The sequence below is a fragment of the Ovis aries genome, chromosome 9 (assembly GCF_016772045.2).
Source record: "Ovis aries strain OAR_USU_Benz2616 breed Rambouillet chromosome 9, ARS-UI_Ramb_v3.0, whole genome shotgun sequence".
Lineage (NCBI taxonomy): Eukaryota > Metazoa > Chordata > Mammalia > Artiodactyla > Bovidae > Ovis > Ovis aries.
This window is the reverse complement of record NC_056062.1, coordinates 18,732,239-19,020,596: the sequence shown is the minus strand read 5'-3', so window position 1 is coordinate 19,020,596 and position 288,358 is coordinate 18,732,239.

Here is a 288,358-nt window from a genome sequence, read left to right as displayed (position 1 = left end):
CTTGGGGCTGGTGCATGGGGATGACCCAGAAAGATGTTATGGGGAGGGAGGTGGGAGGGGGGTTCATGTTTGGGAATGCATGTAAGAATTAAAGATTTTAAAATTAAAAAAAAAAAAAAATAAAAGCAGCATTTCCAGGAAAAAAATAAATAAATAAAAGCAGAGACATTACTTTGCCAACAGAGGTCCATCTAGTCAAGGCTATGGTTTTCCCAGTGGTCATGTATGGATGTGAGAGTTGGACTGTGAAGAAAGCTGAGTGCCAAAGAATTGCTGCTTTTGAACTGTGGTGTTGGAGAAGACTCTTGAGAGTCCCTTGGACTGCAAGGAGATCCAACCAGTCCATTCTGAAGGAGATCAGCCCTGGGATTTCTTTGGAAGGACTGATGCTAAAGCTGAAACTCCAATACTTTGGCCACCTGATGTGAAGAGTTGATGCATTGGAAAATACTGTGATGCTGGGAGGGATTGGGGACAGGAGGAGAAGGGGACGACAGAGGATGAGATGGCTGGATGGCATCACCGACTCGATGGACAGGAGTTTGAGTGAACTCCGGGAGTTGGTGATGGAGTGCTGTGGTTCATGGGGTCACAAAGAGTTGGACACGACTGAGCGACTGAATTGAACTGAACTGAATCAAATCCAAAGCAGGCGTGTTTTCTTCTAAGAGTTTTATGATTTCTAGTCTTTCATTCAAGTTTTAAATCCATCTTGAGCTGATTTTGTATATGGTGTGAGATAGTGATCTAATTTCATTTTTCTTTTTGTATACGGCTGTCTAGTTTCCCCAACACCATTTATTGAAGAAACTATCCTGTATCTATTGTGTGTTCTTTGCTCCTTTGTTGAAAATTAATTGCCCATATATCTGTGAGTTCATTTCTGGGCTCTCAGTTCTGTTCCATTGATCTATGTGTCTGTTTTTCTGCCAGAATCATGCTGTTTTCGTTACCAGATCTTTGTAGCATAATTTGAAATCAGGGAGTGTGATACTTCCAGCTTTGTTCACTTGACAAGATTCAACCCCATTTATGTAAAATATTTTTCATAGACTTGTATAATTCTTCATAAAATATGTAAAATTGTTATAGAAGGACTGTACCTCAGCATAACGAAAGCCATATATGACACACCCACAGCTGACATCACACTCAATTATTAAGGTGAGAAACTGGAAGAGGTTCCTCTGAGATCAGAAGTGAGATGAGAACGCCCACTCTTGCCACTGATCCAACAATTAAGCAAGAAAAACAAATAAGAGGCAAACAATTTGGAAAGGAAAAAGTAAAACTCTCACTATATGCAGATGACATGATTTCATATACAGAAAACTCTAAAAGGTCCACCAAATAGCTATTAGAAATAATATATGAGTGTAGTACAAACAGAGTATAAAATCATTACACAAAAATCTACCTTGTTTCTCTCTACTAACAATGAGGTAGCAGAAAGGAAAACTAAAGAAATAATCTCACTTTTAATCACAACAGAAAGAATATCTAGGCATAAATTTAATCAAAGAGGTGAAAGACCTGGTAACTATAAGACGTGATTGAAAGAAGCTGAAGGTGAGGGCTTCCTTGGTTGCTCAGTTGTAAAGAATCCAGCTGCCAGCACAGGAGACGTGAGTTCAGTCCCTCATCCTGGAAGATGCCGCATGCAGCCAAGCATGTCAGCCCTTGCACCACAGCTACGAAGCCTGTGCTCTAGAGCCAAGGAGCCCACAGGCTGCAGCCACTGCCGCCAGCACGGCCGGGAGCCCGCGCTCCACACAAGGAGCCACTGCAGTGAGAAGCCCCAGCACCACAACCAGAGGGCAGACCCTGCTCGCTGCAGGTAGAGGAAAGCCTGGACAGCAACCGAGACCCAACACAGCCAGGAGTAACATACAATTCAGAAAACAGTACAAGCATAAAGAAAGAAATTGAAGAAGACAGAAAGAAACAGAAAGATATTCTGCACTCAGGGATTAGAAGAATTAACATTGTTAAAATGTCCGTATTGCCTAAAGCAATCTACAGATTCAGTGCAATCCTTATCAAAATCCTGTGAATTTTTTTGCACAGAAATAGAAAAAAAAAAATCCTAAAATGTGTGTAGAATGACAAAAAGATCCTAAATAGCTAAAGCGATCTTGGAAAACAACAACAACAACACACACACACGCACAAAGGGATTTACATTATATTTTTCCTCTTCCTGAAAAATTCTTCCTCTACATCTTCTTATGCCTCGCTACTTCTTAGCACTCAGAGTTCAGGTTATGTGTTACCTTTTGGGGTCCGACTTCTTTGCCTACCTCATCTAAAGATGTTCCCCTGGAAACCTCTGCATAATACAACATTCCTCTCTCTTTTTGATTTCAGTCTTTATAACAGACGCTTCTGTCTTGTATACTCATTTATCATCTGCTTCTCTCTGTTAGAATTTCATTCCAAGAAAGCAGGCACATTGCCCAGTTTATTCACTATTCTATTCTTGATATCTAAAACAGTACCTGATACATAATAGATGACAAATATTTATTGAGTGAATGAAAGGGTATGTTGATTTTTAGCAGTGAAAACGCAAGATAGTTATCTTTGTAAAATATAGGAGAATTAATAAGCTTATATTTAGCCCTAGGGGTCAGAAACAGGCTTGACAAATGAGATTCTAGAGAGGTAATAGACTTTAATCCTTTAAAAGGAAAGAACTTTATAAAGTATTATATATCCGTATCAAAGAAATAGGCTGTCCAGTATAATGGATGGCTCAGCAGTAAAAAAAATCTGCCTGCAATGCCCAAGAGGCAGGAGACATGGGTTTGATCCTTGGATTGGGAAGATCTCCTGGAGGAGGGCATGGCAACCCACTCCAGTATTCTTGCCTGGAGAATTCCATGGACAGAGGAGCCTGGCAGAGGAACCTGGCAAGGTCCACAGGGTTGCAGAGTCAGACACAACTGAGCGACTAAACACATACAGTGGTTAGTTCATGTTCAGGGAGACAAGAGACAAGCACACCCAAATGCAGGGATGCTCATATCAGGCGGTGGTTACAGCAAGGTGGCCTCTATTCTACTTTCTCACTTCTGGAAGCTATAACTCTAAGGGGGCATTTTGTATGGAGAATGTTGTTTTATGGGGTAAAAGCAAATTAGTAGGCAAGCTTGCCTATTGTACTTTATTATTTTCCACTAAAAGTCATACAAATCATAAGATGATGCTGGGAAATGCATATGATCTTCTTTGCAAATGCCTTATGCTGAAAGAGAGATTTTTAAATGGCATATTAGATTTTAATTTACAGTAAATATGCAATTACTCTCAATCGGTGGTTTCGGTTGCAAATAACCAAAAAACATGACTAAAAATGGTTTAAACAAATAGGGGTTTATAGCATCCATTTGGAAGTCTGGAGCTAGTCAGTTCCTGGCATTGATTTAACTATGGTATCACTGATCTTTCACACTTTTGTTTCTGTCCATTCTTCTGTTTTCTAGATGGCTAGCTCTGCCTCTCAAGTAGTTTAACAGAGTAAGTTGCTAACTCTTTCTGAGTGTTAGTCTCCTATGTAAAATGTTAAAAATACAAATAGTGCCTCTTTTATTGCACTGTTATTGGAAGTCAAAGGATAATGTATGACCAGGGCTTTGCTCTTATCTTTGCCTTCAAGGGCTCTACCATTTAAACCACTTTTATGGGGAGGTGATCCTACAAGGAGGGAAAATGATACAGAGGGGAGAGAAAAGCCAAGGCACACTCGTGGGTGGGATTCCATGGTGGGACTCGGGTTCGAGCCCCCCAAGCTCTGCTAAAGAAACTTAAATTGTCCAACAACAGGCCGGAAAGTCTGGAATTTTAACCCAGGGACTGCCATCCTGAGTTGATCAGTCGTTGGTCCCAGGTTGTCTATTCCTTCTGCCCACGATCTGTGGCTGCCTCCGGTGGAACATGCTCCAGCACTCATGGTGCTGGGAAAGCCCTTAGGCAGAGGAGAGAAGGGAAAGGACCACATGCTTGAGGTTGGGAGCTGCCCACCTGCCAGGTCTAGGAAGACTCAGATGCGCTGAGGGGTGTGAGTGAGGCAGCCCTAACCCTCAACCCTAACCTTAACCCTAACCCTTAACCCTTAACCTTAACCCTAACCCTTAATCCTTAACCCTTAACCCTAACCTTAACCCTTAACCCTAACCCTGGCATCTGCTAAATTCACCAGGTAAGGGGAGCAGCTCTTGTTACTATAGTTGCTGCTGCTACTGATTTTGTCATTGTGATGACTATTATTGACCCTACTTTTAATATTATTTTACTTTTTGAAAGTATTAAATGGCTAAAGAAAATGACCTGCACCTGCAGAATAACAAAGAACGTGCCTTTTCTCTAGCTTTCCCACCAGAAAATTGGGAAATGCCAATAATGGAGATTTACTTCAAACAAAAATAGGTAATTTTTTTTTCAACATTTCAAGTTTCCAGAGGTAAGTAGAAGGTGGCCTCCAGAACAGACAAACTGGTCCTAGGGTTAATTACCATGGTTTCCCTGCTATTTCACCGGTTTTTTTACAGTTTAGTCTTTTCTTTCTTTCTCCCTCTGCGTCTGTTTGCCGGAAGCCAGTGGTCTGGGCATGGTGCCCAGTTTTATTTAATTTTGGTTTTCTACTTATGCAGCATCCTAGCTGTGGTCTGGAGATGACATATTACAAATTGTGTTTAGGCGTTTTTGTTTATTTATGGTGGAACAAGTACGAAAAGCTTGTGCCCAGCTTGTTTGGATAATATCGTTTAAAACGAGAAATAAAACTAATAGCAAATGATAATACATACAAATGTGTGATTATACAGAACGCTCGTGCATGTTTACATGCCTTCAAATGGAGCTTTGGATATAATAACAGGCCACTGCCGCCTTTTTTCCAATCCTTTGCCATCTCTTCCCGTAATAACCTGGAAAATATGAGAAAACCCAGAATAGAGGCGTGTGGCCGAGATGTGCCATCTCAAAGCACTGGGTAAGTGCATGCAAGGACTGGCATGAAGTTGGAGGTTTGCAGAGGGTTTTGAAAGATGCAGAGCCAGGGACTGAGCTGGGATCCGATGAAATCCTCAAGATGACAAAGGGGGAGCTGGACTTGCAGGGGGCAGGCAGACCAGCTGTGTCACATTGTGTCTGCAAAGCTCTGATGGAGCTTTTTGCAGTGTGTGGGTGGGGGGGTCTGGACTGTATCTTATAATGTTCCTGGGAACTTTCAGGTGTTAAAATGCCCAGTTCCACCCGTGTGATCACTCAGCCAGTTAAAACCTTTCTCCTCCCCTTGGCTGGTTCTGTTTCAGACTAGAAAACATTCGGGAAGAGGCTGAGAAAGGTATCTTCAGCTGTTCATTCTATTTTTCTTCGTCTCCTCCTCACTCTCCCTGTACTCCTTTGATCTTCCAGGGACAGAGCAGGGAGAGAGGAGTGGTAGTGGGAAGGTGGAAATGCTGTTTCGTGGCCAGCAGCGTTGTGATTTCCAGATGTTCAGTGGAAGTTAGTCCTTCTTGGTGCCTCCCCAGGTGGTTCAAAGTGGAACCTCCCCAAACAAGAAGGTCTGGGTCAGCCCCTTGGCAAGGGTGGTCTGCCCCAGCTTCTGTCTCTGCTTCTATCTTATTCTTCACTTCCGGTGGTCACCCTCCTCACTCCAGCAAATACCTTTTATGTTTAGACTTCTGTTTAAATCAGGCATCAATCCTTAAGCCCCCTGGATTTCAAGGAACACACAACCAGTTCTCTGACTGATTCCCTTGAAGCCGTTAGTTTTAAGGTGAAAGAGCAGAAAGCCTTCTTTTCCCCATGGTGAACAAGAATTTACAGACCTACAACCCTGGTCAGAGTAGGTCTCCCAGCCTTTTCCAGCTGTGCTTAGCCCGTCAAAAGCCAATGTCACAGTTGGATGAGTCCTTATGGTTCTTATTATGATCACTTTCAAGAAATAACCATCAGAAACTTTGAAAAAAAATGGAAGCTTATTACTTGCAAGACCTGGAATTACACAGAGCATCAAAAACCACATAGAGAAGTCCAGTGGCAGGGGAGGTGGAGGGAGGGAAGAGCATGCCCGGATTTTCCTCTCATTGGAGTCAAGGGTTGAGACCTAGGGTCTTTTGGGCTCATTCTCTGTTGGTGAATGAAAACGTAAGAGTGAGAATTTAAATCACAGGAAGAGAAAAAAAATTAATGCAAATGGTCAGTAAGTGAAATGGAAGGAAGCCTCAGAGAGGCTGCATCTGGCACTCTGACTAGGCTGCGGTTGTGTCTGTTCAAGACACCTCATTGAAATGGTGCCTCCTTGGTATGGATGCCTTTGGTAAGTCAGGCATTTCAATTACCAAAGAAATGAAAAGAAAAAAAAATAACAACAAGAAAATAATGGTCGGCATTTACACTACAAGTCTTCAACTTCTGACCTTCTCTACTTATAAGATGGACTAGTTCTGATATAGCCACCAGCTATGGGTAAAAAAATTGAAGCTTTTGAACTGCGGTGCTAGGGACTTACTCTTGAAAGTCCCTTGAACAGCAAAGAGATCAAACCTAGCCAATCCTAAAGGAATTCAGTCCTGAATATCCATGGGAAGGATTGATGCTGAAGCTGAAGCTCCAGTACTTTGGCTACCTGATGCAAAGAACTGACTCATTGGAAAAGACCCTGATGCTGATAAAGATTGAACGCAGGAGGAGAAGGGAGTGACAGAGGATAAGACGATTGGATGGCATCACCGACTCAATGGACATGAGTTTAAGCAAACTCTAGGAGATGGTGAAGGATAAAAAAGCCTGGTATGCTGCAATTCATGGGGTCTCAGAGAGTTGGACATGACTGAACAACAACAGGGCCATCACGTTTGCAAGACCTGCACTGCAATGGTGAGCTTAGACTCAGTTAATTCCATTGTCAGCATCTGTGACTTCTGCAGAATCTGAGACCACAGGAAGAGTCATCTTGAATATCCTATCATGAACTGATCCACAACAGGAAATCAGAGGAGAGCAAACATGGAGCTTCCTGTATATGTTGGCTTTACTCCTACAACACCATCTGTCACTGGACACCATAAGTTTATTGGGATCCTTGGAGGAGTCTTTCCTAAAGTTCTGCACCACTACAAGGTCATGGTACTATGTGACTGGAAAGCAAGGGAAGCAATAGTCCACCAACGGAGAGATAGCAAGTGGCATGGAGCTTCAAAGCACAGATCACTGAATCCTTGATTCTCTGTTTTAGCTCTGCAGGTTCAGAGTTGTGGACCCAGAAAATATATTTAATCTTTCTGTGCTTTGATGTTATATCAATAAGATGAAAATTATAATAGTACTCATTTTATAGGTGGTTCTAAAGGTTGATCTGAGATAGTGTATATGAGATACTTAGAACAACATGCAAGATAAAAGGTCAGTAAAGGACAGCTATGACTGACTTGGGCTTCCCTGGTGGCTCAGCTGGTAAAGAATCTGCCTGCAATGAGGGAGACCTGGGTTCAATCCCTGGGTTGGGAAGATCCCCTCGAGGAGGGCATGACAACCCACTCCAGTTTTCTGGCCTGGAGAATGCCATGGACAGAGGAGCCTGGCAGGCTACAGTTCATGGGGTCACAGACAGTCAGACATGACTGAGTGGCTTTCACTTTCACACTTTTTTCTTTCATGATTGGCTTAGGGTTTGAATGCCACCTGCTCCCCCCACCTCCAACCCTCAGTTCCACACACACACACACAATTGCTACTGTTAAGTCCAGGAAGGAAGACACAACTGTTCAGTGGCCTCTCCTTGGCCTCTGTCTCTGGCTCACTCTGAACCCACTCACTCAGGCGACCAGCATCTCCCTCACTCATCTCTGGTGATGACTCACCGTGAGGATGCCTTGGAGTATGTTCCTCCTCCTCCCCAGAACACTTCCCTCCTGTGGCATCACGTGAGGGACCTCTAGGGAAATTGGAAATGTCGGCGTCTCGCCCCTGTGTTCCGGGGCAGATGCTTCCCTCTGAGACTCTCCCTGACCGTGGTAGGGTGCTGCCAGGCTAGAGAAGCCCTGAATCTCTCGCGTGTTTCATGATTCTTGCTTCTCCCCAAACGACCACTGCTTGGTGGTCGCATTCTCCACATTGTATGTGCCTCACTGCTCATGTATGAGAGAGAGACCGGGTGCCCTCAGTTCCTCCGAAATGCCTTACTCTTGGGCCAACCTCTCCCCGCTCCCATGGTCTGTTCCATTTCTTCCTGCTCTGACCTCTCAGCTTTTCTCTTGCCCCAGATGCTTCTCCAGCTCAGAAATTTTGCCTCAGCTTCTCATTTTGCCTCTGAGGCATGAAATCAGAAACAGTGCTTTTTTTTTTTTTTTAAATTTCACTCCATATTTTGACCTCTCTGGTCAGGATTATAGACCTTTTTAAGTGAACTGACCCTAAAGAATAGTCCCAGATAACAAAACCTTCTATTCCAGAATTCCATTTACTGGCTCTGCCCCTGTAAAATTACCTGTCAGTTACCTGTCAGTGGGTTTACTCTGCAACTGTCTTTACCCGCTGTTTGAAAATTCTATTTTTGTTTTGTCATTTTTTTTTTTTTTGCACTGAGTTATGCTGTTGTTTCAGCATCTTCCTTACCTGGACGGGGCCCATGAAAGTCGTATGTCTCAAAATTTAGTATAATATGTGTGAATCACCTAGGGATCTTGTTAAAATGCATATTTAGATTCAGTATGTCTAGGGCGGGGCTCGAGATTCTTGCCTTTTTAACAAGCTCCCAGGTGATCTGGTTTCACGATGCCCCCATGTTCCACACTTTGAGTAGAAAGTGTTAGGGCTGCTGGCTCTAGCTTCTCCTTCCCACCCTGTTAACCTCCTTCAGACTCACATTGGTCCAGACCCTGCTCTGACCAGCGCTGACAAGTGGATCACAGCTCTTAGTAAACAGCATGGTCAGGATGTAACCCCAGGTGGCCTAGACTTTGGTGTCTACTGTAAGTAGAAACACGTTTCTCAGGCTTTGAATCGTAAACATAGCTCACATTCTCCAAGCATTTGCAGGCCAAGCATTGAACAAAGTGCTTTACATCTATGACTTTGAAAAAAAAAAATCAAATCTCACAGCAATTCTGTGAAGTAGGCATTACCATTATCCCAATTTCATACTTGAGGACTCTGAGGTTAATGAACTTGCATGACGTTTCACAGGAAGTGATGGGGTTGAAATTCAAATCTGGGAAGTAACATCTTTTTTTTTAGATAAACACTACTAACTAGTTGTGTGTGTGCGTTCATAATATTGTTCCTAATACATGTAGATGGGCAGAATAGAAGCCAGTTAGGAGACCCTGAATTGAAGTTTATTATCATTGCTGCATTCCTACATTGTCTGTTACAAAAATACATATTTTAAAATTAGTTTTTTATTAATTATTTACTTATTTGTCTGTGCCTGGTCTTAGTTGCCACATGCAAACTCTTAGTCGCAGCATGAAAGATCTAGTTCCCTGACCACCTATTGAACCCAGGGCCCCTGCATGGGGAGCATGGAATCTTAGCAACTGGAAAATGCAGGAAGTCGAAATTAGCTTTTGATGAAAAAAGGGGGAAAAAAAACTCCAAAACCAAAACACTGCACAATAGTTTCAAACCTCAAATCTTCATCTTGTATTTTTTGTTTGTTTTTTTAATTTTCAAAAAGTCAGAGTTCAACTCTCATGTTAACCCCTTATGAGGCTAGATCTCAGTATCCATATTGGTTATAGAGCTGGGGATTCTGTTGTTAATTGTAACCACATCAGAGTAAACAAAGGGTTTTCCTAAGTCTATACATTTGACCACCCCCAGGGGATTTTTTTTTTTTTTTTGGTTGTTCTGGGTCTTCAGCGAGTGGGGACTACTCTCTAGTTATGTGGGCTTCTCTTGTGAGGCACAGGGTCCAGGGTGTGTGGGCTTCAGTAGTTGCAGCTGTCAGGCTCTGGAGTGCAGGCTCATAGTTGTGGTGCATGGGCTTAGTTGCCCGTGGCATGTGGAATCTTCCCAGACCAGGGATCTAATCCATGTCCCTTGCATTGGCAGGTGGGTTTTTAACCACTGGATCACCAGGGAAGTCCCACCCCCATGAGATTCTGATATAGACAGGCTGGGGTCCAGGGATCTGTCACCCCTAATCCCCAAGTAATTCAAACATGTACTTTGGTGGAGGACTCCTTGGCTAAATGATCTCTCCTGCTGCTGCTAAGTCGCTTCAGTCGTGTCCAACTCTTGCAACCCCATAGATGGCAGTCCACCAGGCTCCCCCATCCCTGGGGTTCTCCAGGCAAGAACACTGGAGTGGGTTGTTGTTTCCTTCTCCAATGCATGAAAGTGAAAAGTGAAAGTGAAGTCCTTCAGTTGTGTCCAACTCTTGGTGACCCCATGGACTGCAGCCTACCAGGCTCCTCTGTCCATGGAATTTTCCAGGCAAGAGTACTGGAGTGGTTTGCCATTGCCTTCTCCGAATGACCTCTGAGCTATTTATTTTTGCACTCAACACTAGCTATGACACTAATCCATAGCAAACTGTGTCCTTGCTTTCAGTTGGAGCTTTTGCTTTCCCTGTAGAAGCAGACGGTGCTGGAAGAGGCTTGTTTTGTGTCTGAAACCTTCTCCACTCAAGGTGAATGATTAGTGTGACTGTTGCCCCAGCTAAAGCAATCCTAACGTGGAATGCACTGTTGGTCAGGTGATAGGTGGCTTAATTAGCAGAAGTCAAGGCACAGCTGCTGGCAGTCTGGGACTCCATAAGGCTTTCGAGCATCTGCTACGAAAGCTGGAGGGCAGGAAACCACAGGGAGTAGTCTATTTCTATGGTGTGTTTCTGTTGATGAAATTGTCTGCATGCAGAATAAGCCCATTGATCTTTATTTGGAAAGTCTTGAGGATCCTCTTTGCTTGAAAGCATGTGGCAGGGTTTCACTGTTTATCAGCAGAGACTGCACTGGGAGTATCGAGTGGCGCATGGCACAGCTAGCTTGGGTCAGCCATGAAACTCTGTTCTTATTCCTCATCCTGTCTCTTTCTCTCTCTGCGCTTCTCTCCCCTCATTTCTCTCTATCTCAAATAATCATAAAATATTTAGATAGGAAATGTCCAGAGAGGTCACTTAGGGAAGTGGTCCTTGATTCCTGACCAAGAGATAATTATTTTTCTAAGTTTCATCATTAGCTGTGTATAATTTTCTCATGTTTAGGCTTTTCAGTAATACAGTATTTGTTTTAAAGTCTCCAAAATTATTCTCCTACGCAGCCAGTTTGGAGATTCCTCATGTTACAGATGGCTAAGTTGAAGCCCAGAGAAGTGAAAAAAATGATTGTTCACATCTAGGAAGTGATAGACTAGAATCCAGATTACTTGATTTCCCAGACCAGTTTTCTTTTCCATCCTATAGCATTTCCATTTCTTGTCACCCATCAATTTCTGCACTAGAATTTTTCTGTAGCACACAGAAGGTGTTTTTCTCCATCTAGCACTGCATTTTCTTGGGTACCGTCTTGTCTCCTATGCCGTAACAGGATTCATGTGGTGGCCAATCGTAGGACTTTATCCTCTGACCCTAGGTTCAGCGTGGAACCCAGATGCTGCCAGTCATTCATTCTTCTCGTCTCAGGGCTGTGCTTTTCATTAAGCTCAGCCAACAGAGCTCTTCCCTTGGGTTCTTCAATCTGTGACGGAAAGCGCCTGTCTGTTAGGTTACAAAGATGAAAGCTGGTGGTGCCACAGTAAATCTCTGGACTAAAGCAAAAATCTGGTTAATTATAACTGGTCTGTTTGCATTGTTGTAACTTTTATATTGTTCTATTTAATAAAGAAGTCACAGGAGTCAGGACTTGATTTTGTTATAAGTAAGTTCCACAGCTCTTCATGTGAATAACTTTGGCTGTCACTTCTACCTCCCAGAGTTCATTCTTAATCTTGTTGTTGTTCAGTTGCTAAGTTGTGTTGGATTTTTTGCGACCCCACGGACTGCAGCATACAGGGCTTCCCTGTCCCTCACTATCTCCTGGAGTTTGCTCAAACTCATGTCCATTGACTTGGTAAAGACAGTATAATAAAACCTGATCTTCCAGTTGTACAGTGTTTGAGACAAGAACAGTAGATATTATCTATGGAGATATTTTGCAGAGTTAGACTCTTCCCCTGTTTTCTGACCAGGTATCTGACCAAGTGTTCTGTCTCCATCTGCCCTCAAGATCTCACCAAAGCCTAGCAGCGCTCTCTATAAAAGTCCCTGCCTCACATCAGGAAATAGACCTGAAGACACAGAATTCAAAACCTGTTAATAAGCAATGCAACCCACAGGAAAGCAAAAAACAGCAAAAAAACACATCCTCCGGCATATTGTGATATAAAAGAAAAAGCAATTACTAGAAATGAATGTGTGTTCAGGATGACTTCCTTCATTCCTAAAGAAAATGGTCCACAGCCAGCTCACGAGGAAAACACGCAACTGCTGACCAGCAGTGTGATCTTAGCCTTCCATTTTACAGCCATGATTAATGAGTGACAACATTAGAATGGAAAAAAAAAAAATGGCTATAGGTGCACATCAAGTGTTCAATGAGCCAGGCAGTTTGCCTGGGTGTTTGATTACATGCATTGATTTGGAGTGAGAATGGCAGTGTGCAAGAGGGGAACAGTGGTGCCAGAAACTTCAGACCAGAGACAAGATGATATTGAGGTTTCCAGATTGGAGAGAAAATAGAAAATGCCTGCTATTGGGCCATACAGCTGCAGCTACCTCACCAGCCTAGGGGCCAGCTATTTGTTCTTTCTCTTCTCTTATTTCATAGCAGCGTTTCGTAATCAACCTGTTATCATCTTCTTGGTGGTTGCCATTAGCTACTATCTTCTTTGAGAGTTGGCTTATCCTGAAAACGGCAGGCACAAAAATCAATTGCACAGGAGTATTGAGTTGTATTGTATTGTACTGTATCCCAAGATACAGTAGTCAGAAATTTGACCCACTGTCTTTCAAGACGATTGGATATCCATTTGTATTTAGAGGACTGGAGATATTACTCATTCAGAGAATTGCAAAGATACAGAAGTTGCCTATAGGAGTAGCAATAGGAAGAGCTCGTTTAACTAAAGAAAGGAGAGAGGGAAGCAAGAAGGAAGGGTGAAGGCAAGAAGGAAGGAAGGAAGGGAGATGCAGAGCTGGACAGGATCATTTGCTAAATGTCCCAAGGATATATAAGCTGATTCCTTAAATCAGACCTCTTTAGAGAATCCTTGCTTGCTCCTTGGAAGAAAAGCTATGACCAACCTAGACAACATATTAAAAAACAGAGACATTATTTTGCCAACAAACGTTGTCTGGTCAAAGCTATGATTTTAGCAGTAGTCGTGTATGAATGTGAGGTTTGGACTCACAAGCCTTTGCCCCCAAGTGGCTCACCTTTTAGCAAGGGGACAGATATAAGCACATATATTAAAAAACAAATGATAAGGACATCTGTGAAGGGAGATTCCGAAGGAAGTCAGAAAGTCTTTTGAGAGAACTGACTTCTGACATGAGTTTTGAAACAGCAATAGTTTCCCAAGATAACAGAAAGTGAAGTGAAAGTGAGAGTCACTCAATTGTGTCCTATTCTTTGAGACCCCATGAACTATATACAGTGCATGGGATTCTCCAGGCTAGAATACTGGAGTGGGTAGCCTTTCCCTTCTCCAGGGGATCTTCCCAACCCAGGGATCGAACCCAGGTCTCCCGCATTGAGGCGGATTCTTTACCAGCTGAGCCACAAGGAAAGCCCAAGGGAAATCTATTTCTAGACATCTATCATCTTTTGAATCCTGAGCCCTAATAATTCAGGGGCTATCTTCAGTCATCTTTGTAAATTCAAGACTTAGTGCATATGGTAGCCATTAAGTCAACATTTTAAAAATTGTTCCTGGAAGTTTGCTAGGTACCCTGTCCTAGTAGCTGCACATGTACGTGCATGCGTGTGCATGTACACGTGGGTGCACACACTCACGCACACACGGACAGTTTGTAACATTTATCCGTTAAGGCTAAGGACAGGCATGACCTCACTTGCCCTCTTTCCGGGCTGTGTTTTCGAGGACTCTGCTTGCCCTCGGAGTGTGTAGGCTCGTGTTAGCTGCACCTTCCTCTCCTAAAGCTAGAGGGTTGACCACATGCTTCCCATTGGTAAGGATCCTGAAAAGCCACTTCCTATTAACCATTAAATGTCCCTCTTTCTCTGCACATATTTCACTTCAAAGATTCTGCTGACCTTTCTGTGATAAATGTGATTCACTCTAAAACTTAAGGGTCAAATGGAAAAGAGGAAAATCTGACATTTGGAGTCACCATTCATTAGGCTCAATAAGGCCAGAGATCACCTTAAAAGGCAACATATATCACCCCAAATTGAGAGTATTTTGACTCACTGTGACTTTTTGGGCAACTTAAAAAAAAAAGTTCTACCAACTAATTTGCAACTGGTATTTGGGGGACTATTCCTTCCTTTATATCCAAACCAGACAGAACTTGAACTGGTAGCTAAAATTGTGCTGCATTTGTTATTATACTTCTATCAGGACTTAAGAAAAAGAATTGGATTCTAGACAAACCTCTGTCATTCATTCTCTAAATGACTTTGATCTACTTTCTTAATTTTCTTCTGAGTTATCATTAAAATGGAAATCCGTACAGCAATTAAGTTTTGATCAGCTGCTATATCTAAGGCTCTAGGCTAGGTACTGGGGTCCCAGGTGTGAGAGAGACAGATAAGAGCTTAGACTCTTATCAGGGAGTAAGACATGATTTAAGAGAGTACTGAACATTAACCATGATTATATATAGGTACAACCTCTGGTGCATACATTGAAAACCTGTGTTAAAGCAATGGTTGTTTTGTTTACAAGCTGCATGAGCTGATAAAAAACTGCTTTATCTTGTCTAGAAAAAGGGAAATAGCACATTAATTCAACAAATATTTATTGAAAATTTGTCTAGATAATGGTGATATAATATTGAATAAAGGAGATATGAGTGCTGCATCCCTGGGCTTACATGCCATGATTTGTCTTAGTGTTTATTTTGAGAACTATTTATGAAAATGTATATGAATGTCTATTTAAAATTATAAATACTTATAATTATTAATGACTGTTCAAGATATAAGATCATGTTCCCTAGGGTTTCATGACCTCTGTTTCATTTTTGTATTTCATTGTATGTAGATACGATATGCTGTATCTATATTCCTGTTCAATCTGTCCTTTGAACCCATGTGAGATAACAGCTCATTTACTTGTCAGGAAATAGAAATCAGTATTAACCCAGTCTTTTTCACAACCTCACAGCCGTGGTGTTTTCGGTCCACATTAGTGACCCTGAGTATTATCAGTTCAGACGGGTCTTCTGAACCCTGAAATGAATAGAGTCTGATACAAGTAGTTACAGTGAGTGCTCATAAGTGCATTCTGTTTTTTACATTTGAGAATTAAAAAAAAAAAAAATCCTAGTCTATGTCTCTTATAAGTGGAAATTTTCTATTAAGTTGATGATTACAGAACAAAGACAGGGCCGGATGGGTGAAAGAAGTTGACAGCGACGATAGCAACCATTTCGAACCAGGGGTGGAGACATGACCTTCTCAGCTCCTTGTTGACATTAGCGGACAGTGAAGAGGCTTGCCCACCACAGACCTACACATGGTCTCATATTTCTCAACAGAGCACTCTAGGCAGACACCCCTAATTGAGTGGAGGCACCACATGCCTTAAAATACAGTTTTTAATCCCTGTTCTGTGCAAGACTCTAGTTTTGCAATTGAGGAGAAGTGAATTGTTTGTGATTGCCTATCAGTTGATGACTAGGAAAGCACTCAAACCCAATCCAGTGCCCTTTTTAAGTTTTTTCTATTTTTTTTTTTCACCAAAACACTTTGCTTTTTAGTCACAACAGACAACAGCTTTTACTAAACACACACACATACACACACAAACACAGGATGGTCCAATATCATAGCCATCTAGACACTGCTTCTTCAGCTTGTGTTCTCCCTACATCCGACATGAATAACATCAAATCATAGATCACACATTTTAGAATTACAGAGCAATGGACGACTCCACCTGGGTCGCAGAAATTAAGATGATTTGCATAAATTTCTTGATACACAGTTGAAGCTGATGCCATTGGTGGCTGCCTATGGTCCCTTGGTATTTTTGTGATGCCGGCCCAACTTCAACTGCCAGCACCCACAATTCTTCCCCTGAGGTCATTCCCTGGCTTGCAGAGCCTCTCTCTGTCCTTGTGAAGGGTGGGCAAGAAGTGTCAGGGCCCTAGTGCCTCTTGGCTGAGGCCTTAACCCATTGGCTGACAGGAGGGGTTGGTTCAGTACACCAGCTCCATTGTGCCTTGGATAGGATGACTTGGGTATGTCCTACACTGGCTCTCCTGTTCTCTGGCAGGATTAAGCTCTAGTTTCCAGCTGTGGTCATTCCTTGCTTGCTAATACCCTTTTGATGGCTGCTTCCCTTGACTCCTTCCAGACTCACTTCCTCATCCCCCCGCAGCTGTTTCCTGGGACCACTTCCCATGTGAACTACTGACACTCAGATCCTCGTCTACAGTCTGCTCCTACAGACCCCAAACCAGGACGGAAATACATCCACACAGCAAATTTACCACATGCCTACACAAGTTGGGCTTCCCAGGTGACTCAGATGATAAAGAATCTACCTGCCAGTGCAAGAGACCTGGTTTTGATCCCTGAGTCGGGAAGATCCCCTGGAGGGGGAAATGGCAACCCACCCCTGTATTCTTGCCTAGGAAATCCCATGGACAGAGGAGCCTGGTGTGCTACAGTCCATGGGGTCGCAAAGAGTTGGGCATGACTGAGAGACTAACACACACACACACACACACACACACGTTAACTCCTGTTCTGAGGCTGGTCATATGGGAAAAAACAAAACTGAAGAGTACTTACACTTTTCCCTACTTAGTAGTTTTCTCAACTTAAGAGAGGAAGCCAGAGAAGACTTAGCTTTAGACTCCTACTAAAAATTAAAGCATAATTAAAGAGTGGTGCACAACAAAAACTTAATGTTTGTATAGTAACAGACGTGTACAAAATTTTTGGCTGTGAGTGTATTCAGTCATGCCCGACTCTTTGCGACCCCAGGAACTGTAACTCACCAGGCTTCTCTGTCCATGAGGTTATCCTGGCAGAACTCTGGAGTGGGTTGCCATTTCCTCCTCCAGGAGATCTTCCTAACCCAGGGATCAAACCTGCATCTCCTATGGCTCCTGAATTACAGGCGGATTCTTTACCACTAAACCACCTGGGAAGCCCTAAAATTTTTATCTACCACACCTTAAAAGCAATCAAAGCCTGAAGAGGTCGGTTGGGTAGCTATTTCACCCTTACCATTTCACAGATGAGGAAATTGAGGCTTAGGGACATGATTTAGGGGATTAATTCTACAGGTAAGACTCTGGGCCAGCATCCAAGCTCACTGCAATATCCCTTCCACCTCTCTTGTCATTGTAGCCTCTATAACGAGAACATGAGGACGCTGCTGCATATAAAATGACTGCTTCCAGTAATCCCATCCTGCAACTGAATTACTGTTTCCTCACCTTCTTTTGAAGCAGGCAGGTTAGGTCACTTCTGGGAAGAGTTGTTTCCATGGCCCATTGATTTGCTTTCACTGGGCATCTCTTTTCCTGGCAGAATAGTCGGTTGATGGTATTAGGCAGAAGCAGCTTATCATGCATTGTGCAATGCTGTGCTGTGTGCTTAGTCACTCAGTTGTGTCTGACTCTCTGCGACCCCATGGACTGTAGCTCACCAGGCTCCTCTGTCCCTAGGCAAGAATACTGGAGTGGGTTGCTATGCCTTCCTCCAAGGGATCGTATCAACCCAGGGATACAACCTGCATCTCGTGTGTGTCCTGAATTTGCAGGTGGATTCTTTACTGCTGAATCCCCTGGGAAGCCACATCATGCATTATAGAAGTTTATAACTCTGGAGAAGTGACTGGAAAAAGGGGAGGGAAAATAGCTATCGCTTAAAATAAGAATCCTAGATGTTTGGTATTTGTGTATGTAGAGGGGAGGTTACTATGGAGATCAAGGGCTAGCAGCATGGTTGGCATGATAGAGTGGAACAAGCCCAGGGCTGGAACAGGCCCCAACATCTCTCTCTCTGACCATCACGGTGACCACCGTCTGTCAGCTGTATCTAATCATGGGCCAATCCATGCACACTTGTGCCCTCCAGGTTCATTCCAGCCCATGGGTAAAGTTTAACCTGGATGGGAAATTGCCAGCCACTAAACCTTGCCATCTGGTACCAATCAGAAGTAAATGCTATTGGCCATATTCCTTGAATGCATTTCTCAAAGGATGACTACAATTAAAAAATGAATACTGTAAGACATTGGGCTATCCAGCTACATTTATTATCAGTTCAGTTCAGTTGCTCAGTCATGTCTGACTCTTTGAGACCCCATGAATTGCAGCATGCCAGGCTGCCTCCCTGTCCATAACCAACTCCCGGAGTTCACTCAAGCTCATGTCCATCGAGTCAGTGATGCCATCCAGCCATCTCATCCTCTGTCGTCCCCTTTTCCTCCTGCTCCCAATCCCTCCCAGCATCAGAGTCTTTTCCAATGAGTCAACTCTTTGCATCAGGTGGCCAAAGTACTAGAGTTTCAGCTTTAGCATCATTCCTTCCAAAGAAATCCCAGGGCTGATCTCCTTCAGAATGGACTGGTTGGATCTCCCTGCAGTCCAAGGGACTCTCAAGAGTCTTCTCCAACACCACAGTTCAAAAGCATCAATTCTTCAGTGCTCAGCCTTCTTCATAGTTCAACTCTCACATCCATACATGACCACAGGAAAAACCATAGCCTTGACTAGACGGACTTTTGTTGGCTAAGTAATGTCTCTGCTTTTGGATATACTATCTAGGTTGGTCATAACTTTTCTTCCAAGGAGCAAGCATCTTTTAATTTCATGGCTGCAATCACCATCTTCAGTGATTTTGGAGCCCCCCAAAATAAAGTCTGACACTGTTTCCACTGTTTCCCCATCTATTTGCCATGAAGTGATGGGACCAAATGCCAATATCTTTGTTTTCTGAATGTTGAGCTTTAAGCCAACTTTTTCACTCTCCACTTTCACTTTCATCAAGAGGTTTTTTAGTTCCTTTTCACTTTCTGCCATAAGGGTGGTGTCATTTGCATATCTGAGGTTATTGACATTTCTCCCGGCAGTCTTGATTCCAGCTTGTGCTTCCTCCAGCCCAGCATTTCTCATGATGTACTCTGCATGTAAGTTAATACGCAGGGTGACAATATACAGCCTTAACGTATTCCTTTTCCTATTTGGAACCAGTCTGTTGTTCCATGTCCAGTTCTAACTGTAGCTTCCTGATCTGCATATAGGTTTCTCAAGAGGCAAGTTAGGTGGTCTGGTATTCCCATCTCTTTCAGAATTTTCCACAGATTATTGTGATCCACACAGTCAAAGGCTTTGGAATAGTCAATAAGCAGAAATAGATATTTTCTGGAACTCTCTTGCTTTTCCCATAATCCAGCAGATGTTGGCAATTTGATCTCTGGTTCCTCTGCCTTTTCTAAAACCAGCTTGAACATCTGGAAGTTCATGGTTCACATATTGCTGAAGCCTGGCTTGGAGAATTTTGAGCATTACTTTATGTGAGATGTGTGTGTGAGATGAGTGCAATTGTGTGGTATTTTGAGCATTCTTTGGCATTGCTTTTCTTTGGGATTGGAATGAAAACCAACATTTTCCAGTCCTGTGCCCATTGCTGAGTTTTCCAAATTTGCTGGCACATTGAGTGCAGCACTTTCACAGCATCATCTTTCAGGATTTGAAATAGCTCAGCTGGAATTCCATCACCTCAACTAGCTTTGTTCGTAGTGATGCTTTCTAAGGCCCACTTGACTTCACATTCCAGGATGTCTGGCTCTAGTTGAGTGATCACACCATCGTGATTATCTGGGTCATGAAGATCTTTTTGGTACAGTTCATCTGTGTATTCTTGCCACTTCTTCTGCTTCTGTTAAGTCCATACCATTTCTGTCCTTTATCGAGCCAATCTTTGCATGAAATATTCCCTTGGTATCTCTAATTATCTTGAAGAGATCTCTAGTCTTTCCCATTCTGTTGTTTTCCTCTATTTCTTTGCATTGATTGCTGAAGAAAGCTTTCTTATCTCTTCTTGCTATTCTTTGGAAGTCTGCATTCAGATGCTTATATCTCCTTTTCTCCTTTGCTTTTCACCTCTCTTCTTTTCACAGCTATTTGTAAGACCTCCCCAGACAGCCATTTTGCTTTTTTGCATTTGTTTTCCATGGGGATGGTCTTGATCCCTGTCTCCTGTACAATGTCACGAACCTCCTCCGTCCATAGTTCATCAGGCACTCTATCTATCAGATCTAGGCCCTTAAATCTATTTCTCACTTCCACTGTATAATCATAGGGGATTTGCTTTAGGTCATACCTGAATGGTCTAGCGGTTTTCCCTACTTTCTTCAATTTAAGTCTGAATTTGGCAATAAGGAGTTCATGATCTGAGCCACAGTCAGCTCTCAATCTTGTTTTTGCTGACTGTATAGAGCTTCTCCATCTTTGGCTGCAAGGAATATAATCAATCTGATTTTGGCGTTGACCATCTGGTGATGTCCATGTGTAGAGTCTTCTCTTATGTTGTTGGAAGAGGGTGTTTGCTATGACCAGCGCGTTCTCTTGGCAAAACTCTATTAGCTTTTGCCCTGCTTCATTCCCCTTTCCAAGGCCAAATTTGCCTCTTACTCCAGGTGTTTCTTGACTTCCTACTTTAGCATTCCAGTCCCCTATAATGAAAAGGACATCTTTTTTGGGTGTTAGGTCTGAAAGGTCTTGTAGGTCTTCATAGAACCGTTCAACTTCAGTTTCTTCAGTGTTACTGGTTGGGGCATAGACTTGGATTACTGTGATATTGAATGGTTTGCCTTGGAAACGAACAGAGATCATTCTATCATTTTTGAGATTGCATCCAAGTACTGGGTTTTGGACTCTTTTTTTGACCATGATGGCTACTCCATTTCTTCTGAGGGATTCCTGCCTGCAGTAGTAGATATAATGGTCATCTGAGTTCAATTCACCCATTCCAGTCCATTTTAGTTCGCTGGTTCCTAGAATGTCGACATTCACTCTTGCCATTTCCAATTTTCCTTGATTCATGGACCTGACATTCCAGGTTCCTATGCAGTATTGCTCTTTACAGCATTGGACCTTGCTTCCATCACCAGTCACATCCACAACTGGGTGTTGTTTTTGCCTTGGCTTCATCCTTTCATTCTTTCTGGAGTTATTTCTCCACTGATCTCCAGTAGCATATTGGGCACCTAATGACCTGGGGAGTTCCTCTTTCGGTATCCTATCATTTTGGCTTTTCATACTATTCATGGGATTCTCAAGGCAAGAATACTGAAGTGGTTTGCCCTTCCCTTCTCCAGTGGACTACATTCTGTCAGACCTCTCCACTATGACCCACCTGTCTTGGGTGGCCCCACAGGGCATGGCTTAGTTTCATTGAGTTAGACAAGGCTAACTCATGGTTAGCTAACTTGTGGTTCATGTGATTAGATTGATTAGTTTTTTGTGATTATGGTTTCAGTGTGTCTGCCCTCTGATGCCCTCTTGCAACACCTACCATCTTACTTGGGTTTCTCTTACCTTGCACATGGGGTATCTCTTCACGGCTGCTCCAGCAAAGCGCAGCTGCTGCTCCTTACTTTGGAGGAGGGGTATCTCCTCACCGCTGCCCCTCCTGACCTTGAATGTGGAGTAGCTCCTCTCAGCCCTCCTATGCCCGCACAGCCGCTCAACATTTATTGTATTAATTCACAAAACAAAATTCTGAGTGTAAGTCTATCTCTGTTTTATAGACAAGACAACCGCTCCAAAACATGAAGCAATGTGATCTTGATCACATGACCCAGAAAGGAAACAGCTTGGACCCAAACCATGGCCTCTGGTTTTCTCTGGGAGTGCTTTAAGTATCTGCATTCTCTTCTTTCTCACACTGCCAACCCAGTTCATAGAGGTCAGTTTCTTCTCCCCTGAATGATACCTCCATTGCCTTGCTATTTTTTCTCTTCTATGCATCTCACTTCCCCATTTGTACTGAGACCTTATCCCCAGGTGGCCCACTTAAAGGAGACATAGATACATAGGTTTGTATTAACACATGTTAATTTCCCAAATTCCAAACTCCTCTTAGTCCAATTCTGCACTGTCTTCTCTCTGCTTAGTTACTAGTTCACAGTATATTTCTCTCTACTGATGCGATACACTAAAACCAGCAGGCATGGCTTCTAACAAATGTGTATCATTGGGTGCTATAGGTCTCTGCATCTTGGGACAGAGGGGTGTCTCGGTTGAATTCCTTTTGTACATTAAGGTATATCCATCCATCAGTATATACTTAGCATTTCCTGTGTAATGGACTGTCCCAAACAGAGGTGACATTTACATGTGAAGAGGATTGGCAAGAGAATAAAGTGGGAATAGAAAAACCTGGGAAACATTTGACGTAAGATTTTAGGAGTCAGTTTTCAGTAGGTGAAAAAGATAGTCATGTGATCCAGCAAGAGAAAGCACGATGGACCAACTTGAGGAGAAGACAGACTCAGCGCAGACGGCAGAAGGTGTGGAAAGTTGGTAGAAGACTATCCATTGCTCGAGAATGGATAAAGACAGGAATCTCGTCCGAACATCCTATTTCACAGAAGAGTATGCTTGAGAGTCACTGGAATTTAGCACCTCATCCAAGGAACTCAAGACTGGTTCATTTATTTTAGGGACATAAGTAAATAGTCCAACTTGTTTTTGCTGAATTGACTAGTTCATCCTTACAAGAAGATTAACTTAGAATGCTCTTAGTGTAATAGTTAAGAGGACACATTGAAAATATTACAACTAATATAAGAAATTATGAGTGCCAATGAATACAAAAAAATATGGGCAGAAACAAATGAAAGAAAAAGGTGAAATTTAGGTGTTTCTGTGGCTGCCTTAGTTGGTAACATGGCTCATATAGTACAGTGAGTTGTCAAAATTAGACCATACCTTTCTAATTAACCATTCCCCCAATCAATTTTCTGTGCATGAATTTTGACTACAAAGCAAGTAGAGAATACGTGTCAAAAAATCCAAAGAATTCTAAAGACTAATTTGTATGAACTGGCTTTTCCTTTTTGAGCAACCGAAGTATTTATAAATGACCCTGCTACAGTTGTCCCACAGTCCCCATATCCTATACCATTTTACAGAGGGAAGGCTTCATTTTTTTGCATCAGGATAGCTTTGAGAATCTAGCAAAAGCTTTAGAGCCCACATGGAGACAGAATCCGGAAAAAATGCACTTAATTAATTACAAGCAGTATACTTCATCTGAGTGCACATTTTTATATACCCACAAAGCACAAACATTCCATATGGAATATTCCATTGACTTGGAATTTATAAACTTCGGTTAGAAACTATTTTACACATTACAAAATGAGTTCAAAAAATTCATGTGAAACTTACATTTCTGTGTAGCAATGAGAAAACAGAGGTATGAAGTGTCTTTTCCTCATTCACACAGCTGGTACTTGCTGGAGTCAAACATGGCTCAGGACTTTTGGTCAGGTTCCATGACTTGACGGTATTATTGCCATCATCCATGCAAAAACGCTGAGGGACTATGGCAGATAAGAATAAGGGGGATGCAGCGCAGAACACAGTTTATGTCTCACTGTAAATGAAGCTAGACTCAAAGAGGTGACAGGGCTTCTCTGAACTGCCTTTTCTAAAACTGGCAGGATGAGCTTTTGAGAGTGTAAACTGGGTACATGCAGAGAGCCAACAAGAGCATTGCATCCTGTACGAGCTCACATCCTGGTGTTCTTCAAATATTCATTTGCTTCCCTGTGCAGATGCATCAATTAACCATAAGTCAGCTTCACAATCCCACGCCACTGTTGTTCCTTTGGCTACAGCTAGGTCTCCCTCAATCAGGAGACAATGAAAAATAAATTTGTCGGGCTTAATTGAATCTTTCATATTCAAGTCTGCCTTCTCCATTTGATAAGAAAAGAGATATTTAAAGAAGCTCATGTCTCCTGAATGTCAAAAGCTCTTAGCAGGGCTTGCAAAGTTGTTCAGACAGTTAGTCCCTTTCCTTGGCCATGTATCTGCCTCTAGCTCATATTCTGTTCCAGGTCTCCAGAATTGTAATGACTCAGGGCATATCTTATTCATCTCTGTACCCCTGAGTTGTAGGAAGAGAGATAGGCAATAAACAAGTAAATAAACAGATAATTTAATTGGCAGTGGTAAGTGCTCTGAGGTCAGGCGATAGCACTGGGATAGAGAATGGGGATTTATTTTCTGTGGGACTTATGGGACTCTCTCCCTGGTGTTCTCACTGGAGTGAAGACCTGAGTGAAGAGAAAGATGTAGCCCTTGACCATCTGGAGGGGGACTATTCAAAACAGGAAGTAGCAAGTACACTTGCTAAAGACAGGCAGATGCTGGGCAGGCTTGATAAAAAGAGAAGACAGGGGGCTGGCGTGTGACACACGGTGGGCTCTCAACAGACGTGAAAAGAACCAGCACCTTAAACAACACCTGGGCATAGTAAACCTGCAGCAAATATTTGTTGTATGGATACATTTGTACCTCCCCCCAATCTAAATATGCCTCAGTTCAGTTCAGTCACTCAGTCGTGTCCGACTCTTTGAGACCCCATGAATCACAGCACGCCAGGCCTTCCTGCCCATCACCAAATCCCGGAGTTCACCCAAACTCACATTCATTCAAGTTGGTGATGCCATCCAGCCATCTCATCCTCTGTCGTCCCCTCTCCTCCTGCACCTAATCCCTCCCAGCATCAGGGTCTTTTCCAACTAAATATGCCTACATATCCGTAAGTGTTAACTGTCTTCCCAATCCAGGAATCTTGTTAAATGTGCTTTGTAACGGGAGCTAAAGCATGGACCTACATATTTTATGTTCATTCTGCTTTTTAAATCCCCTGCTAAGTACATCAGGTGAGTGTGATGATTCTCATTTTATAGACAAAGAACCTGTAGTGATGGAAAAGCTTATTCTCACCCACCATAAAAACTGTGAGCTCAGATTTTGCTCATAAGCCCCTACTTCACTACCTACTACAAAGCAAAAGGACAAGAGGGTGGCAGAGGATGAGATGGTTAGATAGCAACACTGATTCAATGGACATGAACTTGGGCAAACTCTGGAAGATAAGATAGTGAAGGACTGGGAGGCCTGGTGTGCTGGAGTCCATGGGGTCGCAATGAGTTGGACACAACTTAGTGACTGAATAAAAACAACACTGCCTTTCCAGGAGTCAGATGGAAGGATCCCTGTTGATGGTAGAGATTTTTAAAGAAGGTGGATTCAGTTAAGCATAATATGGATTGTGAGAAATTCTAAGCATATCAGTCAAAGTCTAGCAGGGAGTAGACATAACATTCAAAGGAGGAATCGAGTTCATTGAAAGGAGAGAGATAGAGGGACTGCTCCTGAAGTGGACAAAGTGATGGGAACTGATGAGGGTCAGGGAAGTGTCTGGACACTAGCACTGAGGAAAGCCACTGAAATGGTCAGAGCCCAAGGAGACTCTTCAGGGTGCAGTGATAGGTGCATCTGCAGGAGAGAGGCCGCCAGACAGGAGTTGGCCAGGGCAGCTGACTTGCCCTGCTTAACTGGGGCCTTTCCCAGTTTTCTATGGCAAGTCTGGAGAAACCTCTCAGTCTCGAGTAAGCCAGAGCTGAGTGAGTTTAGCTGTGATCTTATGCAGAGTAAGCCAGTGCTGAGTGAGCTTAGTGTGATCTTACGCAGAGGACTGTAATCAGTGCGGACTACAGCCCAGCAGGGGTGAGAGCTGGCAGGGGTTACATTCTGCTATCCCCTCTTCTGCCCTTGATCCTCAGTCCATGACTTACACTGGCCACACCCAACGGGAAGCTCAAACGCAAGGAAGTCTGGATGACTCAGTCTCTGAAGATCAGCTTGAGGGAGCATAGCGCAGGGCAGAGAAGGACTGAACACGGTTATGTGAGGTGGAGTGGAGAACACTTGTGCAGTTGGATACAGGCTACCTGTTGGGAATGAGAGACCCAGGAATCAGGAATTGCCTGTGTAAGACTGTAAGATGTTTATACAAGACTCACTCCTTAGCATGATATTCACGGCTCTGTAACATCCTCGGCTTGGTTTCCCAACTGGCCCAGTGTGTCACCTGTATATACTCATGCTACAGCCGCCTGGGGCTCCTACCCTTCACCACATCTACATGCACTGACTCCATGGCATTGCATAAAGAAAGCTGAGCACTGAAGAACTGATACTTTCAAGCTGTAGTGCTGGAAAAGACTCTCGGGAGTCCCTTGGACAGCTAGGAGATCAAACCAGTCAATCCTGTTGTTGTTCCGTGGCTCAACTGTGTCTCTCTCTTTGTGACCCCATGGACTGCAGCATGCCAGGCTTCTCTGTTCTTCACTCCCTCTCAGAGCTTGCTCAAACTCATGTCCGTTGAGTCAGTGATGCCATCCAACTATCTTCTCCTGTCTTCCCCTTCCCCTCCTGCCTTCAGTCTTAAAGGAAATCAACTCTGAATATTCATCGGAAGGACTGATGCTTAAGCTGAAGCTTTATATTTTGGCCACCTGAAGTGAAGAGCTGATTCATTGGAAAAGACCCTGATGCTGGGAAAAACTGAGGTCAGGAGGAGAAGGAAATGACAGAGGATGAGATGGTTAGACAGCATCATCAACTCAATGGATATGAGTCTGAACAAACTCTTGGAGACAGCAAAGGACAGGGAAGCCTGGTGTGCTGCAGTCCGTGGGGTTGCCAAGAGTCAGACACGACTGAGCAACTGAAAGACAACAAATGGCCTTGCTAATTCAACTATGCCGCTGTGATGTCTTCCTTACCTCTTCTCTGGGCAGCTTATTCATTTCAAAGAATGCAACCTAACCTCGCCACATAATGATCTTTTCCCTCTAGCCTCCTACTACAGTTTATACCTTGCAGACTCTCACTGCTTACTTGTCTTGTCATGCGTCTCCTGAGTATCTCTTGGAACTTTCCCTGCGATCGCTCAGATGGGAAGACTCTACTCAACAGTGCCCGTATCTTATTTTTGCCCCCCAACCCAAACCTAGCATAATATGGTACATCATGTGTGCTCTCAATCAACTTTATTTCTGCATAGACCTGAACTGAAAAACAAAGCTTGGTAGAGGTCTGAAGTCATCACAAGCACCACCAATGGCTTGAGCAATTTAATGAGAAGGGTAGCACAGGTTGCCCTCAGGACCTCCTTACAGGTCTGCTCTTGTGAAACAAAATGCTCAACTGTCTGCAGGATGATTTTGGAGCCTGTTGTCTTCAAATTAAAACCCAGTGTGGGGTTGAAGCACAAACATCTCACCAGCAGTGGGTACATTTGCTATCTTTGTGGAATGGTTGCATGGTTCTTCCAGATAGAAAAGAGATTTATAGCATAATCAGCCTAAATGTATGTTGATAGATTAAGGAGAGGAAAATTTATGCTTCCATGATTTGTAATAAATAAGTAAGGATATGTTTTAGATACATTAAGCCAAATGTCTTTGCCCTGTTCTAAACAGTGTAAGAGAACATGAGTTATTTATTATGCATTTAGTTAGCAGCTGCCCACTGAACTTCTAATACTCCAGGTGCTGCCCTCAGGGGAGAGAGGGAAAAATGAGATGGAGTGAGGAGAGAAGAATTTCAATCCTGGCATCTCTACACCTGTGTGTCTGAACCTTGGCATTTTACTTGACCTCTCAGAGCCCTGTTTCTACGTCTATGAAGTTGAGATAATAATGAACCTCCTGCTTCTCAGGGCTTTGAGAATTAAATGTTGGAGACTCTAAAGTTGCATAAATATGACCTTGTAATTAACAACTCAATGATTCTCCATCTCAAGTTCCCTCCAGTAAAATGAAGGCAGTGGTGCCAGCTCTGTTTAGATCATGGTGTGGATCACAGATTTAAAGAAATTATTGCATATGATGGGAACATATCTCAATGCAGAGGCACCAGGTTCCATCCTGGTCTTTGTGAACCAGTAGGCTGGCATGGGGAGACGGCAATGGCAACCCACTCCAGTGTTCTTGCCTGGAGAATCCCAGGGACGGGGGAGCCTGGTGGGCTGCCATCTCTGGGGTCGCACAGAGTCAACACGACTGAAATGACTTAGCAGCAGCCGCAGCAGCAGCAGCAGCAGTCCAGCATGGACTTTAGAAGGAGCCCTATAGTTATATTGCTCACACTCTGGTCCTAAGTCCTGTTCTATTTGTATGAGTTTGTGTGGCTTGAGTACTCAGTCACTTAGCTGTAACTGATCATTTTGCGACCCCATGGACTGTAGCTGGCCAGGCTCCTCTGTCCATGAGATTTCCCAGGTAAATTTATAGAGTGGATTTTCTTCTCCCAGGGATCTTCCCGACCCAGGGATTGAACACATTTCCTGTGTCTCCTACATTGCAGGTAGATTCTTTATCTGCTAAGCCATCAGGGAAGCCCCTGTATGAGTTTAAATAAGCTATTTAATCCACTTTAGTCTATGATTCCTTATCTATTAAAAAATGATAATGTTACCCCCTTCAAGAGGTTGCTGGTGGGTTTTAGCAGCACCATCTCTGCAGAGTGACTATCCCCATGCATGGTGCACAGCGCACCTTAATAAAGGTACACTTCAATTGCAAACTGTTTTGTAGTGAATTCCCTAACTTCTGTGTGCCTTGGCATGCTGAGTATGATAATACTGCAAAACATTGTTGAAACAATCTATCTCATAGACCAGGCATTGCAAGATGTTCACCATTCTGGTAAAAGATGGTTTGGGAAACATTAGCACAGGGGTGAACCAGGCTTATCCAGCCATGGTGATTTCAAAGTGTTCTTTACAAAATGTAATGTGACTAAAATATTTTCCTTTTACCGTTCAACATCTAATCACTCTGAAGAGGAAAGAAAAAAAAAATGCATGGAAAAGAAATGTTCCCTGATGTTGGCATCTGATTTGGATCAGCCCAGTGCTAAGGTTTTCTGAGATGTGTGGTAATCAGGAGCCCCTTGCTGCAGCCAGTATGCTTTTGTGCAAGGCACTTAGGCTTGTCCTAGGCCTGCCTCTCATTACATCATTTTCTCCTCCAGTACTTCTCTCCATAGGCTGCTGGGCAGGAAATAGACCCCAGGTAATTGGTCACATTAAAACAGAACATCCAGATGCCTACTGAAAAGGAGATTTTAAAATTAGATTCTGCTGCAATTAGGAGGCTGTGTTCTCATTCTCTTCCTCAAGTCCCACTCCCGTTCTAAGCAAAGTTTGTGTTCTGAAACAAACACTAGAGACTCTGACCCTAATGGTCGCCATGTCTGTGGTGGAAAGGACTCTGGGCTAGGCTGGCATCTGCTGAGTCGAGCCTGCCTGTTGACGTCAGGGACGGCTTCCCTTCTTCTGCCCCTGTCCTTGCTCAGCTCTCTGACATCTCTCTGACATCTCGGACATCTACTGCTGTGGGACCAGGGACAAGAAGAGAAGGGCGGCAGGGAGGCTGCCCCGAAGCTCATTTGCATCTTCACAGAAATGATCCTGTTCACTGGTGTACAGGCAGCGATTTTCCCACCTTGATTCACTCATTACACTCTTTTCTCTGCTTCAGTACATTTCTCCCCGAGGCCCCTGTCAGGGACGCTGCTTCTCCCGAGATTAGAGCACCAGCGATTAGCTTTCGGGACTTAGGGCTCACCTTTCCTAATGATCGTATAATGGCCGCTGGCCTGAGTCAAGCCACCTGACAGATAACGATGTCAATTATGCAAAGCCAAAATCATGCCTTCTTATTTGGAACCATGTCTCTTTAGTTCTCTTTTGTAAGAAGTAGAGCCAGGCAATAGCAAGATAAATGCTGATTTTATACGTGCTTCTTAAATGTTTTTAGACTGGTTTGGATCCAAGGTCCAACACAGCCATGCCATGCAATGAGGTAATAATACTAGTTTCCTCATTGATTACGTGTTGATGGAATTGAATTAAACGTGCTATATACACAGCTTTTAGAATACCTTAAGAACATGAATGTTGTTAGTTATCCCCCTTGTTACTCATAACACGTAGAGGTTTTCTCACCTCCTTTGCTGCACAGTGACTTTGACCAAGTGTGGGGAGGCTTCTGAGGGAGAAGGACAGGGGATGATTGAAGGTGAGTTATTTGCTATTGATTTATTTGTTTTTTTTTTGTTTGTTTTCAGTAGTTCAGTTCAGTGGTTCAGTCGTGTCCAACTCTTTCTGACCCCACGGACTGCAGCACGCCAGGCCTCTCTGTCCATCACCAACTCCCGGAGTTTGCTCAAACTCACGTCCATTGAGTCGGTGATGCCATCCAACCATCTTATCCTCTGTCATCGCCTTCTCCTCCTGCCATCAATCTTTCCCAGCATTGGGGTCTTTTCAAATGAGTCAGCTCTTCGTATCAGGTGGCCAAAGTACTGGAGTTTCAGCTTCAGCATCAGTCCTTGCAATGAACATTCAGGACTGATTTCCTTTAGGATGGACTGGTTGGATCTCCTTGCAGTACAAGGGACTCCCAAGAGTCTTCTCCAACACCACAGTTCAAAAGCATCAATTCTTTGGTGCTCAGCTTTGTTTATAGTCCAACTCTAACATCCATACACGCCTACTGCAAAATGCATAGCTTTGACTAGACAGACTTTGTTGGCAAAGTAATGTCTCTGCTTTTTAATATACTGTCTAGGTTGGTCATAACTTTTCTTCCAAGGAGGAAGAGTCTTTAATTTCGTGGCTACAGTCACCATCTTCAGTGATTTTTGTAGCCCAAAACAATAAAGTCAATCACTATTTCCACTGCTTCCCTATCTATCTGCCATGAAGTGATGGGACCAGATGCCATGATCTTAGTTTTCTGAATGTTGAGTTTTAAGCCAAATTTTTCATTCTCCTCTTACACTTTCATCAAGAGGCTCCTTAGTTCTCCTTTGCTTTCTGCCACAAGGATAGTGTCATCTGCATATCTGAGGTTATTGGTATTTCTCCCAGCAATCTTGATTCCAGCTTGTGCTTCTTCCAGCCCAGCATTTCTCATGATGTACTCTAAATATAAGTTAAATAAGCAGAGTGACAATATACAGCCTTGACATACTCCTTTCCCTGCTTGGAACCAGTCTGTTGTTCCATGTCCAGTTCTAACTGTTGCTTCCTGACCTGCATACAGATTTCTCAAGATACAGGTCATGTGGTCTGGTATTCCCATCTCTTTCAGAATTTCCCACGGTTTGTTGTGATCCACACAGTCAAAGCCTTTGGCATAGTCAATAAAGTGGAAATAGATATTTTTTCTAGAACTCTGGCTTTTTTGATGATCCAACGGGTGTTGGCAATTTGATCTCTGATTCCTCTGCCTTTTCAGAGACCCTACAGAGACTGAGACAGAGCCATGTTTGATCACAGTTCCTGTGGGGGTACTGGTCAGCAGTGGATTGTTGCAGGGGTAGGGGCTCTGGGTGCAGCAGACTTGGGTATGGCATGAGCCCTCTTGGAGGAGGTCGCCATTAACCCCACTGCAGAGCTGCCAGAACTTACACAGGAGTAGGAAATAGACTCTTTTCGGGCACAGACAGAGCTTGTGTGCACCACGACTCAGTAGAAAGGAGCAGTGACCCCACAAAAGACTGACCTAGACTTGCCTGGGAGTGTCCAGGAATCTCCAGTGAAGGTGTGGTGGCCTGCTGCAGTGTTCGGTGCAGTGAGTCTAGCAGTGCATGCATGGGACCTTTTGAAGGAAGAGGCCATTTTATCTTCATTATCTCCACCATAGTTTCACTTCAGTTCAGTTCAGTCGCTCAGTCGTGTCCAACTCTTTGTGACCCCATGAAACGCAGCATACCAGGCCTCCCTGTCCATCACCGACTCCTGGAGTTCACTCAGATTCATGTCCATCGAGTCAGTGATGCCATCCAGCCATCTCATCCTCTGTCGCCCCCTTCTTCTCCTGCCCCCAATCCCTCCCAGCATCAGAGTCTTTTCCAATGAGTCAACTCTTCACATGAGGTGGCCAAAGTACTGGAGTTTCAGCTTTAGCATCATTCCTTCCAAAAGAAATCCCAGGGCTGATCTCCTTCAGAATGGACTGGTTGGATCTCCTTGCAGTCCAAGGGACTCTCAAGAGTCTTCTCCAACACCATACTTCAAAAGCATCAGTTCTTTGGTGCTCAGCCTTCTTCACAGTCCAACTCTCACATTCATACATGACCACTGGAAAAACCATAGCCTTGACTAGATGGACCTTAGTCGGCAAAGTAATGTCTCTGCTTTTGAATATGCTATCTAGGTTGGTCATAACTTTTCTTCCAAGGAGTAAGCATCTTTTAATTTCATGGCTGCAATCACCATCTGCAGGGACTTTGGAGCCGTTTGGCCCCAGGTAAATAACAGGGAGGGAACACAGCTCCACCCATTAAAAGAAAATTGGATTAAAGAGATACTGAGCATGGCCCCACCCATCAGAAGAAGAACCAGTTTTCCCCTCAGTCAGTCTCTCCTGTCAGGAAGCTTCCATAAGCTTCTTATCCTTCTCCATCAGAGGGTAGCCAGACTGAAAACCACAATCACAGACAACTAACCAATCTGATCACATGGACCACAACCTTGTGTAACTCAATGAAACTATGAGCCAGGCCATACAGGGCCACCCAAGATGGATGGGTCATGGTGGAGACTTCTGAGAAAAAGGGGTCCGCTGGATAAGGGAATGGCAAACCAGTTCCGTGTTCTTGCCTTGAGAATCCCATGAACTTGTTTTTCAGAGACAGAGCTTAGTCAGAATGGAGGCAGGTGACTTAGCATTTTCCGTCATGCCTCTGGAGGACTGTTAGGGGCTTTCCCATAAACCTGGAGCACCTGCACAGTGATGGGGTTTGCAGACACAGTGAGCTGAGCCGGTCCCTCTCACACCTCCACCTCCTGCTTTAATTCACTCACACCTTCACTTTTGCTTCTGAGCTGCAGACTCCCAGGGCTCAGGAATGTTTTAGGAACTGGTCACAATTTTGAGCAACCAGACAGCCTATGAGCCCCAAGATCTGAGTTTTGTCATAGATTTCCGTGGCTCCCCACTTTCCATCACCTGCTTACACTTAGCAGCTTTTGTGGGTAGAATAGTGAGTTAAAAATGGATGAATAGGATATTCTATACATTGTCCTTGGAGTGATGAGGTTTTCTCTGTCCTTTGGTGCACATTGCCTGGGTAAAGGCAAGGATACTGTGCTTCTAACTTGCCTCAATAGTTGGGTGGAATTTGCTTTTGTGGGCTCTAATTTCATGACGGATTCTGACTTCTGCGCGTTGAACTCACTTTAATTATGATTTTTAGTTTTGCTCAGCTGGGAAGGGGTTTCTCTGCTGCAGAAGTCTGACCAGGACTCTAGCTGGCTTTTTGTTTGTTTTTTAAATTAATTTGTATTGGAGTATGGATGATGTGCAGTGTTGTGTTATATTCTGCTTACAGTGAAGTGAATCAGTTATACATATACATCCACTCTTTTTAAGATTCTCTTCCCGTATATGCCACTGCAGAGTATTGAGGAGCACTCCCTGCGCTATACAGTAGGTCCTTACCAATCATCTATTTTGTATAGCTTATACCGTGTGTGCATGTCAGACTCACTGTTTTTACCCATGGTTCTTGGTAATTAGTTCCTAATAGTCCTTTGCTCTGGTCTATCAGTTTTCACACATTTAGTGCCACATGTAGGAGTGGTAAACAGAATGCCTTTTTTTTTTTTTTTTTTCTGGTCACTGCTTCAGCCTTCCTCACTTTTTCACCTTAGTTACTAAATATCCCAGAGAGGAACAAAATTTGCCACCCCCAAATATCTCCTGGGCATGCAGATTATTTCAAGCTGAAAATGATCCAGACCCAAAAGACAGAAAGAATTTTTGACCCTCTCCCCTACTGGGATCTTCCCTAGTAACTCAGATGGTAAAAAAAAAAAAAAACAACTGCCTATAATGCAAGTTGATCCCTGTGTTGGGAAGATCCCCTGGAAGAGGGAATGGCAACTCACTACAGTATTGTTGCCTCCTTGGGGTTGCAAAGACTGAACGACTGTTCCAGGAAGGGCGCTGTCACCAGAGGCAACACCCGTGTGACCTACGTTTAGATAGGGAAAGTCAAAGTCAAAGTCAAAGTCACTCAGTTGTGTCTGACTCTTTGAGAGTCCATGGACTATACAGTCCATGAAATTTTCCAGGCCAGAATACTGGAGTGGGTAGCCTTTCCCTTCTCCAGGGGATCTTCCCAACCCAAGGATTGAACCCAGGTCTCCCACATTGCAGGCGGATTCTTTACCAGCTGAGCCACCAGGGAAGCCCAAGAAAGAGTGTGGGTAGCCTATCTCTTCTACAGCAGATCTTTCCAACCCAGGAACCGAACTGGGATCTCCTGCATTGCAGGCAGATTCTTTACCAACTGAGCTTTCAGGGAAGCCCTGTAAACAGGGAGGAACCTAGCAAATTGTCTTTTGTTAAAATTCCTCTCGGTGTCCATTGTCTCAGCCCAGCCCAGCAAGCATTTATTTACCATTTTCTTTTTCATCTCCATGTCAATTGCCTTCCTGCTCTGTGAGGTCCCCAACCATCACCCCCGATATTCTCTTTTGTCTTTAGCTGAAGATGGTATTTAAGGTGAAGGTTTTGGCCATTTGGTGAGCTACTGTTTTCCTGGGTCTCTCCCATGTATGTGTGTTATTGAGCCTCTGTTTGATTTTCTCCTAGTAATCTGTTTCATGCCAATTTCATGGACCAGCCAGAAGAACCTAAAAAGGTGGAGGAAAATTTCTTCCTCCTTGACAACCTCTTCGGGCACCGTTGCATCCCTGCGGTTCCTGGAGGCTTTTGGTTCTGAAACAGTGGCTTACATGCCAGTTCCCCCACCCCCACCAGGCTTCTCAAAGAGCCCATGACCCAGCTAGACAGAGAATTAGGACAACTTCTGTCTCTGATGACTATTATGAAGAAAACCCCATGCTCACTGCTGATGCCTGGTCTTGGTTTCACTGTAATATTCTGCATGAAGTCTGGAGACCCATTGCGGGATAGAAGGGAACTGTTGAAAAGAAAGCAGGGGTAAGAGACAGAGGAGATGAGAGGATGCTACGGAGCTCTTTTGAAAATGGAGGGAAGGGGCCATGAGCCAAAGAATAAATGAACCAGGGAGCCTCTACAAGCTGGAAAAGGCAGGAAACAATCCTCCCCAAGGGCTTCCAGAATGACACAGCCCTGCTGACATGAGTTCAGCCCCGTGAAACCAAGTTTGGATTCCTGACCTCCAGGACTGTGTAATTACAGATCTGTGCTGCTTTGATAATTGGTTCATGGTAATTTGTTTCAGGAGTAATAGAAAACCAATGAATTTGTCCCAAGCCTTTTTTTTTCCCTGTAAAGGTTTTCATTATGTATACATTTTTTTATTTCCTGCCATAAGACGCAGAAGGCAAAGCACACTTCAGTGGTGACCTCATTACCATCCTACAATCCTGGGATGATAAAGTTTTAAGCTCTTTTCCCCCTCACTTTTCCTTTTTTCTTCCTTGGGTCAGTTTCAAGTCTGACCTATCCACTCACCAATCCTTAGCTCTTCTCTATAAGGAAAGCTTATTCTGCATTAGTTGAGATAAATTCAGTGTCTACAACCCAGGCTACATGGGATAACCTGGAAAAATGTTAATACTCTTCCATATTCCCTCTTAAGAACTAAGCCGTCATTGACTTTCTTGTTCTCTTTAGAAATATAGTTCAATATTATTTTGCCTTTTCTGGCTTCTCCCATTCAGGGTCTTTATTGGTTTGTCTTCTTTTTCCTTCCTTAAAAATCAATGTGTTTTACAGCTGGGAAAATTCTAGTTTTTCACACAGTCCTGCTCTTCACACAATGAAAGGCAACTCTATTCTTTCAGCATTGGGGGTCAGAAACTTCTGAGATACCCTTGACATTTTTTTTTTCTTTTTAATAATCCACATCCAATCCTTGAGTAAATCCTGTTGACTTGGCTTGGCTTTCATATTTACCCACATCTGACCTATTCCTGCCTCCACTGCTATGACTAGGGTCCAAGCCAGCCTTTGTCTCTTACAAGAATCACTGTGGCTACTTTCTACCGGCTCTTCCTGCATCTACACTTGTGCACAGCGCTATCGTGAACCAGTGGGCTAGAGGATCCTTTCAAATGTGGGTCCACTTCAGGCCTCAACTCAGCCCTCTCACCCCTCACCTCACTCAGAACTAAGCCACATCCTCAGAGGGGCATCCACTGCCCTGGCCATGGGGGCTTTCTCCGCTTTGCTGACTCATCTTTTACTGCCCTCCTGCTTGCTCTGCGGTGTCCACAGAGGCTTCTTCTTCATCCTAGAGCAAATGAGACATGCTTCTGTGTCAGGGGGCTCACACTTGTCATTTCATCTTCTTTCAGATGTCCATGTGGTCCACTGCCTCACTTCTGCTGCTGCTGCCGCTAAGTCGCTTCAGTCGTGTCCGACTCAGTGTGACCCTGTAGACGGTAGCCCACCAGACTCCCCCATCCCTGGGATTCTCCAGGCAAGAACACTGGAGTGGGTTGCCATTTCCTTCTCCAATGCATGAAAGTGAAAAGTGAAACTGAAGTCTAAGTCTGTGCAAATGTCTTCATTTACGCCTACACTGATCAACACGTTCAAAGTTTCAACCTCTATATGATATCATCATATGATGAATCTAAAAATTAATACAAATGAACATATATACAAAACAGAAAACAGACTGGCAGATACAGAGGACAAACAAGTGGTAACCAGTGGGGAGCAGGAAGTGGGGAGGGGTACCTTAGGGATACGGGATTAAGAAATACAAACCAGTGTGCATGAAATAGATGAGTAACAAGGATTATTGTACAGCACAAGGGATTACAGCCATGATCTTATAATAATTTTTAGTGGGATATAATCTAAAAAAGTACTAAATCACTATGCTGTACACCTGAAACTAATATTGTAAATATACCATACTTTAATTAAAAAATAAATAAAATTTCAACCTCTACCATGGCACTTGATTCTAAGCAGTCCATGTAACTCACTGTCTTATCACGTTCATCATCGGAATGCCCCACATAGCTCGGTGACAGCAAGAAGTTTAACCTACTTCTATTTCACAATTTTTTAGTGTTTAAAACAGTGCCTAGCACACAGTAAAGGCATCTATACACATATACGCATAGTTCCACATATGCACACACACTCTTTCCTGTTTCATATGTTTTCTTTGGGCAACACTGTCCAGTTCTATATATATTGAACTTTTCCTGATCTATATACTGTTCCATCTATACACTGAATTTTTCCTGATCTCTGTCAATATGGCCTTAAATAAAGGAATGACACCACCATTTACCCAGGTGCCCAAATCAGAAATCAGGAGTTTCCATCTATTTCATTCAGCCTGTAAATGCTCACTGCATCCCTCTCTTATACCAGGGACAGTGTTATCAATCATAGAAAACTTGGCAACAAAAAAGAAATAATTCCGCTTTCATGAGCTTATGAGCAAGTGGTGGACAGCTGATCACCCCCACTCAGTGGAGACAATATTGACTTTACCTTCTTCCAGTTTCCATGCGTGAAAGGGGCTTTTGCCAAAAGACTAAAAGAAGAGTGATAATGCCAGTAAAATAATATTCCTAACAATATTAGCAAAGAACTCGTATTGCACTGACCACGCGTCAGACTTTATATGTACTACATCTACTGCATATTTTGTTTCACTGAGTTCTTATGAGATGGGTGGTATTTTTGTCCCCATTTCACCAATGCGCATGTTAAAGAATCAAGAGGTTACATGGTTTGTTCAAGACACAGAGCAAGTTAAGTGCTGGAGCTGGATCTCAACCCAGACAGCCTGGTCCAAGGGTCCAACTCTTCACCACTGTAAGAATGTTCCATGCTCCTCCTCCCATCAGTCCTTTGGGAAATGAAATCAGGCATTTGAAGCTCAGAATGTTCTACTCCCTGTATAGGCTCAGGTTCCTGGTACTATCCCACATCAGTTCTCTTCCCTCAGCTCCATGGGAAGACACTGACTTGCAGTTACTAGTTTTAATTTGCTCTATCAACTTTCCAGTGCCTGGGCAGCCAGTCATGTGTCCTTGGTCCCCTCTGTTTGAGACACTTAACTGTGGTTTTATTCTCCTGATTGAACTCTGATCGAGGTTCATTCATGTCTCTGTTCTCACAATAACTCTACCCTCTGTGCACAATTACTCCCACTTTATACTTGGAAAACTAAGGCTCAGATAAACTATTCCACACAGTTTTTCAAGGTCATAGCCTCAATCCCCAGGACTGTCTACTTTCAATACCTGTAGTAATTTTGTGGGTATGATGATTGGCATCTTCAAATTAAACATTCAAGGACTTACCAACTCAAAGTTGGGCATCTCACTTAAATTGTCTTCTTCAGAGCTCTATGGTTATCCCCCAAATGTTTCAACATTCCTCAGCATTTTCTTTTTAATTTCACCAGTGATATCTTCAATCTTCCAAGCTTTGAAAGAGTATGTGTAGTTAAGAAAAAGTTGATAGAGCTCGATCTTGAGAATAAAATGATCTTATTATACTTGGAAACATCGTGGGAATTAAACACATAACTACAAAATGACGAAACTATACTTCCTATGAGATGCAGGAGTTGGCTCTGAATTCATTAACTGAAATCCAGTGAAGTAGCTAATGCTGCAAGAAGCAATGGGGTAGAAACCCTGGATCTTTTAGGATACAGTTCCTAAAAAGACAACAGTCCATTGTGGTTTGAGTGAAATAAGTCTTTGTCAGAAAATAATTTGAAGGAACAAAATGAATGTTACTGTACATTTGTTAAATACTGGTGTCACTCTGTTTATATAACAGATGTTTCTCAGGGGTTGTAGGTAAGAATGGGAAGGTGGGTGAACTTGTGTTGGGTTCAGGCACAAGTTCCCAGGTTGCTAGAGACGGGAAATGCTGGAAAATCAGGAAACATGCAATTAAATTGTACATCAGAGAATCATTTTCCTTCCATTTCGCCTGTCAGTCCTTAGCAGCCGTGATTCACTCCCACAATCTTATTTTATTAAAATATCACTCTTCACCCACTTTTCAGGAATTGTGTACTACAATTTATCTTTCTGAAGGATGTAAATTAAAAGGCAAACAGAAAGTGTGTTTGGCTTGGCTGAGTAGGAAAAAAGATGCAGCTTTCCTAGTCACAAAGCCTGGGGAATGTTTGGGTGCCAACCCACCTTGTCTTTTCAAAAGCTTCAGAAACACAGTGTCTATTTCAGTGCTGCTGAAAATGTAGCATCTTTATTCAACCGAGACACAGCTTGTGGAGAGAAGAGAGGCGAACCAGCAGATGAATAGGACGTGAAGAGACAGCAGAAGGAAGAACGATTCTGGTTTCTTGGGAAGTGTCTTATTACAGCCAAGTGGGAGGGATGATGAGAATAGAAACCGCATTGAGAAGCAAAGAAAGATACAAAGAGAAATTGTTGGTGACTTTGAGATGTTTCTCCACCATGAAAAACAGGCAAAGAAAAGTTCCCAATATCCAGAATAATCATGCTCAGAAAAGTGGATATTAAAGTAAGTGGGAGAAGGGTCAGATGCAGAGGCAATATATTGGATAAGACGGTTCATTTTTCTGATTTTACTTTATATTCTTTTGGACACATCCTGTGGCCTGTGGGATCTTAGTTCCCTGACCAGAGATTGAACCTGGGCCCAGGAAGTGAAAGCTCAGATGGTAAAGAATCTGCCTACAATGTAGGAGACCTGGATTGTATCCCCCGGTCAGGAAGATCCCCTGGAGAAATGAATGGCAACACACTCTAGTATATTTGTCTGGAGAATCCCATGGACAGAGGAGCCTGGTGGGCTACTGTCCACGGGGTCACAAAGAGTCACACATGACTGAGTGACTGACCCACTGGACCCCTAGAGAGTTCCCTTATTTTTCTGGTCTTAGGGTGGGAAGTCAGGCTGTTTTGTGGGAAGGTGCTGATGGAAGCAGAGGACATTTGAAGCTTATTCTAGAAGGTGTACTAGGGAAACACAGCCTAGGTTGCCACATTTGAAAGACTCAGTATGGACACAAGTCTGAGAAACAGGAAGCAGACTGGGCTAAGGATCACACTCTTTATCTTACCCCTGACCATGTGATACCAGGTCAGGCTGTCACATACACAGGTCTTCCAGGCCTTCTCCCCAGTCTGACTGCAGGGCAACATCACCGGTTGTTCATGGACCACACCAACCATGACTGGCCAATACCACAGACATCCTGACTTCAGTCTGTATATTTCTCCTGTTTGGTACATTTTCTGGAACAACGGAACAGCTCACCCAAGAAGTGTTAAAAAGAAATTGAATTATTCCTATTCTGTGCCCCTGATCCCATGTCATATTGTGAAATAATTAAAAATGTACATTTGGTCTTCCTGCCTGGCTTCTGAGATGCTCTGGAGTGATAAAGGTGAAAGAAGTGTCTTTTGTTATCTGTAACAATCCCTTTCATCCACGTCTGAGTTTACGTTAGTGAGGTGACTTTTAGAAAGCACCCAAAGATGAGGGGTTGGTTACCAGGTAAGGAATCAATCACTTGATTATAGATGATTAGAAGCTTGGGACTTTCAGGGCCATCCCCCCATCCCCCGCCACCCAAGGAAGGGAGGTGGGCCAGGGGTTGAATTATTCATCAACGATTAACACCTAAATCAACTGGGCTGGGTAAAGAAGCCTCCGTAAGAACCCTTACCAAAGGCACCTGGAGAGCTTCTGAGTTGGTGAACACATCAAGGTTTCAGGAGAGGACGTATCTGGGGAGGACAGGGGATCTCTGTGCCCCTGCCCACAACCTTGCCCTGTGCATTTCTCCCATGTGGCTGTTCCTGAGTTGTTGCGGCTATTGTTCAGTCACCAAGTCCTGTGTGACACTTCACATCTCCGTGGGCTGCAGCATACCAGGCTTCCCTGTCACACCTCACCATCTCCCAGAGTTTGCCCAGGTTCATGTTCATTGAATCGGAGATGCTACCCAACCATCTCATCTTCTGTTGCCCTCTTTTCCTTCTGCCTTCAATATTTCCCAGCATCAGGGTCTTTTCCTGAGTTGTATCCTTTGTAACAAATCACTATGTGCTCAGTTGCTTAGTTGTGTCTGACTGTATGTGGCCACATGGACTGCAACCCATCAAGCTCCTCGGTCCAAGGGGTTTTTCAGGCAAGAATTCTGGAGTGGGTTGCCACTTCCTACTCTGGAGGAATCTTCCCTGACTGGGGATTGAACCTGCGTCTTTTGTATCTCCTGCACTGGCAGGAGGGTTCTTTACCACTGTGCTACCTGGAAATTTGTCAGTAATACCAAGTAAAGTATTTCCTTGGCTTTTGTGAGCCATTCTAGCAAACCATCAACCTTGGGGTGGGGGAGAAGACTATAGGAACCCCCGAATTATAGCCTATCAGCCAGGAGCACGGGTGACCTCCCAGACGTGCGATCATCCATCTGAAGTGAGGAGCAGTCCCGTGGGGCCAAGCCCTTAACTTCTGGGGTCTGTGCTAACTCTGCACAGTTAATGTCAGAACTGTTCCAAGGGAGGGGAAAAACCCCCACACATTTGATGTGAGAGGAAGAAAACCAGTGTTTTATTTTACTGGGTAAGCCCTCCTTCACTGAGAAGTCAGAGTGAGTGGAGAACAACTTCCCTTTGATCATCTCAAAGGCATACCCAGATCCCCTGAGAGCCAGGCTCCTCGGAGGAAGAGCATGCAAGTTCGGCCAGGCACCCAGTGATCTGACAGCTACAATGGCTCTGTTGTGCTAATGGGCTTCTCTTAATGCAGAGAGATCAACTTTGCAATTTGCTCAACAGCCCTAGGCCAGCTTTGCAGAGGCCTTATTGCTCCCACTCAGGCCATGCTGACTGCAAGTCACAGCCAGGGAGCAGGCCAGTGTGCCTGTGTGAATAACCTTCTGGGGCCCCCTGCACTCCAATTATTTACTGAGGCGGCTCCCTGAGCCTGGATAATTGCTGATAGAAAGCATCGATGCTGATAATTAGAACTGGCCAAGAGGCAAATGTGGCCTCTGAGAGTGACCATATTGGCCCTGGTGCTCATTTAAGGAAAATTCCTCTGTGTCTCCATTGCTGGGCACAGTTTTCCTGTCTGAGTGTATGTGTAACTGCCCTTATGACTCCTGTTCTTCCGTTTTCTCATCCACGGCCCATGAATAGACAACTCCTAGAGCTGCACTCTCTCCCTCTCTCATGCGCTTTATTCTCTGAAGAAGGTTCTGTACTATTTCCCCCACATTCCTCAGAAGAATCAGCTGTCATGTCAGTAGAGAGGGCTTTGAAGTCAGACAGAAATGGGCTTGGAGCCCAGCTTTCCACTTCCAAGCTGTGTGGTGTAGAGAGCCACTTCACCTCCTGTGTGCATGCTCAGGCATTCAGTCATGGCCGATTATTTTGCGACCCCCCTGGACTCCCACGAGGCTCCTCCATTCATGAGGATATCACAGCAAGAATACTGAAGTGGGTTGCCATTTCCTCCTCCAGGGGATCTTTCAGACCCAGGGATCGAACCCACGTCTCCTGCATCGGGAGGCAGATTCATTACCACTGAGCCACCTGGGAAGTCCTTTGCCATCTGTAAAATGGGGTAAGGATAGACTCCTTAAGTAGTAATAATATGGTTTTGTGAGGATTAGCTGAGTTAATGCAGGCCAAGTGTGTAGAACAATGCCTAACACTTAGTTCAGTTCAGTTCAGTTCAGTTGCTCAGTCGTGTCTGACTCTTTGCGACCCCATGAATCGCAGCACACCAGGCCTCCCTGTCCATCACCAACTCCCAGAGTTCATTCAGACTCACGTCCATCAAGTCAGAGATGCCATCCAGCCATCTCATCCTCTGTCATCCCCTTCTCCTCCTGCCCCCAATCCCTCCCAGCATCACAGTCTTTTCCAATGAGTCAACTCTTCGCATGAGGTGGCCAAAGTACTGGAGGTTCAGCTTTAGCATCAGTCCTTCCAATGAACCTCAGGACTGATCTCCTTTAGAATAGACCAGTTAGATCTCCTTGCAGTCCAAGGACCTCTCGAGAGTCTTCTCCAACACCACAGTTCAAAGCATCAATTCTTCGGCGCTCAGCCTTCTTCACAGTCCAACTCTCACATCCATACATGACCACAGGAAAACCATAGCCTTGACTAGATGGACCTTTGCTGGCATATACTGTCTCTGGTTTTGAATATGCTATCTAGGTTGGTCATAATTTTTCTTCCAAGGAGTAAGCGTCTTTTAATTTCATGGCTGCAGTCACAATCTGCAGTGATTTTGGAGCCCAAAAAAATAGTCTGACACCGTTTCCACTGTTTCCCCATCTATATCCCATGAAGTGATGGGACCAGAGGCCATGATCTTCGTTTTCTGAATGTTGAGCTTTAAGCCAACTTTTTCACTCTCCACTTTCTCTTTCATCAAGAGGCTTTAGTTCCTCTTCACTTTCTGCCATAAGGGTGGTGTCATCTGCATATCTGAGATTATTGATATTTCTCCCGGCAATCTTGATTCCAGCTTGTGTTTCTTCCAGTCCAGCGTTTCTCATGATGTACTCTACGTATAAGTTAAATAAGCAGGGTGACAATATACAGCCTTGACGTACTCCTTTTCCTATTTGAAACCAGCCTGTTGTTCCATGTCCAGTTCTAACTGTTGCTTCCTGACCTGCATACAGATTTCTCAAGGGGTAAGTCAGGTGGCCTGGTATTCCCATCTCTTTCAGAATTGTCCACAGTTTCTTGTGAACCACACAGTAAAAGGCTTTGGCATAGTCAATAAAGCAGAAAGAGATGTTTTTTTTAGAACTCTCTTGCTTTTTCCATGATCCAGAGGATGTTGGCAATTTGATTTCTGGTTCCTCTGCCTGTCTAAAACCAGCTTGAACATCGGGAAGTCATGGTTCACGTATTGCTGAAGCCTGGCTTGGAAAATTCTGAGCATTACTTTACTAGCATGCAAGATGAGTGCAATTGTGTGGTAGTTTCAGCATTCTTTGGCATTGCTTTTCTTTGGGATTGGAATGAAAACTGACCTTTTCCAGTCCTGTGGCCACTGCTGAGTTTTCCAAATTTGCTGGCATATTGAGTGCAGCACTTTCGCAGCATCATCTTTCAAGATTGGAAACAGCTCAACTGGAATTCCATCACCTCCAGTAGCTTGTTCATAGTGATGCTTTCAAAGGCCCACTTGACTTCACATTCCAAGATGTCTGGCTCTAGATGAGTGATCACACCATCATGACTATCTTGGTCATGAATCTTTTTTGTATAGTTCTTCTGTGTATTCTTGCCACCTCTTCTTACTATCTTCTGCTTCTGTTAGGTCCATACCATTTCTGTCCTTTATCGAGCCCATCTTTGCATGAAATTTTCCCTTGGTATCTCTAATTTTCATGAAGAGATCTCTCGTCTTTCCCATTCTGTTGTTTTCCTCTATTTCTTTGCATTGATCGCTGAGGAAGGCTTTCTTATCTCTCCTTGCTATTCTTTGGAACTCTGCATTCAGATGCTTATATCTTTCCTTTTCTCCTTTGCTTTTCACCTTTCTTCTTTTCACAGCTATTTGTAAGGCCTCCCCAGACAGTCATTTTGCTTTTTCGCATTTCTTTTCCATGGGGATGGTCTTGATCCCTGTCTCCTGTACAATGTCACGAACCTCATTCCACAGTTCATCAGGCACTCTATCTATCAGATCTAGACCCTTAAATCTATTTCTCACTTCCACTGTATAATCATAAGGGATTTGATTTAGGTCATACCTGAATGGTCTAGCGTTTTTCCCTACTTTCTTCAATTTGAGTCTGAATTTGGTAATAAGGAGTTCATGATCTGAGCCACAGTCAGGTCCTGGTCTTGTTTTTGTTGACTCTATAGAGCTTCTCCATCTTGGCTGCAAATAATGTAATCAATCTGATTTCGGTGATGTCCATGTGTAGAGTCTTCTCTTGTGTTGTTGGAAGAGGGTGTTTGCTATGACCAGTCCATTTTCTTGGCAGAACTCTATTAGTCTTTGCCCTGCTTCATTCCACATTCCAAGGCCAAATTTGCCTGTTACTTCAGGTGTTTCTTGACTTCCTACTTTTGCATTCCAGTCCCCTATAATGAAAAGGACATCTTTTTTGGGTGTTAGTTCTAAAAGGTCTTGTAGGTCTTCATAGAACCATTCAACTTCAGCTTCTTCAGTGTTACTGGTTGGGGCATAGACTTGGATAACTATGATATTGAATGATTTGCCTTGGAGACGAACAGAGATCATTCCGTCATTTTTGAGATTGCATCCAGGTACTGCATTTCAGACTCTTTCGTTGACCATGATGGCTACTCCATTTCTTCTGAGGGATTCCTGCCTGCAGTAGTAGATATAATGGTCATCTGAGTTAAATTCACCCATTCCAGTCCAATTTAGTTCGCTGGTTCCTAGAATGTCGACATTCACTCTTGCCATCTCTTGTTTGACCACTTCCAATTTGCCTTGATTCATGGACCTAACATTCCAGGTTCCTATGCAATATTGCTCTTTACAGCATCAGACCTGGCTTCTATCACCAGTCACATCCACAGCTGGGTATTGTTTTTGCTTTGGTTCCATCCCTTCATTCTCTCTGGAGTTATTTCTCCACTGATCTCCAGTAGCATATTGGGCACCTAATGACCTGGGGAGTTCCTCTTTTGGTATCCTATCATTTTGCCTTTTCATACTGTTCATGTGGTTCTCAAGGCAAGAATACTGAAGTGGTTTGCCATTCCCTTCTCCAGTGGACCACATTCTGTCAGACCTCTCCACCATGACCCGCCTGTCTTGGGTTGCCCCGCGGGCATGGCTTAGTTTCATTGAGTTAGACAAGGCTGTGGTCCTAGTGTGATTAGATTGATTAGTTTTTTTTTGATTATGGTTTCAGTGTGTCTGCCCTCTGATGCTCTCTTGCAACACCTACCATCTTACTTGGGTTTCTCTTACCTTGGGCGTGGGGTATCTCTTCACTGCTGCTCCAGCAAAGTGCAGGGTATCTCCTTACCTTGGACGAAGGGTATCTCCTCACAGCCACCCTTCTTGACCTTCAGTGTGGGATGGCTCCTCTAGGCCCTCCTGCACCCGCGCAGCCACCGCTCCTCGCCCTCTATAAATGCTGGACTCTATTTGCCAGAAAGTGGAGCTTCACTTGAAAGATTTATGTTAAGTTTGCAAAAGTGCAGGTTTTATCATAGTCAGGGTGGAACCAACAGAGAAGACAACTGCCTTTAAAAAGACAGTTCACTACTCAGAGTTTCAAGGGAGGGGGTTCACACAGCACAGAGGACCACACAGGGTGGGACTGGGAGCGCCAGGGTCCGTCCAGAGGCTGAGGGAAGAGAGAGAGAAGAGGGGCAGGAGCCTTTACTGTGGATGCGGTGTAAGTCGGTTTATGATGGGCTAATCTGAATCGTTTCAGCAGACTCTGGGGAGTAGAGGCTGAATCTAGTTATTACCATGTGGGGCCTGGCCCTGGGTGATTAAGACTGATGAATAGTGGCCCAAAGTGTAAGAGCCCCATAAACAAGGCACTTGGGGTTGGTTGGTTTTCATATGAAAGGTGCACTCGCAGGCCTGTCCTCTAATGTCTCTAGAAATTGACGGACCTTGAGAAGAGCAACCCCTCCGAGGTCAGCAAGGCATCAGATGTTAAAGCATCAGAAATGTATAATCAAAAAGCATGCTTAATACACACCTTTCCTCAGCTGTGTCCAGAAATAAAGGGGAAAGCAAGGAAAACAGCCATCCTTGTGGACATAAGCTAGGGTATCTAAGAATCTTAGGAGAGTTGCTTCCTCTTTTGTCTCAAGTTCTTCATCCCTCCTTGTGAGATGACTCCTGTCAGAATCCTTACTTGGCTTCTTACAACAGAGTTAGTACTCACTGTTTCAGGTGAGGCTGGCCGCTAGGTTTAAATATGTTTTCCTCATGGTAAGGACCTGTTCCCCTGTGCCTGGTCTTCAGACCTGTCTTCATGAGTTTATTTTTGCTCTTCTTGGTTTCTATAAGACAGGTAAGAGTGAGTTCTTTAAAAATGCAAAGTCAGTCATGGCATTCCCTTGCTCAAAATGATCTCCCATCAGTTCAGTTCAGTTCAGTCGCTCAGTCGTGTCCGACTCTTTGCAGCCCCATGGATCACAGCACGCCAGGCCTCCCTGTCCATCACCATCTCCTGGAGTTCACTCAGACTCACGTCCATCGAGTCCGTGATGCCATCCAGCCATCTCATCCTCGGTCATCCCCTTCTCCTCCTGCCCCCAATCTCCCATCACTCTAAGGAAAAAGCTGATACCCTAACTTGGTCTGTAAAGGAGGCTCCATCAGGGTCCCGCTTTCCTCCCCAACGTCGACCAATCCCACGCTCCCTATCACTGTCTGCCCAGGGCTGTAGTGTGTTCATTTCCCTTTTTCCACGCACCATGCTCCTCTCTGAGAAACTTTTCATGTGTCATTTCCATCAACTGAAGATATATTCTCAGTGTGCTGCTCTGCATAGTCATCTGGCAAATTTTCATGTATCTTTCAAACCTCAGTAATTACGTTAAAGAAATCTGTTGTTCACCCCAGATCAGGTCAGTCCCTTAAAATCCACTGCCATGGTACCCTGTATTTCTGCTTTATCATAGTTTAAAAATAGTTAAATTTAGAGAATTTTAATCTGTTTTTTTCTAATCTCTCCCTGTTGACTTGCAAAATATATGAACACATATATGACACACATGGTCTATATGTGTCTTATTTAAGGTATAATCCCCAGTACACAATGCCTGGCACATATTTGGAAAATACCATAGACATTTATCTCTAATCCCATTTAAAAAATTGTAGGCATTACTGTTAAAATTAATTTCTTTTCTTGGGACTCTATAGTAATTTTCTCAAACATGTCTTAGAGACCTGAAGGTTTTTCATTTGTAAAGTAATAAGATTTAAAATTTGTACTTCATAGGATTATTAGAAGAATTTAATGAAAGCATGCATGTGAAGACATTGTGTAGATGGCAATGCATTATACAATTGTAATGAGTATTATTACAAAAAGTTAATCAATGAGACTTTAAAAATTTGTCTTATTTCAGGCATTCAACTCCATGATTTACACAAATTGTTAATTTCATTGTGATTTATTTGAAGATAATTGACAGTTGATGTAAAGGCAGTGAACTATGTATGCCCTTTGGGATTATGATATAAAAGAACACCTATTTATACAGAAAGGGTATGATATCTGAGTTTTCTCATCCCCTTTAAGAGAGATGACCAGACTTGAAGGGTGACTTTTTTTTTTTTTCCTGTTCTGTGCCACATTATACGGGAACTTAGAATCCCACATTCCCATTGAAAGAACCGGACTCCTGATGACTACTATTGAATTTAGGAGTTGGTAATAAACTTTGATACACATAAAGTCAATTTTTGTTGGCATAATTTGAAAGGGCGGCTCGTCTTTTGTAGCTAGAAACCATCATGAGGTTTGAAGTGCCAAGTATTCTCACCTGGAGCAGAGTATTAAATTTTAATGAAGGTCTTTTTCCAGAATAGATGAAAATTTCCTGATGATAATATCACTACAGGGAAAACGACCTTTGTGGAAGGTATGGGTTTAGTGCAATGAATACATCACTGGGGAAGAACGTTCGAAACCTGGACTTCATTCTTGTACAGACGCTGTGACCGCCCCACCCACCCACCGTGGGTCCAGGCATGTCCTTCACTCCTGTAATTTGAATCTTGAATTGTGAGGGGTTTAAAAGGTGATACTGCTTATTTAGCAAATATTGAGCCCTATCTCTGAGCCAGACATGGTGTGGGAATCTGGAGGCAAAAACTTCTTGCCAAATACAAAGTCAATAATAGAAGTCCCAGAACACAGGGAATGTAAACACTTTGTCCATTTTCCCCTACATCATACATTATACAATAATCCTTCAAACCGTCCCCATATTTTACCTTTTACTAACCAAAATATGTATATGCAAATGAACAATTTCCAATTTTACTTTCACATTTTACTTATAAAACTAATATAAAGGCATCACAAGCATTTGAAAACAGTAAGAGAAATACATATACTGATAAGTAATATCCACACTGAAAAAGAACCACACTGATCTTCACACTGATTCAAAAGAGACAATACTATTACTAATGTGTGTGTGTGTTAGTCACTCAATAGTGTCCAACTCTTTGTGACCCCATGGATCCATGCCATAAAAAATTAGTTCCAGATCTGAATTTTCCACTCCAGCTGTTCTGTATGAATATGCACACTCTATGTGCCTATTTTTGAATCTACAGTTCTTTTAAAAAATTATTTTATGTTTTTTTCCTTCCAGTCTACTCTCTATGTGTATTTTGCATAGTTATAAGCAATGCATATGTAATTTTATCTACTTTTTAATTTTAAACATTATATAAAAATATTTTCTAGTTTTCTATATGCTACTTCTAATTAACATTTCCAATTCCTGCACAACAAGGAATGCTTACACAGGGTTGCCTTAACCAGTTCCCACTTGATCATTTATGTTCTTCATATATAATGTTCCAGAGAAAGTGGGCATTCCCATGTATGTAGCTTTCCCTTTCATATTATTTTCTATAGCTAGGCCCTCAGGGATAGAATACTGGGGCAAATATAGGTATGATTTTTAAAATATAAAATAATTTTCCAGAATAAATGTACAGTAACAGTAGCAGGCTCACTCTACTTATACCAGAACTGAGTTCTCCATTTATTAAAAGCAAATACACCCAGTACAAAAACTAAACCCTTTTAAATAGTTTATGGTGTTTTAATTCTATATTTTTACTGTTAATCAGACATACATGCTATTTACTAGATTTCTTGGTCAGAGGGGAGAAGCGAGGTTACCACACCAAACTGTGATAATTGTAGCCAAGATGAAATAACTTGGCATTTCACTTAGAGAGGTGTTTTTTTTTTTTTTTAAGATTAAATATGCTGTTGCATTTGGTTGTTTAAATTATTGAAAATAATTCCAGGATCCCTTTTCGTAATTTCACGACCACCACACATGATCTTTCTTGGAAACCACTGAAATACATTTTCACACATGCAAGAAATGTTACCCTCCTAGTATGTCTGTTTGGGCTCGAAGGAACATCATACAGCCACATGTTTCATGGCACCTATTTTATTTTATTCATTCATGTATTTATTTTTATCTGTCACTTTCACCGGGGAAGCTCTTCATTTTGTAAATCAATTTGTATTGGAGAATAGCTGCTTTACAATGTTGTGTTAGTTTCGATCGTACAGCAAAATGAAGCAGTCATAGATACACATATATATCCCCTCTCTTTTAAACTTCCTTTCCATTTATGGCATATATTTTAAATATTAAGAAACTGAGGCTTCAGGTGAATCAGAATGTCAGGCAATGTCTGTGCCCACTCAGGTCCCTGCAGCTCACTAATTTGCTATCTGTTTGTATTTCTCTGATTTCAACAGTTTACCAGCAATAACTCAGTTACTAATGCTGTGGAGTGCCCCATGCAGAAAGGAGTCACAATGCTTTTCTTATGCACCCACTGGGTTTTTGTTGTCATCCACAGGTGAATCCAACTTTGCATCCTCCATTCTGTTTGACCAAGCAATCATTCGAAAGTTCCAAACCATATTTTGTCATCATAAATATTTTAAAGACACATTTAGGTTTTTGGAATTTTTCTAATTTAGTGAATTTGTTCTAGTTTAGATTAATTCTTCTAATTATATATAATTTTCTATAGTACTCTGATAACTCTCAGTATATGTCATTATTTCATTTCCAAAATTGGAAAGAATCAGTAACAGTTTCTCCAAAACCTGTCTGTATGTTTTCAAAATGAAATGATTTTGCTAAATAAAATCCAGTAATATTCATTAAAATAGATAGCTTCTCTTTTCTCATATTTCTGAGGGCCAGCAAAGACAGCTTCTGAAAACTCCTGTTGGTTCAAGTTTTGCCATTAAGAAACAGCTTAGTGATGAAGACTCTGTAACTTGGAAGAATGTATTTGAGTCCAAACCTAAACTTGCCCAGTGCGTGGACTTGTTGGAGTTACTTAACCTCTGTATCCTTTGCATCCTCTTATTTGGGTCGGGGTGGTTTATTGCTCACTGATTATAGGAAAAAAATGATATATTGCAATTGAAGTGCTTAGCATTAGTGCTCCTGAAATTGTAGCTAGTGGCAATAGTCTTTCAGGGACTTGTTATTAAGCATGCACACCCCGTCTTCCAACCCGAACTCTCTCCTTCTTCCCAAATTAAACATCTCTTTTCTTTTGTTGAACTTTAGCCTCCATGACAGTAAATTAGCCAATTCAGAAATGAATGAAATTGTCCTCCATAAAATTCAGATGATATTTTCTGAACTACATGACAGCTTTATTTAAAATATTCATAAATTTAAAAAATAGATAACTGAATCCACTAGATGAGTGGGCGCAGCATGTCATTTTTAAAGAAGAACAAAGGGAAAATGAAAATTAGAAAACTGTAGTCCCAGAAATTAATAATAAACATAAAAAATGAAAAAGTCTTAAAAAAAAATTCATTCCTTGCCTTTGTTCCCAGTGGAGCTTCCCTGGTAGCTCAGACCATAAAGAATATGCCTACAATGTGGGAGACCCAGGTTCAATCCCTGGGTTGGGAGGATCCTGGAGAAGGGAATGGCTATCCACTCCATACCATGAACTGAGGAGCCTGGTGGGCTACAGTCCATGGGGTTGCAAAGAGTCAGACATGACTGAGCAGCTTTCACTTTGTTCCCAATAATTATTTGGAATAATTGCATGCCACTACACCGCTACCTAAAATCTCAGGATTTAAGGTGATTATGGAGACATATAGACCAACACATTATCTTTTGCAATATGTCTAATGGGTAGCTGGATTTATTGTTTAGACATCTCTACACAGGATGTCCATTACTTCATGAGATGGCCTTTTTTTTTTTTTAACCACTATGCAGACCTAATTGATACAAGTTAAGAATATCTTTTCTCATACTGCCTTCTGCCTGAAATGATCACCCTCAAGTCTCTGCCTTCTCAAGTTTGAGGTCCTATTGCCTTCAAGTAGACCTAGGCATCCCTCCTTCTGGATCTCTGTGAATTTGTGAAAGGCTTAATTAGAACTCAGATCACATTATGCTAGACAGTGAAATCATTTATAGAAAAACTCAAGTATTTTCATCTTGTTTGTCTGAATAACACCTACAACAGTGCTGGAAATACAGTCTATAGACCTTTGTTGAATGAATCAAGAATAAACGATTGAGTAGACTGAATGTATACACGAATGAAAGAAAACGTTTGTCTCTGAATAATTCTCTACGGAAGTTAGACTCTGCATTTTGAAAATGTGATCTTCTCTCCTGAATAAATTGAAAAAAAAAATTGCCAGTGTACCATACTGAGAGTACACATTAAGATCATAATGGGTAAAATGACCTCTAATTTTAAAATGATGCTTTTAAAAGTGTAAAAGATGCAGGATACAGGGTGCTTGGGGCTAGTGCACTGGGATGACCCAGAGGGATGGTGCAGGGAGGGAGGCTGGAGGGGGGTTCAGGATGGGGAACATGTGTACACCCGTGGCGGATTCATGTTGATGCATGGCAAAACCAATACAATATTGTAAAGTAATTAGCCTCCAATTAAAATAAATAAATTTAAATGAAAAAAAGTGTAAAATAATGTGCCTAAATTTTGTAACATAGAAAATGCCACCATTATCACCATCTGCACTATAAAACTACTGAGCTAGATCAGGTCTGACATTAACAAGAATTCTATCGAGGCATTAACTAGTGAAATCATGGATAAGACCCAGGAACTTCAGCTCTTAAAAGACCAACAGGATAACACAAACCCTCATAAGAGAAAGCCAGAAATATATTTTAATTCTGTTGAGTTAAATTGTTTTATAAGAAATTCAAAGAATGAAAGAAAAAATGAAAGCAAAAGGAAAGTTTGACTCTCTGAGATGATGATTAGTAGGATCCAGAGCTTCATAGGCTACTGTTTGCAATTCGCTCATAAAAGCTGCGATGATACTGTTGTTAGATGCACTATGCTGTATCTGGCGTCCATGTAATGGTGAGACTGGCACTCAGCACAGTGAGCAGTCGCTCTGTGCAGTGCTCTGTGTTGTTATGCTCACTTTCAGGTTGGGCTTGGCTATGATTTCCTGCTGGCCTTGATGGAAAGGAGTCACAGGACATGTGTTATGGACTTGGCTACAGGCACCATCGCAGGAAAGTCCCAGTCTGCTCCACTCCCCACTCCTTATTCCATGCAGTGCAGACATACATGTGTCAACCAAACCATTCACCCATGCACTAAGAATCGTCAAGTGTTCTACCAATAAGACGATACAGCTACATTATCTCATATTTTCTCACGCAAGATCTCTTATTCGATAGGGATTTTATTCATTCTTATGAGGAGTTTAAGAGATTCGGTCAGAAACAAATCTACTAAGTCATGGCTCTTGACCACATCTTCTCCTTGTAAACTCACTAATCACTCCATCTCCCTCTCTTTAAGGGCTCACGAAGTGTAAAGCATAATGCTAGGTATGCTGCAAGAAAGAGAAAATAATACAGGATGTTTGCCCGTAAGGAAGACTGTACTGTCTTCTGGTGGCATTTTAACTAAGCATTTAAGTCAGCTTGAAACGTATTAGCTCACATGTGGGAGGGTTCCAGGTAAGACAAGATAGCCCCAGGGCCATGGCCACGGGCTTGCTGCCTGGGTCATCGCAGGGGGCCCTGGGCTTTGAGGAGCTTCTCATTGGCTTCATGCTCTTCTGTTCTGTCTTGAAATGGGTAGTAATTATGGAACAAGGGATCCTGCATCCTCATTTTGCACTAGACCTCTCAGATTATATAACTTCTCCTAGATAGCCATTAATTAGAGCCTTGGATCCACAGTGATGATCAAAGTCGCAGAAAATATAACGTGTCAGGCGGCTGGTTGAGAGCTGTTCCCTAACTCTAGATAGAGCAGATCAGTTCTGTAGACCCTAAAGTTACTTAATGAAACTTTATGTTACACATTTTAGTGTCCCATGAAAATGTAGCTTCATTATACAAAATCAGTTTTCATGACTTTTTCTAGCTATTGCAAAATTTCTCAAACATACAAAAAAAAATAAAAGAAGTTGAAAACACATGTTAACAATGAATTGAACTGCTACTCACGTGGAAACACACACACTTGCACACAGTTTGCTGAACCATTTGAAAATTAGTTTCAAGTATCATGGTATTTTAGCCTTCAGTGTTTAATCATACCTTTTCTAGAGATAAAAGTGATTTATTCTAGGTAACCCATTACTCTTGTAACCCTTGAAAAAAATAATAAAATCCATGTATATCACTTAATATCTAATCCATATTCAAATCTCCCAGTTTTCCCAAAAGAAGGCCTACCTTGATTACCATTTTAATCGTTTCCAAAAACTTTTTGACAGTAAGTTTTTTAATATTGTATTTTATGTTATGGCTTTTCCTCACTTAATAGGTATGTGTATATTTTTTACTCATTTAATTGTTCTCTTGAGCTTTAATATGCATCTTTAAGTCTTCAAGTCTACCTTCAAATAATAAAATTATATTTTATATATGAAATGTGACAAAATTCCATTTCCCCTTTCTATATTTTTTACTATTACAAGTATTCACTTCTACATAGGTAAGACCTCCCTAAACATATCATTATTTTTGCTTTAAACAGCTGATTAAAAACTTGTGAGTAAAAGTGGTTTATATTGATCTACATGCTTGCTATTTATGATTTTTTTTAAGTTTTCTTGCAATATATTTCTATTTTTTTAAAGTTTTTGAAGTATAATTGATCCACACACTATGTTATTTCCAGGTGCACAAAATACTGATTTGATATTTCTTTATATTACAAAATGATCACCATGATCTAGTTACCATCTGTTACCCTATTTATAGCATTCTTCATTCGTTTATGTAGACCTGAGTTCCATTTGGTATCACTTCTGCCTGAAGAACTTTTTAAAAATATCTTCTGTAGTACATGTCACATGATGATAAATTCTCAGAGCCTTTCTTTGTTTGAAATTATATTCATCATGTACAAAACTAACTAGGCTCACTATAATTTCTAATATTATTATATTATTATTTCTTCATTCATTTACTATTTTATTCAGCATCTTGGTCTTCTGAATTGCATTGTTTCTGGTGAGAAGTCAGTGAGGCTTTTGCTGTGTTCCTTTGTACATGATTTATCGTATTCATCTAAAAATTTCAATTACTACACTATATATTCCCAAAGATCAGTGATTCTTTCCATTTCTTTTTAATTTATCTTTCCTCCTTGTGCTTCAGCTTGTATACTTTCTTCTTCTAGGTCTTCAGGTTTCCTGGTTCTTGCTATTACCTACTCTATTATTAATATAATCTGCTAAGATTTTTTTATTTCTAATGGTACAGTGTTTTATCTTCAGCTTGAGAAGTTCAATTTATTATTTTTCACATCTTCCTTTTATCTATACGCTGTGTTCATATTTTGCTTTAAATACACCCAAAGCATTTGTAGGGGCTTCCTGGCTAGCTCAAATGGTAAACAATCTGCCTGCGATGCAGGAGAACTGGGTTCAATCCCCGGGTTGTAAAGATCCCCTGGAGAAGGGCATGGCAACCCACTCCAGCATTATTGCCTGAAGAATTCCATGGACAGAAGAGCCTGGCAGGCTACAGTCCATGGGGTCACAAAGAGTCGGACACTAATGAGTGACTAACACACTTTAAAGCATTTGTATTGTCTTTATATAGACTTTATTTGCTAATTCCATCATTTCTGTCACTTCTGAATCCATATTTATTGAATTATTTTAGTGTCTGGCTTAGCTGATAAAGAATCTACCTGGAAAGAGGTAGACCTGGGTTTGATCCCTGGGTTGGGAAGATCCCCTGGAGAATGGAAAGGCTACCCACTCCAGTATTCTGGCCTGGGGAATTCCACAGACTCTATAGTCCATGGGGTTGCAAAGAGTCAGACATGACTGAGTGAATTTCACTTTCCTTTTTTTTTCCTTTTCAACTCTATATTTTACATTTGAATATTTCAATTTTGAATGTCAAGATTAGTTGTTTTTTTTATAGAGTGTTGAGTCTAGTTTTGGAATTTAGTTAAGCCACTCACAGAATTTCTTAATTTTTAAGGCTTCTTTTTAAGTTCTTTCTTTCCCTCTTAGAGCAGCCTTAATCTAAGTCCACTTTATCCTTAATGTGTGGCTCTCTGGAGTTCAGCTTACAGCTCCTTAGCATATGACTTTTGCCCAGATTTGAAGGAGTTTCATTCTATGACCAGCTTAGTATTCAAGCAACATCACAAGGAAAATGTGTGTGTATTTCTGTGTGTATATTTCTCAACACCACTTCTTCTAATCTACGCTTCTGACCCGCAAATACCGGCCTCTTTGGCCTCCATGAGTTCCCATCTCTGGTTCATCTCAGTGAGAACTTGTACTCTGTTTGCTCTGCATTCCAGATATTCCCTCCCTCTGGGCAGGAAGATGACTTCATCTCATGGCTTATATTTTCCCCTAGGGATCATGGGCTTGCCATGATCTATGATCTAATCCACAAAAATTTAGTTTTCCCGTGTAAGACTTCCCAGGTGGCTCAGTGGGCAAAAAATCCATCTGCAATGCAGGAGATGCAGGAGACATGGGTTAAATTCCTGGTTTGGGAAAATAGCCTGGAGGATGCTATGGCAACCCACTCCAGTATTCTCGCCTGGAGAATCCAACGGACAGAGGAGCCTGACGGGCTACAGTCGATGGGGTCTCAAAAAGTCAGACATGACTGAAGTGACTGAGCATGCATGTCAGACAACAGTGTTATTTTTTCCTTCTTACTTATTTGGTCTAGTTATTTTCATTATTTATGGCATAAAGGAAGGCTTTCTACTTGTTACTTGGCTGAATGTGCAATCCTTGAGACATTTAACCATGGAATTGACCATAGCATATGAATTTTGACAAATTATTTACATTTTTTGAACTCTAGAATTTTTATCTATAAAGCATGTTTAATAAAATTCATCTCAGAGGCTCATTGTGGGGAGTGTTGGACAATATAGCCATTGACTTTCTGCTATTACACCCTAGCTGTCTCCCAAATTCTTGTGTTTATTTCATCTAATGCTCTTAAATGAAGCATTTGAAGTCACTGAAGTGAATGTTATTATTTATATTATTTTCATTTTACAAGTTAGCCACAAGGCCTCAGAGAAGTTGATTTTCAAAGGCCCATGCTAGTTAGAGGCGCTCTTTAATTTCAAACCTAGGCCTGGTGCTAACTCTGTCACACTGCTTCTAATCTATGTAAAAATAGTCTTGCCTGTACCCTGGTAAATACTTTAACTTGATAAATATAAAATTCTTAGTTTCTTTTTCTAATATGGTAATGAAGACTAAACACGAGAGGTTTTTTAATTCTCTTTCATGAGACAATTGGCAATACAATTGCCGCTGGGGAAGGTAAAAAGCAAGACAGTTATGTCAAAGTTTTTTGTTTTATTTTAAGCAGGAGGTTGCCTTTCTGTAAGCTGAAAAATAAGAAGTCGCAGTGAAGCTTTGGGCAGGTGCAGTGTCTTAGGATGTGTGTCCTCTGAGAGAATGTAGATCACTAACCTCAGTCCTTCATCTCCACTTTCCTGAAGAGAAAAGAAGCGGCAATAGGGAGAAATGGTTTGTACATGGTCACGTAGGTTACTTGTGCTCACAGATAAAGCATAGATATGTATACCTACATACACAAATTTTTGTACACAGTTTATTCTGCAGTGTGTCCTGTCTACCTTCAGCTTTAAAAGGCAGCCTTCCATTTGCACATCTAATAAGATAATAGAAAGCAAGTAGACAAATGTTAGCTGGCTTTCTTCTTTAATATTTACTGTTATGCATGGTATTAGTATGCTTTGTTTTATTCTCCTTCTCTAGAAAAATAAATACCAGAAATTAGGCTATGTATTAGTCAACTATGACCACAATAATGCTGTATAACAAGCCAGCCCAAAGCTCAGGGGCCTAAAACATCTGTCTTATTATCACCCCTGCATGTGAAGGTTGGTGGGTTCAGCTGGTTTCATCTGGCTTCTGCTCTGCTTCTCTTTGAATGTCTGAAGGCTGACTGGAGCAGCAACGACCCATGTTCCTCTCATTCCTCGTCTGCAACCAGTGGGCTGTCCCAGAAATGTTCTTCTCATCGTAATGGCAGAAGGCAAGGAACATATGAGATGTCTTAAGGTCTGAATTCAGACTTGGTGCAGTTTTCTGCACCAAAGCAAGCATGGCTCAATTAGCACCAAGTAGCAAGTACTGATACAACTACCCTGCCCATTAGTGAGAGTAACGGAAAAGTCTCAGGGCATGTACATAGGGAGGAGGAAGAATCAGAGTTAGTAGCAAAAATCTATCGTGAGCTAAAGTCCTCTTCGAAGACTTTCTTCTACTTGGGGTTGGTGTAGACCCTTTCAGACCTTTAATTAATGATTAATTAGTGTGCTTTGTAAAAATACAGAATGTTTACTATATGAACGTGTGCGTATGTTGTATCACATTGCATGTATTGCTCCATTTGTGTTTATCAACAATACATCTTGGATGACTTTCTATAACAGCATGTACAGCTATATCATTTCTTTTAACTGTTTCTTCATATTATACATGATGAATGCACATGTCTACTTAGCCATTTCTCTATTGTTAGACATTCAGATGTGTTTTTAATGCTCAGTATTATAAACAGTGCCTTAAAGAGCACTCATTCTTGTACCTTTCTTCCCATTTTTCTCGAGAGCAGCCAGCAGAAATGACCATTTTAGGACATGTTGATTATGAATTTCATATTGTCATACACTTTTTGAAACAATTTCAATGTGGCTATATAAATCTACATTTCCTCCAGCAATGAACGCATACCTACTTGCTTACACCATCACTAACACTTATCAAACAGTTCATTTTTTTTTTCTCTCAAATGAGGGAAACACCTCAATTTCTCTGCCAGGGATTTGACATAATTTTTATGTCAAACGATGGAATCATCATTCTCCACAAAGCACACTCTATAAAACAAAGCAGTACGGTTATGTGATGTAAACACAGTGCTTTTGAGAAGTCTGCCTGGAGAATCCAATGGACGGAGGAGCCTGGTAGGTTATAGTCTATGGGGTCACAAAGAGTCGGACACGACTGAGTGACTTCACTCACTCACTCACTCACTCACACACTTAACCCCACTCTTGTCCTGTGGAGTTGTACAGAGAACACTGGAGATATCTTGTTCATGTCAAAATTTACCTTGTTTGATATAATCTTTCAAGATCTATGCCCTGACTTTAACCCCTACTTCTGTCTTATCCAGAATGCTTGAGATAATTGTTTCATTTCTCCCATCAATACAGCCTCAAATGAGTACTTCTCCACTCAATACTAAAATCTCATCACACCCACTTCCAAAGCCCAAAGAGTAATGATCTCATTTATCTCTGTCTTTTATGGCAAATGGAGAAAAAAGAAATAGTTTTAGGAAAATTATCTGAGTTCTCATCTTTAACATCACAGGTATAGAAATTAATGGCATCCTGGGTTCTATGTTTATTATAGAACTATGTTTATTGCAGAGTTTCCCTGGGTGCCTCAGACATTAAAGAATCTACCTGCAATGTGAAAGACCCAGGTTTGATCCCTGAGTTGGGAATATCCCCTGGAGAAGGAAATGGCAACCCACTCCAGTATTCTTGACAGGAGAATCCCATGGACAGAGAGAAGCCTGATTGGCTACAGTCCATGAGGTCACAAGGAGTCAGACACAGCAGAATGACTAACAAACTAGGTTCTATGGTCTACAATGTGGAGATAAGAGATATAATATCTGAATGAAGAGTAAAAATAACTCTCTGGTCTGGTGGAGAGAGCACTTGAGTAGCTCCCAGGAAATATTGAACACCCAGGCCCCTCTCCCCCACATGCATCCTGTGCACTAATTACAGTAAAATTGGGGAAAACATAAGCTTTCTTACCTTACGTCTTTACCTAAAGAATGAAAGATACTCTGAAAAACTGTGAAAAGGTAATCAATTATGTTTGTGCAGGTAAATAGCTTCCTTATTACTACATATGTGAAATATAAAAGCACAGTGTGAAAACCATCAAAATTAGTTATTTTTACAAACAGGGGATAACCAAAGGGCTTCCCTGATGACTCAGTAGGTAAAGAATCTGCCTGAAATGAAAGAAACGTAGGAGAAGCAGGTTCTATCACTGTGTCGGAAAGATCCTCTGGAGGAGGGCATGGTGACCCATTCTAGTATTCTTGCCTGGAGAATCCCATGGACAGAGAAGCCTGGAGGGCTACAGTCCATGAGGTTTCAAAGATTTGGACATGACTGCTCAAACAAACTTTGTGTGCACCAGGACCCAAAGACCCCACAGAGACTGAGCCAGAGCTGCGTTTGAGTGTCTCCTGAGGAGGTACGGGTCAGCAGCGGCCTGCCGCAGGGGCAGGGGCTCTGGGTGCAGCAGACCTGGGTATGGCATAAGCCCTCTTGGAGGAGGTCCCCATTAACCCCACCATAGAGCTGCCAGAACTTACACATAACTGGGGAAATAAACACTTGGAGGGCACAAACAGAACCTTGTGCACACCAGGACCCAGGAGAAAGGAGCAGTGACCCCACAAGAGACTGACCCAGATTTGCCCAGGAGTGTCCAGGAGTCTTGGTGGAGGCTTGGGTCAGAGGTGGCCTGCTGCAGGGTCAGGGGCACTGAGTGGGGCAGTGTGTGCATGTGACCTTTTGAGGGAGGTCACCATTATCTTCATTACCTCCTCCATAGTTTGACCCTAGGTAAATAGCATGGAGAGAAGATAGCCCCACTCATCAACAGAAAATTGGAGTAAAGATTTACTGAGCATCAGAACAAGACCCAGTTTCCCCCTCAGTCAGTCTCTCTTATCAGGAAGCTTCCATAAGCCTCTTATTCTTCCCAATCAGAGGGCAGACAGACTGAAAACCACAGTCACAGAAAATGAACCAATCTGATCACATGGACCACAGCCTTGTCTAACTCAATGAAACTATGAGCCATGCCGTATAGGGCCACCCAAGATGGATGGGTCATGGTGGAGAGTTCTGAAAAAATGTGGTCCACTGGAGAAGGGAATGGCAAACTACTTCAGTCTTCTTGCCTTGAGAACCCTAGGAACAGTGTGAAAAGGCAAAAAGATAGGACACTGAGAGATGACCTCCCCAGGTCATTAGGTGTCCAATATGCTCCTGGAGAACAGTGGGGAAATAACTCCAGAAACAATGAAGAGACGGAGCCAAATCAAAAACAACACCCAGTTGTGGATGTGACTGGTGTTGGAAGTAAAGTCTGATGCCATAAAGAGCAATATTGCATAGGAACCTGGAATGTTAGGTCCATGAATCAAGGCAAATTGGAAGTGGTCAAACAGGAGATGTCAAGAGTGAACATTGACATTTTAAGAACCAACGAACTAAAATGGGCTAGAATGGGTGAATTTAACTCAGATGACCATTATATCTTCTACTGTGGGCAAGAATCCCTAGAAGAAATGGAGTAGCCACCACAGTCAACAAGAGTCCAAAATGCAGTATTTGGATGCAATCTAAAAAAAGGACGGAATCAACTCCGTTCATTTCCAAGGCAAACCATTCAATATTACAGTAATCCAAGTCTATGCCCCGACCAGTAATGTTGAAGAGGCTGAAGTTGAATTGTTCTCTGAAGACCTACAAGACCTTCTAGAACAAACACCCCCAAAAGATGTCCTTTTTATTATAGGGGACTGGAATGCAGAAGTAGGAATTCAAGAAATGCCTAGAATAACAGGCAAATTTGGCCTTGGAGTATAGAATGAAGCAGGGCACAGGATAATAGAGTTTTGCCAAGAGAACGCACTGGTCATAGCAAACACCATCTTCCAACAACACAAAAGAAGACTCTACACATGGACATCTCGAGATGTGGACATCACCACATGAAATCAGATTGATTATATTCCTTGCAGCCAAAGATAGAGAAACTCTTTACAGTCAGCAAAAACAAGATCGAGAGCTGACTGTGGCTCAGATCATGAACTCCTTATTGCCAAATTCAAACTTATATTGAAGAAAGTAGGGAAAACCACTAGACCATTCAGGTATGACCTAAATCAAATCCCTTATGATTATACAGTGGAAGTGAGAAATAGATTCAAGGGATTAGCTCTGATAGACAGAGCGCCTGAAGAACTATGGACAGAGGTTTGTGACATTGTACAGGAGGCAGGGTTCAAGACCATCCCCAAGGAAAAGAAATGTAGAAAAGCAAAATGGTTGTCTGAGGAGGCCTTACAAATAGCTGTGAAAAGAAGGGAAGTGAAAGGCAAAAGAGAAAAGGAAAGATAGACACTTTGAATGCAGAGTTCCAAAGAATAGCAAGAAGAGATAAGAAAGCCTTCCTCAGCGATCAATGCAAAGAAATAGAGGAAAACAACAGAGTGGGAAAGACTAGAGATCTCCTCAAGAAAATTAGAGATACCAAGGGAACATTTCATGCAAAGATGGGCTCGATAAAGGACAAGAAATGGTATGGACCTAACAGAAGCAGAAGATAGAAAGAACAAGTGGCAAGAATACACAGAAGAACTGTACAAAAAGATCTTCATGACCCAGATAATCATGATGATGTGATCACTCAATTAGAGCCAGACATCCAGGAATGTGAAGTCAAGTGGGCCTTAGAAAGCATCACTATGAACAAAGCTAGTGGAGGTGATGGAATTCCAGTTGAGCCATTTCAAATCCTGAAAGATGATGCTGTGAAACTGCTGCACTCAATATGTCAGCAAATTTGGAAAACTCAGCAGTGGCTACAGGACGGGAAAATGTCGGTTTCCATTCCAATCCCAAAGAAAGGCAATGCCAAAGAATGCTCAAACTACCACACAATTGCACTCATCTCACATGCTAATAAAGTAATGCTCAGAATTCTCCAAGCCAGGCTTCAGCAATACATGAACCGTGAACTTCCCGATGTTCAAGCTGGTTTTAGAAAGGCAGAGGAACCAGAAATCAAATTGCCAATATCTGCTGGATCATGAAAAAAGCATGAGAGTTCCAGAAAAACATCTACTTCTGTTTCATTGACTATGCCAAAGTCTTTAACTGTATGGATCACAATAAACTGTGGAAAATTCTGAAAGAGATGGGAATACCAGACCACCTGAACTTCCTCTTAAGAAATCTGTATGCAGATCAGGAAGCAACAGTTAGAACTGGACATGGAACAACAGACTGGTTCCAAATAGGGAACAGAGTACGTCAAGGCTGAATACTGTCACCCTGCTTATTTAACTTATATAGAGAGTACATCATGAGAAATTCTGGGTTGAATGAAGCACAAGCTGGAATCAAGATTGCTAGGAGAAATGTCAATAACCTCAGATATGCAGTTGATACCACCCTTACAGCAGAAAGTGAAGAAGAACTAAAGAGCCTCTTGATGAAAGTGAAAGAGGAGAGTGAAAAAGTTGGCTTAAAGTTCAACATTCAGAAAACTAAGATCATGACATCTGGTCCCATCCCTTCATGGCAAATAGATGAGGAAATGGTGGAAACTTTATCTCTTTGGGCTCCAAAATTATTGCAGATGGTGATTGCAGCCATGAAATTAAAAGGCACTTGTTTCTTGGAAGAAAAGTTTTGACCAACCTAGACAGCATATTAAAAAGCAGAGACATTACTTTGCCAACAAATGTCCATCTAGTCAAAGCTATGGTTTGTCCAGTAGTCACATATGGATGTGAGAGTTAGACTGTGAAGAAAGCTGAGTGTCGAAGAATCGATGCTTTTGAACTGTGGTGTTGGAGAAAACTCTTGAGAGCCCCTTGGACTGCAAGGAGATCCAACCAGTCCATCCTAAAGGATATCAATCTTGAATATTCATGGGAAGGACTGATACTGAAGCTGAAATCCAATACTTTGGCCACCTGATATGAAGAACTGACTCATTAGAAAAGACCCTGATGCTGGGAAAGATTGAAGGTGGAAGAAGGGGATGACAGAAGATGAGATGGTTGGATAGCATCACTGACTCAATGGACATAAGTTTGAATAAACTCCTGGAGTTGATGATGGACAGGGAGGCCTGTCGTGTTGTAGTCCATGGGGTCACAAAGAGTCACTCAGAGAGTTATGATCAACCTAGATAGCATATTCAAAAGCAGAGACATTACTTTGCCAACAAAGGTCCATCTATTCAAGGCTATGGTTTTTCCAGTAGTCATGTATGGATGTGAGAGTTGGACTGTGAAGAAAGCTGAGTGCCAAAGAATTGATGCTTTTGAACTGTGGTGTTGGAGAAGACTCTTGAGAGTCCCTTGGAGTGCAAGGAGTTCCAAGCAGTCCATTCTGAAGGAGATCAGTCCTGGGTGTTCTTTGGAAGGAATGATGCTAAAGCTGAAACTCCAGTACTTTGGCCACCTCATGCGAAGAATTGACTCATTGGAAAAGACTGATGCTGGGAGGGATTGGGGGCAGGAGGAGAAGGGGATGACAGAGGATGAGATGGCTGGATGGCATCACTGACTCGATGGACATGAGTCTGAGTGAACTCCAGGAGTTGGTGATCGACAGGGAGGCCTGGAGTGCTGCGATTCATGGGGTCGCAAAGAGTCGGACACCACTGAGCGACTGAACTGAACTGAGCGACTGAACTGAGCTGAAGTGAGTGACTAAACAACAACATTCTTCATAAGGCAGATAATTCTGTGCTTTTTTTCCCTTAGTATTCTCTTTCCCTTCATCATGGAATGCCTCATCATCATTTTCTTGCTTGTAAAACTCCTATTCACTATCCAAGTGCTGAACCTCCCCTGTCAAGCTGTCCATGCCTCTTCCAGGCAAAGCTGATTCCAGTTGCTTTTGTGTTCCTGCTGCAAGTCAGGCAGCTGTGTGTTGTGGTTTCAGAAAACTTACCTTTTCTTAAAAGATTCTCACCTAGGAAACTAGAAACAGACTTTAGACTTGCCTACAGTCTCTTTCCACCACCAGCACCTGCCCTTCCCTGAGAGAGACTGCTAGAAAAATCTTTCTAAATTGCGTCTTTCAGCACATTGCATTTCAATATGCATGATCTCAACATCTTTTTCTGTGAAAAATAGCACCCGGGGAGTTTCGGTGCACATCTGAGGCTTTTTACAAATGTGGAGGTCAGAGAGGTCAAGTGATTTGACCTAGGTCACAGAGCTAATAAATGGCAGATGGAATATTCAAACTCAGATCTGTCTGCTTCTGCCTCTGCCTTGCCCCTTTCTACCACACTGCGAAGGGCAAGACCAGCTTCCTGTGCTGTGTCATGGACTGGCAACGCATGGGGTAATTTGAGACAGAGAAGTTATATAAGTGACGTAACATATTTCTTATGCACGATATGTCTCTGCAGCCTGAGCTTATTTTAAATCAGCCACAGGAATGGCTTCACATATTGGAGCCAACAGATGGGAGTGGGCACCTCTGTCACTCACAAATATAGTACTCTGACCAGCTGTGAAGGAACTCAAGTGCTGAAAAGTACAGCTAATATTTCTTTCCCTTTCCTCTATCTCCAGCTTTTTCTCTATATCTTTAACATGCTCTCTATTTATTCCTTTAAATCTCTGTCTCTTTCTCTCTCATGCTCCCATATACACATACATACACAGACAAACAAGCTCACTTGTCCATGGAAGAGGGATAAATATAGAAGCATTTCTATAATCCAGGCACAAGTGTACTTCCTGGAGCTAACATGGTTCCAGCTTGGTTCTTGTTTCCATTCTTTCCCACGGAACCTAAGTCTGAAGGTTCCAGTTTCAAGGTAGGGCCTCCTCAGGCCATTTCTATGTGGACCAAAGAATCCAGTGCCTGGAAATGAGATGCTCACTGTTATTTGCTCCTATGGCCCACCTCTGCAGCAGCACAAACTGCCATATAAAATAATTGACCGATTTAGATGTCTCATGCCCCACCCAGAGTGTGAACTTCTCCAAGTACGACTTTATTTGCATTGTAGGCTGTCTTCCTATCTCTGGTGACTCAGTGGTAAAGAATCTGCCTGAAAATGCAAGAGATGCAAAATATGTGGATTCAATCCTTGGGTCAAGAAGATCTGCCAGAGTAGGAAATGGCAACCCACTCAAGTACTCTTGCCTGAAAAATCCCATGGACAGAGGAGCCTGGCGGGCTATAGTCCATGGGGTCATGAAAGAGTCGGACACAACTTAGCCAAACAACAACAATAACAACTTCCTATCCCACATCGCAGTGTCTAGTACAGAAAGCACACTTAAAACACATGAAAAAAGAAAATTCTTGGTAGAGTAGTTGGTTGTTCTTAGCCTGAAGGCGGATTTGAAGGCTCCCTCCGAAGGCCTGATGGTGGTCATGTGCAAGATGAGTTTGACTTCCTGGGTAGAAGTAGAACAAAGACCAAAGCCAAGAGATCCCAGGCAACCTAAACCCATGCTAACATAAGGAAGAAGCTTCCGGTAGAAAAACCCTCCAAAGGCAGTTAGTTAAATGTTGTCTAAGGAAATGAACGTGTCATTGGAGATATCAAGCGCCAAAGGAATGACATCTTGTCTGGGGTGCTTTCAGTTGAATCAAGCAACTAACACAGTAAATTTAGATAATCTTTGAATGTCCAGTCATCTTTGTGCATCTGGAAACACATACACACACACACACACACACACACACACACACACACACACTCAGGAAACAGCCTACAGAGTACTAAGTTCATCACTGCTACATTTACGATTCTATTACTCTAACTGCCTGGTTTATCATGTCTTAGGACTTTGTGTGTGATCTTCATGCACCATCTATCCTTTGTTCTTAACCCCAAATCATATTTTAAATTCAAGATGTTTTTTTGAAATCAAAGCACCGTGGTTTTATTTCCTATAGTTTTAATTACAGGTTTAATTAAGCAATTATTTCTTGATACTTAAAAATATCTGTTCCCACTCAACATTCTTACTATAAGAGTCAGAACCAGCATGTTTCTCTGTCTCAATAAAGAGACAGAGAATAACTGTGTTTTATAGAATAACTCCGAAGTAAGTATTTATCCAATAAATGACTGGGTGAAAAAAATCGATGTTCAAAGACACTACTCTTTCTGTGACTAGATTGATTTTTTTCTTTCTTTTTCCATTTGTATGTTTTGCTGTTAGTCTTCAAAGGAATTTCAAATGCCTTACAGCAAAGAACATCCTCCAAGGTGTCTTGAAATTGGCAAACAAGTTTTCTTTGATACGGTCCTGGGAACTTGCCAGTCATTTTGGGCAGACAAGGATCTCAGGACGCAGTGCGTCCTATGGCTCACTCTCTGGGGAGGGAACAGAAGGTCTTCAGAGAAGCACAACCATCACAAAGGGGTAGGAACTGAATGGCCAGCAGCAGAAAGTCCCTTATAAGCAGGGGCTCCTCCTCCAGCGGATCTTCCTGTCCCAGGGATGGAATCTGGGTCTCCCTCATTGTAGATGCTTTACTGTCTGAGCCACTCGAGAAGTTGAGACTGTGGTGCTGAAGACTTAGCAATCCAAACGTGGCCCCCAGCCAAAGACAGCCCTGTGAGGTCTGGAGGGAAGAAAAGCAAAACCTTTCTTAAGTCTCCTTTCACGTTTTGCTCTTTCTCTCTCTTTCTCTCTCTCTCTTTTTTTTTTTTGTGTGTGTGAATATATTGGTTTTCATTTTTGGCACAAGATAAAAGCAACTTTCTTACTGCCCCACCTCTCTGAGTCATAACTTAACTGGAGTCAGAAAAATAAGATGTTTCACACAGAATTCTACAGCCAAGTTGATTTCCTGCTTGAGTTCTAAAATGGAGCAACTGAAAATATTAGGTGTCTCTGAGGTCCCCGAGGCCTGAGGAGGGCACAGCCTAGAAACCCCAAGCAAGCTGAACAGCGTCCTGTCCGTTTTCACTGTTACAGGACTCTCTGCTCACCTCCCTGTCTACACGGGTTGATGCCAAGCAGGGAAGCATCAGCATGCAGGGAACCAGGGTGCAGGAAACTTGTTCCTAAAGTGTCTCTGACACTTTAGGTAAATGGCTAAATGTCTCAGGCTCTGTGGGCCTTGTGGTCTCCGCACCCTGATTACTCAGCTTACGCTGGAGAGCAACACCAGCCTTCAACTTCACACCAACAAATAAGGGAGCCGGAGGTCCAACAGAATGTTGTTTCCGAAGGTGGGATCTGACCCATGGGCAAAGTTTGCTGACATCTGCTTTGGAGAAAAGAAGGCTAATACAGCCTATGAACTTGCAGAGCCCTGGTCTTCTGTGATTCTGATATCTTGTTTATAAAATGGGAATAATTTTTGATCCCCCCTCCACCCCCCCAAAAAAAAGCCAAGGCTTCCTAGGTGGCACAATGGTAAAGAATCCACCTGCAATGCGGGAGCCACAAAAAAAGTTCGATCCCTGGGCCAGAAAGATCCCCAGAGGAGGAAATGGCAACCCACTCCAGTATTCTTGCTGGGAAAACACCAGTGACAAAGGAGCCTGGTGGGCTACAGTCCATGGGGTCCGCAGAGCTGAACACGACTAACCATAAAAAAAAAAAAAAGTACAAAATGTACAAGTAGACTATTCGTATTTAAATGATTTAATTGTAACTGTATTCTGGAAATATTGATATGATTCTTGTATGGATATGGAAACTTACAGAAGATAAGAGACTTTCAGCCTGTGATGTAGTAAGTGAAGGAAAGGACTGGAAAATAAATTTGGTTTTAAACTAAATGGGATGCCAAAATACATGAGTACCTCAGCTATAATGATCAAATGAGAAACCTCATTTACAATGCTGGTAAGTTTCTTTGGGATTCTGTATGTCTTTTTAAATTTATACTTCCACATATTTAATTTTATATTATTCTTGTGAAGTAGCTTCAATATACACATATACATATATATATATATTATATATATATATACATGAATGGAGAAGGAAATGGAAACCCACTGTAGTATTCTTGCATGGGAGATCCCAAGGACAGAGGAGCCTGGCAGGCTACAGTTCATGGGGTCACAAAAGAGTCAGACACAACTGAGTGACCGAACAGTATATATGAAAGCACTTTGCATAGGGTTAAGCCTAAATGCATGCACTCACATGTCACTCCCGACGTGTAGTTTCACGGAAGCAGGGTGAGCATGAGCTTAGCATAAGAGACAAGAGGCATGGAATTGAACTGTGAAATACCAAGAGCTCCAGGGAGGTGCGGGAACAGTGCAGAAAACCAAACAGGGAGAATACCAAAATGTGCAAACCCACTCTGAGGCCTGCTGGGAAGGAGGAGGAGAGATCTGTGGAGCTGGGAGGCTGTGCTGCTGAGGCTGCTAAATCAACCATGCCTCAGGAACTGCAGTTGATATGGTGTCAGTGTAGAGTGGAGATGAGATGTGAAGAAAGGAATCCCCAGGGAAGAGAAGGAATTCAAAGAAAAGAAATCGCTGTGAGTCAAACTCAGGTGAGATCTAGGGCTATGTTTAAGGATTAAAAGGAGAATAGTTCACCCCCAGAGGTATCTGGGCAAGGGTTTGGCTTTAGAAGCAGAGAGTGTGGAATCTTCCAGAGATTGTTTAAATTGCAAAACACATGCATGCTTATCATGTCCAGCTCTTTGCAACCCCATGGACTGTAGTTCCCCGGGTTCCTCTGCCCATGGGGTTTCCCAGGCAAGAATACCAGAATGGGTTGCCATTTCCTTCTCCAGGGAAATATATGGCATGGATCAAAAACTCTAGCAGAGTCCATAGTATAATATGATCAACTGGGTTCATTCAGTTCAGTCAGTTCAGTCGCTCAGCCATGTCCAACTCTTGGTGACCCCATGGACTGCAGCATGCCAGGCCTCCCTGTCCATCACCAATTTCTGGAGTTTACTCAAACTCCTGTCCATTGAGTCGGTGATGCCATCCAACCATCTCATCCTCTGTGATCCCCTTCTCCTCCTGCCTTCAATCTTTCCCAGCATCAGGGTCTTTTCCAATGAGTCAGTTCTTCGCATCAGGCAGCCAAAGTATTGGAGCTTCAGTTTCACCATCAGTCCTTCCAATGAATATTCAGGACTGATTTCCTTTAGGATGGACTGGTTGGATCTCCTTGCTGTACAAGGGACTCTCAAGAGTCTTCTTCAACACCACAGTTCAGAACCATCAATTTTTTGGCACTCAGTTTTCTTTATAGTCCAACTCTCACACCCATATTACTACTGGAAAAACCATAGCTTTGACTAGATGGACCTTTGTTGGCAAAGTAATGTCTCTGGGTTCATTTCCAACTATATATGACACACTATGTAACTTAAGCTCTCTAAGCCTCGGATTTCCCTTTTATTGCAAAGAGATCATAGTAGTTTTCCTATAGTGCCTTGTTTGTGGTTCAGTAAAGACTGATTGGTACTAGTTGTTATTATCCTAGAGACCTGAGCATGAATGTGGGCAGTTACTAAGTCTCATAGAATATTGATAATAGAGCAGGCAGATGTCTGGCCACACTTGGAAAGGATGGAGCCAGAGAATCTCTATCCAAAGCTCCACTTATTCATGGGGCAGGGGCCATCTTCAAGTCACAGCTGTCCTTTCTGGGTCCAGAGAAAGTAGTAAACTGACTGTCATGACCAACTGGTCAACTGCAAAGGGCTAAACCTGACTTGGGTAATTAAGACCCCTGGATGCCTGCCAACATGTTGTACTGCTCTTCTGTGGGCAAAAGGCATGAGGAAAGGCGACTGCACCTTTCACCTCTACTGAGAGCCAGAAGTGGTGCTCCATGTTTTCATTGACACCATCTCGTTCAACCTGGAAGCCAGCCCTGAGGACAGAGAAGCAAACTGATTCGCCCAGACCACACAAAAATCAGTGTTGAGGTTTGAAAATATGCCTGATTCTAAACTCATGCCTTTTCTCCAGATTCTATTATCTACTGTATTTTATATTTTGATGATACATACACAGTTTCCTTCTGTTGATTTCCTACCCAGGATATTGCATGCGCTCAATCACTGAGTCATAGCTGACTCTTTGTGACCCCATGGACTGTAGCCTGCCAGGCTCCTCTGTCATGGAATTTTTCAGGCAAGAATACTGGAGTGGATATCCATTTCCTCCTCCAGGGGATCTTCCCACCCCAGGGATAGAACTAGCATCTCCTGCACTGACAGCAAGGATGACATTGTTGTTGTTCAGTTGCTCAGTTGTGTCTAACTCTTTGTAATACCGTGGACTGCAGCACGCTCAGTCACATCTGACTGTGATGCCATGGACTGCAGCACGCCAGCCTTCCCTGTCCTTCACCATCACCTAGGTTGTATTTTCACAGAAATTGCATTTCCACAAATATTTACTAAGCATGTAAGTGAACAGGTAGATCACCTCATTAAAACTACTTTGAAGAAAGTAAGACTGAACCATCTCATTTTATTCATCTCGTTTCATTTTCATGAAACCTCATATTTGGTATAAGATTCTCGTTTAACAAGGGAAGCAACTGAGGCTCCAAAAGGCTATCCAACTTACTTAAGAGGAAACTGCCAATAGATTGAGCTGCTGGAATTCAGTATCTGCTTACACCCTTCCCAGCCCACTATACCTAGCACAGCCTTTGCCTTACGAGGTCTCAGTAGCTTAGACTGTTGTGTTTCTGTACCTGCTGGGAGCATCCAGAACCCCAAGATCCACTTCAGGAGGTTGAAGAGAGAGGCATTCTCTGCTGTTTGTAATAATACCTTATGGTCATAGATGTCATCTACTGCTAGATGCTCTAGTTCATTTCCTCTTGGATGTATTTCCTTAAAGTGGAAACATGGATTGCCAGAGACATTTCTTTTGATGGGAAGACTCTGTCACGAGCATCAGGTGCTAATGGCTCCAGGTCAGCTGAATCAAGAGGGCAGTGCCTATTGACATCCTTGAGCAAATAGGTCATTTACACCATAGACTGTGAATATCTCCTCACTCAGAAGGCAATAGTCCCAGACACTAGCTCCAGGGAACAGATATTCAGAGAGCCATTCACACCCTAAACAATGTATTCAGAAGCATTACTCTATCTTGCGCATGTCAGGTATAATACGGTATGTAACTCTGGGCATGGAGAATGCCAAGACAGACCTCAGCAGTGAGCATCTGGTGGAGGAGCTGGATTCTATTTAGAGAATTCAGGGGACTGCTAACAGCTTCTCTTCAGGAGAAACATTCCATATTCATTTGGACATAGGGGACTCTGGGTTTCTTTACCCATATATTCAGTATTAAAGGCATGTGGTACCAAGGGGCAGGAAGATGCAGCAATTGAAAAGACCATCTCTGGAGCACACTGCCTAGATTAATTTCCCTTCCCAGTCAATTTTTGGGCAATTTCTTCAGCCTCTCTAAATCTTTCTCCTCCCCTGTAAAATGTGCATTAAAAAAAAGAATATTTATGATAATTCAATAAGTGAATGCCTAAGAAGTATTTATAAGCATTCAATAAAGTTTAGCTATTACTATTCACCCATTATAGAGCCAGACATTGAGAGGTGGAGGACAAAAAAATTAATTCAGGTATGTGAAGACTGATGGTAAAATGTAAGGAAGCAGAAAGCAACAGCCCCATTCATCCAAAAACCTTTTCATTTATCACCAGATCACAGATAAAGTCTGGGGGCAAATGAAGAAATGATCCAGAGCCTTGCGTCTCCTCTCCTATCCCCACCACTGTTTGCCACTGTATGACTTTGGCGTCCTTTTGAATATGTAATCTGATGCATGTTCCCACTCAAAATGAGAAGTCTACTTGGTTTCAGGTTCTTAACTATTTCTTTATTTCTCATGGGTTCAAGGTCAACAAGTGCACAAAAATGAATTAAATTTTAATCCTTGATATATAACACTCCCTTCATTGGTCCATTCAAGGTTTCCTTTTCTCTTCTCTCTGTTAATAATAAAAGCACAACTAAAAGTTTTACACCCATTTGATACCCAACAAAGGCCATAAATCCCTCAGCCCGATTCCCCTCTCTTCTTCCAGCCCCATGTCCCCACCCACGTAAACGCTTCTAAATTCTGTGTTCATCATTCCCTTGCTTTGCATTTTAAATATTTTTTTCACATCTATATGATAGTATATTTGCATATTTGTTTTTTTCTCTAATATCATTAACACAAGATCTCATGTGTAATCCTTTGGAATTTAATTTTTGATTGAAAATTATGCTGCTCACTTTCATTCACACTATTGAATGGGGGGATAGTTTATCCATTTCAACTTTAACACTATGCTTAATGTACATTTTTCCATTCTCTCATCAATGTGAATTTGAGAAATTTCCATTATTTTTTGTATTTTTAGGTACCCTATTGATGCACAATCTTTCTAACCCCTGGAATTTTTACTTTCCACTTTTACTACTTGAATAGCAGAGGAATGATGTCTCACAATCTTTATTGTCTTTCCCTGAATACTAATTCAGAGGAAGATATCCTCATATGTTTACATGTATCTTCTGGCCAATAACCATATATTGAGTAATTTTCTGAGAATCACAGAGCCACGGGGCTGGTATTCAAACCTAAATCATTCAGATTTTAAAGCCAGGCCGTTTCCTGCAGTATGCGGTAATGATGACAGCACTGGAAACAGACAGCATTAGTATTGATGTAGCTGTCGGCTCTGAGAGTTCTTTGAACTTCTTGTAAATTTTTTAATGTAGACATTTGGAGCTCATTTCATTGACAGCAGATCTGTGCTTTCACAATGAGATATTTATAAACCATCCTCTAAGCTAGATTCTTTGGAAAGAGGAAACGAATCTTTGAATAACTTAGAGGAGAAAAAACAAGGAAAAAAAAATCAAACTTCCTTCTGCATCATCACAGAATTTTAGAGTCGGAAGAAAACTAGAAATCAGTGCAGCCTCTCCTAGCTCTCTACTCTGCTACTTTATTTTACAGTCAAGAAACCTGGCACCACACCTCTGGGTGACTTCCTCAGGGTTACAAATTGCTGGTGGAGAGGTATCAGCTGCCTTTTGCTGGGTGACGAACCACCCCATATTCAGTGGCGTTAAACCACACTCGTGTCGTTTACTCATAATCCTATAGATTATCAGTTTAGTGCAGCAGAGTGCTTTTCCTGCTGGGCTTGCTTAGAGTAACTTCTGCTGTGTTGGTCTACTAATGGGTTGGCTGACCTAGGGTTCTTGAGCTGGGATGGCTTGTCTTTATTCTATGAGGCCACCTCCTTTATTAGACCGGCCTGGGCTTCCTCTCTTGGTCACAGTAGAGTTCCTGGTAGTAGAGAAGGTAATCCTCAGTCTAACCTCTGCTTTTTCACATTCATTGATTTCACATACTGTTGGGCAGATCACATCACGTGGTCAAGGCTAGATTTCATGGATGAAGAGAAAGATTTTTAACTTGATGTTAAAAAATCACATTTTTTTTTTCACATTGCAAGCTATTTTTTTTTTAATGAATTGATTCGAACTATCCTCCATAATGACTCTGCCATTCTGCATTCCCCTCAACAATGAATGAGAATTCCTGTTGCTTGACGTACTCACCAGCACTGGGTGTTGGCAGTGGTTTAGATTTTAGCCATTTTAGTGGATAAGGGATGATAGATATCTCACTGTTTCAGTGTGTCATTCCCTAGAAACTGTGGGGTTGAGCATCTTTTCATATGTTTATTTGGGCCAGGTTTTAATCTCTAGATCAAGCTGGAAAGAAAAAGTATTTTAAAAGTGTATACATAAAGTGTATGTATGCAAATATACAATGTACAATATAATAATACATATATAAAGGAATGGGAGGAATTTGTAGTCATTTTTTTGCAATCTACATCACAGATACATGTATAATGTGCTTTCATTAACAGTTGATCTCTTCTGACAATAAATAAAACCACCCTAAGCAGTTTGTAAGAGAAACTTTTTCCTAGCATTGATCATTTGTTAGATTAGAGCCAGGAAGTGGTGCATAGTATTTTATATAATACTCTCTCAGATGCATGATGGTAGGTATAAAGACCCCTCTTCAAAGCAAAGTAAGTCAAGTTTTAAAGAGAGGTAGGTGCTGGCAGCACTGTTTGCTTTCACGTCCTCTCCTGGCCCTTCCCCTGTTCCGGTCCCTGTCTTTAGGCCACATTTCCCAAGCAGCTGCATCAGATATCTTCCAGGGTTGGCCAACAGGAGGCACTAGAAATACACTGAACAGAAGGAGAAAAGACACGCAAAGGACATTTCTCTTTTCGCTTTTCTGCCTCAGGCTGTATGTCTAACAGCTGCTGCCTCTGAAGTGAAGCTTCCTCTCTCTCCAGGCAGGGCCCCCCTACTTTCTTCTTTCAGGTCTATTGCACAGACCTTGGTAACAACACCCCCTGCTTTGTTCCACTAAGAGGTAATGTAAGCTTCCTCTCCTTCTAATGCCTCAGTTGCCTCATCCTCCACTGCTTGGGCGCTTCCACCTCTCCCATCACCTGTGAATCCAATTCCCTGTATAAAACCCACCTGTATTATTTATGGCTAGTATTTTAATCTTCTTTGGTTGGACTCTGATTCACACAGCAGCTTTTCCCAAATTCCCATAGATTTTTAGAGGTGAAAATAAATATAGATCCAGATTGAATTCCCAAGCTTCCCATTCCCTGCTTCATCCCTTGTGAAATATTTGTGCGTAATACAGAATAAACCTTCTGAAAAATAATTGATGTCCCCAGAAAGATTAGTGCAGATGCTGCTTCTATAAAAATGAGAACAATATCATTTGAAGTAAGAATAAATATCAATTCAACAGTTTAAAGACAAATTCGAAGAAAGCCTCTGGGAAATAAAACAAAAAGTCAAAGAGATGGATACTTGGAGAGGAAACATTTACAGATTACTATCCGCAAAGAAGATTTTATAAATAATGCAATGTACACCCAGCTTCTAGTAATGATAAAGTGGTTTGGTGAAACTACTGTGCCCACAAGTCACATTTATAAAATCTGGACAAAAGATTAAAACAACCACCGCCACCATCCTTTTTGAAAGTAACCAAAGTAGGAAGACATTGGAGAAAGGCATCCACTGTACCAAGAGAGATGTAACTTTCTGTAGCTTATTTTTTAAACACAAGGTTATTCTTCAAGCTGGCTTCCCTGGTGGCTCAGTGAGGAAAGAGTCTGCCTGCAATGCAGGAGACCTGGGTTTGATCCCTGGGTGGGGAAGATCCCCTGGAGAAGGAAATGGCAACCCACTCCAGTATTCTTTCCTGGAGAACTCCACGGACCAAGGAACCTGGTGGGCTACAGTCCATGGGGTCACAGAGAATCGGACACGACTGAGTAACTAGCTTTCGTCTTTTCTTTTGTCCTTCAATCTACATACACTGTTGGGACAGTAGAAAGTTACAATCTTATTGGTTTGTGGTATCAAAGGAGAGAGAGACCGGAAGAACAGAGGGATGTTTAGTGGGGAAATAAAAGGGAAGCAGCTGTAGGAGGCAGAAGTGCTAAAATACCGTATGTAATCCTTGTCTCTAAACTATGCATCATACTGGGAGATGTCAAGGGACCCAGTGAAGAAACAGAAGCTGGAAACTGGAAGTATTGAGAAGAGATTACAGCTGATGTTTAGAGAGACCAGTGAACTAGCATTTATGTGAATGAGATTTATAGGAATTACCCTGTGTGAAATAAGTCTAACACAAAAGAATGCATTCTTTACGATTCCATTAATGTGAAGCTTTAGAAGAGGCATAACTAACCTATGATGAATAAAAATCAGAAAAGTGGTTGCCTCTCGGCCGGGGTGGGAATTGACTGGGAATAGACCTCATGAAAATGTTTTTTATCTTGAGAGAGGGATAGGTTATATGGGTGCATGTATTTGTTAAGAACACACACTTAAGATGTGTATCAGTTCAGTTCAGTTCAGTCGCTCAGTCGTGTCCGACTCTGCGACTCCATGAATCGCAGCACGCCAGGCCTCCCTGTCCATCACCAACTCCCGGAGTTCACTCAGACTCACGTCTATCGAGTCAGTGATGCCATCCAGCCATCTCATCCTCTGTTGTCCCCTTCTCCTCCTGCCCCCAATCCCTCCCAGCATCAGAGTCTTTTCCAATGCTTCAATGTATATAAAGTTTACTTCAAATTTTTATATTATAATAATGTGCTCAGTTCTGTCCAACTCTTTGTGACCCCATAGACTGTAGCCTGCAAGGCTTCTCTGCCCATGGAATTTTCCAGGCCAGAATACTGTAGTGGGTTGTCATTTCCTTCTCTAGGGGATCTTCCCAACTCAGTGATCAAACCTGTGTCTCTCCTTTCTCCTGCATTGGCAGGTGGATTCTTAACCACTGAGCCAACTTTTTTTACTTTTATCACTCAATAAAGTATAATCTCAGTGAGGTGGTGGGATCTGACTCATTTGGTTTCACTATTATATCCTGGCAGGTAAAATAATTTCTGATATATAGTAGTTGATTCATCAACATTCATTGAAGGAACTAATGATTTGGGCTTTCTGCAAATCCTAAATGTCTACATCTGTGACACCTACAATTACATTTTGCAGCCTGTTTATATTCATACTGTATTCATCACATAACCAGGATATCTGACAATCACTAGACAAAAAGTTTTATTATGTGAACAGCGATAGAAACCCAATGTTAAATGGAGAGGGATGTTTGAGTGGGGACTGATATAATTCATCAAGTCAGTAGAGTATTTTCTTTTCCTTTCTTACTAGGCAATCTCAAATGCCACCTCACAATATGAGTACTTAGCTAATGAGTGTCCTCGCATTAGTTACACAACTCAGTAATATGTTAAAAAGCAATAAAAGACCAAGCCTAAAGGAAACTCTAGTTCCAAAAATGCAAGGACTATTTTACATTAGAAAATATTAAAGAAAACCAAAATAGTCTCATCTAAGTAGACAGTGAAAACGCATACTTGAGTAAATGAAGAAATCTAGTTAGTTCAAGGATGATAAGAATCGATATTGTAAAGACCTTCTTCCTCCTTAAATTGATTGCTACATCCAAAGCAATCCTAATCAAATCCCCAAAGGGTTTTTTTCATGGCATTTGACGAAGTGTCCTAACGTTCATATGGAAGTGAAAATGCGTAAGAATAGCAGAGCCTATCAAGAGGTACAAAGTTCCAGTTATAAAGTAAATAAGTCATGAGGATGTAATGAAGAGCATGGTGACTATAGTCAATAATATTACACTTCAAATTTGAAAGTGGCTAAGAAAGTAAATCTGAAAAAATTCTCATCACAAGATAAAAACATTTGCAACTCTGTATGATGACAGATGTTAACTAGATACATTGTGGAGATCATTTTGTAAATTATGCAAACATTGAGTCATTATATTGTGCACCTGAAACTAACATGATGTTGTATGCCAATTTTACTTCAATAAAACAGAATAATCCAGCTAATATTTCAATTGAAATGTTGCTGTTTGATCAGAAATAAGTTATTTTAAAGTTTCAGTGATTAAAAAATAGTGACGTATGTGTAAACTGCATACAGACTGGTCATTAGAGCAGATAAGTGAGTCCATTAATTGTCTTGCCTTTGGAAATTCAGTTAATGGTTGACATTGAAGAGGGAGACATCTGTTACTCAGCCCTAATGGGTGAGTCCCTATTGAAGGTTGTGAGAATGGCTTCCCCTGGTGAGGGAGACCATGCATTATCTGCAGGGTCCTGCAATAAACATCTTTGGAAAAGAGTAAACTATTTCTTGGGGACTTCCCTGGTGGCTCAGACGGTAAAGTGTCTGCCTACAATGCGGGAGACCCGGGTTCAATCCTGAGTCGGGAAGATCCCCTGGAGAAGGAAATAGCAACCCACTCCAGTAGTCTTGCCTGGAAAATCCGATGGATAGAGGAGAAACGTGGTAGGCTACAGTCCATGGGGTTGCAAAGAGTTGGACATGACTGAGCCATCACTTTCCTTTCCTTTAAACTAATTTTTGGGCTTCTTTAAACTAGTTCTTGGGCTTCCCTCATAGCTCAGTCAGCCTGCAATGCGTCAGGAAGATCCCCTGGAGAAGGAAATGGCAACCCATTCCAATATTCTTGTCTGAAGAATCCCATGGACAGAGGAACCTGGCGGGCTACAGTCCATGGGGTCGCAAGAGTCTGAGACGACTTAGCAACTAAACCACCACCAGCACCACCGAACTAGTTCTTTACATGGCCTAGGATCATTAAGTCAGACATTTGAAGAACAAATAAAATGGATCAACACTTCATACATTTAGACAAATAAGTGATTTAAGAAAACAGTCTTAAAAAAGAATTCCAAAAAGTTTAAAAGAAATTATGTGAGAATATGCTTATATTATTTGTATAAAGGAATTGTTTCTAGAAAGCCATGGGAAGCAGAATCAATACAGGAAAAAAAAAAATCAACTGAGTCAAACTTCACTTCTGTGAAAAACTATCTCATAAAACCACACAGAAAGATAAGTAAAGCGCCGAGAAAAACGTATGCTGCAGTATATCAAATTGCCCTAGTTATGTACAGAACCTCTTCAAATAAATCTGAAAATAATATGACTTTTAAAAGTTTCACAATGTAAACATTCTTACAAAGAAAAGAAATACAAATTATACACAAAAATTAAAAAGTTACTTAACCTAACTACTAATTAGTAAAATTATGAGGTACTTTCTTTTTTTACAAAATAGGTTTGTCTATTTCTTTTTAATTGAATTATATATGTTGTTAGCAAGTTGATGGGATTGATACATACATATATTCTTGATGCTGCTGGGATTGAAATTTGATAAAGTATCATTTTACATTCTATTACGTGTGGAAGATTTTTACAATATAAATGATCATTAATCCATATCATAAAAAATTAGAGAAAATGGACTATAGCTCTGTACACTAACCAGCAATATTTTCAAATTTTATGCTACTTGAAAGCAATTTTTAAAAAAAATCATATTATATTTATGATTTTAAAATCATATTTAAAAATCATATTATCAATTAAAGTGCAGTATATAAATCCATGAAGCAAATGCATAACTGCTTACATATTTATATAATTTATATATATATAAAGTGAGGATTGGAGAAGGCAATGGCAACCCACTCCAGTACTCTTGCCTGGAAAATCCCACGGACGGAAGAACCTGGTGGGCTCCAGTCCATGGGGTCTCGAAGAGTCAGACACGACTGAGCGACTTCACTTTCACATTTCAGTTTCATGCATTGGAGAAGGAAATGGCAACCCACTCCAGTGTTCTTGCTTGGAGAGTCCCAGGGACAGGGGAGCCTGGTGGGCTACCGTCTATGGGGTCGCACAGAGTCGGACACGACTGAAGTGACTTAGCAGCAGCAGCAGCAAAGTGAGGATAGAGAGGGTAAAACATAAATTATATAAAATAAAATCTCCATCCTTACCTTAGTAGATGAAGGTGTGCAAGAGAAGAGGGACATTCATTTTATCTAAATCATATAAAGTATTTTTATGAAAAATTATTCCCAAGAAACTCATATACTTTGCAATATATAAAAATGTAAAATAATATGAATTGAATTATGCAAATACTCTGTGAAATACCTTTTAAATTAATTTAATTTACTTTGTTATTTCAGATATTGATATTTCTCTTGCTTTCTTCAGTGAATCATATTTTAAATCAATTTAGTTCTTCACTAATATTTTCTCTACATTTCACTAGGCTGGGGCTTCCCTGGTGGCTCAGATGGTAAAGAATCTGCCTGCAATTCAGGAGACCTGGGTTCGATCTCACTTGGATTTGATCCCTGGGTTGGGAATATCCCCTGGAGAAGGAAATGGTAACCCACTCCAGTATTCTTGCCTGGAAAATTCCATGAACAGAGGAGCCTGGTGGGCTACAGTCCCTGGAGTAGCAAAGAATCGGACATGACAGTGACTAACACTTCACTAGGTTGAGTTTAAAAGCAGACATTACTTTGCCAACAAAGGTTTGTCCAGTCAAGGCTATAGTTTTTCCAATAGTCACGTATGGATGTGTGAGTTGGACTATAAAGAAAGCTGAGCACCGAAGAATTGATGGCTTTTTAACTGTAGTGTTGGAGAAAACTCTTGAGAGTCCCTTGGACTGCAAGGAGATCCAACCAGTCCATCCTAAAGGAAACCAGTCCTGAGTGTTCATTGGAAGGACTGATGTTGAAGCTGAAACTCCATTACTTTGGCCACCCGATGTGAAGAGCTGACTCATTTGAAAAGACACTGATGCTGGGAAAGATTGAAGGTGGGAAGAGAAGGGGACGACAGAGGATGAGATGGTTGGATGGCATCACCAACAATGGACATGAGTTTGGGTAAGCTGTGGGAGTTGGTGATGAACAGGGAGGCCTGGTGTGCTGCAGTCCATGGGGTGGCAAAGAGTCAGACATGACTGAGTGACTGAACTGAACTGTGGCTGAGTTTGCTCAAGTGCAGATAGGTAACCACTATGGCCTCTGAGCTGGTGTTTCTATTTCATCTGGAAGTGAGGCATGTCTCTGTCTCTCCTCCCAGGAGTGTCCTAATGGTGGTCCCTCCACTGCCATGGCTTTGTATAGTGCCTCATCCCATCTCATGCTAAGAAGAAGACTTAAGAATTAACTTGCTGTGAGAGTTGGACTATAAAGAAAGCTGAGTGCAGAAGAATTGATGCTTTTGAACTGTGGTGTTGGAGAAGACTCTTGAGAGTTCCTTGGACTGCAAGGAGATCCAACCAGTCCATCCTAAAGGAAATCAGTTCTGGGTATTCATTGGAGGGACTGATGTTGAAGCTGAAACTCCAATACTTTGGCCACCTGCTGCGGAGAGCTGACTCATTGGAAAAGACCCTGATGCTGGGAAAGATTGAGGGGAGGAGGAGAAGGGGATGACAGAGGATGAGATGGCTGGATGGCATTGCCAACACAATGGACATGGGTTTAGATGGACTCTGGGAGTTGGTGATGGATAGGGAGGCCTGGCGTGCTGCAGTTCATGGGGTTGCAAAGAGTTGGAAACGACTGAGTGACTGAACTGAACTGAAAATAATTTTGTTCTTTATATTTATCTTATAAATTTGACTCAAGCTCTTCTGCATTATGTATATTTTTGTATTTAAAGGAAAATATATGCTTACCATTTACATTGAGTATCTCACACAGCACCTTCAAATACCTCTGAAACTCCTCACATCTACATACCATGTGGCTTTTGACATGAAATAAAATATTAACACATTATATTTTATGCTGTAAATAGCTGATGTTGTTGTCCCATGCACTCTAAGTGATATAACCTTCAACTTATGGCTGTTCTTCAGATCAAGCTGTATCTTTTGTTCCTACTCAAATTTGTGAAGATTTCAAAGGGGAGGAAAACCAAATAGAATCTGTGATAAAAGGTTTGTGTTTACTGAAATATTAATGTTCTGTGGCAGACATGTGTGGAGCTGGCTGCTGAGTTCTTGAAACTTGAAGGTACTTTGTGAATCTTGTCCAAATCACTCCACAATTTAATATCACATTTTCTTTCTGGAGCCTCCTGCCTCAGTCACAAAACTTCTGACAACACACATATTTTCTAGGACAAGGAGGCTGTCTGAAATACATATTTTCTCTCAGATCAAATATACAATCTGTCAACAGTGCCTTATCCTGCCTGATGTTATGCATTTAACATTTGGCTTATAGTATGGGGCAATAAAAGAGGAAAGAGGCTGAAGCCATAAAGCCCAGGCAGGAGAGAGGGAGTATGAATGGTATTTTCACAAAATTCTAATTAGACTTCAGGAGCCAGGGAAAATCACTTGTGAACTTTTTTAAAGCAAGCTTTCAATAATTTCTAAAGATTGAATGGAAAGATATACTGTCACATGGCTTGGTACACAGTCATCTACGCAGCCCCAACACCTGCATATCTCCACCCAGCATCACACACTCACATACACATGGACACACACATACATCAACCCCCACTGCCACCTGAAATACCACAAATAATCCCAACCACAGACAGACACACAGACACACATTCTCTCCTTACTCACCATGGTGGCACTGTGATTTATATTATGATAAACATAAATATATAAATTATATAATAAAATATATAAATTTATAAAGCTATAGAAATAAATATAATAAATATAAATCTTAACCCTGGCTCTGGCACAGAGCTCTTAAACCCTTTGGGATGTTCTCTGTGATGAGAGCAACAGAGGTGTCTCTTTGATGTCACCTTTTGGACCCACCTAAGCTTAGATGTGGAGAAGGCAATGGCAACCCACTCCAGTATTCCTGCCTGGAAAATCCCATGGGTGGAGGAGCCTGGTAGGCTGCAGTCCATGGGCTTGTGAAGAGTTGGACACGACTGAACGACTTCACTTTTACTTTTCACTTTCATGCATTGGAGTAGGAAATGGCAACCCGCTCTAGGGTTCTTGCCTGGAGAATCCCAGGGATGGGGGAGCCTGGTGGGCTGCCATCTGTGGGGTCGCACAGAGTCGGACACGACTGAAACTACTTAGCAGCAGCAGCAGCAAGCACAGATAAGGGCTCACTGCCTGGAGAACCAACCTTGTGATTCAGTTCAGTTCAGTTCAGTCGCTCAGTCATGTCTGACTCTTTGCTACCCCATGAATTGCAGCACGCCAGGCCTCCCTTTCCAACACCAACCCCCGGCATTTACTCAAACTCATGTCCATTGAGTCGGTGATGCCATCCAGCCATCTCATCCTCTGTCGTCCCCTTCTCCTCCTGCCCCCAATCTCTCTCAGCATCAGAGTCTTTTCCAGTGAGTCAACTCTTCCCATGAGGTGGCCAAAGTATTGGAGTTTCAGCTTCAGCATCAGTTCTTCCAATGAACACACAGGACTAATCTCTTTTAGAAGGGACTGGTTGGATCTCCTTGCAGTCCAAGGGACTCTCAAAAGTCTTCTCCAACACCACAGTTCAAAAGCATCAATTCTTCAGTGCTCAGCTTTTTTCACGGTCCAACTCTCACATCCATACATAACCATGGGAAAAACCAGAGCCTTGACTAGATGGACCTTTGTTGGCAAAGTAATGTCTCTGCTTTTTAATATGCTATCTAGATTGGTCATAACTTTCCTTCCAAGGAGTAAGCGTCTTTTAATTTCATGGCTGCAGTCACCATCTTCAGTGATTTTGGAGCCCCCCAAAATAAGGTCTGACACTATTTCCGCTGTTTTCCCATCTATTTCCTATGAAGTGATGGGACCATGATCTTAGTTTTTTGAATGTTGAGCTTTAAGCCAACCTTTTCACACTCCTCTTCCACTTTCATCGAGAGGCTCTTTAGCTCCTCTTCACTTTCTGCCATAAGGGTGGTGTTATCTGCATATCTGAGGTTATTGATATTTCTCCCGGCAATCTTGATTGCAGCTTGTGCTTCTTCCAGTCCAGCATTTGTCATGATGTACTCTGCATATAGGATTGGAATTTTCAGTCTTACACCCTGACATCTGGGCAGGGAAGAGGACCTGGAGGTGAAATCAGTCCTGGATGGCTAATGATGTAATGAATTATGCCTATGTAATGAAGCCTCCACAAAAAACCGGAAGGACTGTTCAGAGAGCTTTCGGGTTGGTGAACAAGTTGGGGCCCTGGAAGAGCATCGCGGCTGGAGAGGGCCCGGGAGCCTCCTGCCCTCCTTCCATGTCCTGTGCCTCTTTTCCATCTGCCTGTTCCTGAGTGCTATCATTTTACGATAAACTAGTGATCTAGGGAGTAAAATATTTCTTGGAGTCCTGTGAGCCACTCTAGCCAATTAATTGAACACAAGTCGGGTTGAGAACCTCTGATTCTGTCAAGGGTACGGGCGGCAACCTAGGCTTGTGGCTGAAGTCTGAAGGAGGAGAGTAGGGAGGGATCTGTCTTGAGCTCTTTGCTGTGGAATCTGATGATCTCTCTGGGGAGAGCCAGTCACAGTGGAAGAGGTGATACTAAGCTAGCGGAGGCCATCCAGCTGGTGTCAGAGAGGACCGCTCCTTGTTGATGGGGGAATCACCACCCCCATTCTGGAATTGGGTCTAGGGACCCTCAAATAAAATAGACACCAATAGTTATGTGTGTATTCACAGTGTACATACACGCAGCAAACACATACACAACCCGTTGTTTTCAATCCAATGTGACCTTCCAGCAAAAGCATTTCTCAAATAAAACCACTATCTGCCCAAAGTTACTCACATCAAAGAGAAGGCAGTAATGTTATCTTGGCAAGGATAATGATAAAAATTTTTTTAAAATAAAAAAATTAAGTAAAAGAGATACTTCTCTAGCTTTTTCGAGGTCGTATTCAGCCCCCTACCCAATCCATGCCCTCTGGCTTTAGAGGCAATGCAGGGCACCCCCATCAAGATATCCTCATGCCACCCTCTCTGTTTTCTCCACCCTTGTAAGAAATGAGGGCATTCCGAGTCTTAAGCTGTGACTATTCAGCCTCCTCAACTCTCACCTTGACTCAAAATTTAAGTTCCTGGGACTTCATTGTTTCTGTGGCACTCTTAAAATTTTACCCCTTCCCCCCACCCTTGGAATTTGCTGTTCTGGATAGAATTGCCAAATAAAACATAAGGCACACATCTAAATATGAATTTTAGATAATTAATTAATTACAAGTATGAACCCAGAAATGGAAGGGGCATAGATTTTCTTTAAAAATTGCTTTTTATATAAAATGCAAATTTAGCTGGGCAGCCTATATTTTTCAAATGTTCTTATACCCTTTTTTTTAAAATCAAAGTATAATTAATTTACAATTTGTGTTAGTTTCATATGTACAATATTGAGACTTAGTATTTTTGCAGATTGTATTTCTTTACAGATAATGGATATAAGTCAGCTGTGCTATACAGTGTATCTTCTCCTTGTTTACTTATATGTTTCAATTTAGTAACATTGAATATAGTAGTTTGTATCTATTAACCCCATATCCCTAACTTGTCCCTCCCCTCTTCCCACTCCCCTTTGGTAATCACAAGCTTGTTTTCTAGATCTGTGAGTCTGCTTCTGTTTTGCACACTTGTTCATTTGTATCATTTTTAGATTCTATGTATCAGTGATACTATATAGTATTTGCCTTTCTCTGCGTGACTTATTTCACTAAGTCTAACAAGAAACTGTGGAAAATTCTGAGAGAGAGGGGAATACCAAACCACCTGACCTGCCTCTTGAGAAATCTATATGCAGGTCAGGAAGCAGCAGTTAGAACTGGACATGGAACAACAGACTAGTTCCAAACAGGAAAAGGAGCACATCAAGGCCGTATATTGTCACCCTGCTTATTTAACTTATATGCAGAGTACATCATGAGAAACGCTGGACTGGAAGAAGCACAAGCTGGAATCAAGATTGCCGGGAGAAATATCAATAACCTCAGATATGCAGATGACACCACCCTTATGGCAGAAAGTGAAGAGGAACTAAAAGCCTCTCGATGAAAGTGAAAGTGGAGAGTGAAAAAGTTGGCTTAAAGCACAACATTCAGAAAACTAAAATCATGGCATCTGGTCCCATCACTTCATGGGAAATAGATGGGGAAACAGTGGAAACGGTGTCAGACTTCATTTTTTTGGGCTCCAAAATCACTGCAGATGGTGGCTGCAGCCATGAAATTAAAAGATGCTTACTCCTTGGAAGGAAAGTTATGACCAACCTAGATAGTATATTCAAAAGCAGAGACATTACTTTGCCGACTAAGGTCCATCTAGTCAAGGCTACGGTTTTTCCTGTGGTCATGTATGGATGAGAGAGTTGGACTGTGAAGAAGGCTGAGTGCCAAAGAATTGATGCTTTTGAAGTATGGTGTTGGAGAAGACTCTTGAGAGTCCCTTGGACTGCAAGGAGATCCAACCAGTCCATTCTGAAGGAGATCAGCCCTGGGATTTCCTTGGAAGAAATGATGCTGAAGCTGAAACTCCAGTACTTTGGCCACCTCATGCAAAGAGTTGATTCATTGGAAAAGACTCTGATGCTGGGAGGGATTGGGGGCAGGAGGAGAAGGGGACAACAGAGGATGAGATGGCTGGATGGCATCACTAACTCGATGGACGTGAGTCTGAGTGAACTCCGGGGGTTGGTGATGGAAAGGGAGGCCTGGCGCGTTGTGATTCATGGGGTCACGAAGAGTCGGACACGACTGAGCGACTGAACTGAACTGAACTGAATATTCTCTAGGAGTTTGTCTTATTGGCTCAGTGGTTAAGAACCCACCTGCCAATGCAGGAGATGCAAGTTCAATCCATGTCAGGAAGATCTCCTAGAGAAAGAAATGGCAATCTACTCCATTTTATTCTTGCCTGGGAAATCTCATGGACAGAGGAGCCTGGTGGGGTATGGTCCACGGGGTTGCAGAAGAGTTGGACACAACTTATCAACTGAGCAATATTATTTTCCAGGCCCATTCACATTTTGCAAATGGCAATATTCCCCTTACATTTTAAGGCTAAGTAGTATTCCATTGTGGAGAAGGCAATGGCAACCCACTCCAGTACTCTTGCCTGGCAAATCCCATGGACGGAAGAGCCTGGTAGGCTGCAGTCCATGGGGTCGCTAGGAGTCGGACACGACTGAATGTCTTCACTTTCACTTTTTGCTTTCATGCTTTGGAGAAGGAAATGAGAACCCACTCCAGTGTTCTTTCCTGGAGAATCCCAGGAATGGGGGAGCCTGGTGGGCTGCTATCTCAGGGGTCGCACAGAGTTGAACATGACTGAAGCGGCTTAGCAGCAGCAGCAGCAGCAGCAGCAGCAGCAGCAGCAGCAGCAGCAGCAGTATTCCATTGCAGAGAAGGCAATGGCACCCCACTCCAGTACTCTTGCCTGAAAAATCCCATGGACAGAGGAGCCTGGTAGGCTGCAGTCCATGGGGTCGCAAAGAGTTGGACACGACTGAACATCTTCACTTTCACTTTTCACTTTCATGCATTGGAGAAGGAAATGGCAACCACTCCAGTGTTCTTGCCTGGAGAATCCCGGGGACAGGGGAGCCTCGTAGGCTGCCGTCTATGGGGTTGCACAGAGTCGGACATGACTGAAGCGGCTTAACAGCAGTATTCCATTGCATTTATAGACTACATGTTCTTAATGCAACCTTCTATTGGGTAGTATGTGGGTTGCTTTCATTTCTTGGCTATTGTAAATAGTGCTGCTATAAACACTAGGGTTCACTATCTTTTTGAATTGGTGTTTTCTTTTTTTTTTTTTTTTCTGGATATCTACCCAGTGCTTGAATTGCTATATCATATGGTAGTTCTATTTTTCGTTTTTTAAGGTATCTCTTTACTGTTTTTCATAGTGGCTGCACTAATTTACATTCCCATCAATAGTGTGCAAGGGTTCTCTTCTCCACACACGGTCGAGTATGTGTTATTTGTAGACTGTTTGATGCTAGCCATTCCGACACATGTGAGGTGATGCTATGCAATTGTGAGACATGCAATTGTTGTGAGATAGCTGTGAGACAGTTGTGAGACTGTCTAATAATTAATAATAATCTCTAATAATTGGTGATACTGAGCATCTTTTCATATGCCTATTAACCATCTGTATGTCTTCCTTGGAAAAAAATGTGTTCATCTTGGCAGACTGTACTTTTAATTACCACACTCACAACTCTAATTCTGAATGAGAAGCAGGATAAAAGAGAAAATGGCAAAATTTTTCTTTAATTATAATTTAACTTTTTAAAATTAAAATTAAGCACAAGCACACAAAAACAGACAGAGGGAAAACATTTCTTCTTCCCTGAGGGTGACCTACAAGGAAATGGGCAGAGACAGACCTACATAGGAAGAAGCCTAGAAAGTCTTCTTTTCCTATCGTAAATTGGGGGGAGAACAAATTATGCTCCCTGGTGGCTCAGCTGGTAAAGAATCCGACTGTAATGGAGGAGGCCTTAGTTCAGTCCTTGGGTTGGGAAGATGCCCTGGAAAAAGGAAAGGCTACCCACTTCCAGTAATCTGGCCTGGAGAATTCTTGGGGTAGCAAAGAGTCAGATACGACTGAGCAATTTTCACGGCATAGGTAGAACCAGGTTCAGTAAAAATAGATGTCTTGGCAAAGAATCAATCTAAAAGGAGTCACAGATTAAACATCAATAGCACCACATTAGGACATTTCTCATCATCATGTTATTGGTCCCACACTCAGGCATGCAACCATTTTATTCTTTTGGTTTTCTTCTGTATAATGAGAGGATTACATTTGTTGATATTTCTCACCTCTAAGTAGAGTCCTGTAACTCAAGTCCATAATAGAGTATACTGCCCTGCGGATATCCATGTAGCCAGCCAGGATGGATGTTGGTGTCCCAGCGTACCAGGGCACCATACATTATAACCGGTCTGCCTCTGACCGGTTACATACTCAGCATGCTTCTGGATGCACATAAGATAATAACTGAATCAATGTGGCTTAAAATAACATGGGTTATTTTAAGAGATAACAGTGAGCTCAGAAATTTGGTTCACTACTCAAATGGGTCATAAAATTTCCAGTCGTTTCTGATTAAAAAAAATAAATCTATCTCCTTTAATCTATTGGCAATGTCTCAACAGATTGTAAGACATGATGGTAAAATGCCTATGACAACTCCAGGGATTAGGGCCTCATAAAGCAATGCTTGTCGTGGCAAAATAGGAGCACAGTCACCATGGCACCACTCTTAATTAGGAAGGGATGCCTTGCCTAGAAGCCCACTCTGCTCCTGTTCCCAGGAGAACTGTCCTGTGTCTCTCTGACTAGTAATGAATACCCCCCAAATGAAGAATGAATAAAAAAAATAGAATAAAATTATTTCACAAGTCCTAATGAAAGAATGGATATAGCCAATAATTATCAATAACTGCAGACGTCACCATAAAAGAGGCAATCAGACCTGGTGTGCCTTCTGCTAGATGAAAGTCTTGCTCAAAGGGTTAAAATTGACCATGTCTCTAGATCTAATTACTGATTTGCAGAAAATGCAGAGAGGCATCCCAGATGGGTCAGTGGTAGAGTCTGCCTGTCGATGCAGGGGGCGTGGGTTTAATCCCTGGGTCAGGAAGATCCCCTGGAGGAGGAAACGGCAACCCACTCCAGTGTTCTTGCCTGGAGAATCCCCATGGACAGAGGAGCCTGGCAGGCTACAGTCTGTGGGGTCACAAAGATTCAGACATGACTGAAGTGACTTCACACATGCTATATAACAAGCGAAAACAATGTATGTACATTATTTGAATCCTAATTAAAGCAACAAGCCTTTAAGATAAAGAAAATTATTATCCATTTTAGACTCTATTTTAGGGGGTCATTTCTGTCAGCAAAAAACAAGGTACCCCTCGGTGTTTGCCCAGGGTTAATGAGTCGTCTGACTGAAATGGCCAGAGAATGCTCATGTTGCCACACACTAGGAAAAGTTATTTCCAAACAGATATATTTTAAGGTTTATGATATTTTCACATTGATTTTGTTTATTTGCTTCCTGCCTTCCCCTTCCCACTGGGAGTACGTTCAGAAGAGCCAACTGTTAATGGAAGTATTTTTGGTCCAGAGCTATTCAAGAAAGTGTTCAGAATCTCCTGGGAGAGTCTGTTCTCGGGAGGCAGGCTGCATGAACCATTCAGAAACACACTGTAACTTTAGGAATTTAATGACAACCCATGTTGTCTGAGCTATTTTTCTAAGTAACAAAGAGGTGATCCAGGTAGCATTTTACATGATATCAAGGCTTTTTATAAGTTTTGTGGGTTTTTTTTTTTATGTGAACTTCCCAACCACTACATAACAGAGGTGGTTGGTGGAAGGAGGAAGTTGTACCTTGTTGAATGCTTTCTAGGTGCCAGTCACCTTGTTAATAGTTAGTTCCTTAATTTATAAACAACCCTGACCAGTAGATTTTTCTTTGTCACTATACAGATTGGAGACATTGCAATGATCAGAGATGATGCAAAAAGACCAACGTCTCATGATAATTAAGTGGTTGACTTTAAATGATGCCATGTGATGTAGAGAGGATGGGTTGGGGGAGCGCCTACTTTATTTCATGATGATTTGAGTGGTATCAACTACGTTTCTTGAAATAAAAATAAAAATAAAAAAGTTACAAAGACTCTGTGCAGTCCCCAAGGGAATAATGGTCTGGAGTCCAACTCTTCATTCACCTATTTTGTATATGTTGTATATCTTGCCTGTTCTACATATGCCACAGCTGCTTCTCAAGAATCTATCTCCTCATGATCTATCTGTTATCCCCTCAGATTTTGCTGGGGGCCATGGGGGAAGGCAATGGCACCCCACTCCAGTACTCTTGCCTGGAGAATCCCATGGGCGGAGGAGCCTGGTAGGCTGCAGTTCATGGGGTCGCTAAGAATCAGACATGACTGAGTGACTTCACTTTCACTGTTCACTTTCATGCATTGGAGAAGGAAATGGCAACCCACTCCAGTATTCTTGCCTGGAGAATTCCAGGGACAGGAGAAGCCTGGTGGGCTGCTGTCTATGGGGTCACACAGAGTTGGACACGACTGATGCGACTTAGCAGCAGCAGCAGCATGGGGGAACCAGAAGAAGCATAAGTCATGTCTGCAACATCGAAACACACACATAACAAAGGTGCTTAACCCCAAGAACAGTGTAATCTAGCTGAAACACAAAGATGCAGATAGAGCTCACTAGTGTATCAAGAGCCCACAACATAAGAAATTTAGGAGGAATGAACTTAGTGGATAGTGAGAGGAAGGGCCAAAAGAAAGTGTTCTTTCCAACAATCAGGGGTGAATTCTATTGGGTCTCCCATTGCCAGGTAGCTCTGCACTGTGAGCAAGTCCATTAACCTTGCTAAGCCTTGATTTCTTTGCTGCAAAATGTGGATAATTACATCTACTGAGCAAGGCTTTATGTATGCTGTACCCTTTTGTCTCTACCCTTTGTACTCCATAAATCTATCTGCACTATCTTATTTCTCTTAGCAAACTGGGAGCTACGGGGGGACAAGTGCTGCATCACGGCCATCACTGTTGGAATCTTGCTCCTAATTAGCTCAGACACAGACATGCCAATGATTCAAAATATTTATGCAATGGTGGACATAATTACCACCTACTTTTACACATCACTAGAACTTTCTAGGTTTTTATTTTTCTTTTTCCTGTATAAAATAGGAATAACAGTAATACAATAGATATGGAAATATGTTAACTGCAAATGGCATAACAGTGTAAGGGGATGATAATTACTAAGTAAGTTATTTTTATATATAAACTGCTTTCTTGAAAGTGCAATACGGAAACTACACTAGTAGAGTGTCTCTTTTAAAACGTGCCCTTCACATATCAATTACATCTACTGGTTTCAAAATATATCCATAGAGCTACTCATGCAGACTCCAAATGCATCAGTTACCTGAAGCAGAATTATTCCTTTCTCCTTACCACGTGTTCTAAGAAATCCCAGCCATGAAATCAGAGTCTGGGGATTGGCCATGCTTGGATGTTAAGGAACTGAGGATGCTGGAAGAGATACAGCATGTTTCACGTACACATCGGCGTACATAAGCATGCTCTGGTCATGCTGTCTTAAAAATATATTTACTCAGTGCAAGGTGTACGGTTGAGTTTTGTGTAGGTTGATTTCTAAAATAGCACATTTTGAGAGAGTAGCAGTAGCTGTAGTCCGTGGCACATTGATCCCTTTTGAGTTGAAAAATGCTACAAATAAAAATATTGCTAAAAAGTATAACAAAATTGTTTGCAATGTGATACACAAATGGCTAGTATATCTGCTATAAATAATTCAAAGTCATTACTCCTCAAGTAAATGAAAATTAAAGCCATGAGTTGATACTATTAGATGCATATCTTTTTAAAAATGACTATACGGAATGCTAGCAAAGGACATGGAACAACTGGACCAGAATTCTCAAATACTGTAAAGGCCTGTTTAAAGCAGTACTTGGAAATAAATTGGCAGTTGATTATCAGTTAAATATACACTGCAACGCTTAATTTTATATGTCAAACTGGCTAGGTCATGCTTCCCAGATAGTTTTCAAACATTATTCTAAATATCCTGTGAAGGTGTTCTTAAGATGAGATTAATCAATCGTAAATAGATTCATTTTCTAATTTCTCTTTTGATTTTTCCTTTGATCCATGGGTTATTTATAAGAGTATGTAAGTTCTAAATACTTGGAATGTTTCTGAAGATTTTTTTCTTATTGATTTCTAATTTATTTCAGTTGTGGTCAGATAAATGCTTCATTAGTTTCAATCAGTTTACATTTATTAAGACTCGTTTTGTAACTGAGAATGTGGGGTTTCTTGTTAAATGTTTTGATTACTCTTATTTACCTTGAGCAGTTTCTCTATGCCCCAGTTCATCTTTGGGGTGATGTGGTGAAGGCAGTTGTCATCCTTAATGTACAGAGTGGTTGATACTACAGGAAAAAGCCTCAAGCTTACAAAACTTGGAGCTTTTATAGGAGCCATGATAGCTCAGTTGGTAAATCATCTGCCTGCAATGCAGGAGACCCGGGATTGATTCTTGGGTGGGGAAGACCCCCTGGAGAAGGAAATGGGACCCCTCCCCAGTATTCTCACCTGGAGAATCCCATGGACAGAGGAGCCTGGAGGGCTACAGTCCATGGGATCACAAGAGTCGGACATGACTTAGCGACTAAACCACCACCACATATGTACCCCTCCTCACATGTAGAGAAAAGGAAAACCTTTGCCCTTAATGTAAATAATTCCTCTCTGGAGAAACTAGAGGAAGATCCCTACTTCAGAATGCAAGTGTTTAGCTCTGAGGCATATAAGAAAAATTTCATTACCTTTGGATTGAGAGTAAATGTTTATACTAAACAGGAGACATATGGGTCTAGATTTATCACCCTTGCGATGAAGATAACATAGTTTTGGCGAGAGAAGGAATCATTCTCTATTCTCACAGCATCCAAGAAAAACATAGTCACCCCCAAATAAAAATATCTGCATTGTTTTATTTATTTATTTTTTGTCATATTGGTGAGGAAAGCACAATTTTGTGAAGAGTATTGTAGTTGTGTTCTCAGCAAGCTAGTAAGAAGTGTCACCTTCTGAACAAATATAAGATTTTATATTTGATAAGATTCCCCAGGGGTCAAATGGTGGCCCCCTAACAACAAAAGAGGGCTTCCCTGGTGGCTCAGATGGTAAAGAATCTGCCTGCGATGCAGAAGACCCAGTTTTGATCCCTGGGTCGGGAAGACCCCCTGGAGAAGGGAATAGCTATCCACTCCAGTGCTCTTGCCTGGAGAATTGCATGGGCAGAGGAGCCTGGCGGGCTACAGGCTGAAAGAGTCGGACACAACTGAGTGACCAAGCACACAACAGCAAGAGAAGGGTGGAAATCATCACTATGACGGGCAGAAGAAGTGACACGACATGGCGACTACCAACGGCTTGACCAGCAGAGGTCTTTGGTATTGGCTAACTGATCTTTGTGTCCCTAGACAAAAATTAGTGAGCAGCCAACTAAAGTTGTAATATTTAGGATAAGCTAAAATACATGAGAAACACTGGGCTGGAAGAAGCACAAGCTGCAATCAAGATTGCTGGGAGAAATGTCAATCACCTCAGACATGCAGATGACACCACCCTTATGGCAGAAAGTGAAGAGGAACTAAAAAGCCTTTTGATGAAAGTGAAAGAGGAGAGTGAAAAAGTTGGCTTAAAGCTCAACATTCAGAAAACCAAGATCATGACATCTGGTCCCATCACTTCATGGGAAATAGATGGGGAAACAGTGGAAACAGGGTCAGATTTTATTTTGGGGGGCTCCAAAATCACTGCAGATGGTGACTGCAGCCATGAAATTAAAAGAAGCTTGCTCCTTGGAAGAAAAGTTATGACCAACCTAGATAGCATATTCAAAAGCAGAGACATTACTTTGCCGACTAAGGTCCATCTAGTCAAGGCTGTGGCTTTTCCAGTGGTCATGTATGGATGTGAGAGTTGGACTGTGAAGAAAGCTGAGCACCGAAGAATTGATGCTTTTGAACTGTGGTGTTGGAGAAGACTCTTGAGAGTCCCTTGGACTGCAAAGAGATCCAACCAGTCCATTCTAAAGGAGATCAGTCCTGGGTGTTCTTTGGAAGGAATGATGCTAAAGCTGAAACTCCAGTACTCTGGCCACCTCATGCGAAGAATTGACTCATTGGAAAAGACTCTGATGCTGGGAGGGATTGGGGGCAGGAGAAAAAGGAGACGACAGAGGAGGAGATGGCTGGATGGCAGCACTGACTCGATGGACATGAGTTTGAGTGAACTCCGGGAGTTGGTGATAGACAGGGAGGCCTGGGGTGCTGCGATTCATGGGGTCCCAAAGAATCGGACACTACTGAGTGACTGAACTGAACTGGAACTGAAAATCTTTAGGTCTGGCAAGCAAGTTTCTCGTTTTTTCTCTTCGGAGAGATGACCAGAAGTGTGGATATACACTGATTCATAGTTAGTGATAATAGTTTGGCTTAACGTCAATGACTTGGAAAGAATAAAATATGCCTATGAATGCTTACCAAAGAAAAACCTCAGAAGAGAAAAATTTTCATCATCATTGGGCAAATGACAAAATTCTCCTCATCATTGGGTAAATCAATCCGTCTTGTGGATGTCAATTGGCCTCTTTCCCAGTCACGTGTGTTCTTCCGCAACGGGTTTATGGACCAAATGGAATTGACAAGGGCGGTGGAAGACATCCGTGGGCTCAGCTCATCTGGCTACAGCGCTGCTGAGGGGCTGCACTGCTAACAGCACAGATGAACAGCACTCTCCAGAGGGGTCCGTCAGTCGCCTCAGGGTAGATTGATTATATTTGACCACGTCTATTATGGACGGGCAATGGTTTACTCTACTCATCACTCAGGGCACTGACTGTGCCCCAGATTCTGTGTCAACTCACCATCCCTGGACTTATGTAATTCTCTATTTATTATCATTGTAGTCCACATAGGATTCTTTATGGCCAAGGAGCTCGTTTTACAGAATATAAAGTGCAACAATGGCCTTTTGCCCATGTAATTCACTTGTCTTTTGATGTTCCCCATCACCTGAAAGCAGAGAGCCTGAGAGAAAATTGAATGGCCTTTCTGGAGGCTCAATTACAGTGCCAGCTGAGAGGCAATAACTTACAGGCTGATGCAATGTCCTTAGGATGTACATGTGCCCTAAAGCCACAAGCAATATATGGGGCTACATCTCCCCTAGCCAGGACCCATGGGTCTAAAATCGAAAAGAGAAAATGGGAGTGAATCCTCTCACTACTAACTCTGAAGATTCAATAGTGATCATTTTCTTCTTATCTCCACAGCACTGGAATCTGCTGGTTTGAAGATCTTTGTTCCCAAGAAAAAGAAATGTTCTCATCAGAGAACACAGCAGTAGCAGTCTATTGAACTGGAACATGAGGGGGTCATTTAGCCACTTAGTGCTTCTCAGGCCAGTAAGCCCAGGGAAAAAGGGAACTGTTGTCCTGGCTGGTCTTAACTACTGGGCTGGCCAAAAAGTTCATTTGGGCTTTTCTGTACCATGTTATGGAAAAATCTAGGCAGACTTTTTGGCCAAGTCAATACACAGAATAAGGAAGAATTTGGTTCCTACATATGATCATGGTAGAGAAGGTTATATCTGGAATGCAGGAAATCTCCTTGGATGTCTCAATATTTTCATATTTTCTGATAAAAGTTAATAGAACTCTACACAATCCAATACACAAGACTGCTAATAGCCCAGAGTCTTTAGAAACAAAGATCTGGAAACACTGTTAAGGAAACATTAAACACCAGTTAATGTATGTTTGCTGAAGGCAAGTGAAATATAAATAGTAGAGATAGAAGGAAACTGTAACTGTAAATTACAAGCATGTGACCAGTTAGAGGAATAATTAGTAGTTATTAGTATCTCTATTTAATTTTAACATGGATACATTTGTGATTATATTAACAAATTGTTTTCCTTTTCCATGCCCTAATTGTAGATATGTTAATCACCATTAACATTATATCTCAATGTTTGCATTAAATGACATTTAACAGGTAACATAACACCATTTGAAAAGGAATTAATATTACACAAAGATGGATAAAAAGATGTGTGAGACTTGGTATTTTCTTTAATGGAGAGGTTTTGCAAGTTTTTATTTATGGGAGGGATAGTAGCATATGATAGTACCAGGCTTCCCTGGTACCTCAGCTGGTAAGGAATCAGCCTGCAATTCAAGAGACCCTGATTCAATTCCTGGATTGGGAAGATACCCTGGAGAAGAGATAGGGTTACCCACTCCAGTATTCTTGGGTTTCCCTGGTGGCTTTGATGATAAAAAATTCCACCTGCAATGCAGGAGACCTGGATTTGATCCCTGGGTTGGGAAGATGCCCTGGAGGAGGGCATGGCAACCCACTCCAGTACTCTTGCCTGGAGAAGCCCCATGGACAGAGGAGCCTGGCGGGCTACAGTCCATAAGGTCGCAAAGAATCGGACACGACTGAGTGAGCGACTGAGCACATTTGCGTATGTTAGATGAAAGCACAGAGGGTTTTTAGAGTGGTGCAACAATACTGTACACTATAATAGTGGATACATTACATTGTATTATACATTTGTCAAGATTCATAGAACTAGGTGGCACAAGGAGTGAGCTCTGAAATAAATATGGGCTTTGGTTAATAATAATAAATATCTCTTCATCAATTTAGTAAATGTACCACACTAAGAAAGATAATGAAAATAAGTGAAACTTGGGGTGGATAAAGAGAATATACAGAAATTCTCTATTTTCTGCTCAATTCTCTTTCTATAAACCTAAAACTGCTTTAAAAATAAGTTCTATTAATTCGAAAAAACACTTTAAAGTTGTGCTTTTGTAGAAAAAGTAACTGACAAGCATCCTTTTCTTTCCCTGCCTACCTCCAGCTAGCCATCCTTCCCCAAATCCACCCTGCTGGTCAGCAGCAACCCCAGAACATCCCCAGGTGCTCAGCTGTGAATTTCCAGAGGGAGGAGCCAAGAAGACCCTCGACTGACCCTCACACTATACCTGCCCTTCATGGCTACACCCCAGTGACTGCAGGCACCCATCGTCCCAGAAATGATGGCTCATTCTCCCAAGCAGAACAAAAATGTTCTCAGACATTTTTTTTATTCTTCTGAGAACTTTCCTTCCTCAGCTTCTCCTATAGTCGTGTAAGATCTAATCCCTGATATGAAGTTCTTATTCCGTAACACATACACGGCTTCTGCTTCCCTGATTAAACCTTAACTGGACAGGTTTAAAAATAGCTTTTCTATTATATTCTAAAGACTACCCGTGGAAGCAGGGCAATCATGTTTACGGTCACCACGTAAAATTAAAAGACCATTGTGAAAAAAAGAGAGGAAATTTCTATTGCTTCATTCCCTGGTGATAGGCCTTCAATATTTGTTTCTCATTTGTGGGCCTGCGGATGAAGACTTTATCTGGAATTGCAATGCATATTTAAAGCGACTTGCTATTAAGCATCTTGCAGCACTGGTAACATGCTACAGACCACTTAATTTGTATACCTTATCCAGGCACACATTCTGCAGAATAAATAAACAGTAACTCACTCCTCTGTTTGATAAGTGACTAGGAGTTGTATATTTTAAGCAAGTTAGACCACATCTAATTTAAACTGCTTTTAATAGCTTATATTTTTCTCCCAACAGCTGCTCCATAGAGAGGAGATAACCCTGAACTAGACCACAAGTGTTTATGTAAAAATCTCGGCACCAGGTATATTATCTGACATAATTACACCTTTGACAGATGCAAATGTGAAGCCTAAAACCCTGAACATGTTGTGAAATGTTTTCTAATTAACGAATTCCCTGTGTTTCTTGACCATTGTTAGGGATAACATTTTATGATTGATCGGCCTGATGGGAATGTGTGTGTGTGCTTGTGTGTGTGCATGGGCATGCATTTGTGTGTTCACATGGCAGTGTTTAGGCAATGGTTTGTTGCTGTTTAGTCACTAAGCTGTATCTAACTCTTTTGCAACCCCATGGACTGTAGCCCACCAGACTCCTCTGTCCATGGGATTTCCCAAGCAAGAATACTGGAGTGGGTTGCCCTTTCCTTCTCCAGGAGATCTTCCTTCTCCAAGGTCTTCCTGAGCCAGGTCTTTTGCATTGCAGGCAGATTCTTTACCACTGAGCAACTGGGGAAGGCTTGGGCAATGACACAATATCTGTTAGCTGCCCCTGTAGTTGTCTCCTGGGAGACAGGCAAACCTACAGTTCTACTATCTTCAACCCACCCTGTCCATTTGAATGAGAGCCTGGAGTCGCTTTGAAAGAAAACTGACAATAGAATTCCTAACATGGTGTGAGAGTTGGACTCTAAAGAAAGCTGAGCACCAAAGAATTGATGCTTTTGAACTATGGTGTTGGAGAAGACTCTTGAGAGTCCCTTGGACTGAAAGGAGATCCAACCAGTCCATCCTAAAGGAAATCAGTCCTGAATATTCATTGAAAGCTGATGTTGAAGCTGAAACTCCATTACTTTGGCAACCTGATATGAAGGACTGGCTGATTGGAAAAGATCCTGATGCTGAGAAAGATTAAAGGCAGGAGGTGAAGGGGGCAACAGGTTGGATGGCATCACTGACTCGATAGACATGAGTTTGTGCAAGCTCCAAGACTTGGCAATGGACAGGGAAGCCTGGCGTGCTACAGTCCATGGGGTCACAAAGAGTTGGACATGGCTGAATGACTGGACTGAAGTGAAAATTTTTCACTGTCCATGAATAAAGCTTGTTCATGTGTGTGTGTGAGGTTGTTTTTGTTTATTATGCAGCCACATTAATTAATTTACAAATTGGCTGCTTCTACACTATAGTGATAGGGTGACTGTGACAGAGACCTTGGTGTATTCACTATCTGTCTCTTTAGAGAAAATATTTGCCACCACCTTGATTAGAGTATCATCTGTTATGTTTTGGTATTCAAATAACATTTTCTGATGATTATATCTGGAAAAGGTGCAGTCACTACAAAACTGGATCTCTCTATATGCCCATGAATAATCACTTACTATTCAGTAAATCTCAGCTCTTCAACTAAATCTTACAGGAACAATTTTGTCCATCTCATCAGCCTCATGAAGCCCCAAGGAACAGATAAAATGTAAAAGCAATTGAAATCTAACTTCTAAATTTACATGGTAACTGGGAGTGGTGGGGAGATATTAGGGGACATGTGACAACCTACATGTTTCCAAATATCTTCATAGCTCAATGAAAATGTCCAAAGAATTATGTTTCACAACTGAACTTTTCTCTGGCCTTTTCTTTAAAATTATTATTCATTTAATAATTATTGGGTTGGCCAACAAGTTTGTTTGGGTTTTCTAAAAAAAAAACCACAAAGAACAGAATGAACTTTTTGACCAACCCAATATTACATAAGCATCAATAAACAGAAACAGAGAGAAAAAGCACAGGTTTTCAAGAACCATGGACTCCTGTGATCTCATGAACTGTCTTAAGAATCAAGAGAGTAAAGTAGAAAGATGATGGAAATTTGTTCAATGACTTGAACTGATGTATAAACCTACCTGAGGCTCAATTTTCCTATCTTTTAAATTGATGAATTAAAAATTCTCAGGTTTTAAATTGTTGAATTACAATTTTCCTTCCCCTCACACTATTGTTTTGAGGTTTACATGAGAGATTACACTGTCAAGGTCTACACATATCTCCCTGGTATCTAGTACAAAGTAGGTACACAGTGATTAAATAAAGTTTCATGCTTCTGAAAGGAGGTTTGATTGAGGCTCTAATATGCCAAAAAAAAGCATATGCTGAAGACAGAGATTGCTTGGATCCAGCCCCAAAAGTCTTGGACTTATTTCTAGAAGGTAAAGTTCAAGAAGAGTATGATTAAATTCCACAAAAAAAACAACTCAAAACCTCCAAAACAGATGCAAGCGTCATCATGATTAACCCACAGAGCACATTTCATTGCTTTAATAATAAACCAGAATGAGTACATTGCATTCCCATCCGCAGAGTGAGCGGTCCAGATATTGCACATTAATGTGAGTTACAGTGTCTAAGGGCTGTTATTTCCAAAGGTATATTAATAATCCCAACTCTGTCTCCAGGGAGATTGCCATGGAACTCCTCCAAGGTGCTCATTTTAGAAATCTGGAGTCCAGAGCAGGTCTACACAAAAATAAAGTAAAGTAAAATAACACAGACAAGCAAGGCAACCTTTCAGGTAATTAAGTCATCACCTTGTAAACACTTGCAGAGAGTATCTGGATTGGTCAGGACTTCTCAGACTTTGCTTTATATCAGAATTATTTGGAAGAACTTAGTGACAACAAAGATACCATTTACAGATCACTGAAGGGAGATGCAATTTGGTACCACCTTCTTAAAAATTTTCCCCTCTCTGATTGTTCCTTCTCTGTTTTTACTGGTTTTCCTTTCACTTCATTCATTCATTAATTCATTGTCTTATTCATATATTGATTCAACAAGTCATTTTCCATGACAGATACTAGATTCTGAGTATATTTATTTTTTTAATAAAGTAAACATGTCTTTTGGCCTTGAGTTGTGTGCAGCATATACGGCCTATCTGTTCAATTTTTAGTTTCTACTATTCTAGGTAATTGCCAACATCAGCTGGATCATTGAAAAAGCAAGAGAGTTCCAGAAAACATCTCTTTCTGCTTTATTGACTATGCCTTTGACTGTGTGATCACAATAAACTGTGGAAAATTCTGAAAGAGATAGGAATACCAGAGCACCTGACCTGCCTCTTGAGATATCTATATGCAAGTCAGGAAGCAACAGTCAGAACTGGACATGGACCAACAGACTGGTTCCAAATAGGAAAAGGAGCACGTCAAGGCCGTATATTGTCACCCTGCTTATTTAACTTATATGCAGAGTACATCATGAGATACGCTGGGCTGAAGGAAGCACAAGCTGGAATCCAGATTGCCGGGAGAAATTTCAATAACCTCAGGTATGCAGATGACACCACCCTTATGGCGGATAATGAAGAGGAACTAAAAGCCTCTTGATGAAAGTGAAAGAGGAGAGTGAAAAAGTTGGCTTAAAGCTCAACATTCAGAAAAAGAAGATCATGGCATCTGGTCCCATCACTTCATTGGAAATAGATGGGGAAACAGTGGAAACAGTGTCAGACTTTATTTTGGGGGGGCTCCAAAATCACTGCAGATGGTGATTGCAGCCATGAAATTAAAAGACGCTTACTCCTTGGAAGGAAAGTTATGACCAACCTAGATAGTATATTGAAAAGCAGAGATATTACTTTGCCAACAAAGGTCCATCTAGTCAAGGCTATGGTTTTTCCAGTGGTCATGTATGGATGTGAGTTTTGGACTGTGAAGAAAGCTGAGTGTCAAAGAATTGATGCTTTTGAACTGTGGTGTTGGAGAAGACTCTTGAGAGTCCCTGGGACTGCAAGGAGGTCCAACCAGTCCATCCTAAGGGAGGTCAGTCCTGGGTGTTCATCGGAAGGACTGATGCTGAAGCTGAAACTCCAATACTTTGGCCACCTGATGTGAAGAGTTGGCTCATTGGAAAAGACTCTGATGCTGGGAGGGATTGGGGGCAGGAGGAGAAGGGGACGACAGAGGATGAGATGGCTGGATGGCATCACCGACTCGATGGACATGAGTTTGAGTGATCTCCGGGAGTTGGTGATGGACAGGGAGGCCTTGTGTGCTGCGATTCATGGAGTTGGAACGAGTCAGACACAACTGAGCCAGTGAACTAAACTGAACTGAATTCTCGGTAATAAAGATAACACACTGGATATATCTTTAAGGAATTGAAATTCTGATGAGAAAGACAGAGAAGAAATAATGCTTATACAGAGTGAACTGATCTGTACAAAAGACAGCACGTAATTAAATGTTTATGCTGATGAGGGATTGACTATTGTGTACTGGAGTTGAGTCTTAGAAAATTCCTTTAGAAAGAAGAAATATTAGAGATAGTGTGCCCTGTATCACATAGAAGGAGAATGTTATTGGCTGAACTGTGTTCCCCTCAAATTCATATGTTGAATCCTTAATACCTAGTACCTCAGAATGTGATTGTGTTTGGAGATAAGTCCCTTAAAGGGATAATTAAGTTAAAATGCAGGGCTTCCCAGGTGGCGCTAGTGGTAAGAACCCACCTGCCAATGCAGGACACATAAAAGATGAGGGTTCAATCCCTGAGACAGAAAGACCTCCTGGAGGAGGTCAGTGGCAACCCACTCCTCTATTCTTGGCTGGAGAATCCCATGGACAGAGGAGCCTTGGCAGACTATAGTCCATGGGGTTGCAAGGGGTCGGACACAACTGAACTATTCAGCATGCACATACAAATTAAAAGGTGGTCATTCAAGTGGACCCTAATAAAATATGACTGGTGTCTTATAAGAGAAAATTTGGAAACAGACATGCATAGAAGGAAGACCATGTGAAGGCGCCGTGAGAAGATAGACGTTTATAAGCCAAGGAGAGAAGCCTGAGAAGAGACCAGCCCTACTGACACCCTGATCTCGACCTCCAGCCTCCAGAATTGTGTGCAAGTCTGCTGTTAGGGCCGCCCGGCTTGTAATTCTCTTTTGGCAGCCCCGGCAGGCTAACCCATGTGGGGGACTGAACAGACACTCACCTCTCTTCTGTGAAGCCCTCCAGTCACTCCCACGCTCACTGCTTTTGCTGTAAAACTCTTTCCCCCTTTGTTTTTATTCTTTGGGATTACATTCTTCTTTTCTGCCTTAAATAATCTTCACTTTTACTGTCCTGATACCTAACTGCATTTTGGAATTACTCGTGAAGTAAGAGAAAGAAGCAGAGTCTCAGGACCTCATAAAATTCTAGTTATGCCACTTACTCGTGGCCCTAAATGAATCTCTTCCTGATTTCGAGCACCACTATCTGGGCTAGGAGATGGAGACAGTGCATAATTCACCAGCTGGCTGTAAAGCATAAATATAAGGCTATAAACCTAAATGCTCAGGAGACTAGCCACCTAAGATATTTATACTCTAGTATGTATTGAATTTGAATGTCTTAAGGCAATTTATTTCAGTTTAATGAAACTAATTTATGGAGGAAAATGTTCATATTGAATCCAAACCTTACTCAGTTACCTTTTACTCTTTAATACAAATTCTACTCTCAGAACCAGAGCACAATATCTCTCTGTAGAGTCAGAAAAGTAAATTAAATATTTTTTTCCTTCCTTGGAATTCAGTTTGTATATTTACCAGCTAGTTGTTTAATTTGATGCTTCTCTGATTGGTAAAGAGACCAAGTCAGTTTTACTGGATCACAGGGAAGAAGGAAGGGAGAGTAGGAATGACTAGGATTTTTTACAGGGAAGTTGCTATACTGCAATTATACTTTTAAAAATCTGGAAGCATCTATGGGGGTGGGGGGAATCAAAGGGCTTATACAGGAACGAATGGAAACTGGAGAGTCCAGGAAGAAGAAAGTGAGAGCTTCAGGTGAGACACTGTGATGGGAGGACAACAGATAAAATCCCTGAGATGTTTGTCAATATTCCCACTGACATTTCCTCTTTAAATACCCTAATAAAACAGATAACTTTTCTTAGCCCCAAAGAAACACCCATCTTAAATATTGTAGTAAATTGAAACAAATAAATAGAATAAGTTAAATGTGACAAAATCCTATCATATAGAAAGAATCACTGTTAGCTTTTTGCAGCCTTTTTAGGCTATATATACATATATATATTTTTTAAATTCACAAAGTGCAATTTGTTTTCTATAGTCTCATTTGTAGCCCAATTTTTGTACTTCAAAACTGATAAAAATTAAATATCTTTACATGCAGAAACATATTTAACTTTGTAACAGTGTTTGGTGTATATTATCAGCGCCTTTGTAAATGGTACAATCTTTCTAGAAGGTAATTTGTTAGAAGCTTAAAGTGAATTAGCACTTTGATGTCAGTGTGGTATAATTTATGCTTCAACTTGCATTTCTTTGATGAGGATTTCAAAAATATTTTCCATGTTTACATCGGCTATTTCCACTTGCCTTTTTTGCCTTTTATTTTATTATTGTAATTAATTTGTTTATTTTAATTGGAGGCTAATTACTTTAAAATAATTTTTGCCATACATTAGCATGAATTGGCCATGGGTGTGCACGTGTCCCCCATCCTGAACCCCCCACCTACCTCCCTCCCGACCCATCCCTCAGGGTCATCCCAGTGCACCAGCTTTGAGTGCCCTGTTTCATGCTTCAAACTTGGACTGGTGATCTATTTCACTTATGTTAATATACATGTTTCAATGCTATTCGCTCAAATCATCCCCCCCTTGCCTTCTCCCACAGAGTCCAAACGTCTGTTCTTTATATCTGTGTCTCTTTTGCTGTCTCAAATATAGAGTCATTGTTACCATCTTTCTAAATTCCATATATATGCATTAATGTACTGTATTGGTTTTTTTTCTGACTTACTTCACTCTGTATAGTAGGCTCCTTTCATCCACCTCATAAGAACTGATTCAAATGTATTCTTTCTAACAGCTGAGTAACATTCCATTGTGTATTTGTACCACAGCTTTCTTATCCATTCATCTGCCGATGGACATCTAGGTTGCTTCCATGTCCTGGCTATTGTAAACAGTGCTGCGATGAACATTGGGGTACACGTGTCTCTTTCAATTATGGTTTTCTTGGTTTGTATGCCCAGCAGTGGGATTACTGGGTCATATGGCAATTCTATTTCCAGTTTTTTAAGGAATCTCCACACTGTTCTCCATAGTGGCTGTACTAGTTTGGATCCCCACCAACAGTGTAAGAGGGTTCCCTTTTCTCCACACCCTCGCCAGCATTTACTGTTTGTAGATTTTTTGATAGCAGGCATTACTATTTCTTGAATGGCATATTTATACTCTTTACTCATTTTCCTAACTACATATCTACGATTCCTCATTTATTGGTAAGACAGATTTCACCTATTTACTAATCTAGTATCGGTCATGTATTTTGGTTATTTGCAATTTACCTTTTTATTTTGTAAGGTTGGATGACTATAGATTCCAATCACTTCTACTCTGATGAATTAATCTATGTTTTTCCTGCTACCAAAGAACTTAGGTTTGCAGGATTTTGAAAATTAAAGAAGACAGGAAAAAAGGAAGGAAGCGAGGAAAAGAGGAAGGAGAGGAGGAAGGAAGGAAGGAAAATAGTAAAGAATAGATTTCAAAGCAGTAGTGACCAACAATTTGGCAGACTTTAGTCCATGTGATCACAGAGACGGGCACAGCTTAGCAACTAAAATCATTACCACCAATGACCAACCATATTTTATGTTATAATTTCTTAAAACTGGCCCCTAAGATGTTGTAATCCAAACAATTTTCATCATAAGACAAGAAAAAGATAAATTCCTATTCAATCGCTTCCTGAAACCCAATACACACTTGAATGATTTAACTAAACCTTGAGTTCACTAAGTAGGTTAATTGAATTATGTGGTTTCATCCAATGAGAATTTCTATTCACTTGTCTCCAGAGGAGTTTGAATGTATCAGGCCCTTTCACCAGAGGTCAAATGGTGATAGCTTCTGGGATCAATTAGTGAGTTGTCTGATTAGATTTGATTAACCAGCTCTGAACCATGACTGATTCTTGTATGAGCAATGCCTCTTCAGTGTATTAGCTTTGGTGACTAACTTGGTAACTTCTGATGGGCTGTATACCAAGGAAGGCTTTACCCATTTGCAGAGATTACGTCCCATGAAGAAGATAGAGAAAGCAGCAGCAAATAAAATCTGGAATTTTCCCTTTTTTTAACATGCCTACAATTCATGGAAGTACATTAGGGAACTCTTGTGTTGAGCATGATTATAATATTAGTACTAAACTCTTGTGAAAGTGAAAGCATTAGTTGCTCATTCATTTGTGTGTGTGTGTGTGTGTGTGTGTGTGTGTGTGTGTGTGTGTATTAGTCATTCAGCTGTGTCCAACTCTTTGTGACCCCATGAACTGCAGCCCTCCAGGCTCCTCTGTTCAAGGGATTCTCTAGGTAAGAATACTGGAGTGAATTGCAATTTCCTTCTCCAGGGGATCTTCCCTACCCAGGAATCCTAGGTCTCCTGTACTGCAGGCAGATTCTTTACCACCTGAACCACTAGGGAAGTGATGCCCTGTAAGTCTTTTCTACTCATGAGTTAGTAGAGGTGAAAGACCATAAGTACTGAAATTGTATCCGTCCTGATTCAACTGTTGACTCTATCATTTACCGTCCACTTTGCCAATCACAGCTCACTGCTTTCCTGAGTCTCACCACCTATAAACAAGCTCTAGAAAGTCCACGTCTCCTAATTCTGTTTCCCTGAATAAGACTAATGTTCAGGTAGTTAATAACAACCAACTTGAAAATGGTGACTGTTGCTCAGGGGTAACTTTGTCCCCTCGAGCATACTACTACCCTCAGTGAGCTCACAATGAGCTTGAATGGAGTCGCTTGGCTTCAGGGAAACCAACAGAGAATCATTGACACTTGGCCTCTAGAGCACCAGTTAAAGTTACCTCTGATATAGAACCGCCTCTGATTAATTCCATTGCCTTACATCTTGTATGTGTGTGTGTGTTCTCAGTAGCTCAGCTGTGCCTGACTCTTTGTGACACCATGGGCTGCAGGCCACCCGGCTCCTCTGCCCATTGGATTTTCCAGACAAGAATACTGGAGTGTGTTGTAATTTCAGGGGATCTTCCCTACTCAGAGATCAGACCAGAGTCTCCTGTGTCTCCTACATTGGAAGGCAGATTCTTTTACCACTGAGTCATCTGGGAAGCCCTTATATCTTCCACGCAATAAATTCAGATGCCTGTCTTTACCTGGTATTCACTCTTTACTCTGGCTCTCCTTCCTCACCCGTGGTGTGCACAGTTTCTAAGTTCTATTGATTCAGTCTCCTAAAATCTCTGGAATCCACTTGTCTCCTTCATATTTCTCAGGACTCCCTCAGTTACAGGTATCATTAAGCTCACTCATATTACTGAAACAGTCTCTTTCTTTTTCTGCATTAATTTTTATCCCATCACATCCATTTTTATGTATAGACTAGTCAGTGAGATTTCTTCTGAAATAAATACCCAATGATGTAATTTTCTCTAAAATCCTTTAAGAGTTACCAGTCACACAGAGAGCAGAAATCTCGATAGCCTCACATAGGTGCAGACCTACCGTGTGGTTCAGTGGACTTTAATTTTCCCATAAACCCACCTTCATCTCTCACCATGTATGAACTCCCATGTCTTTGAGTCCTCTAATGATCTATTGTTCCTATGCCCTTACACAGAATATCTACTAATCTGTGCAGGATTTTAAGATGATCTTCCAGGAAACGTTCACCCGTTTCCACCACCTACATTAGGCATCTCTCCCCTGAGCTCCAATAACATGCAGTGCACACCTCTATTTTGTCTTATACTGAATGCAGTTATCAAAAATGTAATAAAATATCTTTCATCCCTTTGTCTCCAGCTGTATAAGTGTCTGCTTGTATTGTGTTCAGAACAGTTCTGCTTGTGATGCAATTAATGAATGACATTTTATTCCTTTTTTCCCCTTCCATTTCTCAAAGATCCTTAACTTACTCTCGTCTCATGCAGGTGATGCTTATCTGTACACATGCTTTATCTCCCCCATAGAGTTGTGAAAGCCCAAGGAAAGGAGTCATGTTTGAACTTTTTATATAAATTTTTGTTTGTAGGAATAATACAAGGAGAATTATTCTTGCATACTTCCCCAGGTTTCTCTAGTTTTGCATAACTAGTATTTGTATTCCTTATATTTTTTTGGCACAATACATGACTTGTATAGGGACTATGCAAATAATTGTTGACTGATTCACAGTTTTATTGGACAGCTTCTGCATAGGTACCGCACTCAGGAGTGTCCGTGAAAGCTAGTGCCCAAGGAAAACACCATAGTGGATAGAATTTCAAGGAGCACGTTAGATGAGCTGCTTTGTCTGGACTGAGAGATGGCCAGAAATATGAATCTGCATTCATCTAAAGCAGCTGATCAGTATAACCTGCCTTACTACATGAGGCCCCATTCATCATGGTGTGGGTATTGGGGGGCGGTTCTTTTCTAGAATAGACATGTATTCTGGTTATAGAATTATCATTCCTGGTCATAATGCCTCTTCCAGCAGGGCCATCTGTGGACTCAAAGAATGCCTCATTCACAGTCAAAATTGTAAACATAGCTTTTTTTTTTTCAACTTTATTTTACTTTACAATACTGTATTGGTTTTGGCATACATTGACATGAATCCACCACGGGTGTATATGAGCTCCCAAACATGAACCCCCTCCCACCTCCCACCCCACATCATCCCTCCGGATCATCCCCATAGCTTTAAGTGAAGAAGTGAAGTCGCTCAGTCGTGTCTGACTCTTTGCGACCCCATGGACAGTAGCCAACTGGGCTCCTCTGTCCATGGGATTTTCCAGGCAAGAATACTGAAATGGGGTTGCCATTGCCTTCTCCAGGGGATCTTCCCGACCCAGGGATCGAACCTGGGTGTCCCGTGTTGTAGGCAGATGCTTTATCGTTTGAACTACCCGGGAAGTTGCTTTACTTCTATTTACATAGCATTACTTCTAACCAAGAAATTCATTTCACAGCAAAGAAAGTACAGCAAAACTTTTGTCCATAGAATTAAGCATTTTGTGGTGGTTGTTGTTGTTTGTTTTTTACTTCATACCTGGTCATTCAGAAGTATGGGTGTAGCAGGGAGATGGGGTTAAGTTACTGAGGACTCAGTTATGATGTCAGTTTTGAGACAGAACTCTAAAAGAATTAAGTTCTGTATTCCACAGTGCTTAATATGCTTTGAAGCAATTTGAACCACATTATAAGGTGCTTAGTTCCTCCTTGCTAAAATAGGTGGGATTGGAAAAGGGATGTACTGGGGTGGCTCCTATCGCTATTAGCCCAAAGAGCCCACTCACTTTCCTTGTGGCTCAGCTGGTAAAGAATCCGCCTGCCATGTGAGAGACCTGGGTTCAATCCCTGGGTTGGGAAGATCCCCTGGAGAAGGGAAAGGTTACCCACTCCAGTATTCTGGCCTGGAGAATTCCATAGATAGTCCATGGGGTCACAAAAAGTCAGACACAACTGAGTGACTTTCACTTTCAGCCCACTCACAGAATTTTCAGGTCCCATCCTGGCAACTCCGAACTCTGCTGGTTTGAAGACCTCAGCTCAAAAACAAGAAATGCTTCCACTAGGACACATAACAATGATTCCAGTGAATGGAAAGTTGAGACAGACCTCTGGTCATTTGATGATCTTATGTCATTGAACCAAAAGGCAAAGAAAAAATTAATTATAAGACAAGGAGGGGAGTTATTATTACGGGCTAGAGTGACTGATCCATATTATTAAGAGGAAACTGGACAGATGCTCCACATAGAGACAAGGAGAGCTGTGTCAGGGAGCCAGAGGATATTCTGAAATGATTAATATTTCCATTTCCAATAGTAGAAGTTAATGGAAAACTGCTAGGAACAAAATAAGTTGACCATAAAATATTCAGACCCTTCAGAAATAAAGGTTTGGATCATTCTCTCAGTGCAGACCTTTAATCAGATGGGTTCCTGCTGATGGTAGTGGAAATATGGGATGGATAGTGGAAGAAGGAAGCCATAGATATCAACTGTGACCTCAGAGGAAGCTGTAGAAACAGCAAGTGTAGGCAGCTTGCATGTTTTCTTTTTGTGTTGTGTGTTTACAATTATTCCTACATATTAATTTTTTATTTCCCTTTTTGCCCTTACAATTTTGTCTAAGTTTGTTGCAGATTAAGTTTCATAGCATGACTTAGTACCAGAATATTTAATGGGGCTGTGATTAATCTGAGGAGGAAATAATGTAGTCAGCAATTAATAGTTAACACAATGACTGTCAAGAGTGTGTGTCTCCTCCCTCGGGGGAAAATATGAGAGCCTGGACACTTGTTCAGAGGCTAGCAGCCTCTTGTGAGGTAAAAGCAGACTTGCTTTGCTTTAGTACAGAAGTCCAAATCTGTGCAGAGGGGTATTTATGAATGCAGTGTGTCCCAAATGGTGGACTCTGCAGATAATCAGCTTGCTTCCTCTCAGCTCCTAAACCACTCTGCTTTACAGTGCTTGTGATCTGAAGGACCAGACAGTGCACATGGTATTTCTCCATTGCCAGCTGGTTCTATGTTATGTTAGGGTCTGCCAGCAGCCAGTCCTGGGCATGCACTGCAAGGCTAGAAGGAACCACATGGCCCAGTGCTGCTCTACAGCGGAAGGAGCAACTGCGTGCAGCGGTCCTTGGCACAATCACCAAAGAGGAGGGCTGCCCTTGGGGTCAGCTGATGGGGCCCACTGGGTAGTTTCTTCCAAAAACAGAGAGTGGTTCTCGGTCACCATTGCTCTACCTCACTGCGCTGGACAATGTATTCCTGTGTCAGCCACGCCCTCTTGTCATAGGGCTATCAGCCTATCAGCCTGGCATGGCCTCCGTCTCTGAGCTTTTATTCTTTCTCTTTTCCTTTCCCTATCCCTAGGGGTGGTGGCCACTCCCCATTGTTAGTAATTCTTTATTTCTTAGAACTATTTTTTGCCCTTTTTAATTGGTTAAATATTGTTTTGAACTGAATGCATGTGTCTGGCCAAAATTCCTATGTGGAAGCCCTAACTTTTAGGGTGGCTGTACTTAGAATAAATTGGGTTTTCCTGGTGGCTCAGTGGTAAAGAATCCATCTGCCAAAGCAGGAGATGGGGGTTCGATCACTGGGTCAGGAAGATTCCCTGAAAGAGGAAATGGCAGTCTACTCCAGTATTCTTACCTGAGAAATCCAGAGGAGCCTGGTGGGCTACAGTCCACAGGGTTGCAAAGAGTCAGACACAACTGAAGTGACTTAGAACACACTGCCTAATGTCTGTGAGTTGTCTCCTAATCCTTACAGGAGACGTGGGGTGAATTACATTACCCACGTCTAGCGGTAGTGGGAAGAATTAGCAGCCCAATAGGTATCTCAGGAGGCAGAACTCCATGGTTTTATCAGCTGGGATAAGTACCACTTACAGTTGGTAGCCCCCTGATGACTAAATGGACTTGTCATGGAATTGGTTGGTGATGGTTGTGTGACAGTGGCAATATTTCAAACAGGATCTTGAATGGGAGAAGACAAGAAGATGGACTTTGATTTGGATGAAGAACACAAAGCCATGCTGTGTACAGTGTCTGAAACTTTCATGAAAAAAGTGAAAATATTAATAGTTCTTTTTTTCCTTGCGGTCTACCCTTTTGCGATGTCTGGTCTGCTGAATGTCTGTGTGCTTTTCTTTCTTCATTCCATTCTGACACCAGTTATGTAGATTTTTCCTGGTCAGGTGATCTTAATGTCTGTTTGAAAGACGATCCACAATTAGAATAGTGGATCAAAGTATGAATAGAGTGGAAGTAAGATCCATAGACCAGATTGCTCTAGGTTTTAAAAATTTTGTCTCCTCTTATTGACTACCACCTTGAAAAACTAGAATTCTGAATCTATCTGTTCAAGATTGAAATGTACATCTAGCGGAATATGTCCAGGGATCAGGTTACTTAAAACAATTCCAGTTAGGATAAATGGAAGCTTCAGTTTCACCCATCTCTGTAGGGCTATAGAACACATGGAAATACAGAGTTGGATCCAAACGTGTTAAAAATCAGAAAAAAATAGGAATCATACATGTGCCCCTTCTGAATCAGAGACTGGGATTCCTAATAAACTCTCTTTAAAAAGTAGATATACCAATGGCCTACTTAAGAGTCACACACAGTGCTAGGGATACTGATATGACAAGATACAATCCATTTTCCTTGTGCTCAAGAAAATAATACAACAGTGTATAATTCAGAATAAAATACTTGATTACAACAGCTTGAAAAGGGATATAATAGCATGTTGCAGAAAAGCAGATGTAGAATATATCATTTGTTGTAGACATCTGTTATTTTTTGCCTGTCCAGCCTCTGTTTTTTGTGGGGCTTTTCCCCCCTCTTTCCTTCTTTTGGTAATAGCACTCTGATTTCCTTTTGGGAATGCACACCTCCTCCATTCTAGTCCACATCTGTTGAATGCACTCATCCAAGCTCCTGGGAGGACATGTGACAAAGTTGTGCCAGCGAGAATTCATGGTAGACTTTATCTGACTGTCAGAAAAAGAGAAGCTTTCTCTCTGTATGTCTGTCTCTGTCTCCCTCTTTTCTCTTTTGCTGTACTTAATATAGTTCTAAGGCCACTTTATTAAGTGCTGATGGCCACTTTCACCACCATACACAAAGACCCTACATTCGCAGTGTGACTTCCACAGCCGAAAGCTGAGGAAATAGTTGAAGAAAAGAACAAAGACTACATGTTTGGAACCCGTGGATCCAGCCATGACAAAAATCATATTTATCCCTGAAAATTTCAGTCGTGAGAGGTAATAGAGACAGTTTTTTTTAATTGGTTGTTTTACTTTCTGTTTGGCTTATTTATAACATTTTAATAAAAATGTATTATGATCAATACACAGTACAAACAGCAAAGACACTGTCTTCAAACCTGTTTGAGCATCATAGCAAGCTAATAATAAAATATTCATCTGAATCTCATTCACACAGACTGACCTGAATATGGAACATCAGTGTCTCTCAGTTACCAAGCCTACACCTCAATAGACCTCGTGAATTTCTTTTCTCTCCATTGTTCCCTCTGACTTCTCTGGAAGAACATGTACCAGTTAGCCTTCAAAAGAGATAAGACCTCTGGAACAGACCTGTGTAGGCTGATTATCCCAGTTGAGACCTCAAGCTTTTGAGAAAATCATAGCAGGATTAGAAAGGCTGCTTGGCTGATCTGCGTCTGCCCAAAGATGGATGAGTGAGCTTTGCCAAGCTTAATTTAGATCTGTAGAACTGCAATACTAACCCACAGCTTCCTGAGAAGGGTGGGGGAGACTTAATTTAAGCCCTAAATTCTGAGATGTTCTGTTATGCGGCAATAGCTAACTGGTACACTCATACGTAGTTCCACACTTTGTATGAGTGACGTTATCTGGGACTCACAGTCCAGTGCTGTGTCACCAGAGCCCATGGTCTTTTCTTAATACTGCCTTGGTTCTTCTCTGCTGAACTTTTTTATTCATGGGTTTTATAAATATACTCCTTCTGAGGAGTATAGAAACCTGAGGTTTACTATCATTTGCAGTGGAGATTACTTGATTTCTTTTCAAATCATTTTCTTAACCTCATCAGCACTTGTCACTCATGCTTAGCATACCGAATGGTTCTGAGTTACCTTTGCAATTCAACTGCACAGACCAGGGGCTGGCTTCTCTGAAATAAACACACCTCCAGGAGAGCTTACCTGTCAGTAGAGGTTTACTACAAGTTTCTGAAATATAAGGAGACATCCCTCTTCATAAACACCAGGGATGCTGCCTGCCTGTTCAGTGAACCCATGGTCCACTCAGAGTGCTCTTTAGGTTACCCACTATTCTTTGTAACTATTTGTGATTTAGAAGAAGATATGGGAAGAAGAGCAAGGAATGAAAACTTTTGGAGTTCTTTTATTGTGCTAGAAATATGGCATACTCAATCTATTTAAATATCACAGAAATGGTATGAGGTATGAATTATAGCTTGAAGATAAGCTAACAGTTTAATAGAAGGTAAATATCTTATGTAAAATGCTCAGCTTGTACATACATGAAGCTGGAATTTGAACCACAGTTTTTGTGTGTGTGTTTTTTTTTTCCACACTGTACTGCAGTATAATAATCCAATTTCTGGTATGATGAAATCTAACAGAATGAGCAGCTCACACTTCAAGGAGGTGTGTATTCTTTTCTCAGTCTAACAGCTAACAGTATTATGACCTAGGAATAACCTGACCTAGCCATTTTTATCATTTAAGAGCAGAGGAACTGGCCCCCAATTTTTAGGTTCAAAATTAGATTATTTTAATAATCATAACAATAATTTCAAAAGATATACTTTCACATGGTTTCCAAATTTTATATAATTTATTTATTACCATTGGGGGGATCAGCATTGTTTAATTTTCCTTAATGGTATTTTGCCACTGTTGTTCAAAACAATTTGGAATGATTATTCAGTGTTTCCCCAACAGACATAATCAGAAGAAAAAAGGGGAGCATAGAGTCAAGATATCTTTCTCCAAATGCTTTTATTATTTGAACCATAATCTGTATCCCTAACTGGTGAGAATACCTGATGCCTGCTGAAAGACAAGCACTGATCCTGAGAATAGTTTTGAGAAGTTTTTCTTCTGATATAATGAGATATTTTCCCAGGCTTTATTATTACTTTACATTGCAAAATGTCATGCTATATGAGAAGAAATTACAAAACCGTTTTATCTGCACTCAGCTAGATGAACGCAGATTGATTTTCATTGTGATGTAAGTGGTGCTCTTTCTTTATTTTCCGTATTTGCTCTGCACTGCACGGGGAGCATGGGTTCAGGACTCCAACACGTGGGTTGAGAGCCAAGGCTCTCAGATCAGCTTCCATGACCCAGAGCAATTTCCTGCTCAGTAGAATGGGGCTAACAGTAAGACCTACTTGGAGGGGTTACAGCTAATAAGGTGGACAAATATCAAAGACTTGGTATACAGCAGATAGTGCATGCTCTATTAAGTCTCCTGGTTTGTTTGTTTTTCTGGGGGCAAGAGTCAAGTGAACATGAATTTTAAACCCAAACTCTACCTTCTACTTTTCAGAGCGTCCACCATAACTCATGTCTCTGCTTTGAGTTCGCTGCCTTAATTTGCAATATGGTGTTAAGCTCTCTTCTACAGTCTTTCTGAGGATGAGTAACAATACATTATCATTCTGAATCTTAGCACTTGGCAGGCCCAAAGTACGTGCTTGGGGGGAAAAAAAAAAGATGTAGCTCTTATAATTAGATCCCCTGGTGTGGCTATACCTTCATTTCTGAGTCTCGAGGCTACAAACCTAGAAGTTCCTCCTGTAGAGAAGTCTCACAAAGCAGATTAGTGCAGCATTTAATTTTAAAATATAACTACACAAAGCGGCACGCTGAGATGACTGCCTTGCATTAGTCTTCAGAACAATTAAGCATAATGCTAAATCAGGGTAAACTACGTTTCTGAATTGATCTAGAGTGTCATGAATAACATCTGCATCTCCAGGGGAACAATTTACACTCTTCAGTGAAGTGCGACACATTAGTGAATAGATTCTCTCTCTCTCCTCACCTAACACTTTGTTATTTGGCAAATCTTTCTTTTTTAGACTCACGCCAGGGCTGGCAGGAATCTTTGCTGACTACTACCTAAGTGGCGGTGGTGGTTGAGTCATTAAGTCGGGTCTCTGGTGTCCCCATGGACTGTAGCACGCCAGCCATCTCCTTCTCCAGAGGAATCGTCCCAACCCAGGGATCAGACCTGGGTCTCCTGTATCACAGGTGGATTCTTTACTGACTGACCCACCAGGGAAGCCTCAGGACCTAAGTACTTTATTTCAAAAAGAAAGACTCTGGGGAATAGAGATACCAAATCATCACCTGAGGGTTTCCTATGTGGAAATAGCAGGACTCAGCTCAGAACACAGGCGGCAGCACCCTGGGCAACATCCCCACCAGTACAGCACAGACTCCCCTGAAAACTGGAACCTCTGGGTTGGACAGGAGCCAGGGAAGTGCTGCTTTCCTCTAGTCAATTCATGCATCCCCTCTGGGTTACCAACAATGACCACTAGTCCTTTTTGAAAACTATCTGCATTGACCATAAATGTGCCTCTCTGAGTGGTGAATTTCTAATATTTAGAGAAATGGGTGAGTGTGAGTTGAGATCAGAAGAAAGTTAACATGTATGGGAATAAATAGATCAAATTTCCTAAAGTCACCTTCCGATGTCCAGGTTTTCATTTCCTAACTCTTGTTGTTAGCAGACTTGATGTGTGCATGCTAAGTCACTCAGGCCTGTCCGACTCTTTGCAACTCTGTGGACCATAGCCCATCAGGCTCCTCTGTCCATGGGGATTCTCCAGGCAAGAATACAGGAGTGGGTTGCCATGTACTCCTCCAGGAGCTTCTTCCTGACCCTGGGATTGAACCCATATCTCTTATGCTTCTTGCATTGGCAGTTAAGTCCTTTACCAATAGCACCACCTGGGTAGCAGGCTTTATAAGAAATCTTAAAATCAAATAGTTTTAGGTATACAATATTTCTAAATTAGTTGAAGCCATGAAAAGTTTTATTAAAAAAAAATGAATCAAAATACATAAAATACATACATTCATTATAAATTCAAACTACAGCTTTTTTCAGTGGAAGAATATTAAAACATCTTTGGTGAGGTTTGTTTGACTTTTTTGAATTATTAGGTTCATCATATTTCAATTAGAGTCATTAAGAATCTAATATATATATACCTAGTACACTGCTAATGACTTTATAAATGTTATCTTATTTAAATTATTTATCTCATCCAAAATGAGAAAAAAAATATTTTTTAATTGTCCTTCTTATATCCATGAGTGCTAAGTCGATTCAGTCATGTCTGACTCTTTGCGACACCATGAATTCTAGCCTGCCAAGCTCCTCTGTCTGGGATTTCCCAGGCGAGAATAGTGGAGTAGGTTCCCATGCCCTCTTCGAGGGAATCTTCCCCACCCAGGGATCAAACTTGTGTCTCTTAAGTCTCTTATATTGACAAACAGGTCCTTTACCACTAGTACCACCCAGGAAGCCCACTCCAGTATTCTTGCCTGGAGAATCCCATGAATGGAGTAACTTGGTAGCCTCTATTCCATAGGGTTGCAAAGAGTCAGACATGACTGAAGTGACTTAGCATGCACCCACATAGTCAGTTCAGTTCAGTTCAGTCGCTCAGTCGTGTCCGACTCTTTGCGACCCCATGGACTGCAGTACACCAGGCCTCCCTGTCCATCACCAACTCCCGGAGTTCACTCAAACTTATGTCCATCAAGTTGCTGATGCCATCCAGCCATCTCATCCTCTGTCGTTCCCTTCTTCTCCTGCCCCCAATCCCTCCCAGCATCAGAGTCTTTTTCAATGAGTCAACTCTTCGCATGAGGTAGCCAAAGTACTGGAGTTTCAGCTTTAGCATCAGTCCTTCCAAAGAACATCCGGGACTGATCTCCTTTAGGATGGACTGGTTGAATCTCCTTGCAGTCCAAGGGACTCTCAAGAGTCTTCTCCAACACCACAGTTCAAAAGCATCAGTTCTTCAGCTCTCAGATTTCTTTATAGTCCAACTCTCACATCCATACATGACTACTGGAAAAATGCACATAATGGTTCTACATAAATTTGATAAAAAGCCAGTGGTTTTCAAGCTTGAGCATGAATTGGAATCACCTGGAGGGCTGTTAAAAACACAGATTTTGTGACCCCCACCCACAGTCTCTGATTCTGTGGTATGTGGGTAGTGAAAGTAAAAGTGAAAGTGAAGTCACTCAGTCGTGTCTGACTCTTTGCAACCCCGTGGACTGTAGCCCACCAGGCTCTTCTGTCCATGGGATTCTCCAGGCAAGAATACTGGAGTGGGGTGCCATTTCCTTCTCCAGGGGATCTTCCTGACCCAAGGATCGAACCCAGGTCTCCTGCATTGCAGGCAGACGCTTTAACCTCTGAGCCACTGGGGCCAGGTAATTTGCATTTCTAAGGACATTCTGGTAGTGCTGATCCTGCTGGCCCTGGGCCCACACTTTCAGAACTGCAACAAGCCATAAGCTCTTCAAACTTAACAAATGAAAGAAAAGCTCATCTACTTCAGCTTACCAGCTAATATCAGGCATATTAATCTCTCAGAAACACACTTTCATCACCTGTAAAATAATATTTCACTTGGAATTTGTTCTAGATAGTTACCACATACGTCACTTCTGAAACAATTACTAAATATTCGTTATCTTTCCCTCTTCTCTTCTGAAATCAAAGAGGCATATTTATGCCCTGGACCATGAATGTATAAAGTCTTCTTTGCAGTATGAAGTACTGGAAAAACCAAGGACTTGGAATCAGATTTAGGTGTAAATACTGTTTCTGTCTTTATTATTTCGGTCACATTACACACTGTCCTTAAATACTTTCCCCTCCTAGGAACTGGCTCATTTAACACTTTTGTCAGCTTTAGCCCAATGGGTCTTTCCACCAGAACATCCCAGAGGTATCTCAAACTCAGTGCATATAACTTCATTAACTCTCTATACATACACACTCTTTCTCTCTTAAAGTCTTTTTTTTAAACTTTTTATTTTGTGTTGGAGAGTAGCCGATTAACAATGTTAGTTTCAGGTGAACAGTGAGGAGACTCAGCCATTCATGCGTATGTATCCATTCTCCCTCAAACTCCCCTCCCATCCAGGCTGCCACATAACATTGAGCAGAATTCCCTGTGCTATACAGTAGGGCCTTGTTGGTTATCCATTTTTAATATAGCAGTGTGTACATGTCCATCCCACTAAAGTCTTGATTTTAGTCAGTTCAGTTCAGTTCAGTCGCTCAGTCGTGTCCCACTCTTCGCCACCCCATGGACTGCAGCATGTCAAGCCTCCCTGTCCAACTCCCGGAGTTTACTCAAACTCATGTCCATTGAGTCAGTGATGCCATCCAACTGTCTCATCCTCTGTCGTCCCCTTCTCCCCCCGCCTTCAATCTTCCCCTGTATCAGTTCATTCCAGTTCAGTTCAGTTGCTCAGTCGTGTCCGACTCTTTGCGACCCCATGAATCACAGCATGCCAGACCTCTCTGTATCAGAGTCTTTTCAAATGAGTCCGTTCTTCACATCAGGTAGACTGCAACAAAATCCTTCAAAGCACCCAATCTAGAAATCTTGGGGTAACAATTGATTCTTTGTCTTTGGCTATGTACATCCAGCTGAGCTTACAAAATTCTTTCTAAACCAATCAACTTATATTCTTTCCATTTTTGTTCATCTTTCCACTGTCTTTCTCTGAGTCCACTGCAAAAGCCGACAGAGTTGAGCGTTGTCACTGCTTTAGGGAAATGCAACCTTTGACCTCTTTCATGTTTGGAGAGTCCTCTTAGTCTTAAACTGAAAGCTCCAATAAGTCCTTCTCAGGATCTACTAGATGACGGTACGTGCATGCTCAGTCATGTCCCACTCTTTGCGACCCCATGGACTGTAGCCTGCCAGCCTTCTCTCTCCATGGGGTTTTCCTGGTAAGAATATTGGAGTGGGTTGCCATTTCCTCCTCCAGGGATTAGATGATCAGGAGCTAGGAACACCAGAAATCAGGGACCCATCAACACTAACTCTGGTGATGACATGGCGGCAATGGAATCGATTGTGGCCTGGAAGAATGACTATCCAGGTTCTAGTAGCAGATTTTATGCCCAGTATCAGCGATGGGCAAACCATAATGTATGTCCCCATTAATCATGGCAGTGGTGTCTTTGTAGGCCCAGTTCTGCCATGAGAATAGGATGAGCAACTCTAACCAGTTTGCCTGGAAGAAAGGGTGTCCCAGGACAGGAGACCCTCAGCTTTAAATTTAGGACAATGGTGGGTAAGTCAGGATGAAATCCTGAGGGTCCCTGAGGAAATCTTTGTTTCTGACTGCACAGACTCCAGTCTAAGTCTCTGAACCTCCACAAATAAGTTAGATCCTTCAGTTTCCTTTAAGTGCCTCTCATTCTTAAGCTGAAGCTCCAATACTTTGGCCACCTGATGCGAAGAACTGACTCATTGGGAAAGACCCTGATGCTGGGAAAGATTGAAGGCAGGAGCAGAAGGGGATGACAGTGGGTGAGATGGTTGGATGGAATCACCAACTCAATGGACATGAGCCTGAACAAACTTCAGGAGATGATGACAGACAGGGAAGCCTCGCAGACTCAAAGAGTCAGACACGGTGGAGCGACTGAACAACAGCAAATCCAGGCCGATATCACTTCTTAAATGATGTCTCAGCCTCCAGTCTTACTCAGTTGAAATACTTTCTGCCATCAGCCCGTGTGCGTGTGCGCGCACGCACACACACACACACACACACACACACACACACACATCCAGGTTGCCCCATGTCCCTAAATCCATCAGATACCCTTCCCTACTTTACGGATTCCCATAAGCACCTCATGGGCTTCCCAGGTGGTGCCAGTGGTAAAGAATCTTCTTGCCAATGCAGGAGATGCAAGAAGTTTAGATTCGAGTCCTGGGTCAGGAAGATTCCCCTGGAGGAGGAAATGGCAGTCCACTCCAATATTCTTGCCTGGAGAATCTCATGGACAGAGGAGCCTGACCGGCTACAGTTTATGGGGTGGCAAAGATAGGACAAAACAGAGCCACTGAGCATGCAGAAGTGCCTCATAGCACCACCCAGGTGAGGATGGATGTCTGAGGCTTGCCTTTACGTTCCCATCTCTGAGCATAGAGTGTTCCTCCTTTGTATGTGTATTAAAGTCTTGCTGATTGAAGAAGCTTGGTAAGATTTTCTGTTAAAGGGTGGAAAATGCTGCAACCAGATGTTTTTTGTTTCAGCTATTCATGAAGTTTTTCTCCCCCTGAATTTTTCTAGTTTTGCTTGCATGCCTGTTAAAATTTGAGAAGTTCTTACTCCAGCAATTTAACAAGCATACTCGTTTTTACACCTGGACTCCTATTTCTGGCAACACAGCAAGTGCTTGTAGTCTTAGCCTTAAATAAATAAATAGCAAAGTAAAACAGTGCCCATCCAGGACTTTGTGTTGCTAGCTACAGGTTCACTTAGCAGCTTTTTCCTTGTAGGGTGCATGCTTCTATGGAAGACACACAATGCAAGAAATAGAGAAGGACACGAGAGCCTATTTGAAACTAAAAGAAGACAGATTCCTAAATAAATAAAAACAAGAAGACCAGAGCCTGGGAGCCAAATGATTCTTTAGATGAGAAAGAACCCTGCCGATGAGGGATATTCATGTCACAATAGTGCCCTAGGGTTTTGAGCGGTTTGATAGAATTACCATTTGGAGCGTGGCGATTCCATAGTCACACAACCCTTTCACACATTTCTAAGTCCAGGCTGACAATAACTTAATCAATAACAACATTTCTGGAAACACCAGGCCCTCCTTTGTGCTTTCAGGTCCAAGTTAATGGGTTTGCTGGGTGGTTTCTTTCTTTTTTTTTTGCTGGGTGGTTTCTTGACTATTAATTGGTTAATCAATACAATTGCTGAAGTAGATGGCCATATTTTATCTCTGTTGGGTATGCTTAAAATGTCTGAGATAGATTTTCAGTTCTTAAGTTACACTTTTCTTTAAAGGAGCTATCGTTTTTCTAATGTAAAATGCAGCATTATGAAAAGAAATCACACTTTGGAGTCTAGACCCAGATTCTAAATTTATATATCTATGACTTACAGGGATAAATCTATGGGCAACCTTCTTAGTTTCATTAAGCTTCATTTTTTTCACACTTGTACGTTGCTGATTATAGAAGAAGACTCAATAAAATGAACGTATTTAGATCAAGTTTACACAGTTGGATAGACTCTAGTCTATGCACAGTAGCTATCTTTCCAGTATCCCTGATATAGAAAGAACACACTATGATCACAGTGGACTTTATTGAACAACTGCTATACAATTTGATTCCTTTTTCACCCCTTTAACTATCTAAAGAGGTCACATGGTTAGAGGTACAGACTGTGATGACCAGGTAGAAGACGGTGGGAAGATTTGATAGAATTCATCTTCAGTAGATGCTTAATATTATGAACTCTCTTCCCATGCGTGCCCGTCTTATGAATCCGCCCATTGCATGCATACATACAGTCAGCTCTCATGTTAGCAGGATTGTGTATTATTAGAAACTCATGCCTGGAGAGCTGCATCCTTGATTTGCACCTTTCAAGCAGTGACAGGGAATTCTGTAACAGGACACAGTTTTGTATGTACAAGTTTCTGTTTACACAGAGGCAGGCAAAGCCAGAATTTCTTCTGTGTGTGTGTGTGTGTGTGTGTGTGTGTGTGTGTGTGTTATATTCCTCAGCTTCACGTGCTGCTTGGCTGCAGCCACGAGACTCAGGTTGTCCTAGTTAATCTTATCCATGAGTCTTTGACTTGGACGTGAGCCATATGAGGATGTAGCCTGGGCATAGGTCTCCGATTCCTCTGACATTGCAGCAATCCTGACATGAAGTGGAGGGTCTCTGGGACCAGAGGTGGTGGGTGACATTGCTCACATTCCTTGTAGAGCAAAGGGGTCCTATACTGGAGTTTTGGCAGTAATAAGCCCCATACAGATTGCATCATGGCTGGTGTTGTGCTTGGAAGCCCAGGTTAGATATATCCCCAAGGCCATCTCAGGCATTCTGTGAACCATTAAATATCTCTTAATAGCAACAGACCTACTGAGGCAGAAGGTAGATTCCCACTCCCCCCAACCCAGGGTAAAGCGATTGGAGATTTATTCCCTGTGAATCAAAACTCCAAGATAAGAACAGCAGGACAATTACGGGAAGAGGCTGGGCACTGCCCAGACCACATATTTTTTTCCTTGAGAGTCAGGAGACCTCCCTGACTACACATATGCAGAAAAGGCTCCTTGGAGGCCAAAGGGGAGTAATGCCAAGGGGTGCCCTACCCAGACGCCTTGTCAGTAGGAACCATCTTGGCTAAGTGATGGATGGGCACTCATAGCAGGATCCTGAGATATGCCAAATATGGACTATGAACCAGGCAAATCAGAATAATTGAACAAAGGAAAACTGGAAGAAAGGCCCCAGGAAAGTAATTCAAACTGCCACAAGGGCATGACTCAGGGAATCTCCCTCTGAGTCTGCCCGTGTGCCTATCCACGGGTACTGTAATCTTTTTCTCTTAGTAAATACTTGCTTCACTATTTTCTGTTTCTGTGGGGATTCTTTTCTACAAAGCCAAAGGGCCAGGGCCCTTGTCACTGACCACTGGCCCAGTGCTTTCACTGCTGAGACCCAGCCTCAATCTCGGCTGGGAACCCAAGCCCCGCCCCACTGCAGACCTAGGCCACCTGAGAGCACTGCCGTGGGCGGAGAGGTGGGAGCAGTCCGCACCAGGTATAGATAATAAGGAGGTGCGTTATGTGTAGATAACTTAAGAGTCAATAATAAGAGTAACACGAAATGACTCTGCTTCTTATTATCACCATGGGCCAGTAATTCCAAATCATCTTGGTGATAACACACTCCTCCTCTCTGGAGCAGACTATTCCCACAAGGCTCTCAGCCATATTATGTCACCTTATGTACAACCACAGACTTTGACCAAGAGAGAGAAAGGGTGTTAAGGAACCTTAGCTGTCAAGTCTGAGCAGCAAGGAAAATGATTACAACATTAGCTAGTTGGGAAAGGCTGACTTGGAATAATGGTGATGAGTGTAGTTTTGGACATGTTAAATCTGAGGTGCTTGTGAATTATGCAGAGAAATGAGGACATAGAAATTAAGAGAGAGCTTAGTTTTTCTTCACTTTCTGCCATAAGGGTGGTATCATCTGCATGTCTGAAGTTATTGATATTTCTCCTAGAAATCTTGATTCCAGCTTGTGCTTCATTCAGCCCAGCATTTCTCATGATGTCCTCTGCATATAAGTTAAATAAGCAAGGTGACAATATACAGCCTTGACATACTCCTTTCCCGATTTGGAACCAGTTTGTTGTTCCATGTCCAGTTCTAAGTGTTGCTTCCTGACCTGCATTCAGATTTCTCAAGAGGCAGGTAAGGTGGTCTGATATTCCCATCTCTTTCAGAATTTTCCACACTTTGTTGTGATCCACATAGTCAAAGGCTTTGGCATAGTCAACAAAGCAGAAGTAGATTTTTTTCTGGACTTTCTTGCTTTTTCGATGATCCAGAGGATGTTGGCAATTTGATCTCTGGTTCCTCTGACTTTCTCAATCCAAGTTGAACATCTGGAAGTTCACGGTTTATGTATTGTTGAAGGTTGGCTTGGAGAATTTTGAGCATTACTTTGCTAGCGTGTGAGATGAGTGCAATTGTGAGGTAGTTTGAGCATTCTTTGGCATTTGGAGTGAAAACCGACCTTTTCCAGTCCTGTGGCCACTGCTGAGTTTTCCAAATTTGTTGGCATATTGAGTGCAGCACTTTCACAGCATCATCTTTTAGGATTTGAAATAGCTCAACTGGAATTCCATCACCTCCACTAGCTTCATTTGTAGTGATGTTTCCTAAGGCCCACTTGACTTCACATTCCAGGATATCTGGCTCTAGATGAGTGATCACACCCTCATGGTTTTCTGGGTCATGAAGATCTTTTTTGTACAGTTCTTCTGTGTATTCTTGCCACCTTGTCTTAATATCTCCTGCTTCTGTTAGGTCTGCACAATTTCTGTCCTTTATTGAGCCCATCTTGGCATGAAATGTTCCCTTGTTATCTCTAATTTTCTTGAGGAGATCTCTATCTCTAGTCTTTCCCATTCTTGTGTTCCTTTATTTCTTTGCATTGATCACTGATGAAGACTTTCTTATCTCTCTTTGCTATTCTTTGGACCTCTGCATTCAGATGGAGGTATCTTTCCTTTTCTCCTTTTCCTTTAGCTTCTCTTCTTTTCTCAATTTGTAAGGCATCCTCAGACAATCATTTTGTTCTTTTGCATTTCTTTTTTTGGGGGATGCTCTCAATCACTTCCTCCGGTACAACGTCACTGTACAATGTCCTGTACAATAAATGTCTCCTGTACAATGTCTCATGTATATAATGTCTCCTGTACAATAAATGTCTTCTGTACAATAAATGTCTTCTGTACAATGTCCTGTACTATGTCCTATACAATGTCACTGTACAATGTCCTGTACAATGAAGAGGCTGTTGATGAAAGTGAAAGAGGAGAGTAAAAATGTTGGCTTAAAATTCAACATTCAGAAAACTAAGATCATGGCATCCAGTCCAATCACTTCATGACAAATAGATGGGGAAACAATGGAAACAGTGACAGACTTTATTTTTTGGGCTCCAAAGTCACTGCAGATAGTGACTGCATCAATGAAATTAAAAGATGCTTGCTCCTTGGAAGGAAAACTATGACCAACCTAGACAGCGTATTAAAAAGCACAGATATTACTTTGCCAGTAAAGGTCCATCTAGTCAAAGCTATAGTTTTTCCAGTGGTCATGTATGGATGTGAGAGTTGGACTATAAAGAAAGCTAAACGCCTAAGGATTGATGCTTTTGAACTGTAGTGTTGGAGAAGACTCTTGAGAGTCCCTTGGACTGCAAGCAGCCCATGAGACATCAGTCCATGAGATCCAAGCAGTCCATCCTAAAGGAAATCAATCCTGAATATTCACCAGAAGGACTGATGCTGAAGCTGAAACTCCAGTCCTTTGGCCACCTGATATGAAGAACCGACTCACTGGAAAACACCCGGGTGCTGGGAAAGATTGAAGGCAGGAGGAGAAGGGGATGACAGAGGATGAGATGGTTGGATGGACGAGATGGCTGACTCAATGGACTTGAGTTTGAGAAAGCTCCGGGAGTTGGTGATGGACCAGGAAGCCTGGCGTGCTGCAGTCCATGGGGTCGCAAACAATTGGACACGACTGAGCGACTGAACTGAACTGAGACCTTAGTGCTGTACCACTGCCATGGGAACCCGTTGGTAGATGAGTGGTTTCAGTAGCGGATTTCAATTGTTGCTTGAATACCTGCTCTGTGATGGACATGGTACTCCTGCTAATTTCATACTTATAAATATTTGTATTCCTTACATCATATAGACGTACCTTTTCCTTTTTAAAATTTTTCTTTTCCTTTTTTAATTAAAATTTAATAGTTATTTGCAATGTGCCAGTTTCAAGTGTACAGCAAACTGTACATACAAATGAGCTTATTTATAAGACAGAAACAGGCTCACAGACATAGAAAACAAACTCTGGTTACCAAAGGGGAAGTGGGGGGGTGGAGGGGAAAGATAAAGTAAGAGTGTGGTATTAACAGATATACTCTACTGTATTACTATATATAAGGTAAACAATGAGGACCTTCCTTCTGTATAGCCCAGGGAGCTATACTCAATGTCTTGCAATAACCCATTTTGGAAAAGACTCTGAAAAAGATGAGATATATTATATATATATATACATATATGTATATACATTATCTTTTCCTTCCTTTCCTTTCGATTTTTCCCCATTTAAAAAAACTGAGGAAAGAGAGAGGAAGTTGAGAAGTTTTGTCTAAGGCTACTCAGCAAGAACAGACCAGACCAGATTTTAATTACTATCTGCTGGCCTGTCTTCATAATGAGATTGACTACGGACTGAATTTCTAAGGAAAGGCTGGGTTTTGAAAGAGAAAGGGGAGGTGCAAAAGAGTATTGCACTCTAGGCTGAAAAATCAGCTGAGAAAAAGACACAAATAAAATTACTAAGCTTGGAGGAGCGAGAGGTCAGCCTGCTCTGAAGTAAGATTCAGGCATCACGTCAACATTCACAGATGACAAACTGCTTCATACCAGTCCGGTGCTAGTTTCTGAGGTTGCGAAAGTGGCAAAACTGTATTTCTGACCTTGAAGAGATTACAGCCCATGGGTGGACAAGGAATCTCAGAGATGCCATTACAATCCTGCGTGGAGAATGTTCCAAAAGCAAAAGCTCGCAAGCACTGGCACTCAAGCTCCTGCTCAGTCGTGTCTGACTTTGCGACCCCGTGGGCTGTAGCTCTCCAGGGTCCTCTGTCCATGGGATTCTCCAGACAAGAATACTGGAGTGGGCTGCCGTTTCCTCCTCCAGGGGGACTTCCCCACCCAGAGATCCAACTCGAGTCTCCTGCTACTCCTGCACTGGCAGGCAGGTTCTTTACCACTGAGCCCCCAGGGAAGCCCATGAAGCCATTAAAAGAGGACCACCTCAAGGTTTGCTGGGTGATGTTCTCATTGAGTCTTAAGAGCCAGAAGGGATTTGCCTCTAGACCAGGGAACGTGAGAAGCTCTGAGGGGGACAGAAGAGCCTGAGCAAACACATGGAGGGAAGAAGCACTACAGGATGTACGATGGGAATACAAAGTGCATTAAACGCAAGGTATAGACAGTCGGGAAAGTTAATGCTTAAAACTAAAGAAGGGAAATTGGCATTTAAGCAGCTCCTATTATGTCTGTGTCAGAGACAACTTCCCTTGTCTGATTTACGTAGAAATAAGTTAGTACTTCCTGACCACTTAATATTTGCAGTTTTGTACCTAGACTTGTCCTATGCTTAACTTGGAATTACATTTGTGAGTTCCTTTAACCTGTAATATTTCTGAGGTACCCGGCGTGGCTGAATTATGTTCCACTGAATGAATGGATGTTTGTTAGCATAACAACTATGTATTAAGTGCTTACCCTCTGCCAGGGACTATTCTAAGTGATTTATGTAAATGTGCTTCTTTAATATTCAGAAAAGGTCCTATGAAATAGGCTTGCTTTTATTCCTATTTTTCAAGCGAGGATGCTTCGACAAAGTAAAGCCACTTGCCTATGGACACTTCGCAAGAAGAATCTGAGCCATCTTTCAAGGCTAAGAGCGTGACTCAGAGTCTGCGCTCTGTTCCTCTGCTCCACAATGCCTCCTCACTCTCCCAGCAGTCTGCACGGACACCCATCCATCACTTCTCAAGCTCAAGCTCCTGGGGGCAAGGGCTCAGCTGTACCTAGGACACTGCTGGTACATACCACTAGGCTTGACACCAGTGTTCACAGGAGTTTGCATTGAGATCACTGACAGAAAACATTAAGACCAAGCAGCTGAGCACTCCTGAGCACCCCTGAGCACGCCCACCTGTGTAGCTTGTCTAAACTTCTTAGATCCCCTTGTGATGCTTGCCAGCACTTTTGTGACTTAGAACAATAGCCAGTGCCAGGGTCATCCCTCACAATCCTCTCCCCTTACCCAATCAGCTTCATGCCTGGAGTCCTCCTTGCTCCCTCATTTGCTTCTAGATCTAGCGCTCTGCTTTCAGCTGCAGAGGCCTGATGAAACTTGTCTCTTGGGTGACCCTTTCTCCCTTGATGGGAAAAATAAATTCAGCTTTGTTTTTAAATCTTTATTTTAGCCTCTAACAGGACTTTTGGCCTCCTCATGCGAAGAGCCGACTCATTGGAAAAGACCCTGATGCTGGAAAAGACTGAAGGCAGGAGGAGAAAGGGATGACAGAGGATGAGATGGTTGGATGGCATCACTAACTTGATGGACAAGAGTTTGAGCAAGCTCTGGGAGAGGGTGATGGACAGGGGAGCCAGGCATGCTGCAGTCCATGGGGTTGCAGAGAGCTGGACACGACAGGGACGGAACAATGACATGTATATACACCACATCTCTTCACTAAAATGATGAGGCATGCATATGCTTTCAAACACTGAAGCAGCCCCCGTCAGGAGTGCTCTCAGTGGATTCTCTCTACTCTGACCATCTTCCTGAACTCAAGGGACAGACCACAGTGATCTTGAGACACAGACCCTGTCTACACCACCACCCTCATCTGATAGGGCCTTTGAACCTTGGTCTGTTTGCACATTCCTAGACCCCAACCTCTTTGTTTGTGCCTTTTGCGGTGGATTCAAGCTAGCAATTAAAGAGTTTCACAAACAAAATCTCAGGATGAAACATAATAAATGCATAAATTCATATGAAGAAGCCTGGGCTAAAGTGGGGAGGGCCACAGACCCCAACCTGCTCATACACCCTATCGTGAAGTACCTGACTAGGGGGTTAAGCAGGTTGAGGTCGGTGGCCCTCCCCACTGTGTCTTCAGCACCTCAAGATCAATCAGGTTCTGTGTGCAAAACAACTCATTTCTTGTGCTGGCTCTAAGGATAACAGACTGGAATAATCTTTCATAGCCTCCTAATAGATACCTTGCTTGAAACTGCTGTTTAAGTCAAAACCACTGGTTTCCTCTCAATGAATTGGAAGGTAATGCAGTTTTAATTTTAAGTCCAATTATATCTTGAGAGATGAATGGTATAGGGCAAATCCTTGCTTAGGGCCAAACGGGAGTGATAAATCATTCACTTACATGATCAGATTGCTTCCAAGCTCCTCTGGGCCTCTCAGTAAACAGAAAAAAAAAAAAAAAAGTTACAATCAGCCTCTTGGGTGAAAAATAAAACAGAAGGGAAGGTCAGGGTAGACTTTGCCTGTAGTAGTCTGGATATTTAAGTTATATTGTGGTTAAATAAAATCTCAGTGGCTTATCACAACAAAAGCATTATTTTCGCTCATGGCTCATGTCAGTCCAGCTCATCGAGGGATCCTGCCCACTGCAGTTATTCAAGCATTCATGTCAGAGCCTCCAGTCTGATACACACTGCAAAGACACTGCCTGTTAGGAAAGGGGATATGGTGAAAATGGTGTAGCGCTTCCACTGGGAATCCATAGAATTGATAAGCCACCACCAGCCACATGGCCAAGGTGAATATCCAAAGACAGAGAAGAGCCATACGCCCGGGAAGAAAACTGGAAACAAGACATAATCACCAGTAGCTCCGATGCCTCTCCCATGGCTTTTAACAAATCTCTGTTCACGATATCCAGGTTGGGATGAAGCTGAGAGTAGAAGGCACACATATTAACTGCTCGATACCTACCAAATTTTGGGCAGGTACTTTAGCATTTGAAATTCTCAAAAATATGATGGGATAGGTATGATTTCCCACTTTAAGTCTGCTATGGCCCAGAGAGGTCCAAAGTTTCTCCTAAGGTCAGACAGCTGGAGAATGGAGTCAGGAGGCTCACTGAGAATAGCCTGGCCCTCAGCCTGCAGCCTCCTCACCGCCTGGGGCCACCCACTCCACTTGGAGATGTCCACACTGCATTTAATAAACCACAGTCCTTTTAGCTGGAGATGCCTGGAGGTTGAGTCCAGAAAGAAAGTGTAGGGAATAATCGGGCAAGAGGGATATGACAACAACTTTAGAAGAATTAGTTAAAGTAGCTTAAATAAGCATGCCTATAAGAATGATAGTGGTCAGTTATTGAGTTCTTAGAGAAGAAAATGGCAACCCACTCCAGTATTCTTGCCTAGAGAATTCTACGGACAGAGAAGCCTGGCAGGTACCAGTCCATGGGATCACAAGAGTTGGACATGACTTAGTGACTAAACCACCCATTGAATTCCTACTATGGTGTCTAGCTAACAAAATGTGTCTAGGATGCACTGCCTCAGTTAATCTTCTCTAAAACCCTATGAGGTAAACTCAAATTTTAGTTCTGACATCTGTTTATTCTGTGACCTGGATATATTCCTTGAATTCTTGAAAATATATTCCCCATCCCTATAAAATGGAAAGCTTTAATATTTCCTGCATATTTTTATTTTGGAAATAAAATTAAAGAGTGAACCAGATGTTATATCTAAACTCCATAGGGCATACTAGCTGCCAGCATCAATATTTCCCCATCTTCCACTTCCCTCCCTTTCACATCGGCACATCCCATATACTTAGCAACTCTGCCTGATTTGGGTTGAGAAGTTGATTCGAGAACTGGGTTACTACTTCTCCATTCTTTGGCCACTGAATGAAGTGTGTGCTATTCCAGTCTCAGCACAGTTTTCCTTGTTGGCTGTGCGAATTCAGCTGAAAAAAGAACTTCCCTGGTTGGGACAGGGGGTCTTGAACTGGGTTGGGACTCCAGCGTGGGTCCGGTTGACCAATTCAGGAACAATTATGGAGTCATACTTTTCTTCCAAATTCCCTGGAAGTTGTTAAGAGTGGCTCCTATCTTATGACAGAAAATACCTGGTATCTTACCAGGTTGCTCATGACCTCTGCATCAACATTTATCCAACTGAGCAAAGCTGATTCTGCCTGGCTAAGTATCTGTCTTTAAACCTCGTTTCCTGAGCTCAGCTATTACTTCTTTGAGTGAGTCGGTCCCTGAGGTTCTCCTGTGTTGTAGCCGATCTCTTTTCTCCTTTGAACATCTTCCACTAAATCACTGGTGGGCATTGAGGCTGCCCCTCCTGGGAGTCTATAGCCGTCCTGCCATTTGGGTGGGAATGGCTGTGAGAGCCGGAGGGCTCCTCCACTTCAGGGTCCTGTGCAACTTTAGCTTTATGAAGAGGGATTTTCCAGTGGGAAGAAAGAAGAAAAGGAGCAGAAAAAACCTCAGTCCAGGACAGTGATGGAGGAGGGAAGCAGTGGGCAAACCCCTGACGATCCCAGAGCCCATGGTGAGGGCTGACTGCTCCAGAAGAGAGTGCAGCAAGAGAGACCACCGTGATAGGGAAAATGTAGGGAAGCAGAAGTAAGGCCCTGAGGCCAGAGAGAGACTCATTCCTATGGAAATGAGCTTCTAGAGATGGAAGGGTCGTAGAGCCTGAACTGCTATTGTGTTGAAGGGATTCACCACAGACAATTATGCTCCTATTCCTGCAGACAGTGGCTACAATAGAACAGAATATTCAGAAAAGGAGGGAGAAGAAAACCTCTAGAAGCCTTTTCAGGAATGGAAACACAGGTTCTCAATTTGCAATGACTTCCCCATCTCTCCCCAGAGGGCCAGCTCTTCTCCCTGGTGGCTCAACACGTAGGGCTGATGACCCGTGTCATTGCAGTGTTCAGACTCTGAGATACTTTGGTGCCAGCAAATTAATGTTAGGATGGACGCATTTGGTGGGAATAAGAAATCCATAGGCCAATATTCAGTCTCATTTGGGATTTGTAGCCTATCCACAGAAGGGACATGCATCATTATAACGTAAAAAAACTTTGAAGGTTTTTCTTCTATTGGCTTTATCTGTATAATATGCGTGTGCTGGCCTTCATGAGTTTACATTAAGTTCTTCCCTTAGATGCATTCTTCTCTGGAACGTAAGTAAATAAGGATAAGAGCCATTATGTCTATCGTTTCTGCCATTATATCCAACACCTATACTCCACTGGCACATTAGTGATGTTTAACTGTTTTATATTGACTAGACAGCTGAAAGATAGGCTTCCTGAATGAATGAATAATGACAGAATTGGTGAATGATGATGAATCAATGAGTGTAGAAGTAGAGTAGGTCCGGAGAGGAATATCCTAGCTTTTTTTTTTCAGTTGTAAAAATTTGAAGACCAGTAGCCCATTGTCTGCCATCAAAGCCAATCAAAACAAAATATGACTTAGTCCTAGCTTATGAAAGCCGGGGCTGCTCTCATCTCTCACTCCTGGAATCCACAACAGTGCCTCCTTTCAGCCACTGTACACCACTCCTTCACTTACCAGGTCAACGATCTTGTTACCCTCCACCCTCTCTAGCATTACCTGGCTCCCCATCCCTGAGGGATGCAGACTGATCAGCGACACAGAAATCCCGCAGAGGCCCTGAGCATGGATACAGCAGGTTGGAGATGGCGCTTAAGGTGGAGGATGGGTCCTCGGTACCTGAATAATCGAAGGCCTGTAGTGATAAAATTGCAGGTGGCTTTTTAAAATTTCTTCCTCTGGATCATGGCTCATTCCCCACCCCACTCCCCAACAAGAAATGGAAAAGGCAATCACTCACCATGCCTCTCTGGGTGGTTCAGAGTCCCAGGATATCAGTGCCTCCTCAGCGTGATACACCCTTGTACATCAAATTACCAGGAGCTGGAGAGAATTGCCTCCAAGTTCAAGTCTGATGGACACGGGGTATGATTTATGTAGAAATGGAGTAATAGTCAGGGATTTTAAAATTTGATGGAGAGCTGCAGAAATTCAATAAATGTGGGTCTAGGGAGGCAAGTTTTACGGTGTGAGTGTTTTCATAAACATCTCTGAAGAGAATACTATACAGGTGAGCTTAATAAAAAAGGAGATTTTCCTTTTCACTCCTGCCAATCCAGCCCTTTCACATACTCTCCGATCAGAGAGAAATATGGGCTTATTGGGACTCTTCTTCCTTAGTTATCTAGTTTCCTTTTCAATCTTTCTAATCTTGCTCCCCCATCTCTCAGTATTTATTGAATTTTTTCAAGCAGAATGAATTTTGCTAGAAAGGGTTTTACTAGAAAGAGCGAGTTAACCTGGACTGCTGACAAATGTGCAGCACTCAAATGCCTAACAAGTCACCGGAGATAAAGATCCAGCATCCTAATGAACCCAAGTATTCCTGGTGAGGCCAGAAGGGAGGGCAAGCAAAACACAGTGTGTCTTAGAAGAAGCAGTTACCCAGGAAAAGGTTTCACCATGCAGAGTCTTCATCCACAAACCGGCTTTGGTGCTGAGAGTGTGTGTGTGTGTGTGTGTGTGTGTGTGTGTTTAGTCACTCAGTCATGTTTGACTCTTTGTTACCCCAAGGACTGTAGCCTGCCAGGCTCCTCTGACCATGGAATTCTCCAGGCAAGAATAATGGATGGGATGGCATGCCCTCCTCCAGGGGATCTTCCCAACCCAGGGACCGAACCCAGGTCTCCCATATTGCAGGCAGATTCTTTACCATCTGAGCCACCAGGGAAGCCCATGAATACTGTGATGGTAGCCTAACCCTCCTCCAGGGGGTCTTCCCAACCCAGGAATTGAACAGGGGTCTCTTGCATTGCAGGCGGATTCTTTACCAACTGAGCCACCAGGGAAGCCCTGTTGCCTAGAGGACTTGGCTTTAAATCTTGACTCAGTTTCTTACAATCTCTATGATCCCTAACAAGTTGCTAAATTCCTCTGAGTCTGGATTTCATCTTTTTTGAATATGAGATAATTTTTCTTCCCTGGAGGGACAAATTACATGATATACACAAGCTGTTATGCCTAGAGCCTGGCCACAATACTTTCCTACAAGTTCACAAAGTTCCAGTTTCCTCCCTTTTTTCAGAGTTAGAAAAGAAGCTAGAAGGGAATGAGAGCGACACGTCCATTGGACAAGCCTTGTTTTTGGACAAGGAGGAAACTATTAATCCAGAAGTGAATGGAAAGCCTGATGATTCCTTTCTGCCCAGGAATTCCCTAATTCCTGAAGGGTTAATAGGGTAGCAGAGATGTGCCTGCAAACGGGTCTCTCTGCTCAGGCTGAGCGTCCTTGCATACAAGGCGTTCTGCCAAAGAGTCTGGACACAGCCTTGAGTTTAGTGGTCCCTTGCAGACAAGGGAACACTCTCTTCCTTATCATTCCCTTCCTGTGATAGGGAGGAAGAAAGGGCTCTGGACAGACTCTGCAGTAAACTGGAATTTCACTCCCTTTTGCTGTACGATAACAATTATGCACATGCGCTATACTGAGAAGGCTTCATCATACAGTCTGGAATTCTGCCCAGGGAAGCTATATAAAATAAACCGCAAGCTTGCTTGCGCAGTTCTGTTCCTCTGGCCAGAGTGGTGTCCTGTCTGTCTCTTGTGTGTCTTGTATGTTCTGTGTCATTTCACTCGTAATCACCAACAATTCCTGACAAGCGTCCTCCTGCTTCCCTTGATAGACCCTTCTGATCCCCACATGCAGGCATAGCCTCCAGGTCAAACCCCCAGGTGCAATCTCTCAAAATTGAACAAAGAGAATATATGTAAAAATATTTAGTCAAGGACATTTTTTAAACATCATGGAGCTTCTTGGTTGAGGGGAGAGCACATGCCAAGCACAATTCCCAGGTTTCCATTTGGGAGACTAACTACTCCTCCATCTAGCATATTACCGTGAGTTAAAGAACACAGGAAAGGAGGTGAGTTTTAAATAATGTACATAGAAGTTCATTCACAGCAAGATGCATCTGAGTTCTCAAATTGTACATTTTTACTTTTTTCTCCCCTGACCAGACAAATATTTCTTGTTATATCCTACTTCATAATGTAACTACAGTTGGTAAAGTCTTGTTACAGTCCTCCTTACTCCAAGTTCACAACTTTTCCCACACTGATGTTGTTAATGACAAAACAGCCCCCTTTCTCTTCTTTAACTGTTTCTTGAGGGTGTAGCCTTTGCTGTTTAGTTGCTAAGTCATGTCCAACCCTTTGAGACCCCATGGACTGCAGCACACCAGGCTTCCCTGTCCTTCATTGTCTCCTGGAGTTTGCTCAAATTCATGTCCATTGAGTCAGTGATACCATCCATCCATCTCATCCTCTGCTGCCCTCCTCTCCTTTTGCCTTCAATCTTTCCCAGCATCAGGGTCGTTCTCAATGAGTCAGTTCTTCACATCCCCATTAAGTCTGTGTTTCCTAGGAAAGGGTGTTTATCTTCCATGTTCCATAAAAGTTTTAACAGTGATCAGTAAAAGGAAACACAGCACTCTATGAATGTTGTAAAAAGCTAGATTTCTGAAGGCATACATTTCCCTTTAATATTTTGGGATCCCTTGCCAACCAATCGAAAGAGCTGTAATTTTCCTTAGTGAAATTTTCATTTAATAGTACACAATCTACTTCTGATGCTTCTGATTATCCAGCTAATGTATTATTCGGATCCCTTCTTAGACTAGTCAAACTCACAGGTGGTTTTATTTTATTACCAGTTAGGACTTATATCAGTTGGAAAAATTATATTGTTCAGTTTTATCCAGTATTGTTGCTCATTAGCCACTTTAAAAGAAAAGCTGCTTAGGAAAGGATTGGAAGTCTTTAGTAAATTGATTTTTGATTCATTTTCTCAGTAAATAGATATGTCAAACAATAGGACTGCAACAGTAGGTAAAGGCTCAGTTTCTACACTTCATGAAATTCTAATTAGGAGGTTAACTAGTTTTAGCATAATTTATTAATCTACTCATTTTGCTATCAGGTTAAGAATAACAGCATTTAAATTTATATGATGTCAGTCTTAGGAAAGGGGTAAAGTTTAGACACTTTCAAGTGATAAAGTCATTGACAATTAGTAATACCTGAACCTCACCTGTGGTGGATTATCTTATTGTTTCCAATACTTCACTTCTCCTAACTTTGTACCTTATGGCTTTGCAACTCCTTTTACCAGAGGCCACCTCATTGATGTTGGTTTGCATGAGATTTGGGTCATCGTTTCCAAGACTAGGCCTGAAGAAGCATCTAGTGGCTTTGTCCACCTTTCTTTCACTCCTCCTCTTGATGTGAGAACACTTGCCTAGGGTAGCTACTGGCTCAAGGAGGACAGAAGACATGGGATAGACTTGGGCTGAATCTGAAACTGGGGATCAAGCTGACCAGCAAACACGTGATCAAAAATATCTCGTTTTTGTTCTATGCCATTGAATGTCATCTGTCGTGTTATAGAGCATCATTGTGGCAACAATGCACTGATAACCTCCCTCTTAGAGGCTTCCTCAGGGAGTCATGGACACGAGAAGTGGTAGCAAGATGGAAATTAAAGAATTTGCTGCAACACCAAGGAGTGTATCCCCAATACCGTCCTGTCTCCTTCCTTACCCTTCACCCCCTCATACCCCACTCCTTATCTTTCTTCTCTTCTTTTTCTCTTCCTCTTCTTTCTTCTTCTCCCTTTTCCCCTTCCTCTTCTCTTCCTCTCTCTCTTATTGGCAGCTGCCATGGCAGAATTAACAAAACCAAACATAAAAATATCCACTTATTAGACATGCCCACACCTTAGAGAGCAATTTGAGAGTCCGAAAACAAGCCATCCTTGAATTCTGTTCTTACTAGCAAATGATGATTGCAAACGGGGTTTATCTTCCAAGCAGGAAGTAAGTGACCCATCCCTCAAGCCAGAGTCGGTGGGGAGTGGTGTCACTGCACTTATCAGTGGAAACAGCTGTGCTCATCAGAGCAACCAAGCCATGAGGGCACTTAACTTCTGCAGCAGAGCAGCGGGATAAGATACATGCAGCCAGAAGCCTGTCTTCTTTCTCCCAGAAGACTTAAGGTTGTGTGCCCTGAAACTCTCAGGAAGAGGAGGGCATATTCCAGTGCACGGAATGACAGTTAATTATGATCAAGTGCCTCCAAAGAGTGTGTGCCTCCTAATAAAATAACAAGACAACACACTTTATTTTGTAACAAAGGGCAGTAAAGTTATACAGTGACATGAAATTTGCATCACTGATAACCTCTCAGCTGCTGTCAGAAATCTACCTGGACTGATCAGATGACAAAATTATTCTCTTATTTGCAAGAAACCCTTTCAATTCATAAAGATATCTTTCTTATAGCCCTTTACTTTTCTTGGCTTTAAATAAAAATTCCATTTCCTCATTAGAAAAATTTATTAAGCATCCAATGAATGGCATTTTATTAAGTGTCCAATGAATGCCTATGCTTTCAACTCTTTGAGGAAGGTCAATGATTGGCCTATGGGGAAATGGTTTCCATGTTTCAATATGTATTATTGGAAATGACAGAATGGGCATGGCTTGGCTGATGGAGAACTTTCTGTCCAGAGTCTGTTTTCTTCTGACCTTTTTAAAGCATTCACTTATCCTGATAACTATCATCTCTGTCTGTAAATAAGAGGATCAGGGTCGAAAGATTTTTCACCTGCCATGAGATACGTGTTAACCTAACGAGGCTTAGAGAGCTCTACTTTTTTCCCATCTGAGGCTAAAGGCAAGAACAACAGGTAAAGACAATGTGAAGACTTGTCAACCATGACCTTTCACGTTGTTCTCAGATAGGGACACAGTGTTCCTTGCCTCTGGCTTCAGGCAAGCAGATTCTTGAATTAATTTTTATAAGGAAAATAGCCTAATAAGACGCAGGCTCTATTTTGAGTCTTTTTTGCCATAACACTCCTTTGGTTTACCCCACATGCTCTGTGCAACCTACTTGGAGGCCCCGCCCCACTCCTACCAAAGCTTCAGACTGTGTGCCTTTGTCAGTACTTGCCAGTGAGAGGCACTCAATACATGTGTATTGCATATGAAATGGAAGGGATTCCCCATTGTAACCATCACTGCAGAGGTAAATATCAGGCAGATCCTGGGGTCTCCAGGGAAGCACCTTTGCTTGAGGTCAGAGTCTATCTGCTTAGGGCTCTGTGAGTTCTGGACACACAGAATTCAGGTGGAGACAGGGGAGATGCTGGGTGGAAAGCCGTAGGGGGACAGTGGCGTGACGCTTGGCCAGGAACTGGATAGAGAAGCGCTGCACCTTGAGCAGGGTCTTCAGTCTGAGACTTTGGGCTCCGAGTGAGGCTCCACGCAGCTGCAAGTGTTAGGAAGTGTTCCTTGGTGGTTAGAACCCAGGTCCAAAAACCCGCATGGGCCTAAGTTCAAGTCTCCCTCGGTGGCCCACTGCCACTTGGTATGTACATTTGTCTAATCCTGTAGTTCGGTATAAGAAAGTCCGCATTCATGCAGAAATAAGCATTTTTTCAACACCTCATTTATTAGTAGAAAGGTATATTTTGATCTCCATAGTCTCACTTCTTTTTTGTATACCTCAGCTCATCAGAATTTGGCACACTATAAGCATACTAGTCACCAACTCATTCAGACCTAAGAGAGCATGTTTTCCTCATCGTGTTATTGTGAGTATTGAATCGCCACCTCTCTAATGTATCTTGATGCACAGAAGGAGTGGATAAATGTGAGCTGCTTCTTTCAGTGCTTTTATTACCAACTTTGATGGTTTATCAAATTCTTCCTGTTCTTGTCATCTATGCGGATAAATCAAGAAAACAGAAGCATGAGTCATTCACTTATAGAGTGAAATTTTAACTCCAGAGGAAAAAGATTTGTTTGGGAAAACAATCTTTGGGATGTGAGACATTCATTCTTGCACATTTTCCCAGAAAGAGACCAAGCGTTCACAGTCAGGAAGATCCTAACTCTGTTTTGACCTCAGTTCTGGCATTTATCAGCTCAAAGACTTGAGCTAAATTACTTAGCAGTACTGATAGTTGAAACTCCAATGCTTTGGCCACCTGAATGTGAAAAACTGACTCCTTGGAGCAGACCCTGATGCTGGGAAAGATTGAAGGCGGGAGGAGAAGGGGACGCCAGAGGATGAGATGGTTGGATGGCATCACTGACTCGATGGACATGAGTTTGAGCATGATCCAGCAGCTGGTGATGGAGAGGGAAGCCTGGCCTGTTGCAGTCCATGAAGCCGCAAAGAGTTGGACACGACTGAGCTGAACTGAACTGATAGTTGACACTTACTGAAAAGTTCTTATTGCCAGACACTGCTAAGTGGTTTGTACATATAAACAATTAACTTTCACAAAGCCGCCTCAGAGAAATACTATTTTTATTTCCATTTCTTAGGTAGTTATGGTAACTCACTGTGCTTTGAGGTATTCCAGCTCCAGAGACCTGAAACCTAACAGGTAAGCAACACAACTTATCAACTTCAATTTTCCACCTGTGCAGTGGAGTTAAAGGCCCTATAGGATTTGTTTGTGAGGACTAAATGCTAAAAAAAAAAAAAAAAAAAAAAAGGCCCTGGTGCACTGTTTGCCACATTCTGATTACCTTTAACGAAAAGGCTTATATCATTACGCTTCCGGGTTGCAAGCGACAGAAAGAACCCTGGAGGAGCAGAAAAGCTGTTTAGCAAATAGCTTTCTGGTGACTGATAGAATTAGGGGAAGGCTGAAAACCCTGCTGCTCAACCAAGCAGGAACCAGATGGACATGGGGCCATGAAGGACAGCCCAGGAGGGCACAGCCAAGAAGTGTTTGTTTAGGAAGCTGACAAGGACACCATCATCACTGTTTCTCCAAAACGCAGTCGCTGCCAGACTGGCTGCTAGACCCTCCCCTACCTCTGCTCTCGCCTTTGGATGGCGGTTTGTCCCTTTGTCCTTGCGCCAACTACTCAGAGTAAGAACTGAGCATGAAGCAGCTGATCATCAAGTTCAGATCCAGTGGCCATGTGCTTGCTTTGAGGAGAGGAGGAAAGTGCTTTCTCCTATTTGCCTTCTGCTGTGAGGCTCACATTTTTTTCTCCCAACAAGACTTAAATGATGAGAGATTTCACTAAAACTCTAAAATATGTTTGCTGACCCACCAAAAATAATAGCAAATTTCCATTGCACAGGGATGCTGACTGTCACCATCATGATAATCTGCCTCAGTGCTGGCCTTTTGTGGGGTCTTTCGTGATAAACTGCTCCCAGGCACCTCACTGTCACCTGCATTCAACCTCCAGCTACTTAAAGGGTCCACAGACCATCTGTCTAACTCCATTTCTACCACCAAACTGTAAATTCCTTGGAAGCAAGCTTTTTTTTTTTTTTTTCTGTTTGCAATAAACAGCCAATGCCTGGCTCATAGAACTGAATATCTATCAAACTAAACTGACTGTCAAGAATAAGGAAGGGCATTTTTAGTTTAATTTTAAAATGTTTCTATTTTAATGGTCTGCTAATCCACCACAAAGATAGCATCAGGTCTAGCCAGATGCTGCTGCCAATATTTGACTATTTTGACCTACACAAATGGCAATTTATCTGGTTCAACTACAGACAGACTTTGGAGACACTTGTGGGTTTGCTTTCAGATCACCCCAAACAAGTGAGTGTTGTCATAAAGGGGATTACACTTATCTTTTGTTTTCCCAGTGCATATAAATCATATTGACCTTATACAGGAGTCTTTAAAATGTGAGATAGCATAATATGTCTAAAAAAATAAGTGTACTTGACATAAGAATATTTTATTGCTAAAAAAAAAAATGCTAACTATCGTTTGCACCTTCAGCGAGTCATAATCTTTCTGCTTGTGGAGGCTTTGAAATGTGAGAATTACCAAGGTGTGACACCGAGACACAAAGTGGGCAAGTGCTGTTGGTAAAATGGTGCTAATAGACTTGCTCGACACAGGGTTGCCACGAACCTTCAATTTGTAAGAAATGCATTATCTGTGAGGCTCAATAAAACAAGATATGGCTGGGCTGCACATATTTAATATGCAGACTGTAGGTGACCCTGAGAAGCTGACATCAAAGCTTTGTTGCAATTACTGAACGACTGACAAGAGGTATCTGCTTACTTTGCCTCTCTGGGCTGAGACGATGGGGTTCAGATTAAGTCCAGTGCTAGGCTCGCATAAACAGGAATGTGTTAGTTTAATTAAGATGGATATTCGCAGTCTTAGAGACTGCCTAGCAAATCCCTGCTCCACGTGCAGGGTGTGCAACTCCGATGCTTCTGTTCTCTAATCACAGGATGAAGCCATGGACACACTTCTATCAGGAGCATTTAGGGAGGGAGGGAGTTGCAGGGAGCCAGGTATGGCCCGCGCATCCTGAGTGCTTCACGTGCTCACAGTACATCAGTCCACGTAAGCCCTGCGGCAGCACACAGGCAGGCCAGAGAGGGAGACAGAATCACAGCAGAACAACCCTACTCATCACGCCATAGCTAACAGATGGCAGATTCAGAGCCGGGGCTGGTCTGTTACATCCCAGAGCCCCACACTGTACCAGGAGTCCTTCCAGGTAAGGGACGTCCTAGTGAAGCCTCAACATAGTGCTTTCCCGAGTTTGGGGTCTCCTGCTGGGCATGGTTCCAGTATCCCCCAGAGGAGGGGCACTTCAGAGAAGTTCTCAAATGCTGAGAAGCTTTGGAGATTGCGCTGTGTCACCGTCAGCATAAGCCATAGGTAGTGTGGGTCTGTTACCATATTATTCGTAGCAGCAACGGAGCTTATTAAACCCTAGTCAAAACCAGCCACCACATGCTTGCTCATGTAAAGCTTCCAACGGCCGCTGGACCACCTGCCTTAGCCTCGCTCCAGATTCTCCTGCCTGTTTTGCCTGGGTCATCTCAATAATCTGCTGTACCCATCCTCAACCCACAAGCCTCCGGCATGTACTTTATGACCAGTGCAGTTTTACAAAATGCAAAGCCAGAGAGACACAGAGCACAAAAGCTCTTATCATTGGTCCCATTTCTCTGTAGAAACTTGTCTATCTCTATCTGTCTATCTATCTATCTTATCTATACCCCTTTGTCCCTACACCTATCATCATACATGTATAGGAATTTATAGGTATGTGGATATCTGTGTAAGTAGATAGATGGCTAAATAAATCTACAGATCTATATCAGTATGAATCTATATGTTTGTATCTTACCTCTTTGCCATCTATATTCATATCCATATCCCTTTAGGGAAAAGAAGGCATCTTAACAATTAATATCTTTTTTCCACAAAGAAAATCATTTGACAAAAGGAGCATATGGTAAGCAATGTTTTGAAATATTTCCATCATGGTAAGATTTTGTTGCCAAAAATAATGAAAACTGTGTCATCTGTTAAAAAGTCTCATATCTTCACACTTTAACCCATTTAAACTATTTGTTCTATAAAATGAAATTGCATATATTAAAGTGTTCTCTGTCCTTTGACTTCCTCTTTAAAACTTGCCTAGTCTCTCTGGCGCTTCCTGGATCCCCGCTTTCTCCTGAGTCATTAAGTCTCCCTTTTGTGACTGTATGATAGCTCAGTTGGTAAAGAATCCTCTTGCAATGCAGGCAACCCTGGTTTGATTCCTGGGTTGGGAAGATTCACTAGAGAAGGGAAAGGCTACCCACTCCAGTATTCTTGGGTTTCCCTTGTGGTTCAGCTGGTAAAGAATCTGCCTGCAGTGGGGGAGACCTAGGTTCAATCCCTGGGTTGGGAAGATCCCCTGGAGAAGGGAAAAGTCCCCCACTCCAGTGTCCTGGCCTGGAGAATTCTATACCTCCATGGACTCGCAAAAAGCCAATTGAGCGACTTTCTCAATCCACTCTCCACCCCAGCCATAACCTCCTCAGTTTATGCTCCTGTAGCATGCAACTCGTCATGACCTCCTACCTCCGTCAGTATTTTTATCACACTCAGATTGATGCCCCTTCCTCTGACTTAGACTTATATTTAATTTAGTGGCATATTTTCTCCACTATTCACATTTTTCTGCTTCCCTTAGGCAGAATAAAGGATCCTTCTCAATACAGAGAAGACTCTCTTTGTATTGCAAGAAAATATATCACATTGCAAGTGTTTGTTCATGTTTCTTCCTACCAGTTATACACAGCAATATCCTTAAAGACAGAGACCTTATTTTTTTCCTTATTCGAACTTTCCCCTAGGAAAAGGCTTATGGAGAGTTGATGCTGGGCTCTGCTACTTAAAAAATGATTGAGAAATTATATTTTCTAGTTCTGAATCTCTACCCATATTCTTAGATGTCACATAAGGTTCCTTGAGCAACCTCATTCTTAGCACTCCTCCTAGCGTTCCATTATGGGCTATACCTGTGGTCCATTTCCTTTCGACTGCGTCCACTTAGACTCATTCTTTCCTGGAGACGTGCCTTCGCCTCTGAGGCTCTGGTGGATGAACTGTTATGATACAGGAGATGTCTTGTGGAGAGGCCAAGAGCTATGGTCAGAAGGAGCATACCCAGTATTCTTTCACTGATTTTGATCTATTCATATGAGAGTTCTCACACTAGGCATGGTAGGGGGCATTCCAGACCCCCTGCTGCCTCCTACTTTTTAGATCCTTTAAGGCCTAACATTGATATTAAAGTGCTGTTCAATTTTCCACATTTGCAGTAATTTCTCTGCCAGACCTACAAAATGATGTATGTTTGTGTTCCTATGTGCTGTTTCCATTAAGCAGGGCAGCAGTGTCAGAAAACCGTGCCACATTATTCAATTTTTATTGAATAGCCAGCATCTGTTCTGTGGCAAGGATTATTAGAACTGTCAGTATTATCATAATAATCAAATAAGTGAGGTCTCTGCTTCAGCTGGGTCACTTGACATTTTGGACGTGTCTATCTCTTTAATGTCACTTTAGAGAAGATGACTCGGTCCGTCCGGGCACCAAATTAATGGTTTACAATCAACCTGGATATTTCAAGGAGTGGAAGAGGCAACTCAGGACTAAGTGAAGGGAAGTGGGGTTTCCAGGATTGGCAGAGGAAGGTTCATTCTTTGTGGTATGTAACGAGTGTCTGACTTTCTGTGGGCCTTCAATGTTCTCATTTTAAAAAAATATGGTCCCATTTAGCTGAAAGTGAAAGTGAAGTCGCTCAGTCGTGTCCAACTCTTTGTGACCCCATGGACCGTAGCCTACCAGGCTCCTCTGTTCATGGGATTTTCCAGGCAAGAGTACTGGAGTGGGTTACCATTTCCTCCTCCAGGGGATCTTCCCGACCCAGGGATTGAACCCAGGTCTCCCGCACTGCAGGCAGACACTTTACCATCTGAGCCACCAAGGAAGCCCAGCAATTTAGCTGAACAATTCTCAGTTCTTCTGGGAGTTTCCAGGAGGATACATTACAATGGCATTTTGCTATTGTACACACCTGCATGAAGTTCATTGCAGCTGGTCTTTCATTTGTTGAGAAAATTTCAGTGTAACATTGGGAACTCTAGAACCTTCAATCCTTACAGATTAGCCGAGAACAAATTAAGCCTTGGGCAGGCAAGTTTACATCACGGAAAGAGTGTGGGCTGTGATAATCTGTCTACAATTTACAAGCAGATTCCCCATCTGGAAAAAAACAGGGGCTATGCTGCCTTCTGTTATGTGTACTAATCTGTTGAATTCAAATGCACAAGCTCTTACGACAGAGGCCTTGGTTCAAACTCTTACCAGGTAAGTCTTTTTAGACAAGTGACCCTACCTCTCCCCTTCACCCCAGCACTTCAGCTTTCCTGTTTCTGAAACAAGACAACGATCATACTGTCTACTGCAGAGAACTCTGGAGTAAAACAGGGGTGACTTAAATAATACTTAAAGGCTTGACTAAAATGTGAGTTCATGGAATAATAATATGATAACCAATATTAACCTCCTCTTCATAAGTTTAAACATTTCAGTATAATATTCTTTATGTATTTTTATGTATTTATGTATTAAGTATTTTTTAATGTTCACTGAGTTAGTAACTGAAACCATAATTTGCTATGGTCAATTTATAATTTACTCTATAAAGTAAACCATATAGTTTATTCCCAAGAAGCTTAATTCTAGTGAGAAAAGTAACATATCAGGAATTATATGCCTTCTGAAGGGTAGCTGATGATCAGTGATGACCTAGATATAATGGAGATGCCTTCTAGTGGGGAGAACAAGGCAGAATATCCCATAAAAACACACTCGGGCCAAGCTGTGAAGGACAGTACACAGAGGACTTCAGCTTTTGGTTCTGCAGGCAGTGAGGAATCATGCTTGTTTCATTTGTAAAAATAACAAAAAATGGGTTTTTGTTTATTTTTGTATTGTTTTAAGTGTTCATTACTCTCTCTTTCCATAAATATTTATTTAACACCCACAAAATACCAGGCATTGTGCTAGGTTGGCAATATTCACAAATCACTTACAGTAATTTAGCTTATATTCAGTGTAGCAGAGAGAATATGAATCAGTAAATAAATAAAGATTAGATGAAAGAGTCTATGAAAGAACCAAGAAGGGGTTGCAAGCGGCAGTACTAACTAGGGTGTTCACGATTGGCTCTATCCAAGACCTTCTGTTTAAGCTCAGCTCTGAAAGAGTAGAATACAGAGGAATCTGAAAGTGAGGAGTGGGAGTGTCTGGGGACCTGCATGGGAATCCGTGGCTTCCCATGCTGGATGAGAATCAGTGAGGTGTTGAGTGTGTGCAGTGGGTTTTTGCTGTGGGCTGGCTGTTACTTCTGTCTCTTGACCATCTCTCCTGTGGCATTTCATGTCTCAGAACCTTTTTGTTCTCATTTGTAAAATGGAGCTGCTAGTGTTAACATGCAGAATTGTTGAGAGTTAAAATAAATGACTTCGTTTACGGCCTGTGTCTTAGTTCAGGTTTCTATAACAAAAATATCATAGCCCAGGTGGCTTAAACAATAGAAATTTCTTTCTCACAGTTTCAGAGGCTGGGAAGTCCAAGTTCAACATGCTGGCTGATTTAAGTTTCAGTTCAGTTGCTCAGTCATGCCCGATTCTTTGCGACCCCATGGACTGCAGCATGCCAGGTTTCCCTGTCCATCACCAACTCCCAGAGCTTGCTCAAACTCATGTCCATTGGGTCAGTGATGCCATCCAACCATTTCATCCTCTGTCGTCCCCTTCTCCTCCTGCCTTCAATCTTTCCCAGCATCAGGGTCTTTTCAAATTAGCTCTTCATATGAGGTGGCCAAAGGATTGGAGTTTCAGCTTCAGTATCAGTCCTTCCAATGAATATTCAGGACTGATTTCCTTTAGGATGGACTGCTTGGATCTCCTTGCTGTCCAAGGGACTCTCAAGAGTCTTCTCCAATACCACAGCTCAAAAACATCAATTCTTCAGTGCTCAGCTTTCTTTATAGTCCAACTCTACCTCCCCTGCTAGAACATAAATCCTGAAAGGGAAGGATCATATCTATTTGGCTCACTGAGCACTTAGAACAGTGCCTGGCACAGTAGGTGGTCAGGATTTATCTGACTACATGATGGATCAGATAGTAAAGAATCTGTCTGCAATGCAGGAGACCCAGGTTCAATTCCTGGGTCAGGAGAATCCCCCAGAGGAGAGAAAGGCTACCCACTCCAGTATTCTTGCTTGGAGAATTCCAAGGCCAGAGGAGCCTGGTGGGCTACAGTCCATGAGGTCACAAAGAGTCAGACACTATTGAGTGAAGGACACTTTCATTTTAGTTAAACAAATGAATGAATAGATGGCAAGTTGTTGTTAAAGTTGCTGTTGTTGAAAGATGATAACAGGAATACAGTGACTGTGTAGTGGTTTGGACTACATATTCCAAATATGTAGTGTTATTTTGCAAAGTAAGGATTTCTTCTCTGCTCTCCTTTCTTGAGCCCTGTCACCCAGAGCAGCTATTTATATTCCAAATGTAAGCTATATATTAAAAACAATTAATTTCATTTAAGATACTGAACTGGGCTTATGGAAAAATGAAGTGTGGTTGCATAATTAGAGAATTAATGTTGGAGGTGATGATTGTAGAGAAGGTCCCTTTAGGCCCTGACTGACTCTGGTGTTTTATTATGCTTTAATTATACTTGGTGATTTGTGGTTGGAGGCAGACCCCATACATCATGGGAGCTTAAACTCCTGTGGTTTTCCATTATGCAGGGAGCTTTTGTGCAGGAGGGAGAAGAGAACTGAGCAAGGAGAATGTTTTCTACAACTGGGAAAGGGATGAAGACCCAGCTCCAGGGAGGAGAAAATGATTCTTGAATGTGGTGGTTGCATTGCCTTCCAATATATCCCAAGGAAATGGCCTGGTCAGAATCAGAAGGTGGTCAAATGCAGGAAATAGTATCTTTAAGATGAAGAAAGTGAAGAGTGGGACATTGGGTAGAGTATAGTTTTTCTAGAAAGAGGAATGGCTTCAAATACTGGCCAGGTTATGTAGTATATGTGTAAACAGGGAAGGGGCACTGTCTTAATCTCTCTGAGCCTCAGATTCCCCCTCTATCAAGGATGCATTTCAGATAGTAGTGTGAGGCTTACTGACACAGCATGTGCAGAGAACTTGCCCTATATAAGAACAAATGTTAGAGCTTATTTTCCTTCTTTTCAGCAAAGTAAGAAAGTTGGACAATCTCTCTTCTTTGGATAGGTATTTATCATGTTACTATATAAGGGCTTCCCTCATAGCTCAGTTGGTAAAGAATGTGCCTGCAATGCAGGAGACCCGGGATCCATACCTGGGTCAGGAAGATCCCCTGGAGGAAATGGCCATTCAATCCAGTATTCTTGCTGGAGAACCCCATGGACAGAGGAGCCTGGCAGGCTACAGTCCATGGGGTCGCAAGAGTCGACACTACTTAGCGACTAAACCACCACCACCACCACCATGCTTTATGAAGCATGCTCAGATCGATTATCTCATAAAATCCTTGTAATTTATGAGAAACCTACTATGGTCCTTATTTTTCAGACTATAAAATTGAGGGACAGAAATGTATGGGGATTTATCCAAATTTATCAAGCCATAGCTTGATAAAAGCAGCTTTACAGCTCTTTATACCATATCTCCGTTAACAATGATTATTTTCCTAAAATGAATATATTCAGATCTCACTTTCTAGTTGCTTACTGAGGAAACAACCAGATTCACAAGTATTTACCATTTAAAGAGTTGATACGAGTGGGAAGAAGGAACATAGGATTTGGTAAGCAGCTTTAACAACTTGAAATAGTCACTTTCCTGATTCAAGTAAAACAGACACTATTTTCCATCCATGTTTCCAGTCATGACCAAGGGCAGTTTTAGAGATAAAAGCCTAAGAAATCCAATATTTGACCCTTTATACATCCATAACATTATTGAAATAGGAATTGCTTAATTTATGTTTCAAACTCTACATGCTGAAAGATCATGAATTCTGATGTTATAATGCTCAAATCTGGAGAAGGCAATGGCACCCCACTCCAGTACTCCTGCCTGGGAAATCCCATGGGCGGAGGAGCCTGGTAGGCTGCAGTCCATGGGGTTGCGAAGAGTCAGACACAACTGAGCGACTTCACTTTCACTTTTCACTTTCATGCATTGGAGAAGGAAATGGCAACCCACTCCAGTGTTCTTGCCTCGAGAATCCCAGGGATAGGGGAGCCTTGTGGGCTACCGTCTACGGGGTCGCACAGAGTCGGACATGACTGAAGTGACTTAGCAGTATCAGTAGCAATGCTTAAATCCTGGCTTAAATCCCATCTTGTTCTGTGGCTGTGTAGCTTTGCAAAGACACCCAACCTCTCTGAGTTACAGTCTCTTCATTTACAAATCAGAAATAACACTACTTATTGTGACAACTAAATTGGAGGAAAAAAAAAATGTATAGATTCCTTAGCATGGCCCTACATATAGTAAACACTCTGTACAAATTAGCTACTATCTATATTAATATTAGCAAAAAATGATGTCTAGCAGTGAAGATTTCTATTGTATAAATCAGCCATCATCATGTTTCCAACAGTAAACAGCTACCCAAACTGAAACAGCAACAGCGAACCCAGGGATTAAAGAAAGTGCTCTGAAGTTAGAAGACTGACAGTGCAGGCTGATGACTTAAGGTAAAGCCAAGCTCTTGTTTTCCCAGCAATTGATGTGGAAAAACCTTTAAGAGAAAAAAAAAAAAAAAAAAGAGTGATGGAATTAAAACAGGAAACCTGAGGAACTCAGCTGAATTGGGAGAGGCATTTCCCAAACCTGAATATGTTGTTGCTAATTAGTAATTCACATTGTCAATGAACTTATCCAGGAACTTAAAACATATAAATTAATTTTTCTTGGTGGGATGTGGGGAAGGTACAGAACATGTACAGAGGTTTTAGAAAGCAATTTGGCAAAACTAATGTTCCCTAACAAAATTAATTTCTCAGAGAATTATTTACAATCGTAAACAAATTAAATGCCTCCTAGCAATCTTAGGAAGTACATTTTGTTAGCTTATTTTTTTTTTCGTTTTATTAAATTGAAATTACAAATTCAAAAGTGTCAAGATACTCTGTAGATATTAAAATTAAATGTAGAAAAAAGTTTCATGACATTGAGAAATGTTTTTAAGTAAGTACAAAAATAAGGCTTCTACATGAATTATATAAAATCTCAACCATATACAGGTACTCAGGAAAAAGTCTTGGCACTAGTTAGCTCTGAGAATTGGTTTTGGCAGGTATTTTATTTTATTTCTCTTATTTTGTTGTATTATTTTACTTTATTTCATTTTATTTTAACTTCTACAAGGAGAGTATCTGCCATTTACAACCAGACAATAAAATACTATTTTTAAATCTCTAGAGAATGAAAAATGAGAGGACATACATTTTTCTCTCTCTTTAACTGAAGTTAAAGATAATTTCAGTTTTGCTGTTTTGGTACTTTATAATCTAACTTTACCAACCTCAAACCATTCACTGAAGTTGTAACTCTTAGTTCCATTATGATAGCAAATTTTCTCTGCCCCTGTCTGACTTCTACATGAAAAAAAAAGAAACAAGCTGTTCACATCTGTCTTATCTTTTAATTATTGTATTTTAAATTATAGCTATTTGTCAAAAACACTTAAACTTGTAGCTATGGATCTATAAGTTTCCCATGACCTGTCTCCTCTGGAAAGGGCTGATGTAATTAGAAACCTTCCATTATCAATCATTCAACTAATGCGCTCTCCTGCTCGCTCAATCTGTGTCTCTATTTCTTCCTCCCTCCCTCCTCTTCTCTGATGTCAACTGTTCTGAGTATTTTAAACTGCAGATTAGACCAAGCTTACCTCCTCTCAGCTATAGTGCAGTCATTGTCACTAATGGAATTTAGAATTTTCCCTTAGAAGGAAGCTTCCTGGGGAGACTTCTTTGCAATTGCCAATTAAGGGGAAGCTAAATCTCATACTCTGAGTGGAATTAGCAATAGGTTATAACACATGTGGTTAAAAGTAGCCCATTTGGAACAAAGTGACTTTTTTGACATTTGATGGCTGTTGCTGATTTTAACTCCTCGGATCAGGAGGGTTAGTACGTTCCAAACTGTTAGCTACATGTTCAAGTGTTCTGCAGGGGAGCTGTTCCTTCTCCTTCCTACCACAGCAGGGCACTTCTGGGACTGGAAAGATCAACAAGAGTTGAATACTGTTTCTACGTGCTCACGTTTATTTTATTACGCATAAAACTGGCATTCGGACCACGTTCTTCATCTCTCCCATTTAGCCTGTGTAACTGATTTCAGAGGAGCCCCTTGTCCCAGGGATTACCAAGAGAGAGAATTTCAGAGCTGCTCTGCCTACCTGTCTGTCTGGAAATTTACAAGCAGAGCGTTTCTCCCTAAGCTCTCCCCAAACCCTCACCTGTTGACAAATCTTATTTCACCTTCCTATATGTCAATTACCTCTACACGTGTCTTTCTCCTAAACTATTCTCTGAGAATATTTATGGTCCAGGAAAATGTCTCATTTTTCTTTGAGTAAATGACAAAATGTTGCCTTATAATGCTTAGATTAATAGAAGCTTTCCATTTATTTTAAATCAAATCAAGCGGAGCCCCCGCTGACCAAGGTAGTGGCTAATTCAATCTGTCACATTGTGGGGACCACCTGTCTTTGCTGAGATGACAAGTGCATGCATCTAAAGCAGGGAAAGGGTGTGGTCGTGAGTCGCTGTGGGCACCACCCTTGTCTTGGCTCCGTGCACCACAGTGGTTGTCACTGTAGAGCTGAGGTCTTTATGATTAAGTCCTTAGCTCTCAGAGTGCCGGTGCAGAGACCCTCAGCACAGCTCTTGGAGGCCTCTGGTCTTCACATCTAGTCTTTGCTGATATCCAGGAGTCACCCATAATGCAGGGGCAGCAGGCAAGCGTGGCACAGACCTCTACAACTTCTATACCTCTGACCTGCCATTATTTCCTTGACCTCCCCTCTCTCTGTCTTGGGAAGGGACTCTTCAATGAGCATCTCTACTCCTCCCTTGATTTTTGGCCCTGCAACATTTCTTTACAGCCTTGAAACATAAAAGCGTTGGCCTGCCAAATGATAGCTTTTTGACAAAGATACCATTGTATTTAACTTTCACAGCACTTGAACCTGGTAAAGAGATCTACATGTGACAGCTAAAGAGACTGACAAAGAGTTAAGGTGACAACAAGCATGGGCGTCTTGGACTGGAACTCGTAATTGGGATCCAGGCACCCCCTTTCACCTTTGGTCCTCCTCTACTGTTAATGCACACTGGCCAGACGCACCGACTTGCGCAGGACTGCAGTTTCCTAGCAAGTGAAATTTCAATGCCAAGTCTGGAACAGTCCCAGTAACACGAGTGTAATTCGGTCATTCGACTACTACGTATATCTTGGTTCCTACCGTGGGGGCCCCAAAGTCGTAGAGTTTGTATGGTACTTGAGCTCTTTTAAAAGCTTAACAAAATTATTTTTACTCATATTTTATGCATTAACTTTGTGTTTGAATCATTATTTCTACTACTCCCACAGTTTCTTTTACCTTCTTCTGCTTTTTAATTTGATATTGAATTTTATAGTTTCCCACATGATTGTTACCGAGCAGTCTTTAGTAAGAAGGGCTTCCCTCTTTCTGATTCCGCTGTCCCTTTTAACACGTCTTTAAGAGACATTTGAGGATCACGGGACTTGAAGTTAAATAATCATGGATTCAAATTCAGTCATTAATTCTAAATAGCATTGCCTTTAGTAACATATTTAAACTGTTGTATTTTAATTTCACTAGGTAGTGATAATCCACATTCCATCCATCTCATATTGCCATACTAAGGTGCAAGTTTGGTGTTCTAAATAAAAGTAATTTAAAAATCTTTAAGTAAGAATATACTTGCCATGGAGTAATGTTTTTCTGCCTAAGGAGAGAGGATGGTGATCTGTTACTTTTGGGGAGTATTACTGTGAGAAATAACCATATCTATTGAAAGAATGCATTTCTGAATTGGAATTCTTTTGATCAATCAATCACTGATTTGTTACAAATGGTACAGGGGGCCTCTCAATTGTCTTCTATTGTGCATTCCCACTGGAAATTTTCCTGGAAGATATCCTAACACAATCATTTGGCTCTTGGTATAAATTACTCTTGATTCAATTGGTTTTGCAGAATCATCAAAAACTTGTCTGAGTGACTATACTGGTTACCACTGATCTTCGTCCCAACTTGGACAGACAGGCCTGGATCACCCAGGGAATCATTTTGTGATAAACCACCTACTTCAGTCTCTACCATTGTTGAACTGCTGCAATGTCCAGAGAGCTAATTAGAAGAGAGGGAAGAGCCTTGCTCACTTCTCAGGCACAATAAAATTGTAATGCAGCCCTGAAGGAGATAATAAGGAAGGTTTCTAATAAAGGCCACTCTCTGCCACGGGCAGTGACCATGGGCACCTGATCTTCTCAGGAAAGCTCTGGAATATCATGTGTGAAAGGGAGACTTGGAGAGGGAAGATGATGAAATACAGAAATCTCTTGGAAAATGTGTCTGAAGTGGGAAAAAAATAATGAAAAGAAATAGGAATAAATATAAAGTTATGAAGTTTAGCCTGAAGAAACAGAGTCAGCCATAATAAAAAATATCTCTTGTCAGAAAAGAAGATTCTTAAATCCCATCATTGGTCTCCTACACTGCTTGCTTGCCTACCTACTACATAATTATCTCATTGCTTAGGGTGAGGACATTTGCAAGACCAAGCTTATCAGTAAGCAGAGTTTTGGTCCATTGGAAATCACAGTCCTTCTAAAGGGACTGAGGCAAGATCTGTAGGGGTAGAGACAGCCAGTTCCCTTTTTCTGCATGTTTCTGCATACCTATAACTTGAGGGGAGTATCAGACCAGAGTCTGTCCATCCATCCTTCCACTGATGTGCCTGAGTATGCTGGAGATTTAGCTGCAGTAGGAGTAGGAGGCTTAGATTAGATCTTCAAACTAACTTGAAGATGTGCTCCACTCCAGTTCATATCAGAGCTCTCTGTTTTGGGATTTATTTACTTAAGATATTAATCAAGTACTTTTTTGACTCTCATTGTGCTGTTGCTCTTTTATATTTATAGACAGAGAATAAAACAGGGTAGAATAAAGCATATGAACCAATAGTATGTTGTCTATAAGAAATTTACTTCAGATATAAACACATAAGAAGGCTGAAAGTAAAAAAAAAAAAAAACAGGGAAGGATATAGTATGAAAATATGACATAAAGGAAAGTAGGAGTAGAAACTAAATACCTACTGTTAAGAATCAAATAAATACAAATATCAAATAAACCAGACATCAGGACTTCCTTGGTGGCTCAAGGGGTAAAGAATCTGCCTGCAATGCAGGAGGTGAAGCAGACACAAATATGAGTCCTGGGTTGGGAAGATCCCCTGGAGGAGAGAATGGCAACTCACTCCAGTGTTCTTGCCTGCAGAATCCCATGCACAGTAGAGCCCAGCGGGTTACAGTCCATGGGGTCACAAAGAGTCAGACACGAGTGAGTGACTGAGCATGCACAGAGTTATTAAGGATATCACAGTTGTAATCACAAAATCCCTCAAAATGAACTTTCAGGGATAGGCAATTTCACTGGCAAATTTTATCAAATATTTACAAAAAATAACAATGATGTTACAAATCACTGACAGAAATAGATAAGTTGGACTCATCAACATTAGAAATGTTTGCTCTAAGAAAGACCCTTAAAAGAGCATAGACAGATGAGCCACAGAGTGGGAGAAAATGTTTGAAAATCTCATATTTGAAGAAGACTAGTGTCTAGAATATATGAAGATCTCTCAAATCTCAGTTCTTTTTTTAAGATACATGAAAAAAGAATGCATTAATCCAAATAAACAGGTACAAAACATGAACAAAAATTTCACCAAAGTGGATATACAGAGGATAAAAAAGCACATGAAAGATTTTCAATATCATTAGCCATTGCATGCATACATGCTAAGCCACTTCAGTCTTGTCCAACTCTGTGCGACCCCTAGACGGCAGCCCACCAGGCTCTTCTGTCCCTAGGATTCTCCAGGCAAGAATACTGGAGTGAGTTGTCAATTAGCCATTAGGGAGTGCAAATTAAAACCATTATCAGATATCACAACACACCTATCAGAAAGGCTAAAATAAAAATGAATGACTATAGCCAACACTTTTACACTCACAAAGATTGTGGAAAAGCTGGATCATACTCATCCATGAGAATAATAATCTGACTGTGAAAATCAGACTGTGAGACTGTGACAGAGCACAGCCTCTCTGGAAAATACTTTGGCAGTCTCCTTAAAAACTTACATTCATGTTAAAACTTGTATACAGCTGCTTTAAGCAACAGACAGATACTGGGGACAAGCCAGGTGTCCTTATACAGTTAAACTGTAGTACATCTATACCACGGTGTACTATTCAACCATAAAAAGTAATAACACTTTAATAAGTGAAATGCAACAAACTGCATGAAGCTCCACAGAAGGGTGCCGAGTGAAAAAACCCAGTCTTAAAAGGTGACACACTTTATGATTCTATCTGTAGAGCATTATTGAAATGAAAGATCTGCAGAAATGGAAAACAGACTAATGGTTGTCAAGGGTTAAGAAGACGGTGGAGATGGAGGGAAATAAGTAGGCAAGGCTGAAACATGACATCATGAGAAGTTGTTGGAGTGATGGAAAAGTTCTATATCTTAACTCTGTCGATGTCGGTAACTCAGCTGTGATACCATGTGGCTGGACCACACTGACTCCTTTTTGCTGGTTCCATCTTTGGCCTGCAGTCCTACTCACTCCCTTTCTGCATCACTGAGCTTTATCCACTCACAGGGAATGTGCCCAAGCCAGGTAAGTTCCATATCACCTTTTGCTCTTGCGTTCATCTGGTATGAAAGCTGGAAGAATGGCTTTAGTATAAAGGTTATTTATTTCAAACACTGTGTTAAATCAATGGAGGGACTATTGAAGAGAATGTCTAAATATTATATTGCATTACTCTTACAATGGATTTACACAAATTTATTACTCAGATCACACATTCACTTGTTCATTCACTTATTCAAAACAGATTTCTCAGTTATTTACAGTATGAGCAACAGCTGTGATTGGCTAAAGCAGAAAATAAGATGATCTGTTTCAATAGTTTGGATTTTCACAGTCAGATTATTAAACAACACATTATTTCTCCCACCACATTATTAAATGGAAAATAAAGGGCTGGAGTAGGAGTCAAAGCCAGTAGAGAAAGCCTTTTTGAAGGTTGAGACAAGATGAAGCTCTTCAGGCACTGATTATCAAAAGCCTTTAGGATTGTATTTCAGATCACCCCAGGGAACATAGGTGGCGCTAGTGGTAAAGAAACTGCCTGCTAACAGAAGACATAAGAGATGCAGTTTTGATCCCTGGGTTGGGAAGATCCCCTGGAGGAGGGCATGGCAACCCCACTCTAGTATTCTTGCTTGGAGAACCCAAGGACAGAGGCACCTGGTGGGCTACAGTCCATGAGGTCACAAAGAGTCCGACACGACTGAAGTGGCAGCAGGCTCACATAGGACTATGTCACTTCAAGGAACAGAAGTGTACGGTTGAAGTGATGTGGACGTTACGTGGATTCTTATATCATTATGGAAGGTATTTCTGTGCAGCAGCTCTTAGTTATGGCAAAAATGTAGCTAAATATGAAACAATATTCATTGAAAACAGGATTCACAAAATAGGCCAAAAAAATTCTGGCCATTTTCACTGAAGTATTTCCATTTTTGGAATATGTTGTACAAAGGAGAATCATTTAATATTTAAAGGGGCTATTAAATATTTATATCTCAGGAAAGGATTTTTTCATCTCCAAAATAAAAGAATAGGTTTTATAAATGATACAGAATTAAAACTTTTTGTTGAACTAGGGAGCACATAAATCAAGACTTGACTGATCCTCTCAGAGTTGCACTTTTAAAGATACCCATGTCCCCAGAGGTTACATGGGTTATACACAGCATTAACATGTGAATTTAATGAAGCAAGACCACATCTGATTTCAAGCTGTGGACCAGGGATTCTATAGAAACTGCCCTCCATGTCATCCATGTAAGCCCAAGTTTCTCATACTCAGAGATTTCCCTAACAGCTCTAACAGAAAAGGAAAGCCATAATTTCACATAATGTTATTGCATCAATTTCATATATCATCGTGACATTGATAATATAAATGATATAATAACCATAAATGCAAGCATGATTTTATTATTGCTGCAGGTTTCACTAGTCATTGATGCAGAAGGAACCTAGACAGATGGAATCCAGATTGTAAAATGTCCTGAGTGGGTATGGTATGAAGCAACTACAGTGAATTTCTTAGTACATCTGTGGTCCAGCCAAAGTATCTGTTGGTGATCTCTTTGAGTGAGGCTCCAAAGCCCTCTTGGGAAGACCAAGATTAACTGATTAACCAAGACCAAGATTAACTATGTCTTGGGAAGACATAGATTAACTGAGGGTACCTCAGGGTGAAGGCTTTAATGCAGACAGCCACTCAAGTTCCCTCCTACATCCTAACAAAGTGAGAAGAGGATAAGCAAGAACATTACCCTGAGAGGGGAGTAGTTTTGAGTACTCAACTTCATCTAAGTATAACAGTAGGGCTGAGACAAAGAAAAAGACAATTTGAGTCAGGTGTGTGGGGGCTACATTGTCTACCTGCCAAGCATAAAGAAATCTCTCCCGGTCACAGGCAGTGATGGTCTCTCATACTGAATTCAGTGACTCACCAGTGGTCTTATAGACCTACCTGGGGCAGTGCCCATGTGTGTCTGTTGTCCTGCTGTGATCATCAATACCTCATTTCTATCTTAAAAGTCCGCTTTGGATGACAGTGGCCTGAATGTTGCTCTTCCTCCCAAAAGCCAGGCATTGGAATCTGAGCCCTCAAAGTGGGGTTGTTAGAAGATGGAGATTGGTGCCCTTATAGGAGGAGACAGGAGAGAGCTTCCTCCCTGTCTTTGCTGTCTGTCATGCGAGGGTACCAGGCAATGTGGCATCTGCAAACCAGATGCCACAAATCCACCCAGACTGGTACCAGGACCCCTGGCTTCCAGCTTCCAGAACTATAAGAAACATATTTCTATTGTTTGATAGTCCTCCACCCCCAGTTCAAGGCATTTTGTTGTAATAGCCCAAGCTGACTAAAACAGGCCATAAATGTTACGGTCATCTCACTGAGTATGACCCCTAGAACTGTATTTTTAAATTTTGGCAGAGTTCTTTCCTTTTCTTCTCAAAGGGATGTAAGGACTGTATCTAATGCTTCTTTGCATTCCTCAAATATCCTGATTCTTTTGTTATTAATGATTACCTTGTTTGTGCATGTGTGTGTGTTAGTTGCTCAGTTGTGTCCGACTCTTCGCAACCCCACAAACTGTACCCCACCAGGCTCCTCTGTGCATGGAATTCTCCAGGCAAGAATACTGGAGTGAGTTGCCATTCCCTTCTCCAGAGGATCTTCCCAACCCAGGGATCGAACCCTGGTCTCCCGCATCACAGGCAGATTCTTTACTGTTTGAGCTACAGGGAAGTCCTTACCTCGTTCACTAAGTTTAATAAAGAGCTTTAGAGTCTACACGGTCATAGCACCTTGAGGCCAGGGGTTGTATTGTAGTCAGTTCTGTATACACAGTGCTTGTCATTGTGCTTGTCTGGGTCAAAACTCGATAAATGGCTGTTCAGTGAATGAATTCAGCTCTTCAGTCTTTTTGAGGGGACAATAAAGTCCCAGGAAATGAACTATGTGTACTCAGGGACTGAATGGGCTCCTTTGGATCAGATGAACGCTCACAGCCAGAAGGAACACATTCTTTTTAAGAGAGGGACATAGTCTCTCTGAGAAAGTCGAATCCAGCTTTTCATCACTTCACTCAGGGCAGAGGCAGTCCTTGCCTGAGATTCTCCTTGTGATGAATGGTTTATTGATGCAGCCACATCTGACAGTTTGAGTATCTTAATTTTGCTTGATCTGAATGCTGCTTTTGACACTGTTGATTACAGCATCCTCCTAGATCACTTTGGATGGTATGGCAGCTTAGCTGAATCAGTTTTGAGTGGGTTTCACTCATGTGTGCTTGACAGCAATCACCTCGCCCAAAGAGAGGCTCTTTCCTTCTCCTGCACAGACGTGGTACCTGGGCCCTCAGTTGAGACCTGGCTTCGTGCACCTCTCCTCTCAGACTTCCGGGTGAGGCTTAGTTCTCTAAAGTGGCAGAAATGCGGTGGTGCGCAAAGAAAGCCCTCTTTGACGTCAGGCTTGAGGAATTCAAGTGCTGTCTCTGTGTGACTGGTTATTAATGCTTTACCTCTCAGTGTCCTAGGATCCTCACCTCTAAGTGGAGTCAATTATGCCTACATTTTACTACATCTGGGAGGGCTTCTCAGGGTATCTAGTACATCACGCTCTGTGTGTGTGTGTGTGTGTGTGTGTGTGTGCGCACGCACTCAGTTGGGTCTGACTCTTTGCGACCCCATGGACTTTAGCCCACCAGGCTCCTCTGTCCATGGGATTCTCTGGGTAAGAATACAGGAGTGGGTTTTCCTTTCCTCCTCCAGAAGATCTTCCCAACCCAGGGATCAAACCCACATCTCCTCCATTGACAGGAGGATTCTTTACCACTGATCCCCCAGGGAAGCCCAGGATATCATGCTGGTCCCTGCCAGAGGCCATCCTCCTGGAAAGACATTTAATAACAATCCTTTGTAAAAACTGTAATTTACTGATTCAACATCACAATAGCATTGCCCACGAAGCTGGAATGGAAATTAAAAGTGGTTCTTACCTTTGGGATCTTGACACTTTTTATTCCTGTTTGTCCTCATTCTGGTAACATGTGAAAAAAAGTATTCGAACATCTTACAGCAGATTATAAATTTCAGTTGAGGCTTAGAATTCTCAATTATTTAGCTTTGGATTTCTATACAGCTGAGGAACCATATAACTATGATGCAAACTAGGATCCTTTAGTGGAGAAAAGAGGGTGATTTAATAATTACTCCAGGATGATGCCAAAATTCAGCACTGTCCTAACTAAATTGATATCATTACCCTATATATAAACCCTTCCACAAACATATTCACATAGGAAACAGCTAATAAATTACTAGCAAATTAAAATTAAAAATTTGCAGATCAATGGCTCACAAATCACAAGTAGCATTTCCAAATTCAGACTTGTGTGCCACTAACCTATTTCTGGTCTCACATTCCCTACATACACGACTGGCTCACAGAAATTACCTTCCAGAACAGATATAGCAGTGCATCTTTGGCTTTCTCCCTCTCTTAATAACTATATCCCCAGGGCTGCCAAGCTTGTTTGACCCTCTGTCCTAAATACTCTTAAAATCTGCTTTCCTTTTATCTTCTGCACTGATGCAGCTTAAGCCCAGTTCTAATTATGAATATCATAAAAGCCTTCACAAGTGATATTCTTACTTTTATCTACTCTTCCTGCTCATCCAAAAAAAAGAAAAAACCCAACCCTATGATTCTTGTTTAATTAATTATAATGAATTAATTAAAATTAATAATTTAATTTAAGGTAATTAACTCAAATATGATCAGTTGACTTTCATATTTTAAAAACCTTTGATATTCCCCCATTGACTGTATTACAAAACTCAATCCCAAAATTGTTACAGTTGGTGATCTGACCTCAATAGCAATTGAATCCCCAGTCTATTTCCTGCTCTCTGTGCACTGCTGCAGTTCCTCCTAATAGCTCGTGCTTCCCTGAATAGTGATTTTTTTAAACCATCATGATCTTTTCTATCTTCCTGGAATCGCCTTCCTGTCTTCTTTACTTGAGGAATTCCGAATTTTCATTCCAACTGCAATTCATTTGGTGCCTACTCTGTGAAAACATTCTGCCCCCCTTAGGAAGAATGGGGAATTGCTTCCTTTAAGATTCCAAAGCACTATATCCCTATTTCTATAAGAGCAGAGTGATTGTTCTAAATGCCTATAGTTGCACTGCAGTGTGAGCTTTATGGACAAGGACTCTAGCTTATTAACTTCTGCATTTCCAGGCTTTCTGGAAACATAGGCATTGAGATCTGTGTGTGAAGGAAAAGAAAATAAGAAAAGTAAAGTAAGAGCAGGATAGTTCATAGTTTCTGTAGATATTCAAAAATCCTGACACTCAGAGTTGTTAATACTGCTGATGGTGAGCAATGGTATTATTATTGTCTTTGTTACCAGCACTAGTATTATTAACCGGAGAAGGCGATGGCACCCCACTCCAGTGCTCTTGCCTGGAAAATCCCATGAATGGAGGAGCCTGGTAGGCTACAGTCCATGGGGTTGCGAAGAGTTGGACACGACTGAGTGACTTCACTTTCGCTTTTCACTTTCATGCACTGGAGAAGGAAATGGCAACCCACTCCAGTGTTCTTGCCTGAAGAATCCCCCAGGGACGGGGGAGCCTGGTGGGCTGCCGTCTATGGGGTCGCACAGAGTCAGACACGACTGAAGCGACTCAGCAGCAGCAGTTTTATTAACAGCAACATGTGCAAACTCCATTCGTTGAACACTGCTTGCTGTTCAAGCACTACACTAGCGCATCTTCATTCAGTATTTTTTGTAGGCCTATCACTCATTGGAAAAGACCCTGGTGCTGAGAAAGACTGAAGGCAAAAGAGGAAGAGGGCAGCAGAGGATGAGGTGGTTAGACATCATCACAGACTCAATGGACATGAATTAAAAACAAACTCCAGGAAACTGTGAAGGACAGGGGAGACTGGCATGCTGTGGTCCATGAGGTGCACACGACTTAGCTACTGAACGACAAAATCACTATTATAGGTGAGAGGATGAGACTAATACTTTTGATAATACCATTTACAGATAATTTACTATGTGCTAAGCATGCTGTTCTAAATTAGGCACTTTATAATTAGTTGAATTTTTACAGATGAGAAATAGGTTAAACAAATTACTGAGTCACATAACTACTCAGAGATGAAACCAAGAATGAATCCTGGGAAATCTGCATCTACTCTCTGTGTTCTTAACAACTCTGTTTTCCTGGAGCTGGTCTAAGTTCCTTTTCCCATGAAACTGACATACATGTGAGAGAAAGAGAAATAAGTGATATAAATAAATAAGTAAATAAATGAGACAAGCCTTGTTTGCTTTGTTCAGCTGCCAAGTTGTGTCTGACTCTTTGCGACCTCATGGATTGCAGCACGCCAGGCTTCCCTGTCCTTCACTGTCTCCCGGAGCTTGCTCAAACTCACGTCCATCAAGTCGGTGATGACATTCAACCATCTCATCCTCTGTCACTCCTTTCTCCTCTTGCCTTCAATCTTTTCCAGCATCAGGGTCTTTTCCAGTGAGTCAATTGTTCACATCAGGTGGCCAAAGTATTGGAGCTTCAGCTTCAGCATCAGTCCTTCCAATGAATATCCAGGGTTGATTTCCTTTAAGAATGACTGGATGGACCTCCTTGCAATCCAAGGGACTTTTAAGAGTTTTCTCCAGCACCACAGTTTGAAAGCACCAATTCTGTGCTCAGCTTTCTTTATGGTCCAACTCTCACATCCGTACATGAGTACTGGAAAAACCATAGCTTTAGCTAGATGAACTTTTGTCAGCAAAGTGATGTCTCTGCTTTTTAATATGCTGTCTAGGTTGGTCATAGCTTTACTTCCAAGGAGCAAGCATCTTTTAATTTCATGGCCACAGTCACCACCTACAGCGATTTTGGAGCCTGAGAAAATAAAGCCTGTCATTGTTTCCATTGTTTCCCCATCTATTTGCCATGACATGATGGGACTGGATGCCATGATCTAAGTTTTTTGAATGTTGAGTTTGAAGCCAGCTTTTTCACTCTTCTCTTTCACTTTCATCTAGAAGCTCTTTAGTTTTTCTTCACTTTCTGCCATAAGGGTGGTGTCATCCGAGGTTATTGATATTTCTCCCACCAATCTTGATTCCAACTTGTGCTTCATCCAGCCCAGCATTTCACAGGATGTACTCTCTGCATAAGTTAAGAAAGCAGAGTACCTTGACGTACTCTTTTCCCAATATGGAAACAGTCCATTGTTTCATGTCTGGTTCTAACTGTTGCTTCTTGGCCTGCATACAGATTTCTCAGGAGGCAGATCAGGTGGTCTGATATTCCCATCTCTTGTAGAATTTTCCACAGTTTGTTGTGATCCACAAAGTCAAAGGCTTTAGCAGAGTCAGTGAAGCAGAAATGGATGTTTTTCTGGAATTCTCTTGCTTTTCCTATGATCCAGCAGATGCTCTGGTTCCTCTGCCTTTTCTAAATCTAGCTTATACATCTGGAAGTTCTTGGTTCACATATTGTTGAAGCCTAGCTTGAAGGATTTTGAAGTTTAGTAAGAACAACCTAATCTCATGAAGTTATTAACTAGTATTCAATAAGTGATAATATGATAGGATGAGAAATTTACATGCTTTCAAGTCAATGCCGTGTCACATACTCTTTCTCAATGGCACTTCCCCAGAGGTGTGTTCCTGTTCTATGGAAAAGAAGACTGAGACTTAGAGAAGTATCTTACCAGGGTCACCCCTGGGGAGGTGAACTCCAGCCTATCTGAACCTCACAGCCAGTGCCTTTAACACTCTGCCAGCAGCTCCTTGTGGTTGAAATCTGGGGAAGCACGGGATGTCTCTGAAAAGACAACACTGCAGGCTACACAGCAGAAGGCATATCCTAGAGGTGCTTTCAGGCACACTTGGAAGTTTTGCCTTCTGTCCACCGACAGACTTTGAGCTGGAAATTCACATCACATGTTTGTTTTGTTTTTCCAGCTTTCTTTAAGATTGGTTCAAGAATTGAGATAACGGCTCCAGAAGGCTACATGAGTAGTTTTGGTTTCAGAGTGTGGAGGAAGAGGTGAAGAAACATGTTAAAGAATCAAAAACAGGTTTCCTTGATCTCTGAATGATCCTGGATTGGCAGATAATCTGGTCAGTGTTCAGTTTGGTAGAAGCCTTGACTCAATCTCTGGTGACATACTTTTCTCCTCTTGAGCCTTACTTTACTTTCTGCAGAGTAAGGCTGATGGAACACATGATGACTCATTTCCCTTTAAATCACTAATTCCTTTCTATAACAAAGACAAAATCTCAATAATTTAGAATCCTATGATTTCATGAGTAGGTAAGATATGGTATGCTTCACTTTAAAAAATTCATACTGCAACTATAATTAATACCATAAAGCATGTCTTCAGATAAAATATTCAGACTCCTCATCGCAGTGATCCAAATCTACCACTCTTATTATATTTCACAGTGGTAGCACCATCCATCTTGTTGTCCATTTCCAAGCCTTGCCAAATACCACCACATGTGATTAATGTTCAAACCATGAAGAGTCTATTTCCTCCATGCATATATCCCTGTATTAGAAGACTGATCATTTCTCACCGAGTTGCTATACTATCATCTTCACCTGGTCTCTGCCTCTCACCTGGATCTGTCTGCTTCTCCCTCCACACACTTTTCACACTAATACTTTTAAACTAGAATCCAATGGCATCTCATCTCTGTTGAAAATCCTTTGATGACTCCCTTTAGCTTTCTGGGAAAAATATTCCAACTCCATATCCTAATATGGGGAGCTCTTCATAATTCAGATTATTTGGTCTGCCTCACATCAACTTATGTCTTGTGCCACAGTCTGCCTCACACATAACATTTCACCAAGAAGTGACTTAAAATTCCCTGAAAACAGCATAACCATACATCCGTGCCTTCTAAATAATCCTCCTTTTGCCTAAAATATGGTTGCTTTCTCCTCTCTTACCTTCCCGTGATCATCCCTGGTGTTTCTTATTGATCTGGATTCAACCCCAAATATATTCTTCTTTTTGAAACTTCTACTTCTTTGATTTGTACAGGAGGCAGGGATCAAGACCATCTCCAAGAAAAAGAAATGCAAAAAAGCAAAATGGCTATCTGGGGAGGCCTTACAAATAGCTGTGAAAAGAAGAGAAGAAAAAGCAAAGGAGAAAAGGAAAGATATAGGCATCTGAATGTAGAGTTCCAAAGAATAGCAAGGAGAGATAAGAAAACCTTCTTCAACAATCATGTAAAGAAATAGAGGAAAACAACAGAATGGGAGAGACTAGAGATCTCTTCAAGAAAATTAGAGATAACAAGGGAACGTTTCAGCAAAGATGGGCTTGATAAAGGACAGAAGTGGTCTGGACCTAACAGAAGCAGAAGATATTAAGAAGAGGTGGCAAGGATACACAGAAGAACTGCACAAAAAAGATCTTCATGACCCGGATAATCACGATAGTGTGATCATTCACCTAGAGCCAGACATCCTGGAATGTGAAGTCAAGTGGGCCTTAGAAAGCATCACTACAAACAAAGCTAGTGGAGGTGATGGAATTCCAGTTGAGCTATTTCAAATCCTGAAAGATGTTGCTGTGAAAGTGCTGCACTCAATATGCCAACAAATTTGGAAAACTCAACAATGGCCACAGGACTGGAAAAGTTCAATTTTCATTCCAATCCCAAAGAAAGGCAATGCCAAAGAATGCTCAAACTGTTGCTCAATTGCACTCATCTCACATGCTAGTAAAGTAATGCTCAAAATTCTCCAAGTCAGGCTTCAGCAATTCGTGAGCCGTGAAATTCCAGATGTTCAAGCTGGTTTTAGAAAAGGCAGAGGAACCAGAGATCAAATTGCCAACATCTGCTCGATCATCAAAAAAGCAAGAGAGTTCCAAAAAAATATCTACTTCTGCTTTATTGACTATGCCAAAACCTTTGACTCTGTGGATCACAATAAACTGTGGAAAATACTGAAAGAGGTGGGAATACCAGACCACCTCACCTGGCTCTTGAGAAACCTATAGGCAGGTCAGGAAGCAACAGTTAGAACTGGACATGGAACAACAGACTGGTTCCAAATAAGAAAAGGTGTACATCAAGGCTGTATATTGTCACCCTGCTTATTTGACTTCTATGCAGAGTACATCATGAGAAAGCCTGGGCTGGAAGAAGCACAAGCTGGAATCAAGATTGCTGGGAGAAATATCAATAACCTCAGATATGCAGATGACACCACCCTTTTGGCAGAAAGTGAAGAGGAACTAAAAAGCCTCTTGATGAAAGTGAAAGAGGAGAGTGAATAAGTTGGCTTAAAGCTCAACATTCAGAAAATGAAGATCATGGCATCCGGTCCCATCACTTCATGGGAAATAGATGGGGAAACAGTGGAAACAGTGTCAGACTTTATTTTCTGGGGCTCCAAAATCACTGCAGATGGTGATTGCAGCCATGAAATTAAAAGACACTTACTCCTTGGAAGGAAAGTTATGACCAACTTAGACAGCATATTAAAAAGCAGAGACATTACTTTGCCAACAAAGATCCATCTAGTCAAAGCTATGGTTTTTCCAGTGGTCATGTATGGATGTGAGAGTTGGACTGTGAAGAAAGCTGAGCGCTGAAGAATTAATGCTTTTGAAGTGTTGTGTTGGAGAAGACTCTTGAGAGTCCCTTGGACTGCAAAGAGATCCAACCAGTCCATTCTAAAGGAGATCAGTCCTGGGTTGTCTTTGGAAGGACTGATGCTGAACCTGAAACTCCAATACTTTGGCCACCTCATGCGAAGAGTTGACTCATTGGAAAAGACTCTGATGCTGGGAGGGATTGGAGGCAGGAGTAGAAGGGGATGACCGAGGATGAGATGGCTGGATGGCATCACCAACTGGATGGACATGAGTTTGAGTGAACTCCGGAAGTTGGTGATGGAAAGGGAGGCCTGGCGTGCTGCGATTCACGGGGTCGCAAAGAGTAGGACACGACTGAGCAACTGAACTGAACTGAACTGAACTGAACCTCCTTGATTCCTCCCCTGAACGGTTTCTGAACCTCTTATAAGTCCATGACATTTCAGTATTCTTAATACTTCTCCCACAGAAGTTACCACAGGGTGGTGTGTTGGCTCTGAAGAAAACACAAATTTTGCTAAGAAAATGACTTACTATCTGTATCTTTGATCAGTTGACCTGTGTTTTGCACATGGTAAGTCCATAGAAATGTTTTGAATAAATAAATTCCTGAATTTAAGTTTACCTCAGTAAAGAAGGACTTCCCTGGTGGCTCAGTGATAAAGAATCTGCCTGCCAAGGCAGGAGCTGCAAGAGATGTGGGTTTGATCCCTGGGTCTGGAAGATCCCTTGGAGAAGGAAATGGCAACTCATGCCAGTATTCTTGCCAAGAGAATTCCATGGACAGAGGAGCCTGGTGAACTCGGTCCAGGGGTCACAAAGAGGTGGACACACAGGACTCTATGTGCACACACACACACACACACGCGCACACACACACACACACACACACATATATCAGTAAAGAAGTTCCCTGAAATGCATCCCAGTAACGACAGCTTGTTATTTGAATTTCAATATGTACACGAAAACCATGGTGACAAGTAATGCATTGCCTATTTTTTTTCATTCAAGTTGCCACAATTCTAACAGATGTTCTCTTCAGTTACATCTTAACGAACAAGATAATTGTGTGCTTTGTATAGTTGCCTCATAGGAAGACACTGTGTTCATGAAGTCAGTGATGTCCCAATAAATAATGGATAGTGATATATCATTGCCTGAATAAACAAATACTTTAGTTTTTGTTAGTTATGAAATGAAAGAAATAATATTTGTGATAACTAAAGAATTTAACAAGCATAATACAACTCCTCCAAGGATAATTACCATTCTACTGCTTCATCATATAGAAAAATGCTCATCTAAACACCTGGAGTGTGAAAAAGTGACTCCTGGCTATGAAGACCACTGTCTGGAATTTCTTTCAGCTCTCTCATATTTCCATTTATCCTTTATATTATTTTAAGTCATGAAGCCAATAGATGTCAACAGATTGAAAATTATGATATTTAATTCTATGTGCCATCACAACATTTTTATCTAGTCAAGGTAAGAAAATGATAATTGGGCCTTATGCCTGAAGGCTCAAAGCACTTCCCTGTGGGTGGTAGGGAGGACATTCTTCCATGCTTCATATCTACCTGGATGTACAGTAGAACTTGAAGGTTTGCAGCATTTCAAGGAAGAAGGGAACTCAGGCCTCATTCTGTAATCAAATGAGCAAGAGGCTGTCAATGAGTCTACTTCAAAATTTTGTTTTTGGCATATTTTGCAATACTGTGTGCTATATTCTCTCTACATTTAATATAAGAAGAGAGGAGAACAAAATTAATGGACATTTCTCTGATGAGTACTTATGAGTATTTTAATCTACCCAATTTTATGTGGTGGCTACTTTTATTTTTATTTCTCAGATGAAGACATGATGCGTTGAGAAGTTACCTAAGTTCCTTTACTTCCTGTTTTAATAAGTTGCAAGAAGAGTAGAAACAATACTAACCTTTTCATGTAAAAGGTGATTTTGTTTTGTTTTCCCCCAGCATCCAGATGTATTTCTTCTCAGCTCTAAGAAGAACAGGCTCAGATGGACTGGAATATTCCACATAGGTATTTGGGTACAAAAAGAATTTTGGTTTTATTTTTCAATCCATATTTATTTAGGAATCATACAGCAAGCAGGTACTAGGCTGGATGGACAAGGTAGATGGTTTCTTTATCTTCAAAAGGATCATAATACTTGCTAGGGTAGAAGAAAGACAGAGCACATATAAGGTACTTAATGTAGATTAAGAAACATCAGTTACAAAAGTGAAGTGAGACGATGTAATTTGAAGGGACACTATAGAGGCATTCTGCGTATGTGAAACCAACTGAACTTCACAAGCATACTCTCATTTAATTTTCCCACCAAAACTCTGGTAAGTGATTGGTTGTCTCATCTTATAGATAAGGTAATTTTGGCTAAGAATTTGGTCAGTTGCCAAGTTCAATTAACATTCAACTCGATGTTAGTGGAAGAACTAATATTCAATCTGAATTAACTCAAAGAGGATATGTTGAGAGACTATTGTATGTTGATACTGTGAGGTGCTGAATGTTGAACAAAATTAGATGTGGTTGCTGTTTTGGAGCCAACAGACCAGCTTGGGGAGAGAAATAGTAAAAGGATCAAGATAGTCCAAGAGGGAAAATCAGTTCACAGGGAACTTACAGCCAATTTAAGGATCCTGGATTTTATTCTTAAGTACATTGGAAAGGCACTGTCACATTTTAAGCAGATGAATTATATCTTCAGAAGACTACACTGACTATGTAGAGAAAAGAGATTTAATAAGAGAATACACAAGATATGCAAGGTTTTGAATGGCAACCAGAAAAGGATTTTTAATAGCCTGAATCTAGAAAGTGGTGGGCTGCCCTGATGGCTCAGACAATAAAGAATCTGCCTGCAATACAGGAGGCCCAGGTTCCATCTCTGCATCAGAAATATTCCCTGGAGAAGGAACTGACAACCTGCTCCAGTATTCTTGCCTGGGAAATCTTATGTATAGAGGAGACTGGTGGGCTACAGTCCATGGGGTCTCAAAGAGCTGGACACAACTGAGTGATTAACACTTTCACTTTCTGAGAGTGGAAATGAAGATGGAAAAGTGTGGGGTCGATACTGGGGGTAGAATTTTTAGGATTTTTTGTCTTTGTTTATACTGGAAAAAAGGGAAATGAGGGCTCCACGGTGTCTCCAAACCTTTCATTGATGTGTTTGAATAAGCAACCAAACTAGTACTCAGGTTAGGTAGACTAAGTGACTATTTTCTGATGGGACTCACCTTAAGTGAATACTTAATATCAGTGGACCCAGTGACCTTAGTTCAGCTGGACACAACAGGGAGGTGCTGCTATTCCCCTCTGGCCATGACCAAAAAGGCGCTGTGATCCCAAGGAAAATGAAACACTTGAAAATGTAGCCACTTGCAAATTTCAGAGCTCCATCCAGAGTGCTGATCTGATTTTCTGAGATGTCAGTATGTTTCACTAGCTATGAAACAACTGAGCTTTCCAGACATCTTCATTAAGATAAGTCAAGGTGCTGATATACCATAATGTAGATTGCCAGGATTTCTTGCAAGTCCCTAGGAGATAAGACAGTGTCTGCATGGGGTGGTAATTTGGCAGAGTGCCGAGCCATACTGCAGCAAGGGCTCTGTTAGCATTTCTTCTTGAAACCATATTTTCTGTGTTGACTATCTGGCAGTTTTGGATTGCCTCAGGCTTGTAATTGGCAACTGAGCTGTTAGACCAGATGGCATTTATTTATTTATTTATTTTATAAAGGAGAGAGGGGGAGAAAAGCATGATGTGAATTGGAAAGTCCATTTTTAGTTATAGAACAGAAAAAAATAAAGGAGAAAAGAAATTGATTTTAAGCAGTTCCAGATGTTACATGCTTTCTTATTTGCAAAGTCACATCTAAAAGGAGAGCACCATTAAACACAGAAAACAAAAAAGAGAGGAGAAAATTTTAAAGAAAAGCTGCAGGGTAACATTCAGTTGGAATCATTTGTTAAGGGTTTGTATTTACAGTGAATAAGCCCATATTTTTAAGGATAGGGAAAAAAATCATGCAATTTACATATGAATAATTACTTTCATACTGTGTCAGGATGAAGAACAGAATAGCTTCAGCTGCTAAAAGTTCCACAGTGTTGTGTCTTAATCACCAAAGCCCTCTCCTGCCCACCTTGCTTATTCCAGGAGTCCATCTGTGAGGTTCTATTGTGTTCTGCCTTCTTCATCTGTTTTCTTTTGTCCAAAGCAAGACTTTAATTAGCATCCATTAATAGAGTGCCAAGAGCATCTTTCATCAGCCTTTGTTTCATTTTAGATGGAGAAGAAGCAAAGGGAAATTATAATTTCTGTGATAAATTGTGTCCTGTCCTGAAACCAGGTGCCAAGATTTTCCAAACCTTAAATTCTAATGTGTCATCTCTTCCCTGGGCCTCTGAAGTTATATCAGAAATATTCTAAGGCGATCAGTACCAGTGAATATAGTGAACAGGTTTTAGGCTGATGTGTTGACTTGAAATTCTTGTCAGATGTGATCTGGGTTTCATCAGAGATTCACACCATCCAGAGACCTCATCTGGCTCTTGAGTGACAAACTACTAGTATAATTCCCAGTCTTCCTGGAGTGGACCCTCAGACATGGTATCTGCAATCAGCTACCATGCGTTGCTGATGTTGAATATCTGCCACAATCTGAGGAAGAGGGCTCTAACATACCACCAAAGAAACTCTGTTCAAGGACCCACAGCCACGCCACTATGGAGTCGTTATTTCTCCTCTCCTGGTCTCAATTTCTTTGTCAGCAAATGGATATATGCTATTTTTGTTGTTGTTTAGTCATGATGTCATGTCTGACTCTCTGTGACCCTACGGACGGTAGCCTGCCAGGCTCCTCTGTCCACGGGATGTCCCAGGCAAGAATGCTGGAGCAGGTTGCCAGTTCCTCCTCCAGGGGACCTTCCTGACTCAGAGATCCAACCTGTGTCTCCTACATTAGCAGGCAGATTCTCACCACTCTGCCAACAGGGGAGCCCACATACTGGTTGTAGGGTTGATCAAATATTGCTATTGTATTGTGTTGATCAAATTAGCAAATCAGTACGAAAAACCGTAAAAGTCAGGAAAAATGATTTTTGAATTTGTATTCTACTCTGCTGTTTACTATCTATGAGACTTTGGAGAACTTGCCTAACATAGCTAGGCTAATGTTTCCTTATTTCTAAATGTGATTACTCTGTTGGGAAGTTATGAGAATTAAATTACACATTCAGGTAAATATAATATGCCTAATAGAGTGCCTGAAATTTAAGGGGCACCAAATAAATAATAGATCCTTCTGTTCTCCTGTTTTCTTTCTCTGGGCTAATCAATTTTGTCCATGCTCATGGTTAGAAAATGGTATAAATGTAATTGCCTTATGAAAAACAGACTTGAAAACTTTACTTTTCATTATTAAATGCTTTCTGTATGCTGGGCAACATTCTAGGCACAGGAAGTAGAAAAATTAACAAAACAGATGGGATTCCACATTCATAGGAAAGAAAAACAAGACACATGGATGTGTAAGTGATGTTATTAAAACAAGATATCTGGTCTTACCCTTGTCTCCCCAAACCAAATTCTGCACCATGAAATCTGAAAATCAGTATAGCAAAGAAACACACTTCTTAGATAAGAAAATAAAAAGGAGGAAAACAAGCTAGTAATTTTAAGGTTTTCTTTGTTAAACTGGAAAATGCTAGAACCCATGAATGTGACCACGTGGTACCAGCGGAGAGGCTCCTCTGCTTTAGTGGGTGCTGATGTGATGGAAATGACTCAGGCACCTTTGTACCCCTGCCTCCCACAAGCTGATGCAAGAGCACTGGCTTTATATGCTGAGAAACTAGCCCTCTGCAGCTCCAGCACTTTAAACTTGACTCAAACACAACTCTGGGCATTTGTTTTTCAGTTTGTGATGGGAAGAATGAAGAGGGGTAGCATATAGAGACGGCAATCATATGAAATAGCAGTCTAACCAGAGGAGGAAACTGAGGCTCTGAACCTGTGTAAGTTTTGGGTAGAACATTAAGCCTCACAAAAGGCACTGAATGGAGTGTCAGCTGATCTTACCTAGAGCTTAACTGACAGTGAGTGGAGATGATGCATGGATTAAACATAGTAATTTGGTAATTACTATTCATGATGGTGGATTTTAGGTATTATGAAAAGGTGACCAAATGTGCAGTTTATTTTATTAAGAATACCCAGGATTGCTTGGTATGCTTTTGGAATCCTTGTATCACAAATATTCAAAGTAAGAAAACAAAACAAAACAAAACAAAACACCTGCCTTTTCAAGCAACTGACCTTTATTAGATAATATTCTTTAAAAAAGAATGCTTTCTCTATTGACTCTCAATCATAATTATGGTCTTCTGAAAAGATTGGAGATAGACAGGACCACTAGAACATTTTGGAGGAGGAAGTGAGAAATGTCTTTAGTACTGCCACTTAGTGGGGCTTGAACTCCCCGATAACACTAATGATGTCCGTTAGATCAGGTTATTGTAACATTGAACAGGAAAATGTTCTAGAAAGAGGCCTCCCAGATTCCCAAAATAAAATGAAACAAATTGTTTGGAAATATGTTAGATTTATAGTAATTACATATTTCACTAGCAAACAAGATTACTACATGAGAAAAGAATCCTGATGCTGAAATTAAACAGACGGTCTCAGAATACTCCTAATTTTTTTGTTTGTTCTTATTTTTTTACACCCACATTTATTTGTAGGTTACAAAAGTTTATACTAAGAATAAAAGAGTGGGAAAGAAAATGAAACAAAATGCATACCCATTAAGATGTATAGGGCATTGTTAAAAGAAATAAAGTTTTGAAGCTCTTCACTTGAGAGAAAAGAAATTGGAGCAAACACAGTAAAACCAGCCAACAAGAAGACAGACTTACTTAATGGGGAAGAACACAAAGCTGCATATAGGATGTTTTTTTAAAAAACTAGGCCTTAAAAGAAAAGAGAACAATCTGGCTAATTAGAGAAGACTAAGGATGTGGCAAAAATAGCCAAGTCCAAAATTGTCCTCAGGTCATGCGGTCCTTGAAAGAGAAAACTTGATTCAAATGATCATTTATAAATGAAAACTAAACATGTCATGAAACAAGAAAAATAGCAAATTCCATTTTAATTTAGTTTTCAAAAATCACAGCCATAATCATGGTGTGGCAAAGGATGGAAGGTTAGATGTTAACTCAAAAAGCAGTAGAGTAAAACTCCATTCTGGATATTTTTGTAAAATAGTTTTTTTGTAATCGAGGTTCTGCTATTAACAAGTTATATGATGTTGGGGAAGAAAATCACCTAACTTTTCTGGAACAGTTTTTATTTAAAGAAAATGGATTTGAAGCTTTCTGTAATAATGTATTATTCTACAGCAAAACTTAGGCTGTTTGAAATACTCAGAAAATAGTTTTCCAAATGGTTGGAAATGTACTCATTTTAGGACTAAAGCTTTTCATTCAGACATTTTTTACTAGATTTGTTTTAACCTTACACGTTGGTTGCACCTGTTTCTCCTCTGCTATGTAAATGATATTAAATGCAAGTTCACCCTTCCTTGGAGAAGGAAATGGCAACCCACTCCAGTACTCTTGCCTGGAAAATCCCATGGACAGAGGATCCTGGAGGGCTATAATCCATGGGGTCACAAAGAGTCAGACACAACTGAGTGCACACACACACACACACACACACACACACACACACACACACACACACACACACTTGGACCCCTCAGAAAATATTTTTCTTTTTTTTTTTTTCTTTTTAGCAATGTGGGTCACAGAGGAGGTTGTTGGATAAATGGGAGCTAAGCTCAGAGAGAGGACATGTGTTCCTACTATGTTACACACAGCCTGGAAAGATTTCTTCTCCCTCGAACAAAGCCAATAGCCCCATGATTAAGCAAAGTTGGTCTTTGAACATTTTGCTTATTGATATGGAGCAATTTTGTTAACTTTTGGAGAAGTCCAAAGATTTTCTCTCTACCTTAGCTCCCTCAGATCAAGAAAAAATAAAGTGTGATTGATCTTAAAATACTGCCCCTACCCAATATTTGCATTTTCAGACAAGTCTGGAGAGGGCAGAGTTCACAGACATACTGAATGAAGGTTGTACAAATGAACTGAAGTGTGAGTGACTGGTTTAACTGCAGGAAATAATAGACTTAATTCTGGAAAATGATGAAGTGAATTATAACTCATGGTGTTAATATTTTCATGTAAGTTTGAAAATAATCTGAGCTTATTTGACATTTTAATCACTTATAACAGGAGAATTTGGCATATTAAAATATAATTTGACATTGTAGAGTACCTAGTAGATTAAATCTATTTCAACTTAAAATGTGGAATTGAAAATTTGATTTTGCTTGTCATTCTAAGTTGGATAGCCTAGAAAAATTTTACTACATCTGTGAAAAGTATTAGGACATCTTATAATTTTGATTTATTAAATTTATAGAAGTTTGTTAAGTGCTTGGGAAGCTTAGCTTACTAAAGAATTGAAATACTTAAAAATAAAATTGAGCACATTAAATTTATAATGTTTAAAATGTTTAATGAACGTTAAGGTGTAAAGGCTGACTTTAAAGTTTTGCTGGTATTTTCTATAATTAGCACATAAAATGATTTGTAAAGTAAATTTGTAAATTCAAAAGCACAAGAACCTGAGTTAACTTTACAATATTGACACTTTAAATATTAATTTTTAAAACCAAAGTAACCTTTCATATTTCTTTTTATGAATAAAATGTACTTTCAAACACATGAAAAAGAAATACCGATGGTGAAGACTAAGACATCAATACAATGTGTTTTCATTTTTTTTGAGAATCATATTGATGGAATTATAAAAGTTTATTCTTAGATAAAAAACCAATTGTGGTCCCATTTGTTTATTTTTGCTTTTGTTATTTCTGACTGAGGAGACAGATCCCCACCCCCCCCAATATTGCTGAGAATGATGTCAAAGAGCATACTGCCTATACTTTCTCCTAGGGGATTTTACAGTTTCAAGTCTTAAGTTTAAGCTTCAATCCATTTTATTTTTGCATATGATATGAGAATTGGTTGACCTTCCATTTTTTAACATGTAGCTGTCCGGTTTTTCCAATCTCACTTATTGAAGAGATTATCTTTTTCACACTTTCCATTCTTGCCTTTTTTGTTGTAGATTAGTTGACCGTTTGTGCATGGGTTTATTTCTGTGCTTTCTGCGCTGTTCCGTTGTCCTGTGTCTGTTTTTGTGCCAGTACCATGCTCTTTTGATTACTATAGCTTTAGTGCATAGTTTGGAGTCGAGTAGCATTATATCTACACCTGGTTCTTTTTTCCACCATGATTGCTTTGGCTGTTTGGGGTCTTCTGTATTTTGATAAAATTTTAGGACTATTTGTTCTAGTTCTGTGAGAAAAAAATTATGACTATTTTGATAGGAATTTAAATGAATCTATAGATTTCTTTGGGTGAAAGTGAAGTTGCTCAGTCGTGTCTGACTCTTTGTGACCCCATGGACAGTAGCCTGCCCATCAGGCTCCTCCATCCATGGAATTTTCCAGGCAAGTGTACTGGAGTGGGTTGCCATTTCCTTCTCTTTCTTTGGGTAGCATGGGCATTTTAACAATATTATTTTTTTCCAATACTTGAACAAAATGAAAAGGCAACCTACTAAATGAGAGAAGTTATATGTAAACAGTATGTCTGATAAGGGCTTATATACATAAAGGACTAATACAACTCAATATATTAAAAAATGAATCTTATTTAAAAATGAACAGAGGCCCTGAATAGGCATTTTTCCAAAGAAGATATATAGACATGCAATAGCACATGAAAAGATGCTCAGCATCACTAATCATCAGGGAAATACAAGTCAAAATCACAATGAGGTCTCACCTCACACCTGCCAGAATTGCTATTGCCAAAAGGCCAAAAAATAATGTCTTGGTAAGGATATGGAGAAAAGGAAACACTAGTATACTGTTGGTGGGCCTTAAAGTGTCACAGTCACTATGGAAAACAGTAAGGAGTTTCCTCAAAAAATTAAAAATGGAGCTACCATTTAATCTAGCAAGTCTACTCCTGGGTATTTCTGTAAAGAAAATACAAACTTTAATTTGAAAAGAATACGCACTCCAATGTCCACAGCAGCATTGTTCACAATAGTCAAGATATGAGAGCGAACTAAGCATCCATCAATAGATGAATGGAAAAAGAAAGTATGGTATAATGTGTGTGTGTGTGTGTGTGTGTGTGTGTGTGTGTGTGCGCACGCACGTGCACATGCAAAGTGGAATATTTCTCAACTATAAAAAGAATCAAATCTTGCTATTTGCAACAGCATGAACTGACTTAGAGGTATTGTCCCTAGTGAAATAAGTCAGACAAAAGAAGACAAATACATATGTTTCACTTACATGAAGAATCCAGAAAGCAAAATCAATGAACAATATAATAAAACAAAAACAGAGTCAAAGATACAGAATAAAATATCAGTTGCCAGAGAGTTGATATGGGTGAGGTGGATTAAGAGGTGCAAACTAACGTTTTTAAACTAAATATACCACAGAGACTTGACGTACAGCACAGGGAATACAGTCAACATTTTATAATAACATTTTTGTAAGGGTGCAATATATATAGGTCTTGAATTGCTCTGCAATACACCTGAAATTAACATTGTAAGTCAACTATACTTCAATAAACACTGTGAAAAAACACTAATAATTTTATGTGCATACATACTGCTGTATATATGCATATATGTGTGTATATATATCAGTCAGATCTTCCCTTGTAGCTCAGTTGGTAAGGAATTTGCCTGCAGTACAGGAGACCCAGGTTCAATCCCTGGGTTGGGAAGATCCCCTGGAAAAGGAAATGGCAACCCACTCCAGTATCCTTGCCTGGAAAACCTCATGGACAGAAGAGCCTGGTGGGCTGCAGTCCATGGGGTCGCAAACAGTTGGGCACGACTGAGTGGCTAACACTTAGATTAGGTCAGTCAGATCAATTTAGTCACTCAGTCATATCTAATTCTTTGTGAACCCATGGATTTCAGCACGCCAGGCTTCCCTGTCCATCAGCAGCTCCTGGAACTTACTCAAACTCATGTCCGTAGAGTCGGTGATGTCATCCAATGATCTCATGTTCTGTCTTTCCCTTCTTGTTCTGCCTTCAATGTTTCCCAGCATCAGGGCCATTTCAAACAAGTCAGTTGTTTGCATCAGGTGGCCAAAGTATTAGAGTTTCAGCTTCAGCATGAATGAATAGTCAGGACTGATTTCCTTTAGGATGGACTGGTTGGATCTCCTTGTTGTCCAAGAGACTCTCAAGAGTCTTCTTCAACACCACAGTTCAAAAGTATCAATTCTTCAGTGATCAGTTTTATTTAGAATCCAAATGTCACTTCTATATGTGACTACTGGAAAAACCATTGCTTTGACTGGACAGACCTTTGATGGCAAAGTAATGTCTCTGCTTTTTAATATGCTTCTAGGTTGGTCATAGCTTTTCTTCCAAGGAACATGCATCTTTTATTTCATGGCTGCAGTCAACATCTGCAGCTATTTTGGAGCCCCCCAAAATAAAGTCTCTCACGATTTCTATTTTTCCCCCATCTATTTGCCATGAACTGATAGGACTGGATGCCGTGATCTTAGTTTTCTGAATGTTGAGTTTTAAGCCAACTTTTCACTCTCCTATTTCAATTTCATCAAGAGACTCTTTAGTTCTTTACTTTCTGCCATAAGGGTGGTGTCATCTGCATATCTGAGGTTATTGAGATTTCTCCCGGCAATCTTGATTCCAGCTTGTGCTTCATCCAGCACAGCTTTTCTCATGATGTACTCTGCATATAAGTTAAATAAGCAGGGTGACAATATACAGCTTTGACGTACTCCTTTTCCTATTTGGAACCAGTCTGTTGTTCCACGTCCAGTTCTAACTGTTACTTCATGACCTGCATACAGATTTCTCAAGAGGCAAGTCAAGTGGTCTAGTATTCCCATCTTTTTAAGAATTGTCCACAGTTTGTTTTGATCTACACATTCAAAGGCTTTGGCATAGTCAATAAAGCAAATGTAGATGTTTTTCTGGAACTCTCTTGCTTTTTTGATTATCCGATGGATGTTGGCAATTTGATCTCTGGTTCCTCTGCCTTTTCTAAATCCAGCTTAAACATCTGGAAGTTCATGGTTCACGTACTGTTGAAGCCTGGCTTGGAGAGTTTTGAGCATTATTTTGCTAGCTTGTGAGATGAGTGCAATTGTGTGGCAGTTTAAGCAGTCTTTGAAATTGTCTTTCTTTGGGATTGGAATGAAAATTGACCTTTTCCAGTGTTGCGCCAATGCTGAGTTTTCCAAATTTGCTGGCATATTGAGTGCAGAACTTTAACAGCATCATCTTTTAGGATCTGAAGTAGCTTAATTGGAATTCCATTGCCTCCACTAGCTTTGTTCACAATGAACCTTCCTAAGGCCCACTTGACTTTGCATTTGAAGATGTCTGGCTCTACGTGAGTGAGTGATCTCACCACTGTGGTTATCTGGGTCATGAAGATCTTTTTGTATAGTTCTTCTGTGTATTCTTGCCACTTCTTCTTAATATCTTCTGCTTCTGTTATGTCCACACGATTTCTGTCTTTAATAGTGCCCATCTTTGCATGAAATGTTCCCTTGGGATCTCTAATTTTCTTGAAGAGATCTCTAACCTTTCTCATTCTATTATTTTCTTTATTTTTTTGCTTTGATCACTGAGAAAGGCTTTTTTATCTCTCCTTGCTATTCTTTGGAACTCTGCATTCAAATGGGTATATCTTTCCTTTTCTCCTTTGCCTTTTGTGTATTTTCTTTTTTCAGCTATTCCTAATGCCTCCTCAGATAATCATTTTGCCTTTTTGCTTTTCTTTTTTTGGGGGATGGTCTTGATCCCTGCCTCCTGTACAATGTCACAAACCTCTGTCCATAGTTCTTCAGGCACTCTATCAGATCTAATCCCTTGAATCTATTTGTCACTTCCACTGTATAATTGTAAGGGATTTGATTTAGGTCATACCTGAATGGCCTAGTGGTTTTCCCTACTTTCTTCAATTTAAGTCTGCTGAATTTGGCAATAAGGAGTTCATGATTTGAGCTATAGTCAGCTCCTAGTCTTGTTTTTGCTGACTGTATAGAGCTTCTCCATCTTTGGCTGCAAAGACTATAATCAGTCTGATTTCAGTATTGACCATCTGGTGATGTCCATGTGTAGAGTCTTTTGTGTTGTTGGAAGAAGGTGTTTGCTATGACCAGTGCATTCTCCCGGCAAAACTCTGTTAGCCTTTGTCTGGCTTCATTTTCTACTCCAAGGCCAGATTTGCCTGTTACTCCATGTATTCATGACTTCCTACTTTTGCATTCCAATCCTCTACAATGAAAATGACATCTTTGGTATTAGTTTTAGAAGGTCTTATATGTCTTCACAGAACCGTTCAACTTCAGCTTCTTCAGATTTACTGGTTGGGGCATAGACTTAGTTTACAGGGATATGGAATGGTTTGCCTTGGAAACAAACAGAGATCATTCTGTCATTTTTGAGATTGCATCCAAGTACTCCTTTTCAGACTCTTGTCAACTATGATGGCTACTCCATTTCTTCTAAGGGATTCTTGCCCATAGTAGCAGATATAATGGTCATTTGAGTTAAATTCATCCATTCCATTCCATTATATAAATAAAACTAGTACTGCACCATCATCCTTACTCACCTTTTACCCTCACCTTAAGGATCAACCTTACTCACATTTATTAAAAAATACTGGGGCTCCATAGAAAGTAATTTCTTGAAGAAATGTAATTGTAACTAATTTATGAGCATCTGTCTCCTTTCTGATTGTATCACTGAGAAGAAGAAATACGGAGGCCAGTGTCCACTCATCTCTTTAAGGAGAGAGTCCAAAGCAAGGATTTTGCAAAGTCCTTTTGTACATTTTCTGACCAGCTTACAAGAGTAATGAGAATATAATAACAGTGGCTAAAACTGACAATGTTGGAACTCTTCTAAAAGCTTTGTGTCTATTTTCTCATTTAAGAATTCAGCTGAACTTCTGAGTTAATTCAGAGAATGTGCATCACTCTTGCAAGATATTTGAGACTCTAAGTCGTAGCAGTACAAGAGTCTGTAGAAGGAAGTGGCAACCCACTCCATATTCTTGCGGAAAATCCATGGACAGAGGAACCTGGTGGGCTATAGTCCATGGGATCACAAAGAGTCAGACATGACTTAGCTACTGAACAACAGCAACAACGAGTAGAAGAGTAGCTAGTGGGTTATTCATCAGGAAAGAGCGGAACTGGATCCAGGAGGCATGCTCAGCTAATTTCTCACCGTTTAGAAGATTTCCTACAGTTTCAAGATGCAGTGTGCTTTCACATACAGTATTTCATGGTATCCTGACAAAACTCCAGGCCATTAGGTGTAACATACTGGATTCTGCAGAAATAAATTTAAAATGTGTAATAAGCTTTCCAAAACTGATGAAGTTGATTGCCTTACCTTTCTTATTTCACAACCTCCTTCACACATCTGCTCCAGCCACACCAGTTTTCTTGTTTTTCTTCATAAACATCATGTTCTTTTCTGCTGGGGCTTCTTTGTTCTATCTTTTATTTTATTTTATTATTTATCTTTTATTTTACAATATTGTTTTGGTTTTGCATACATCAACATGAATCTGCCACAGGTGTCCATGAGTTCCCAATCCTGAACCCCCTCCCACCTCCCTCCCCACACCATCCCTCTAGGTCATCCCAGTGCACCAGCCCCAAGCATCCTGTATCCTGCATCGAACCTAGACTGGTGATTCATTTCTTATATGATATTATACATATTTCAATGCCATTCTCCCAAATCATCCCACCCTCTCCCTCTCCCACAGACTCCAAAAGTCTGTTCTATACATCTGTGTCTCTTTTGCTGTTTCACATACAGGGTTATCGTTACCATCTTTCTAAATTCCATATATATGCGTTAGTATACTGTATTGGTGTTTTTCTTTCTGGCTTACTTCACTCTGTATGATCGGCTTACTGACTTTTCCTTTCTTCAGTTCAGTCGCTCAGTTGTGTCTGACTCTTTGCAACCCCATGGACTGCAGCATGCCAGCTTCCCTGTCCATCACCAACCCCCAGAGCTTGCTCACACTCACGTCTCTTGACTTGGTGATTTCTTTCCTTAGAATAATATTTTACCTTCATCCACAGGGGTTTCTTTTCACACCTACCTTCGGTATTTTTCATCATCTCTTTATTTTCTTCCATAGTACCTGTTGCATCTGATTGCATAGAATATTTGAGAATATTTATTCTCTGTTTGCTTCTCACGAGGGGAAGAACTCTGTATGTTTTGTATATCATATCCCCAGCACCGCAGGTCATGTATAGGATCTGTTCACGGATGTGGTTGAACGATGCAGCCAAGGATGTGCATCCATGCACATTGGATCCAGAGCTCACCCCAGGCACGGCTGACTCCTCCCCTTCCTCCCATCAGCATATTATTCCTGGACCTCACCTGGACAAAGGAATTGTCAGGACTTTGGAGGATTTTTATTCCACACTAGGCTTGTAGGATAAGAGTTCCTATTAATACAATTTAGCAGCTTTTACTACTCAAGTTTAGAGAGGCTAAGTGATTTGGCCAAGGTTACACAGGGCCATCAGTACAGGGATGTTTCTAACTGAGGTCCGCTGATAGTGTCCACTGATGGATGGCCTGTGCGGAATCTCTGCTGTGCTCTTCTTGCTCATGGGATGCTAATTCAGTTTAACAACAGTGCTTGGCAAGAATACTTCCCAGCAGAGCTACTGCCACTTTTTAATCTATGCCGTGATGGCTGATCATGTTACCTTAATGTCACTAGCACTCCTTAATAAGGAGTGACCATGGACTGAGCAGATGGCCAAGCCTGGAAAGATGGGAATTCTACAGAGGAAAAAAAAGAGACACTGAAACGCTATCGGTAGTCAGTCTTTTTACTGACTTTTATAGCTTTTGTACAGGTTGCAGAGAAGCTTCCCAGGTGGTTCAGCAGTAAAATATCTGCCTGCAGTGCAGGAGACGAGAGTCCAATCCCTGGGTCAGGAAGATGCCTTGGAGAAGGAAATAGCAACCCACTCCAATATTCTTGCCTGGAGAATTCCATGGACAGAGGAGCCTGGTGGGCTATAGTCCATGCAGTCATAGAGTCAGACACAACTTAGCAACTGAGCATGCACACACACACACGCAGAAGCTGTAAAGCAATTTTTAGGACATGATCATATTTGTTTCTCAGTTCCTCCATACAATCCAACAAGGAAGCTGGATGGAGTGTCTGATACCTACCTTATATATGATGAAACTGAGATTCAGAGAAGGGTTGGGGGATAGATACAAGACACATTAGTCAACAGTTCAGTTCAGTTGCTGAGTCATGTCTGACTCTTTGCGACCCCAAGGACTGCAGCATGCCAGGGCTCCCTGTCCATCACCAGCTCCCGGAGTTTACTCAGACTCATTCTCATTGAGTCAATGATGCCATCCAACCATCTCATCCTCTGTCATCCCCTTCTCCTCCTACCTTCAATCTTTCCCAACATCAGGGTCTTTTCTAATGAGTCAGTTTTTCGCATCAGGTGGCCAACGTGTTGGAGTTTCAACTTCAACATCAGTCATTCCAATGAATATTCAGGACTGATTTCCTTGAGGATGGACTAGTTGGATCTCCTTGCAGTCCAAGGGACTCTCAAGAGTCTTCTCCAACACCAGAGTTCAAAAGCATCAATTCTTTGGCACTCAGCTTTTTTTATAGTCCAACTCTCACATCCATATATAACTACTGGAAAAACCATAGCCTTGTCTCTGGTTTTTAATATACTATCTAGGTTGGTCATAAGTTTCCTTCCAAGAAGGAAGTGTCTTTTAATTTCATGGCTGCAATCACCATCTGCAGTGATTTTTAGAGCCCCCCAAAATTAAGTCTACCAATGTTTCCACTGTTTCTCCATCTATTTGCCATGAAATGATGGGACTGGATGCCATGATCTTTGTTTTTGAATGTTGAGCTTTAAGTCAACATTTTCACTCTCCTCTTTCACTTTCATCAAGAGGCTCTTTAGTTCTTTCTGGCATAAGGGTGGTGTCACCTGCATATCTGAGGTTATTGATTTTTCTCCCAGCAATCTTGATTCCAGCTTGTGCTTCATCCAGCCCAGCGTTTCTCATGATGTATTCTGCATATAAGTTAAATAAGCACAGTGACAATAAACAACCTTGACGTACTTCTTTTCCTATTTGGAACCAGACTGTTGTTCCACGTCCAGTTCTAACTTACTTCATGACCTACATACAGATTTCTCAAGAGGCAGGTCAGGTGGTCTGGTATTCCCATCTCTTTCAGAGTTTTCCACACATTAGTCAACACAGGCTGCTATAACAAAACAGAATAGATTGGGTGGTTTAAACCACAAGAATTTGTTTCTCACAGTTCTGGTGGCAGGGACATTTGAGGCTGAGGTGCAGGGAGATTAATTTCCCTGTAGAAAAGGCTCTTTTTAGCTTGATGATGGCCACCTTCTTCCTATGTCCTCATGTGGCAGAAAGAGAAAGACCAAGCTCTCTGATTCTCCTTCCGATAAGGGCCCCAACCCCACCATGAGGGCCCCATCCTCATTTGATCTGTTCTCTAGTTGGTTTTAAATTTAAGAGGGAAAGAAAAATAGATATTTGGGCCTGAAAATTCATTAGTTAGCAACAGGAGATTCAATTGGATGGGTCAGGCATACAAGTGAGGATCTGAGGGTGCATTTGGAAAAGAAGCCAGAGAGAAGGAAATTTATTCCTACATGCAATGTACAGTTTATGCAAAAGACAACTGTCCTAAACTATATATGCCATCATGTTACTATAATAATAATAGTAATAATGGAAAAATACCATATTCTTTCAAACAATGTAATAATGAAATACTAGTATATGAGATTTTGATAGGCTATGTTGAGAAAGTTACCAGACTATTGCTGTATATTATGTGTTAGCACTGCACTTGGAGAAGGCAATGGCACCTCACTCCAGTACTCTTGCCTGGAAAATCCCATGGATGGAAGAGCCTGGTAGGCTGCAGTCCGTAGGGGTCACTGAGGGTCAGATACGACTGAGCGACTTCACTTTCACTTTTCACTTTTCTGCATTGGAGAAGGAAATGGCAACCCACTCCAGTGTTCTTGCCTGGAGAATCCCAGGGATGGGGGAGACTGGTGGGCTGCTGTCTGTGGGGTTGCACAGAGTCGGATATGACTGAAGCGACTTAGCCGCAGCAGCAGCAGCAGCACTGCTCTACAGCCTTGTAGGAACTGTTGCTGGCTTGGAAGTTTTGGTTGGATCAATGAAAATATCTCAACACATTTCTCTTCATCATTTGGAGACACCAAATGAAGAGAAATGAAGAAAACAAGCTGACAATAATGTGTGAGATTCATTTTTAAAAACTTTGCTCCATCATTTGGTTATCAAATTTCTTTATCACTGTGCCTAACAGAATAGAACTCAAAGATAACCATATCAGAAGATGCACTAGTGACTCCTATAGCTAGGCTGTCTTTAACATTTGACCGTAATACAGTCTCTTATTTGTTCATACATGAGTTTGGAAGCACAGTTCCAATAACAATCATCACCTGGTTATTATTAAAATAGGGGAAAAAAAGTAACTCTTAACTCAAGAAACAAATAGGAATGTGACATAGCTTTGTTTATCACTATGGAAAAATAATTACACCTTGTCCATAATAGAGTTCCTCTATTCCATTATGGCAAATATAATTGTAAAATTCTAGAGTTTTGCAGTGCAGTCCCACCTGATAGACACATATAGATACTGAGTATTTGAAATGGGGCCAATTTGAATGGAGATTATTGTAAATATAAAACACACATTGGATTTCAAAGATGTTGATGAAATATTTAAATATTTTAAGCATTTAATTTTAATGGCAACCTGAAGGTAATTGGAGGTAGGTGCCATCACTGTTTCTCTGAGTTCCCATGACATTGCACTTGTTTCTTTACTTGCTTTTGTTTTTCTTCTTCTCAATGTAACTTTCTATGAACTTGTAAAAGGTAGTGGGAATGACTTTTATCTTTATATTCAGTATATTACAGGAAGTGGCAGATAGCCTGGAATATTACAGTGCTTCATAAAGTTTGCTTGATTATATCTTTAGGTGGCAAAAACCTATGATTAATTCCTGTACATGTACTAGGTACACAAAATAACATCCAGATTTTTTTCTACAAAATTTTGGAGTCATATATTATAAAATCATGCTTTCCAGGTGGCACTAGTTATAAAGAAGGCACCTGCCAATGCAGGCAGAAGTAAGAGACACAGGTTTGATCCCTGGGTCCAGAAGATCAATCTCGTGGAAGAGGGCATGATACCCCACTTCAGTATTCTCGCCCAGGGAATCTCATGGAGAGGAGCCTTGTGGGTTATCATCCATAGGGTCTCAAAGAGTAAGACATGACAAATGACTTAGCACGTACACATGCATTATAAAATGGGACTGTTTAAAGGGACTTTAAAAATCACTTCATTTCACAAATCAGGACATGAAATCTCATAGAAGTAGCAGGAGGAAGTGGAATCTTTGTAGATTATTTGTTTTGTTAACCTGATTAACTATGTGTTTTTATTATTGAGCAAATAATGTTTATAATAAAACGAGCTTATTTTAATTTTGATAAAAGCAGGCTGAGAGGGTGAATTCAAAGCGGCAGGCTTGATTTCAAATCTTGACTGTCACTATTACTGTACATGAAAATGGATGTACATCTCTGAAATCATTTTCCTCATCTGTGAAATGGGAATGATGATATTCAAATCCCAAATACCTTACTGAGCTAGCATATACATCGAAAAAGACACATTGAGAACTCCTGTCTAGAATTGCATTTTTAGCATATGATGGATCCTATGTCCTCTTCATCATCATTCACTTTCTCCTGTGCCTCTCATTTCCTCCCTGATTCCTACTTGCTAACTATTTCCCCACTGACAAAAACTCGTCATGTGTGATACATGAGATTATAAAACAAGATCAAGCCCTTCAAAATCATGTTACATTTTGGTAAGTGACATTGAACAGAAGCTGGGATTCAAGCTCAGGAAAATATTCCACTGTATACATGCAAAGAAAAGAAATTCAGTACTGAGATCAATAACTTCTGCTTTGGAAAAATGAAAAGATGAATTTAAAACTCATTTCATCTTACCAAAGTTTGTTTCTAAAATACTTAAATTCTTTCACACAGTAGTTGAGGGTGCATTGATTTCCAGTTTTGATAGAAAAGCAAAAATGTAAGAAAAGGTGTATAATAGAGAAGCAATGCCTGTTACTGTTACTGAACTTGATCCTCAAGGGATCTCATCAAACTAGAGACTAAATAAAGTACAGATATGATTTGAGGACATCCGTTGTCTTGCAGAGAATTAAAGAAGTTGCATGGCTGTGTGTGTGTGTGCTCGAGCACATATATACACATGTGGGTGTTCAGCATACACATCCTTGCTGTTTGTCTGTTTTGGGCAGTGTCTAGTTACACTACACACTTCCTAAGTAACTTTAAATGACTGTAATCTCATTAACCCATTCTCTTAATTACTCTACGGAGGGCTTGTCATCTGGCTATACTCATCTGAATGTGATCTCATTTTTCAAGGACATGTTGGCTTAATCCAATTTCTGAAGCAGCTATTTTTGCAAGGTCCTCACAATTCCTTAATTAACCATATTTCCTTTCTCTTTGCTTTTCTCCCCACAATTTCTGCTCTTAAAGAGCCCATCAAGTAAGAAAAACGAGGCTTCAAAGCCATTGTCAAATATTGGTTCTGCAAACCAAGTATCTTCCCAGAGACCCTCAGACCTTCCCTCTCTTCTTATCTTTGGTCACATCCTTCAAATCTACCTTACAAGTTTCTTCTTCTTTATGAAGACTTTTTCTTGTCTTTTTTTTTTAAATATTAGAAGCCATTCATTATAGAGAATGTTAAACATACACAAACTAGAGAGAATGATTTATTATGTACCACACCCAGATTCATGAATTACCAACTAACCCATTTCCCATCCCTTATTACTCTGAAGGGAACTGGAGATACATCATTTTACCATCAAATATTTTAATAGGTATTGATAAAAGATAAAAATTTTTGTTTTTATATTTTTTGTTTTGTTTTTATTGAGTTATGATTAACATTAAGAAAAAAGCTGTATATATGAATGTGTACTACTCAGTGAGTTTGGGGATAAGTATACACCCATGAAACCATGATCAACTTTAAGACCTTAAACATAGCCATCACTTTCCAAAGCTAGTTGAGTGAGAGAGCCCTGAGCTAAGGCAGTGGGGAGCAGGAGTGGGAGGGATAGGAGGAGGAGAAGAAGAAGAAAAAGAAGAATCACCTCAGCAGAAAATACAAGTTTCTGTTAGAAAAGAAAAACTCAAGACAAATGTATAAGTTTTGTCTAAATGTTCTAAAAAAAAAGTCAAGATTAAGAAATGCATAGCACATTTGATGGCATGAGACCAGTTTTAATCTAGTTTCTCAAGTTTCCTAAAATATTTGCATTTTCACTGACTTTTGTTAATTGCTAACATTAACTTGTCCATTAACAGCTGATTTCTCTTTTTAGGACATGCAGTTAAAAAAAAAAAAAGAAGAAGAAGAAGAAAAAAAAAGCAAGTGAAAATAAGTCTGACACTACCATTGTGTTGCCTTTAGTTCTAAGGAGTCAAAAAAATGTGAATGATACTCAGAAGGGATCTATAGAAGGTGTTCATTAATACAGAGGAGTGAAATCAAAGGATCATATGCTCAGTGTATAATTAACTATTAAACAGTTTTTCAGAACAGTTCCATTATTTTACTTAACAAAACCAGTGTACAGAAGTTGCAATTATTCTACATCTTCTTCACCTCTACTGGTACTGTCAGGCTGTTTAGAATTTTAGTTACTCCAGTAGATATGCTTAGTTGTTCAGTCTTGTCTAACTCTTTGTGACCCTGCGGACTGTAGCTCACCAGCCTACTATGTCCATGGGGATTCTCCAGGCAAGAATACTGGAGTGGATTGCCATGCCCTCCTCCAAGGGATTTTCCCAATCAGGGATGGAACTCAGGTTTCTCTTATTGCAAGTGGCTTTTTTTGCCTTCTGAGTCACCAGGGAAGCCCATTCCAGTAGATACACACTGTTTCGTCACTGTGGTTTCAATTTGTATTTCCCTTCCAGTGGTCAGGTATGGATGTGACTGCCGAAGAATTGATGCTTTTGAACTGTGGTATTGGAGAAGACTCTTGAGAGTCCCTTGGACTGCAAGGAGATCCAACCAGTCCATCCTAGAGGAGTGATTTGAAGCTGAATCTCCAATACTTTGGCCACCTGATGTGAAGAGCTGACTCATTTGAAAAGACCCTGACACTGAGAAAGATTGGAGGTGGGAGGAGAAGGGGATGACAAAGGATGAGATGATTGGATGGCATCACTGACTCAGTGGACATAAGTCTGGGTAAGCTTCGGGAGTTGGTGATGGACAGGGAAGCCTGGCGTGCTACAGTCCATGGAGTCACAGAGTTGGACATGGCTGAGCAACTGAACTGAGCTAAACTGATGACCAATAATGTTAAGCATTTTTTCTTTAATGAACAATGATTATTGGCCAAGAGTATGTTTTAGAAAAGTGTCTGAAAGTTTTGCCCACTTTATAACTGGATTATCTTCTAACTGAATTGAAAGAATTCTTTATTTCTGAATACATATCCTTTATCATGGACTGAGAATCTATTCTTGCATTTTTCAGATTGTCTTTCATTCCCTGACCACGACTTGGGAAGAACTGAAGTTTTCCACTCTGATGGAATCCAATTCTGACCATTTTTATATGGCTGAAGTGTTTATTGTTTTGGCTCAGAAAGTGTTACTTGTCACAAGATCCTGCAAGATTACAGATTTTTCTGATGCTTGCAAGTAGAAGTTTTACAGTTGTATCTTTTATGTTTAGGTATATGATTCAAGATAATTTTTTCCATATGTTGTAAATTAAGAATTGAAAAAGTTATTTCTCATGTGACTATACAGTTGCTGAATAAACATTTATTTTAAAAGACTGTTTCCCCTATTGAATTAATATGCTATTTTATCAAAAATTAATTGACATGCCTATGTTGACCTGTTTCTAGAACTACTATTTCATTCCACTGATCTATATGCATAAGACATCAAACTGGAAACTACAAAGCATTGCTAAAAGTAAATAAATTCTAAGCACATGGAAAATCTATCATGCTTTTTGGACTGGAAGACTAAGGTTAAAGTGTCAATTCTTCTCAGCCTAATATAGGAAGAGAGTCAATGTAAATACAAATCATGTTGATGTATGGCAAAACCAATACAATATTGTAAAGTAATTAGCCTACAATTAAAATAAATAAATTTATATTTTAAAAAAGAGTATTGACATGTTTTATAAAGTTGACATGCTGATTTAAAAATCTATGTAGAAATGCAAAGAACATAGACAGCAAAACAGGTTTGAAAAAGAAGAAAAAAATGTTGGGGGACTCTATCTGGTTTGAAGACTTAAAGTTATAATAATAGTGTTGTAGTGCCAGTAAAGCAATTTACTACAATATGTATGGTATCATGGGGAAAAAGAGTAAGAATTAGCTCTCTCAAGTTGTATGCTTCCAGGATCACATGAATGGGTCTCAAAATGCTTTATATTACCAATGAATATGAGAAAAAAAAAAAAAAGCTATCTGCCAAGGAGAATGAGAGGATGAGTTGCTATGGAGAGGTGGCTTACAGGAGTGAATTGAATCAAGGCAAAGACGGAAAGCATTCTGACTGAACAGAGAGGTGAAAGGCAATTATTCACTTTGCAGCATCTGCAGCACCAAAAAGAGCTGAGGCGGCCATCAATAGTATCCCAGATAATTGTACAACATTGCCCTGCTGGGCCCCGTTTTTCTACTTTCTGGAGGTAAAATGACACAGTGTACTGTGGGAGGGAAAAGCATCTTAATAATAATAATGCAACACAATTTACAAGGTATTATAACAATAAATGAGCTTCCCTTGTGGCTCAGCTGGTAAAGAATCCAGCTGCAATGCAAGAGACCTGGGTTCGATCCCTGGGTTGGGAAGATCCCCTGGAGAAGGGAAAGGCTACCCACTCCAATATTCTGGTCTGGAGAATTCCATGGACTGTATAGTCCATGGGGACACAAAGAGTAGAACACGACTGTTCTGTTTCACAGAACAATAAATGGCAGAGTTGGGATTTGAACCCAAGTCTTTTTAACACCAGACCAGTAATATTTTCGTGCCTTTACAAGATGATTTTCTAGGTACCATCTTTAAAATAGGAGAGTATACTACATACCCTATTTTCTATATTATGCTATTAACCTAGTAGAAACATCCATGAAGACATATACCTGTGAAGCCTTATTTGACTCATCCAAACATTATAGATAAGGAATCTCTTTATTGTTGTACATAAGGGCACATGTACATGGTTGTGTGATTATTTATTCACCTGACACTTCTATTATGAGTTTTACTTACTTGCAAGAGTGGTGGTGGCACAATTAGTTTCTTATAATGAACAGGGAGAACAGTATCTAGCACAGGGTAGAACATAAAGGATCAATCCATTGATAGAATGATTAGATGATCTATAACATCTATTCCATTAAAAATATATGGTTTTGATTCTCCTTAAGTATTAAACCAGAATTGGTGCCAACAGACAAGCTGTCCTCGGATTTTTTTTTTTTTTTTTTTTTTTGCATCTGACCCAAAATAAAACTTCTAAGAATTCTATTGTAAAACAGCGGTTCTCACAAGACTGGAGTCAAATTTCATAGTCTCAACATGCTAAAATAAGCTCTGGATGAAATTCCAGAGGCTTGCCAGAAGTAACCTAATTTCAGAGCTAGTCTTAACTAATAAAAAATCTGAAGAAAAGGAAGAGAAGAAATGCATGTGTGTGTATATATATATATACACACACATATATATATCAGTTCAGTGCAGTCACTCAGTCATGTCTGACTCTTTGCAACCCCATGGACTGCAGCAGGCCAAGCCTCCCTGTCCATCACCAACATCCAGAGCCTGTTCAAACTCATGTCCATGGAGTTGGTGATGCCATCCAACCATCTCATCCTCTGTTATCCCCTTCTCTTGCCTTTAAGCTTTCCCAGCATCAGAGTCTTTTCCAATGAGTCAATTGTTCACATCAGGTGGCCAAAATATTGGAGTTTCAGCTTCAGCATCAGTCCTTCCAATGAATATTCAGGACTGATTTCCTTTAGGATTGACTGGTTTGATCTCCTTGCATTCCAAAGGACTCTCAAGAGTCTTCTCCAACACCACAGTTCAAAAGCATCAGTTCTTCAGTGTTCAGCTTTCTTTATAGTCCAACTCTCACATCCCTACATGACTACTGGAAAACCATAGCTTTGACTAGACGGACCTTTGTTGGCAAAGTACTGTCTATGGTTTTTCATATGCTGTCTTGGTTTGTCATAGCTTTTCTTCCAAGGAGCAAGAAAAACATCTATTTCTGCTTTACTGACTAAGCCAAAGTCTTTGACTGTGTGGATCACAACAAACTGGAAAATTTTTCAAGAGATGGGAACACCAGACAACCTAACCTGCCTCCTGAGAAACCTGTATGTAGGCCAAGAAGCAATAGTTAGTACTGGACGTGGAACAACAGGCTGGTTCCAAATTGGGAAAGGAGTATATCAAGGCTGTAAATTGTTACCCAGCTTAGTTAACTTTTATGTAAAGTACATCATGCAAAATGCCAGGCTGGGTGAAGTGCAAGCTGGAATCAAGATTGCTAGGAGAAATATCATTAACCTCAGACACTTTAAGGCAGAAAGTGAAGAAGAACTAAAGAGCCTCTTGATGAAAATGAGAGAAGAGTGAAAAAGCTGGTTTAAAGCTCAACATTAAGAAAACTAAGATCTTGGCATCTGGTCCCATCACTTCATGGCAAATAGATGGGGAAACAATGGAAATAGTAACAGACTTTATGTTTTTGGGCCCCCAAAATCACTGTAGATGGTGACTGCAGCCATGAAATTAAAATTACATTAAAAATTAAAAGTATATATATATAACAGGTATATATACCTATAGAATGTATTCCAACCAGGGAATTAGTGGAATAATTGACTTAGAATGAAAGTTGAATTAAGCTGGCCTCATTCAGAGAAGTGATTATAGTTGGAAAAGAAACGTTTGCTCGGGCAGCTCTGTGGTGACCCTGGAGGCTGGGGTCAGGGCTGTGATGGACTGGGGATGTGCTGTATCTCTGGATCCCAGCAGAGCAACGGAGAACTCGTGTTCTGGGAGATGGCTGCTGCAGACATGCAGCCCGGGAAACTAGGCCACAGGTGACAGTAACCTCTCAAGAGAATGAGAGAAGCTACCTTGTCTCTTTTGTGATGGTACTACATTTGGTGACTGAAAGAGGAAGAGAGCTGACTAAAGAAATGAATTTTGAGTCAAGCAAAGGAATCCATAGCCGGCTTTTCTCTGTAACTGATAATGTCTTTGTTTCCATTACTTCTGAAGGTGTGCCCTTACATCGCTTTATTTTTCAATTATATGTAAGCCCCATGAGAGCAGTGACGAGGACTTTTCCCCTTACCAGGGATTACTAAGAGCTTACCCTTCTGTAAAATCATGGAAGCATGAACTTAAAGACTGACAAAGATGAAAGGGCTTGTAGGAAATCACACAAACCCATTCTACAGATGGGGAAAATGAGGACTATAGAGTAAATTGAACAGTCTCACAGCTAGCGATTGAAAAAGGAAAGGGCGAGCATCCACTCTCGCTGTTTTTCTGCTCTTCCTGCCTTCCTGCCCCCGCCCCGCCGCATCCCCCCACCCTCCCGACTGCAGAGGGAGGCAGGGCTATCAGGATTGTGGCCGTACACATCAAGCAGAGCACCTGACAAATGATAGACTGTCTCCCCATAAATGTTGAATATTACTGTTTTTAAAGTTTCCGGAGCTCTTTGTATCAGACCCACTGTGATATCCTTTGAAGGGTTTTTAGCAATGATATGCAGGTAAATCTTCACAACTTGTCAGCTGTATTTGTTTTCTGCCACAACAAAACAATCATGGACTGGGTGAGTGAAAAAAAAAACAAACAGAAATTAAGTTTCTCACAATTCTGAAGACTAGAATTCTGAGATCAAGATGTCAGCTGGTGGGTTTCTTATGAAGCCTCACCTCTTGGCTTGCAGATGGCTGTCTTCTTGCTGGGTCTTACCATGATGTGTATGTGTCTATGTCCTAACCTACTCTTCTTATAAGGATGCCAGTCCTATTAGATTGGGGTCCGTGCTAGTGACCTCATTTTAGCTTAACTCTATAGAGGCCTTGAAAAGTGAAAGTGTTAGTCACTCACTTGTGTCTGGGTTTTTTTGACCCCAAGGACTGTAGCCCCCTCAGGCTCCTCTGTCCTTGGGATTCTCCAGGCAAGAATACTGAAGTGGGTTGCCATGCCCTTCTCCAGGGGATCTTCCCAGCCCGGGAATTGAACCTGTGTCTCCTGCATTGCTGGCAGATTCTGTACCTTCTGAGCCACCAGGGAAGCCCTTATTTCCCTATATAGTCATGTTCTGGGTTAAAACATCAGCCTATAAATTTTGTGAGGCCACAACTCAACCAGTAACTTTCTATTAAAAAAGAGCCATGCCTTGTTGCATTTTATGATTCCTGTGGAAGTAAACGCCACCTCTACGACCCCTGTGACTAAGCTACCAACATGACGTAACTCGACAGAGTCAGAGATGTACACATCCGATACTTCTGAGCCGGTGTAAGCTGCTCCAGCAATATCTATATTTCCAGTTCTATTTGTCAGCTATGAAAGAAGAGAGAACCAGGGAAAAGGGAGAAATGGGAAACACATTAAAGCTCTATAGGAAGCATAAACTGCATGTTAGTGAAAGAAAGCTCCTCAGTTGTTTCATGAGGACAAGATGAGTGAAAACAAAGGGGCATGAGTGAACTGCTGGAAATGATGGAGGCAGGGCCATTATTTTTGTCCTAATGCTTCCAAAGACATATACATAGGTGAAAACTTGTCAAAATATATACTTTATACATCTACAGTTTGTTTGAACATTATACCATAATCTGTTAAAAATATGCTATGGAAATATAAAGAAAAATCATCTGACTGTGGAATGTTAGATAATTCAGAACGTTACATAATAAGAAAACACTTTCTTTAAAAAAAGCTTATACCTTATTTTATAGATGATATGGGCTTTTGAAAGGTTTTAATGTAGGGATGTGACATAGTCCTTTGTGAGCCTGCTGCCGCTTCAGTCGTGTCGGACTCTTTGTGACCTCATGGACTGTAGCCCACCAGGCTCCTCAGTCCATGGGATTCTCCAGGCAAGAATATGAGAGTGGGTTGCCATGCCCTCCTCCAAGGGATTTTACCAACCCAGGGATCGAACCCATGTCTCTTATGTCTCCTGCATTGGCAGGCAGATTCCTAACCACTAGCGCAACCTGGAAAGTCCGACATAGTCCTGTAACTGCTGAAAAGACCACCAGACAACAGTGTGGAGGCAGGACTGGAAAAGGCTGAACCAAGGACCCACATAGTGTCGCTTTTGTTGCTTGGTTATTTGTTCCTTGTTGCCACGAGCGCCTAGAAAGAAGAAAATGTAAGAAAACATTCCAGCAGACCTGAGTTATGAATATGAATGCATGCTCCACAGGCTAGCTCTTTGTTGCTTGTCTAATGAGCAGGTGAAGACTCCTTCAGGGCAAGAAATGGTGCCAGATGCAGACACAAAGCTGTGTGTGTGAGAGGGCAGTTCTGCTCCCGTTCTGTGCCTAAGTAAACACCTTCTCTCACTCCATACTGGGCCTGACTCTGCTGCACCAGCTCCTGCTTCATAAAACATTATTCATGGATGGTCAAATGCTTAACACTAAAAAAGAAAATGAAAACATTAAACACCACCTTTGGAGAAACCGGCTTTGAAAAATCTTTTAGTTTCAGATCTATTATGATTATTTGCAAGAAATACATATTTTGAAAATCAAAATATTAAGAATCTTTTGTCTGCTAATCTTAGGTCTTTCTGGTCTTCCCAAATGAAAACATTTTATCTATGCACAAGTTCATGCATGGGCTTACTGTTTGGTACTTATCCTAGCCTTTGCCATACATGCCTTTTTGTTCCTTGGACTACATTTTTCTATAAAATTTCAACTTGATTATCCTAAGCAATAAGATGAACTTGCCTTTACTTTCTACCATTAATGAGCTGTCCATCTGTCTAATATTAAATTAGTATATATTTATTGGGCATCTACCACTGGAGCTTCCCAGGTGGCTTAGTGAGTAAAGAATCCACTTGCCAGTGCAGGAGACCCGGGTTCGATCCCTGGGTTGGGAAGATCCCCTGGAGAAAGGCAAGACAACCCACTCCAGTATTCTTGCCTGGAGAATCCTATGGGCAGAGGAGACTTGATCCATGAACTGGGCTGCAGTCTATGGGGTCACTTACATAACACTTTTCCAGCCACTAAAGTTAAGGCAATGAAAAAAGATTAAGCGTCCTGACCTAATGGAGCTTAACACTCTCTTAAGGAGAAAGTTAAAATGTAGCATATCAGATAGTGATAAGCACCTGCAGAAAGAAAATAAGGCAAGGTCAGACAGTGGACTTCTGGTGGTCAAGACCAAGAAAATGTGAGAGACAAGATCAGACAACTAGAAGTAGCCAAGATGGCAAATGGTATCTCAGCCAAAAGTCACACTCACACACTATGAGAGCTCTACCGTTGAACAAGTCATTTGTGTATTTGAACAAGTCATTTCCTTTCTTTTTATCCAATTTTTCTCAGCAGTAAACTGCAAATATTTAAATTTGTTGATAATGACAACAGTAAAAATAGATGATATTTATTGAGCCCTGATTTTTGTAGATCAGGCGCATCTAGTTCTCAAAACAACACTGTGACATGCATTTCATTTTATTCATGCCTTTCGTAGATAAGAAAATGTGGTTGAAAAAGGGCTGTGTCCTTCTTGAGGATGTCTAGCCATCAAGAAGCAGAGCTGAAATGATGTCCACTTCACACAGCATCCACACAGTAAAGGGGACCTCTACAGCACCCCTCTTCTATTTCCTCACTGAACTGTACAGCCCTGCCTCTGGCCAGTATCTCAGGGTGCCTTTGTTATCTTCCAGCTACAAAAGTTCCTGGACTGCTGTGGCCTCCCCTAGGCCCCATCCTGCATTGCTATGATCACGTCATGTAGATGAGAACTTCACAGGACACAGAGAAACATTCAGAAGGACCTGAATGTAGAGAAATAGCCCTAAGGCTGTTTTATTAACACTACTGGCTAATTCTTTATACATTGTCTACAAAATAAAACCATATTAAAATATTTTCATATACTTGCTGCATGGATATATTAGTCCTGCAAAAAATAAAGTCTTAAATCCAGTGAGTAAAATTAAGAAAACATCTAATATTATTTCTATGATAATAACTTAAATAGCTCAATAAGGTAAAAATTTAAAAATAAGCACTGTCATATAGTAAGCCTATTAAACATGTATACATGTTTCTGTACATGTGCCTGTTGGCATGAGAAGGAAAGATGCTTCTGGTTAAATATTAACCTCACCTTCTAACTATCTGTCTTGGGACCAACACTCATTCATCTTCTCTGACCCTTGACATAGATGTCTGTCAAATTATAGTTAGGAGATCAGTCCTGGGTGTTCATTGGAAGGACTGATGCTGAAGCTGAAACTCTAATATGTTGGCCACCTCATGCGAAGAACTGACTCATTGGAAAAGACCCTGATGCTGGCAGGGATTAGGGGCAGGAGGAGAAGGGGATGACAGAGGATGAGATGGCTGGATGGCATCACTGACTCGATGGACATAAGTTTGAGTGAACTCCAGGAGTTGGTGATCGACAAGCAGGCCTGGCGTGCTGTGATTCATGGGGTCGCAGAGTCGGACACGACTGAGTGACTGAACTGAACTGAACTGAATGCCTATTTACCAGGCTAGAATAGATTAAATGACAGCATATATGTGGAAAGAATCATTTCAATGGCTAGCTTTTAGTAGGCACTTCATTTATATTCTTTCTTATTTATGCCAAATGAGGATAGGGTCTAACATATTTAGTTTTCATTTGAATGGTGTCATTTATATATTATGGTCCACTGCGTATTCTGCCATGTGTTGGATCATGATGAGTTAATAAATCAAAATTCTTCTCTCTACTGACAAGATATTTCCACATTTCAACATTACATTTGTGCATGTTCCAAACCAGGCAAGCTGCCACCATTGTTGGTTAAAGTCAGCAAACACTGAAAGCAGGTAGAGTAGAAAGCAGAAGATAAAGGCTGCTGGGATTAAAGTGTGGTTACTATGTCCCATGTATTTTCTGATTGTTTTGGTTGTTGCTCAGTTGCTCAGTCATGTCTGATTCCTTGTGACCCCATGGACTGCAGCACACCAGGCTTCACTGTTCTTCACTGTCTCCCAGAGTTTGCACAAACTCATGTCCATTGAGTCAGTGATTCCATCCAACCATCTCATCCTCTGTCACTCCCTTCTCCTCCTGCCCTCAGTCTTTCCCAGCATCAGAATCTTTTCCAATGAGTGGGCTCTTCACATCAGATGGCCAAAGTATTGGAGCTCAGCTTTATCATCAGCACTCCTAATAAATATTCAGGGTTTATTTCCTTTAGGATTGACTGGACCAATTCCTTGCTGTTCAAGGGACTCTCAAGAGTCTTCTCCAGCACCACAGTTCAAAAGCATCAGTTCTTTGGTGTTCAGCCTCCTTTATGGTCCAACTCTTATATCCATACATGACTACTGGAAAACCATGGCTTTGACAATGCGGACCTTTGTCAGCAAAGTGATGCCTGCTTTTTAATACACTGTCTAGGATTGTCATACCTTTCCTCCCAAGGAGCAAGCGTTTTTTAATTTCATGACTGCAGTCACAGTCCTCAGTGATACTGTAGCCCAAGAAAATAAAGTGTGAGTTCTCATCAGACAGTCTGTCCTTCACTGAAGGCCACCAGGCTGGTAAGTTGTAGAGCCCACAGTACAGACCATTACTGGACATAAACGTCTGCCGCTCACACGCCCTGAGACATCTGTGTGCCTCCCACACAAACTCACTGACTGATTCACTCATGCATTCCCCAGACAGGTTCCTGTGTTTGAGAATCCATATGTAAATACAATATGACCTCCTCTCCCCACTAGGTCAGTCTATTTGGGATAGAATACAATTTCCTTATCTGTAAAATGGGGAAAACACAACCTGCCCATCTTAGGAGACTGCTTGGAAGTTCCATTTACATATTTGAAGGTCTTTCTGGGTTGCAAATTATGCAAGTAGCGGGGAAGCACTAGTGTCGCAGCTGAAATTCTTGGGCCAGACATTGAGATTTGTGCATTTGCCATGGGAGAAGGGGGAAAAAAAAAAAGAAAGAAAGACACAGGCAGTGTCTTTGCCAAAGCTCAAAGCAGCTCAGAGCTTTCAAAACAAAAGGAAGGATGGACGGGTCCATCAGTCTTTCTTCCTCACCACAGGAAGATGCCACTGAGGACGCCAGCATGGCAGAGATCTTTCAGCTCAGCCCATGTGCTTTGTAATTACTTTGCTAATTAGTAGGCAAACTAAATTTAGAAGCAGCTCCATTTTTTCCCTTAAAAAAATATTTCCCACATTTATTTCTTGCATTTTAATTGCACCCTGTGGCTGCCAGTTATCTCCTGCGGGTACTGGAGATGCTCTAGGACTTTGGGACACAGGCTAGATCTGAGGACCCTGCAGGCTGGAAGTTAAAGAAGGTGGGTCAGAGGCTGAGGGATAAATTACAAATGCTGAACATGTAAAGATAAAGTGAAATAGAGAAAATTAGTATTATTTGAATGCACACTATTCCTTGAAAGTAAAGTGAAGTGTTAGTCACTCAGTCATGTCCAATTCTTTGTGACCCCACAAACTGCAGCCTGCTGGGGTCCTCTGTCCATGAGATTCTCCAGGCAAGAATACTTGAGTAAGTTGCTGAGCCCTCCTCCAGGGGCTCTTCCTGACCCAGGGATCGAACCCACGTCTCTTATGTCTCCTGTATTGCCAGGTGGGTTCTTTACCACTGGTGCCACCTGGGAAGCTCAGCACTGCTCCTTTAGTTCAGTTCAGTTCAGTTGCTCAGTCGTGTCTGACTCTTTGCGACCCCGAGGACTGCAGCATACCAGGCCTTCCTGTCCATCACCAACACCTGGAACTTGCTCAAATTCATGTGCATTGAGTTGGTGATGCCATCCAACCATCTCATCCTCTGCTGTCCTCTTCTCCTCCTGCCTTCAATGTTTCCCAGCATCAGGGATTTTTCCAATGAACCAGTTCTTTGCATCAGGTGGCCATAGTATTGGAGTTCCAGCTTCAGGATCAGTCCTTCCAATGAATATTCAGAACTGATTTCCTTGAGGCTTGGCTGGTTTAATCTCCTTGCAGTCCAAGGGATTTTCAAGACTCTTCTCCAACACTAGAGTTCAAAAGCATCAATTCTTCGGTGCTCAGCTTTCTTTATAATCCAACTCTCATCTCTCTCATCCGTACATGACTACTGGAAAAACCATAGCTTTGACTAGATGGACCTTTGTCAGCAAAGTAGTGTCTCTGCTTTTTAATATGCTGTCTAGATTGGTCATAGCTTTTCTTCCAAGGAGCCAAGTGCCTTTTAGTTTCATGGCTGCAGTCATCATCTGCAGTGATTTTGCCAAGAAAATAAAGTCTGTCACTGTTTCCATTGTTTCCCCCATCTATTTGCCATGAAGTGATGGGACTGGATGCCATGATCTTAGTGGTTTGAATGTTGAATTGTAAGCCAGCTTTTTCACTCTCCATGGATACCACTAATTGATCACATACTATGAAACTCAACATTATACTAAATGCTAACTCCTTTAATTCTCAAACAATGTTATAAGAAGATTTTATTATAATGTCTCATTTTCTGATGAGGAAGAAAATGAGAGAAGTAGTTTACCTATTCATAATTATAAAATTATGAAATAGGTTCAATCTAGAATGGGATTCCCAGCCTCCAAGATCTAATGTCTAACAATCTGAGGTGGAACTGATGCAATAATAATAGAAATAAAGTTCGCAATAAATGTAATGCACTTGAATCATCCCCAAACCATCTCCTTCTCCCTTCCCGGTCAGTAGAAAAATTGTCTTCCATGAAACGAGTCCCTGGTGCGGAAAATGTTGGAGACCAGTGACTTAGAGAATTGGTTTCATAGTTCACACCCTTAAATGTGAGTTTGTTTGGTACTCCTGTTTTAGGCTAAGAAACAAGACTCAAGGTCTCATATGTCTTTTATCATCATTCTATGTATTAATCCAAAATCCTACAGCTTGGGCTGCTATAATAAAATTCCCAAAGATTGGGTCGCTTAAACAAAAGAAATGCATTTATCTTACTTCTGGAGCTGAGAAGTCGAAGACTGAGATTCTGGGAAGGTAGGTTTCATTTTGAAGCCTCTTCTCTTGGCTTATACCTGTAGCTTTATGGAGGCATTTTAAAGTAAAACAGACTTGATTCTTCTTTCATTAAGTATGAGACAATAAAGAAACAAGTGGTTTATCTTATAGATGGTTCTGCTATCTTGATTTGTACTGAGATGCCAACAGTTTCAGCCACCTCTTCTTTTTCATCATTAATGCAAATGTTCCACACAATGAAAACGGGCAAATGATCTCCTAGAATTATAATGGAAATAGTGTAGGCTTCATCACTTCCCTGGAAGGGTCTGGGGGAGCTCTGTGTCCCTAGGCACAATTTGAAAATTGCTGTCCTAGAATGGGATGGTAAGATCACATATTCTCCTGTTGAAATACATGAACATTTTTGTGTAAGCCACTATTCATTAGGTATATTTTAAACATAGCCAAAGTCAATAACGTAGCAGTCTATGGGGTCACAAAGAGCGGAATACAACTTAGCAACTAAACAGTGACAATAACCACAACAAAGTCAATCACTAGCTGATACAGAATTTAGTATCAAAAATAGAAGGCTATTGCTATGAGAATCTAGAAGGTGACATTAGCTTAGTGGAAAGGTTTTATCAGCAGACAGAAGGGGGTACCCATGGCAGTCTGGAGAACTTGTGACTTCTGTTAAGCAGCATCAACCCATCTTGCCTAACTACTGTTTACATTATCTCTAGGCTCAGGCCACGAACTGAAAAAAGACAAGGTCTTAGGCAACATTATAGAAAACGTTTAGAGTGGTGAGGCGCATAGCTTCTTCTTGATCCATTCAGCAATGTCTGACAAGGGAAAATAAACATAATTTATCTTCCAAACTCAGACTCTTTCACAGTAACAGGGAGAACTATTAATAAAAACCTCTAGACAAGGAGTACAAGTCAGGATAACACCAAGTAAAGTGAAATATATATTCAACTTGTACATGATGGAGATAAACTCATGTTATACCATGCCACTCTGCAGAATGAAAAGGAAGAAATATCACAGTGCTAAGGGGTGTGCTAAGGGGTGTGCTAAGTGTGTGTGGTTTGTAGTCTAAGCTCATTGAGAGTCAAAGAATTTGTAGCGCTGCTAGGTATCAGATTCACCTATATCGCTTTATACACTATTTTGTCCTAACTCAAGCTGGCTTGTACACTGAAATACACAGCCTGGGTACTAAGATCCCCAGACAATCAAATGGGTATTCCTTTATTTAAAAAAATGCCTAACTTCCCCCTTAAAATAGCTGTCTCTTTTTTGATTAAATAAACCCTGTAATTTATAAGATTACATATGTCAAATTTTGTGAAAACTCTGACATTACCTCTGCAGGATCCCTAATTTAACACTGGGTGGTTGAATAACAGCATGGAACCGTGCACACTCGTGAACTGACTACATTTATTCCTGAGATTTTAGAATTCTTTTTCTCCTTTCCTGTCCCTCTCTCTCCCCCGTTTCTCTCTTCTTCCCCTTCCCTTGTTCATCTCCCGCTTCTCCTCTCCTCCTCTGTCTTCTTCTCACTTTCCCTAGAGCCCAGCTATGAGGATCTTAGGGAGAAAAGGAGAAAAAAATTATCACCAGTATAATACCTATTGTTTAAAACATATCATGGAATTAATATTATGCCAGATAGACATGGAAAAATATCCCTCAGATGTGATATAACTTACATACATAATTCAAACAAGTGGTGGTCTTATAATTTGCGTAGTAATTACCTAGTGGTTTATTTATTCATTTATACATTCAACAAAAATGTTCTTAGTTATCCTTGGTGTTCAAGCCCTGTTCTAGGAAAATGCAGTTGTCAACAAGATAAGTGGTGTCTCTGTGCTGATCCTGATTAGACATATATTTTTGAGAGATCAGTCAGTTTGAAAAAAGAACAGTAAACTAATACATAAAAGAGATTATGTAAATTGTGGAACACTGCAAAGAAAGTGAAGCAGAATAATTTGGCGGAGTGAAGGAGAGGATGTTGATGGAGAATGACAGTTTCAGACAAGGTGTATATAAAGAAGGCTTTTATGATAGAGTAATATTTCATCAGAGCTCTGAAAGCCAGAGGAACCTCGGCAGGAGAAGATCTGGTGGAAGAGCGTTCCATGCAGAGGAAATAGGAAATGCAGTCACCGTGTGGTGAGCAGAGGAGAGTGTTTAGGCTGATGTCAGAGGTGAGGGCGGGAGGCCCATCAAATGACATGGAGAGGGCACCACTGTCAGGAGTTAAGGTTTCATTTTTTTCTGAAAAAGCTGAAAGTGAGTGAATCAGTGAGTGATAGAATGTAGTTAATACTTAAAAATCACCCTATTTGACATGTGCAGGATGTTGTAAGACAGCGTTTCTGTTCAGTCACTCAGTCGTGTCTGACTCTTTGTGACCCCATAGACTGCAGCACACCAGGCTTCCCTGTCCATCATCCACTCCCACAGCCTGATCAAACTCATGTCCATTGAGTCAGTGATCCAACCATCTCATCTTCTGTCATCCCCTCTCCCCCTGCTTTCAATTTTCCCCACTTTCAGGGTCTTTTCTAATGAGTCAGCTCTGCACAGCAGGTGGCCAAAGTATTGGAACTTCAGCTTCAACATCAGTCCTTCCAATGAATATTCAGGGTTGATTTCCTTTAGGACTGCCTGGTTTGATCTTCTTGCAGGCCAAGGGACTGTCAAGAGTCTTCTCCAACACCACAGTTCAAAAGCATCAGTTCTTTGGTGTTTCATGGTCCAACTCTCACATCCATACATGATTATTGGAAAAAAAAAAAAAAAACAAACCATACCTTTGACTACACAAACCTTTGTCGGCAATGTCTCTGCTTTTTAATATGCTCTCTAAGTGTGTCAAACTTTAAGAAGACTATAAGCAGGAAAATTAAAAAGCAAACAAATGATGTGCTGCAGGTGAAAGAAATCAGAGATCTGAAGACTTGCTTGATCAACTTAGTCCAAGTAAAATTATATGAAGCTTCAAGGCTAAGCCAAAAACACTTTAGAACAACAAATTAATAAAGTAAGAAATTGTGTAGGAAGAAAGGAAACACTGAGTGCTGGAATCACTGCACCATGAACTCTTTTAACACCTCAAATTTTGAACCATGTGAACATATTACTTATACAAAAAATAAACTAAATAAAAATATTCATATATGTGTCTTTTAAATAGAAAAAATAAATTAAAACCACCCTCATGTATATCCACCCATACATACACTCTTAATTTTTCTTCTTACCTTTTAAGCTTCGTTACTTTCTTTAAATAAACTACTTTGTGGCTTGCCAAACAAAAATTCCATTTTCTTGGAAATGAAGTAAACTATGTGTTTCTAATAAAACCATAGATTAAAGTACTGAGAAGTGTTTGCTCATTTCTAGTATGTTATAGAAATGGAACCATACAGTATGTGTTATTTTGAGACTGTCTTTTTTCACTCAACGTGATTCTTGCAAGATTTATCCAGGTGCTGTGAGTATCAATAATCGGGTTTTTTTTTTTTTAGTTGCTGAGTAGTATTCCGTGATGTTGATGTACCACAGTTCGTTTAATCATTTGCTCACTGAAGGATATCTGAGTCCTTTCTAGCTTAAGGTTTTATGAACAAAGCTAGTATGAACATTTGTATTCAGATATTTTTTTGTGAACATAAAAATTTACTTACCTGGGATAAATGCCCCCAAAGTGAAACTTCTAGATTGTATGGTGGTTGTATGGTTAGTTTTCTAAGAAATTGCCAAACAGTTTTTTAGGTTGTCTGCAGAGTTGGACTGTGAAGAAAGCTGAGTGCCGAAGAATTGATGCTTTTGAACTGTGGTGTTGGAGAAGACTCTTGAGAGTCCCTTGAACTGCAAAGAGATCCAGCCAGTCCATCCTAAAGGAGATCAGTCCTGGGTGTTCATTGGAAGGACTGATGCTAAATCTGAAACTCCAGTACTTTGGGCACCTCATGCGAAGAGTTGACTCATTGGAAAAGACTCTGATGCCGGGAGGGATTGCAGGCAGAAGGAGAAGGGGATGACAGAGGATGAGATGGCTGGATGGCCTCACTGACTCAATGGACGTGAGTTTGAGTGAACTACGGGAGTTGGTGATGGACAGGGAGGCCTGGCGTGCTGTGATTCATGGGGTCGCAAAGAGTCGGATACAACTGAGCGACTGATCTGATCTGCAGCATTTTGCATTCCTACCACCAATGCACAAGCAATTCAGTTTTCCCACATCTTTGCCAGCAGTTAGTGCTATAACCATATCTGTAGCCATTCTGATAGAAGGAAGAGTAGTGATAAATAATTGTTTTAATTTGTATTTGTTTAATGCTTAGTGGTCTTGAAAGGGTTTTTATGTCCTTATTTGTCATCTCTATATCCTCTTTGGCGAAACTACTGTTCATGTCCTGTGCCCATATTTTAACTGGATTTTTTTTTTTCTGTTGAGTTTTGAGAGTTCCACTTCCCATTATCTGCCTGTACATCCTCAAGATAAGATGGGCAATGGAAAGACATGGCAGAATAGTCCCATTAAAAGGACACGCAGATTGTTGCTTTTACTTATCTAAAGGCACATTTGGGCTTCCTAGGTGGCTCAGTGGTAAAGAACCAGCCTGACAATACAGGAACTGCAGTAGACGCGGGTTTAACACTTGAGTCAAGAAGATGCCTTGGAGAAGGAATGACTACCCACTCCCTTGCCTGGAAAATTTGATGGACAGAGGAGCCTGGCAGGCTACAGTCCATGGGGTCGCCAAGAGTCAGATATGACTGAGGACACAGGAGAATATTTCCCTTTTATTCTACCTTCCCTCAGTCCAGCTACCTTCCCTTAGCCCTTCAACCTCTGAATACATCTTTGGTATTGATATATTTTGAATAAATCTCGTCAAGAAAAAAGCACTTTACACAAACTATGTTCTGACTATGGAATTCCCTCATACTTTTATATGTTTTTCTGTATAGTCACTCTGTTTTTCTGTATAGATTTTCACATATTAAGTGCTTGATGAATGATAAATGAATTGATCAATATTTATTGAGTAATAACACATAAATTAAGTGAGAGGGAAGTAAAATTAGACACACTAAACTCACTACTACTTTGGGACGCAGAGACAAAAACATATTTAATATACAGCAAATTAACATAATTTTCCTCTAATTGACATGGATTAATTAGCTTTTCAATACTGACACATGCAGAAATCTGAAAGGCTAAAAGTGTCTGCTCTATTTTTAAACAGGTGGGCTCTATTGGACCATTTCCTCCAGAACGCAACTTTGTTCAAGATGACTCTAAAAACCCTCTTGTTCTTAGGTCATGTATTAGAGTGGAGCAAGCATATGTGTACTCACACAGATCTGGACTTTGGTACTTAAAAATATTTCTGGGACTTTGAAAACTTAACTTCTCTGAGCTGCAGTTTATTCAGCGACAAATTCACACATAAACTAAACTCATGATTTTAATGTTTAGTAGCTAGATGGATCAGTGGGCAAAGAAAGTTTAAAAGGGGAGGACAAGAATGTTGCTGCTTCTAAGTCACTTCAGTCATGTCCGACTCTGTGTGATCCCATAGACAGCAGCCCACCAGGCTCCGCTGTCCCTGGGACTCTCCAGGCAAGAACACTGGAGTGGGTTGCCATTTCCTTCTCCAATGCATGAAAGTGAAAAGTGAAAGTGAAGTTGTTCAGTTGTGTCCAACTCTTAGCGACCCCATGGACTGCTGCCCACCAGGCTCCTCCGTCCATGGGACTCTCCAGGCAAGAGTACTAGACTGGGTTACCATTGCTTTCTCTGAGATATTATGACATTTGATTTTTAATTATGTGCAGCTATGAACAGTTGGTGGAAGACTGTGGGCAGTGGATGTGTTCACATGCCCAAATGGGGGCAAGTTTTGACTTGTAGGTGGCCAAAGTCAAGAGTAACCTTGGACAGAAACAGAGGGGAGGAAATAGGAGTTTCTGAAGTGCAAGCCCTTTCATTAACTGGCTGGCTGATGCAGAAAACCATGGTCACCAGTGACTCCTGCCCTTTAATTAATTAATCAATTAATCAATCATTATTACTCTTTTAAGATGAAATGTACAGATTTTATACTATTTGTTGACTTCAACCACTGTATACACCCATGCCTCACTACCCAAAATGCAACATACAATGAAACTCCCCTCCTAATCCTTTCCATCAATTAACCCTTATCACTGAACTAAGCACCTGCAGTCGTTTCTAATTTCATCATCATTATATATCTATAGATTGGTACTGTTATGTCTATTTGTAAAAGAGAAGTTCAAATTTGACTCCATATTGAATCTGTTTCTTTTACTTTAACCTCTGTAATTCCACTGATTTTGTTGTAAGTTAAAATTATTGACTGGGGTTCCCAGGTGGCACCAGTGGTAAAGAACCCGTCTACCAATGCAGACTAAGAGACACAGGTTCAATCTCTGGGTCAGGAAGAGCCTTTGGAGGAGGGCATGGCAAACCACTTCAGTATTCTTGCCTGGAGAATCCCCTGGACAGAGGATCCTGGCAGGCTACAGTCCATAGGGTCACAAAGAGTCAGACATGACTGAAGTGACTTAGCACACATGCAAAAACATTGTCTCTTAGCCTGAAATATACAAGATGGCCCCTTCTCAAAACTCTGACCTTTAAATGTACTTTTCCATTCACACAGAGATAAAAAGTTGTAGAACAGAGAATAAGATTTGCTTTGTAGGTTTATAGGAGGTTTACAGGAATACTGTAAAGCTGAGCGCTGAAGAATTGACGCTTTTGAACTGTGGTGTTGGAGAAGACTCTTGAGAGTCCCTTGGACTGCAAGGAGATCAAACCAGTCCATCCTAAAAGACATCAGTCCTGAATATTCATTGAAGGACTGATGCTGAAGCTGAAACTTCAATACTTTGGCACCTGATGCGAAGAACAGACTCATTGGAAAAGACCTTCATGCTGGGAAAGGTTGAAGGCAGGAGGAGAAGGGGATGACAGGGGATGAGATGGTTGGATGGCATCACCCACTCAATGGACATGAGTTTGAGCAACCTCTAGGAGTTGGTGATAGACAGGGAGGCCTGGCCTGCTGTAGTCCATGGGGTCGCAAAGAGTAGGACACGACTGAGCGACTGAACTGACTGAACAGGAACACTGTGACCTGATCTAGCTGGACGGTTGTAAGAACAAAGAAAACCAAAACCAAGAAGTTTACACCAACCAACCACACCCCTCTCCCCTATTAGTGTAAGAGTAGCCCGATTTCTAACTTAGGGAAGATGATTGTTTGGGACACTAGACCACCGTCCTCGTGGTCCGCTGACTTTTCTAAAGCTGCTATTCCTTGCCCCAACAACTCCTCTCCTAATTTACCTGCCTGTCATGGCAAGAAGTACGAGCTTGGATTTGTTAACATATTTTAAAGATAAGGATATAGGCCAGGTTCATGTAGCTAGTAACTGGTAAATCAGGATTCCAAATGTATATCTTATTGCAAAGCATTTGTAATTTGGCTTCCAAAGAATTGGTTGGATGACAATGATTTGGTGGTGTTAATGGTGAAAGACTGATGGAGATGTTATGATGACAACAATTGCAGTGTTGGTGAGATGGAGGAAGCAGAACATTCAGAGTATGATTATAATTAGGCCAGAACAGTTAGTGTATCTTCAGTGAATGAGCAGCTCTAAACATCTACAGACTATGGATACTAAGTTCAGTAACACTTTACCTAATTTCAATGAGTTTATGGTCCTCTGATAGAGAAAACAAATATATTCAGTCAACTAAATACTTTAAGAAAATATTAGTGTTCCGTGCTATATAAGTATCTCAATTGGGTGAATATTTTATCTGACTTTTATGGGCCGAGCATGATGCTGGGTGCTCAGAAAGCAGAAAAGAGGTGCTCATGGCACAGTGGGAAACAAAGAATGGAGACAAAGGCCACATGTTGGAAAAGGGAGAGCAACCAGCCACGTGTTGTGAGCTGCATGGCCCCAAGGAGAGTTCATATGGGAGTCAGCAGAGCGAGAGGACTTTATTTGCCAGGGAAAGAAGCAGCATGAAAACATGTCCAAGCACCCAAGATCAAAGACATGACAAGTAAAAAGCTAGGGAAACATGAAATAGCATGACATGTTTCAGTAATGTCTAAAAACTCAGTGTGCTGGCTGCAGGCATAAGGGAAAAGCAGACAAAGTTAAGACGTGAAAGCTAACCAGGGTCCCTGCCACAAGGGCCTCTTCTGCTGTGTTTTTCTGAGGATGAACTTCATCTTCAGGTGCCACTCTCAGGCCACTGCAGGATTTTAAGGACAAGGTGGACATGGGAGGGTTTATCACATCACTCTCCAAAAACATGCTTCTTCCATGTACAGGCAGGGAGAACTCCTAGCCACGGGAGAGACCTTGACTTTCTTTCTTTTTTCTTTTTTGGCTGTGCCTCGCAGCATGAGGGATGTTAGTTCCCAGATCAGGGATCGAACCCATGCCTTCTGCAGAGAAGTCTTACTCACTGGATTGCCAAGGAAGTCCCAAGGCCCTCACTGTTGATGCTAGTATACCACATGTCTAACAGATCTGGCATAAAATATGCAGAGCAGTTTACTTAGTCATTCAACAAATGATGCACATATATATTTATAAATATATATATTTATAATTATGTGTTTACCACTGTAGTAAATTCTTGTGTGTTTAACTTGTTTGGAATTATGTTCCAAAGCAGGGAGACAAATGCAAGCACAAAATAGTTTACATTTTCTTAATGCCCAGACTTTACCCTCCTGGCTACACCTTTGTTTTATGTTGTCTCTTCATCTGGAATTTTAAAAATACAACCCAGTGTGTGAAGCCTTTGAGTACATGGATTTTGGTATGGAACATGCTTCACTTGAATCCTATGCCCAAAATAACTCAACTGAGGTATGACCTAGAACTTTAACTTCACCCCATAAGCTTTGGTGGTGGCTTAGTAGCTAAGTTGTGAGTCGTGTCCAACTCTTGCGATCCCGTGGACTGTAGCCTGCCACACTCCTCTGTCCATGGGATTCTCCAGGCAAGAATACTGGAGTGGGTTGCCATTTCCTTCTCCAGGGGATCTTTCTGACACAGGGATAGAACGCACGTCTCCTGCATTGCAGGCAGATTCTTGACCAACTGAGCTATGCAGGAAGCCCTAAGCTCTAAGTTCTAGTTCCTTCATTTGCAAAACATAGATTAAAATAAAACATAATTGTGAAGATGTACAAAACAAAGCTTCCCACATAGCTCAGTTGGTCAAGAATCTGCCTGCAATGCAGGAGACCTAGGTTCTATCACTGGGTTTGGTAGATCCCTTGGAGAAGGAAATGGCAACCCACTCCAGAATTTTGCTCGGAGAATCCCATGGACAGAGGAGCCTGGCAAGCTATAGTCCATGGGGTCACAAGAGTTGGACATGTCTTAGCAACTAAACCACCACCAGAAAACAATGCCTTTAAAGCACTGAGCCCCTATGTGGCACATGGTAGATGATCATGTTAGCCACTGTCATTACTTTCTTGCTAGTTAGACTACTGACATCTTATTCTAGTTGTTCTTATCCCTACTGTATTTCCCTACACTTGAACTCTATAGCTTTCTTGTGATGGTCCTTCTGAAACATCTGCATTAATATTTCCTGCTTTCAAAATTTCAATGATCCTCCTTTACCAGTAGAATACACAATCCAACCTCAATCTTCTTCATTATTATGACAAAGTTCCGTATAATCTAAGCTATGGTTTTTCCAACAGTCATGTATGGATGCTAGAGTTGGACCATAAAGAAAGCTGAACAAAGAAGAATTGATGCTTTTGAGCTGTGGTGTTGGAGAAGACTCTTGAGAGCCCTTTAAACTGCAAGGAGATCAAACCAGTCAATCCTAAAGAAAATCAGTCCTGAATATTCATTGGAAGGACTGATGCTGAGGCTGAAGCTCCAGTGCTTTGACCACTTAATGTGAAGAGCCGACTCACTGGAAAAGACCCTGATGCTGGGAAAGATTGAGGGCAGGAGGAGAAGGGGATGACAGAGGACGAGATGGTCAGATGGCATCACTAACTCAATGGGCATGAACTTGGGCAAGCTCTGGGAGATAGTGAAGGACAGGGAAAGCTGGTGCTCTCCATGGGGTCCAAAGAGTTGGACATGACTGAGTGGCTGAACAGCAACATTCATCTTACACTGTGTTCTAAAATGAACAAACTACTGTTACATAAACCACGCCAAGTTTCCTGAGGCAATCATTTAGTTCAAGCTCTTCTCTCTTAAAACTTCCACCATGTTCTTTTTCTTGAAATCCTATTCTACTATTTTTCATGTCCTCTTGTCTTCAACTAAAAGCACCTCTATTCTCCTAAATTATCATAGCATCCTATACACTATGTTCCCCCAGTAATATTTGTTATATATATATATTTTTTCTTGGGATAGTGCTTTCATGAGTTCATGCTATTTGAATTAATGATGACGATAATGCACATCTCTTGTGAGTATCTACACTTTTTTCCAAATTTGTAACCTACAATATCTCTAACGTTCACACACTTCCCTGATATAATCAGGGTTCCGTTGATCATGAGGTGTAGGGATTTTAGATAACTTTCTAAGATCACCCAGTAAGGGGAAAAAGTAGGTTTCAAGCTCATGCCTGATTTTAAAGCTCATTCCACTGAATGAACTTGTTTACAGTGAACCTTCTGCTTTGGCTAGATTACAGATACTTTGAAGTCAGGAGAAGTATTTCCCTCCACTCTGCATATCCTCCAGGCCCTAGCCTTGAGTCTGTTTTTCAACACAGAGTTAGCCACCGAGTCCTGCATGTTATTTCAAACACTGCTGTCAGCAGCTCTGAGACAGATATTATCTTTGCTATTTGAACTCACATATGGAAATGGAGACAAAGAGGGTTCCAGTGATTGAGTAACCTGTTGTTGATGACACAGAGAGTAAATGGCTGTGGCAGGATATGAAGAAAACCGGGAAGTTCAGTGAGAAACAACTGTGTGCTGGGCACCAGCTTAGGGAGGTGGATGCTGAGAAGCCGTCCCAGCCCCTGACACAAAGCCCTCTGGGTCTAGGAACACAGAAAGTATGTGAGGAGAGCCATGAAAGATGCTTTAAAAGACTGAAAGAAGTGTTTGGGCTCCAACCAGCAAATCCCCTGTCTTAGCGAGGGCTGCATCAGATTAGGTCATGCATTTTGACAGTTCCACTCAATTTTATCCAATTTTCTCCTGAAGTTTGAAACGTATAAGATTACATAGGGGATGTTATGAAAAACGTCTATTTTTACATTTAATTTGCACTTACCAAGCTGAGAATTTTTAGGAGACCTAACTTTGCCTCACAGAAAATCCTCTCTAAGTCGTTTTAGGCCTTTTTATTCTTAGGAACCATCTGGTGAGAAACCTGGGTTCTTAGTTGGAAACTTTTCCTTTATCCTGTTTCTTTCATTTATATCATTTTTCTTCCTTTCTATTTTATGACTCCAGACAAATGAACTTCCTTTCCTCCCTTCCTTCATCTCTCTAGCAATGACTTCCTCTCTTTATTGGCTGATATGAATATATTTATGAATATTAGCAGAGAATCAATTAGTATTAGAAGAATGCTCTATTAAGAAAACCTACGGACTTTGGAGATAAATAGACTGTGATTCAAATATCAACTCCACTGCTGCTGCTGCTGCTAAGTTGCTTCAGTCGTGTCTGACTCTGTGCAACCCCACAGACGGCAGCCCACCAGGCTCCCCCGTCCCTGGGATTCTCCAGGCAAGAACACTGGAGTGGGTTGCCGTTTCCTTCTCTAGTGCATGAAAGTGAAAAGTGAAAGTGAAGTCGCTCAGTCGTGACCGAGTCTTGGCAACCCCGTGGACTGTAGCCTACCAGGCTCCTCCCTCCATGGGATTTTCCAGGCAACTACTTTATAGAAAATTAGCCTTAAGTAAGTTCTAGAACAGGCTCTGACATAATCTATTAACCTATAAAATGCAAATACTAGAATTTATATATACAGTAGTATCTTATAAAAAATGAAAATACAGTGAAGAACTATGGTGTCAGGTACAAGGGACAATCAATAAATGAAAGTTGTACTTATTTTTGTTATTTAGTTGCTATCACTATGCTATTTATATTTATAGAATCCACAGAGCTGCTAGATAATGTCATACATTTCTAGGCAAGGAATACAGTTCAATGCTACTGTTGCTAAGGCTGTGAATGCCATGTGCAGAATATGTCTTTAGACACAAATGCATGTTTTTCTGGCCAGTAGTGTTTGTCTCCCAGTGTGCTTGTAAGGTAATGGACCAAGAATTAAGGGAATCAATTTTCTTGTCTCTTAGACTAGAATCATGGCCCAAGGATGTCTCTTGCTTTATACTTTATCAGGTATCACTTATCAGATGGCCACAGAATCACATTCACTTTCGGAATAGTTCCTTGCTTACATCCTGTAGGCTAAATATAACGTGAGGTATGAGTAATTTTATTTAATTTTAAAAAGTACAATAACTTTAATTAACCTGCTTTCTTGTTTGTAGGTATTTGGAACGTAGACTAATTGAATGTCACCACTTTGCAGAGTTTCTGAGTAGCTCCTAGTCCTTCCCTTGGTTTCCTAGAAGCTGTTTTTCCTTCTGCAGGACCGGCCAGTGTCTCTCTACCGCATAATGGAAACCTGGATTTAGTCCCTTCTTATGTCTTGCAAATTCTTCCCCTCAGACATTGGAGGATGTCCAGTAGAGACTTTCTCTGTTTAAACTCTTTCTGATTTCATGGCAAAAAATCTATTTCTCTCTGCCAGTGACATAGAAGCACATTTCCTCCTAAAAATATAAAGGAAAACACAGTTTTCTACCATTAGAGTTATTTTCTACTAGAAACAATCAATTTAATCTAATAAGTTTCCTTGCAATCTACATAGGAGATCCATATCCTTCCTATTAAATTGACTGACCTTATTACTCACAAAATTATAACCTTGACTAATGGCAAGTTCCTTTCTGTTCTCAGTCATCTGGTGTTACGGGTACTATGTCCAAAGAGTTTGTTTGTAAATCTCACATAACTCATCAGCCCCTGATAGCAACAGCGACAGTTTCAGCTCATCCTGATACATCTACATAATTCAATAAGACATCATTTATTAAACATTCACTCTGTGCCAAAGTCTTTGCCAGCAGGAGAAATAAAGCACTGTATCAAACAGCTAAGCAACTCAAATACTGGGCAGACACCATGTGCCATGGTCCCTGGAATTTTTAAATGGGAAAAAAGCATCAATTCCCTTTGTATCAGCTTTCTGCCCATAGGTTTCATACACAGCACTCAAAACCGAGAGCAATTATGGCATATTTGGTACCCTATGTCCTAGGTTTGGGGCTTTTCAAGTGCTGCTAGAGGTAGAGGATCCACCAGCCAGTGCAGGAGACAAGACACTGGTATGATCCTTGGGTAGGAAAGATGCCCTGGAGGAAGGCATGGCAATCTACTCAAGTATTCTTGCCTGGAAAACCCCATGCACAGAGAAGGGTGAAGGGCTACAATCCATAGCGTCGCAATGAGTCAGACACAACTGAAGCAACTTAGCACGCGTGCATGTGTGCTTAAGTTTTATCACTCTTTTTCAGTACATGGTAGATGATTCATTCCTGTATGCTCAGCCAAACAAAAATGAACTGAAAAACACTGAAGTAAGAAAAGAGTATTAACTACTCAAAGCAAAAACATAAATATTTTTTTAGACCTTGATCAATAAAAAGCCAGTGATTTCCTAGTCCAAAGGTCATTCTTTTCTTTAGGTAGGTATCCCATAGAGGAGGGCTTCCCAGGTGGCACTAGTGGTAAAGAACCTGCCTCCCAATGCAGGAGACATTAGAGATGTGGGTTTGACCCCTGGGTCAGGAAGATCCCCTGCAGGAGGGCATGACAATTCACTCCTTTATTTTTGCCTTAGGAAATCCCATAGACAGAGGAGCCTGAGGGGCTACAGTCCATGGGGTCACAGAGAGTTGGACACGACTTTAGTGATGGAACAACAAGATATGTATATATACATAATATAGAGAGTAAAGAACCCAGATTACTGATAATTTACCTTTATTTGCTCAGATTATGTTTTGTTCACCAGAATATCTCCCTGGGCAAAAGCATTCCCCATTAATCTCCTCCGTTCTTCACAGCACTGGTGCAGGGAACCCAGCCTTCTGGGCCACATTTCATGTCCGAGGGCACTTTTTCAGCTGAGGCCACACTGGTGACCACTCACTGTCCCGGAGAGAATCCAGGTCTCCTCGATGCAGCCTTTTCCAATGTCCAGCCTCTGCCTGCTGGGGACTCATTCTCTGGTCTGTTCTTCTAATGACCTAAGCCATCCCCATGTCCATGGCTAGAGGCACTTAAAATACAACCAGCAGCAGCTTGAGTGACTGTGTACAAATCCCCACTTTCTCCTATCCCTTTTGAACTTGCTCCCGCACGGGCTTCGCTGGGTCCCTAACATGTTTAGATTTATAACCCAGTGAGCTCTCATTCGGTTGTCATTTGCGCTCAGTAATCTGCTTTCAGACAGGCTTTGATGAGAGAAGGATGAGCAACCCCGCTGCTCTGCCCTGCGGAAGGTGCTGGCTTACCACCGTCTTCAGACCCTTCTCCTCCAGGGAGCCAGGAGAGATAGCCAAACTCTTAAATATTCATTTTTTATAAAGAATACTTTTGTGTCTTACTGTGACATGCTAATTTAGTATTGCAAGTCCCTTGTCTCTCTCACCCCATTGAAATAATCACTCTCATCACTCTCTTTTAGTATGACACTGTTCATTTTGTAAGCTGCTTTCACATACATTAGTTATTCTAAGAGTCGCAAACACCTCATGAGACACAGGGCCACAGTAAATTTGGAAAGTAGATGGAAATAAACCTATTCATAAGTAGCTACCCTAACACAAGAGTAGTAATGCTGCTGCTGCTGCGGCTAAGTCGCTTCAGTCGTGTCCGACTCTGTGCGACCCCATAGACGGCAGCCCACCAGGCTCCCCCGTCCCCGGGATTCTCCAGGCAAGAACACTGGAGTGGGTTGCCATTTCCTTCTCCAATGCATGAAAGTGAAAAGTGAAAGTGAAGTCGTTCAGTCGTGGCTGACTCTTGGCTACCCCACGGACTGCAGCCTACCAGGCTCCTCCCTCCATGGGATTTTCCAGGCAAGAGTACTGGAGTGGGTCACCAGTAATGAGGGATCCCTAAATTTTTATTCATGTGTGTGCATTTTTTTCTATTGATTTCTTTTATTTAACATTATGTAAGTAATTTCTTCTTTGTACTATATAAAACTTAATGTTAATTATGATTCTAGTTTCAGTAAATCTATAATTTCCCACTATACTAGGTGCTTTACACACTATCAATTCACTTTTAATAAATACCATTAAACAGGTAATGTTTTTCTTATTTTGCAAATCAGAACATTAGGTTTCAGAGAGACTGAATAACTTATTCAAGATAACTTGACAATTTTGTGCTATTAAAGACACCAATTTTTCTCAATGTTAATTTTCTTTTTTTTTTAATGTTAATTTTCATGTGCACTTCATTTTTGCTACTAAATATAACACCAAAATGACCTTCGTAGAGTGGGTTCTTTTTTTCTTCCTTTGTTTTAATTCCTTAAGTTTATTTCCAAAAATCAATACCACCAGATCAATACATATGCATATATACATATTTTTTAACTTTACTGATGTAGGTTGAAGAATAAAATGCTCCAAGCTAACCAGTGATAATTTACACTTATACCAGCCATTCATTTCACAGAACAATTGCTAGATTAGTTTGAAACATGCTGCCCCATTTTTTTTTCTTCTAATTTTCATTCCTTTGAGCACATTTTTTTCAAGTGCAACTAAGAACTCACATTTTTTCTTGCCTGTATCAATCCTTTACCACTTGCGTGTTTATAGGAAACTTGCAATTATAGTCTTAAAGCTGTGCGTGCACATGTGTGTGTGCACAAGTGAGAGAAAAGTGTGATGCTCCCCTTCAGAGGATGCATTTACGGCTCAGCACCCATCCCCATCTCCTGCTCTAACACCTGATCTGCCTTTAGGAGCCCTGAGCCTTCCACACTAGGCCCATGTGCTGTGGATGCCACTGGCACTGGGCCACTCGAATTGGATCCTGTGTGCTCCTAGCAGTAGTAATGGGGTGACACCTGTGAACCACAGTCAAGCTTGGGCTTATGGAAGACCTGCCCAGAAGGAACTATTGGGAAATAAGTTCTCTGGAACATCTGACCCAGTAAACACAGTCTCAGAATTCATGATGGCGTTTTTTTTTTTTTTCCTTCAAGGAAAGTTTTCCTGGGAGTAAAGCCATCACTGAGGAGAGTTAAAAAAAACCAGAGAAAGAGGCAGCATAAGAAGTCCCGGATTCTGCTAAGACTGAAACTAATCCCAAATGTGATCTTTTGGCCACGTGAGACTCTAATTTGTGTCGGTTGAGCTGAATCCTGTCACTCGCTATCAAATACTCCATCTGAGTCTATCTGCCTGCTTTCTGTTCACAGCCCTCGCTGGTTCTGAGAGGACCATTTGTCTAAACCAGGCTTCTCACTGGGTCCCATCTACTTCCCGTTGCTCTTTCCATTTCCTTTGTCAAGGGTTTACTCATTGGTTATAAAGCCCATCCTGGGAGTCCTCAGAAAAGAGCTCCCTGATGATGATAATTCCCATTCCTGCTGATTTCTTAAATTTCTTGCTTCAGGTTGCCCTCCCTGCCACACCATCTTTTTTTTTTCATCTGAGTCCTATGACCCCGCCTAGAAATTCTCACAGGTGGTGCCTGAAAGTCAACATTCCAAGTTGTTTAACCCCCCGTGCTGTGTATTACTGACCACTAGCTCAGTTGCATCCGACTCTGTGACCATTTTAGCCCACCAGTCTTCTCTGTCCAGGGGATTTCCCAGGTGAGAATACTGGAGTGTGTTGCCATTTCCTCCTCCAGGGAAACTTCTTGACCCAGGGACTGAACCCACATCTTCTGTCTCCTGAGTGTCCTGCATTGGCAGGTAGATTCTTTACCACTGAGCCACCTGAGAAGCCCAACCCAGCTGCAGTCATGCCCTAAGCGTAGAACTCCATATCAATAGTCAGGACAGGGTTTCCTTGTGTCACCATTAGCTTTAAACTTCCAAGTAGGTAGAAAATACTCAAAAATACTTTTGTGACTGAATGATTGCATAGATCAATGTTACTCATATTCTGGCATAGTTCAACTGTCCTAAAGAGGAAAACATTTTGTTTTACATTTGACATATTCATACGATACTATGTGAAGAATAGCAGGTGTATTTGGTGCTAAACTTTATTGATGTGAATTTTATTAATATGTATTATTCACTGCTTTTGCTCATGGCTTGCACAGCTAAAGCTATTGCTGAACTTTAAGCTTCCAAATAAACAAGATTCATATTCAAAGGTCGCAGTGATCATGACAACCACAACCAGAATACTGCAAACAAATAAGTGATTCCATCCAGTTATGGTCACACGCAGGTGAAAGGCAAACGATTAAGAAACTGAAGTAAGCGTGTTCTTCCTCAGAACCACCCTTTAGACTGAACAGATACTGGGCCTGGAATAGAAATTTCTTTCTGACCAAGTCCTGCTGGGAATAAACTCGGTTTAGAATTAACCTAATACTGTCTCAGCCTTAATCACATTGTCTTCTTTTGATGTCATTCTCTGGTTCTTTTAGGGAAGCTTAGCTGTACTCAGGCACATGTAATTCCTCCTTAACTCTTTTTATCTGCAGACTTTCATATCTCAAATTTTGTTAATTGACAGCAGAACTTTTTTTTTAATAAAATGAGGGGAAAATGTTTTTTCCTTATTTCCTTCATTAATGTTTCTGGTAAGCACCTTAAAAACAAGATAACATTCTGTCTGCCGCTTACCTCCCCTTCCCTTCCCTCTTGCTAAGCTGCCAAATTCTTTTCCTCTTCTGTATACTTGGCTTCAGACATAGAGATTAACTTCTGGGCTGATTTCGGGGGGGTTTAATATCTCTTAATTATTTTCTTCGATTCATATCTTATAATGGTGATGTCACAAGAATATATGATTTTAAACTAAAAACTTCGGATTCAAAGTCAAGCTTAATTTTTATGATTAGTTTACTTACTAATCTCTGAATATCTCTTCATCTGGAAAAAAGATTTTACAATACTTAAATTATATAATGACGTCATTTCTGCCCTTCATACTGAACACGAACATTACGAGGCCAGAAACCCTGTCTTCTTTGCATATCTGCTGTTCAGCTGTGCTTGCTCAGTCGCGACTAGTAATGCATATAGTTGTTACTGCCATTTTGTAAATATAGGTGTTGTCATGAATGACACGAGGGCAGAAATTCATCAAACAGGGTTTATGTCATTTCACTTATTCTTTAATAGCACTGAGAACAGTTCACACATAAAATCTACATAATACCTTTTATTTGCTTTATTGAAAAGGCTGTGTTTTTTTTTTTTCGGACTGCCTCAGTTCACTCATATACACATTTACACATATATACACCTTGCCTGTAAGTATCTTATAATTATAGATTACAGACTAATTAGGGTGTTATTTATGCCTGAAGATTATATACTAATTATATGTTAAGTTATTATGGGAAACCTGGCAAAAGCAATGTGAGCAATGACTGTAAAATTATAAGTGGATGCTGTTTCATTTTATGATTATTTGTATCATATGAAATAACAAGTAGCCACATATCAAACCAGAAGGGTGTTGTGAATCTGTTACCCATGTCCTTTGAATATTGCCGAGCCCTAGTAATGCCAGAAGCACAGCTTGCTTTGGTTTCAATGAGAGTGGCCTTGGAGGCAGAGCAGAATTTAGAACTCATGCCTATGATAAAGCAAGAGCAAGCTGTCTTGTGAGACGTCAGAGATGCCTGATTTGGAGTTTGGGGATAAATGGGGAGGAAGGAACTAAGGGGTAATCATGAGTTACTGGGTAAAACTGTTAGTTTTCTAATCATCATTAGCATCATCATCATACTAACAAATACTTTCAGAATAAATAATAAAATAGCAGTAGCAGTTTGTGCTTCTTCTGTGCCAAGCACTGTTATAACACTTTTACATATTATCTCATCACACCCTCCCGTCAGTCCTGTAAGTGTCATTCTATGAATTATAATCTTTTTGTTTTAGAGATGAGGGACCAAGAGACAGAGAGACTTTGAACCCTAGTCCCACAAAGCGTAGGACAAAGACAAGGACGCCAGTTACCCATTCTCCCTCGGCTTTTTCCCCCTTGGCCTGAAGCACATGACAACAAAGCACATCTCTATTTCCTTTCCGCCAGTGTCTAGAAGGGGAAACACTTAAGCTGTTCAGATGCGGAGCTTCCTTCCCCTTTGACTCTGCTTGCTTTCTCTTTCCTCCTCTGGCGACATCCATTGGTTTACAAATGTTGAGATTTTTCTCACCTCAAAAAACATCCTTGCATACTGCCTCTCCATAAATCAGCTAGTCTATCTAATTCCTATCCTACATCAACATTATATAAGAGGGGCCCTATTCACGTCCTCCACTTTACCCTGTAACATCTACTGCCTCCACGCTCAGGTGCTAAGTCGTGTCTGACTCTTTTGTGACCCCATGGATTGTGGCTGGCCAGAATCCTTCGTCCATGGGATTTCCCAGGCCAGAATATTGGAATGGGCTGCCATTTCCTCCTTCAGGGGACCTTCCTGACCCAGGGATCAAACCTGTATCTCCTACGTCTGCTTCATTGACAAGCAGATTCTTTACCTGCTCAGCCACCTGGGAGGCCCTCTATCTCCACGGACTAACGGTCTCTGTACGTCTTCTTCTAGTTCACTGTGTTTTAACGCAGTCTCCTGTGGGACACACAACTCTGTTTTTGTGAGGATCCCCATGCTTTACTTATGAGTCCGATGTGTCTCCTGAGCTCCTTCCTCTTCCTGAACTACTGTGATTCACCCTGCTGGATGTTACATTTTTCTCACTATTTTATTCTCAGCCCCTGATATGCTTCCTGGCAGATAATAGATGCTTGATACTAGCTGAATGAATAGAGAGTAGAATGAAAAACGCATCCTGAAGGTGAAAATTTGCTTTTATTTTTCATGTTCTGAGATGATATTTGTTCACTGGCTTTTGTTTGTTCTTGTCTCCTGACAACAGAATGCATCCTCCACGAGGAGAGAAACTGGTGTGACCTATGCATACTTTCAGCCTCGATGTCCAGAATAACTTGCCAGGCAGTGGGTGCTGAATAAATTTGTGCTCAGCTAGGACACAAATGTACCTTGTCGAAAGTGGAAACAAGCCAACCAACCTACAGAAAGCAGTGCATGAAGATGAGGAAGCTATTAAAGAAAAGTGGGAGGAGCAGAGAGACAGAGGAAGAAAGAGGACGGAGTGGCATCCTCTGTTTAGGACCACGTGTGTCTGACTCCTTGTGTGGACATGACTCTAGTCACGCAGTGATGTGTGTTTATATGTAGAACCATCGTGTTAGACTGTGTGTGGTGAGACAGCTGCCATGTCAGACTGTGTCTGAGTATTTGTATCTGTGCTAAGGTCTAACAGTGAATGCTAGTTAGTTTCTGCTGTCAATGTACAGGGAATGGAAGTATTATGCTTGAGCATCTACTGCGGGTAGGTAAACACCAGTTAAGCGGCAATCATAAATGCCTGCCTGCATTTCGCATCAGTATTTTAAGTGTGTAATCATGTGGAGGAATCAAACCTTGAAATACTGTTTTGTGTGTCTTCATGAGGCCTGATAGAAATAGCTCAATAAATCATAGGTTCATAAACTTTCAGTGTGTGATATGGTCTTAGGGGTCATCCACAGATGTTTAACAGCTAAAGGAGTTGGTAAAATGGATGTCAATTATTATCAGCATTAGCTATTCCAGCCTATTCAATATGTGTTACATGAAGATGATGATGGAAGAGGAAAAAAACGACCTTCCAATGTGTCATTTGATGCAGTGGGAAGTAATAGAGAAGTGTCATAACACCCAGGTCTTTGCTGTTATCATAAATACGTGCCAGTGGTGATGCCTCTTAGACTCTAAGAAAAACAGTGAAAGGGCAGGAGGTAAGTCAAGCAGGAAGGAAGGCTTTGTTCAGATGTCTTACTAACCTCATTTGGTAATAGGCTTTTCAATACTCACAGCCCCTCATCTGGACCACCCTGCTGTGCAGACATCCTGCCAGATTGTCCCACAGGTTAGAACATGAGTGGCACAGGGCTTAGCAGTCACAGCCTTGAGTGTTCCTAGATTCAAGTACTGGCTCAGCTACTTACTAGCTGCGTGACCCATGGCGAATTACCCAGATTTGAGCCTATGTTGAACATCCGAGCCTATGTTCCTGGGGATAAAGCATTTGCAACTCACAGGGTTATAGCAGGGATACACTAGCACTCTGTTCTTGGAGAAATAAATGAGATAAACGTGTGAAACACACTGTAAAACACTAAGTATATTTCAATTATTTATACAATTGTTCACATCTGTTATATTATTTCATATATAATTAGGTTGGAGGGTTGATGAGAAAACTGTGGTTCAAAGGACTGAATTGCTTCCTAATATTTATTCAGGATCCATCCTATCTCTTTGCGTTTGAACAGTTGGACAAAACTTGAATGATGGTCAAATATCCAAGATCCACACAAGCCCAGAGTTCTTCATGTTTCGCTTCACACAGAGGTATCCTCTGAGACTCTCTGTCTCTATTTGGGTCCCTCCTTTTTCTGACATGCTCAACGCTTCAGATTCTACCAACTCCAGCTTGGATTCTCCACCTCAAGCTTGCTTCTTTCTCCTAAACTGGCTCTTCCCGGGTAGTGCTGGTGGTAAAGACCTACCTGCCAATGCAGGAGACATGAGAAATGTAGGTTCAGTCCCTAGGTCGGGAAGATGCCCTGGGGAATGAAATGGCAACCCTCTCCAGTATTCTTGCCTGGAGAATCCTATGGACAGAGGCGCCTGGTGGGCTACAGTCCACAGAGTTGCAGAGAGTTAGACACACCTCAGATGTTCAAGCTGATTTTAGAAAAGGCAGAGGAACCGGAGATCACATTGCCAACATCTGCTCGATCATCAAAAAAGCAAGAGAGTTCCAGAAAAACATTTATTTCTGCTTTATTGACTATGCCAAAGCCTTTGACTGTGTGGATCACAATAAACTGTGGAAAATTCTGAAAGAGATGGGCATACAGACCACCTGACCTGCCTCTTGAGAAAACTATATGCAGGTCAGGAAGCAACAGTTAGAACTGGACGTGGAACAACTGACTGGTTCCAAATAGGAAAAGGAGTACGTCAAGGCCATGTATTGTCACCCTGCTTACTTAACTTCTATGCAGAGTACATCATGAGAAACTCTGGGCTGGAAGAAGCACAAGCTGGAATCAAGATTGCCGGGAAAAATATGAACAACCTCAAATATGCAGATGACACCACCCTTATGGCAGAAGGTGAAGAGGAATTAAAAAGCCTCTTGATAAAAGTGAAAGAGGAGAGTGAAAAAGTTGGCTTAAAGCTTAACATTCAGAAAACTCAGATCATGGCATCTGGTCCCATCACTTCCTGGGAAATAGATGGAGAAACAGTGGAAATAGTGTTAGACTTTATATTTTTGGGCTCCAAAATCACTGCGGATGGTGACTGCAGCCATGAAATTAAAAGATGCTTACTGCTTGGAAGGAAAGCTATGACCAACCTAGATAGCATATTCAAAAGCAGAGATATTATTTTGCCAACAAAGGTCCATCTAGTCAAGGCTATGGTTTTTCCAGTAGTCGTGTATGGATGTGAGAGTTGGACTGTGAAGAAAGCTGAGCACCGAAGAATTGATGCTTTTGAACTGTGGTGTTGGAGAAGACTCTTGAGAGTCCCTTGGACTGCAAGGAGATCCAACCAGTCCATCCTAAAGGAGATCAGTCCTGGGTGTTCATTGGAAGGACTGATGCTAAAGCTGAAACTCCAATACTTTGGCCACCTCATGCAAAGAGTTGACTCATTGGAAAAGACCCTGATGCTGGGAGGGATTGGGGGCAGGAGGAGAAGGGGACGACAGAGGTTGAGATGGCTGGGTGGCATCACTGACTCGATGGATGTGAGTTTGAGTGAACTCCGGGGGTTGGTGATGGACAGGGAGGGCTGGCGTGCTGCGATTCATGGGGTCACAAAGAGTTGGACACGACTGAGCGACTGAACTGAAGTGAAGTGCATTAGCATGCACACATACAAGCTGGCTCTTCACGTTTGACACTCTAGGCAGTCTTTGAGACTAGTATGATTGCTTTTCTCAGAAAAGGACTTTCTATCACCCTTTGCTCCACGTCCTCGCTTCCCTTCCAACTGTACTACAATTACTGGCTGAACATCACCACCAGGGCATCAAACTAGCTACAACACAGATTTCCTTGGGTAAAAAGCCTGGACTCCAAACTGGGTCAGACTCTCCACACCCGGCTCTGACTGATTATAATCTACTGTTTAAGCTGTTTCCCTTTGCTTCTACTGCCCACCTGTCCTCAGGTACCCTGATCCAAGAACTCATTTCCAGTCTGTTACATAGCAGCTGCACCACAGACATACTGCTTCATTGTGTCCCTTCTCTCCTCAAATATAACTCACATTGGTACTTGAATTCCATGTGTCTCCAGCTACAAGAAAAATATGTTATTCCATCCAGTGCACACCCACCTGCTAGGGATCTTCAACCACTCTTAGCAAATGGTGTGCTAAGGCTTGAGCCTTTCTTCCCATCCCATCCTTTTGTAAGTCTCTGTTGACCATCCCAGCACACACTGTGGAGCATGCAGATCCACGGAAGGAGGCTGGTGGCTCAGACAGTAAACTCAAGAGCATTGCCAGCATACAATCAGCTGATAAATTACATCATATCAAGAGCAAGGATACTTTCAAATAAATGTGGAGGGACTAAAAATGAAGACAGATCCATATTCTCTCTGTCTGTCATCTGAATGTATTTTGAAGCCAAGATTTTGGAGTTGTTCTTATTTCTCTTTTTTCCAGTCTGACCTCCTCACTGGGGAGGGGAGTAGTCAGATGTACCAGATGGGAACGTGACAGTGTTACAAAAAGCACGTCCTCTGGGGACGTCTCCATTAGCACCACACTCCACGAGGGTACCACTACCCTTCCTTCAAAGTGTCCACCGCATCCTTCATCTCACTTGGCCAGTGGCAAAAATTAGTGACACATTAAAGGAGAGGGAGTTTGGATTGTAAGGATGTTTGCTCATCCCTCGTTTATTTATTTCCCCCTTCACATGTTAAATCTAAGCAACACTTCCATGCAAAGTCTGGCATTACTTTGCCTTGATGACTGTGTGACCTTCATTTCCAGAAACTGACTCCAAGGAAGGATGATGGTATGACATTAGAATTTGTAAGTCTTTCACCTTCTCCTGCCTCATTATCCGATGCTGCGGAATTTATCTTTGGTTATCTTTTTCCAACTCATAGCACCTCTGTATCAATCCAACAAGATAGCTTGGGGGTGACAGAGGAGCCGGCATGATTCACCATGAGAAACACTGAGAAGCAACCTCCAGTTGTTGTTCCCACATCAACCATGACCCTTCAGCTGGGACTCACTCAAAACAGAGAAGAAGCAATTGGACACCCCCTAAATATATTCAGAACTTGTCTGTTTCTTGACGACGATGGTGAAAGAAGAATAGATTTGAAATGACCACAGTTCTATTACCTGTCAAGGATGAGAGTAAATACCTTCTAGTCCAAGGAGCAAACTGAAAGCAAGGCTGCTCCTGCACTGCCGCCTACTCCCAGAGTGTCCAAGAAAAGCACATTGAGCAAAGCAGGAATGAGACAGAGAGGGAGAGGTTAAACAGATTTTATATACTTGGTAATTTCAATATATGCTAGTGTGTGTTACTCGAGGGGCAAGTATTTGCAGAGGTGGCCTAGGGCTCCCTACCTCTACCCTGGAATGCAAATCTGTGAGAAATTGTAGAGGGTAATCGTTTTGTTCTACCTCCTTAGTTGTGCAGTTTCAGGTCCACAGCAGTTAAGTGATTTGCCTAAAGTCACTCAGAGAATTAGCACAAAGAAACAGGGTTGTATCTTGAAAGAAAAGGAAAGCTTTGATGTTAGGACAACAAAGTGTCTGATCCTGATCCTTGCATTGAATGAGAGTGATCACAAGCAAATTTGTAAACTTCTAAGCTTCAAGTCTTTCTATTTTTAAAGGAAAGAGGAAAATATCTACCTCACTGTGTAATCTTGAGAGTTAAAATAAGAGGGAATTAACAACATAAAACAGAAAAAGTTACTGTAGCAATGCCCATAGCACACTGCAGTTTGACTGTCATTTCATCCGTAGGATGCCCAGTCAGTGATGATTTACAGCATGCTTACCATGGTCTGACCAGGGCTTCCCTTGTGGCTCAGCTGGTAAAGAATCCGCCTGCAATGCGGGAGACCTGGGTTCAGTCCCTGGGTTGGGAAGATCCCCTGGGGAAGGGAAAGGCTACCCACTCCAGTATTCTGACCTGGAGAATTCCATGGACTGTATAGACCATGGGGTCACAGAGAGTCAGACATGAATGAGTGACTTTCACTACCATGATCTCTGTAGTCTAGTTGCACTGTACTGGCTCTGGGTGCTCCTCTATGCCCAATTCAATGCCAGGTACAGTGAAAGCATCACTCTTTCCCTGGCAGAGGTGTGGGGATCTCCTTCCACTCTTACAGATGTTCTTAGCATTTGGTGGGGGCAGGCTGCACGGAGGCATTCTCAGAAAGTGTCTGGAGGCGGGCAGGAAAGCACTGTGGCATCACTCGGATCCCTCAGTCCCACTGCTGAAGGGACTGACCTGTGGCTGGCAAGGACATGGGCATTATCAGTAGCATAGATTTCTCTATAGCTTAAAAAATGGTAAGTCACCAGCACATACCTGGGCTCAGTTGAGCATGAAGCTCTCATCCTTTAAAGATATGACTCTAATCCATCATAGTCCCAAGCGCCTGAGTGATGCTTCTCACAGGGGCCCTCCTGCAAACCCACCACAAAGCACCTACCGGCTGACATGCACACCTTTCTGGTAGAGATCCAGCTCTGAGATTCCTGGCATCCACCTTTCCCTCTATTCCTCTCCTGCCTTGCCTCTTAAACTTTAGAACCAAACCACTTTATCTCACCTTTAAAAACCTAATTTTCTTATTCTCTCCCATAATAGCTCTGGTTGTCTCCTTAGGAAGAATTTTCACTATATGCAAAAAGCTGGAGCCCAAATAATTTCAAATGTGAAGGCTGTTCTCCTTCCCTAGTTTTCAAGGTCAGAGAGGACTTTTCTTCAGAAATACAATGAGCAGGTATCCATTCCCAGAGGGGGAGAGTGTTTTATTGAGTCCAGAAAAGATTTAAACATCCTGAGAAAGGGCAAAGAAAAAGCCGAGTTTTATGTTAAAAGAAGTTTGAAGGTTCACTTACCATTGAAAGTCCGAACTGAAGTGCAAAAGCAATGAAAACTGATAAACACTTGTGGAAGTAAGATGATGTGAAACCAAAGAGAGCTGTATGACCAGAGAGTGATTCTTCATGTTTATTTAGAGCAAAGGTTAAAGGAGAGACATTACTTTACTGACAAAGGTCCGTCTAGCAAAAGCTATGGTTTTTCCAGTAGTCATGTGTGGATGTGAGGGTTGGACCATAAAGAAAGCTGGGCGCCAAATAATTGATCCTTTTGAACTCTGGTGGTGGGGATGAGTCTTGAGAGTCCCTTGGACTGCAAGATCGAACTAGTCAATCTAAAGGAAATCAGTCCTGAATATTCACTGGAAGGACTGATGCTGAAGCTGAAATGCCAATACTTTGGCTGTTATAGCCAAACGCTCCAGGAAACAAACTCACTCAGAAGGACAATGCAGATAGTGGAAAGCAGTTTATTACACCAATGGGCCCAAGCAGAGTTTCCTCTTGGGACCCTCACCAGCTTAACCTTATATACAGTAAGTGTACGTGCCCAAACCCACCTCCCCAAATTCCCTGAAACTAGTCTGAACAAAGGAAAAGAAAGATACAATCAAAGTTAACCCGTGATTCATATGCTTTAAGCCCAGGTAATTAATAGTGGACAATTATCACTAGGCTTATAGTCATACCCCAGAAAGCATAATAGAATTTATGACTCTATTCAGTTACACAGATAATTAGAGTATTCTGTTAGGTGATGGAGAGTCTAGGTACGAGCCCTGGGGCTCTTCCGTCGGGGGTCTGGTTTTCCAGTTGGTATGTCGTTTCCATAGATACTGGGCATAGAGCTCAAAATCCACAGTCCAGCCCAAGATGGAGTCCTGATTTCAAGATGAAGCCTGTCCTGTCTGTTTCCTCCTTCAATACAATCAGGTTACAGCCATGATTCATACTCAGAAGGGTCAGCTTGTTATACATTGTAGCCTACACCAATGGGTGCCATAAAGAATAAAAAGGTGATTGACTACATAGGGGATGATTGCATTTTTTTTGGCGATGGGAAATCTTGGTATGGAATCTGGGGTTTATCAGTCTGGGAGGCCAGCTGGGCCCTAGGTATGTTATCCCCATGGCTACCAGGGACATAGTCCAATGTTCAATGAAAGTGCAGGCTGGCATATAGTCCAAAGTTCAATAGGAATGTAAGATGGAGTTTCCTTCTTTTTCAAGATGGAGTCAGCTCAGCCTGTTCCTTTCCTCCTTCATGGCCGCTTGCTGCAAAGAATCTGACTCACTGGGAAAGACCCTGATGCTGGGGAAGAGTGAAGGCAGGAGGAGAAGGGGACAACAGAGGATGAAATGGTTGGATGGCATCACCGACTCGATGGACATGAGTTTGAGCAAACATCAGGAATTGGTGATGGACATGGAGGCATGGGGTGCTGCAGTCCATGGGGTCACAAAGAGTCAGACACGACTCAGCGACTGAACTGAACTGAACTAAAAGGTTACAGCATTGACTTCTCAACCATTCCCTCATAGTTTTCCTGTCCAGCTGTTAATTAACTTTAAAATAATAAAAGTGTGAAATGAAAATATCTCTACCATACCAATAAATAAGAAATGCCATGGTCATCAGTGATTTCTGGCCTCCAAATGTGAATGAGGGCTCCCCAAACTGTGATCCAGCAGATGCTGCCACCCCCTAAGGTCATTGCAGAGGAGCTGGGGGAATGCAAGAAGCAAGGTGAAAGAGGAAACAGGATTGGCCCCAGATAGCTGAGGTGCATATGAATGGAATGAATGCAGTGAGCACAGAGGCTTGCATCTTCCCATACAGAGAGTGCTAAATTCCTTAACTTGACACCTGATTTTGCTGTTCAGACTGCCTGCCCACTTTGTTGCAAACATATATATAGCCTGACTCCCCTTCCTGCCTCCTTGGAACAGTTTTCTCAGAGCTCCTGGGTTGCTGTCTCCGGGTCTCTAAACATTCTCACCAAAAAAAACAAAAACAAAAACAAAAACAAAAACAAAAAAAACTCTGTACTTTCATGTTGCATGCATTTTTTCAGTCGACAAAAGTAATTTCAAATTCAGCATTGCCTGGCCAAAGCATAACTTGTAGAAAGCATTTTCCTTACTAGCCTCACTTCTAAGCTTCACTGGTAAACCGATGTTTCACTGAGAGTCTCAGAACAACTGGTAAGCATCCTTCAGTCAATTCAGTTCAGTTCAGTCATTCAGTCCAGTTCAGTCATTCAGTCATATTCGACTCTTTGCAACCCCATGGATTGCAGCATGCCAGGCCTCCCTATCCATCGCCAACTCCCAGAGTTTACTTAAACTCATGTCCATCTAGTCAGTGATGCCATCCAACCATCTCATCCTCTGTCATCCCTGTCTCCTCCTGACTTCACTCTTTCTTAGCATCAGGGTCTTTTCCAATGAGTCAGTTCTTCACATCAGGTGGCCAAATGATTGGAGTTTCAGTTTCATCATCAGTCCTTCCAATGAATATTCAGGACTGATTTCATTTAGAATGGACTGGTTGGACCTCCTTGCAGTCCAAGGGACTCTCAAGAGTCTTCTCCAAAACCACAGTTCAAAAGCATCAATTCCTTGGCGCTCAGCTTTCTTTATAGTCCAACTCTCACATCCATACATGACTCCTGGAAAAACCATAGCCTTGACTAGACAGACCTTTGTTGGCAAAGTAACGTCTCTGCTTTCTAATATGCAAGCTAGGTTGGTCATAACTTTTTTTTCCAAGGAGTAGGCATCTTTTGATTTCATGGCTGCAATCAACATCTGCAGTGATTTTGGAGCCCCCAAAAACAAAGTCTGCCACAGTTTCCACTGTTTTCCCATCTATTTCCCATGAAGTGATGGGACCAGATGCCATGATCTTAGTTTTCTGAATCTGGAGTTTTAAGCCAACTTTTTCACTCTCCTCTTTCACTTTCATCAAGAGGCTCTTTAGTCATTTGCTTTCTGCCATTAGGATGGTTTCATCTGCATTTCTGAGGTTACTGATATTTCTGCCAGCAATCTTGATTCTAGCTTGTGCTTCATCCTGCCCTGTGTTTCTCATGATGTACTCTGCATATAAGTTAAATAAACAGGGTGACAAAATACAGCCTTGACTTACTCCTTTCCTTATTTGGAACCAGTCTGTTGTTCCATGTCCAGTTCTAACTGTTACTTCCTGACCTGCATACAGATTTCTCAAGAGGCAGGTCAGGTGGTCTGTTATTCCCATCTCTTTAAGAATTTTCCACTTGGTTGTAGTCCAAAGAGTCAAAGGCTTTGGCATAGTCAAATAAAGCAGAAATAGATGTTTTTGTGGCACTCTCTTGCTTTTTCAATGATCCAACAGATGTTGGCAATTTGATCTCTGGTTCCTCTGCCTTTTCTAATTCAGCTTGAACATCTGGAAGTTAATGTACTGTTGAAGCCTGGCTTGGAGAATTTTGAGCATTACTCTACCAGCATGTGAGATGAGTGCAATTGTGTGGTAGTTTGAGCATTTTTTGACATTGCCTTTTTTGAGATTGGAATGAAAACTGACGTTTTCCTGTCCTGTGGCCGCTGCTGAGCTTTCCTAATTCATGGCATATTGAGTGCAGCACTTTCACAGCATCATCTTCCAGGATTTGAGATAACTCAACTGGAATTCCATCACTTCAACTAGCTTTGTTCACAGTGATGCTACCTAAGGCCCATTTGACTTTGCACTCCAGGATCTCTCACTCTAGGTTGGTGATCACACCATACTGATTATCTGGGTCATGAAGATCTTTTTTGTATAGTTCTTCTGTGTATTCTTGCCACCTCTTCTTAATATCTTCTGCTCCTGTTAGGTCCATACCATTTCTGTCCTTTATCGAGCCCATCTTTGCATGAAATGTTCCCTTGTTATCTCTAATTTTCTTGAAGAGATCTCTAGTCTTTCCCATTCTGTTGTTTTCCTCTATTTCTTTGCATTGATCGCTGAGGAAGGCTTTCTTATCTCTCCTTGCTATTCTTTGGAACTCTGCATTCAAATATATGTATCTTTCCTTTTCTTCTTTGCCTTTTGCTTCTCTTCTATTCACAGCTATTTGTAAGGCCTCCTCAGACAGCCCTTTTGCTTTTTTTCATTTCTGTTCCTTGGGGATGGTCTTGAACCCTGGCTCCTGTACAATGTCATGAACCTCCATCCATACTTCTTCAGGTGCTCTGTCAGATCTAATCCCTTGAATCTATTTCTTACTTTCACTGTATAATCATAAGGGATTTGGTTTAGGTCATACCTGAATGATCTAGTGGTTTTCCCTACTTTCTTCAGTTTAAGTCTGAATTTGGTAATAAGGAGTTCATGATCTCTGCCACAGTCAGCTCCTGGTCTTGTTTTTGCTAACTGTATAGAACTTTTCCATCTTTGGCTGCAAAGGATATAATCAATGTGATTTTGGTATTGACCATCTGGTGATGTCCATGTGTAGAGTCTTCTCTTGAAAGAGGGTGTTGTTGGAAGAGGGTGTTTTCTATGAGCAGTGTATTCTCTTGGCAAAACTCTGTTAGCCTTTGCCCTGCTTCATTCTGTACTCCAAGGCCAAATTTCCTTGTTACTATTTCTTGACCTCTTAGTTTTGCATTCCAGTCCCCTATAATGAAAAGGACATCTTTTTTGGGTGTTAGTTTTAGAAGATCTTGTAGGTCTTCATAGAACCACTCAACTTCATCTTCTTCATCATTACTGGTCAGGGCATAGACTTGGATTACTGTGATATTGAATGGTTTGCCTTGGAAATGAACAGAGGTCATTCTGTCATTTTTGAGACTGCATCCAAGTACTGCATTTAAGACTCTTTTGTTGACTATGGTGGCTACACCATTTCTTCTACGGGATTCTTGCCCACAATAGTGGATGTAATGTTATCTGAGTTAAATTCACCCATTCCAGTCCATTTTAGTTTGCTGATTCCTAAAATGTTGATGGTCACTCTTGCCATCTCCTGTTTGACCACTTCCAATTTGCCTTGATTCATGGACCTAACATTCCAGGTTCCTATGCAATATTCTTCTTTATAGCATTGAACTTGACTTCCATCATCAGTCACATCCACAACTTGCAATTATTTTGGCTTTGGCTCCATCTCCTTATACTTTCTGGAATTGTTTCTCCACTGATCTCCAGTAGCATATTGGGCACCTACCCACCTGGAAAGTTGATCTTTCAGTGCCCTTTTTGCCTTTTTATACCTGTTCATGGGGTTACTTTTGACAAAAGCATAGGAACACACAGGGGGGAAAATCACTAAAATTAACACAAATGGGCCAGATTTTATTTTTAAAAAAATTTTTTAGTTTTACTTTATTTTACTTTACAATACTGTATTGGTTTTGCCAGACATTGACATGAATCCACCACGGGTGTACATGAGTTCCCAATCCTGAACCCCCCTCCCACCTCCCACACCATATCATCTCTCTGGATCATCCCCATGTACCAGCCCCAAGCATCCTGTATCCTGTATCGAACATAGACTGGCGATTCGTTTCTTACATGATAGTATACATGTTTCAATGCCATTCTCCCAAATCATCCCACCCTCTCCCTCTCCCTCAGAGGCCAAAAGTCCGTTCTATACATCTGTGTCTCTTTTGCTGTCTCGCATACAGGGTTATCATTACCATCTTTCTAAATTCCATATATATGTGTTAGTATCTTGTATTGGTGTTTTTCTTTCTGGCTTACTTCACTCTGTATAATCAGCTCCAGTTTCATCCATCTCATTAGAACTGATTCAATGTATTCTTTTTAATGGCTGAGTAATACTCCATTGTGTATATGTACCACAGCTTTCTTATCCTTTCATCTGCTGATGGACATCTAGGTTGCTTCCATGTCCTGGCTATTATAAAGAGTGCTGCAATGAACATTGGGGTACACATGTCTCTTTCAATTCTGGTTTCTTCGGTGTGTATGGCCAGCAGTGGGATTGCTGGGTCATAAGGCAGTTCTATTTACAGTTTTTAAAGGAATCTCCACACTGTTCTCCATAGTGGCTGTACTAGTTTGCATTCCCACCAACAGCGTAAGAGGGTTCCCTTTTCTCCACACCCTCTCCAGCATTTATTGCTTGCAGACTTTTGGATCGCAGCCATTCTGACTGGTGTGTAATGGTACTTCATTGTGGTCTTGATTTGCATTTCTCTGATAATGAGTGATGTTGAGCATCTTTTCATGTGTTTGTTAGCCATCCATATGTCTTCTTTGGAGAAATGTCTGTTTAGTTCTTTGGCCCATTTTTTGATTGGCTCATTTATTTTTCTGGAATTGAGCTGCATAAGTTGCTTGTATATTTTTGAGACTAGTTGTTTGTCAGTTGCTTCATTTGTTATTATTTTCTCCCATTCAGAAGGCTGTCTTTTCACCTTGCTTATAGTTTCCTTTGTTGTGCAGAAGCATTTAATTTTAATTAGATCCCATTTGTTTATTTTTGCTTTGATTTCCAATATTCTGGGAGGTGGATCATAGAGGATCCTGCTGTGATTTATGTCTCAGAGTGTTTTGCCTATGTTCTCCTCTAGGAGTTTTATAGTTTCTGGTCTTACATTTAGATCTTTAATCCATTTTGAGTTTATTTTTGTGTGTGGTGTTAGAAAGTGTTCTAGTTTCATTCTTTTACAAGTGGTTGACCAGTTTTCCCAGCACCACTTGTTAAAGAGATTGTCTTTACTCTATTGTATATTCTTGCCTCCTTTGTCGAAGATAAGGTGTCTATAGGTGTGTGGATTTATCTCTGGGCTTTCTATTTTGTTCCATTGGTCTATATTTCTGTCTTTGTGCCAGTACCATACTGTCTTGATGACTGTGGCTTTGTAGTAGAGCCTGAAGTCAGGCAGGTTGATTCCTCCAGTTCCATTCTTCTTTCTCAAGATTGCTTTGGCTATTTGAAGTTTTTTGTATTTCCATACAAATCTTGAAATTATTTGTTTTAGTTCTGTGAAAAATACCTTTGGTAGTTTGACAGGGATTGCATTGAATCTGTAGATTGCTTTGGATAGTATACTCATTTTCACTATATTGATTCTTCTGATGCATGAACATGGTATATTTCTCCATCTATTAGTGTCCTCTTTGATTTCTTTCATCATGTTTTATAGTTTTCTATATATAGGTCTTTAGTTTCTTTAGGTAGATATATTCCTAAGTATTTTATTCTTTTTGTTGCAATGGTGAATGAAATTGTTTCTTTAATTTTTTTTCTACTTTCTCATTATTAGTGTATAGGAATGCAAGGGATTTCTGTGTGTTGATTTTATATCCTGCAACTTTACTATATTCATTGATTAGCTCTAGTAATTTTCTGGTGGAGTCTTTAGGGTTTTCCATGTAGAGGATCATGTCATCTGCAAACAGTGAAAGTTTTACTTCTTCTTTTCCAATTTGGATTCCTTTAATTTCTTTTTCTGCTCTGATTTCTGTGGCCAAAACGTCCAGAACTATGTTGAATAGTAGCAATGAAAGTGGGCACCCTTGTCTTGTTCCTGAGTTTAGGGGAAATGCTTTCAATTTTCCACCATTGAGGATAATGTTTGCTGTGGGTTTGTCATATATAGCTTTTATTATGTTAAGGTATGTTCCTTCTATTCCTGCTTTCTGGAAAGTTTTTATCATAAATGGATGTTGAATTTTGTCAAAGGCCTTCTCTGCATCTATTGAGATAATCATATGGCTTTTATTTTTCAATTTGTTACTGTGGTGAATTACATTGATTGATTTACGGATATTGAAGAATACTTGCATCCCTGGGATAAAGCCCACTTGGTCATGGTGTATGCTCTTTTTAATGTGTTGTTGGATTCTGATTGCTAGAATTTTGTTGAGGGTTTTTCATCTATGTTCATCAGTGATATTGGCCTGTACTTTTCTTTTTTTGTGGCATCTTTGTCAGGTTTTGGTATTAGGGTGATGGTGGCCTCATAGAATGAGTTTGGAAGTTTACCTTCCTCTGCAATTTCTGGAAGAGTTTGAGTAGGACAGGTGTTAGCTCTTCTCTAAATTTTTGGTAGAATTCAACTGTGAAGCTGTCTGGACCTGGGCTTTTGTTTGCTGGAAAATTTCTGATTACAGTTTCAATTTCCGTGCTTGTGAAGGTTCTGTTAAGATTTTCTATTTCTTCCTGGTTCAGTTTTGGAAAGTTGTACTTTTCAAGAATTTTTCCATTTCTTCCACGTTGTCCATTTTATTGGCATATAATTGTTTATAGTAGTCTCTTATGATCCTTTGTATTTCTGTGTTGTCTGTTGTGATCTCTCCATTTTCATTTCTAATTTTATTGATTTGATTTTTCTCTTTTTGTTTCTTGATGAGTCTGGCTAATGGTTTGTCAGTTTTATTTATCCTTTCAAAGAACCAGCTTTTTGCTTTGTTGATTTTTGCTATTTTGTTTCTTTGTTTCTTTTGCATTTCTTTCTGCCCTAATTTTTAAGATTTCTTTTCTTCTACTAACTCTGGGGTTCTCCAGTTCTTCCTTTTCTAGTTGCTTTAGGTGTAGAGTTAGGTTATTTATTTGACTTTTTCCTTGTTTCTTGAGGTATGCTTGTATTGCTATGAACTTTCCTGTTAGCACTGCTTTTATAGTGTCCCACAGGTTTGGGGTTGTGTTTTCATTTGTTTCTATGCATATTTTGATTTCTTTTTTTAATTTCTTCTGTGGTTTGTTGGTTATTCAGAAGCGTGTTGTTCAGCCTCCATATGTTGGAATTTTTAATAGTTTTTCTCCTGTAATTGAGATCTAATCTTAATGTATTATGGTCAGAAAAGATGCTTGGAATGATTTCGATTTTTTGAATTTATCAAGGCTAGATTTATGGCCCAGGATGTGATCTATACTGGAGAAGGTTCCGTGGGCACTTGAGAAAAAGGTGAAATTCATTGTTTTGGGGTGAAATGTCCTATAGATATCAATTAGGTCTAACTGGTCTATTGTATCATTTAAAGTTTGCATTTCTTTGTTAATTTTCTGTTTAGTTGATCTGTCCATAGCTGTGAGTGGGGTATTAAAGTCTCCCACTATTATTGTGTTACTGTTAATTTCTCCTTTCATGCTTGTTAGCATTTGTCTTACATATGGCAGTGCTCCTATGTTGGGTGCATATATATTTATAATTGTTATATCTACTTCTTCTTCAATTGATCCTTTGATCATTATGTAGTGGCCTTCTTTGTCTCTTTGCACAGCCTTTGTTTTAAAGTCTATTTTATCAGATATGAGTATTGCCACTCCTGCTTTCTTTTGGTCTCTATTTGCATGGAATATCTTTTCCAGCCCTTCACTTTCAGTCTGTATGTGTCCCTTGTTTTGAGGTGGGTCTGTTGTAGGCAGCATATATAGGAATCTTGTTTTTGTATCCATTCAGCCAGTCTTTGCCTTTTGGTTGGGGCATTCAACCCATTTACATTTAAGGTAATTATTGATAAGTATGATCCTGTTGCCATTTACTTTATTGTTTTGGGTTCGGGTTTATACGCCCTTTTTGTGTTTCCTGTCTAGAGAATATCCTTTAGCATTTGTTGGAGAGCTGGTTTGGTGGTGCTGAATTCTCTCAGCTTTTGCTTGTCTGTAAAGCTTTTGATTTCTCCATCATATTTGAATGAGTATAGCAAATATACATATTTGCTGGGTACAGTAATCTGGGCTGTAGGTTATTTTCTTTCATCACTTTAAGTATGTCTTGCCATTCCCTTCTGGCCTGAAGCGTTTCTATTGAAAGATCTGCAGTTATCCTTATGGGAATCCCCTTGTGTGTTATTTGTTGTTTTTCCCTTGCTGCTTTTAATATTTGTTCTTTGTGTTTGATCTTTGTTAATTTGATTAATATGTGTCTTGGGGTGTTTCACCTTGGGTTTATCCTGTTTGGAACTCTCTGGATTTCTTGGACTTGGGTGATTATTTCTTTCCCCATTTTAGGGAAGTTTTCAACTATTATCTCCTCAAGTATTTTCACATGGTCTTTCTTTTTGTTTTCTTCTTCTGGGATTCCTATAATTTGAATGTTGGAGTGTTTCATATTGTCCTGGAGGTCTCTGAGATTGTCCTCATTTCTTTTAATTCATTTTTCTTTTTTCCTCTCTAATTCATTTATTCCTACCATGCTATCTTCTATTTCACTAATCCTATCTTCTGCCTCCGTTATTCTACTATTTGTTGCCTCCAGAGTGTTTCTGATCTCATTTATTGTATTATTCATTATATATTGACTCTTTTTTATTTCTTCTAGGTCCTTGTTAAACCTTTCTTGCATCTTCTCAATCCTTGTCTCCAGGCTATTTATCTGTGGTTCCATTTTGATTTCAAGAGTTTGGATCATTTTCACTATCAATATTCAGAATTCTTTCTCAGGTAGATTTCCTATCTCCTCCTCTTTTGTTTGGTTTGGTGGGCATTTCTCCTGTTCCTCTACCTGCTGGGTATTCCTCTGTCTCTTCATCTTGGTTATATTGCTGCATTTGGGGTGGCCTTTCTATATTCTGGGAATTTGTGGAGTTCTCTTTATTATGGAGTTTCCTCACTGTGGGTGAGGTTGTATCAGTGGCTTGTCAAGTTTTCTTGGTTAGGGAGGCTTGTGTTGGAGTTCTGGTGGGTGGAGCTGGATTTCTTCTCTCTGGAGTGCAATGAAGTGACCAGTAATGGGTTATGAGACATCAATGGTTTTGGAATAACTTTGAGCTGCCTGTATATTGAAGCTCAGGGATGTGTTCCTGTATTGCTGGAGAATTTGCATGGTATATCTTACTCTGGAACTTGTTGGCCCTTGGTTTCAGTGTAGGTATGGAAGCATTTGATGAGCTCCTATTGATTAATGTTCCCTGGATTCAGTAGTTCTCTGATGTTCTCAGGATTTGGACTTAAGCCTCCTGCTTCTGGTTTTCAGTTTTATTTTTACAGTAGCCTCAAGACTTCTCCATCTATACAGCACCGATGATAAAACATCTAGGTTAAAGATGAAAAGTTTCTCCACATTGAGGGACACCCAGAGAGGTTCACTAACCAAGAAATCATGTAGTCCAACGTCAAAATGCAGACACACCTGGTTGTCAGGGAGGTAGGTACTGGCGTCTCTATTTCTGCTGAAGGAACTACAGTTCAGAGGCTAAGTAACTGGTGCAAAGCTCACAGATATGAGAGCTGGGCCTGGTTTTAAAATATGACTTGACTGCATGCTGACTTTGGACCTTCCAGAGTTAATACAGTCTCTTCCTGCCTCATTTTGCTCACACATAAATTAGTGAATTACTACCTTGCTGGCTCTGTGAGCTCAGTTGCTCAGTCATGTCCCACTCTCTGTGACCCCATTGACTGTAGCCCATTGGGCTTTTATGTCCATGGAATTTTCCAGGCAAGGATACTGGACTGGGTTGCCATTTCTTTCTCCAGAGAATCTTCCCAACACAGGGATAAAACATGCATCTCTTTGCATCTTCTGCATTGGCAGGCAGGTTCTTTACCATTAATGCCACCTGGGAAGCCCAGTGCTCATTCTGTTGTGAAGACCAAATCCAGCATGATTCATAAAGTGCTACCAGACACACACATGGCACACACACATACTTACATTGCTATTGTAAAATTAGCCAAGAATGGTCCTATGCCAAGACAAAAACTATTTCACTGTTCATTTCCTTTCACTTAAAGTTGATCTATGACCAGTTCAGCTGTATCCCATTTTTCATTTGTTGAAAAGGTTTATTGACATTTGTTCTCATTTCACTGTTACTCTTGAACTTAATTACTTATACTGTATTTGCCAAGCATCAGATCAATTTCCACTTCCTGAATCTTTTTAATCTATCCCATTTCTGGTCTAAACCCACCAAGGACCAAGTTCCAGGACCCTGGCAAAGCATTTAAGAGCATGCACTTTAGATCATTGAAAGTTTAAGTTCATTTCTACCACTTATCAGTTGTATAAATTCAGGCAAGATTAATTTCTCTGAACCTCAGTTTCTATAACACATACTTAAAATTTGGCTAATGATATCTACCATCTGTTAATTGAAAATTAAATAAATTAACATATGTATATTAATCAAATAAATTAATATATGGATATGTGAGTATTTGACATATAAAGTACCTTATTGTATACTGGTACATAAAATATATAATACACAATACCAAACATAAATGTTATGAAAGTTAGCTTACTACTATTAATAGACTAATTATAAACGTGCTTTGTTTTTTTTTTTTTTTTTTCAGTAACCCCAAATCACAGCACAGCATGGTGATATGCTACATGAAATAAGAACATGTGTCCTTCCATCCTTCAAAATATTTCTAAAGCATCTCTTTTCCCTCCCATGAAGTAGTTCAGCATATGCACATTCACGTCTGGAAGACTGGCAAAGGAAAAACTTTCTATGCTTTCAAAGCTATCCAATTCCCCAGCCTGATCCAGGAATGGAAGTGAAAGGACAGTGACAAATCTCTGAGATAATAGCAGCGGGAGAGATCACGGAGGTGAAGAATCTGTTATCTGATGTAAACTGCTCATCCGTGTGAGGTGAATGAACTCTTTAAGGGGTGCCATTTAGTTCATGGGCAAAGATAATTTACTGAACACTACCCGGTGCCCGAGGCTGTGGAATTTGTTCCATTCTGCTAAGCAGGCTGCTCTAAAGAACTTGTTTATTTCTCCCTGTTCATCAGCTCATTAATAAGAAATGACAAATGATTCATTCACACTACGTATTGTAGAACTCTAATAATAGCCATTCTGCATTTCTAATGCATAAATTTTGTCTTGTGGAAGCTTTTGTCTTGTTTTGGGGGTTTCTTGGCTGGATTTTCAGATAGGACCAGCAGCTTGCTGGCTGTGAGGGAAGGTCAGGCTGTGGAACTCCTCAGACTCAAATTTGCTACTGACTTAACCACTCTTTTTCAATGTGACCTTAAAAAACCTCTTCCTGACCTCAAGAAATGGAATACATGTTATATAGCACACAACATGTGCTGTCAACCCAGTGTCAAATACACAAAATAAGACATACTGCAGGTTTAGCATGTTGGGACTCTGTAAGGGGCTTATAGTGACTCCTGATGAGAACTCCTAAGTCTTCAGCAGTATTTTATTTCGAGATTTAATAGTTCAGACAGTAAAGAATCTGCCTGCAATGTGGGAGACTTGGGTTCGATCCCTAGTTCAAGAAAATCCCCTGGAGAAGAAAATGGCCACCTACTCCAGTTCCCTTGCCTGGAGAATCCCATGAACAGAGGAGTCTGGCAGTCTACTGTCCATGGGGTCGCAAGGAGTCGAACACAACTGAGTGACTAACACGTCTTCATATTAGTTCTCCAGCTCTAAAAATTTATTAAATTGCTTTCCACACTGTGTGAACTTTCAAAATTTGTAGTTTCATAAGGAAGAGGTTCAAGTTAAAAAAAGAAAGAAAGAAAGAAAGAAACAGTCATTTTCAGAGTGCTAAACATCGCTCATCTCTGTAAGTGTTGAATAAATATTTGAAATGCAAAGAGCATACAGTAAGGTCAGTGGCACTTGGATTGACAAAAGAAATGTTTACCTTTATGAGTTTTGCTCTGGTCTACTCACACTGTCCTTTCTACTCTGTATGCATCTTAGTCACCCCTTATCTCCAAAGTCAGGAATTGAGATGACTTTTGCTTGGCATCTCTTGTGTTCTAAAAAGGTTTGCCTATTATTCATTGTGTGCGTGCAAGGTAAGTCTCTTCAATCATGTCTGACTCTTTCCAACCCTGTGACCTTAGCTGGCCAGGCTCTTCTGTCCACGGGAGTTTCCAGGAAGAATACTGGAGTGGGTTGCCATGCCCTCCTCCAGGGGATCTTCCTGACCTAGGGATCGAACTCATGTCTCTTATGTCTCCTACATTGGCAGGTGGGTTCTTTTAGCCCCTATCACCCTTTATCCAATTGCTATTAGTGAAAGTGAAGACAAGGCCCTAGTACTTAGAGCAAGAACTTATTCAGCACATGACCCAGTGATGATACCTTAAGTGCACATATTTTCCTTGAGATCAACAGAATTTAACTCTTTAAGTTCTTGTTGTCTTGTTCCATGAGCCACTAAAATAAACTAAGGAAACTCAGGTTATATCTCATGTCTCAGTCTAATCTTCATACTTTTGTGAGAACAGTGAGGCCAGTTTGGCTCTCCTATCTCTCTTCTCAGATTAGTTTTCTTTATAGTATATGTTATCATATGATACAGAATATATTTTGCTAATTTTTTTATCTCATGCCACTAGAATGTAAGATTTGTGAGGTCAGGGACTTATTCATATTTCTTTTGTTTGGTTTTCTTTGATATATACATTGCATATAATAGTCACTCAATAAATTTGTGTTGAATGGATGAATGAATAAAATACAAACAAATAGAAAGCTGCAATAGCTATACTGACACCAGGGAAGATAGAATGCAAGGCAAAAATCATTACTAGGTCTCAAGAGGATCAATAAATAATTTTTTAAACTAATAAATGAACTGTATATGTTTTATGAATTTATATTTAGCTATATAATTTCAGTGAATAAAATGAAATGACAAAATGAATGAATGACAAAAATACAAGAAGACTTTGACAAGTCCAAAATCACAGGGAAGTTTTAACATTCTTCTCTCGCTAAATGATCAAGCAGACAAAAATAATAACATGGAAATTTTAAATAACAAAATTAATAGGATTGATCTCATAGCTCAGTTGGTAAAGAATCTGCCTACAGTGCAGGAGACCTGGGTTCAATTCCTGGGTCTGGAAGATCCCCTGGAAAAGGAAATGGCAGTCCACTCCAGTATTCTTGCCTGGAGAATCCCATGGACAAAGGAGCCTGGTGGGCTACAGTCCATGGGGTCTCAAGAGTTGGACACGACTGAGTGACTAAACTACAGCTAAACTAAGCAGAGTTGCCAGATAGAGCATGAGAAGGGGGGGAAAAAAAGGCCTCCTTAAGTCTGAATTCAGATAAACAACATATATTTTGAAACATAAAAATATATGTACCTAAAATTCAGATTAAATATAGCATTTTGTACTTTCTGGAAACCCTATATCTAACGTCCACATATAAAACATCTAACAATTGCATAATATACATTCTTTTTAAGTACATGAAGTTCTTGAGCAAAAACTGACCACATATTAGCCATTGAGGTAGCCTCAAAAGTGTGAAATAACTAGTAATTTATAGAATACATTTTCTGAGCTTATGTAATCTTGGAAAAAATCATAACACATGAAATAAGTTTAAAAGTATATACATGAATAACCTACTCATCAAAGAATCAAATATGAAATAAATTGAAAAATATTGAGAATTCAGCTATAACATATCACATTAAAAATCTGAGTTGCAGCTAAAGCAGTATTTTTAAGAAAATATAAAGTAGTATTTACATTAGAGAAGGCAGTTTAAAATTAATGATCTATGCATCCGATCTAAGGAATTTATGTAAAGGATGGTAGAACAAACCCAGCATAGCTAGATACAATGAAATGATGAAGACAAAAATCAAATTTTAAAAAATATAAATAAAAAATTTGAGAAAGGAGTCTAATTCAAAAACTGTTCCTTTTAAAAGACAAAATAAGAACTGCATAAAAGCATTTTAAAAGGAGATAAAAGTGCAGATATTATCAACATGACATATTTAATAAGAGAATCAGGTGGCTCAGTGGTAAAGAATCCACCTGCCAGTGCAGGAGCCACAGGAGATGTGGGTTTGGTTCCTGGTTTGGGAAGATCCCCTGGAGGAGGAAATGGCACCCCACTCCAGTATTCTTGGCTGGAAAATCGCATGGATAGAGGAGTCTGGCATACTACAGTCCATAGAGTAGCAAAGAGTTGGACATGACTGAGCAACAGAGCACACAAAAAAGTATGCCAAATTTGGAAAAATTATACAAAATTGACAACTGTTTAGAACACATCTTAGTAAAACTGATTCAAAAAGAAAAAACAACATGTGAATAGTCTCGTAGTATTAAAAATGTAGATCACTTTCAGGTACCTGACCTGAGGCAGACTTTGCTGTTTTTCCTTCAAGTGCATGTGTAAGTGCTAAGTCACTTCAGTTGTGTCTGACTCTTTGCAACCCCATGGACTGTGGCCCACCAGGCTCCTCTGTCCATGGGGTTTTCCAGGCAAGACTACTGGAGGGGGTGGCCCTGCCCCCTTCCAGGGGATCTTCCTGATCTAAGGATCGAACCCTTGTCTCTTCTGTCTCCTGCATTAGCAGGGGGTTCGTTACCACTAGTGCCAACTGGGAAGCCCTTGTTTCAAGTATGCAACAAAGCTAGTGGAGGTTATGGAAGTCCAGTAGAGCTATTTCAAATCCTGAAAGATGATGCTGTGAAAGTGCTGCACTCAATATGCCAGCAAATTTGGAAAACTCAGCAGTGGCCACAGGACTGGAAAAGGTCAGTTTTCATTCCAATCCCAAAGAAAGGCAATGCCAAAGAATGCTCAAACTACCGCACAATTGCACTCATCTCACATGCTAGTAAAGTAATGCTCAAAATTGCCAAGCCAGGCTTCAGCAATACGTGACCCGTGAACTCCCTGATGTTCAAGCTGGTTTTAGAAAAGGGAGAGGAACCAGGGATCAAATTGCCAACATCCGCTGGATCATGGAAAAAGCAAGAGAGTTCCAGAAAAACATCTATTTCTGCTTTATTGACTATGCCAAAGCCTTTGACTGTGTGGATCACAATAAACTGTGGAAAATTCTGAAAGAGATGGGAATACCAGATCACCTAATCTGCCTCTTGATAAATCTGTATGCAGGTCAGGAAGCAGCAGTTAGAACTGGACATGGAACAACAGACTGGTTCCAAATAGGAAAAGGTGTACATCAAGGCTGTATATTGTCACCCTGTTTATTTAACTTCTATGCAGAGTACATCATGAGAAACGCTGGACTGGAAGAAACACAAGCTGGAATCAAGATTGCCGGGAGAAATATCAATAATCTCAGGTATGCAGATGACACCACCCTTATGGCAGAAAGTGAAGAGGAGCTAGAAAGCCTCTTGATGAAAGTGAAAGAGGAGAGTGAAAAAGTTGGCTTAAAGCTCAACATTCAGAAAACGAAGATCATGGCATCCAGTCCCGTCACTTCACGGGAAATAGATGGGAAACAGTGGAAACAGTGTCAGACTTTATTTTGGGGGGCTCCAAAATCACCGCAGATATTGACTGCAGCCATGAAATTAAAAGACGCTTACTCCTTGGAAGAAAAGTTATGACCAACCTAGACAGCATATTCAAAAGCAGAGACATTACTTTGCCGACTAAGTTCCGTCTAGTCAAGGCTATGGTTTTTCCAGTGGTCATGTATGCATGTGAGAGTTGGACTGTGAAGAAGGCTGAGCGCCGAAGAATTGATGCTTTTGAATTGTGGTGTTGGAGAAGACTCTTGATAGTCCCTTGGACTGCAAGGAGATCCAACCAGTCCATTCTGAAGGAGATCAACCCTGGGATTTCTTTGGAGGGAATGGTGCTGAAGCTGAAACCCCAATACTTTGGCCACCTCATGGAAAGAGTTGACTCTTTGGAAAAGACTCTGATGCTGGGAGGGATTGGGGGCAGTAGGAGAAAGGAATGACCGAGGATGAGATGGCCAGATGGCATCACGGACTCGATGTACATGAGTCTGAGTGAACTCCGGGAGATGGTGATGGACAGGGAGGCCTGGTGTGCTGCAATTCATGGGGTCTCCAAGAGTCGGACACGACTGAGACTGAACTGAACTGAACTGAACTGATGGTTACTTTCATCCCCACCAGGTAGGAATGAGAAAGATAATGGAAGAGAGATAAGGCAGGACTTATAAGGCAAGGCCGGATAGTGATGCGGATCATTTCTTCTTATATTTTGTTAGTTAAAACCCAAATACCTGGCTGTAACTGAAAGGGAGGTGGGAAAGTAGAGTTTGGCTTTGTCCAGGATGAAGTTTATATTTCCATTTAAAGACAGAAGTTTCTCCAATTCACCTACTAACAGAAAAAAGCATATGATTAACTTAACAGGTAAAGTAAAAGCATTTGATAAAATTCAACAACCACTAATTGCAAACAATATGAAAGGCATAATACAAATTTGGCTAGTTTAGGAATAGAGTGCCATTTCATTAATCTGATGAAAATTACCTGAAAAAGTAAATACTGTACAGAGGGAGGTTCAAAATGGAGGGGATATATGTATACTTATGGCTGATTCATGTTGAGGTTTGAGAGAAAGCAACAAAATTCTGTAAAGCAATTATCCTTCAATATAAAAATAAATTAAAAAGAAAAAAAATACTGCACAAGCATTATACTTAATAATAAAGTATAGAATGCATTCCCTATAAGGTTATAAAACAGGCATGGGTGAACATCATTCCCACATGAATTTATCACTGCATTGGATATCATATTAATTTTTATATGGAAATGAAAAAGAAATATAATGAATATGAAAAAAATTTCACATTCCTAAATAATGGCATGATTTCTTAAAACAATATAATCCACAGATATATAAAACTAGACTTAATATACTATTTACTTAGTGGATTAAAATTAATATATAAAAGTTAATCACATCTCACTAGCAAAAATATTTTAATATTTAATTTTATCCTTTTATATAACATTAAAAGATACAGAATTTTAGTATAAATGTAACAAAAGGTTTGCATAGTTATCAAGAAACTTGTAAAAAACATTATTAACTAAAAGGGAAGCTTAATGTAGAGAGTAATGATAATATTCCTGGATTGGTAATTTTAATACGATAATTAATATTTTTCAAATCAAGTCATAATTTCAAAAATGTTGCAAACTATTCATGGCAGAATAATTTCAGAAACTGACAAGAGGACTACAAAGTTTTATAAAAATGCAGAGTCAAAAACAAAGATATTTTTGTAGAAGATGAAAAATATGAGGAATTGCCTTACCAAATAATAAATATTCATATAAATTCAGATTAATTGAGACATTAAGTCAGGAACATAAAATAGAGGTGAAGATTCATAGGAAAAAGGAAAAGTGGAGGTAGATATCCCTGATGATCTATAAACTTCACTATGGAATACCTGGCATATTACATTAGTGGAAATAAGAATACCTGTATATATGGTTCAGGGAAAGTTGATTTTCCATATAAAATAAAATCATAGCCATACTTCTCATAAAGTAAATTAATTTTATGTGGATTAACTAAACTGAGAGCAAAACTATGCAGTTTGTAGAAAGTAATACAGAAACTTTATTCTTTAACCTCAGGCTAGAAAAGACTTAAATCAAAACCAAGAATATACTCAAAGGAAATATTAGCAATCCCCATGACAATAAAGCAAATACACTTGCTCATCAAAAAACATCAAAAGAGAAAACATAGTTGCAAATTGTGGGAGGATAGCTTTGAAAAATATAAATCTGAAAATATATGTACCTAAAATTTCTAAAGAAAGTGAAGTCGCTCAGTCGTGTCCGACTCTTTGCGACCCCGTGGACTGTAGCCCACCAGGCTCCTCTGTCCATGGGATTCTCCAGGCAAGAATACTGGAGTGGGTTGCCATTTCCTTCTCCAGGGGATTTTCCCAACCCAGGGATTGAACCCAGGTCTCCTGCATTGCAGGCAGACGCTTTAACCTCTGAGCCACCAGGGAAGCCCAAAAATTTCTAAAGAATGACTTCAATTTCATTAGAAAAAAATCAACCAAGTGAATTAACAGACCAATACCTTCAACAGGTCTTTCACATAGGATGTGTACCTACCTAACATAGGCATAATTACCAAATGTGTAAAAAAGATGGTCAGTCTCACTGATGTTCAAGGAAAGGAATGATTAATGTCACTCAGATACCATGTCACAGATTCCAGACTGGTGAAGTTAAAAAGCACAAACTCCGACAGCATTATGTTTTGTCAGGGGCAGAACATCTGAAGCCCTGGTGGTGAGAGTGAAAATTGATATAAGACCTTCTGGAAGCAATTTGCCCTCCCCTAGCAGTGTCAGAGTTATGCCTACCAGGTGAGTGTGTTGGCCTAAAACAAGGGTACACCTGCAGGAAGAAAAAATGAACACTGAGTGGAGTCCTGCAGGTGTCTCCCACTGATTCTGCAGAAAAACCAGGAGGCTGTAAATGAGAGATGCATGATGCACGTTTAAGATATGGTGTTGCCAAAACAAAGCTGGTCAGCTCTCAAGAGATGATTTATCAGAGCTGTTTTCCAAGTCACAGGTGAGACCAAGAGTTTGTGCAGTGCTGCACAAAGTGTCCTGTGAACCTGTGACCCCATCAGTACCCCCTAAGCAACCACAGAGAAACTCTTGCATAAATGCTCCAGGAGCCAGACACAAGATGCTTTAAGCTGTATTTTCCTCAGGGATGCAAGGTGATGGAGAAATAGTGGCCTATAAAGGAATTTTTTTTTTTTTTTAAAAAAGGATGAATATAGGCACACTAAAAGCATGGATGATTATCAGGAGCATAAGGTTAAGCAAACAAAGAATGTTGCAAAGTAACACACAGAATATGCTGTCATTTATGAGAAGTTTTAAAAAAATTAGAGGCCAAATAAGACATTGCTTATGAATACAAAACAAGGTTGTGACAAACAGAAATCTCAGGATGATGGTTATTTCAGAAGAGGAAAAGATAATTGAATTTTAGAGAGGTTGAAACAAGGCCTGAAAGTTGATGGTTATATTGGTTTTAAATGGAATAGCTTGTTTTATAATATTTTTCCAAATCTTAAATGCATTTTACACATTTTCCTTATCTGTCTGGTAAATAATAAAAACATTATTAAGTGCAAAATTAGTAGTACAAACTACAGGATTTGCACTTATGCTTATATATTATTGTCCTGTTTATATGGGTTTTTTTTTGACCTACTATGCATCTGATTATTTATATAACCCTTTAAAATTTATTTTTAGGACTTTATACCCCTGCAATGTATTGTTTTTCTTTCTGATTTTAGGGTTTATGGAATACTTTAAGTAGACTGAACTGTTGTTGTTTAGCTACTAAGTCGTGTCCGGTTCTTTGCAACCCATGGGATTTCCCAGGCAAGAATACCCAAGTGGGTAGCCATTTCCCTTCTCTAGGAAATTTTCCCAACCTGGGGATCAAACCTGTGTCTCCTGCAGTATTTGGTTGCAAAATGCTGATCCAGCGAAAGCACTTGCCAATTAACACGCTTGGTTTAGCCCACATGGTGTCTGACCACTGAAAAGAGTACCATCGGGATGGACACCCATGCTATTTGCCAGGTGCCCTCACATACTCCGTCATCTTGCTCCAGTCAGCTTCCCTCAACGACTCTACTGGCGATTACCAACACGTGTGACTGTGACTCTACTGAAAACAAACAGGCGGATGGGAGGCAGCGGCTCAGTGCTGTAAAAGGATAAGATCCCTTGCCCCCAAGAAAAATGAGGGGCTTCAGCTTAGTTTGCCCCGCACCTGCAGGACTTACACGCTGTGCCCAGCTCTTAATGGTCCTCACCTACTTGTCACCCACACCTTCCACAAGCATGATTCTGAGAGCTCAGTGGGCCTTTCACTTCCTCTTGAGGTCACTGATATCCGGCAGGGGCGTCTGAAGGAAAGAGGTGCACCAAGCCAGCTGAGGTGCAGGAACACGGGCAGACACACCAGATTCAGGGAATGGGAGTAAGGCCTTTGGGCTCCTCTCTGGAATTAGCAATGAGCCATGAATCTGAGCAGTTTGTGTGTGCCCACATCTCTCAGGGTTGGCAGAGTCCCCTGCAAACACATTATAGAATTCATAATGGAAACTGGGGCAAGATTTGCTAGAGAGCAATTGGTTGCCTATTAGTCACATTTGGACAATATTCTTTGAGGAAAGCATGTATTGGCCTGATCCTTGTCATCGAAGAGGGGAACTGACAGCTACTTCTAACTCCTCATTACCATGGCTCAAATGGTTCCATTAGAGAGGAGGGTGAAAACACCGGATCATTATTCAAGTCATGTTCGACAGCCGAGACCTGACACCAGGCATCAATCAGCTGCCTGGGGGCTCTACGGGAAGTGAACAAGCTTCACTCCTGCCCTCACAGATCTCACGACGAACTGAGGGAGCATGCTCACTCACAGTTGTACTTCTGTGAGGGAAGTACTAACAGGCTGGTACACTAGTGCCTTGTGACCCAGAGAATGCAATCATTTGGTCTAGAAGCTGATTCAGCTTCTTCATGGAACTTGTCAGGGAGAGGAAGGGAAGAGAGGATAGAATGATCTTTTGAAGGTGATGTAAGAACAAATAGCTGAAGGACAGGTTGAGATTAACAGAGCAGAGGAGGAGGGAGAGTCCTCCTGGCTAAAGAAAGAGGAGGAGCAGATGTAGAATAAGGAATGGAATGGCTTACCCACTCCAGTATTCTTGCCTGGAGAATCCCAAGGACAGAGGAGACTTGTGGGTTACAATCCATGGGGTCACAAAGAGTTGGACAGGATTGAGTGACTAACACTTTCACTTTTACTGTAGATGGTAAGTTTGGGAACCAGAAGGATTTAAACAATGACTGTATGGATGGGTGATATAAGAAGAAGGAGGAGGAGATTACATTTGAAAAATGCACGGAGGAAAAAACACTGGGGTGTTTTAACATAATATGTTGGTTTTCCCGTCTTTCTGTGAAAGGTTAAAATTCATTTACCATCTTTAAATACTGTATTTTGTCAGAGCTGAATTTGATTGAGAATGTCAAGCCTTGTTTTAGCTTTAACTTAAAAATTAATACTTTGAGTATGCCAAAGCACAATGTCTACATGTTTAAAATGTTCAACTTTGAAAACATTGTGATCAGATCCTAAAGAATGGATGTTGATAAACTGAATAAAACTACAGACAGAATCCAGTTTTATAAAGGACCGGTAAAATCGTTCAAGAGATGTCATTTATCTATCTTGTGCTTTGTACGCATCTCTAAGGACCCATTGACAAGTTTCCTTTTTGCTAGTGATAGCCACCTGATGCGAAGAACTGACTCATTGGAAAAGACCCTGATGCTGGGAAAGATTGACGGTGGGAAGAGAAGGGGACAGCAGAAGATGAGTTGGTTGGATGGCATCACCAACTCAATAGCATGAGTTTGAGCAAGCTCCAGGCATTGGTGATGGACAGGGAAGCCTGGTGTGCTGCAGTCCATGGGGTCTCAAAGAGTCAGACACGACTGAGCCACTGAACTGAACTGAACCGCGATACGCAAATTGAGTTCAAATTACTATTTTTTAACACTCTCATTCTTTACCATTCTCTGACCTGCTCATGTCCTCCTTTTACTACACGGTGGGCAAATATAGCCAGATGTCAGAGCTGAATTTAAATTCTGGATCTCCTGTAGAGTAGCTGTGTAGTTTGAGGGGTCACATGATTTTACTGAGACTCAGTGTTCACATCTCAGATCCGGTCATGGTATCTGCCCCGTGGTTTTCAAGGCTGTGTCAGAGATCAAGAGAACAGTGTCTTTTATGGTCATAAAAATAAATAGGAGAGTAGGTTCCAGATCATTATCAGTCTCATCCTCAGCCCCTTTCCCTCTTACTTGACTTTTGTTTCTCATGCCAAGATGAACACATCTCAGCACAGAGTTAATAGTCATTCATGCCTCAGGAAATACCTGAAGTCTACATTTTAACAGCTGTATCCTGAGCTTTCTCACAGCCACCCTGAGACAAAAATGGACTAGATATTGTAATGAATAATATTAAAGGAGAATCAACATCATATTTTGGTTTAGAGTATTATGGAATCTGGCATCTTGGGTTCAAATCCCAGCTTTTTCACTATCAACTGCATGGCCTTGGAAATGATCTTTAACCTCTCTTTACATTAGGCACCTCACTGGTAAAATAGGGTTAATATTACCACTTATTTCATCAAGGTTTTATAGATTTAAAAACAATACAGATAAAGTGATTAGTGCAGTACCCAACAATTAATTCATACACTAATATTAGCTGTTCATTTGATGTAATGATTAAGCCATTACTTTGTCAAGACTGCTGCTGAGAAATTTAGGCTCAGTAATTCTGGGTGATGTTCAGTAATCAGCATTACAAGCAATCTTTTTTTTTTTTTTCCTCTTGATTCTGTTGCAGGTGCCACTTAGTTTGCATTTTGACAGATAAACGTTAGTTATTAGGCCTTCCCTGGTGGCTAAGTTGGTAAACAATCCACCTGTAATACATGGGGAAGAAGCTCTGGAGAAGGAAGTGGCAATCCACTCCAGTATTCTTGCCTAGAAATCCCATGGACAGAGGAGTCTACCACCATTAGTTACTATCAGTTAGCAGAGCCTAGGAGGAGGCAATGGCACCCCACTCCAGTACTCTTGCCTGGAAAATCCCATGAACGGAGGAGCCTGGTAGGCTGCAGTCCATAGGGTAGGTAGAGTCAGACACGACTGAGCGACTTCACTTTCCCTTTTTACTTTCATGTATTGGAGAAGGAAATGGCAACCCACTCCAGTACTTTTGCCTGGAGAATCCCAGGGACAGGGAAGCCTGGTGGGCTGCCATCTATGGGGTCGCACAGAGTCAGACATGACTGAAGTGACTTAGCAGCAGCAGCAGCAGCAGCAGCAGAGCCTATTCAAGGGACTCTGTCCTGGCTCCATATAAACTTCATTCATTTCTTGCATTTATTGCATTTTGATTACATGCTAGGTACCTTGTCAGTCTCTGGGGTATACCTGTTCTTGAATCTGTCTTTGTGTGCCTATGTTTATCAGATACAACTCAATAGCTTGTCCTGAATTTTCCAGGACTGAAGTTGTTGCTTCTTTGCCTCAGAATTCTTAATCTTAATCTTAACTGAAGATCTTGTACAAAGAACGTGCTTTATTGATGTCTGTTGATTTTGTGTTCTTCCAATTTGCTCTGCAAAGTGCCAGCTACCTGTTTTCCTTATCAAGAAATACTTTCAGGTTGATTCTGTGCATCACATCTCTCTTTAAGCTGAGCAGTTGCTCCACCCTGTCTGTATTCTCTTGGATCACTGGATGCCTTTCTGGATGACACACTGCACACTGTGACTATGAGGGGTATTTTTTTTCTTTTTTTAAATATAAATTTATTTATTTTAATTGGAGGCTAATTACTTTACAATATTGTGTTGGTTTTGCCATACATCAACATGAATCTGCCACAAATGTACCCGTGTTCCCCATCCTGAACCCCCCTCCCACGTCCTTCCCAATACCATCCCTCTGGGTCATCCCAGTTCACCAGCTCTGAGCATCCTGTATCATGCATCTAACCTGGACTGGCGATTCATTTCACATATGATATTATACATGTTTCAATGCCATTCTCCCAAATCATCCTAACCTTGCCCTCTCCCACAGAGTCCAGAAGACTGTTCTATACATCTGTGTCTCTTTTGCTGTCTCACATACAGGGTTATCATTACCATCTTTCTAAATTCCATATATATGTGTTAGTATACTGTATTGGTATTTTTCTTTCTGGCTTACTTCACTTATAATCAGCTCCAGTTTCATCCATCTCATTAGAACTGATTCAAATGTATTCTTTTTAATGGCTGAGTAATACTCCATTGTGTATATGTACCACAGCTTTCTTATCCATTCATCTGCTGATGGACATCTAGGTTGCTTCCATGTCCTAGCTATTATAAACAGTGCTGCGATGAACATTGGGGTACATGTGTCTCTTTCAGTTCTGGTTTCCTTGGTGGGTATGGCCAGCAGTGGGATTGCTGGGTCATAAGGCAGTTCTATTTCCAGCTTTTTAAGGAATCTCCACACTGTTCTCCATAGTGGCTGTACTAGTTTGCATTCCCACCAACAGTGTAAGAGGGTTCCCTTTTCTCCACACCTCTCCAGCATTTATTGCTTGTAGACTTTTGGATACCTGTCATTCTGACTAGCGTGAAACGGTACCTCATTGTGGTTTTGACTTGCATTTCTCTGATGGTGATGTTGAGCATCTTTTCATGTTTATTAGCCATTTGTATACCTTCTTTGGAGAAATGTCTGTTTAGTTCATTGGCCCATTTTTTGATTGGTTCGTTTATTTTTCTGGACTTGAGCTGCAGGAGTTGCTTCTATATTTTTGAGATTAATTCTTTGTCAGTTACTTCATTTGCTATTATTTTCTCCCATTCAGAAGGCTGTCTTTTCACCTTGCTTATAGTTTCCTTTGTTGTGCAGAAGTTTTTAATTTTAATTAGGTCTCATTTGTTTATTTTTGCTTTGATTTCCAATATTCTGGGAGGTGGGTCATAGAGGATCCTGCTGTGACTTATGTCAGAGAGTGTTTTGCCTATGTTTTCCTCTAGAAGTTGTATAGTTTCTGGTCTTATGTTTAGATCTTTAATCCATTTTGAGTTTATTTTTGTGTATGGTGTTGAAAGTGTTCTAGTTTCAGTCTTTTACAAGTGGTTGACCAGTTTTCCCAGCACCACTTGTTAAATAGATTGTCTTTTCTCCATTGTATATTCTTGCCTCTTTTGTCAAAGATAAGGTGTCCATAGGTGCATGGATTTATGGGCTTTCTATTTTGTTCCATTGATCTATATTTCTGTCCTTGTGCCAGTACCATACTGTCTTGATGACTGTGGCTTTGTAGTAGAGCCTGAAGTCAGGCAGCTTGATTCCTCCAGTTCCATTCTTCTTTCTCAAGATTGCTTTGGCTATTCAAGGTTTTTTGTATTTCCATACAAATTGTGAAAGTATTTGTTCTTGCTCTGTGAAAAATACCTTTGGTAGCTTGATAGGGATTGCATTGAATCTGTAGATTGCTTTGGGTAGTATACTCATTTGCACTTATATTATGAGGGGTTTTAAAAATCTTGATCAGAAGAATGATTTCCTGTTTGGAGTACAAACTTAGATTCCCTGCTGTGTGGCATTATGACACCTTCCTGCATGTAAAAGTGGACAGTGTCTCAGTCGGGTCCAACTATGTGTGAGCCCATGGACTGTAGCCAGCCAGCCTTCTCTGCCCATGGAACTCTCCAGGCAAGAATACTGGAGTGGACAGTCTTTCTACTTCATTCCATTAGAAAGATCCTGAAAAGTCAGGTACATGTAACTGATATTTATCATTCCATAACGATGGCTTTGTGGGCTAAAGACAATAAGCTGTCTTTGGGAGGGTTCTTCCAGAATCAGGTCCTCAAGCAAGGATTTTGGTGAAAGTGGTTATTAGGTGGAAGGAGAAAGTTCTACTGGGGAAGTGGGGAGTGAGACAGAGAAGGGATGTAAGTCAAAATAAAATGTGTGCCTGAGCAGGTTACTGTTTTGGGCAACCGGGGCTCAATCCCTCTGGCAGCCTCTGGGAGACAGCATGGAATGTTCTTCAGGACTTCCCCACTAAAGGGAGAGGAGGCTGGAGGATTCACACAGCAACCCCCCATTCATGTTTACCTGGAGTTACTTCTGCAGCGGTCATCTTCTTATCATGGTGACTTTAAATACATTCTAAGCATGTAGTTTTAATCAAGAAAGACACCCAGCCGAGATTTGCAAATACTTGCAGTAGGAAGCCAAAGATATGCGCAGGAACACCGATACAATTGGGAGCAGTGTCTGTTACACAAGCACATAGATCTGTCCATTGGTATGTGTGGGGTGTTAAAGTCCCCCACTATTGCTGAGTTACTGTTGATTTCTCCTTTTACAGTTGTTAGCGTTTGCTGTGTGTATTTCCATGTATCTTTAAAGTCCATTTTATCTGATATGACTATTCCCTCTTTCTTCTGATTTCCATTTACATGGAATATCTTTTTCTAGCCCCTCCCTTTCAGTCTGTCTGTGTCCTAGGTAGGAAGTGGGTCTCTTGTAGACAGCATATATAAAGGTCTTGCTTTTGTATCTGAAGTAGTGTCTGTAACAAGCAATTGTAATAACACTGGTGTAAGTGTGGGGAGGGCTTCTCTGGTAGTTCAGATGGTAAAGAATTCGCCTGCAATGCAGTAGACTTTGGTTCCATCCCTGGGTCAGGAAGATCCCCTAGAGGAACGCATGGCAACCCAACTGCAGTATTCTTGCTTGGAGAATCCCCATGGCCAGAGGAGCCTGGTGGGCTAGAGGTCAGATATGACAGAGTGACCAAGCACAGCACAGCAAGCACAGGGGAAGCATGTCAACTGATGTGGACAGAAACATGTGCTAAGGACGCATTAGCTGGGGTGGCTCTGTCCCAAGCAATAGCGCTTGCCACCTACTGGCTCTGTACAGAGGTTGAGAACTGATTGTGGTGATGATAAGTGGGACTGTGAACATATGTCCAAACTCACCAAATTATACACATTAATTATGTGCAGTTTTTTGTATATCAGTTATACTTCAATAAAGCTGGGGAAGCCAGACACAACATGAGCAATTGAGGACACTGGAGTATGGGATGGGTACTAACTAATACGGAATTATTGTTCATTATCTTAGGTGTGAAAACTTATTGTGGGTATACAGGAAAATGTCCTTACTCCTAGGAGATATATGTTGCGTTATTTAGGAGTGAAATGCCATGGTATCTGCAATGCACTTTCAAAAAAATTTGGCAAAATAAATTTGATTTTTAAAAATTGATGATTTTAAGTAAAAAGACATTTAAAAAAATCTCTTTGACTGTAGGTGAGAGTTCAGTTGGAGAGAACAAAGGCTAAAGCAGAGCAAATAGCTAGGAAACTGCTGAGAGATCTCAGGGGAAACACTCGAGTGGCTCAATGAGAGTGGGGAGGAAAGAAAGGGATCCTAGAGTAGAGCTTAAGGAGCCTAAAATCAATGGATTTCACTTAAATATTGCATATGAGGGGTTGGGTTCACTGCAAAGGTATTCCTTCTTGCTAATGTATTCCCTGTTTTCTGATCAACCATTGTGCCATTTTTCTACAAAGTCTGCCTCTTTTTCTCCCATCCTCTCTCCTCAAATTCCATCTAGATCACTCACTAATAGGGTTTGGTGCGTGCAGAAACTAAGGCTTTAAATATGAGCTCCTAGAGAAATAACACCTTCCTCCATAACCTTCTCATTCTAGGCAGAGTGAGTTCCAGTTGCAGAAGAGCAGAATGAGAAGTGGGGGTGGGGGGAGGTATTCACTGGGACTGGGTCTCTGTTTTTAAAATATATCTTCAGTTTTTCTCTCTCCCCATTTATGTTTCTGTTTCTCCAGCTCTAAGTAGGTTCTAGCTGCCTCAAAGGAGTGTTGGAATAATGAATGCATTTTCTTGAGGATGGCTTTGAATTCTCAGATAAAAGGTGCTGCGTCACCAAAAATTATAATTCAAATCAAAGCACTCAACCTTTCATCCTTACATGCCTTTGAGGTTTAGAGCCCTTGTGCAGATTCCAAATAAAGTTAGAAAATGCCTCCAAAATGCCAAAAAGTTTATAAAAGCAAAACATGGAGAAGAGATTAAAAACAAGGTTTAAAAGAAAGAATATTTCCTAAAATCCTGTTTATTCAACTTTTCCATCTTTACTATCCTCACAGAGGAAAAACATGAGGATAGAAATGCCTGATTTAAAAACAAAAACAAAAAATATATTTCAATGTACAGGATGGCTTTGTTCAAATTATACATCTTACACAAAAATAAGTTCTGAGAACTATGGCTAAATTAAACTCCATAATTATATTAAGATCCCCACTTGGTGATGAAGAGTATCCTTATACAACTCCATTCTGGGTAGAGAAATTTGAGGTTCCTGAGACATCACTCAAACTATAGAAGGCATTATTAAAAATGTAAAAGCTCATAGCTACTAGAGAAAGAGGGAACTGCACTTGAATCCTAGTTTAACCACTTCACACCTATGGGAAAAGAGGGACTTGATTTTCTCTTCCAGACTCAGGTTTCTAATTTGTAAAGTGGCAAAAATTTCTGCTAAGAGCTGTGAGGAGATGACCAGATTTTGAGCCCAGCGCGCTACTTTGGTAAGTTGATAGTTTATGTGAAGAAGTAAGACTTTGGGGAAAATAATGATACTTTAGACTACCGTACGATTTGACCTCATGTGGGCTCCTGAAATAACTACTGGTGAACATTTTTGTGAAAAGACCACAAAATATCAGAATCCTATCCAAAGTAATCTCTGAAGAAAAGAAGTAGAAAGCAAAAAAGCAAAAAGACACACACCATATTAATAGCTATTATTTGTAAGCCTGTGACCCCGGATTCCTTTGAGAGATCTAATAATGGAAGCTCTCTCTGTCATCCTAAGCTTGATGAGCATGACTGGCTTGGAGTAAAAACAACTGAAGTCTTGCTCATAGGTTTCTTACAGCCAGGTTCAGACAGAGTGAACTTTTCATGCCAGTGAAAGGAAGCACATCCACGCATGCGTCAGAAATCAGAGGTTGGGGGAAAGGCAGGAAGTTGCCAGCCTTGTGAGATCTTGTAAGGCCAGGATAACTGCCTTGTGGCCTGGGGCGTTGGGGAGTGAGGTGGGTGGAGTGTCTGTGTGAGAGTTCAAAGCGAAAACATCTGGCCTCTTCTGTCAGGGACTCATTCTCTGGCCCTTATCACTCTGACTGCTTGCTGCAAGGAAAAGACAGGGGAAGGACCTTCCCACTGGGTGCTCTGACATGCATCCTTTTAAACATTTATCTCTACAAAAAGTGCCCCGTGTGTCTCTTTGAACTTGGGGTGGAGGTTTGATATTTTGGCTACCTCTTGATTTGGGCACTTCTCATCCACTACATCTCCTCTGCCAAGTGGCCAAAGGCCATAAGCAGACTAAACAGAAAAATGTTAGTACAAATGTTGGAATTCTCCAGAGTTTAAAACCTAATTTGTCCTAGAGTTCTTGTCATTCATATGATTCAAGAAAAAAATAAAGGAGGCAGATCAAATCTAAGAAGTGCAACAAGGTAAATAAAAAGTTGACTTTCTCTTAAATCTTTGCGATTTTTTAAAGTAAACACTTGATGTAACGAAATGTTTTATTGAACATTGTCCTTTTTTACCATCCTCTGCCCTGTATGCTCTTAGGTCAATTTTATGACACCAGATATGTGAACATTAAGTGTTATGAACAAATATGACAAGGTGACACAAGAGAAGAAAATTAAATACAATATTCATCTAAAGTGATGTTTATACCATTTAATATGTGGACAAATATTGTACTGATCTTGATCTTGATCCATAACAATACTCCTCCTCCTTCTCTGAGTGAGTGGATGGTGGGATCTTGGACACGGAGGGCAAATCCTATCATTTAGGATAAGCTAAGAGAAAAGGAATGTTAAGACAGGAAAGCTTAGAAAGTTGTTTCACTTCATGGGATGGGTTATCCCATGATCATTCAACCTGTGTAAGACTGGGAAATGTATTTCCCTGATTCTCCTTCTCTTTAGATATAACAGAGGTCTAGTTTAGATATTACTAAAAGACAAATGTTCTCGTGTTTTAGAAGAAAGAAATGAAGCAGATATCATTTTCTTTCAAGGTTGAAATATCAGACACAAGGACTTAAAAACACAGACTCGCCCAGTGGCTCCCAGCTGGAGTGCTGCTTTCCTCCAGCTTATCTTCCCAGCAGCTGCAGCTGCAGCTGCAGCTGCTGAAACCAACAGCCTCAGGGAGAAATGATTGGGCACTTGGTTTCAGGCTGTTAGAGACAGTGAGTCCTCTTCCTGTGTCATCAGAGTTAAGAACACTATGCACTTTTGGAAATTTCATTCTGGGAAGAAACTTATAAGAGTGTTTACTATGTAGATGGCTCTAAAAAGGTTGAAAAAGAAATGATGCCAATTTTCCATAACCTCTTCCAGAAAACAGAAGAATTAGGAACACTTCCCAACTTATTCTATGAAGCTAGGATTGCTCTAATATTAGAAGTAAAGACAATATAAGAAATGAAAGTTATAGATTGAGATCACTCATGAAATAGATTAAAAACCTCAACAAATAAAAGCAAATTGAATTCAACAACGTACAAAAAGAATTATGTACTAAGACCACCTGGGATTTGTTCTAGGTATGCAAGAATAGTTCAATATTTAGAAAACGATTAATGTAATCCATCTCATCAACAACAACAAAAAATCAAATGATCACACAAAAAATTCAGAAAGAGCATTTAGCATAATCTAATTGCTAGTCATAATAAAAACTCTCAGCAAGCTAGCAATAGACATTTTCTCAATTTGATAGGAAACAGGGCTGGAGAAGGCAATGGCAACCCACTCCAGTACTCTCTCCTGGAAAATCCCATGGATGGAGGAGTCTGGTAGGCTGCAGTCCATGAGATCATTAAGAATCGGACAGGACTGGGCAACGTCACTTTCACTTTTCACTTTCATGCATTGGAGAAGGAAATGGCAACCCACTCCAGTGTTCTTGCCTGGAGAATCCCAGGGACAGGGGAGCCTGGTGGGCTGCCGTCTATGGGGTCACACAGAGTCGGACACGACTGAAGCGACTTAGCAGCAGCAGCAGCAGCAGCAGCAGCAGCAGCAGCAGCAGCAGCAGCAGCAGCAGCAGCAGCAGCAGGAGGGCTTCCCTGGTAGCTCAGATGGTAAAGCATCTTGCCTACAAATGCAGGAGACCCGGGTTCCATCCCCGAGTGGGGAAGATCCCCTGGAGAAGGAAATAGCAACCCACTTCAGTATTCTTGCCTGGAGAGTTCCATGGACCGAGGACCTGGTAGGCTACAGTCCATGGGGCTGCAAAGAGTCAGACACGACTGAGCGACTTCACTCACATACATTAAAACAAACAAACAGACAATAGCTAACTATTAGAAGAGGTCATTGAGAAGATGTGACCATTGGTTGATCGAGAGCTGGACCCTGGCAACTTGAGTTTTCTCACCCTCTCCACCGTGCAGGGAAAGTACACTCTGCTCACCATGGGAACCACTTTTAAGGACACAGTCTAGAGAGAGCGATGTGTTTTTGAGACAATTGGGATGGCATGAGAGACTGAACCCTGTTAAGGCCTCTTTATAAACTGAAGATTCTGGGGGGCAGGCACAGAGATTTACTCAGTGTATAGTCACCCAAGACAAGCCTGGAAAGTAAGTTCTCTTATTTTTAAACCTGCCACCTACCAATCTGTAGTGGCCACCTCTTCCGTTGGCCTTTCCTTGCCCTCCAGGTATGGGTCCAGTTGGATGAACCAATGTAACAGCACTGTCAGTAGTGAGCAACTAGATGCTCTTCCCTTAAAATTGGGATCAAGTCAAGGATGTCCCTTCTCACCACTCCCATTTAATATCACAAAGGAAGGCCCAGCTAGGGCAATCAGACAGTAGAAGGAAATAAAAGGTATACATATTGGGAAGAACGAAAAAAAGCTGTGTTTTTTTCACAGATAATATGATTGTCTATGTAGAAAATCCCAATCATTAACAACAACAATAAAAGTCCTGGAACTAATAAGAATATATAGCAAGATTATAGGATTCAAGATTATTGTAACAAAAGTAGATTCTATTCTCACATACTGCTAATGACTAGCACTGTGTGTGAAATTTTTTAAAAATACCATTTATAATGCACACACACACAAAGAAAAAAAGAAGAAAAGGAAAAAGGCTTTTAGGTGAAGCCAGGACCCAGGAATACCAGGGCCCTTGGATACTCAGATCCTCTACTGCTGGGAGCAGAGCTGATTCTGCCATCAGCTCTGGCAATGGTTGGATCCATATGTCATGAAACAGACATTAATAGAAAGTGGCAGATTCTTAGAGGTTATAGTGCATAAAATGGTGTAGACTTGCCCTTGAGAGAAGGAAAAGAGGAGTTTTAAAAGAGAGAGTCTTGGAGCTCCCTTGTGTTGATCATAGGATTGTCTTTACAAAAAGTATTTAGAGATTTAGATTAGATTTAGAAAGATCATCTTGTGGGACTGTGGAGAGATAAGAAGTAGAGTAAATAAACCCACATTTTTTTTCAGCTCAGCCTGGTGGCTAAATGATTTTAATAATATTCTAATATACATATCTATCACAGTTGATTGCCATTCTCCTGGTGATAGACATTTGAGCTATTTTGCATTTGGGCTCTTATGAATAAAGTTAACTAAAAGCAAAAAAAGAATAAAATAGATTAAAAAAATCATAGAGTAGACTATGGATTATAATTCTTCTTTAACTCCCACCAGTGGGCTTAAATCCCAGTTATAACTTTACATAATTATGATTCATAGCCAAGTCATGATCTCATTATTGCATAGAAACTTGATCATTTTCCATTGACTTATCCAGTATATAGAAAAAGAAATTTTCTCCTTTGTATTTTCTTCAACTATTTCCCAAGAGAAATTGAGTTGCCTCATGACAATATACCTAAATATGAGAAAATCTATTTTCTGGTGAAGTGCAATGGCCACAGCAGTAAATCTGTTTTCTTAATTCCTAATTTATGCTATTTGGTAAGTTCAGTATTCTCTGATAAGGTCAATAGCCCATCAGTTTGTTCTACTATAGTATGTCTGCTGCTGCTGCTACTAAGTCGCTTCAGTTGTGTCCAACCCTGTGCGACCCCATAGCCCACCGGGCTCCCCTGTTCCTGGGATTCTCCAGGCAGGAACACTGGAATGGGTTGCCATTTCCTTCTCCAATGCATGAAAGTGAAAAGTGAAAGAGAAGTCACTCAGTCATGTCCGACTCCCAGCGACCCCATGGACTGCAGCCCACTGGGCTCCTCTGTCCATGAGATTTTTCAGGCAAGAGTACTGGAGTGGGGTGCCATTGCCTTCTGCAACAGTATATCTACTTAAACATTTTTCTTGACTTCTACTCATCCTCCAGAATTATCCCTTCTAAATGCATAGCTGAATCGTCTCTGAGACTTTTTTTTAAAAATCTAGTGCCATTGTTTTATTTGCATATTTCTGAAAACTCTTATTATAGATCATTTTTTAAAAACTTTTAATCTAAAAACCAGAAATTGTAGCCTAATCAAAATTGAATTTGTTGTTTTCATATGGCTTTTCATCTTAGGGACTTGGTGTTCTTATTAAATGCCATTTCTTATTGTTCCTCATCATTAATATCAACCTTATTGGGAGTTAATTTTTTTTTTTTCAGGGCTTCCCTGATAGCTCAGTTGGTAAAGAATCTGCCTGCAATGCAGGAAACCCCAGTTCAATTCCTGGGTCAGGAAGATCCGCTGGAGAAGGGATAGGCTACCCACTCCAGTATTCTTGGCCTTCCCTTATGACTCAGCTGGTAAAGAACCTGCCTGCAATGAGGGAAACCTGGGTTTGATCTCTGGGTTGGGAAGATCCCCTGGAGAAGGGAAAAGCTACCCACTCTAGTATTCTGGCCTGGAGAATTCCATGGACTGTATATAGTCCATGGTGACGCAAAGAGTCGAACATGACTGAGCAACTTGTTTTCGTTTTCCAAAGCACTGAAGAGATGCATACAAGTCTGTAGATTTTGCATCGACCAATTAAGCTTATTTTTTATTATAATAATTCTTCATATAGGCCCAAAAGAATATCCTCTTGATGTGTTCTTGCTTTTATTTGCGTCCACAACATGTAAGAGGCTAAAGAAGTTGTGTGGCATTTACATGCCATTTGTAGTCAGTTCAGATAACTGTACAGTAGGATGTTAGAAAATATTTACTCTGGATCTCAATAACAAATAACTTGAAAGTTTATTATAATATCTAAGAAATATTTTAAGACTATCTCATGCTTTTTAATGCTGCAGATAAAAGACTGGTGAGGTTGAAATAAAGTTATTTATTTTTATAAGCTGTCAGGTTTGGCAGTTAATAAAATGTGTTTTTCAGAGTATGAATTCAATTTGGATTTTAAAATACATTTTAAATATGTAAGTATATCTGTTTCCAAGAAGATTTGTTGTAATTAATACAAAATCATGACCCTTCATAACTGTAGGAGTCAGGTCAAAGACGTTATCCTTTCTGAGCCTCTGACTACTATATGTGAACTGGCATATGAATTAAAATAGTCTTTCTATGCATCTAGAATGTATGTATTTGTCTATCCATCTGATCTATCATTTGCATATATATATTTATCTAATCATCAGTCATCTTTCAGTTATGTATCCATAAATCTTTATATACGTATGTTTTATCTCGGATATTGTTGGGGCTCTCAATAAATGTAGCTATTCTTCATCTAACTTAGGATGATTGATTTGGAGGTAGGGCAGAGTAACAACATTAAAAAAGCAGACTTCAGTCACAGATGTCCTGGAGTACCCAATATATTAGCAAGGAAAACCTCTCAAAGCTATTTATCTCCTTGGTTACTCCTTCACCCTTACTTCCCCAGTTAACTGGTGCTTTTCTCTCACATCTCACAGCCAAAATGACATCCTCTGAGAAGTTTTCTCTTACCACTCCATTTGAGGCATGTGACCTTCCATTGTACTATATCGATTGTTCTTATTTCTGTGTTTTTTCCTACCTGTCTGTGCTCACACTGCAGTATGATTAACTCATTCTTCTCCATGCCAGGACCAACCCACCTAAACAACACCTGCCTCTCTTATTCATTTATACATTCATTTTATATGTAATTCAATTAATATTTCCTTATAACTTGGTTTCAGATAGTTCTCTGTTTTTTCAAAAGAAATTGGTGTCTTTTATTTATTTACTTATTTTTTGCCCACACTGTTCAACATGCAGGATCATAGTTCACCGATCAGTGGTGTAACCCAGGGCCTCCTGCCATGGGAGTCTGGAGACTTAACCCCTGGACCACCAGGGAAGCACCTCAGATAGTTTTCTTAGTGTTGGGTACAGAAAATAAATCAGACAAGGATACTGCTTCTGTGTAGATATATTAAATAGAAAGAACCAGTCACATAATAACATAGTGATTTTTAAGCTGAGTTTTAATAGACAAGTAGATGTTTGCTTACCTAAGATAAATGGTCCTAATAGAAAGATCAGCAGGAGCAAAAACATCAAAGGATAAAACACCTGGCCACTCTTTTTTGCATCTTTAGGATCATTTACAATGCCTACAGTGCTGGTGATAATCAAAATATTTTTATGAATAAATGAAGGCAAGAATTATTTCTGTAAAAATACTTAGCAGAGTGACAAGATTTTATAAAAGCTCAATAAATTAAATAAATTCCACATATCAAGTAAAACTAATTCAATAGTAAACAGACATGAGAAATTTTAATTGAGGCATTAAAAATACCAGCTGATGAGTTTACAGATGATCCTAAACACTGTTGTAAGGACTGGTAACTGCAGATATTATTCATTTCAATCTCTTGAGATGCATAAACTATCTTTGCCTCATTGTCTCCCTACAATGCAGTTTTCACTCATGAATTAATACAACAGTGAAGAAATGCTAATACAAGCGTAAAGAGGAGTTTAAATCCTGTGGTCCCCATGAACTTCTCAGCAGTCAACCTCCATACACTGTCTTTTTTTTCTCAAGTCCATATCTTGCCTTTCAATTATTACTCATGCTCTGCTGCTGCTGCTGCTGCTAAGTCACTTCAGTCGTGTCCAACTCTGTGCGACCCCATAGATGGCAGCCCACCAGGCTCCTCCATCCCTGGGATTCTCCAGGCAAGAACCCTGGAGTGGGTTGCCATTTACTCATGCTCTAGAACACCCCAAGCACAACCTCTCCCAAACTTCTTCTTTGCCTTCTTCTTCCACTCTTCGCTCTTTATTTCCTATCCTCCAAATTTACATGTGGCTTCTCGACTTACAGTAAACTTAACCAGAGATGGAGGCTTTGCACACTGGGATTCCTGTGAGTGTAGCCTTCATGCGTCCGAGTGTGCATGTATGGTAGGTAGCTTCAGTGTCTGACTCTGTGACTACATGGACTTTGGCCCGCCAGGCTCCTCTGTCCACGGGATTCTCCAGGCAAGAATACTGGAGTGGGTTGCTGTGCCCTCCTCCAAGGGATCTTCCTAATCCAGGAATCAAACCTGCATCTCTTATATCTTCTGCATTGGCAGGTGAATTCTTTACTACTAGTGTCACCTGGGAAGCCTCTAGAGCCTTCATAGTCTAGTCCTAAGTAGTCTTAGCCCCACTGGTTTGGGGTCCAAATCTGTCCTTCTCTTAACTCATTCTTGTGGTTGCAATCATTTCTCTTTATTCTATTTGTTTATCCTAGAGGCCTGTCCTTGTTACAGAATAACATTTAATTTGTATTAGGAGATTACAAATTTGTAATAGGAGAGATTATTCTTGAAATATTGTCTAAGGATGTGAACACTTGTTTTTGAATTCCAACTACTCCACTTAGTGAGTGAGCACAGGTGAATTTTCTTATTTACAGGATGGAGACAGAGTATACTCTAGCATATTGGACACTTAGGAGGACAAAATGCAATATTACATTGTAGAGCTATTTTAGGAGACCCAATTCAAATGCCTCATTATTACCTTAAAGCCTCCCTAACACTTACTACATAGTTAATTACTTTCTTCCTTTCCATATGGGGAAAAAATAAAGAGGAATAAAACCATTTGTGAGTTGTAACTACTGTTGTTAAAGTTATAATAAGATCGTTGTATCTTTTCATTTTTTCTCAGAAAGCTACCATTTCAAAAACTGTAACTAACAGCCCTGAGAATTGTTTTGGAATTCAGGGTTTTTAAAAAATGTTTTTTCCAGGTGTGGGAGGGAAAAGGCAGGAAGGCAAGATTTAAACTGGGGATGCCTCAAATCCTACACTGATCTTCTTGGGACTGTTATCTTTGGCATGTGGTTCGATATACTGAGTTGCCTGCACCTGTTTCTGGCAGGGGCTAGGAAAACTGAAATGGGCTCCCAAATCGTTCAATCAGGTTTGTCGTGTTTTCGGTCTTTTATCAACACAATTGCATCCCACCCGCCCCCTGTACAAACCGCTAAATGGTAGTACATTTAGTACATCCTGGTATAAGTAGAAGAAATATGTTTTATTATAATGATAATAAAGATGATAATGGTGATGGTGATGATGATAAACATGTTAATGCAGAGCTTGTTTTCATTTTAAAATATTAGGTTATCCATGTAATGTCTTACTAATATGTACACTGTGAAGTATGCATAAAAATCAAATACCTTGACCCATATGAATCTTTTCTAAACCTAAAGCTGCTACCCTTTTATTGGTACACATAGTAACAGGTACCACTGTTGGCCTGATGCGTGTGTGCTCAGTTGCTCAGTCATGTCCGACTGTTTGCAACCCTCTGGATTGTAGCCCATCAGGCTCTTCTGTCTGCCGGATTCTCCAGGCAGGAATGCTGGAGGTTTCAGTGTCCTCCTCCAGGGACTCTCCCCAACCCAGGGATTGAACCCGTGTCTGTTGTGTCTCCTGCATAGGCAGGCAAGTTGCTTACCACTAGAGCCACTTGGGAAGTCTCTTAGCCTTGTAGAAGTCTCTAAAACTCCATTTGTGGGCTGGGGCTCCCAAAGAAAATACCAATTTAGAATAAAATTTTATTTCTTTGGCCACTCGACAACCCCCTAATTTAGTTGCAGCCTGACTGTCTTAACTATAAATCCAGCTAACAAAATGTAATTATAACCACGCAGATTGAATTTATGTTCAAACTATAAGCAGATGATTCCTCAAGGACCTGCAGGCAAGTTAGAAAAATACTCCACCTTTTCTAGCTGAGCTACATTCATCTGGACTGAAATATGCTGTCAAATTTAACCCTTCCTCTTTAGCTAAGTCTTCTCTAATTTCCTCCAGCTCTGCTTTTACTTTTTCTTTTAAATAGGACCCAGAGAAAGTAAGAAGTAGCATAAAAAGATTAGTAGTATTTTACTAGCTCATAGAGTCAGGGCTGTGTTGTCTAGGAGCTTTGTGTATGGCTCCTCCATTCCAGTGGGGTACCATATATTGTACATAGACCATGCATGATCTGGGTTTCCCTGTGTCCTGAGGCGGTAAAGAATCTGACTGCAATGCAAGAGACCTGGGATTGATCTGGGGTTGGGAAGATTCCCTGGAGAAGGGAATGGTAACCTACTCCAGTATTCTTGCCTTGAAAGTTCCGAGGACAGAGGAGCCTGGCATGCTATAGCTCATGGAGTCCAGAAGAGTTGGACATGACTGAGCAACAAACACACACACATACATGTATCATCTACCATGGAATCATACACAGTGTGGCTTTGAATTTTTCCTCTCCTTGTTTTGATTTTTCTCTTTTGAGAGCCTCTACTATGAACTTTATTCTTGGGAACAGAATGTATTAATAAGTTCATAATTAGATTAAGCTAACATTTCTGTATGAATCAGGATTGGATTGGACTCAACAGATAGCTAATAAAAATCAGTTATTTAATTTGTTTAATCATTCACACAACCACTTAAACATTTATTGAGATGTGCAGTGCTTGATATAGAAATCAGAAAGGGAATAAAATAGATATAAAGTCTGCCTTTGAGGAGCCTATAGTTTACTAGTAGAGTCTGATATTAATCAGGCATACAAAACTTTGTAATACTAAAGTACATATTATGATTTTTTTTAATGAAAGTTGACAGTATAGATCAGAAATCAGATCTGGTCTATAGGTATTATGGAAGGCCTTCCAGAAGAATTCAAGAATTGAGTTCAGATATGAAGATCAGGAGGAGTTGAGATGGGCAGAAGGAATCACATGGCCAGCTTGTGAAAACAGAAAATTTGGCCTGACAACATAAAGTGAGCAGCATATAAGCAGATGAGTCTGGAAAAGTCCACATTACACAAAAGACCAAGCTAAGGATTTTGGCCATTGCTGTAAAGAGCAGTGGTGAGTCCTTGAAAGGCTTTAAGGAAATAAATGTCACAACTATGTTTTCAGTTTTAAAAAATCACTCTGCCTCTGATGTTGAGAATTAATTGAAGAGAAGTAAGAGTAGGTCCTAGGAAAAGTTAGGAAGTTACTGCATTATTTAAGAATAGAGATACAGAAGAGAAGGCAGCAATCATAGGTAATGGTCATCATTTAGCATGAATTCTAGATTTCTCTAGATCTTAAGGAAAAATTGCTGAGATCTCTCTCTCTCTCTCTCTTTCCATGTCCTTATGTTCGTATTCCTTGCCCAGCACATAATCTCTTATAAACTATTTTCCAAACTCACATTGACTCCCTTTGTTTGTAGAATATACTTTTAACACTGCTCATATATTGGATGACTATTAGCTATATTTGCTAGAGAAGGAAATGACTACCCACTTCAGTATTCTTGCCTGGGAAATCCCATGGACAGAGGAACCTGGTGGGCTACAGTCCATGGGGTAGCTAAGGGTTGGTCACGACTTAGTAACTAAACAACAGCAGCAGTTAGACTTGTAATGTAACCTTGGTGGTCAGTTACTGGATTTGGATACCTCTTTCAAGTTGAACCTTCAAGATTATCTGTAAGAAACATGAAGTCTTGAAGTTTGCTAAGATTGAAGTTTTTGTACTTTATTGTCAATATCTCTTTTTATAATACCCTGTTTTCTCACAAGAAGCTATTCAAAATATATAAAGATAAATGAATTGTATTTTTTAAATATTGAGAATGAAATTTCTCATGCATGCAGTACTTCAGCTGTCACACTAAACATTTCTATTTTGTGAAGAAAATAAAAATTGTTCATACGGGCATCTGGTTGTCCAATGTGTTTAAATATCATCGTTGATCACTGAGTTGACCTAGCTCTCTCTGTTTTGTTGTTTTGTTCCATTTTGGTTGATTTTATTTTGGACTATGATATTAAAATACTGAGTAATATATAAAAACAGTGAGATATAAATTTAATGATACATAAATTTAAACATCTGAAAGTATTATCTATTGATAAAGTGGAAATCAATATTACTGAAAATAAAATTTGGAATATTTTGAGGGTCACAATATATTTTAAGGTACAATTATCATTCATCATAAAATAAATGATGACCAGGCAGTCTATAAATTCGCTGTGTACATAATTATCTTTGTGACATTGGCCTTAAATGTACCCCTCAAAAGTGAAATGATTTTAGATATTTTATATTCCAGGTCAATATTTATATCCTTAAGCATTTTTGAATTTCAAAATTATTTGTTTTCTCACAGTATGTTTATATCCATAAATATTATAGTAAATTTAGTTATTTTATTATTATATACATTGTAATTACCAAGATCATATGGTACAATAATCTTTGTAAAATTAACCATGACAAAACTAAGTAAAGGAGAGATAAATAAAGGTGTTAGGAAATGTCATTTTGTGATTTGAAATTCTAAGTGCCCTAACAGTCACAATGGGGTTGTGTGTGTGTTAGTGTGTGTGTAAAATATTGAAAATAATTCATTTTAAAATTTGAAGTTTCTGCTAGGCTCAGTGAATTATATTTTGTCATAAAAAGGAAGTGATTTCCATTTACTTATTTATTGATTGGTAGCAGTAGCATCTCTTTTAGACAAAATCTTATTTGAAATGGATAAAAGTGGCTTTACTTTGGTTTAAGCATGATGGGTATCCCTAAGCCTTATTCTCTTGATTCTCATCTCACTGAGCTTGGTGTAACCAGTAGGTTTCTGAAGATCTCTGTGGGACGAAATCCTTATATAAAGAACAACGTGGCAGGAAAAGCTTCTACAATGGAAGTAGGAGACTTAACTGTATAAGTTATTAGTTAATCTTGAACAACTCATATTTTGGAGAAAAAAAAACAACAAAACCTTTCATCTGTAAAATGGAGACGAAGATAGGCGGCTCTTGAGACAGCCACGTGGACGATCCTGGGGCGGCCCTGCGGTTCACCCCGGCGGCCCAGGCCCAGGACAGGCGAAGGGGACCGGCCCGGGAGCTCCTGAGGCTGAGGGGGCGCGTCCTCCCGCGCGCCGTCCAGGGAGCAGAGACAGCCTGAGCTGAAGAGACCTTTCTGAGAAACTCGGGCGTCGAGGCTGCCTGCACGGTCCCCGCGGCCCGGCCCAAAGCTCCCTCAGCCGCGGGGTCGGGGGTGGGTGAGGGGCGCGGGCCGCAGGGTCTCGGTGAAGGAGGCGGCCCCGCCGCTCCGCGGTGCGTGAGGCCCGCGTGGCCGCCCGCCACCAGCGCGGGTCAGCGTTCTGTCATTAGCCCTTCGCTCCCGCGTGGTCAGGCCCTGGGGCGGGGATTGGCCTCGTTCGCCTCCTCGCGGCCTTTCCCGCCCGCCTCCGTCTCCACCAGGGAGGTTCGGGCCCTCTCCACCCCGGTTGGTTCCCTCAGCGGGCGGGAAAGGAAGCCCTGGCTTGGGGCCCTCACCGCCGGCCCTCTGGACCCCCAGACCCCCGGAACCCCGGACCCCCGGAACCCCGGACCCCCGGACCCCCGGCTTGCGCCTTCGACGACCTCAGCCTTCTGAAGGCCGTGCCAGGGGGCACAGGAGTCGGGACCAGAAGCGTCCTGGGCCGGCCAGGGGTTTCCCAGGGCACCTCCTGGCTGTAAATAGGCCTATGTCTTGGGCAGTCCTCCCAGGAGGGTCTTTTCTGGAAGGAATGAGAATTAACGTTGTCCTCCAGGGCTTGATCAAGTCGACCAGACTTCACCCTGGAGATGTCACTTGATTCGTCCAGGGGCCTGGGGAGACCTTGAGTGGTGCCGGCCAGTTGAGTTGGGGGCAGGGGAGTCTTCTTGCCATGATGGTGGGGTGGGGGGGGGGGGGGGGGGCAGTAGGGGACTGGCATTGCAGTGGCATTCTGGAGAATTCCATTGCTCGTTTTGGTGTTCACCTGTGGAAGGAAGAAGAAGGAAACAGTTTGGGCAAGGGGAGAATTTGAGCTATGATTTAAGCCTGAGAACAACTTCAGCCAACTCCACAGGGTGAAAGTGAAAGCGTTGGTTGCTCAGTCGTGTCTGACTCTTGAGACCCCATGGACTGTAGCCCACCAGGCTCCTCTGTCCATGGAATTCTCTAGGCAAGAATACTGGAGTGGGTTGCCATGCCATTCTCCAGATCTTCTAGATCCAGAGATCAAACCTGGGTCTCTCACATTTCAGGTAGATTCTTTACAATCTGAATCACCAGGGAATCTCCCTGCCCCCACTGCCGCCAATCTCTTGAAGTAGCTGATAGGTTGCAACCTGTTGCTATGACAACACGTTCTTCCCTGAAGGGGTACCTGATGGACACATAACTGCCTGCCCCATCAGGGTTCAAGGATAACTAAACTTGTCCATAGACAGTTTCAGTTCAGTTCAGTTCAGTCACTCAGTTGTGTCTGACTCATCGCAACCCCATGAATCTCAGTGCACCAGGCCTCCTTGTCCATCACCAACTCGCGGAGTCTACTCACACTCATGTCCATTGAGTTGGTAATGCCATCCAGCCATCTCATCCTCTGTCGTCCCCCTCTCCTCCTGCCCCCAATCCCTCCCAGCATCAGGGTCTTTTCCAATGAGTCAACTCTTCACATGAGGTGGCCAAAGTATTGGAGTTTCAGCTTTAGCATCAGTCCTTCCAGTCAACAACCAGGACTGATCTCCTTTAGGATGGATTGGTTGGACCTCCTTGAAGTCCAAGGGACTCTCAAGAGTCTTCTCCAGCACCACAGTTCAAAAGCATCAATTCTTCGGCACACAACTTTCTTCACAGTCCAACTCTCACATCCATACATGACCACTGGAAAAACCATAGCCTTGACTAGATGGACCTTTGTTGGCAAAGTAATGTCTCTGCTGTTTAATATGCTATATAGGTTTTTCATAACTATCCTTCCAAGGAGTAAGCGTCTTTTAATTTCATGGCTACAGTCACGATCTGCAGTGATTTTGGAGCCTCTAAAAATAAAGTCTAACACTGTTTCCACTGTTTCCCCATAGACAGTTTACAGACCCAAATTTTAAGATTTTGTATGAGAGTATAATAGGCAAAGGAGGTTACACTTGGTAATAATCACTCCCAAATTTAAAACCCTGAAACAGCAAAGTTTTATTTTTTACTAGTGTAACTTGCCATCATGGGTCATCAGGGGATCTTAATGTATTTACTTGGAAATGTGGCTAAAAGGACGGCCACCATCTTGAATGTTTTTGGTTACTAGAAGGAAAGAGGGTTCCAAAGGTTCTCAAACCCAAAATCAAATACTCTGGCCATGAGTCCTCATATACCACTTCTGTTCATCAATATTAGTCAGAAAACACAATCCTAGTATGTAGTCAGAAGAGAGAACTAGCAGCCCCAGAAATACCTCAACAGATGCCCAAAGGTGCCTGTAACCTCATTCCTTCTCACTTCATTAAAGGCTGCTTCCAAACTCCAGTTATCTTTGAATTTGCTGAACTTTTCATTCTCTCTCATTCCAATATGAACTTGCTTATACTCTTCCTCTGCTTTTGCCAAGATACACTTTTGAAAAGGTGAAAGAAAAGATTATATTTTCATAAACCGGTCTTCTTTCTTTTTACTGGTTCTCTCATTTTAACTCTGGGATGAAATCAAAATACGATCTCAGTCAGAAGGACTGTATGTTTTCTTTCATCCTAAAGTACTATTTCTCCTCTAGAGTAGCCACATTTGTATATCCTATGTGGCCTATCTCCAACTTTAGTGTGTGTGTGTGTTTTAATCCCTAGAGCGCCCTTTAGTCATTCCACCTTTTAGCGTTAAGCAATTATTTTGTGTCCATTTATTAGAGAATTATTAAAAACTAAGAAAATAGGAGAAGTTTTAAAATGTTTCATGTGTTTTAATTTACTATTATTTGGAGTTTTAAAGCTATGTTTTATAACTACCTTTTCTGCTAAGTCAGTGAAAAATAAAGATCATTTGCTGCATAGAGAAAACATCATTAGAAAAAATGAAGAGTTTCTAAGTCCTTCTCCAGGCTTAATTAATCTTGCTTGATATTATCAACCAACTTCAATTTCCTCATCTGTAAGGTAAGAAGGTTTCACTAGAAAATCTCCGAGAAATAGCCCACAATTAAAGTCAAGTGATTCAAAAACTAGATTACCAATTATCTGAGGCCAGAAATTCCTATATAGAACAATAATTCACTTTTTAAATAATATGGTTGTTTGCTTGCTTCCAATCCACTAAAGATTTAAAAAAACCCACTGTTCTATTCTCTGATGTGTAAAGTTAGGATAAGAGATAGATATAATATCTAGGTTACAGATTATAAAAATAAGCAATATACTCAAGTACTTAGGAATAAATAAACTTTTTAATTAATATTGGGTAAAGATTTTCAGGAATGATCCATTTCCTGACTTTAGATGCTCTTCTGGATTAAGGGCCATGGGAAACTGAGTGTCAAACAGACACATCCACTGGGATAAATTGTAGTTGCTGTGGCCCTCAAGTCCACTCTGACATCTTAAGTTGAATAAACAATACTGCAAATGAACACAGAATAGCAATTTAAATACCTTGATTATCATGACTTTTCTATATAATTTCAATAAATAGACTTGTAACTCAATAAATGTCTGTTATTTGCTAAAGAAACACTAGGGATATCTGGTCAGAGAGCTCTGCTAAGAATGAGTGTTGAATTTTAACAGATTTCTTGAATTTATGTTGAGAGTATCATATAATTTTCTCATTTTTATTAATGTGGAAAATTACCTGATGATTCCATTTGGTAACTGAACTTAATTACCAGAATAAATGCAGCTTATGTTTTATTACATATGTATATCTCTGAATTCAGCATGCTTCTGTTTTATTAAAGTGTGTGTCATCTATAGTCATAGCAAAGATTAGTCTTTTGCAGTGTCCTTCTCATATTTTGTAATCAATATTACATTGCATCATAAAGTGATTTTGATTCTGTTCCACTTTTCTCAAAGAGTTTGTGTGAGATTGTATTTCTTTATTTTTTTGAATGTTTGAAAATAATTTATTCCTGACAGGAGTAGTCATGGGAAGAGTAGTTAAGATTTACTATTGTTAATAGATTTAAGACCACGTATTCTCTTAGTTCTTGTGTCAATTTTAAGTTCTTTTGTATAGGAATTTGTTTTTTTAAACTTCAGCATATTGCCATGCAGTTATTATTCAACAATATTCTTATTGCATTTAATATGTGTGAAATCTGTATTGATCTATCATTTTGTATTCTGGATATTGATACTGTTTTTCTTTTGCTGAGTCTTTCTAGGTGTAGCCAAATTATTAGATTTGTCAATGTACAAATTTTGAGTTTTTAATTGTCTATTTGTACTTTTTCAGGTCTAGAATTTGGGCAGTCAACCTTTACTTTCTCTCAGGCTAATTTCCTTTGTTCTCTTGCTCTCCTGTTCTTTTTTAAAAAAAAAAAGATTATTAGTATATATATAATTAGCATCATCCTCATTATCTCTCTGGTTTGCCTCTGTTTTGCTCCTAAGGATGCCGTATATTTTTAATCATCTCCACAGTTCTCTGCAGACCCAGCCCACTGGACTGTCACTCTGGCCTCCCGTGGACTTCTGGTTTGCTACTTCCCATCTGACCTCTGTTGCTACATGGCGCCATCGTCCTTATTTTTTTTCAGTGAACCCGGCTTGTGACTATCAATTCCACCATTAGCTCTGGCCTGCAGGGCAAGGCTACCACTGCAGTTTCCAGTGACTCAGCACATTCTGGATGAGTCATCTGTCCATGATGACGACAGGGGAGATGGTCATGGTGAGGAAAATCCAGAAGACTCATCCAGAAGACAGCTTTCAGCTTTTCTTGATATTCTAGACTCATATAATCTCTCTGAAAGATAGCGTAAAGCTTTCTAGCAGTCTCTTTTTACAGACAAGGAAAGTAGAGGCCACACGATGGCTTTCCCATAGCTGTGGAGCTGATGGAAACAAAATCTGCTTAACCCACAACTCAGGTCATCTTTGTCATATTTTTTACTGTTTTATGTTCTGACTTTGTTATTTCCTCCAGCTGGTAATTAAGGCCAAGACTCTAAGATTTGTATAAATTTAGTCTTACTTTTTCTGCATCTATCTTTGTTTCATTATTACATATTTTTTTCATTTCTTTCTTACCCCTATTGTCGTTTGTAATCCATTTCTGTTTCATTTTATTTCATTGCTCTTTTTTCAGTCCTCTTTTTTTCCTCTCTGCCTGCTTCCTTTTTTCATTTCTCCCAATGCTCCCTTTCTGACTACAGTGGCATGCTGCATTTATACGCAGAGCTGTTTCCTTGATGAGCTCAGAGGCACTGAACATGCAATACCTTATTATTAATCCCTCCTATCATTTCTGTAAGGCCCATTCATTACCTCTCGTTTACAAATGGGAAAAAGAGACGCAGGAAGATTAATCGAGCTACTCAAGGATAAACAATGAATCAGTGCCACAGCCATAAACAAAACCCTGTTCTCATTGACTTCCCCCGTATCAACTCTGGTCATGTCGCTCCCTTTCTTTCTAAACCTTGCCTCATTAAGTAGTGTTAACTCATCCCTGAAGTACTTTGAAGCAATCTGCCACAGTAGGCTGTGTTCTGGGACACTGGGACAAGAATGATGCTTAGTTTTGTCTCTGATATCATTTGGGGGAACTTGGTCTGGTCTCTCAGTGTTTGAGTATGATTTTCCCCACGTGCATAATGGGAAATAAGGGATTTTACTCTGAGAGTGTTTTCTGAACTTGACACATAGGATAAATTTATCAGTACAGAAGTTGATTTTAGGTGGTGCTAAGATAGAGCATTAAATAAATCATGACAGTATCATCATTCATTTCTTCTAAATTCTGCTGATGGCTTCAAGGAGAAGGGTTTATATTATACTCTTAGAGCATTTGCTAATCACATATTTCAGAAAGAGAGGTTTAGCACTTCTGTTAGTCAGATGTCTTGAGATAATTTAAAAGAAAGCAGGTTCTTTACCATTAGTGCCATCTGGGAAGCCCATATCTTGCATTTATGATGAGTAAAACAAGTTTTTGTTTGTTTGTTTGTTTCATTTAATATGATAAAACAAAACTTTTAAAAATATTTTTTACTGAGGTGTAACTGACCTATATTATTATATTACTATCAAGTGTACAACATGATGATTTGATATTTGTATATATTGTGAAGGGCTTCCCTGGTGGCTCAGACTAAAGAATCTGCCTGCAATGCAGGAGACCTGTATTCAATCCCTGGGCTGGGAAGACTCCCTGGAGAAGGGAATGACTACCAACTCCAGTATGTATTGTAAAATGATCACCACAGTAAGTCTAGCTAACATCCATCCCCATGCATAGTTACAGACTTTTTTTTTTTCTTTTTTTCTGGTGAGGGAGAACTTACAATATTTACTCTCTTAGCAACTTTCAAATATGCAATACAGTCTTGCTAAGTACAATTGCAAGCCAAAGCCAAAGTCCTTTTTAAACATAGATTTCTGTAAGTTTGCAAAACAATCAATGAAAATGAAACTAGAAAGCAAGTAATCAAATGGGTGGTATATAAACATGGAAAAATACCTTGTAGCTAAAATTAATATGGCTGAATTTAGGGAAGGACAGAACTATAGAATGCTTTTCCATTTCTGCAACATTTATGTGAGTCAGGAGTATAGACTGGATTGCTCTTCTCAGTCCTTTCATCCTTCGTGTTGTTATGTGACCTTATGGTGCCTCCAAGTGGGATGTAAGTTCTCTCATTGGTTTTGGGCTTATCTGAGTGACTTGCTTTTACTGATGGAATGTTCACCAGTGTCTGGCTTGGGATCCTTGCATGTGGGCCTCTCTACCATGAGAAGAGTACGAGATATGTCTCTGATATTCCTGGAGTGATGAAGCTCTGTGGTGCTCATTTGGCCCTCAGTCAAAGTGTGGACTTTAGCCTGGCAGCCCCAGCCAGGAAAGACCAGCCCAGAGCAGCTGAACCTCTGACACGTGGATTGCTCAAGGACACTTCCTCAGATACAAGGAGCTTCGGGGAAAAGAATAAAGCAAGCGAAAAGAAAACAAACAAGTAAAATACATCACTGCTCTTTTTCTCTCTTCCTTTTTCTCCCCCAGGGAGGCAGGCAGCTCCTGAGGCTGCTTGTCTATTTAGCGGGCTGCAGCCTCGCCAGAAATTTAGTGTGCTTAACCTGCCTCTACGAGACACTGTCTGCTCACCGCTGCCCTGATGCTTTCCTATCAAACACTGATGGAGCCCCAGGGGAGGTCATTTGAGTGAAATGCGTGTCTAGTGGCAGTTACTGGAACCCAGCTTGCCCCCATCTGAGTCAGGAAACTCATGCTAAACCCTGGGAACCTGGCAGCCTCTACAGCCTCCAGGATCTCATTCATTTCTGTGGGTTTGATATAGGAAGTCTTGAATCAACACCCCTCTTCTCTGCCTTACAGCTTTTTTGATTGCAGTTGAGTTGCTTAAACATTCTAGGGCTTGGTATCTTAATTTGAAAAGGTAGAAAATTCCTGTCAAAAATGTTATGTTGATTGAACAAGTCAATAGCTTTAAAGCAATTAGCAGTGTATGTGACTCATAGTCAACACTCAGTGAGTGATATTCATGATAATGATTTATTTAACCTCATTTCCTACAACCTTGAAATTGTACCCTCATTTCAAATCATATGAGTGGCTTTTCCAACACGCTCAGGCAGGACATAGGTTTAGTACATTTATAATTATAATTTAGACTATTTTTGATATGTTTTTCAATTTTTCATATCTATTCATCTTATCGAATTCTCCTTTAATTTATTTTCATTAAGGTTCCTGAACTTTAGACACTTATAATCATATCAAATGCAAATGAAGATACATTTGTCCCATCTTTTATATTTATAATAGAAATTTTGTTTTCTTATCTCATGGTGTTAGCTAGACCTTCCAAGACAGTGTTGAATAAAGTGGCAATAGTAAACATTTTCTTGACTTCTCACAAAAATCAAAAGCTGTAACATTTCACTGTTTAATCCTGTTTACTGTTGTTGTTTGTTGTTGTTTAGTCGCTAAATCTTGTTCGATGCTTTTGCAACTTCATGGCCTACAGCTCACCAGGCTCCTCTGTCCATGAGATTTCCTAGGCAAGAGTACTAGAGTGGGTTGCCATTTCCTTCTCTAGGGAATCTTCCTGACCCAGGGATAGAACCTGCATCTCCTGCATTGCAGGCAGATTCTTTACTAATGAGCCTCCTGGGAAGCTCTGTTTACTGTTACTTTTTGTAAATAACTATAGCACTTAGATACACTTGCTGCTGCTACTGCTAAGTCGCTTCAGTCGTGTCCGACTCTGTGCAACCCCATAGATGGCAGCCTACGAGGCTCCGCCATCCCTGGAATTCTCCAGGCAAGAACACTGGAATGGGTTGCCATTTCCTTCTCCAATGCATGAAACTGAAGGTAGCCATTAATATTCATATACATTTTCTTTGATTATGTTGAATAATTATTTTACTGTACTACTGGACATGATTTGATAATATCCCATCATTAATATTTTACATCTAAGATAATAAGTGGAGCAGTCTCTCAGAGCTCTCTGAGATGCTGTCCCTTGGGCTGCAGTCCTCATTTTGCCCCAAATAAAACTTAACTCACAACTCTCAAATTGTACATCTTTGTTTAATCGACAGTTATGGCAACTGACGAAGCAACCTAGAGTGGACTTCCTTCCTGTGACTAGACTCTAAGAGAAACCAGAGCTTTGGTACCAGCAGCAGCCCCTTGCACCCATCTGCCTCCTCGGGGAGTGCAGACAGATTTGGACCAAGGAATGGCAGCTGCATGGGCTCAGGAGGGCCTAGAGGAGCTACTCCACATTCAAGGTCAGGAGAGGGGCGGCTGTGAGGAGATACCCCTCATCCAAGGTAAGGAGCAGCGGCTGCTCTTTGCTGGAGTAGCCGTGAAGAGATACCCCATGCCCAAGGTAAGAGAAACCCAAGTAAGACGGTAGGTGTTGCAAGAGGGCATCAGAGGGCAGGCACACTGAAACCATAATCAAAGGAAACTAGTCAATCTGATCACATGGACCACAGCCTTATCTAACTCATTCAAACTAAGCCATGCTGTGTGGGGCCACCCAAGATGGGCGTGTCATGGTGGAGAGGTCTGACAGAATGTGGTCCAAGTGTAGAAGGTAATGGCAAACCACTTCAGTATTCTTGCCTTGAGAACCTGATGAACAGTATGAAAAGGCAAAATGATAGGATACTGAAAGAGGAACTCCCCAGGTCAGCAGGTGCCCAATCTGCTACTGGAGCTCAGTGGAGAAATAACTCCAGAAAGAATGAAGGGATGGAGCCAAAGCAAAAACAATACCCAGTTGTGGATGTGACTGGTAATAGAATCAAGGTCCGATGCTGTAAAGAGCAATATCGCATAAGAACCTGGAGTGTTAGGTCCATGAATCAAGGCAAATTGGAAGTGGTCAAACAGGAGATGGCAACAGTGAACATTGACATTCTAGGAATCAGCGACCTAAAATGGACTGGAATGGGTGAATTTAACTCAGATGACCATTATATCTACTTCTGTGGGCAGGAATAGAAGAAATGGAGTAGCCATCATGGTCAACAAAAGAGTCTGAAATGCAGTACCTGGATGCAGTCTCAAAAATGACAGAATGATTTCTCTTCGTTTCCAAGGCCAACCATTCAATATCATGGTAATCCAAGCCTATACCCCCACCAGTAATGCTGAAGAAGCTGAAGTTGAACAGTTCTATGAAGACTTACAAGACCTTTGAGAACTAACACCCAAAAAAGATGTCCTTTTCATTATAGGGGACTGGAATGTAAAAGTAGGATGTCAAGAAACACCTGGAGTAACAGGCAAATTTGACCTTGGGATACGGAATGAAGCAGGGCAAAGACTAATAGAGTTTTGCCAAGAAAATGCACTGATCATAGCAAACACCTTCTTCCAACAACACAAGAGAAGACTCTACACATGGACATCACCAGATGGTCAACACCAAAATCAGATTGATTATATTCTCTGCAGCCAAAGATGGAGAAGCTCTATACAGTTAGCAAAAACAAGACCAGGAGCTGACTGTGGCTTAGATCATGAACTCCTTATTGCCAAATTTAGACTGAAATTGAAGAAAGTGGGGAAAACCACTAGACCATTCAGGTATGACCTAAATCAAATCCCTTATGACTATACAGTGGAAGTGAGAAACAGCTTTAAGGGACTAGATCTGATAAACAGAGTGCCTGATGAACTATGGATGGAGGTTCGTGACATTGTACAGGAGACAGGAATCAAGACCATCCCCAAGAAAAAGAAATGCAAAAAAGCAAAATGGCTGTCTGAGGAGGTCTTACAAACAGCTGTGAAAAGAAGAAAAGTGAAAAGCAAAGGAAAAAAGGAAAGATATAAGCATCTGAATGCAGAATTCCAAAGAATAGCAAGGAGAGATAAGAAAGCCTTCCTCAGCAATCAATGCAAAGAAATATAGGAAAACAAAAGAATGGGAAAGACTAGATATCTCTTCAAGAAAATTAGAGATACCAAGGGACCATTTCATGCAAAGATGGGCTCAATAAAGGGAAGAAATGGTATGGACCTAACAGAAGCAGAAGATATTAAGAAGAGGTGGCAAGAATACACAGAAGAACTGTATAAAAAAGATCTTCATGACCCAGATAATCACGATGGTGTGATCACTGACCTAGAGCCAGACATCCTGGAATGTGAAGTCAAGTGGGCCTTAGAAAGCATCACTACGAACAAAGTTAGTGGAGATGATGGAATTCCAGTTGAGCTATTTCAAATCCTGGAAGATGATGCTGTGAAAGTGCTGCACTCGGTATGCCAGCAAATTTGGAAAACTCAGCAGTGGCCACAGGACTGGAAAAGGTCAGTTTTCATTCCAATCCTAAAGAAAGGCAATGCCAAAAAATGCTCAAACTACCGCACAATTGCACTCATCTCACACGCTAGTAAAGTAATGCTCAAAATTCTCCAAGCCAGGCCTCAACAATACATGAACTGTGAACTTCCAGATGTTCAAGCTGGTTTTAGAAAAGGCAGAGGAACCAGAGATCAAATTGCCAACATCCTCTAGATCATGGAAAAAGCAAGAGAGTTCCAGAAAAATATCTACTTCTGCTTTATTGACTATGCCAAAGCCTTTGACTGTGTGGATCACAATAAACTGGAAAATAATGAAAGAGATGAGAATACCAGACCACCTGACCTGCCTCTTGAGAAACCTATATGCAGGTCAGGAAGCAACAGTTAGAACTGGACATGGAACAATCAACTGGTTCCAAATAGCAAAAGGGGTACATCAAGGCTATATATTGTAACCCTGCTTATTTAACTTATATACAGAGTACATCATGAGAAACACTGGGCTGGAAGAAGCACAAGCTGGAATCAAGATTGCTGGGAGAAATATCAAGAACCTCAGATATGCAGATGACACCACCCTTATGGCAGAAAGTGAAGAGGAGCTAAAAAGCCTCTTGATGAAAGTGAAAGCAGAGTGTGAAAAACTTGGCTTAAAGCTCAACATTCAGAAACTAAGAGCATGGCATCTGGTCCTACCACTTCATGGCAAATAGATGGGGAAACAGTGGAAACAGTGTCAGACTTTATTTTTTGGGGCTCCAAAATCACTGCAGATGGTGACCGCAGCCATGAAATTAAAAGATGCTTACTCCTTGGAAGGAAAGTTATGACCAACTTAGATAGCATATTCAAAAGCAGAGACATTACTTTGCCAACGAAGGTCCGTCTAGTCAAGACTATGGTTTTCCAGTGGTCATATATGGATGTGAGAGTTGGACTATGAAGAAAGCTGAGTGCCAAAGAATTGATGCTTTTGAACTGTGGTGTTGGAGAAGACTCTTGAGAGTCCCTTGGACTGCAAGGAGATCTAACTGGTCTATTCTAAAGGAGATCAGTCCTGGGTGTTCATTGGAAGGACTGATGCTAAAGCTGAAACTCCAATACTTTGGCCACCTCATGCGAAGAGTTGACTGATTGGAAAAGGCTCTGATGCTGGGAGGGATTGGGGGCAGGAGGAGAAGGGGATGACAGAGGATGAGATGGCTGGATGGCATCGCCGACTAGATGGACATGAGTTTGAGTGAACTCTGGGAGTTGGTGATGGACAGGGAGACTGGTGTGCTGCGATTCATGGGGTTTCAAAGAGTCGGACAGGACTGAGCGACTAAACTGAACTAACCTGAAGATAAGAAGTAATATGCATCTTGGGCTTGTTCTTATTTTCTCATTCAGTAAATATCTATTGAAAATACATGAAGTGTTAGACATTTTGCTAAATACTGGGAATTCAGAGGAAAACAAAACATGCATTTTCTCTGCCAACATGGAGTTTACAGTTCAAAACATAGGATTCAAATGTTGTTGAGTTGTAATAACACAGGATTGCAATTGCTAAAACTGTAGTGCACTCTTGAGGATATTAGTGATAAAATAGGTAACCAAGTCTAGGCAATGAAGCCAAATCTCCACAAAATTGTGCTGAACCTAAGGCAAAGAACATTTTGGAGAGAATGAGCTAAAAGAAGAGTGGAGGGAGGGAGGTTGGGGCAGGTGAACACATTCCAGTTGATTTGTTTAAGGAAAGACAAGCAGCCAAAGTGAGCAAAGCTGGCCACTCTGAAAGGGATGCAGGGAGTCACAGTGGCGAGTAACCGTGCTGCACAGCAGGCGGAGGGTTTAGGCACAGACGTGTTTCTACTGGAAACCTTGACCACGGCGACTTTAACTTGGTTCAGAAGTTTAATTTTGAATTAAGGCTTTCTTAATTCATAAGACACTAAATATCTTCTGAGAAAAATAATTGAGTGGGCAGTCAAATACAAGGTCTGGCTCCCAGAACAGAAGAGCGCTCTGAAGTTTCAGCTTTGTGATCCAGTGGCTCTAGGGATGACGTCTGCCATCTGCTGGGATGACTTTAGGGCACAGTGTAAAATAGTTTAGTTGCCTTATCAGCATCTCAGAACCAGTAAGTTTAATACAAGAAACTCTCAAATATGCTCTCAAAAATTTCTCTCAAATATGCTCCTCCTTCCCAGTTCAGGTGTCAGCCAATGATGTCGCCATTTGACCTTTTGCCCATACTGCTGCTCTATCTCAGTTTTCCAACCAGTCTCCAACTTCTGGCTTTTCCTTGCAAATTCCTTTCTTATCCCTTCTCTTGTTCACTCTAGTTTAATCTGTCATCAGTTCCTCCCTACACTTTTCAATAGCCAAATGACTGGTCCCCCAACTGCCAATCTTCATTCCCTCAAATTTAACCTTTATATTTCAAAACCACAAACTTTTAATACAGTTTGTCGCTGAAAAAGCACCAGAGTGGTTATCGATTTAAAATATCTTCTTTATTTTAAACGTTTTTTGATGTGGAACATTTGTAAAGCCTTTATTAAATTTGGTACAATATTGCTCCTGTTTTGTTTTGGTCTTCTGGCCATGAGGCATGTGATTTCTCAGCTCCCCCACCAGGGATAGAACTCACACCCTCTGCACTGGAAGGCGAAGACTTTACCACTGGACTGCCAGGAAAGTCCTTAAAATATTTTAGGTCCCATATATTTCATACAAAATTATTTAGCCACAGATTCTTCATTTGATGTAAAATATCTGAGAAAGATTGAAGAGGTTGAATATAATAAAAATGCCACCATGTAAGATTGTTGTAAAATTAGGTAATCCTGATTTATCCTTAATTGTTAACCCTAGCACATATGTAATCCTCAATAAATTGATGGCTATTTTTCCCCAAACCTTTCCTTTTTCATTCAATCATTATTATTATTATTTCTTCTGACAGAACTGGAAGGACCCAAAGAGGCCTGAACTAACAAAAGGAATTGATGTGGGTTCAGTGTTTCTTAGAATCCAGCATGTGGCTATGAATTCCTGTAAGTGGTGTCTTTACTCTGGCCCCTCCCAGAGATCCCATATGGAGAAATATCGCAACATGTACTTCCTAGATCTGAGCAAATTGTTTCCTGTAAGCTGTCTTCCTGACTTTTTAAGAATAAAGGACAAGCAGTCTTAACTTGACACATGAAGCAGCTTAACTCTCTTGACTATGCTTAAAGTGTTTTGTTGTAATTGGCACACCTACCTGCAACCTGAACACTCTAGCTGGGGCTGCTGAGATGCTAACTGGCTACTGAATTAACACACCAGGCTTCTGCTCAGGTGTGCCAGTAATGAGGTCATTATAGTTAAATAGCAAACGCCACTGAGAATTAAATCTTTTCTAGCCATTGTTCCTTTTTTTGCTTGAATTATCCACCCAGTATACTAGAGAAAGCAAGGAAGTTTCAGGGGGAAAAAAGTCTCTGCCTTATTTTAAGAGCCATATATGTAATTTTATGATCTTCCCTGAATAGATATATATTGAAGCTAATATATATTAGAGCTATCATCTAAGACAAAAACAAAATGCACTTCCATTATTATTTGAGAGTTTCTCAGAGAGCCTTCATAAGAAGATGTGATTATGACTGTCTCACTCCACATAAAGGTATCTTGACTCTAAGATTACTCCTCTGACCAGTTCTATATGAGACTATGTAATTCTCTTATGCCATTTATAACTTTCTCTGCCGTTTAGGCCCAAATTGATGAAATTACTCCCACTAGGCTGTGGTGGTGGAAGGGTGCAGTCATACCACACACAGCATTTTGAGCACTAGTGATGACATGGTACATCTGCAGAGAAAGATGCTGTTTTACAATAAGATGATGGAGATCTAGACAGAGTATTATAATGAAACTTACTTAAGATCAACTAACTCTTTCCCCCATTCTCAATCCATCCACAGGGTTATAGAAAACACATGTGTGTGGGAAGGGAGAATTTATATAATAATTCTTTGTTTTTGCTTTTATGGGTATAACTTCATTCCAATTGATGTTCCTCAAAATTCAACCCTTGGGTCCTTTTATTTGACAATGTGCACTAAAAGAAAGACAATAATAATTACAGTAATACTAATCCAAAACCTTATCATCATTATTATAAAAGTAAGGTGGGTATTAATTGTTAAATAACTTGTTAGTTTTATTACTATTATTTTGTAAAGCAGCACTATTTTTCTACCCAGTTTGGATTCACCAATGTCTAGAACAAAAACTGGAAAAAATAGATGTTAAAAATAATTGTTTACATTCAACTATAGTTATTTTTCTCTTAAGATAGTTACTGAAATAAGCTGTGGTAGCAAATGCCTGGTTTTAACTTCTTTGCAGTCATGCGTCTTTAAAACTCCCCATTTATTCTGACAGGGAGTAATGGCCACTTCTTTCTCACAGTCTCATTTATACTAAAAATGTATTAGAAAATTAATTTCATAAAAGAGAGAAAATGATTAAGCTCCAATAAATGTCCAGCACACCTGGGAAAATGTGAATTATTGAAGATGGAGTCTGCATTGAATCTTGAAAACCTGGAACAAACTGCTTATTACTGTGGTCTGTTTCACTGAATTGCTGTGATTAAAAGGGAGACTGCCTTAATGTGAAGGTTTTTCCATTAAGAAAAAAATCTCTCCCTCACTCACATGCATGCATGCACACCACACACTCACTGAGACACACATGAGGTCTTGCCTGAAGCACAAAAGTATTGCTTTCCTTTATTGTGTTGAAATTGCAGTGGTGCAAAAATAAGTCTGTGCCATAAATTGTGTGTCCTATTAATTTGGGCAGTATTCTTTCACCAGACAGGGGCTCTCAGACCTAGTAGAGCATACTGAATATTTAAATTATATGTCCAATTTTAAAAAGTTGAAGGGAGAGGAATTTAGAACAACTTTGAGAGGACTGCATAAAACCCCACCTAACCAAGAAGGTAACAATGTACCAATGCGAAGCTTATGAGGCTTCCCTGCCACACCTCGTACTCAAGAATGGGATGACGACCCGGAGACATGGAACCCACCAGTAGTGCTACTTTCCATAGGCCTTCACACTGTCATGGGCTCTCCTCATATAAAACCAGTTTAGGCCATCTTTATAACCTCTCCCTGGCAGTCACTGACAACTGCTTAGTCCTTTGTCCCTGGAAAAACAGAAACACTGCATTGATCCTGTGTTGTATTTTTCCCACATGCTCAACTTGGTTAAAGAAGAGAGATGCAGCTAGGTTTGATGGCATCTCATTTCATTCCAGTTCACAACATTTCCAAGAACCCTGAAGAGTGTCCTATCTTTTGTATTTACCCAAGTTATTTTCTACTTGAGCCAATAACTTCCAAATGTCCTTCCTTTCCACCCATGCTACTGATGACCATGATTTATTTGTATTTAATTATTTTCATAAACTAAAATCAAATTCTCCACCAACTTTATGAATGCATCTTTTTAAAATCAGAAGATAAATAGGCTAAAATGTCTCCCATCCTATAGGAAATAAAACAAGTAAAAAATAATTTGCTTCATCTCAACCTTTGCTTCTATTCTCTGCTCTCCTTTACAGTAAAACTCAGAAGAGCTTTTTGTTCAACCTGGCTCCTCTCTTTATATTTAATTCCCTTTAAACTCACTCAAGTCTGGTGCTACAGCCATCACTCCAGGGAAATAGTTTTTGTTGAACTAGGCAACAAACACCACATTGCTTCATCTATGGTCAGTTTTGGGTATACATGTTTATTGGAACTTCATTCTGTGTTTATAAAATGAAACTTTCTTATACTGACCTGAGATCTGCCTACCGTTGCCTTAAGCCTTATCTATTGGCCTGAATCATTTCTCTTTTATAGGAGTGCCTTTCCAATGCTAAAAAGCTAAGTCACAGAGAGTGTTTGGGAAAATCTGCTAATTAAAAGTGCTTCTGTGCCTAGTGGTCTTGTTCTTCTACTAAACCAATATTTTCATTCATTTGAGCATGTCTCCTGCATGTGGGCCATGCTTTCTGGAAAGAGGCCCTTGATTATCTTAAAGGCAAACAGTGCTTTCTGTATTTATGTAAATTATTGGCTCAGCCAGAAGGGTTTCACAGGGTTAAACAAAAGTCATCTGGAGTTAATCTGCAGCGTGGATTAGGGCTGAGCTGTTTCACAGCTTAAATGTAT